The sequence below is a fragment of the Myodes glareolus genome, chromosome 3 (genome assembly GCF_982192425.1).
Source record: "Myodes glareolus chromosome 3, mMyoGla1.1, whole genome shotgun sequence".
Lineage (NCBI taxonomy): Eukaryota > Metazoa > Chordata > Mammalia > Rodentia > Cricetidae > Myodes > Myodes glareolus.
Window position 1 is genome coordinate 34,663,550 of NC_142028.1, and position 243,793 is coordinate 34,907,342.

General features: G+C 41.9%; 7 protein-coding genes and 1 pseudogene across 13 annotated transcripts; 3 read left to right on the forward strand and 5 right to left on the reverse strand.

The window, feature by feature from the left end:
• Positions 1–3,320: 3,320 nt before the first annotated feature.
• Positions 3,321–4,298, reverse strand: LOC148122637 (olfactory receptor 2AP1-like). The gene has a single exon (XM_087904993.1). The coding sequence runs from the start codon at positions 4,296–4,298 to the stop codon at positions 3,321–3,323; it is 978 nt and encodes a 325-aa protein (XP_087761119.1).
• Positions 4,299–14,813: 10,515 nt separating this feature from the next.
• LOC148122638 (olfactory receptor 6C4-like) lies at positions 14,814–15,797 on the reverse strand. Its single transcript, XM_087904994.1, has one exon. The coding sequence runs from the start codon at positions 15,795–15,797 to the stop codon at positions 14,814–14,816; it is 984 nt and encodes a 327-aa protein (XP_087761120.1).
• Positions 15,798–30,744: 14,947 nt separating this feature from the next.
• Positions 30,745–31,722, reverse strand: LOC125406867 (olfactory receptor 6C4-like). The gene has a single exon (XM_048444001.3). The coding sequence runs from the start codon at positions 31,720–31,722 to the stop codon at positions 30,745–30,747; it is 978 nt and encodes a 325-aa protein (XP_048299958.2).
• Positions 31,723–46,691: 14,969 nt separating this feature from the next.
• On the reverse strand, positions 46,692–47,677 carry Or13a1 (olfactory receptor family 13 subfamily A member 1). Its single transcript, XM_048444014.3, has one exon. It carries the CDS (start codon positions 47,616–47,618, stop codon positions 46,692–46,694), a length of 927 nt encoding a protein of 308 aa, XP_048299971.3. The 5' UTR covers positions 47,619–47,677.
• Positions 47,678–79,979: 32,302 nt separating this feature from the next.
• LOC148122639 (olfactory receptor 6C4-like) lies at positions 79,980–80,957 on the forward strand. The gene has a single exon (XM_087904995.1). It carries the CDS (start codon positions 79,980–79,982, stop codon positions 80,955–80,957), a length of 978 nt encoding a protein of 325 aa, XP_087761121.1.
• A 3,388-nt stretch (positions 80,958–84,345) lies between these two features.
• On the forward strand, positions 84,346–85,907 carry LOC148122640 (KATNB1-like protein 1 pseudogene; annotated as a pseudogene).
• Positions 85,908–111,603: 25,696 nt separating this feature from the next.
• On the forward strand, positions 111,604–159,938 carry Alox5 (arachidonate 5-lipoxygenase). Of its 3 annotated transcripts, XM_048444449.3 has the most exons (14): positions 111,604–111,877; positions 120,050–120,248; positions 124,291–124,372; positions 141,942–142,064; positions 145,868–145,974; positions 146,760–146,932; positions 149,800–149,946; positions 155,017–155,220; positions 155,691–155,777; positions 156,353–156,531; positions 156,703–156,824; positions 157,091–157,191; positions 157,688–157,858; positions 159,320–159,938. In XM_048444449.3, exons 1-14 carry the CDS (start codon positions 111,728–111,730, stop codon positions 159,497–159,499), a joined length of 2,025 nt encoding a protein of 674 aa, XP_048300406.1. In that variant the 5' UTR covers positions 111,604–111,727; the 3' UTR covers positions 159,500–159,938. The 3 variants fall into 3 exon arrangements, with proteins under 3 accessions (XP_048300406.1, XP_085543065.1, XP_048300407.1); XM_085686939.2 differs by lacking the exon at positions 141,942–142,064; XM_048444450.3 differs by lacking the exons at positions 111,604–111,877; positions 120,050–120,248 and adding an exon at positions 120,369–120,510.
• Positions 159,939–160,685: 747 nt separating this feature from the next.
• On the reverse strand, positions 160,686–241,906 carry Marchf8 (membrane associated ring-CH-type finger 8). Of its 5 annotated transcripts, XM_048444455.3 has the most exons (8): positions 241,479–241,672; positions 199,946–200,128; positions 178,765–178,815; positions 168,848–168,933; positions 167,789–168,634; positions 166,358–166,538; positions 164,563–164,710; positions 160,686–164,212 (listed from the first exon to the last, which is right to left on the reverse strand). In XM_048444455.3, exons 2-8 carry the CDS (start codon positions 200,042–200,044, stop codon positions 163,911–163,913), a joined length of 1,713 nt encoding a protein of 570 aa, XP_048300412.1. In that variant the 5' UTR covers positions 200,045–200,128; positions 241,479–241,672; the 3' UTR covers positions 160,686–163,910. The 5 variants fall into 5 exon arrangements, with proteins under 5 accessions (XP_048300412.1, XP_085543066.1, XP_048300408.1 ...); XM_085686940.2 differs by lacking the exons at positions 167,789–168,634; positions 241,479–241,672 and adding an exon at positions 241,754–241,906; XM_048444451.3 differs by lacking the exon at positions 167,789–168,634 and having other exon boundaries at positions 241,479–241,654.
• Positions 241,907–243,793: the final 1,887 nt, after the last annotated feature.

The window sequence follows — 243,793 nt, forward strand, 5'->3', positions numbered from 1 at the left end:
CTCTATTGCTTTCATAATGTCAATTTTTTCTACTTCTTCTGGATTAGGGTGTTCAAGTCTTCCTGTTGCATGTTCGCTCGGTTCTGGTGTTATCAGGTTGTTTTACAGATTGTTGGAGGAATTCTTGTATTGGCGCCTGCCCATCTCTTCCTTCAAATGCTCTCCGATGAATCTTCTGGTACAGGATCAGGGCCCCTTGCTGGCCAGGGACCTCGCAGACAAAAGCCAGCGTTTTTGTCTTATTGACTGTGTCCTTTGTTTTACAGAAGCTTCTCTGTTTCAGGGGGTCCTATTTATTTATTGTTGCTCTCAGTATCTGTACTATTAGTATTATGTTTAGGAAATGATCCCTACACCCATGCATTGAAGACTACTTCCCACTTTCTTTTCTATCAGTTTCAGTGTAGTCAAATTTATATTGAGGTCTTTAATCCATTTGGACTTGAGTTTGTGCATGGTGATAGATAGGGATCTATTTTCATTATTCTACATGTTGACATCCAATTATGCCAGAACTAACTGTTGAATTTGCTTTCTTTTTTCCATTGTATAATTTTAACTTCTTTCTCAAAAATAAATACACTTTCTTCTATGATATTTTTTAGTATATTTTCTGTGCCTTTGAGCTGTTATTCTTCTCCTGCTTCTATCCCTATTATTATTAGGTTTGGTCTTTTCATGGTATCCAAGATTTCCTGGATGTTTTGTCTTTGGAATTTTTTGGATTTAATGTTTTCTTTCACTAATGAATCTATTTCCTCTATAATATCTTTAACCCCTGAGAATCTCTCTTCCATCTCTTGTATTCTGTTGGTTATACTTTTCTCTGTAGTTCCTGTTCATTTACCCAGATTTTCAATATCCAGAATTCCCTCAATTTATGTTTTCTTCATTATCTCTATTTCAATCTTTAAGTCTTAAATGTTTGCTTCACCTGTTTGACTATTTTTCATGGTTTCTATGATTTCATTGAGGGATGTATTAATTTCTACCAATTTTTATTTGTCTTCTCCTCCATTTCTTTAAGGGAGTTTTTCACTTCTTCGTTAAAGGGCTACATCATCTTCATAGAGTTACATTTAAAATAATTTTCTTCTGCCTCTTCTGAGTTCAGATGATCAAATCTTCCTGTTGGATGCCCTCTGGGTTTCAGTATTAACATGTTGGTTTTTAGGTTGTTGGAAGAATTCTTGCATTCTCATCTCTTCCTTCAGTTCTTGCAGGCAGTGTCTTTGCATCTTGGTCCAATTCTTGCAGTGGCTGTCTGTGTCTTTGAAACCTGTTTTTGGTATTCACTGTACTGTCAACTTCTGTGTTTCAGGGAGCCATTGTGGTCTCTCTTATCCTGCTCATTTGGTCTGCTCTCCTGGTTCTCTCTCTTGGTCCTCTCTGTTTTGTAGCAAACTGTGTTTTAGAGTTCCACCAAGGTTGCAGGAATATAGGCAAGTTTGGGGATGGGTTGAGACTTGTAGCTTGCAAGGTCTGGTGGATGGGGGCAGAATATTGGGTCAGTCTTCTTACAGGAAACTCTCCTGCTGGTTGGATTGAAATCCTGGGGCAGGTGAGGGAGGGGTCCGGGATGTTGCCCCTGTATGGCAGGCCTAGAGAGTAGGGTGTCCTGCAAGGTGGCTGGTCACTACCTCTTGGTCCTCCCTGGGTAGTAGCAGGATGTGTTTCAGAGTTCCACTGAGGTTGCAAGAGAATATGCAAGTTTGGGGTCAGGGTGGGACTCATAGTTTCTACCATGAATTCTTTACAGCTTAATGTTAAGGTCTCAAGGATAATTTATTGCTACTTTTGCTATTTATTTCTCATTTACTCTGTGGCAGAAGAACATATTCTATATTTCCATTCTTGTGAAGAGTTTTGAGATTGAGTTTACCGCTCAGAATAAAGATTATCATGACAAAATCCCCATGTGCACATGAAAGCAATGTGCATCCCACACGTGCAAAATGAAAGAACCTGCAAATATTAGTCAAGCCCAATTTGTACATGGATGAGTTTAAGTACTTACTTAACTTAAAGCTTACTGTTTTCTTCTCATTAATCACTGAAACAATGATGTTAGAACGTCCAACCGTGGTTGTGTGTTCTTTATGATCTTTTTATTGATTGCAGATATTCCTATATTTTAAAACTACCATTGTCTACACACACACATACTTACTGTGATTTCATTTATCATCCTACATTATTATTTCAATATCATTAGCTTTTTTCTTGTATTTTTGTAGTTTTGAACTTAAGGTTGTCTCTCTGTCACTAAATTTTATGACATAATTAATCATAGCTAAGACTCTTTTGAAAAAAAATGGTTTTAACCTACTTAAACTTTGTCATTATTATGATATTGGACTTAACTCTGCAGCCTCAATATATTTTACAATTGGTCCTTTCTATAATTTCTTCAACTGAGGGCCAATTTGACAACAAAACTAACCAGGACAAGAGTTTTTTCCTCCCTTGTTACCTATGTAGCTCATCTCATGACTCATGATTGATCCACAGATTCATTTTTTTTAGTGCTTAGATAGAGGCCTGTCCCTATCCATTAATTCATCTCAACAGGTTATCACTACAGTTAGACTTCTTTCCACTCAGAAGTAATTTCTCCTGGACTGTTTGCATTTCCCAGCATGGGACCTGACATAGCAACTGCACTCTGCTTCACGTTCATAGCTCCTCTGGCCCTTTGTTGGTCCTTCAGTTCTGAGGTTCAGACTGGAATCAGCCTGGCAAATGAATGAAAGCAATGGGGACTTTGGATATCAATGTTTTTCATCATGCTGAAAACTGGAGGTGTAACAATGTCAGCTTATACATAAATTTCTTCATGAGAAATAATTGCAATGAGTGGTGTTAAATTATTTATTACTATCATGAAAGTTACTGTTAAGGCATCATTTAAATATTGGTATGATGATCACATAAATCTGTTGTTGAATACATTTTATATTCTTGGTACTCATGAGTTTACTTATCTATTCCCAACTCTATCCTCAGAGGCCCTCTTAGTTTCTCCATCACTACAAAAGATGTGTGAAACCCTAGCTTCCCAGACTCAACATATATTAAATAACTGCATGGATAATTTGGTACAGTTTCTTTAAAGTGACCTATGTAATATGTAAGAGAGTTTGGTTTTAATTGCCACCGGAGCAGATATAGAAAGAATTTCAACATAAGATTGTTAAAACCCTCAGATGGAATTACTGGATAAGTCAGTCTTCATTCTAAGAACAACAAGCAGAATTTGAAAGAAATAACATACTAGATGACTTATATAGAACAGTTACACAAAAATGGAGTTAGACTAATCAAGAGAAAAGTACATTCTTCCTGTGATATCTGTGATGTTTGACCTTGGATATTGTATCCTTGAGGGCCTGGTGAACCTGCTTGTTGCGCAGGGTGTAGATGACAGGGTTCAGAAGCGGTGTCACTACCGTGTTCACAAGAGCAGCCTCTCTGTTGGTGTCCAGCCTGCTTGACTGCTTTGGCTTAATGTATATAAATATACAGCTGCCAAACATCAGCGAGAGGACGATGAGGTGAGAGGAACAGGTGGAAAAAGCCCTCTGCCGCTCCCTGGCTGAGGGCAGACGCACTATTGTGACTACTATATTGCTGTATGCAAAGACGGCTATAAGAAGGGATGCAAAAAGCACAACTAAAACAAAGTTAAAGAACAGCATTTTGATAGACCTGGTTTCAGAACAGGAGAGATTTGCCAGTGGTTCAAAGTCACAGAAGAAGTGAGGAATGACATTGGGGCCACAGTAAAATGACCGGGAAAGCATTACAACTGGAATGGCCATGAGGAGGAATCCCAGAACTAAACAGACAGTAACGAGATAGACGCACATCCTTGGGCTCATGATGGTGTGGTAATGCAGAGGTTTGCAGATGGCCAGATACCGGTCCAGAGACAATACAGCAAGAAGGAAAAAAGCAGTTGCCCCCAGGAAAAGAAAGACAAAGGCTTGGGTGAAGCAGGCTCCAAAGGAAATCTTTTGCCTCCCTGAAAGAAAGATGGCCAGCAGCTGAGGAATAACGGTAGATACACAACTGCACTCGACAAAGGAGAAGGTGCTGAGGAAGAAGTACATGGGTGTGTGTAAGCGGTGGTCCTCGCAGGTCATGGTAATTATGAGCATGTTGCCCACAAGGGAAGCCAAGTAGGCCAGCAAGTGCACTAGAAATAGGAGGATCCCCAGGTGCTCGACTGCAGGGAACCCCTCGAGGATAAACTCCTGGATGGCTGTCCCATTCCTGGTGGCCTCTGTCATCAGCATGTCCACTTCTTCAGTCTGTCACTGAGGGGTTTGCAGAACTGTGACTAAAAGTTGGGGAACTGTGTGTTACTAAAACTGTAAATGACACAGGAAGGCAATCGGGCTTGTAGTCAGGGCATTCAATATGCCATTTAGCCCATTGTTAAGTAAAAATAAATGATTTTAAATTATATGACAGTCTTTACATTGCATGTGCCCTAAAATACTGGCTGTAGAAAACCTACATCTGCCACACATCCTCATTAGGGATAATGTCATTCAACAGTGTTGATGGTTTTCCCATGTGCCTCACGGCCTGCTTGGAACTTTTATCTATTTAGTCATGATACACATTTCTGGTAAAAATAACTTTCATGGCATACAGATAAATATTGAAAAAGGAAAACAACAACTTGAAAATCATTCTGGATCTGGGGTCTAATTTGGGGGTCAGGTCATGCATGAAGCTGTGGTTTCAATTCCCATCTATCCAAAATAAAAGAAAACAAAACAAGTCAGATAAAACAAAGTTTACCTTATAGATACCAGAGAGATGGCTCTGCAGCTAAATGCATTTGTTGTTTATGCAGAGAAGCTAGGGTCAGTTTCCTGAAACCACTGGCAACTCATAATCATCTGTCCCTCCATTTCCAGGGGACCCAGTGCCCTCTTCTGACCTCCCAGGGCATCAGGCACATGGGTTGTATACATATACTCATGAAAGCAAAACACTCAATACACGGTGAATAAAAACTAATCTTCAAAATATTAACTTACATCCTGGAGTCCCGGAGCCCCATCTGCAGTCCTATGAAGTGAGTTAGATCAGAAGAGTCACATAAGTAACTCTAGTTGGATTGTCGTAGGTTCATGTCTGTCTGCTCTCATCTAGAGCCCCTGATAGACAGTGAAAGAGAAGCATTTCCCCTCCATCCTGCGCTTGATGGTCAGTCCAGGGAGAAATTCTTTCAACTGATCTTCTTCGCCCAGATATTTAAGAAAGTCAGGATGCTGGGGAAGTGGATCAGCAGGCAAAGTTCTTTCTATCCAAGTGTGAATTCAGATTTCAGCCCCTGTAAAAGGCCAAAGTGGTGAATTACATCTGTAACTCCAGCGCTGGACAGGGGAGAAGACAGGCAGATCCCAGAGGTGCACTGGCTCAGCAAGCCAGTCCATTTCAAAAATGAACTTCACATTCAGTAAGAGACTCTAGATCAAAATATACGGTAAAATGTGATGAAGGAGGGTGTCCAAAATCAACCTCTGGGTATTGCATGCACATGTGTTGTTTCCTGCACACACACACACACACACACACACACACACACACACACACACACATATACCACATGCACGGGCACATATACAAATATACATACAAATGCATACACATGAATATACCACACATACATATAGCCTAGGCACACACAAATACAATAAGCAAACTTGCACTTATCCCACATGAATATGCCACACACACACGCACACACACATACACACATACACATGCTTATATACAAACAAAGAAAAGAATAAATTTGAGAGTTAAGTCAGTCTACAATGACTTTAGTTCCCTATAACCCAAATTGAGAAGGAGGAGAAGGAGGAGGGGAAGAAGAGCATGGTAGCATGCTCTGTGATGTTGAGTTGATACAGATAGACGGACCCCTGGGTTTGCTTGTCAACCAACTTAGCCTATTTAGCAAGTTCTAGACCATTGAAGGACTTAGTTTCAAAAATAAAAGTGTATAGTGCCTGAGATATAAATACATCTATGGTTGTATTCTGGACATCATATATATGCATTCACATGTGTGTGAGCGCACACACACACACACACACACACACACAAACACACACACACAAACCTACACAAGAAATAAAATATCACTTAACACGGTTGAAAATATTTCATAATTTCACTCCAGTGATGATTCTGATTCGTTCTTCCTCCTAATTCCTATGATAGTAAGACAAATAGTTTTCCCCTAAATGATAAAAACTTTGTGTGAGAGCATTTGTCTCTGGCCACCTGGAATCCATTATACATCTCAGACTTTCCTTTCAAACCTGAAACAAGCAATTATTCTTGTTCTTGTTGTCAGAGCTGTATAGAAACTGGATGGAAGAAAAACACTGCTGCCACTTAGATCAAGTAATAGACAAGAGGCTCCACTTCTGCTGAGGTCACACACCTGCCACAAGCAGCTCACAACACTCACAGTGAGGCCACACCCCTGCCACCAGCAGCTCACAACATCACACTGAGGCCTCACCCCTGCCACAAAGCAGCACACAATAATCAGAACTCAGCCTTCTGATATTTTGACTCTCAGAAAAAAAATCAACACATTGGTCTGAACATCTAAATCATGTGTAAATAAATAAATGTTCATAATTTCCAGAGATAAAGTCAACATGTGCAGTACATATGCCAATTCATCTTCTCCAATCAATTAACAGCCCAAGAACTGGATGAAACCAAATTTATACGTCAGTTGAAATGTTTTGTCGTGACTACATCAGAAAATAAGAACTCACATCTCCTCATTTGTTCTCTGAAAATTGAGAAGTGAGTTCATCTGTGGTTCCCAAAGAACTTTTGTGTGTCTCCAGTGCGCCACACCTCCCTTGTATGCTCCAACATTAGCAAGCAGCCCTGTTGCTAGGAACATACTCCAGTCAGGGTACAGGGCAAGAGAGTCATCACTCTATATGGAATACGTAGATATTTTCTACATAGACAGTATTTTTCTTAAGTGCTTTCCACAGCACTGAATTTGCTACTCCCATTACCAGCACCACCACTGCCAACCAAAATACACATATTCCCAGACTGAGAAGATACCTAAACCAGCAGGAGCAGGAATGAAAGTAATATGAATTTGTCCCAACATATATTTAGCACTGGACTGTCTCTTGATACTAATCAGGGTGCACCAGGTCCAGTGCAGGGCACCAAGAGATACTAAGTATCATTAGTAGATGGAACAAAGCCATCCACAGCCCTGTGTCACCCTAGGATCCCTCATGATTGGTAATTTAGCATGGTTGGGAAGGGAATACCACTCAATTAATAGCAATAATAATAGTCAATTTGTATAATATTTTATTATATCTAATAATAAATAATGATTAGTAAGTATAATGACTGCTCCTTCCTTGTATACAGAAACAGAAAATGAGCTTCCAAATGTCGTCATGAAAATATTCTAAAGTGTAGCACATATAATCCCCAAAATTCATTAATTTCCAAGTTGTATCATATTGTTAACGTGGGATTGAAAGATCAAATTGAATTAGCTAACATGGCACTTGCCTGTAATCATTGCATTTATGTGACTAAAGCAAAAGGATTAGCATGATCTTGAGGCCAGCCTGGGATTTGCAATGAATATCAAGCCAGCCAGGACTGGATAGCTAGATAGCATGCCTTGGTCTATTATGTAAAGTCACATAAAACACTGGATCACTGTGTCACTATACAAGTCAGGTTTCTCCAGAGAAAAAGTAGTAACAGAATAAACAGTTGTTATAAAGAGAATTCACTAGATTGGCTTAAACCATCTGTGTGAGTAGTCTAGCAATGGCTGCCGGCACACTAGAGTCTGAGAACCCAGTATGTTCTCGGTCCACTTTACGTGTTGCCTTTCTAGCTCTAATTTGGTACTGATAACTGGATAACTACAGGGGACTGCTGGTCTTTGGTCCATGATGGATGGCTGATGACCTGAATTCTGGCACCTACTTCATGGTGTGACAACAGGGTCAATGCACTCACCAGCAAAAAGTGAAGGGAACTAGGCCAATGAATGGTTTCTCCTTCAATCCTCTTTATACATTGGCTAACATCAGAAGATGCTAACGTCTCTTGGGAAGGCTCTTCCTCTCTCAGTTAAAACAGAAAATATCCACACAGAGTTACCCAGGGATAGAATCCTGAGTTGATTCCAGATCCAAACAAATTGACCAGACAAATCTTTTCCTTCATAAATTGCCACTGGCCATGGTATTTTGTCACAGCAGGATAAACCAATGAAGACAGATATTGGTAACAGAAGTGGTGTATTGCTTGTGAGAAACACGACTATAAATTTTGGCGAGAATTATGGAAGGACTTTGGAATTATGAGTTGAAAAAGCCGCTTGTGGCATGCCCCTTGACCAGCAAGGAAGAATGACCACGAAGTTGAGGATTCTTCTCAAATCACACTTTATTGGAGCCTCTTGGTTGAAGGGAGAGCAGGAAGCGCGAGAGAGAGAAGGCCAAGCGGCATCTGCTTATATAGGTTGAAGGGACTCAGGTACTGTCCTGATTGGTGAATACCAATCTGCTGATGCCCAAAGCCTCGGGATTGGCTAGGGGCAAGGCTCAATTGCGCATGTACAAGAAAACGGCGCTCAGCCCCACATGGCAATACCAAAGAAGGACTTTGTTTACCTCCTAGCTGCAGGACCGCCAGCGCCATCTTGTAATGGCGATATCCAGACGGCTCCTTACAGTTCCCACTTTTTGTTTTTAAGAGCAATAAGGCAAAACTATTTCCCGATCTGGTCCCCACTTTATGATGTGTGGACTGATCGAGGGAAAGGAATAGGCAAGATACACCCTCCCCATGCAATGGGACAAATACTTCCCTGGGAGTGCAAGGGCTGTATCTACACACTCTCCTCTATGCATACCTTCCTCTGTGCAATGGCACTGTCAGGTCCCTTGAGGGTGCAAAGGCTATGCATAGCATATTGCCTACAAGCTCTTTAAGGCTGAAAGCCAAACTTGGGGTGAGGATCCACATTCCAAGGCAGCCAAGGTCTGTGCTACAATGACCTAGTCCCTCCTCATTTGGGCTTGCAGACGGTACACCAACCACAGACATACCGCACATCCACCTAGGCAGCATGCCAAAAATATCCCTACCCCCATCCATTCCTTAAAGAAGGAAGAGGCAGAAGAAAGCCAATCAGAAAAATTGCTGAAAGGTGAGAGGCTACACACGGGTGCTGCTCAAGGTGATAATGTAGGCATACATGGCTCACTCATGTCACAGGAGGTGGAAAATAATGTGGGCAAATGGGATGAATTAACATGAACTGGTATAGGTATGGGCCATGCCCTTATCATTGCCCAGAGGGTCATTCTTGCTGCTTCCGCATGGCATCAAGTTCTCCAGTCCAATTACCTAGAAGATAACTAGACAATTGCTTAGACAAATTTATAGCACGGTTCAGGTAATAATCAGTCACTGCATCTGGGATCGTAGGGGTGTAATCCTTCAGCTGCATCAAGAAGTCTACCAGAGGCATGCTGGTAACTACGGGCTTTACTTTTCCCTTGGCCGCACTTGGCAAGGCGTAAACCCTGTTAGACATTGCCCCTTCAGGGAAGCCGCGCCGCCCGTTGCCACCGAGGCCGGTCCGCACTGCTCCGAGGTTCCTAGATTGCACAGCTATGGAGCCCATGCCCGTAGTGGCGGCTCCAGCCCCAGGCCCCCCTGCCTTCCCCACGGGGCTAGCCTTGCTCTCCGCGGCTGTGTTGGTGGGGAGTGTAGCAGGAGCCGACACCGGAGGTGCCGGACCGGTGACCTAGGCGGCACAGGTAGGCAACACCTCAAGGTCCACGCCGGAACTGCAGCTCACAGGGCTGATGGGAAAGGTGGCAAACAGAGCCGCTTCCTTATTAGCAAACTCTCAACACCTGTGCCACAGTAGAAGAGGCTGTAAATTCTCACAGATTTAGCCAATGACCCAATCATCTTAAAAATCCAAGGGTTTTTTGTACCCACCTCCCTGAGGATCCTGAAACATTAGATAAACCAAGCATATATACAGCAATCTTTCAGGAGGACGTGAGTTCTTAAAATGCTAAGCAGTTCTTAAAAACTTAAGTTGCACTATGTAGATGTAATACGGTACTGCCTGTTTACTGCATCTAAACCTTAATTGCGCTTTTATTATGATAATTATGACCAGTTCTGCCTGAAGTCAACATAGTTTGTGTCCCAGATTTCCTGGATGTTTTGTGATGAGAATTTGTTGGATTTGCTGTTTTCTTTGGTCAGTGCATTTATTTTCTCTATGGTATCTTCAGCATCTGAGATTCTTTCTTCTATCTCTTATATTCTGTTGGTTATGCTTGACTCTGTTATCTCTGTTCCTTTACCTATATTTTCTATATCCAGCTGGCCCTCGGTTCATGTTTTCTTTATTGTCTCCATTTCAGTTTTCAAGTCTTGAACTGTTTCCATTATCTGTTCGACTGGTTTTTTTTTTTTTTTTTTTGTTTCCTAGGGTATCTTTTATGGACTTATTCATTTCTTCGAACTTTTTGTTATTCTTCAAATCCATTTCTTTAAGGGAGTTTTTCACCTCCTGTTTAAGGAACTCTATTGCTTTCATAATGTCAATTTTTTCTACTTCTTCTGGATTAGGGTGTTCAAGTCTTCCTGTTGCATGTTCGCTCGGTTCTGGTGTTATCATGTTGTTTTTCAGATTGTTGGAGGAATTCTTGCATTGGCGCCTGCCCATCTCTTCCTTCAAATGCTCTCCGATGAATCTTCTGGTACAGGATCAGGGCCCCTTGCTGGCCAGGGACCTCGCAGACAAAAGCCAGCCTTTTTGTCTTATTGACTGTGTCCTTTGTTTTACAGAAGCTTCTCTGTTTTAGGAGGTCCTATTTATTTATTGTTGCTCTCAGTATCTGTACTATTAGTATTATGTTTAGGAAATGATCCCTACACCCATGCATTGAAGACTACTTCCCACTTTCTTTTCTATCAGTTTCAGTGTAGTCAAATTTATATTGAGGTCTTTAATCCATTTGGACTTGAGTTTGTGCATGCTGATAGATAGGGATCTATTTTCATTATTCTATATATTGACATCCAATTATTCCAGAACCAACTGTTGAATTTGCATTCTTTTTTTACCATTGTATAATTTTAACTTCTTTCTCAAAAATAAATACACTTTCTTCTATGATATTTTTTAGTATATTTTCTGTGCCTTTGAGCTGGAATTCTTCTCCTGCTTCTATCCCTATTATTATTATGTTTGGTCTTTTCATGGTGTCCCAGATTTCCTGGATGTTTTTTTAGGAATTTGTTGGATTTAATGTTTTCTTTCACTAATGAATCTATTTGTTCTAAGTATTTTTAACCCCTGAGATTCTCTCTTCCATCTCTTGTATTCTGTTGGTTATACTTTTCTCTGTAGTTCCTGTTCATTTACCCAGATTTTCAATATCCAGAATTCCCTCAATTTATGTTTTCTTCATTATCTCTATTTCAATCTTTAAGTCTTAAACTGTTTGCTTCACCTGTTTGACTATTTTTCATGGTTTCTATGATTTCATTGAGGGATGTATTAATTTCTACCAATTTTTATTTGTCTTCTCCTCCATTTCTTTAAGGGAGTTTTTCACTTCTTCGTTAAAGGGCTACATCATCTTCATAGAGTTACATTTAAAATAATTTTCTTCTGCCTCTTCTGAGTTCAGATGATCAAATCTTCCTGTTGGATGCCCTCTGGGTTTCGGTATTAACATGTTGATTTCTAGGTTGTTGGAAGAATTCTTGCATTCTCAACTCTTCCTTCAGTTCTTGCCAAAAGTGTCTTTGCATCTTGGTCCAATTCTTGCAGTGGCTGTCTGTGTCTTTGAAATCTGTTTTTGGTATGCACTGTACTGTCAACTTCTGTGTCTCAGGGAGCCACTGTGGTCTCTCTTATCCTGCTCTTTTGGTCCGCTCTCCTGGTTCTCTCTCTTTGTCCTCTCTGTATTGTGGAAAACTGTATTTTAGAGTTCCACCAAGGTTGCAGGAATATAGGCAAGTTTAGAAGTGGGTTGGGACTTGTAGCTTGCAGGGTCTGGTGGATGGTGGTAGAATATTGGGTCAGTCTACTTACAGGAAACTCTCCTGTTGGTTGGATAGAAAACCTGAGGCAGTTGAGGGAGGGGTCCAGGATGTTGCCCCTGTATGGCAGGCCTACAGAGTAGGGTGTCCTGCAAGGTGGCTGGTCACTACCTCTTGATCCTCCCTGGGTAGTAGCAGGATGTGTTTCAGAGTTCCACTGAGGTTGCAAGAGAATAGGCAAGTTTGGGGTCAGAGTGGGACTCATAGTTTCTACAATGAGTTCTTTACAGCTAAATGTTAAGCTCTCATGGATAATTTATTGCTACTTTTGCTATTTATTTATCATTTACTCTGTGACAGAAGGACATATTCTATATTTCCCTTCTTGTAAAGAGTTTTGAGATTGAGCTTACTGCTCAGAAGAAAGTCTATCATGACAAAATCCCCATGTGCCCATGAAAGCAATATGCATCCCACAAGTGCAAAATGAAAGAACCTGCAAATAGTAATCAAGTCCAATTTGTTCACAGATGGGTTTAAGTAAATCTGAACTTACTGTTTTCTTCTAATTAATCACTGAAACAATGATGTTAGAACTTCCATCCAGTGTTCTTTATGTTCTTTTTATTGATTGCAGATTTTCCTACATTTTAAAACTACCATTGTCTACACACATATATATTTACTGTGTTTTCATTTATCAGTCTACTTTATTATTTCAATATCATTAGCTTTTTTTCTTGCAATTTTGTAGTTTTGAACTTAAGGCTGTCTCGAAGTCCCTAAATTTTATGACATAATTAATCATAGCTAAAGCCTCTTTTTTAAAAAAAAATGTTTTGTTTTTTTTCAACTGTCTGAAATTTATTAAATTATAAAAGTATCCATTTCCTCCCCTCCTCCCAACACCCTCTCACTCCCCCCACTCCCCCTCCTCCTCCCTCTTCATCCCTAAGAGCAGTCAGGGTTTCCTGCCCTGTGGGAAGTTCAAGTTCCTCCCCCTCCCTCCAGGTCCAGGAAGGTGAGTATCCAAACAGACTGGATCCCAAAAATCCAGTATATGCAGAGGAAACAAGTCCCAGTGTCATTGTCAATGGCTTTTCAGAAAGACGCCAGGCCAGCCACATTCAGACAATCCGGCCACATTCAGAGAATCTGGTTGGATCACGTGCTCATTCACTCCCAGTCCAACTGGCCTTGGTGAACTCTCATTAGATCAGTCCCCTTGTATCAGTGGGTGATCGCACCCCTTGCGGTCCTGAGTTCCTTTTTCATGTTCTTCCTCCTTCTGCTCCTCATTTGGACCTTGGGGGGCTCAGTCCAGTGCTCCAATGTGGGTCTCCATCTGTATCGCCATCCATCGTTGGATGAAGGTTCCCTCTGGTCTTGCCTTCTTTGCTCACATTCTCTTTCCTTCTGCAACTCATGGAACCTTCTCAAAAATTGACCACATACTCGGTAACAAAGCAAACTTCCACAGATACAAAAAAATATCAGTAACCACCTGTGTCTTGTCAGATCACCATGGATTAAAATTAGAATTCAACAACAATGCTACCCCCAGGAAGCCAACAAACTCATGGAAGTTGAACAGTCAACTACTAAATCACCCCTGGGTCAAGGAAGAAATAAAGAAAGAAATTAAAGTCTTCCTTGAATTTAATGAAAACAAAAAAAATGGTTTTAACCTACTTAAACTTTGTCATTATTATGATATTGGATTTAACTCAGTAGACTCACTATTTTGTACAATTGGTCCTTTCTATAACTTCTTCAACTGAGGGCCAGTTTAGCAACAAATCTAACCAGAACAAGAGAATTTTCCTCCCTTGATACCTACCTATTTAGCTTGTCTCATGATCTTGATTGATCAATAGATTCGTTTCACTTTAATGCTCTCATAGGGGCCTGACCCTGTCCATAAATTCATCTCAAAAGGTTATCACTACAGTTAGAATTCTTTCCCCTCAGAAGTAATTTCTCCTGGACTGTTTGCATTTCCCAACATGGGAACTGACAGCAACTGCACTCTGCTTCACATTCATAGCTTCTCTGGCCCTTTGTTGGTCCTTCAGTTCTGAGGTTCAAACTGGAATCAGCCTGGCAAGTTAGTGAAAGCAATGGGGACTTTGGATATCAATAATTTTCATTATGGTGAAAACTAGAGGTGTAACAATGTCAGCTTGTACATAAATGCTCTTCATGGGAAATAATTGCAGTGAGTGGTGTTAAATTATTTATTACAATCATGACAGTTACTGTTTAGGCATCATTTAAATATTGGTATGATGATCACATAATTCTGTTGTTGAATACATTTTATATTCTTGGTACTCATGAGTTTACTTCTCTTTTCCCAACTCTATCCTCAGAGGCCCTCTTAGTTTCTCCATCACTACAAAAGATGTGTGAAACCCTAGCTTCCCAGACCCAACATATATCAAATAACTGCATTGATAATTTGGGGCACTTTGTTTAAAATGTAACACCTATGTAATATGTAAGAGAGTTTGGTTTTAATTACCACCGGAGCAGATATAGAAAAATTTTCAACATAAGATTAAAACCTTCAGATGGAATTACTGGATAAGTCAGTCTTCATTCTAAGAACAAACAAACAGAATTTGAAAGAAATAACACCTAGATGATTAATATAGAACAGTTACACAAAAATGGAGTTAGACTAATCAAGAGGAAAGTGCATTCTTGCCATGATATCTGTGCAGCTTGACCCTGGGCAGTGCATCCCTGAGAGCCTGGTGGACCTGCTTGTTGCGCAGGGTGTAGATGACAGGGTTCAGAAGCGGTGTCACTACGGTGTTCACAAGAGCAGCCTCTCTGTTGGTGTCCAGCCTGCTTGACTGCTTTGGCTTAATGTATATAAATATACAGCTGCCAAACATCAGCGAGAGGACGATGAGGTGAGAGGAACAGGTGGAAAAAGCCCTCTGCCGCTCCCTGGCTGAGGGCAGACGCACTATTGTGACTACTATATTGCTGTATGCAAAGACAGCTATAAGAAAGGACACAAAAAAAACAATTAAAATAAAATTAAAGAACAGCATTTTGATAGACCTGGTTTCAGAACAGGAGAGACTTGCCAGTGGTCCAAAGTCACAGAAGAAGTGAGGAATGACATTGGGGCCACAGTAAAATGACCGGGAAAGCATTACAACTGGAATGGCCATGAGGAGGAATCCCAGAACTAAACAGACAGTAACGAGAAAGACGCACATCCTTGGGCTCATGATGGTGTGGTAATGCAGAGGTTTGCAAATGGCCAGATACCGGTCCAGAGACAACACAGCAAGAAGAAAGAAAACAGTTGCCCCCAGGAAAAGAAAGACAAAGGCTTGGGTGAAGCAGGCTCCAAAAGAAATCTTTTGCCTCCCTGAAAGAAAGATGGTCAGCAGCTGAGGAATAACGGAAGTTATAAAACAGCACTCGACAAAGGAGAAGGTGCTGAGGAAGAAGTACATGGGTGTGTGTAAGCGGTGGTCCTCGCAGGTGATGGTGATTATGAGCATGTTGCCCATGAGAGAAGCCAAGTAGGCCAGCAAGTGCACTAGAAATAGGAGGATCCCCAGGTGCTCGGCTGCAGGGAATCCCTCGAGGATAAACTCCTGGATGGCTGTCCCATTCCTGGTGACCTCTGTCATCAGCATGTCCATTTCTCCAGTCTGTCGCTGAGGGGTTTGCAGAACTGTGACAGAAAGGTGGAGAACTGTGTTACTAAAACTGTAAATGACATGGGAAGGCAATCGGGCTTGTAGTCAGGGCATTCAATACGCCATTTTGTCCATTGCTAAGAAAAAATAAGTGGTTTTAAATTATATGACAGTCTTTCCATTGCATGTGCCCTAAAATACTGGCTGTAGAAAACCTACATGTGCCACACACCCTCATTAGGGATAATACCATTCAACAGTGTTTTCCCATGTGGCTCACTGCCTGCTTGGAACTTTTATCTATTTAGTCATGATACACATTTCTGGTAAAAATAACTTTCATGTCATACAGATGAATACAGAAAAAGGAAAACAACAACTTGAAAATCATCCTGGATCCGGGGTTGTAATTTTGGGGGTTGGGTGCCTTTCTACCATGCATGAAGCTGTGGTTTCAATTCCCATCTATCCAAAATAAAAGAAAACAAAACAAGCCAGATAAAACAAAGTTCACCTTATAGATACCAGAGAGATGGCTCTGCACCTAAATGCATTTGTGTTTTTTTTTTGTGTGTGCAGAGAAGCTAGGGTCAGTTTCCCGAAACCAAGTGGCAACCCATAATCATCTGTACCTCCATTTCCAGGGGACCCAGTGTCCTCTTCTGACCTCCCAGGACACCAGGCACATGGGTTGTATACATATACTCATGAAAACAAAACACTCAATACACATAGAATAAAACAAATTTTCAAAAGTATTAACTCACAGAAGGGTTTCATCCCACAAAATATATTCCATCATCATACCTTAGCATTTGTGTCCATGTCTGGCCATATTATTATCAGCAAAACATCCTGGAGTCCCAGAGTCCCATCTGCAGTCCTATGAAGTGAGTTAGATCAGAAGAGTCACATAAGTAACTCTAGTTGGATTGTCGTAGTTTCATGTCTGGCTGCTCTCATCTAGAGCCCCTGATAGACAGTGAAAGAGAAGTATTTCCCCTCCATCCTGCACTTGATGGTCAGTCCAAGAAGAAATTCTATCAAATGATCTTCTTAGTCTAGATATTTAAGAAAGACAGGATGCTGGGGAAGTGGGTCAGCGGGTGAAGTGCTTGTTACCAAAGTGTGAGTTCAGATCCCAGCCCCTGTAAAAGACCAGAGTGGTGAAGTACATCTGTAACTCCAGCGCTGGACACGGGGGAAGACAGGCAGATCCCAGGGGTGCACTGGCTCAGCAAGCCAGTCCATTTTAAACAATGAACTTCACATTCAGTAAGAGACTCTAGCTCAAAATATAGAGTAGAATATAATGAAGAAGGGTGTCCAAAATCAACCTCTAGGTTTTGCATGCACTCATGTTATTAAGTGCACACACACACACAAACACATAGACAAGAAATAAAAGATCACTTAACATGGTAGAAAAGATTTCATTATTTCACTCCAATGATGATTCTGATTCATTCTTCCTCCTAATTCCTATATAAGGAAGATAAATATTTTCCCATAAATGATAAAGACTTTGGTTGTGAGCCTTTGTCTCTGACCACCTGGAATCCATCACACATCTCAGACCTCCCTTTCTGACTTGGAAAAAGCAAATATTCTTGTTCTTATTATCAGAACTGTAGAGAAACTGGATGGAAGAAAAACACTGCTGCCATTTACATCAAGTAAATGACATGAGGCTCCACTTATGCTGAGGCCAAACCTCTGCCACAAGCAGCTCACAACACTCACAATGAGGACACACCCCTGCCACAAAGCAGCTCACAATAATCAGAACTCAGACTTCTGATATTTTGACTCTCAGAAAAAAATCAACACATTGGTCTGGACATCTAAATCATGTGTAAATAAATAAATGTTCATAATTTTCAAGAGATAAAGTCAACATGTGCAGTACATATGCCAGTTCATCTTCTCCAATCAATTAACAGTCTAAGAACTGGATGAAATTAAATTTATACATCAGTTGAAATATTTTGGGGTGACTACATCAGAAAATAAGAACTCACAATCCTCATTTGTTCTCTGAAAATTGAGAAGTGAGTTCATCTGTGATTCCCAAAAACTTCTGTTTGTCTCCAGTGCCCCACACCTCCCTTGTATGCTCCAGCATCAGAAAGCAGCCCTGCTGTTTGGAACATGGTCCAGTCAGGGCACAGGGCAAGAGAGTCCTCACTCTGTATGGAATACGTAGATATTTTCTACCTAGATAGTATTTTTCTTAAGTACTTTCCACAGCACTGAATTTGCTACTCCCATTACCATCACCACCACTGCCAACCAAAACGTACATATTCCCAGATTGAGAAGATACCTAAACCAGCAGGAGCAGAAATGAAAGGAATATGAATTTGCCCCAACATATATTCAGCACTGGACTCTCTCTTGATACTAATCAGAGTCCACCAGGTCCAGTGGGCGGCACCAAGAGACACTAAGTATCATTAGTAGATGGAACAAAGCCATCCACAGCCCTGTGTCACTCTAGGATCCCTCATGATTGGTAATTTAGCATGGTTGTGAAGGGAATACCACTCAATTAATAGCAATAATAATAGTCAATTTGCATAATATTTTATTATATCTAATAATAAATAATGATTAGTAAGCATAATGACTGCTCCTTCATTGTATACAGAAATAGAATATGAGCTTCCGAATGTTGTCATGAAAATATTTTAAAGTGTAGCACATATAATACCCAAATTTATTAATTTCCAAGTTGTATCATATTGTTAAGACTTGAAAACTGAGATGGAGACCAAAAAGAAAACACAAACTAATGTGGGATTCCCCTCTGTATTCTGTGAATGTGTTCTATTGTCATTGGTTAATAAAGAAACTTCCTTCAGCCAATAGCTTAACAGAGTAAAGCCAGTTGGAAAATCTGAACAGAAATGTAGAGAGAGAGTAGGCAAAGTCAGGGAGACGAATGTAGCTTCCAAAAGAGACAGACACCCCGTAACCCTACCAGTAAACCACACACCTGTGGTAACAAATAAAATGATAGAAATTTGTTAATTTAAGATGTAAGAGTTAATTAATAAGAAGCCTAGGTTATTGGTCAAACAGTGTTAATTAATACAGTTTCTGGGGGACTATTTTGGGTCTGGGTGGCTGAGAAATGAAAAAGCAGTCTGACTACAAAATGGTTTCTAACATGGGGCAACTACATCCACATAAAACCTGAACGAGCTTAAAAAGAAATTCTGGACACAAAAGAACAGAGTTTAGCACAGCTTTTTGGTAGCTGCATTTTTCTTCCAGATGGGCACTGTTTGCTGGCTGCGAGCAGGGGTGCCACAGCTCCTTTAAGAGAGCTCTTCCTGACTCAGATTGGCAGCAAAGGCTGCAGGGCTTCTTTAGGGGAGGGCTTCCTGGTTTGAGCCAGTTGCATGAACAACTCTGACTCTCTCAGGAGGCCGAGCACATAAATGGGGTGTGTGAGTAGCGTGTTACAAATTGCTTAACGGTGGCATTAACCTGCTGCTATCTTGGAGTTGGGGTGGTGTGTATGATCTCAGAATCAATGAGCATGCCTCCATCATGTTGGACTGGGCAGAGCCAACAGACAGGGCCATGAGTTTATCCTAGTTATGCCCGTGTAGCAATTAAAAGAAAGAACAAAAACAATAGCACTCCTGGTTAGAAAATAATTACAGATGCACATACAATAAAGAAAGATTCATTTACAAAAGACCTCTAAATGGGTCACAGTGTTGAATAAACCTGCATAGACTTGGGAGAGTGAGGAAAAGGTATGTAAATAGTTATAATATAAAAGAGTATAGAAGTCATAGATTTAAAGTGTAAAAATAATAAAATAATTATTAAACATGTAAAAAATAATTAAATAAACAAGAAATAAGCCATGTAAAGATAAAATATACACAGAGAGTCTGGATTATGTATATTATTGTGTTTTCTTTAAATTTAAGAATGTGAGACAGTCCTTCAGGGTTCCTGTTTCATGAAAGAGTCTGCCAGACATTCTGCAGTATACAGAAGAAAGTGACTGACAAACTGCCAATATAGGCAAAACTATTTTTAAAATTTCCTGTTTCATGGAAAAGTCTGCCAGATATTATGTGCCTATAGACTGAAGATGGATGCCCCAAAGTTACAGAAAAACTTTGAATGAGTGTCCAGGCAGCAGGATGTCTCTGTCAATTCTAGAGTTTTGAAACTTGCTTACAGTGCACTTCCCTTTAACTTAGGTAATATTATATCCTTCTGGAGTCTTTGATAGAGTTAAAAAATAAATAGTTGTAATTATCTTAGTTATAAAAAATAAAATAGTTATAAAATTCTAATATAATTCTTCCTTGATAACTGTTTTGTTGTATGTAATCTTGGTATGTTAAAGTTAAAACCTCCCTTTTTAATTAGACAGCAACAGGAAGGTGATGTGGAATCCCCTTCCATATGCTGTGAATATGTTTTATTGCCATTGGTTAATAAAGAATCTGCTTTTGTCCAATGGCTTAACAGAGTAAAGCCAGGTAGAAAATGTAGAAAAAGAGTATGTGGAGTCAGTGAGATGCCATGTGGCTGCCGAAGGAGACAGGCAGCCCTTAACCTTACTGGTAAACTGAAAGCCTCATGGTAAAATATAAAATAATTAAAAAATGGGTTAATTTAAGATGTAAGAGTTTAATTTAAGTTAATTTAATTTAAGTTAATTTAAGATGTAAGCTATTGGTCAAGCAGTGTTCCAGTTAATACAGTTTCTGTGTCATTATTTCAAGTCTGGGTAGCCAGGATATGAAAAAGCATTCTCTGCCTACAACAAACCAAGAGAATTCTGGAAATGTAAAATCTGGGGAAATGAGTGGGGACTACAAATGAAGAGTAACCAACACAATACAAGAGATAGAAGAGAGAATCTCTTGTGTTGAAGGTACTACAGAAATAGATTCATCAGTCAAAGAAAATGTTAAAACGAACACATTTTTAACACAAACATCCAGGAAATCTAGGACACCATGAAAAGACTAAACCTAAGAATGATAGAGATAGAAGAAGGAGAAGAACTCCAGCTCAAAGGCACAAAAAAACATATTCAACAAAATCATAGAAGAAAACTTTTCCAACCTAAAGAAAGATATTGATATGAAGGTACAAGAACCTTAAAGAACACCAAATACTCTGGGCCAAAATGGAAAAAAAAACCCTTACAATATAATAATCAAAATGCAAATAATACAGACTAAAAAAGAATATTAAGAGTGGATAAAGGAAAAATGCCTAGTAACATATAAAGCCAGACCTATCATAATTACACCTGACATCTCAATTAAACCATGAAAGCCTGAAGATCCTGAAATGTGCTGTAGACAGTACGAGACCACAGATGCAAGACCTGACTACTATATTCAGCAAAGCTTTTAATCACAATCAATGGAGGAAACAGGATATTCCATGAAAAAAAACAGATTTTAAACAATACATATTCACAAATCTAGCCCTTACAGAAAGTATTAAAGAAAAACTCCAACAAAAGAAAGCTAAATGCACCCACAAAAACACAGGCAACAGATAAACTATCACAAACAAATCCCAAAGACGGGAAACACACACACATTACCACCAAAAAATAACAGGAACTGACAAACACTGGTCATTAATATCGCTAATATCAATGGACTCAGTTCACCTACAAAAAGACACAGGCCAAGAGAATGGATATAAAAGCAGAATTCATCCTTCTGCTGTATACAAGAAACACAACTCAACCTCAAACACAGACAGTACCTCGGAGAAAAGGTGGGGAAAATTTTTCCAATCAAATGGACCTAAGAAACAAATGGATGTAGGTATCCTAATATCTAACAAAATAGACTTCAAACTAAAATCAATCATAAGAGATGGAGAAGGACACTTCATATTCATCACAGGAAAAATTCCATCAAGATAAAGTTTCAATCCTGAACATCTATGCCCCAAATACAAGAACACCCACATATGTAAAAGGGATATTATTAAAGCTTAAATTGCATATCAAACCCCACACCCAATAATAGACAATTTCAACACCCACTCTCAGCAATGAACAGGTCAACCAGACAGAAACTTAACAGAGAAATAAGAGAACTAACAGATGTCATGATTCAAACATACTTAACAAACATCTATAGAACATTCCACCCAAACAAAAAAGAATATACCTTCTTCTCATCACCTCATGGAACCTTCTCTAAAACTGACCACATAAATTGGAATAACCCCTGGTATCTTTTCAGCTCACCATGGTTTAAAGTTAGAACTCAACAAAAACACTACTTACAGAAAGGATACAAACTCATGGAAATTGAACAGTGAACTATTGAACCACCTCTGGGTCAAGGAAGAAATAACGCAAGAAATTAGAATTCAATGAAAATGAAGGCAAAACTTACCCAAACCCTTGAGACACTATGAAAACAGTGCTAAAAGGAAAGTTCATAGCACTAAGTGCCTACATAAAGTGGAGAAATCTCACACTAGCAACCTAACAGCACACCTGAAAGTTCTAGAATAAAAAGAAGCAGACTCACCCAGGAGGAGTAGATGACAGGAAATAAATCAAAATGAGGACTGAAATCAATAAAATAGAAACTAAGGAAACAATACAAAGAATCAATGAAACAAAGAGCTGGCTCTTTGAGAAAATCAACAGGATAGACAAACCCTTATCCAAATAATCAAAAGGCAGAGAAAGAATAAACAAACTGATAAATCAGAAATGAAAAGGGGGACATAACAACATAGACACTAAGAAAATCCAGATAATCATTAGGTCATAAGTAAAAACCTATATCCACAAATTAAAAAACTGTAAAAGAAATGGATAATTTTCCAGATAGATACCACATACCAATATTAAATAAAGACTAGGTGAACAATTTAAATAAATAGACCTATAACATCCAAGGAAATAGAAGCAGTCATCTAAAGCCTCCAGACAAAAAAAAAATATAAAAACCCAAGGCCAGAAGGTTTCAATGAATACTCCTACCAGAACTTCAAAGAAGAGCTAATACCTATACATACTCCTCAAAGTGTTACACATAATAGAAACAGAAGGAACATTGTCAGACTCTTTTTATGAAGTCACAGTTACCCTGTTACCAGAACCACACAAAACTCCACCAAGAAAGAGAATTATAGACCAATCCCCCCCATAAATATTGATGCAAAAATACTCAACAAAATACTAGCAAACTGAATCCAAGAAAACATTTTAAAAAATCTATCATAATCAAGTTGACTTCATCCAAAAGAGGCAGGGATGATTCAACATATGAAAATCTATCAATGCAATCCACCAATCCACCAGATAAATAAACCAAAAGAAAAAGCATATATTTATCTAATTAGATGATGGAAAACCATTCAACAAAATCCAATACCCCTTTTTGATAAAGGTCTTAGAGATATCAGGGCTACAAGGAACAATAGTAAACATAATGAAAGCGATAAATAGCAAGCCGACAGTCAACATCAAATTAAATGGAGAGAAACTCAAATTGATTCCACTTAATTCAGGAACACAAGGCTGTCCACCCTATCCATATGTATTCAACATTGTTCTTGAAGTTCTGGCTGTATCAATAAGAAAACAAAAGGAGATCAAGGGGATTCAAATTGGAAAAAAAGAAGTCAAAGTTTTGTTACTTGCAGATGACATGATAGAACATATAAGTGATCCCAAAACTCTACCAGGGAACTCCAACAGCTGACAGATGCCTTCACTAATGTGGAAGGTTACAAGTCAATGAAAAAAAAATAGTAGTCCTCCTATATAAAAATGATAAAGAAGCTGAGAAAGAAATCAGGGAAACATCACCTTTCACAATAGCCACAAATAACATAAAATATCTTGGGGTAACACCAAAGAAGTGAAAAACCTGTTTGACAAGAACTTTAAATCTTTGAAGAAAGAAATGGAAGAAGATGCCAGAAAATGAAAAGATCTTCCATGTTCTTGGATAGGTAGGATCGACATAAAGAAATGCAATCCTACCAAAAACAATCTATAAATTCAAAGCTATCCCCATCAAAATTCCAACACGATTGGAATAATCAATATTCAACTTCATAAGAAAAAAGGAAAAAACCCGGGATTCCAAAACAATCCTGTATAATAAAATAAATAAAAAAAACTATTGGAGGTATTGCCATCCCTGACATCAAGCTCTATTACAGGGATACAGTAATGAAAACAACTTCGTATTGGTATAAAAATAGACAGGTTGACCAAGGGAATTGAATCAATGACCCGGATATTAATCCTCACACCTATGAACACCTTATTTTTGATGAAGAAGCTAAAATTATGCAATGGAAAAAAGAAAGCATCTTCATTAAATGGTGCTGACATAAGTGGATGTCAACATGTAAAAGGGTACAACTAGATCCACTTCTATGCACAAAACTCAAGTCGACACAGATTAATAAACCTCAATATATAAATCCAACCACGCTGAACCTGATAGAAGAGAAAATGGGAAGTAGTCTTCAATGCTTGGGCACAGGAGACCACTTCCTAAATATAGCCCCGGTAGCACAGACACTGAGAGCAACAATAAATAAATGAGACCTTCTGAAACTGAGAAGCTTCTGCAAAAGAAAAGACACAATCCACAAGACAAAAAGGCTGCCTGCTGAATGGGAAAAAAATTCTTCAGCAGTCCCACATCAGACAACGGACTGATCTCCAAAATATATAAAGAACTCAAGAAATTAGACATTAAAATACCAAATAACTCAATTAAAAATTGAGTACTGAACTAAACAGAGAATTTTCAACAGAAGAATTTCAAATGGCAGAAAGGCACTTAAGTAAATGTCCAACATCCTTAGCCATTGGGGAAATACAAATCAAAATGACTCTGAGATACTATCTTATACCTGTCAGAATGGCTAAGATAAAAAACACCAATGATAGCTTATGTTAGAGAGGATTCAGAGCAAGGGGGATACTCCTCCTTTGCTGGTGGGATGCAAACTTGTACAACTACTCTGGAAAACAGTATGGCAATTTCTCAGAAAACTGGCAATTAACCTACATCAGGACTCAGCCATGCCACCCTTGGGAATACATCCAAAGGATGCTCAATCATAGTACAAGGACATCTTTTCAACTATGTTCATAGCAGCATTATTTATAATATCCAGAACCTGAAAATAACCTAGATGCCACTTAACCAAAGAATGAATAAAGCAAATGTACTACATGTACACAATGGAATACTACTCAGCGGGTAAAAAAAATTTACATCTTGAAATTTGCATGCAAATGGATTGAACTAGAAAAGAAATCCTGAGTGAGTTAACACAGAACCACAAAGATGAGGATGGTATGTTCTCACTCTAAGTGGATCCTAACTGTAAAGCAAAGGATAGCAAGCCTATAGTCTACAACTCCAGAGAAGCTAAGTAACAAGGAGAAACTTAAGAATAACATATATAGATCCCCCTGGGAAGGGGAAATATACAAGATCTCCTGAGAAAATTAGGAACATGGGTGTATGGGGAGAAGGGAAAGCAGAAGGGAAAGAGCAGGGCAGAAGATGGGAGGAGAACCTGAGAGAACTGGACAGCCAAGATTGGAGGAGGTCAGAGACAGAGAGCAAGGAAAGAGATATCTTGATTGAAAGAGTCATTATGTGGCTAGCAAGAAACCAGGCGTCAGAGAAAATCCCAGGAATCCGCAAGGATGACCCCAGCTAAGACCCTAATCAATGGGGAAGATGGTGTCCAAACTGGCCTTACCCTGTAGTCAAACTGATAAATATCTTAAATATCACCATAGAACCTTCATCCAGCTACTGATGGAAGCAAGCCAGAGAACCAGAGCAGAGCACTGGACTCAGCTCCCAAAGTACGGTCTAATTGTGGGATGATGCTGGCCACGGCTGCTCTTTCATTCTCTGTTTCCCAGACCTGAAAGAGTCACACAGAAACTATTTTATCTGCAATACTGTTTGGCCAATAGCTTAATCGTATTAATAGCTAGCTCTTATATCTTAAATTATCCCATTTCTATTAATCTGTGTATCTCCATGTTTTTGTAATCTACTGATAAGATTCCTTCTGGCATTTGTCTCCTGCATTTGTCTCCTGCTTTGGCTCCATGGCTTCTTCTTGGCTCCACCTACTCTTTCCTCCTCTGTTTGTTTGGAATTCCCACCTTGCCCTATTCTGCTAAGCCACCGGCTGAAGCAGCTTTATTCATTAACCAATAAAAGCAACAAATAGACAAAAGGACTTCCCACACAAGGAAGAGTAAGAAAATGAGCAAAGAGATCAAAACCATGATGAGATTATTCACTGAAACAGCCTACCTGATCTAATGGGAGCTCACCATATCTGGCCAGACAGGAAAGGAACCAGCATGGAACCAAACTAGGCCTTTGAAATGTGGATGATAGTTGTATGGCTAGAGTGATGTTTTACAAGTTCTAAAGAACCATAGATGCAAAGTCAAACTGCTATACCCAGCTATCAGTCATCATCAAAGAAGAAAGACAAAGTTTCCATGATAAAAACAGATTTAAGGAATTTATGTCCATATAACCAGACCTACAGTAGATACTAGAGGGAATACTTTGGGCTGAAGAGAAGTTAAAATTTAATATCCAGGAAAGCACAAGGAATACAAAATCCCAAAACAGCTAGCCAAAAGCAATCTAAGAAACAACAACACCACAACATACAACAGGAATTAATGCCCATTACTCAATAATGCTCAGTGCCAATGTTCTCAATTCCCCAATAAAAAGACATGGACTAATGGATTGAATTTAGAAGACAAAATCAACTGTTTTCTTTGCCTCTAAGATACACACCCCACTATCAATAGATATCACCTTAGGGTAAAAGGATGGAGATGTTTGAAGTAAATATTTAAAATCACAAATATAAATTTGGGATACAAATAACAAATAGACAAAAATTATATCTGTACTGTATTTCTTCTGTTGGTTTGGAAGTTTATCTTTCAAAGGCATAGTTCTATTTCATCTTGGTTATTAAACTTTCTAGCATGAAGATATTTATACTATTACTTTATTGTTCTTGCAATCCCTGCAGGACATGTGGAGTACCAACCCTACATTCTTCACATAGAAACCTTGCCTGGTCCACCTTGTCCCTCTCACTCTTATTCTGATTGGACTTAATTAGTGATTTTAAATATTCTATGATTTACTTCAAAGAATGAAGCTCTGCTTTGTTTATTTTTACTTTGTCTCCATCCAGATTCTTTGATTGACTTAATACATATCTCTTGCAAGCATACTCAAATATCTTCCATTTTATTCAAAATATGATTTACCCTTTAAAATTAGGTGCTTACACAATTAATTTTATATTTCTTTCAAATAATAGCATTTTAAGACTGTATTGCATGAGGTTTGATAAGATCTACTATTTTATTTTATTTTATTTTTCTGCAAAATGCCTTCAAATTTTGTTAGCAATATTTTCTATTAACAAATCAATATTTAAAATGAGTTCTTTACAGCTACATGTTAAACTTTTTTGATAATTTATTGGTTCTTTTGTTATTTATTTCTCATTTACTCTGTGACTGAAGAACATTACCTATATTTCCCTGTTTGTAAAAAATTTTGAGATTGAGTTTACTCTCCAGAAGAATTTCTATCATGACAAATTCCCCATGTGCACAAGAAAGCAGTGTGCATCCCACAAGTGCAAAATGGAAAAGCTTGCAACAATTAGTCAGGCCCAATTTGTTCATGAATGGACTTATGTAAATCTGAACTTACTGCTATTCTTCCATTAATCACTGAGACAATGATGGTAGAACTTACAACCATGGTTGTGTTCCTTCATTATCTTTTTGTTGATTGCATGTTTTCCTACATTTTAAAACTACCATAGTTCCTACACACACATATACTTACTGTGCCTTCATTTATTAGTCTACTTGTATTATTCAATATCATTAGCTTTTTTTGAAATTTTATAGTTTTGAACTTAAGGCTGTCTCTATGTCCCTAAATTTTATGATACAATTAATCATAGCTGAAGGCTCTTTAAAAAAAGTTTTATAATTTAATAAACTTTGAAAAAAATTAAATTTTAAGATGTAGGTTAATAAATATTGATTATGAAATTGTGCTTAGTTTAGAAATATAGAGAGTTCTACGGTTTTGGTGTGATGATTTTGCTATTTTAATCTTCAATAAAAATTAGAAAATTATGCTTACTAACTTTGGGAATGTAATATTCAAGGGAAAATGTTTATTGAAGGACAGGCCAGGGCGAAGTCAGGGAATTTGAATGTGGAAGACAGGATGATGAGCTGAATCAGGCAGAGAAGGAAAGGCAGAAAACTAAATTATTTAGAACATGATTTGAGCCTAAAGAAAAAAAAAGATGTAACTATTATGGGTAAATAAGAATCTTTTTAGAGAGAAAAGTAGAATACAAACTTATATTGTTAGTTATGAGTGGAAATCAAGGACACAGTTGTTAGGAAGTTACTAATATTTCCAGTTTGTCCAGTAAAGGTGGGCCAGACTCTATCATCTTTTCAAAATGATATCTTTCTTGTTTTATTCCTCACCTTCTAATCATGCACAGTGAAATAGTCTCAGGACTAAACTGATTTTTGAATCTGTTATTACTCTCTTGAAAGCATTCTCCTTTATTCTGTCCAGATAATGCCAGCTTGCTGTTTAAAACCCAAGTCAAACTTTGTCTCCAATAAACCATCCGTTCTCTATGGCAGAGTGTTTGAGTGCTATCCTAAAATTAGGAATTATCATATTGACTTTGAATAATTTGATTCTAATAAGTTGCATTCCACAACTCATGAGAGTGAGTAGGCAAAGGCCTTGTTTGCTTACCTTCTAAAATCCCAGCAGCCAATGTGTGAAGTGGTTGTAAGTTATTGGGATAACTCAAGAAAACAAACTTGAGGAAACACCTAAAGCATGTCCTAATGCTGCAACACTTCAATACAGTTCCTCGTGTTATGGTGACCCTCAAACATAAAATTATTTTCATTGCTACTGCAAAACTGTAATTTTGCTACTTTTGTGAATAGTAATGTAAATTTTAATGTATTTATCCATGTTTTTCCACTGATCTGTGATGTGATGTAGGATGTCCTTCTGTATATGTGTTTCTTTTGTTTGCTAATGAATAAAACTGTTTCAGCCAATGGCTTAGCAGAGTAAAGCCAGGTGGAAAATCTGAACAGAGATATATAGAGAGAGTAGGAGAGTCAAGGAGACACCATGTAGCTGCCAAAGGAAAAAAATGCTCAGAACATTATCTGGTTAGCCTCAGCCTCGAGGTGATACACAAATTCATAGAAATGGGTTAATTAAAGACATAAGAGCTAACTAGGAATATGCTAGAGTCATTGGTTCAACATTGTTGAAGTTAATATAGTTTCTGTGTGATTATTTGGGTCTGAGTAGTCAGGAAACAAACAAACAGTCTCCATTTACAGAGACGACCTTGAATGAAAGGGTCATTTGACCCCTCAGGGAGTTACAACCTACATCTTGTGAACCACTAGCCTAAAAGATGTAAGCACATCATCCTTTCTTCTATCATTAGCTTTGTCCAGGTCTGGATATAATACTTCTTCAGATACATTGATCTTGCTTTGGATGATGCATTATGATTTGTAATATAGATGACAATGTTTGCAAAAATTATTTCAATGCCCTTGACAAATTTATGTCCTGCATTAAAAAATTTAAGGAATAAGATTCCTCAGGATGGAAATACATAAAAGAACAATAAATGGACGTGTGTGTGTGTGTGTGTGTGTATAATAACATATACAATATAAGTATACATATATAAATTTATACATACACAAGTATACACATGTATATCTGTATAAAACATACAGTTCTACTCCTATCTAATAAAGCATTTAATATGATCTCTAAAAAAAAAAAGTTTGGTTTTAATCTACTTAAACTTTGTCATTATTGTAAACTTGATTTTATCTCTGTGGTCTCAATATTTCTTTCAATTGGTCCTTTCTATAATTTCTTCTACTGAGGGTCAGTTTGACAACAAAACTATTCAGAACAAGAGTGTTTTCCTCCATTGTTACATATTCAACTCGTCTCATGACTCATGATTGACCAACAGATTCGTTTCACTTTAATGCTAAGATGGAGGCCTGACCCTGTCCATAAATTCATCTCAAGACCCTTATCACCACAGTTAGACTTCTTTGTCCTCAGAAGTAATTTCTCCTGGACTGTTTGCATTTCCCAACATGGGAACCCACATAACAACTCCACTCTGCTTCATATTCATAGCTCCTCTGGCCCTTTGTTGGTTCTTCAGTTCTGGGGTTCAGACTGGAATCAGCCTGGCAAGTGAATGAAAGCAATGGGGACTTTGGATTTCAGTGCTTTTCATCATGGTGAAAACTGGAGATGTAACAATGTCAGCTTATAGATAAACGTTCTTCATGGGAAACATTGCAGTGAGTGGTGTTAAGTAATTTATTACTAGCATGACAATTACTGTTAAGGCATCATTTAAATTTTGGTATGACAATCACTTATACCTATTGTTGAATACATTTTATATTCTTAGTACTCATGAGTTTACTTCTCTCCTCTCAATTCTATCTTCATAGACTTTCTTTATTTCTTCATGACTACAAAAGATATGTGAAACCCTAGCTTCCCAGACCCAACATATATTAAATAGCTGCATGAATAATTTGGGACATTTTGTTGAAAATGTAGCATATCCATAACATGTATGAGGCTTTGGTTTTAATTGCCGCCTAAGCTGATGCAGAAATTTTCATCACAGGGTTATTAAAACCTTCAGATGGAATCGCTGGATAAGTCATCCATAGTTTTAATATCAAACAAGAATTTGAAAAAATAATATACCGGATTTCTATAAAACATTTATATAAAAATGAAGTTAGACTAAGTCAAGAGGAAAGTGCATTCTTGCCATGATATCTGTGCAGCTTGACCCTGGACAGTGCATCCCTGAAAGCCTGGTGGACCTGCTTGTTGCGCAGGGTGTAGATGACAGGGTTCAGAAGCGGTGTCACTACCGTGTTCACAAGAGCAGCCTCTCTGTTGGTGTCCAGCCTGCTTGACTGCTTTGGCTTAATGTATATAAATATACAGCTGCCAAACATCAGCGAGAGGACGATGAGATGAGAGGAACAGGTGGAAAAAGCCCTCTGCCGCTCCCTGGCTGAGGGCAGACGCACTATTGTGACTACTATATTGCTGTATGCAAAGACGGCTATAAGAAGGGACGCAAAAAGCACAATTAAAGCAAAGTTAAAGAACAGCATTTTGATAGACCTGGTTTCAGAACAGGAGAGACTTGCCAGTGGTCCAAAGTCACAGAAGAAGTGAGGAATGACATTGGGGCCACAGTAAAATGACCGGGAAAGCATTACAACTGGAATGGCCATGAGGAGGAATCCCAGAACTAAACAGACAGTAACGAGAAAGATGCACATCCTTGGGTTCATGATGGTGTGGTAATGCAGAGGTTTGCAGATGGCCAGATACCGGTCCAGAGACAATACAGCAAGAAGAAAGAAAACAGTTGCCCCTAAGAAAAGAAAGACAAAGGCTTGGGTGAAGCAGGCTCCAAAGGAAATCTTTTGCTTCCCTGAAAGAAAGATGGTCAGCAGCTGAGGAATAACAGTAGTTATAAAACAGCACTCGACAAAGGAGAAGGTGCTGAGGAAGAAGTACATGGGTGTGTGTAAGCGATGGTCCTCGCAGGTCATGGTGATTATGAGCATGTTGCCCACAAGGGAAGCCAAGTAGGCCAGCAAGTGCACTAGAAATAGGAGGATCCCCAGGTGCTCAGCTGCAGGGAACCCCTCGAGGATAAACTCCTGGATGGCTGTCCCATTCCTGGTGACCTCTGTCATCAGCATGTCCACTTCTTCAGTCTGTCACTGAGGGGTTTGCAGAACTGTGACTGAAAGGTGGAGAACTGTGTGTTACTAAAACTGTGAGTGACACAGGAAGGCAATCGGGCTTGTAGTCAGTACATTCAATATGCCATTTTATCCATTGCTAAATAAAATTAAAAAAAATTAGACTATGACTGTCTTTACATTGTGTGTACCCTAAAATACTGACTGTAGAAAACTTACATGTGCCACACGCCTCCATTAGGGAAAATGTCATTCATCAGTGTTGATGATTTAACCATGTGGCTCACTATTTAATCATTATACATATTTCTGATAAAATAGCTTTCAAGCCATACAGACAACATTGCAAAATGAAAACAACAACTTGAAAATCATCCTGGATCTGGGAGTATCACTCAGAGGTAGAATGCCTCTCTAATATGTTCAAATCTATGTTTTTGGTTCCCATCTTTGCAAATTAAAAGAAAACAGAATAAACCAGAGAAACCAAAAGTTAACTCATAGATACTAGAGAGTTGGCTCAGCAGGTAAAGGTATTTGCTGTTTATACAGAAGTCCTGGGATCAGTTTCCAGAACCCACATGGCAACCCATAATCATCTGTACCTCCATTTCCAGGGAACCCAATGCCCTCTTCTGACCTCCCAGGGCACCAGGCACATGGATTGTATACATATACTCATGAAAGCAAAACACTCAATACACGATGAATAAAAACTAATCTTCAAAAGTATTAACTGTCAGAAGGGATTCATCCCACAAAATATATTCCTTCATCATACCTTAGCATTTATGTCCATGTTTGGCCATGTTATTATCAGCAAAACATCCTGGAGTCCCGGAGCCCCATCTGCAGTCCTATGAAGTGAGTTAGATCAGAAGAGTCACATAAGCAACTCTAGTTGGATTGTCGTAGGTTCATGTCTGGCTGCTCTCATCTAGACCCCCAGATAGACAGTAAAGAGAAGTATTTCCCCTCCATCCTGCGCTTGATGGTCAGTCCAGGGAGAAATTCTATCAATTGATCTTCTTAGTCAAGATATTTAAAAAAGTCAGGATGCTGGGGAAGTGGGTCAGCAGGCAACTTGCTACCCAAGTGTGAGTTCAGATCCCAGCCCCTGTAAAAGGCCAGAGTGGTGAAGTACATCTGTAATTCCAGCGCTGGACATGGGGGAGACAGGCAGATCCCAGGGGCCCACTGGCTCAGCAAGCCAGTCAGTTGGAACAATGAGCTTCAAGAGACTCTAGCTCATAAAATAGGATAGAAAGTAATGGCAGAACGTATCCAAAATCTACCTCTGACTTCTACATGCACATATATAGTTAAACTAACACACACATATGCATATTCACAAGCACAGACACATACACATATACCCAGAAATATAACACACACACACTTGTATGCATACATACAAATGAAGAAAAGAATGAAAGACTAAAGAATACTCAGGTTTGAGAGATATCTCAGTCTACAATGTGAGTTTGGTTCCCTATAACCTAAACTGAAGAAGTAGGAAGAAGGCAAGAAGAGCACAGTAGCATGCTCTGTGATGGTGAGCTGATGCAGATGATGGATTGTTGGCTTTTCTTGCCAGCCAGCCTAGTCTCTTTTGCAAGTTATAGAGCAACGAGGACTTAGTTTCAAAATTAAAAGTGGACAGTGCCTGAGAAATACACATCTGGACACCACATACATGCATACACACACACACACACACCATGCACAGATCTATATACACAGAAAAGAATGCTTAACAGAGTAGAAAAGACTTCCTGACTTAACTCCAGTGATGATTCTGATTCATTCCTATGTTAGTAGAGTAAGTATTCATTCCTCCTACATTGATAAGGTCTTTGTATGTAAGCCTTTGTCTCTGTGCAACTGGAATCCATCTCAGATCTCATATCTCCCTGTCAAACATGGAACAAGCAAATACTCTCGCTCTTGTTGTGAGAGTTGTAGTGAAACCGGATGGAAGAAAAACACAGCTGCCATTTACAATAAGCAAATGGCAAGAGGCTCCACTCACACTGAGGCCACACCCCTGTCCCAAGCAGCTCACAACATCACACTGATGCCACACTCCTGCCACAAGCAGTTTAAAACACTCACAATGAGGACACACCCCTGCCACAAGCAGCTCACAATAATCAGAACTCAGCCCTCTGCTATTTTGACTCTCAGAAAAAGTCAACACATTGGTTTGGACAGCTAAAAAGTGTGCATATAAACAGATGTCCATAATTTTCAAGAGATAAACTCAATGTGTGCATTACTTCTGGCAATTCATCTTCTCCAATCAATTTACAGCCTAAGAACTGGATTAAACCAATTATTTCTCAGTGGAAATCTTTAACTCCTTGGGAAAACAAAAACTCACATCTCCTCACTGTTCTCTGAGAATTGAGAAGTGAGTTCACCTGGAATTCCCAAAAAGCTTTTGTGCGGCTCCAGTCCCCACACCAAATGCTCCCTTGTATGCTCCAGCATCAGCAAGCAGCCCTGCTGCTAGGAACATATTTCAGTCAGGGTACAAGGCAAGATGGCATACACAGATATTTTCTACAAAGATGCTATTTTTCTTAAATGCTTTCCAAGGCACTGAATCTGCTACTCCCATTACAGCCACCACCATTTCTAACCAACACGTACACATTCCCAGACTGAAAAGATACTTACACCACCAGAAGCAGAAGTAAAAGGGATATGAATTTGTCCCAACATTTATTTAACATCAGACTGTCTCTTGATACTAATCAGGGTCTATCAGGTCCAGTGGGTGGCACCAAGAGACACTAAGTATCATTAATAGATGGAACAAGGCCATCCACAGACCTGTATCACTCTAGGATCCCTCATGATTGATAATTTAACAAGGTTGTGAATGGAATATCACTCAATTAATAGCAGTAAAAATAATAGTAAATTTGTATACTGTATTATTATATCTGATGATATAAAAGATTATTACGCATAATGGCTGCTCTTTCATTGTGCACAAAATATGAGCTTGCAAATGTCTTCAAGAAAATATTTGAAAGTGGAACACATATAACCCTCCAAAGTTCATTAATTTCCAAGTTGTATAATATTTTTATTGCGGGATTGAAAGGTCAAATGGAGCTAGCTAACATTCATGGCACATGCCTGTAATCCATGCATTCATGTGGCTAAGGCTAGAGGATTAGTGTGAACTTGAGGCCGTCCTGAGATTCACAATGAATACCAGACAGGACTAGAAAACTACATAGCATGTCTTGATCAATTTTTTTAAAAGTCACATAGAGAACTTAACTGCTAGGCCACTGTACAAGTCAGGTTTTTCCAGAGAAAGAGTAATAACAGAATAAACACTCATTACAGAGATAATTCACTAAATTGGTGTAGGCAGAGACTGCTCATTCATTTCCCCCCTGCTCAGACCCAAATAATCACACAGAAACTACGTTAATTACAACACTGTTTGACAAATTAATCAGGTATATTTCTAGCTAGCTCTTACATCTTGAATTAACCCATTTCTATTAATTTGTGTATCTGTGGCTTACTGGTAAGGATCCAGTGTCTGTCTCCTTCAACACTAACATGGTGTCTCCTGGATTCTGCCTATTTTTTCTTTATATCTCTGTTCAGATTTCCCACCTTGCTTTAAATGCAAGGCCATTGTCTGAAACCGTTTCTTTATTAACCAATGGTAATAAAACATATTCACAGTATACAGAGGGGAATCCCACATCATCTCCCCTTTTCTGTCTAAACAAAAAGGAAGGTTTTAGCTTTTTTAATAATAAAATTACATATGCAAAACATTTATCGAACAAGTATTGTAGTTGCAATATTTAGTCCATTTACATTTAGCAAATTAAGGAAAATACCCTATCATCTATCTTATTTTTGTGAGGCTAAAGATTTATATCTAATTTATCTTTTATCATAATTATAACTATCTGTCTTCAACTCTTCAAAGATCCCAGAGGGATATAATATTGCCTAAGTAAACAGGAAGTTCATTGTAAGCAACTTCCAAAGTTCTAGAATTGACAGAGACATCTTGCTGCCTGGACAGTCACCCAAAGTTCTTCTGTAATGGTGGGGCATCCATCTTCAGCCTACAGGCCCATATTATCTGGCAGAGATCACAAAGTTTTGGAGATGCCACTTCCAGGCAACAATTGCCAAGGGCAGAAGTAGCTGTGGAATGGAGTTGACCTGTGCCTAAGAGAAAGATGCATGTGTTGTGAATGACAGAGCTAGAGAAATGGAGGTTTTAGAAAAAATAGGATTGTCTTTGTGTACCAGACCTCAAACACTCAACCTTTTATACAGTTGAGTGTTTTATGACTTAATTTGATTGTGACATGTATGTGCAATGTTAGTTTGCTCCCTTTGACCTTTCAATCCTGCATTAACAGGATTAACTTGGAAATTAATGAACTTTGGAGTATTATATGTACTCACTTTGTGAGTTCCTCTCTCTTAAAATAATCTAGCTTTTATTTTATTGGACAGAAGGCTTGAGTTAAAAGACCTTAGAATTTTGGAGAAACTTTGAAATTTAAGTGAGACTTTGGATTTTTCCCTAATATTTATATTGTTTATTTGGGAACTTCCCATCATGAACCCCCAGCATCCTCACTTCCAGGTCATCCCATATCTAACCTCCCATCCTTGGGACCTCCGCATCCAAAAGAGGAAGAAGAAAAAAAATAAAACAAGTTCAATTTGTGCTGCCCATCTACTCGCTGGAGCATGATAGGACTCCCAGTGGCCAGGCCCTTAAAAGGAAACCGAGTTCCTCCCCAACCACATCCTCACCAGAAGCCATCAATTGTGAAGAGCTACACTGCAGCATCCTTATCACAATTCACAAGAGTTCTCTTTGATGGCTTTCTGTCTAAGCAATTGCTTTTGGGAGGGCTGTCAGGTGGGGTGAAGGGGTCAACACAGAAACCTTCCCTGTCCCTCTTTCTCAACTGAGAGTCTGCAGTCATCAATTCCATGGCAAAGGTAGCTTCCTTGCCCTTAACAGTCCGCAGAAGCACAGGTTTCTAGTGACAGTGTGGGCCACAGACATTCACATGGTCTCCAGTGTCAGAGCATGTCAAGGACCTCAACATGATCTCCAGCGGCAGTGTAGAGCGTGGACATCAACACGGCCTCTGCTACTGCACAGACCGTGGATCCCATCACAGCCCTCAGCAGCAGCACAGGCCCAAGTCACAGCCATGGTCTTAGATGGCAATGCAGGCCCCTCACACCAATATGCCTCCCCACCCAGCAGCCCCATGGCTACAGACATCAGCATGGCTTCAGGTGGCAGCTCAGGTCACAGACATTCACATGACCTTTGGTGGTAACACAGGACAGAGACATGAACACAGACCTCAACCACAATAAGACCATGGACCCAGACATGGTCCTCAGCAGCGCATGGACCAAGATATCACCATGGCCTCAGACTGAGTACAGGCCACTCGGATCATCATGGCCCCCTGGTGGTTGCAGGGCCCGTGGATATCAACATGGATTTAGATGAGACTTTGGATATTGTCGAGAAACTTTGACCTTTGACAGCAACTTGAAAGGTCTAAAGTTTTAAAGTTTTTTTTGAAAGACTAAGTGTTTAACTTTTAAAAAACAGTGGGACTCATAAAAGTAGGAATGCTTTATATTGTAATTTTATCTTAGTATTTTAACCTTTTATTGAAAATAAATTATTTTCTCATACAGTATATCCTGATTGCCATTTTTCCTCCCTTTATTCCTCCCAGTTTTTCCCAACTTCCCCTAGCATCTGGATCCACTCCCTTTCAGTCTCTCATTAAGAAAAAAAAAGACCTCTAAGAGATAAAAACAAAACATAACAAAACAAAATATAGTAAGAAAGAACAAAAGCCATCACATCATAGTTGAACAAGGCTACATAATTGTAATATTAGTGCTAATATGTCATCTTGGGGACAATGAGAAAGGAAAGGCCCTAGTTGAGTACTGATGTGATTGAGCATCAAGGTGACAAGGGGCCAATTGTGCTGGCTCATTTATTTCCACATGACACAAAGTTATCTGAGAAGAGGGAACCACAGCTGAGAAAATGCTCCCAAAAATTGGCCTATAGGTGATCAGTGAGACAATTTTCCTAATCAGAGATGGGGGAGGATCCATCCCATTGTAGATGGTATCATTTCTTGGCAGGTGGACCAGGGCTGTATAAGATCAGCAAGCCATGGAGAGAATGCTGCTATGAAACATCGCTCCATGGCCTCTGCTGCAATTCCTGTCTCCAGGCTCTCAACTTAGTTCCTGCCCTGAAGTCCCTCTAAAAGCTGAAATAATCCTTTTCCTCCTCAAGCTGCTTTTGGTCACAGTCATGGTATGTCATCACAGCAACAGAAACCACACCTAATACACACATCCTGGGCATATACCTAAGGCCTCTATATCCTACCGCAAAGATACTTTCTCACTAGTGGTCATTGCTGCTCTTTCACAATAACCAATAAGAAGCAATATAGATGACCACTGACTGGTGAGTGGATAATGAAAGAGTGGTACATCTGCTCTACAGAATGCTATTCAGTTGGTTAAAATTTAAAGTTCTGAAATTTACCAGTGAATGGATAGAGCTGGAGGGAATCATCCTGAGTGAGGTCACCCAGACCCAGAAAATAAACATCGCATATTTTATCTCTTTGTGTATACAAGTTTTGAAAGTTTAGATATGTGCATTTGGTTTGGAATACCTATGGAAATTAGGGATGTAGAAAGGGTAATGGGAAAAGGAGATATTGGTTTAAACAGTTAAAGAGGAATAATGAAACAGGAAAGAAGAGATGGCATGGGAGATGGGAGGAAAGAGTAAAGAAGAGAATATAGGAAAGGATACTGGAAGCCTTTTAAAAAGTCATATGGAAATCTACTGCTGTAGAAGTTTCCTAAAATATATACATATATTAGTAAGGAGGCCGCTAGTTTGTTCCGGATTGCTCAGCCCCGAAATAATCACACAGAACAGAAACTTTATTATTTTAAATGCTGCTTGTCCCGTTAGCTCTAGCTTCTTATTGGTTAACTCTTCCATCTTAATTGAACCCATTTCTATTAATCTGTCTATCGTGACATAGCTGTGGCTTACTGGCAAGATCCCAGCATGTCTGCTTCTGGCAGCAACTACATGGTGTCTCACAACTCTGCCTTCCTCTTCCCAGCATTCAGTTTAGTTTTCCCCATGTAGTTCTATTCTTTTCCCCTATCACAAGCCAAGACAGTTTCTTTATTAACCAATAGTATTCACAGCATAAAGAAGGGAATCCCACATCACTTGATTATTCTAACTTTAAATTACCTTCAAAATCTGATTATTTTTCTTTTGGAATTTAGTCTTGTGTTGTGTCATCTTTTGCTATTTTGTATCCAGGAGAGACAGAATTTATGAATATTATAACAAATGGATCTAATTTCTGTAAAAAAAAAACCTGTAATTTAACAAATTGTATTAACTCTACCACAAATCCCAATGCTTTCCTTACTGTGGATCAGCTGTCATATGTTGCTGCTACCAGTTAATCTTTCCCTGCCCGGGTATGAAGATTCTGCTTTATTAGCATTAGAATGGTTTGCTAACTCTCTCTCAGGACAAAAAAGATTCATGGCTATATTCATTCTTGGCATTATTGTTTTAATAGCCATCGAGTGGTCAGCACTGCCTTGGTTCAGCAGCTGCACACAGCTAATGATGTGGACTCTTAATCCTGAAATGTTTCATTGACATTAATTTCTCAGGAAGAGATTGATCAGGGGCTGGCAGATAAAATGCTTTAGAAGAAATTATTCTTTACATGGGGACTAGGGTTCAAACTGTTAAGACATATTTAAGCACAGCACGTCCTACTAACTATAAATGGATTTTTGTTGCTCCTCTGCGTTTCAATAGGTCAGAGATTTCCTGGGATCAAATACTGACACCTAAGAGTTGTTTGGAATAGTTCCCAGCTTGCTGTCAATATGAACACGCTTCATTTCTCAGATTAGTGACATTAGTCATTCGAGGCTACACACCTCCTCTGCAGAAGAGGTCGCTTGGTCCTTCACCAATTCAGTCAACAACTTGGTTCAAAAATTATTCTTTATGGAGTTTTCTTATTGATTTGGGAATCGAAAGAGGATTCTATTCTCTTTTTACTTCTATTCCTTCCAGTCATCTTCAGACACAGACTCACAGTATGCTCTGCTCAAAGAGAGTTGCACACACTTCATTTAATAAACAAACAGGGAAGAGATGCCAGTGGTCTTGTCAGAGGAACAGCAGGTGGCAATTGAAGTTTGAGGTGTCCCTCCACCAGAAGGTGAATCCCTGATGGGTGAATCTTGCATAAACAAGGCTCCAAGACTCCAGACTCCAGAATGATTTTTTTCTTCTGCTGTGCCTTTGCTTGTTTGCTCCTGCCATCTCTCTCTGGCATCTGACATGGTATAAATGGGTCTGGGGAGAGCCCCACTGCCCATAATGTAGTGTGTTTATCTCATGGAAACATTCCTTTTATCGGACATTTTACCTGTGGAGTAATATAAAGATGATTTCTTCTTAAATTGCAACATCTAATTGATAAAGAATAATATTAGTTTAAATAGAGTCTTGATTATTAAAAATAAATATTAGGTAGTGTTACAAACCTAGGGCCTATGAGTTTCACCTATGGAGCTGCATAGATCATAGTTCAAGTTAACGATTTTAAAAAAAAAAAACAAAGGAGTCCCAGGAGCCAGGCTTACTTGAATTCTTTTAACTTTAATGTTGAAAGACACTTGTACTTACTAAGTGGTTTTTAAACATAAAGCAAAGAAAACCAGCCCACAAATCACAATCCCGTAGATCCCGTAACAATGAGGACCCTAAGAGAGACATACATAGATCTAATCTACATGGGAAGTAGAAAAAGACACAATCTCCTGAGTAAATTGGGAGCGTGGATACCTTGTGGGAGGACTGAAGGGGAGGGGAGAGAGAGGGAAGGGAGCAGAGAAAAACGTAGAGCTCAATAAAAATCAGTTTAAAAAAGGATGCAGTCCTAGGTTTTGGTGTGCATCATAGCTGAGACAAAGCCTTAGAATAACTTCAGGTTAGATCAATTGGTTTGATAATAGCTTTGAGATGAGAACCCTAGAACACAATCTAAAGTTCACAAGGACACATAGCTGATTTATAGATTCATTAGGTTAGGATCAAAAACACAAAGCAGTTCAATTGTTTCTAGGGAATGTACTTTCCTTGCTAGGATCAGTTGGTAATCGAAGATAATGATTAATTCCTTGTACCTATTTTTGGTCTCAATTTCATGATATAAAAAAATTATTGATGAGTTAGTGCGCACCCTGAAGATTTTAATCAGAGCTGCCTCATTTTTTTTCATGTATAAAAGTTTGGGTTTGTGATTCCTTTAAGATGTCTTAAAATACTACCTTTCAAGATGAATAATAAAGTGATTGAGTCTTTCTTTGTAACTGCAATATGCAGCCTGCTGATAAAAGAAGTGGCTGAGAAAATATGGTGTGCTTGTTCATAGCCTGTTAATCTATAACAAGTTACTTAGATATAAACGTATGTGGGATGACCTTGTTTTAATCATGTGAGAGATGGTAAACATGTTTTTAACTTTATTCATTATACTCATTCACTTGAAAAATAGAGTGTAGCCACATTGCAATTCCTATATTGCCTGAAAGATTTTATTGGGTTATATAAGCTGTAGAGACAGAATACAAAATAGAAGAATACAGAGAAACAGTAAAGAAAGAAACCACCAAGAGAGTGTATGAGTGTCTTTTCCCTTTATCTGCTCTGATAAAAATGTCATGGTATGTGGACTCTGTAGATTTCCTTTCAGCCATGCACTGCTAGAAGCTGGTCCCCAGGCAGTGAAAGGAAAGCATTTAATTGGAGCTGCTTACAGATTCAGAGAATCAGTCCCTGTGGCACCCAGGCAAACATGGTGCTGAAGAGGAAGCTGAGAGTTCTACATCCAGATCCACAACCAACAGAAAGAGAGAAACACTGGTCCTGCCTTGAGCTTCTGAGACATCAAAGACCACCCTCAGTGACTTACTTCCTCTGACAAGGCCACACCTACTCCAACAAGGCCACACCTCCTAACAGTGCCTCTCCTTGGTGACCAAGCACTCAAACCCATGAGCCTATGGAGCCATTCTTATTCAAATACCCATTCCCATATATCAGTGCATCTCTGAACCCTCAACTTCTTCTTGCAATAGACAGCAATGAACACACAGAACTGGTCATCATGCATAGAAGAACTACAGGGTGCTCAACAACAAATGGGATATCTATATCAAACCCCTCCTCTGAAGGTTCAGGGATCATCATGGAGGAGGGTTTGGAAAGAGTGTGTGAGCCAAGGGTGGAAGGATGGTGGATGTCTACAAGGAAAATGTTTTCTGGACATAGCAGGGAAATCGTCCATAAGAACTCACAGCGGCTGTGACCTACACATGCTCAAATAAGACAAAATCCCAGCCAGGAGAGGGGGTAAGATTGAAGTGCCATCCCTAGTTGAGAAGATATCAGAGGAGGGAGTGAGAGCTTTGTATAAAAATGTGATACATGGTAAACCAGCTGTGCTCCATGGCAGGCTCCACACCCAAGAGTATTAGGACAGCACCAGTCATACTCATGCAAGCTCCAGGAGGTGAGGATTGTGATGTCTGGACAATGCATTCCAAGTAATAGCACAAATGAAAGCATAAAACAAGACCCTTTTGTTCTACTTCTCCTTTGAGTTCTGAGGACTGACTGGTCTCCGCTGGAGGTTCAGGTGGTTTCTGCTAGGATTTCTCACAAGGCTGTGATCAACAAACACTGGAGCTGGACTGGAAGTATTAAAAACCTTCCTCATGGCCAGGCAGTGATGGTGCACACCTTTAGTTCCAGCACTTGGAAGTCAGAGGCCGGTGGAACTCTATGAATTTGAGGACAGCCTGGCCTACAAGAGCGATTTCCATTCCTAGTGTTTCTTTGCACAACTGTATTCCTTTGGAAACCCATTCTGTGTACAGTTAGTTTGTGGGAAGGGATGGGTGATAGAAGAGAGCCTTTGCCTTCTGCATCTGAAAGAGGTCCATGTGGTATGTTGGATTATTGTTCCTTCCCTGTAACAATTACAGAGCCATACACATTATTCTTTCAAAATGGAAAAATTTTATTGAATGATTTAAATAAATATCACATGTACTAGACTTACACAGGTTTATTTTTCTTTTTGTGATTTTCTAATTATACATGTTTTTTACATAATATAACCATGAAAGAGGAATTCTACCACCCAGAAGTCTACTTTACAAATTAAGGATTAAATATAACCAAATATACAATAAACTTGAATGAAAATATCATCATGAAGCTGATAATTAGTACAACTAATACACACTAACACAAAACCATGCAGCAATAATAGAGAGAGTTTTTACAAACATTTTTCACATTATGCATGTTCTCCAGCGTCACACATAAATTAATTCATATTTGATTAATAGAGTACATTCATTTCCAGTGGTCATTTTCAGATGACTTTGAAAGTGTTTTTCATGACCACCTTTCCTGTAACTTTGTTATTCAACTTTTGTAAGGGTGAGACAAAGTGTGAATTTTCACACCTGACTTACAGTTGAATAAATAAAATGTATTCTTTTACGGTTCTTCAATAAACTGGAGGAATAAAGTAGTTCCACAGCGTTTACACTTAGACTTTCTCCATAATGTACCATCTTATATGTTCTGGAAAGTTGTAAAATAAATAAAAACTTCGTCACATTGTACATTTGAAAGATTTATTTCCTGAATTTCACACAGATTTTAATGAATGGTACAATAGTTACTTTTCTCATTGGTGTAATGAATATTTGAGAAAAGAAACTTATAGAATGCTGGGTTTATTTTGGCTCGCAGTACAGTACCAGGGTATAGTCCATCATGGCATTAAAGGCAGGAAGGCAGGAGCATGAGGCAGCTGGTCACATTGCATCTGCATTCAAGAAAGATGGATGCTTATGTTCAGCTCACTTTCTCCTGACCCTTTGCATAGGTTCAGAGGCAGAAGGTTGGTAATTCTAACCTGCTAAAGTCATGAGGCATTCACACCCTCATAATGGGCATGCAAGACCCAGGGACTGGGCTTTCCTTGTTTGTTTATCTGTCTGATTTCCAGTGCTAGAGATCAAATCCTGAACCTTCAAATCTGTCTTAGAGCTATTGAGTTCTAAGACTCTCCACTTGGATCGTGAATGCAACATGGACCAGGGTAAGGGATCACTGCAATCTGGGATTGTCTACACACCATGCTTATAGAGAGTTTACTCCCTGTACATAGAGACCCATAGCCTGTGTCCTCCATCCAAACTTGCTGGGTATGAAAGTAGCTTGTACTAGTCAACCAACCTGTTTCCTATCACACCAAGATGCTAAATTGGGACCAGAAACATTGAGAGAATAAGGACCTGTGATTGATGGATGCTTCAAAGAAATGATGTGCTTACCTGGACTGATTTGTATTATCAAGGACAGAAACAAGAAATGGTTGAAATGTAAAATGTGTCACTTCCTCTCTGTGGCTCCTCATGTTGGGTGTCAGGACTACTTTTAATGGATAACACTGCATCAAAAGAAAAAATGGTTCTCTCATACCTATGGGAAATTATTACTGGTTTTTATAAAGGGATCCACAAAAGGAGAAAGACTTACTTGTTATGTTGGAGGAAACAGACAAATAATGTCCCTGTAATACAAGGAAAGAAGATGGAGGCATTGCCCCAGACAGCTACAGAGAGAGGCTTAAGCAACGAGATAAAGTGGAGGTCAAAATAGTGTTCAAATGGGCGAGGAGGACAAAGTGAACTTTGCACTAATGGGCCCATTGGAATTTGCATTCAGGAAAAACATGTCCAAACTAAAAGATGATAACGGGGTCTGGGAAGGACTCAGATTAAGAGAAGGCTGACAATTGATATCTCCAGGCAACTCTCCCTTTTGGCCACTTTTGGGGAAAATATGGTGATATTCAACACACTACAAATTACTGAGATGCTCAAGATTCACCTGTGGCATCAGCACCTCTGGAATAAGGTCTCCATCTACCCATCCCATTGCTCCACTACCCTGGGTCATTTCAGGGAGCTAACGGTGGTCTCCTGTAACCACACCCCCTTAGTCCAGCCATCAATAGTCAGCTGCAGTCAGAGGGTGTAATATTCAGGTTTCCGCAGCTGCTCTGTCCTCAGTGAGCACTCAGTAAGAATGATGTTTTATTACACACAACACTTGACATCATATTTTGTCAGTAATTTCACTCAATCTCTAGGTTGACTTTTGCCTTTGTTATGCTTAGAGGGAAACTGAGTTCAAATTCATTTAGTGCTTCTGCCAATCAATACCAAGGCTTTGCCACATTCTCACTTCCTCTCTGAACTTAGATGACAACATTGCTTGGCACTTGAGATGCAGCATTGCCTTTATGCCTGCGTTTGTTTTGTTAAATAACTGATTAATTGGGATACTCATTCCCTATGTATCACTTGAAATTTTTGGTCAACTTTCTATATGTTAATGTTTATTTACACTCTCAATATTTGTCTACACATTCCTTTAAAATCCACAATAAAAATAGAGATCGGAAAAATTGTTAGAAACCAAGGTAGAAAAATAACTGCTCTTCATGGCATGCTGAAAATCTCTTAGTATTATATTGAGTCTTCAATAGCTATTTACAAAGTCATGTTCACTGAGAAGTTTTGGAGATCACTGGATGTCTTAAAATATTATTAGGATGTCATAATTTCATTGTGGAGCCTAGATATAGTTCATGAGAATCTACATATAAAGGTCATAGTCAACTACAAGTCAGTCACTTCTCAAACTGAATGTCAAAATCAATTTGCTTCTGATGAAGGATAAAGAGAATATGGATGAAGACATAAAGACAGGTCATCACTCCTAAATCAAATGTCAAATTCTAGACATTTCTAGAATCATTTCTTAGATTCCATATAACTTAGCAAACAATACATGGTTATTTATTCCCAGAGATATAGCTAAATATTCACATTTTTGTTATCATCATGACAAAGAGAATGGAATTTTCCACAAGAGTTTCTAACATTAACAGATTCAGGATCTCTGCAATAAAAACTTCACACAGTGCTTTTCTTATAGAAACTCATCTCAGTTGTGCTTAGTTCAAAACAATGAACTGGGTCAGACCCTCAGAATTCAAAGTCCAAGATATGGGATAAGAAGCCCTGGGTATTTTGTTAAGTGCAGAAACCACATTATTATGGTTTTTGCAGGTAAGGCCTAAGAGAGAATCTAAACATTTGTTTCACCTTCGGTCTAACATAAGTGAAGGGAAAAGCAGAAACAAGCGTTCACATTAGCATCAAAATCATCTTTGAGGCTTAAAGGGCTCCCACAGGAAGAGTTGAAGGAAGATAGGAAGAAATTTCCTGGGGACCAGAGGTCACCTGAAGCAATTCTCCAGCCATGCAATCCTCAGAATGCTATGTGGTCTACACTTAGCACTCAGATTCTAAGTGTGTTCTCCCCATGCATGCTGTGACTGCAAAGAAAAGAAGAGCATTTTCATACAGCCAAGCTCAGGGCCTGCCTTTTCTGTCCTCTTATAAGGTTTTGTTTCTCTGACAACAAAGTACTGTATCACCTTGGGTCCAGGGCCAGACACCCCATTTCTCAGGCTCAGAGTTGTGTGAGCTCACAGTCAACCACACTTTCCATTAATCAGTGTCAGGTCACCAGAACTCTGAAGTCATCAACACATTGCACTTGGTGGATAAGGTTAGCTTACTTACCTTCAGTGCACAAACAAGTTTATTAAGTGCCCACCGGAAACCAACCCACAATGAAATTCCAGTTCCAAGAGAAGAGCTTCAAGGATCACATTTTAATTTTTGAGAAAAGGGAAAAGTTTCCTGAGAGCTGCTTTGACCTCCTTGTTTCTCAAAGTATAGATCAGAGGGTTGAGTGTAGGACTCAACATGGTGTACAAAACACCAGCCAATTTGCTCTTCTCTGGGTTGTAGCTAGAGACAGGGCTTATGTAGGCATAGAAGACAGCGGTGTAATACATGCACACCACAATGAGATGCGAAGAGCAGGTTGAGAAGGCTTTCTTCTTCCCTTCTGAAGTCCGCATCTTCAGGATGCTGGAAATGATGAAGCCGTAGGACACAATGGTCATCAGGAAGTTCAGTATGCCGTAAAAAGCGTCAGCCAAGACAATCATGACACTGTTCACGTAGGTGGAGCTGCAGGAGAGAAGGAGTAGAGGTGGTACCTCACAGAAGAAATGTGTGATGACGTTGGGGCCACAGAAATTCAAGCGTGTCATCAGGCCGGTGTGAATAGCGGTGTTGACAGCACAGAGCGCCCACACCCCAGCAGCCAACACACTGCAAAAGGCTTTGCTCATCATGGTGCCATAATGCAGAGGATGGCAGATGGCTGCATAGCGGTCATAGGCCATGACCGTGAGGAGTAGCAACTCCGAGGATGCAGACCACGTGAGGAAATAGAGCTGGGCCATGCAGCCACCATAGGAGATGGGGTTCCTCTCTGAAACCAGCCCCTTTAGAGCCTTAGGCATGATGGAGGAGGTACAGATGATATCCATGTTAGCCAAATTGAACAAAAAAAAGTACATGGGAGTGTGGAGCCCAGGGTTGCAGGTGATGGCCAAGATGATAAGAACATTACCTATGACAGCCACAGAATAGAGGGAGAGAAAACAGATAAACAAGAGCAGCCAGTACTGCGGGTGCTCAGAGAAGCCCTGGAGGATGAACTCTGTCACCAGTGTCTGGTTTCTCATTGTCCTTGACTGAAGAGGATATCAGAGACTCTCAGGTGATTATCAACCCATGGTTTCATAAGATTTCAGGGCTAGAAAAAGAGGTGAAAAGCTTCTTAAGAAAGGTCTTGCTGAGTATCATTCATTCCTGACACCATGGAATGACAGCATTATTGCAATACTCTTAAGTCAAACACCCTACTGCTACATAAACAGAGAATGTGATCATTTGGTTTATAAAAGATAAGTGCAAGTCATCAATTAAAATCATTAATTCTTAATCAACCTCAATCAAAGAGAAGCACATTAAATCATAGATCTTCTCTGTCATCCACAACTTGACCAATTTAGGAAGCTGACTGACTTAGTATTCATATGACCTCAAAAAACAGGGAGGATTTGGATTGAAGAATAGTGTTCAAAGTTGTCTTCTGGTCGTCTTAAGTATTTGGACACAGTAATATGAGTATCTGCACACACAAATGCACCAGAACACATAAGAAACACACGTACACACACACACACACACACAGAGAGAGAGAGAGAGAGAGAGAGAGAGAGAGAGAGAGAGAGAGAGCTTTCCATTTGAGCAACACTTTCCTTTCTGGAAATTTTTCTTGTGTAAATAATATTAAAAAAAATCTTCTCAGAGCAAAATAAATTAAGACTAAAATTTACAACTCTCTAAGCTGAATTTCCAGTTGTGGTGCTGGAGGCTTATCAACACGATACACTAACAACCTCCTACTAATACCTTTTAAATACAATGGAAAATTTAAAAATATTATGCACAGTCATCAAAGCATAAAAATTAATAATAGCTTTCCTGAAATGCAGGTGTATCACAAAATGTCTTTCTAAAAATTCTGCAACTCTTCACAGCTGACAGAGCAAATACTCCATACAGTACAGAAGAAGTGGCCTCCTCTGCAGACTTCTTATCTGTCTTAACCCTCAAAGTCAGAGACACAGCCATGGCGTTGTCACAGTCATGGTCACGGCCACAGCCATGGGCACAGACACAGCAACAACCATGGCCACAGACACACATATGACCACAATTATGGCCACAGCCACAGCCACAACCGCCTCTGCAAATGCACAAAGTTACATCAGGATTTTTTGGACAGTTCCCAAAACCTCCCCAGCCAAGAGGCCCCTCCTACTCCAAAGCCAAATGGATCATCTGCTCCTCTTTCCAAACATCCTGTCCCCGGGGAGGAAGGGCCACTCCCTGTTTTAGGAACCCTCAAGATTCCCTACTGACCTTCGCTCTAGGATTCATTGCGGGAGCTGGTGACCTGTTACAAAGCTGATTCCATGTGTGTGTCGGCACAAGTTCTAGGTCTGAGATCCAACTCTGGTTGTTATCTCAGTGCTACAGAACATCTAGTCCAAGCAACAGCAAGCACATTTTTACTCTTCAGGCAGTGTGCACCGTGGCTAGAGAGACAACCAGCACGTGTGCCACCACATCTGTGCTTTCCTTCTTCTCATGCCCATGGACATTAAAAGGTTAAGAATACATTCACTTTAACTAAGAATTCCCATTTATGGCCGAACTTTCAGAGTATAAATGCTTATGAAAAGTGTCTAAGCACCAGCTACAGTTTAAGTCATGTCACTCTTCTGTAAGATGACAAGTGTCCTTTGAACAGAAGAGCACAGCATCGCAATGCTATAAGGCAACAGGCTAACTTAGGAAAGAACTTGAGCTGGTGGGCATGCTGGGCCTTTAGCTCGGTATCTTCCTGGGATCTGAGGATCAGGACACCCCAATTGTTTGGATGAATGAAATAAGCACAATGTGTGTGTTTCATTTCTTTCATTCTTGTTTGCGAGAAGAACACTGAATAGTATTTTTTCTCAACTTATGATTTGAATCATGAGAAATAAAGGTGACATTATGTGTTCCTCACTATGGACCAGGGGGTGAGCTGTTCATCACATGCAGGAGAGACAGAAAAGCTGAGGCTGAGAAAACAGTCAGAATGAAAAGGAGCATTGGCTTTGATGGTCTAGGTGTCTGCAGTCTCCACTAGAATTTTACACACTGACACCCCCAGCCATCATGGTACCTCTTCTGCATACACTACAGGTTGAGTATAGCACCACTGATCTAGAGACACCCAAAGGAGACAAGTGCCTCCAAATCCTACACTCCCAGAGCAGTAGAGCCCTTCATCTGCACACATGTTACTGGGCACCACGAAAACCCACTACTAGGTAAAGTTTGAACCTGATTCGTTTCCCCCAGGTCCAGAGTGAGGATAGGAAAAACTAAAGAAGCCTCCAACATGAATGAAGGACCATTACAGGGATAGAGTCCTTCTAACAAACCCTTTTAGACTACAGAAAGAGATTCCCCTCCAGAAAACTGCTCACTTCAAGGGATTTTCAGGCAAGGTGGATGGTCTCCTTGTCCAGCTAGTCAACAGGGAGGCAAGGAATCAGAGTGTCCTTGAGAATACCATGAGATCTCCTCTTTCCCTGCAAAGAACAAAGCTGAGTCTCCTGTGAGAATTCTAGGATGTTCAGTTCTCATCATGATTCACAAAATTATCACTAAGGATATGTTGAATGAAATAGAATGAAAAGAGCAGGACCTCAGATATCAGCCACCCATTTTAAACTCCTGCTACATCCAGACAGCACAATGATCACCCACTGGATATTTAATCAAGGGTTTTCTTACCCACATGCTGAATCCTCTAGTGGGTAAGCCTCCTAGAAAATAAGCACACATTGTGGATTTCATCACTCCACAAACACACCTGTACTCAAAACCCCTGAAGTTAAAATTTTAGTTTCAATTTTTCTTGAAGGGTGGGTTGAATTTCATATGAAACTTAATTTATTTTAATGAAATTTTATTTTGCTTCCAGCTCAAGGTTCATCATTTCACAAATAAAATGCTAATGTTTTATGATAATAAAGAATGAAGAATTTACTATATCCTCATTTTCAAATCTCTATAGGAGTTCAGGATTTTCAGAAACACTATATAGCTTTTTCATGTACTTTAATTATATATGAAGAAACATAGTCCTACTTTAAGTGTATTCCAAGAACAGAAAACTGAAAATCAGAACACGCTAAAATTTCAAGTATTTAGGTTTAAATCAAAATGACTATGTCCTGTCTATCTATAAAGTCACTCTAAATGGCTTGCCCTAATCCTGAGCATTAGTAAACAAGGCTAGTATTCATCCCAAGCTTTTAGATTCTGGTCCAGAATTCTTTGTTATGTAACACCAAGCATGAAGCCTAGCAAATGTTAAATAGGGTCAAAAAAGTAATCACCCACCAACACCTAGCATGGACGTTTTATGGCTGTGTTGTGACATGCAAACCTTCAACTCTTAGCCACATTTGATATTTCATTACATCATTGTCACATTCATGGATCAAACAGTAATAATACCTAGGAAAAAATATTTTCATGTTGCTGGTGCTGCATAACTAAACACATTTGGTTAAATAAACATGGGCTGTTTTATGTCACTATTAAATCAATATTAAACAGGCAGGATTACAATTAAACTTTCCCCACTGTTTTATGTCACCCCATGGAACAAACAATCCTTGAGATATTCATAATTACCTTGATAAAATTTCACCTTTGTGCAGCTAACACAGTGTGTGTATGACTTTCTCACTGTCAGCTACAGAACGTTGGGAACACTGTGTAAATGAGTTCCTGTACAGACAGATGAAACTTTTTGTCACCTGATTTATGATAATATTGCCAAAATTTTCAGGCTCATCTTTAGTAGAGTCTGTCCCTGTCCATAGAAGACACTTGGGAGGGATGTTCACAAACATTTCTTTAAATGGACCCAGAAGGAGCAATTAAAATAATTCCTGTTTGTTGGGGACTTGGCTGTCATTGGTGGACACGTGCATGCTAGTTTGGGCTTCAAGCCAAATGTGTGGAACTCAGTATCAACCCCAGTGGGAGATGGCAGGACATTGGCACTGTTCCAGTCCGGAAGAGGCCAGGGAAGACCCAGGCTCAGGAGCTCATCTAGAAAATGTGATGTTTTCCTTTCTCAATCAATATTTGTTCAGTATAAGGATGGCCACTTATATCCATTTTCCTGCAAATTGAATAATTTTGTTTATCTTAATGACTGAATAAAACTTGATTGTTTATATATGCCTTCAATAATATATCCAGGAATGTTATGGATGGTTCATATGATAGAGTTTTTAAAGGAATTTCCATATTGTTTCCCATAGTCTTTGGACTAATATACATTTCCACCAACGGTGGATGAGAGTTTCACCTTTTCCTATTTCTTCTCCTTCATTTGTTGCTAATTATGCCCTTAATATTGGCCATTCTGACTACACTAAGACTGATTATCAATGTAGTTTTAATTCGCACTTATCTGGTAGCTAAGGAAGTCTAGTATTTTTTCATGTTTATTGATCCCTTGTATGTCATCTTTGGAGAATGTTCATTAGCCCATTTATTTATTGAATTGTTTGGTTTGTAGTATTTACTATTTTGAGACTTCTATATTTCCTAGATATTAATTTTTGTCAGAGATAAATAGTTCATAAAATATTTTCTCCCATTGCATAGATTATCTCTTCACTTACTATTTCCTTTGCCACATAGCTGCTGTTCTCGTTGTTAGTTCCCTCAGTGTCACACTTGTCAGTTCCTGGCTTTATTTTCTGAGCCATATGGTGTCCTTTTCCAAAAGCCATTGCTTCTGCCTACTTCTTCTTCTTCAAGTTTTCCATTAACAGTTTCAGAATTTTAGGTACATTGAGAGTTTTTTCATATGCTAATGTTCATTGTTCCAAAAATGTACAGCTTTTTAAATTGTTTTTATTGAGCAGTATATTTTTTTCTGCTCCCCTCCCTTCTTCCCCCTTCCCCTTCTAACCTATTACATGATCTCCATGCTCCCAATTTACTCAGGAGATCTTGTCTTTTTCTATTTCCCATATAGATTAGATCCTCCATGTGTCTCTCTTAGAGTCTTTATTGTTGTCTAGGTTCTCTGTGATTGTGATTTTTAAGCTGGTTTTCTTTGGTTTAGGTTTAAAAACCTCTTATGAGTGAGTACATATGATATTTATATTTCTGGGTCTGGATTACCTCACTCAATATGAAGTTTTATAGATCCATCCATTTGCCCACAAAGTTCAAGATGTCATTATTTTCCACTGTATAGTACTCCATTGTGTAAATGTACCACATCTTCTTTATTCATTCTTTGGTCAAGGGGCATTTAGGTTGTTTCCAGGTTCTGCTATGACAAATAATGCTCCTATGAACATACTTGAACACATGTCCTTGTGGTATGATTTAGCATCCTTTGTGTATATACCCAAAAGTGTTATTGCTGGGTTTTCATGTAGCTTGTTTCCTAATTTTCTGAGAAATCGTCATGCTGATTTCCAAAGCATCTATACCAGTTTGCAATCCCACCAGCAATGGAGGAGTGTTCATTTTATGCCACATCCTCTCCAGAATAAGTTGTCATCATTTTTTTTTTATCCTGGTCATTCTTGGAGGCGTAAGATGGAATCTCAGAGTTGTTTTGTGTAAAGCACTCCCCCGGCTCTAAGCTCTATGTGCTCCACAGTACAGTTCACAAGCCAGGCAAGGGTCTAGAGACTGAAACACACAAAGAGACAGAGACATGGATCATCTTGAAATAAGAATGCCAGCTTTAATCAAGAATACCCACTTTATTGTATTCCAGGGCAGCATATATAGTGCCTTCTCTAACCAGTGGCCATGCCCTAGCTCTTAGATTTTTAGTTGCAAGCCACCAGAAACCACTCCTCCATCTGCTGCTCAGAGAAGCTGCAAGCACAAGAAAATAGGTTGTTTTTCCCAGAGCAGCTGCAAGAATGGAAAACAAGCTGTTTACAGGAAATTCACTTCCCAAAAGCTTAGATTTGCTTTTCTCTGATGGCTAAGGACATTGAACATTTCCTTAAGTGTCTTCCATTCATTTTAAATTCATCTGTTGAGAGTTCTCTGTTTAGATCTGTACCCCATTTTTTATTGGATTATTTGTTCTTTTGATGACCAGTTTCTTGAGATGTGGTGTGGGATGTCCTTCTGTCTATGTATTGCATTTATTGGTTAATGAATAAAGGAACTGCGTTGGGCCTATAGTAGAGCTATAGGGTAACAGAGCTAGGCAGGGAAAACAAGATAGAATGCTAGGAGGAAGAAGGCAGAGTCAGGGAGATGCCATAGAACCGCCACCAAAGATAGATGTTCTGAAACTTTGCTGGTAGGATACGACTTTGTGGTGATATACAGATTAATAGATATGGGTTAAATTAATATGTAAGAGTTAGCCAATAAGAAACTATAGCTAATAGGCCAAGCAGTGGTTTAATTAATACAATTTCTGTGTGATTATTACAGACCTAAATTAGCCAGGTGGCCTGCTCACTACAGAGTTCTTTGTATATTTTGGAGATCAGACCTCTGACTGATGTAGGGTTAGTGAAGATTTTTTCCCATTTTGTAGGCTGCCATTTTGTCTTGTTGACTGTGTCCTTTGCTTTACAGAAGCTTTTCAGTTTCAGGAGGTCCTACTTATTAATTGTTTCTCTGTGTCTGTGCTGCTGGGATTCTATTTAGGAAGTGGTCTCCTGTGCCAACGCATTTAAGTGTACTTCCTACTTTCTCTTCTATGAGGTTCAGTGTGTCTGGCTTTATGCTGAGGTCTTTGATCCATTTGGACTTGAATTTTGTGCATGGTGAGAGATATGGATCTATTGTCATTCTTCTACATGTTGATATCCAGTTAACTGATAAACAGTTAAATATGTTTTATTTTTCATTTAATATTATTTGCTTCTTTATCAAAAATCAGATGTTCAAAGGTGTGTGAATTAATATCTGGGTCTTCTATTCAGTTCCATTGGTCCTCCTTTCTGTTCTTATACCAATACCAGGCTGTTTTTAGTACTGTAGCTCTGTATTAGAGTTTGAAGCCAGGGATTGTGATGCCTTCAGAAGCTCTTTTATTGTATAGGATCCTGGGGTTTTTGCTTTTTCCATATAAAGTTAAGTGCCATTCTTTCGAGTTCTTTGAAGAATTTTGCTGGAATTTTGATGGTCATTGCATTGAATCTGTAGATCGCTTTTGGTAAGATTGCCATTTTAGGTAATTCTACCTGAAAATAGAGCATGGGAGATCTTTCCACTTTCTGGTGTCTTCTTCAATTTCTTTCTTCAAAGATTTAAAATTCTTGTCATACAAGTCTTCCACTTGTTTGGCTAGAGTTACTCTGAGATATTTTTTGCTATTTGTGTCTATTGTGAAAGGTGATGCTTCTCTTATTTCTTTCTCAGCCCATTTATCATTTGTGTACAGAGGGGCTACTAATTTTTTTGAGTTAATCTTGTATCCTGCCACATTATTGAAAGTGTTTATGAGTTGTAGAAGTTCCTTGGTAGAATTTTTGGGGTCACTAATGTAAACCATCATATCATCAGCAAATAGTGAGAGTTTGACTTCTTCTTTTTCAATTTGTATCCCCTTGATCTCCTTTTGTTGTCTTATTGCTCTAGTTAAAACTTCAAGTACTATATTGAATAGATATGGAGAGAGTGGGCAACCTTGTCTTGTTGCTGATTTCAGTGGGATCACTTTAAGTTTCTCTCCATTTAATTTTATGTTGGGTGTTGACTTGCTGTATGTTGCCTTTATTTTGTTTAGGTATGTTCCTTGCATCCAAGATCTTTATCATGAAGGGATGTTGTATTTTGTTGAAGGATTTTATAGCATCTAATTAGATGATCATGTTTTTGGATTTTTTTATTTTGTTTATATAGTGGATTACATAGATTGTTGTCCGTTGAGCCATTCCTGCATCTCTGGGATGCAGTCTGCTTTGGATGACTTTCCTGATGTATTCTTGGATTCAGTTTGTTGGTATTTTATTGAGTATTTTTGCATCAATGTTCATGGGTGATAATGGTCTGTAATTCTCTTTCTTAGTAGTGTCTTTGTGTGGTTTGGGTATCAGGGTAATTGTAGCCTCATGAAAAGAGTTTGACAATGTTCTGTTTCTATTGTGAAAAACAATTTGAGGAGTATTGGTATCAGCTCTTCTTTGAAAATCTTGTAGAATTCTACACTGAAGCCCTCTGGTCCTGGATTTGTTTTATTTTGTTTTTTGGTTGGATGACTTTTGATGACTATTTCTATTTCTTTAGCAGTTATAGGTCTATTTAAGTTGTTTATCTAGCCTTGATTTAATTTTGGTAAGTGATATTTATCCAGAAAATTATTCATTTCCTTTCATCAAGGAGTCCCTATGTAAGTTGCTCTGGAATACAATGAAGTTGGCATTCTTGATTGAAGTGGGCATTCTAGGCATTATTGTTTCAAGGATGATCCGTGTGTCTGTGTGTGGGTCAATCACCAGGCCCTTGCCCGACTCTCAAATCATACCATAGCACATAGAACAGGTATAGAGCACTACCTCAGTGAGAATAAATATGCTGATTTGCAAAGACAGTCTGGATTTGATTATCATACCTTGGTGCAATATCATACCGCAGTTTTAAATGCTTAGGACTTGGTTGAAGAATTAGTAAAGAGGACTAGGTCATTTACTAAAGTTACACAAGGCCCAAAAGAAACCTTCACTGATTTTTACAAAGATTGACTTCAGCTGTAAATAGAATGATATCAGATACAGAAGTTAGACAAATATTAATTGAATCTTTGACTCTTGAGAATGCTAATTCAGAATGCAAAAGGGTAATTATGCCTTGAAAGACAAGATTGGCACCAATAGATGAATGGATTAGAAATATGGCTGATACTGAATTGCATATTTATGATGTTGCTTTGATAGAAGTAATTATTTATAGAAATTTTAAGAAAGATAAAACTATAAGATGTTTTAATTGTGGTAAATAAGGTCATTTGAAAAGGGATTGCAGAGCCAGTGACCTCAACCAGAGCAGAGCTGAGCCAGTGACTTCTGTGGACCAGGCCTGAGCCATTGACCTCCCGCAGAGCAGGACCAAACCAGCAGCCTCCACAAGACTAGGCCCAGACCAGCAAACTCCACACAAGCAGGCTCGAGTCACCTCCACCAGAGCAGGCCCGAGCCAACCACCTCTGCAGGACCACACCTGAGTCAGTAACCTCTGCAGGACCACACTTGAGTCAGTGACCTCTGCAGGAGCAGGCCCAAGTAAGCGACCTCCATTGGAGCTGGCCCAAACTACCTCCAGGATTGCAGAGCGACCTCCAGAAGCACTGTGCAACCTCCAGGAACCCCGAGTGACCTCCAGGGTGACTGGAACTGTGGCCGCAACTCCACCACAAGGAGCAACCATCTGAGCCTTGGAGCCACCGGCACCTGGAAGTGTAATCACCAGAGACATGGACCCAGCTATACCAATAGGAGGAAAAGATGAGTAGGCAAGGTAACAACACATTCAACACCACAAAGAGCAACACAACACAAACAAAAACTAGTGACTCTACAACAGCAAGATATGAACATCCCAATACATATGAAACAGAAGAAAATGACCTGAAAAATAATTTTAGGAGAATATTTGAAGCCCTTAAAGAGAAAATGAAAAATTCTCTCAAAGAAATAAAGAAAAACCAACAAAAAATGGAAAAAATCAACAAATCTCTTATAGAAAGCCAAGAAAAAGGAATCAAACAGGTAAAAGAAATTATTTAAGACTTGAAAACTGAAATAGAGACAATAATAAACACAAAATGAGGGAATTCTGGAAATGGAAAATATGGGGAAATGATCAGGAACCACAAATGCAGACATAAATAGTAGAACACACACAAGAGATGAAAGAAAGAATCTCAAGTGTTGAAGAAGTTAGTCACAAGTTGTTATTGGTAATGCTCAGGGAAAAAACTAAGCAAAGAAAATTAGATTTAGTGATCTCCTTCTGAAAAGGAAAAGGGGGATACAGAAATGATAGGATAAAAGGTAGATTATTGTAATGTTTAAGAGTTTTTTGTTTTACTGTATATTTGTTTCTACTTTTGTTTAAGATATTTTTGTATATTTATACAAATTTAAGATTATTTTTAGTATATTGTATTATATGTTTCTATTTCTTGTTTAAGGTATGTGCCTCTGCAGCTCATCTTAAGATGTAATATAAAGTTCTAGGCCTTAAAAGCTATTTAGGATATTAAGAAATGCAGGCTAGTAGTTAGTCATCTATAACAATCAAACTAATAATCATATTAGGTATGTTTTCAAGGTCAATCAGAGACATATTTAAATAGATAGGTGATCTTTAAATAGAGACCTACAGAATATGGCATTTTAATGTTTTATTAACTTAAGATTTTCTAGACAGTGAGACACGTCTGCTCCTGGCAGTACCAATTTACTTAGAAAGAGGATGGCAACCTCTTCCCCGTTCCCCCTGCGGCCACAAGATCTCCCCAGAGCTGCTCCCTTGCACACTGGGCCTGGGCTGTGGGCTCAGCCCGGCAGGGGCAGTTCCTGTGCTTTGATAGCCTCCCTGAGGACAGACAGGCGCTGAATCAGCTCAGCCACATTCCTGGCCAGCAAGAGACAGTGAACTTCTAGCAGACATTCATTGGAGGAGGGGTGAGTTTGCTCCTGGCCCGAGGGCTTCAGCTAGGAGGAATTCAGACTTTTCCTGCCCCCCTCGACATTCTGGTCACCCTGCAGTGGTGGCTCCACCCTGCTGAGGTGAGTGTCCAGACAGACTGGATCCCCAAACTCCAGTATATGCAGAGGAAACAAGTCCCAGTGTCATTGTCAATGGCTTTTCAGAAAGACTCCGGGCCAGCCACATTCAGAGAATCCGGCCACATTCAGAGAATCTGGTTGGATCGCGTCCTCATTCAGTCCCAGTCCAACTGGCCTTTGTAAACTCTCATTAGATCAGTCCCCTTGTATCAGTGGGTGATCGCATCCCTCGCAGTCCTGATTTACTTTTTCATGTTATTCATCCTTCTGCTCCTCATTTGGACCTTGGTGGGCTCAGTCCGGTGCTTCAATGTGGGTCTCCGTCTGTATCGCCATCCATCGTGGGATGAAGGTTCCCTCTCGTCTTGCCTTCTTTGCTCACGTTCTCTTTCCTTTTGCTTCTCGTTTGGACCTAGGGAGTTAAGTCCTGTGTTCCGATGTGGGTCTCTGTCTCTATTTCCATCCATCGCCAGTTGAAGGTTCTATGGTGATAAGCAAAATATTCATCAGTATGGTTATGGGCCAAGGCCGTTTCAGGCACCCTCTCTTCTGTCCAGAGAACAATCTAAGGATCTCTCCTTGGACCTGGGATCCCATTTATAATCAAGTCTCCTGTAAACCCTAAAATGACTCCCTTAGTTGAAATATATTCTTCCCTGATCCCATATCCATCCTTCCTCCCTCCCCCCCGATCCCAGTCCACCAAGCTTTCCCCATTCCTCCCCTACTCCCTTCTCTATAACCCTCTCCCCTTCCAACAACACTCCAACGCCCCCATGCACCCAAGGTTACCTGGAACTCTTGTCTATTTCCAATCTCCAGGCGGATATCTACATGATTTTCAACAGGTTCACCTTATTATTTAGCTTCTCTAGGATCACGAATAATAGGCTCAAAGACCTTTAATTGTGATTAGAATCCACATATGAGTGAGTACGTACCATATTCCTCTTTTTGGGTCTGGCTTACCTCACTCAGTAAAGCGTTTTTATTTTTCCATCCATTTGCATGCAAAATTCAAGATGTCATTGTTTTTTACTGCTGAGTAAAACTCTAATGTGTATATGTTCCACACATATTTCAACCATTCTTCTATTGAGGGGCACCTAGGTTGTTTCCAGGTTCTGGCTATTACAAATAGTGCTGCTATGAACATAATTGAACAAATGCTTTTGTAGTATGTTAGGGCATCTCTTGGGTATATTCCCAAGAGTGGAATTGCTGGGTCCTGAGGGAGGTTGACTCCCAGTTTCCTGAGAAACCGCCACACTGATTTCCACAGTGGCTGCACAAGTTTGCATTCCCACCAACAATGGATGAGTGTTCCCCTCACCCCACATCCTCTCCAGCATAGGCTATCATTGGTGTTTTTGACTTTAGCTATTCTGACAGGTGTAAGATGGTATCTCAAAGTGGTTTTGATTTGCATTTCCCTGATCGCTAAGGAGGTTGAGCATGACCTTAAGTGTCTTCTGGCCATTCGAAGTTCATCTGTTGTGAATTCTCTGTTCAGTTCAGTACCCCATTTTAAAAATGGGTTAATTAGAGGTTTAGTGTCTAGTTTCTTGAGTTCTTTGTATATTTTGGAGATCAGACCTTTGTCTGATGAGGGGTTGGTGAAGATCTTCTCCCAGTCAGAAGGTAGCCTTTTTGTCTTACTGACAGTGTCCTTTGCTTTACAGAAGCTTCTCAGTTTTAGGAGGTCCCATTTATTCATTGATTCTCTTATTGTCTGTGCTACTGGGGTTCTGTTTAGGAAGTGGTCTCCTGTGCCTATATCTTGTAGACTACTTCCCACTTTCTCTTCTATCAGGTTCAAAGTGGACGGATTAATGTTGATGTCTTTAATCCATTTGGACCTGAGTTTTGTGCATGGTGATAGATATGGATCTATTTTCATTCTTCTACAGGTTGACATCCAGTTATGCCAGCACCATTTGTTAAAGATGCTTTCCTTCTTCCATTGTATACCTTTAGCTCCCTTGTCAAATATCAAGTGTTCAAACATTTGTGGGTTAATACCCGGGTCTTCTATTCGATTCCATAGGTCGACTTCTCTGTTGTTATGCCAATACCAAGCTGTTTACAATACTGTTGCTCTGTAGTAGAGTTTGAAGTCAGGGATGGTAATGTCTCCAGAAATTCCTTTATTGAATAAGATTGTTTTGGCTATCCTGGGTTTTTTGTTTTGCCCTATAAACTTGATTATTGTTCTCTCAAGGTCTGTGAAGAAGCTTGGTGGGATTTTGATGGGAATTGCATTGAATCTATAGATTGCTTTTGGTAGAATTTCCATTTTTACTATGTTGATTCTCCCAATCCAAGAGCAGGGGAGGTGATGAAGGAGGGTTATCTGTCTATTGTGTTATTTTCATTGGTCAATAAAGAGACTGCCTTGGCCCCTTGATAGGACAGAAAATTAGGTAGGCGGAGTAAACAGAACAAAATGCTGGGAAGAGGGCTATGAGGCAGAAGCCATGGAGCCAGCCACCAGGTCAGACATGCTGAATCTTTTCCGGTAAGCCACCACCTCGTGGTGCTACAGATTATTAGAAATGGGTTAATATCAAGATATGAGAGTTAGTCAGTAACTAACTCTCTAGAGATAATGGGCCAGGCAGTGCTTAAATGAATACAATTTGTGTGTTGTTATTTCTGGGACTAAGCTAGTCGTGCGGGAGCCGGGTGAGGCGAAAAGCAGGCCTGCCCGCAGCCCCACAACTACAGATGGCGCCCACGTGGATAACTGCATCCACAAAAAGCCTGAAAAAGATTGGGAAAAAATGGAGTAAAGCATGTTTTCTTGGTGGCAGCAATTTCTCGGGTCTACTCTGCTTGCTAGAGGCAAGCAAGGCTTTCATCTAAGAGAGGCTTCCTGACTCAGCTTTAGCTCCAAAACTTTGTGGCTCTTTTAAGAGGTCCTGCCACAAAACACTTAAACGTTGATGAAAAGCCAAACGTACGCTTTTCGGTTTTCAGCCATAGCAGGAAAAAAACTGTGCTGTTTTAAAATGCCGGCTTTCTGGGCAGTCCTGCCAGGGCAAACTCTGACTCTTTCAGGCCGGCAGTCTGACTGAGTGTGGTCTGTGAGCAGAATGCTGCAGCTTGCTTGCTGACAAGGACCTTGAAACGCCATAGAGTTGTGGCAGTGAACACAGCTCTGGCTGGTACCTCTACCATGAGTCTGGAAAGCTAAGAAATGGACTGGGTCTAGCCATCAAAGCCACGGTTTTAGACTCATGTGGTCATAAAAAGAGAGATATACAGTAAAGAGAGATTCAAAGAGGAAAAAGACCTCTAAATATTTTACAGTGTGTTAAAAATATATATGCAGGCTAAAAGTTAAAGTTCTTAATGTAAAAAAAGGAAGAAAGAGAGTAGTTGGATGTGGTGGTACACACCTTTAATTCCAATGCCTGGGAGGCAGAGGCATATTGACCTCTGTGACTTCAAGGGGCAGAGGTAGATTGACCTCTGTGACCTCAAGGTGTGGTAGTACACGCCTTTAATCCCAATGCCTGGGAGGCAGAGACAGATCTCTGTGAGTTCAAAGTGTGGTAGCACACACCTTTAATCCCAGTGCTGGGGAGGCTGAGACAGTGGGATCTCTGAGTTCAAGGACAGCCTGGTCTACAGAGTTATTCCAGGACAAAGATATACAGAGAACCAGTCTCAAAAAGTAAAAGTAAAAATAAAAGAAATAGAGGTTAAAATAAAGATGGAAAATACACAGAGAATCTTGATACTGTATGCTATTATGCTCTCTTTGAATTGTTTGAATGCTGAGGAAGGAGCAACAGCTGCTAAAAGATATTTGTTTATAAATGCTGCTGAACTAATCCAAGATAGATATGTTAAAAATACCTTGACTTCTGAATTTGGATCTAAGGATATGATACTTTGGAAAGGAGGTTCTTCTTTTGTTTTCACAGAGGATGAGACCCTGTGGATTGCTTCTATCCCAATATGGTATGATAGACCACGCCCTCCTGAAAGGTTTCTGTGAACACCCTCAAAAAATTACTTCACTCAACTGCCGACTGAGATGAACCTGGCAGACAGGTTATACCATGAAATACCTGATTAACTGCGCCCCTATACAGCAGGAAGAAGTTTGGAGAGAAATAACTACGTCCATATTCCCAAATATTGTTTATAAATGTTCTTTTACATTTAAAGGGGGATATCATATAGATATGAATAATTTCATTGGTATGGATTTTAAGGTCAATTTTGTTATATGTATATATATTTCTGATCTTGATTGATGTATTGTGATTGTATAGTTCATTTAAAAATGCAATGTATAATTAAAAATATAGGTTGTTAATGGATAATCATCGATAATAGTCAAGCTTGTAGTAATGTTAGTTTGATTTTGTAGATGTGCATAGATATATTTCAGAGAGACATTCTTCATATCTTTCAAAGACTACAGAACATAGCATTTAATGTTTTAATAACTTAGGACTTTTCATGACAATGAGACACGTCTGCTCCTGGCAGCACCAATCTACTTCAAGAGGAAGATGGGCATTGAAGAGGCTCCTTATGGAGTTGGTTAGCCATTTGGGCAAGAAACTGCTCTTGCCTAGACTGTTATATAAACTGGACACAGAGAACCCGCAGAGAGAGGACTGCTGAACTTGCCTAAAGGTGAAATGATCTTTCAGGGTTCCTAATTCATGAAAGAGTCTGTGAGACATTCTGCAGGACACAGCAGATAGTGACTGAACTGCCTTTGAAATTTCCTGCTTCATGGAAATGTCTCTGGATATTATGGGCCTGAAGGCCAAAGATGGATGCCCCAACGATACAGAGGAACTTTGGGTGACTGTCCAGGCAGCGAGATGTCTGTCATTTCTAGAGTTTTGGAAGTTGCTTACTTCTTGTTTACTTAGGTAATATTATATCCTTCTGGAGTCTTTGATGGAGTTGAAGAATGGATAGTCATAGTTATAGTTTTCCATTATTATGACAAAATAGATATAAATATTGTGACTGTAATTCTTGCTTGATAACTGTTTTGTTATGTGTAATTTTACTATGTTAAAATGAAAGCCTTTCTTTTTTGTTTAAACAGAAAAAGGGGAAATGATGAAGGAGGGTTATCTGTCTATTGTGTTATTTTCATTGGTCAATAAAGAGACTGTCTTGGCCCCTTGATAGGACAGAAAATTAGGTAGGCGGAGTAAACAGAACAAAATGCTGGGAAGAGGGCTATGAGGCAGAAGCCATGGAGCCAGCCACCAGGTCAGACATGCTGAATCTTTTCCGGTAAGCCACTACCTCGTGGTGCTACAGATTATTAGAAATGGGTTAATATCAAGATATGAGAGTTAGTCAGTAACTAACTCTCTAGAGATAATGGGCCAGGCAGTGCTTAAATGAATAAAATTTGTGTGTTGTTATTTCTGGGACTAAGCTAGTCGTGCGGGAGCCGGGTGAGGCGAAAAGCAGGCCTGCCCGCAGCCCCACAACTACAGGGAGGTCTTTCCATTTTCTGGTATCCTCCTCAATTTCTTTCTTCAAGGACTTAAAGTTCTTGTTAAATAGGTCTTTCACTTCCTTGGTTTGAGTTACCCCAAGATATTTTATGCTATTTGTGGCTATCATGAAAGGTGATGTTTCTCTGATTTCCCTCTCTGCTTCTTTATCCTTTGTATATAGGAGGGCAACCGATTTTTTGGAGTTGATCTTGTATCCTGCCACATTACTAAAGGTGTTTATCAACTGTGGGAGTTCTTTGGTAGAGTTTTTGGGGTCGCTTATGTACACTATCATATTGTCTGCAAATAACGAAAGTTTAACTTCATCCTTTCCAATTCGAATCCCCTTGATCTCCTTATGTTGTCTTATTGCTATTGCTAGAACTTCAAGCACTATATTGAAGAGGTATGGAGAGAGTGGACAGCCTTGTCGTGTTCCTGATTTTAGTGGAATGGCTTTGAGTTTCTCTCCGTTCAATTTGATGTTAGCTGTTGGCTTGCTATATATTGCTTTTATTATATTTAGGTATGATCCTCATATAGCCAATCTCTCCAACACCTTTATCACAAATGGGTGTTGAATTTTGTCAAATGCTTTTTCGGCATCCAATGAAATGATCATATGGTTTTTTTCTTTCAGTTTATTTATATGATGGATTACATTGATAGATTTGCGCATGTTGAACCAGCCCTGCATCTCTGGGATGAAGCCCACTTGATCATAATGGATAATTTTTCTAATGTATTCTTGAATTCGGTTTGCCAGTATTTTATTGAGTATTTTTGTGTCAATGTTCATGAGTGAGATTGGTCTGTAATTCTCTTTCTTGGTTGTGTCTTTGTGTGGTTTTGGTATCAGGGTAACTGTAGCTTCATAAAAAGAGTTTGGCAATGATTCTTCTGTTTCTAAATTGTGAAATACGTTAAGGAGTATAGGTACTAGCTCTTCCTGGAAGTTCTGGTAGAATTCTGCATTGAAACCATCTGGTCCTGGGCTTTTTTGGTAGGGAGATTTTTGATAACAGCTTCTAATTCTTCACGACTGACAGGTCTATTTAGATTGTTCACCTGGCCTTGGTTCAACTTTGGTATGTGGTACTTATCTAAAAAAAATGTCCATTTCTTTAACATTTTCCAACTTTGTGGCATATAAACTTTCGTAGTAAGTTCTAATGATTCTCTGAATTTCCTCTGTGTCTGTGGTTATGTCCCCCTTTTCATTTCTGATCTTATTAATTTGCATGTTCTCTCTCTGCCGTTTGATTAGTTTGGATAGGGGTTTGTCGATCTTGTTGATTTTCTCCAAGAACCAGTTTTTTGATTCATTGATTCTTTGGATTGTTTTCTGCGTTTCTATTTTGTTGATTTCAGCCCTCAGTTTGATTATTTCCAGTCTTCTAGACCTCCTGGGTGAATCAGCTTCTTTTTTTTCTAGGGCTTTCAAGTGTGCTGTTAAGACTCCAATGTGTGCTTTCTCCGTTTTCTTTAATTGGGCCCTTAGTGCTATGAATTTTCCTCTTAGCACTGCTTTCATAGTGTCCCATAGGTTTGAGCATGTTGTGTCTTTATTTTCATTAAATTCAAGGAAGACTTTAATTTCTTTCTTTATTTCTTCCTTGACCCAGGGGTGATTCAGTAGTTGACTGTTCAACTTCCCTGAGTTTGTTGGCTTCCTGGGGGTAGCACTGTTGTTGAATTCTAACTTTAATCCATGGTGGTCTGACAAGACACAGGTGGTTACTAATATTTTTTTGTATCTGTGGAAGTTTGCTTTGTTACCCAGTATGTGGTCAATTTTCGAGAAGGTTCCATGAGCTGCAGAGAAGAAGGTATATTCTTTCCTATTTGGGTGGAATGTTCTATAGATGTCTGTTAAGTCCATTTGATTCAATACCTCCAATAATTCTCTTATTTCTCTGTTAGGTTTCTGTCTGATTGACCTGTCCATTGGTGAGAGAGGAGTGTTGAAGTCTCCTACTATTAGTGTCTGTGGTTTGATGACTGCCTTGAGTTCTAGAAGTGTTTCTTTTACATAAGTAGGAGGCTTTATATTAGGGGCATAGATATTAAGGATTGAGACTTCCTCCTGATGAATTGTTCCTGTTATGAGTATAAAATGTCCATCTCCATCTCTTCTGATTGATTTAGTTTGAAGCCAATTTTGTTGGAAATTAGAATGGCCACACCTGCTTGTTTCTTAGGTCCGTTTGCTTGAAAAACCTTTTCCCAACCCTTTACTCTGAGTAGATGTCTGTCTTTGTAGTTGAGGTGTGTTTCTTGTAAACAGCAGAATGCTGGATCCTGTTTTCGTATCCAATCTCTTAGTCTGTGCCTTTTTATAGGTGAATTGAGTCCATTAATATTAAGTGATATTAATGACCAGTGGTTGTTGACTCTGGTTATTATTATTTTTTGTTTGTTTGTTTAATAGAGTTTGTATGTGTCCCTTCTTTGAGTTAAGCTCATGAAGGGTCGCTAGATGTCTGAGTTATTGTAGGCAGTGTTGGCAATGTTGGATTTCTTTGGTTGCGATTTTCCGTCTATTACTCTCTGTAAGGCTGGGTTTGTGGCTTCGAAGTATTTAAATTTGTTCTTATCCTGGAATATTTTGTTTTCTCCATTGATAGTGAATGATAGCTTGGCTGGGTATAGTAGTCTGGGTTTGCATCCATGGTCTCTTAGTTTCTGCAGTACCTCTATCCAGGACCTTCTGGCTTTCATGGTTTCCATAGAGAAGTCCGGTGTAAGTCTGATAGGTTTACCTTTATAAGTTACTTGACCTTTTTCCTTTGCAGCTCTTAATATTCTTTCTTTAATCTGTATGTTTTGTGTTTTGATTATTATATGGCGAGGGGTTTGTTTTTTTTTTTTTTGATCAAGTCTATTCGGTGTTCTGTATGCTTCTTGAACCTTCATAGGAATATCATTCTTTAGGTTGGGAAAGTTTTCTTCTATAATTTTGTTGAATATATTTTCTGGGCCTTTGATCTGCAGTTCTTCCCCTTCTTCAATCCCTATTATTCTTAGATTTGGTTTTTTTATTGTGTCCCAGATTTCTTGAATGTTTTGTGATGAGAATTTGTTGGGTTTGCTGTTCTTTAATCTGAGCATTTATTTTCTCTATGGTATCTTCAGACTCTGAGATTCGTTCTTCCATCTCTTGTATCCTATTGGTTATGCTTGATTCTGTAGTCTCTGTACGTTTGTCTAGATTTTCCATATCCAGCCGGCCCTCGTTTTGTGTTTCTTCATTGCCTCCATTTCAGTTTTCAATTCTTGAACTGTTTCCATTACCTATTTGATTGATTTTTCTTGGTTTCCCAGTATATCATTCACGGATTTACTCATTTCTTCGAACTTTTTGTTTTACTTCTCATCCATTTCTTTACTCATTTCTTCAATCTTTTTGTTGTATTTCTCATCCAGTTCTTTAAGGGAGTTATTCATATCCTTTTTAAGGGACTCTATTGCTTTCATAATGTCACTTTTTCCCACTTCTTCTGGATTAAGAGATTCAGGTCCTTCTATTGTAGGGTTGTTGGGATCTGGTGATTTCATGTTGTTTTTTAGATTGTTGGAGGAGTTCTTTCCTTGGCGTCTGCCCATCTCTTTCTTCAAGTGCTCTATATTGGATCTTCTGGTACCAGGTCAGGTTCCCTTGTTGGGCAGGGACTTCACTGATAGAAGGTCTACCTTTCCTCAGGCAGTCTATTGAAACACAGGCACTCCCTCCTGCCGGGTTGCACTCACAGTCCAGGCCCAGCGTGCAAGGGAGCTGCTCTGGGGAGATCTTGTGACCCCAGGGGGAAGGGAGGAAGAAAGGAAGGTGTGCCTGGATGAAGGCTGGGATGGGATTCGGGAGAGTTCCGCAGGGTGGAGCCACCACTGCAGGGTGACCAGAAAGTCGAGGGGGGCAGGGAAAGTCTGAATTCCTCCTAGCTGAAGCCCTCGGGCCAGGAGCAAACTCACCCCTCCTCCAATGAATGTCTGCTAGAAGTTCACTGTCTCTTGCTGGCCAGGAATGTGGTTGAGCTGACACAGGGCCTGCCTGTGCTCAGGCAGGCTATCAAAGCACAGGAACTGTCCCTGCCGGGCTGAGCCCACAGCCCAGGCTCAGCGTGCAAGGGAACAGCTCTGGGGAGATCTTGTGACCCCAGGGGAAAGGGGGGAAGAGAGGAAGGTGTGCCTGGATGAAGGCTGGGATGGGATTCAGGGAGAGCTCCGCAGGGTGGAACCACCACTGTAGGGTGACCAGAAAGTCGAGGGGGGCGGGGAAAGTCTGAATTCCTCCTAGCCGAGGCCCTCGGGCCAGGAGCAAACTCATCCCTCCTCCAATGGATGTCTGCTAGATGTTCACTGTCTCTTGCTGGCCAGGAATGTGGCTGAGCTGACACAGGGCCTGCCTGTGCTCAGGCAGGCTCTCAAAGCACAGGAACTGCCCCTGCCAGGCTGAGCCCACAGCCCAGGCTCAGCGTGCAAGGGAGCAGCTCTGGGGAGATCTTGTTACCCCAGGGGGAAGGGGGGAAGAGAGCAAGAAGTAAAGATTTTGTCTCACTAGAGATTACAAATTGCTCCTAAAAAATACAAAGACAAGATTCTATTAATGATTTATGATATAAAATAGGTCTACAATTTTCCACAAAAGGTACAAATCAAGAGAGATTGAAAGTGGACTCTTAATAACTTTCAAAAATTGCTAGGAGACATTGCCAATCTATGGCTCACTAGTGGGATAAAAAAATGATGAACTAAGTAATTTGTTACAAACCTTAAAAGGTGACAAGAACTTAAATAGTCCCAGAAAATTATCAGCAGAAATTGGGAGAGGGTTTGGCTTTGGTGAAAAAAAAATGCAGAGTGCACATATGGGTTGTGTGAATCCGAAGCTTGTCTACATTCTGGTTATATTACCCTCAACACAGTCCCTACACAGATTTTAATGAAGAGGGAAGATAGTATTTTGGAATGGATATTTTTACCATTAGAGTAAGAAATTAAAAACAAATATGAAAAAAAGTTTCTGATTTGATTCTTAAAGGAAAATTAATACTTTGTCAATTGACAGAAATGGACCCAGAAGAAATTATAGTACCTTTTACTAATAAGGAAATTTCCTCTTTATGGACAGAAAATAAATATTGCACAGGGAACACCAATCTCTGGAGCCCCTATGCTCTATACTGATAAAAATAAATCAGGAAAGGCAGGTTACAAATCAGAAAACTTAAGCAAAGTAGTTCAAAGCCCTTCTGACTATGGACAAAAGTCAGAATTATCTATCATTCTCATGGTACCAGTAGATTTTACAGAACTTGCCAATATCATTACTGACTCTCAATGTGCAGAAAAAGTTATTTTACATATTGAAACCACTGAATTTATTCCTGATGTTTCAGAATTAACTTAGCTTTTTATACAATTACAGAAAATAGTCAAAAATAAAAATTATCCCATATATATGTGTGTGTGTGTGTGTGTCTGTGTGTGTGTGTGTGTGTGTGTATTTCACATATCAGACCCATATGAGTCTGCCAGGTCCTCTAGCACAAGGTAATGATGAAATTAATCAGTTGTTAATAGGAAATGTGCTGGAGACCTCAAAATTTCATTAAAAAAGGCATGTCAAGAGCAAAGGTTTGAAAAGGGATTTTTCCATAACTTGTCAACTGGCAAAGGAATTGTAAATACAAAGTCCTACTATTCCTTTTATAATAAAACTCCATTACCTATAGGAAGTAACCCTAAAGGCATGTAAAGATATGAAATTTGCAAATGGATGTGCTTCGTTTTCCAGAATTTGGAAATTAAACTATGTATACTATACAATCAGTACATTTTCAGGATTTCAATGGACAATAACTGAGTTTTGAAAAGACTGGTTCTATAATTAAATATCTATTAGAATTCATGACCATCACAGGAATACCTGTACAAATTAAGACTAACAATGCTCCAGCATATATCTCAAGTAAAATAAAGCAGTATTTTCATTTTATAATAAAAAGAATATTACAGGTATGTTACACAATCCACAGGACAAGCAGTTGTAGTAGCTGCTTGATTTCTCCAGGTTTTATAACTCAAGTAGATTTTCAGCAACAGGGTCTTACAATCAACTTCTATACTGTAATCAAGAGCAATGGCAAAATCTGATAAAAATATTTGTAGTTTATGGGACCCTACTGGCAAATAACTCAAATAGGGACAATCATTCTTGGTATCCAGATATTTTATTCATTAGCATGGTATCTAACAGGAGTGTTGCCCCACACACACATATATACACCCTTTCACTATAAGGTATTACAGGTTAAACACTTGTATTTTAGGATGCTTCTACAGTAATAGGATTCCATATCTCTTCTTAAAAGATTTTTGGCATCCTTCCCCAATTCTCTTCTTTACTCTTTCCTCCCACCTCCACGCCATTTATTCTTTCCTGTTTAGTGTTTCCTCTTTAACCTTTTAAACCACTCTTTCCCTTTCCTATTGCCTAATTTCTATAGGTATTCCAAGCAAAACACACATATCTAAACTTTCAAGACTAATACACACAGAGAGAAAAGAATATTTATTTTCTAGGTCTGGGTGACCTCACTCAGGATGATTGTTTCCAGCTCTATCCATTTACTTGTGGATTTTAGAACTTTAATTTTAAACAACTGAATAGTATTCTGTAGTGTAGATGTACCAGTTTTTCATCATCCATTCACCAGTCAGTGGTCATCTATATCACTCTCTACTGGCTATTGAGAAAGAACAGCAATGATCATGAATGAGAAAGTATCTTTGTAGCAGGATATAGAGGCCTTTAAGTATATGGCCAAGATTTGTGGATTAAGTATGGTTTCTATTGCTGCGATGAAACACAATGACTGCAAACAAAAGCAACTTGAGGAGAAAAAGGTTTATTTCAGCTTACAACTGAGGAAATCAGGGCAGAAACTAAGGTAAGAATCTGGAGGCGGGAACTGCAGCAGAGGCCATAGAGGGATGTTGCTTAAAAGCATTCTCTTCATGGCTTACTCAGTCTGCCTTCTAATATAGCCCTGGACTACCTGCTAAGAAATGGCACCATCCACAATGGGCTGGTCCCTTCCCCATCAATCACTGATGAGGAAAATGCCCCACAGGGTATTATATATTGCTACAGGTCAATCTTTTGAAAGCTTTTTCTCAGTTGTGGTTCCCTCTTCTCAGATAATTGTGTGCTATGTGGAAATAAGTGAGCCAGAACAACTGACCTCTTGCCACCTTGGAGCTCAATCACATCAAGATTCAACTTGAACCTTCCCTTTCCCGTTTGTCCCCAAGATGGCATGTCAACATTAATATCACAATTATATTGCCTTTTCCAACTTTGATGTGATGGGTTTTGTTCTTTCTTATTATATTTTATTTTGATATGTTTTGTTGTTATCTCTTAGAGGTTCTTTTCTAATGAGAGATAGAAAGGGAGTGGGTCCAGATGGGAGAGGAGATGGAGAAAACTGAAAGGAGTAAAGGGAGGAGAAACTGTAATCAGGGTACATTGTATGAGATAAAAAATCTAATATTGACCAGAGACCCCAGAGCAGCCTCCCTACACACACAACCATTCCCCCATCACATCTGTGACCACTGGAACCTTGACCCAGACTGCCACTGGAGAGCATCTGTGACCACTAGAGTCTTGGCCCTGACTGTCCCTGGAGAGAGCCTTGACTCCGCCTACACCTGAAGGAGCCCTAGAACCATATCAGTATCCATGAACTGCCTGCACCGGGAAGAAGAGCAAGCACCTAAGCCACAGGCTGCACCTTCACCAATTGGAGGAAGAGGAACGCCCTGAAACACAGGACCTACCTGTACTCGCTGGAGGAAGAGATGGGCAGACAGCAGTGTAAGAACACATTCAACAACATAAAGAGCAATATGGCACCACCAGAACCTAGTGGTCGTACAACAGGAAAACCTGAACATCCTAACCCAGAAGAAGCAGAAGAAAATGACCTTAATGTAACTTTATGAAGATGATAGAGACCCTCAAAAAGGAAATGAAAAATTCCTTTAAAGGAATTGAGGAACAGGCAAGCAAGAAAATGGAAGAAATCAATAAATCTCATAAAGAAACCCAAGAAAGAAAACAATCAAACAGGTGAAGCAAACAGCCCAAACAGTTCAAGACTTGAAACTTTAAGTAGAGTCAATAAGGAAAACACAAACCAAGGGAATTCTGAAAACAGAAAATCTGGGTAAGTGAACAGGAACTATAGATATAAGCATACCAACAAATTACAAGAGATGAAAAAGAAAATCCCAGGAGACGAAGATACAATAGAACAAATAGATCCATCAGTCAAAGAAAATATTAAATACAACAAATCTTAACACAAAACACCCAGGAAATTTGGGACATCACAAAATGACCAAACCTAAGAATAATAGAGAGAGAAGGAGAAGAACTCCAGCTTCAAGGCATAGAAAATATATTCAACAAAATCATAGATGAAAACTTTCCCAAACAAAAGAAGGACATGCCTATGAAGGTACAAGAAGTTTGCAGAACGTCAAATAGACTGGACTAGGGAAAGAAAGCCCCTCACCATATAATAATCAAAACATTAAACATACAGAATAAAAAATAATATTATAAGCTGCAAAAGAAAATGGCCAAGTAACATATAAAGGCAGACCCATCAGAATTACGCCCAACTTCTCAATGGAAGCTCTGAAATCCAGAAAGTCCTGGACAGATTGTTGCAGATGCTAAGAGGCCATGGCTGCAAGCATAGACTACTATATCCAACAAAGCTTTCAATCACCATATATGGAGAAAACAAGATATTCCATGGAATAACCATATTTAAATAACACTTATCCAAAAATCCAGCCTTACAGAAAGTACTAGAAGGAAAATTCCAACCATTAGTTGCATCCACAAAAACACAAGCAACAGATAACCTCACACCTCATGCCATCAAACCCCAAAAAAAGGAAACACACAAACACTACCACCAAAAAATAAAAAGAATAAATAATCACTGGTCATTAATATCTCTTAATATCAGTGGATTCAATTCACCTATCAAAAGACACAGGCTAACAGAATGGACACAAAAATAAATCCACCCTTCTGCTGCATACAAGAAACACACTTCAATCTCAAAGACAGATGTTGCCTCAGAATAAAGGGTTGAAAAAAGATTTTCCAATTAAATGGACCTAAGAAATAAGCAGGTGTAGATACCCTAACATCTAACAAAATAGACTTCAAACTAAAATCAATCAAAAGAGATGGAGAAGGACAGTTCATACTCATCACAGGAAAAATCCAAAAATATAAAGTCTCAGTTCAGAACATCTACACCACAAATGCAAGAACATCCACATGTGTAAAATAATCATTACCAAAGCTTAAATTGAACATCAAACCCCACACATTAATGGTAGAAGATTTTAACACCACACTCTCGCCAATGAACAGGTATACTAGACAGAAACTTAACAGAAAAATAAGAGAACTAACAGATATGACTGAAACAAATTTAATAGGTATCTACAGAAAATTTCACCAAAACAGTAAAGAATATACCTTCTTCTCAGTGCCTCATGAAACTGTCTCTAAAATTGATCACATACTCGATCACAAAGCAAACATCAACAGATATGAAAATTTGAAATAAGTCGCTGCATATCGAACCACCATGACTTAATGTTAAATTCAACAATAACAATAATTGCAAAAAGCCTACAAACTAATGGAAATTGAGCAATGCTCAACTGAATCACCCGTGTGTCAAAGAAGAAATAAATAAAAAAATTAAAGACTTCCTAGAATTCAACAAAAATGAATGCACAATACACCCAAACCATGTGACACTATGAAAGCAGTGCTAAGAGGAAAGTTCATAGCACAAAGTGCCTACATAAAGAAAATGGAGAAATTTCACACTAGCAACTTAACAGCACACCTGAAAGTTCTAGAACAAAAGAAGCAGACTCACCAGGAGGACTAATGATAGGAAATAATGGGGGAAAAAGGGCTGGAATCAATAAAATAGAAACAAAGAAAACAATATAAAAATCAATACAACAAAGAGATGGTTCTTCAAGAAAATAAACAAGATAAACAAGTCTGTATCTAAAATAACCACGGATGCTTGCCAGACTACAATACCCAGCAAAACTTTCAGTCACCATAAAAGGACAAAACAAGATATTCCAGACAAAACTAGATTTCACCAATACCTAGCCACAAACCCAGCCCTACACAAAATACTAGAAGGAAAACTCCAACCCAAGGAAGTTGTGATGCTTGCAGCTGGTCTGAGCATGAGACCCTCAGGAGTTCCTGATGGCAGGGGAGTGGATATCCCTATATAAACTGTCCCTGGACACAATAAAGGGGGCATTCTTGGCACATTCTGTTTTAAAGATGACCCGTGTCTCTGTCTCTGTGTGTCTTTGTGTGTTTAAAACTCCAGCCCCTTGCCAGGTTCACAGACTGTATGGTAGCGCATAGAGCGCAGACGGATGTGGTGCACTACATACTTTAAAACTTTAGTCTTTAAAAAACTTTAGTCTTTAAAACTTTAGACATTCCAAGTTGCTTTCACAGTTCAAGTTTCTCTACAATATTCAAAGTCTCACCTGAGGCCGTGGTGATGTCTGGGTCCCTGCTGCTGCTGAGGGCCATGTGTGGGTCTGTGGCCCTACTGCAGCCAGAGTTTGTGTTGATGTCCATGGCCCATGTTACCACCATGCTGATGTCCATGCTGATGTCCATGTGCATGGGACCACTGGGTGGGGAGACACATAGAAGGCTTCTACCTACCCTACCCTCACCCCTACTTCAGAAAATAACAGCCTAGATGGAAAGCCATCAAAGAGAACTCCTGCAAACTGTGATAAGTTTGTTTTAGTGTAGCTCTCCGCAACTTATGGTTTCTGGCAGGGATGAGGGTGGTGAAGGACTCAGTTTCTTTAAGTGGCCTGGTCACTGGGAGTTTGGTCATGCTCAATGAGTACATGAGCAACAAAAATTGATTTACTGTATTTGTTTGTTTTTCTTTTCCTTTCTTTTTGGATGGGGAGGACCCAAGGATGGAGGGCAGATCTATGAGGACTTGGAAGTGAGAGTGCTGGGGGTTCATGATGGGAAGCCCCCAAATAAACAGTAAAAATATTAGGGAAAAATCCAAAGTATCACAAAAACTTCAAAGTCTTTCTAAAATTCTAAAGTCTCTTAACTCAGGGCTCCTATCAAATAAAATATAAGTTAAATTATTTTAAGAGAGAAGAAACAGGGCTGAGTCACAATCAAAATAAAGCAAAATTAATGCTCAACAGTATAATAGGTTCAGTGCTTGCTGTCTGGTACACAAAGACAATCCTATGTCTTCCAAAGACTCCATTTCTTCGTCTCTGCCATTCCTGGTAATACAGCTTTCTTCTGGGCACAGGCCAACTCCGTTCCACAACTGTTTCTGCCCTTGGCAATTGTCCCATAGAAGTGGCATCTCCAAAACACTGTGGTCTCCACTGCAACTGGGCACCTTCTCCAAGAGCTTCTCTTGGGTTCTCTTCAAAAAATCCTAATTTGCCACACTGCCAAACCTCAACCGTTCTCCATGCCCTCTTCATGCCTTTAAAATCAGTATCACCTGGGTGGCTCTTATGCTGCCATTTTTTTTACTGCCTGCATGAGGTGCAAGCTTAGCCACCTCTGGAATCTGTGTGCTAACTATGAGGAAACACTTCCCAGAGAGTTTATCTTGAGAGATTCTGGTCTCTTCTTAATCAACGCTGATTGTTTATCCCAAGCTGACAAGGATCAATTGTCTCAGGAAAGCAGAGGTTTCACTTCATTAGCTCTTAATTTAACATATCAACTGCTTGATAAAGTCTTTAAGAACTCTCAAAAGTTCTCTGTGAAAGTCACAATCCAGGCTTTCATGTTCTTCACTGCTCTCAACAAAATCGTCTATGTTCTTATAGAATACGCCACCAAGCTCTGAGAACTCACTCAGTGGTTTTTCCAACTCAAAATTCCAAAGTCCTTTCACAATTATCCCCAAAATACATAATCGTGTCTGTCACAAGAAATACCCCACCCCTGGTACCAGTTTCTGTCTTAGTTCTGGTTTTTATTGCTGTGACAAAATACCATAGCCAGTGGCAACACATGAAAGAAAATGTTTGTCTTGCCAACTTGTTTGGATCTGGAATCAACTAAGTGTACCGCTGGGTAACTCTGTGTGGATATTTTCTGTTTTAGCTGAGAGAGGAAGACCCTTCCCAAGAGTCTTTAGCATCTTCTGTTGTTATCCATTATATACAGAGGATGAAGGAAAAACAGTCCTTCGGCTTACTACTTCACTTCTTACTGTGAGTACATCAATCCTGTTGTCAAACAACGGAGTAGATGCCAGAACTCAGTTTCATCAGTCTTCCAATGTGGACCAAAGACCGGTGGTCTCAGAGATTATTCATGCTTTCTGCACCAAATTATAACTGCAAAGGCAACAGGTATGATGGACTGAGTACATACCAGGTACTCAGCCTACAGTGTGCAGCCACTCAGTGCTGGACTACTCCCCCAGATTGTGTGAGACAATCTAGTGAATTCTCTTTGTAACAATTTTTTATTCTTCATTTTTATTACTACTCTTTCTCTGGAGAAATATGACTTGTATAGTGGTCCAAAGATCCAGTTCTCTATGTGGCTTTAAAATATTAGCTCAAGGCAGGCTAGCTAGCTATCCAGTCCTGGCTGGCTTGGTATTCATTGTGAATCCCAAACTGACCTCAAGCTCACAGTAAGCCTCTTGCCTTAACCACATGAATGCTTGGATTATAGGCATGTGCCATGATGTTAGCTAGCTTCATTTGACCTTTCAATCCTGCGTTAACAATATTATACAACTTGGATATTAATGAACTTTGGGGGATTATATGTACTCCACTCTCAAATATTTTCATTAAGACATTTAGAAGCTCATACTATATTTTTGTACACAATGAAAGAGCAGACATAAGCTCTTACTAAGCATTATATATTATCAGATATAATAATACAGTATACAAATTTACTATTATTATTGAATGGTATTCTATTTACAATCATGTTAAATTACCAATCATGAGGGATCCTAGTGTGACACAGGGCTGTGGATGGCTTTGTTCCATCTACTAATGATACTTAATGTCTCTTGGTGCCGCCCGCTGGACCTGGTCGACCCTGATTAGTATCAAGAGACAGTCTGGTGTTAAATATATGTTGGGACAAATTCATATCCCTTTCATTTCTGCTCCTACTGGTTTAGGTATTGTCTCAATTTGAGAATATGTACGTGTTGGTTGGCAGTGGTGCTGGCGGTAGTAGTAATAGCAAATTCAGTGCCTTGGAAAGCATTTAAGAAAAATATTATCTATGTAGGAAATATCTACATATGCTGTTTTGAATGATGACTCTCTTGCCTTGTACCCTGACTGGAGTATGTTCCTAGCAGCAGGGCTGCTTGCTGATGCTGGAGCATGCAAGGGAGGTGTGGGGCACGGAGACACATAAAAGCTTTTTGGGAATTCCAGGTGAACTCACTTCTCAATCTCAGAGAACAATGAGCAGATGTATGTTCTTGTTTTCCCATGAAGTTACCACAAAAGACTTCCAATGAAATATAAATTTGATTTAATCCAGTTCTTAGGCTGTTAATTGATTGGGAAGAAGAACTGGTAGATGTAATACAGGTGCTGAATTTATCGCTTAAAATTATGAATGATTGTTTATTTATGCATATTTTAGCTGTCCAGGTCAATATGTTGAATTCTTTTCTAAGAGTGAAAATAGCTGAGGGAAGAGTTCTGATTGTTATGAGCTGCTTGTGGCAGGGGTATAACCTCAGTGTGAGTGTTGGCAGCTGCTTGTGGCAAGGGTATAACCTCAGTGTGAGTGTTGTGAGCTGCTTGTGGCAGAGTTCCGCCCTCAGTGTGAGTGGAGCCTCTCGCCATTTGCTTGTTGTAAATGACAGCACTATTTTTCTTCCATCTGGTTTCTCTACAGCCCTGACAACAAGAGTGAGACAATTTGGTTGTTCCAAGTCAGACAGGTAGGTCTGAGATCTGAGATGGATTCCAGTTGACCAGAGACAAAGGTTCATACACAAAGATTTTATAAATTTAGGGGAAAGAATACTTATCCTGCTAACATGAGAATTAGGAGGAAGAATGAATCAGAATCATCACTAGAGTAAAGTCAGGAAATCTTCTCTACTCTGTTAAGTGTTCTTTTTTATGTGTGGATCTGTGCATGTTTGTGTGTCTGTCTGTCTGTCTGTCTGTCTGTATGTGTGTATGTATGTATGGATGTACATGTGTGGATGTGAATGCATGTATGTCGTGTCCAGAGGACAAAAATAGGTTCATTTCTCAGGTACTATCCACTTTTATTTTTGAAACTAAGTCCTTCATTGGTCTAGAACTTGCTAAATAGGCTAGGCTGACTGGCAAGCAAACCCACGGGTCCGTCTATCTGCATCAGCTCACCATCACAGAGCAGGCTACCATGCTCTTCTTCCCTTCCCCCTTCTCCTCCAATATGGGTTATAGGGAACCACACTCACATTATAGACTGAATTATCTCTCAACTTTTGGTATTGTTTTGTCTTTCATTCTTTTCTTTGTTTTTATATAAGCATATGCATGTATGTTATATTTGTGTGTGTATGTGTTTGTGATATGTATGTGTGGTTTGTGCATGTGTGTGCTTAGGATATATTATATGTTTAGGTTATATGTATATGCGGTATATGCATATGTAAGCATTTGTGGGGGTGCTGTATGTGCCTCTGTGAGTGGAATATGCATGTGTGTACTTAACTAAAAATGTGCATGCAAAAACCAGAGATTGGTTTTGGATACCCTCCTTTATCACATTCTACCCTATATTTTGAGCTAGAGTCTCTTGCTGAGTGTGAAGTTTGTTGTTTCAACTGGACTGGCTTGCTGAGCCAGTGGGCCCCTGGGATCTGCCTGTCTTCCCCCTGTCCAGCTCTGGAGTTACAGATGTAATTCACCACTCTGGCCTCTTACAGGGGCTGGGACCTGAATTCATACTTGTATAGCAAGCATTTCACCTGCTGACCCACTTCCCCAGCATCCTGACTTTCTTAAATATCTAGCTAAGAAGATCAGTTGATAGAATTTCTTCCTGGACTGACCATCAAGTGCAGGATGGAAGGGAAATACTTCTCTTTCACTGTCTATCGGGGGCTCTAGATGAGAGCAGCCAGACATGAACCTACGACAATCCAACTAGAGTTACTTATGTGACTCTTCTGATCTAACTCACTTCATAGGACTGCAGATGGGGATCCAGGACTCCAGGATGTTTTGTTGATAATAACATGGCCAAACATTGACACAAATGCTGAGGTATGATGATGAAATATATTTTGTAGGGTAAATGTTTGTTGTGAGTTAAAACTTTTGAAGATTAGTTTTTATTCCATGTGTATTGAGTGTTTTGCTTTCATGAATATATGCATACAACCTGTGTGCCTGATGCCCTCAGAAGTCAGAAGAGGAAACTGGGTCCCCTAGAACTGGAGGTACAAATGATTAGGGGTTCAGGGAACTGAACCCAGACGCTGTGCATAAACAGCACATGAACTCAACTGCTGAGCCATCTCTCTAATACCTATGACATAATTTTTTATCTGGCTTCTTGTCTCTCATTTTGCAAGGTGAGAATTAAAACCACCAATTCACGAATGTTGAAAGGCACCTCACCTCCAAGCTACACCCCCAGATCCAGGTTGATTTTTCTACTGCTATTATCCTTTCACAATATAAAAGCGATTGTACCAGAAATGTGCATCATGACTAAAAAGATAAAAGTTCCAAGCAGGCAGTGAGCCACATGGGAAAACCATCAACACTGTTGAATGACTTTTTCCATAATGGAGGTGTGTGGAACACGCAGTTTTTCTACAGCTAGTATTTTAGGGTACACACAATGTAAAAACAGTCACAGTCTAAATTTTTTCATTTTTCCTTAGCAATGGACAAAATGGCGTATTGAATGCCCTGACTACAAGCCCGATTGCCTTCCTGTGTCATTTACAGTTTTAGTAACACAGTTCTCCACCTTTCTGTCACAGTTCTGCAAACCCCTCAGCGACAGACTGGAGAAGTGGACATGCTGATGACAGAGGTCACCAGGAATGGGACAGCCATCCAGGAGTTTATCCTCGAGGGGTTCCCTGCAGCTGAGCACCTGGGGATCCTCCTATTTCTAGTGCACTTGCTGGCCTACTTGGCTTCCCTTGTGGGCAACATGCTCATAATTACCATGACCTGTGAGGACCGCCACTTACACACACCCATGTACTTCTTCCTCAGCACCTTCTCCCTTGTCGAGTGCTGTTTTATAACTACTGTTATCCCTCAGCTGCTGGCCATCTTTCTTTTAGGGAGGCAAAAGATTTCCTTTGGAGCCTGTTTCACCCAAGCCTTTGTCTCTCTTTTCTTAGGGGCAACTGTTTTCTTTCTTCTTGCTGTGTTGTCTCTGGACCGGTATCTGGCCATCTGCAAACCTCTGCATTACCACACCATCATGAACCCAAGGATGTGCGTCTTTCTCGTTACTGTCTGTTTAGTTCTGGGATTCCTCCTCATGGCCATTCCAGTTGTAATGCTTTCCCGGTCATTTTACTGTGGCCCCAATGTCATTCCTCACTTCTTCTGTGACTTTGGACCACTGGCAAATCTCTCCTGTTCTGAAACCAGGTCTATCAAAATGCTGTTCTTTAACTTTGCTTTAATTGTGCTTTTTACATCCCTTCTAATAGCCGTCTTTGCATACAGCAATATAGTAGTCACAATAGTGCGTCTGCCCTCAGCCAGGGAGCGGCAGAGGGCTTTTTCCACCTGTTCCTCTCACCTCATCGTCCTCTCGCTGATGTTTGGCAGCTGTATATTTATATACATTAAGCCAAAGCAGTCAAGCAGGCTGGACACCAACAGAGAGGCTGCTCTTGTGAACACCGTAGTGACACCGCTTCTGAACCCTGTCATCTACACCCTGCGCAACAAGCAGGTCCACCAGGCCCTCAAGGATGCACTGCCCAGGGTCAATTTTCACAGATATCACAGGAAAAATATGCTTTGTTTTTAACTTAGTCTAACTTCATTTTTACATAAATATTCTATGTAAATCATCCAGTATGCTATTTCATTCTAATTCTGCTTGTTTGTTCTTAAAATGATGGCTGACTGATCCAGTAATTCTATCTGAAGGCTTTAATAATGCTGTGATGCTGTGGAAGCTCCTTCAGCCAATAGCCTTTAAGATACCAGCCCACTTGGGCATGGTCTCTTATACTGTAAATACAGCTGTAAATCATGTGCTTGCTCTCTTGCTTCTGGCTCTCACTTCCAGCTGTTAGATTTGGTTCCTGTTCCCCATTTGTGCAGAGGATTGTGATCTAGAACTGTGATCTGTGAGTCTCCCCTAAACAGATAACTCTTTATTATACATAATTCTGAACTAGTGTGGGTTTATTTTGTAACTTCTGTCATCATTGTGATGAAAATGTTTCTATAATAGCTTTGATGGTAATTAAAACCAAAACCTCATACATATTATGTAGGTGCTACATTTTCAATAATGCATCTCAAATTATCCATGCATTCGTGTTGAATCTGGGTAGTCATGGTTTTGCACAAACTTTTTAGTGATGGAGAGAGAAAGAAAGAGAAGCTAAGAGGATAGAGTTTGAAATAAAGAATTAAATTCATGACTACTAAGAATATAAAATATATTCAACAACAGATTTATGTGATCACCAAACCACAATTTGAATGATGCATAAACAATAACTGTCACAATATTAATAAAAAATTTAATACCACTCACTGCAATTATTTCCCATGAAGAACATTATCTATAAGCTGACATTTTTACACCTCTAGTTTTCACCATGATGAAAAGCATTGATATCCAAAGTCCCCATTGCTTTCATTCACTTGCCAGGCTGATTCCAGTCTGAACCCCAGAACTGAAGGCCCAACAAAGGGCCAGAGGTGCTATGAATGTGAAGCACAGTGCGGTTGTTTTGTTGGTTCCCATGCTGAGAAATGCAAACAGTCCAGGAGAAATTACTTCTAAGGGGAAAGAAGTCTAACTGGTGATAACCTGTTGAGATGAATTTATGTACAGGGTCAGGCCCCCATCTTAGCATTAAAGTAAAACGAATCTGTTGACCAATCATGAGTCATGAGACAAGTTAAATAGGTATCAAGGGGGGAAAACACTCTTGTCCTGGTCACTTTTGTTGTCAAACTGACCCTCAGTTGAAGAAATTGCCTCTGTCAGATGGGCTGTGGGCATGTCTGTGGGGCATTTCATTGATTGTTGGCTAATGTGGGAGAGACCAGCAAACATGGGCAATGCCATCCCTGGGCAGGTGGTCCTTGGACTGTATGGAAAGTCAACTGACCATGGCCTTGAGAATAAGCCAGTAAATCATATCCCTCTACCATTTCTGCTTCAAATTCCTGCCTTGAGTTCCTTCATTGGATTCCCTCAATGATGAACTGTGACCTGGAAGCCAAATAAATCCTTTTCCTCCACAAGTTGCTTTTGGTCATGGAGTTTATCATAGCAACAGAAAACTAAGTAGGACACCTAAATATTATAGAAAGGACAAATGAATTAAATATTGAGACCACAGAGTTAAGTCCAACTTTATAATATTGACAAAGTTTAAGTAGATTAAAACTTTATTTTTAAAAAAAGTAGATTAAAAGCTTCTGTAAGAAGCTTTTAATTATAATTGATTATGAACATAGAAACAGGCTTAAGTTCAAAACAGCAAAATTTCAAGAAGAAAGCTAATGATATTGAGATAATACAAGTAGACTGATAAATGAAGCCACAGTACATATACATGTGTGTATAGACACAGCACGCATACATGTGTGTATAGACACAGTACGCGTACATGTGTGTATAGACACAGTACGTGTACATGTGTGTATAGACAAGGGTAGTTTTAAAATGTAGAAAAATCTGCAATCATTTAGAAGATCATAAAGAACACACAACCGTGGTTGGAAGTTCTAACATCATTGTTTCAGTGATTAATAAGAAGATAACAGTAAGTTCAGATTTACTTAAACCCATTCATGAACAAATTGGGCTTGACTAATATTTGCAGGTTCTTTCATTTTGCACTTGTGGGATGCACATTGCTTTCGTGTGCACATGGGGATTTTGTCATGATAGACTTTTTTCTGAACAGTAAGCTCAATCTCAAAACTCTTTACAAGAAGGGAAATATAGAATATGTTCTTAAGTCACAGATAAATAAATTACAGAAGTAGCAACAAATTTTCCAAGAGAGCTTAACATTTAGCTGTAAAGAGCTCACTGTTAATAACAATTTGTTGACAGAAAATATTACTAACAAAATTTGAAGGTGCTTTGTCAGAAAAATAAAATAATAGATCATGTCGAATCTCCTGCAATATAGTCTAGAAAATGTGATTACTTGAAAGCAATATAAAATTAATTATGTAAGCATCAAAATTTAAAGGGTGAAACGTAATTTGAATTCCAATGGAAGATATTCAAGTATGCTTGCCAGTAATATGTATTCAGTCAATCAAAGAATCTTCAGGCAAAGTAAAAATAAGCAAAGCAGAATTTCGTTCTTTGAAGTAACTCATAAAATATTTAAAATCGTCAATTAAGAATAACCAGAAATAGAGTGAGAGGGACAGGTGGACCAGGCAAGGTTTCTATGTGAAAAATGCAGGGCTAGGACTCCACATATCCTGCAGGGATTATAAGAGCAATAGCAAAACAGTATAAATATCTTCAGCTAATAAGTTTGATAACCAAGATAAAATAGAACTATGTCTTTGAAAGATAAACTTACCAAACCTACAGAAGAAGAAATATAATGTATATATCATTTTTGTCTATTTGTTATTTGTATTCCAAATTTGTGTTTGTGATTCCAAACATTTCCTTCAAGCTTCTCCATACAAAAGGTAAAAACCCTAAGGTAATATCTACTGATAGTGGGATGTGTATCTTAGAGGCAAAGAAGAAAGAATGATCCTGTCTTCTACTTCAATCCATTAGTCTGTGTCTTTTTGTTGGGGAACTGAGAACATTGACAATGAGAGTTGTTATAGAGTAATGTATATTGATTCCCACTGTTTTGTTGTGGTATTATTTTCTTAGATTGCTTTTTAGCTAACTGTTCAGGAATTATGTATTCCTTGTGTTTTCCTGAATATTAAGTTTTATCATCTCTTCAGTCCAAAGTATCCCTTCTAGTATCTATTGTAAGGCTGATTTTATGGACATAAATTCCTTAAAACTGTTTTTATCATGGAAACTTTTTCTTTCTTCTTTGATGATGACTAGTTTTGCTGGTTATAGCAATTTGAATTGGCTTCTATGGTTCTTCAGAACTTGTAAAATATTAGTCTAGGGACTCCTGGCTTTCAAAGTTTCCATTGAAAAGTCAAATGTTCGGCGGGCCGCGCGCGGCGGCGTTTGAATGGCTGTGAGTGGGGCCCGGCTGGGGCTCCTAGGGACGCTCCGAGCTGCCGGGCGCGGTTCGTCAGCACGGTGGCTGGGCTGAGGCGCTGCGCTACCATGAGTCGCCGGCACTTAAGAGATTATGGCATCTGACACCCACCATGTTAAAAAACGGAACTTTTCTAATAGTATTGAGGATCATCCTATTGATCTTCCTAGAAAGAGGATCTCTAATTTCACTAGTAAGAACATGAAGGAGGTTAAGAAATCTCCAAAACAGTTGGCTGCTTACATAAGTCGAACAGTTGGACAAGCTGTGAAAAATCCAGATAGACTGCGGAAGGTGCTCTATCACAGAAAGTTAGTTCGTCATCCCTTTCCAGATCCTTGTTACAGAGCTAAGCAGTCCCCTAAAAGCAGGGGCTGTGACATGGCAAATAAAGAAAATGAACTGGCTTGTGCAGGCCATCTGCCCGAAAATTTACGCCATGATAGTCGAACATTTGTAGTTAACACCAGTGATCCTGGTTCTTCACAGACAGAAAGCCCGTCATCAAAGTATAGTGGCTTCTTTTCTGAGGTGTCTCAGGACCACGAGACAATGGCCCAAGTTCTGTTCAGCAGGAATTTGAGATTGAATGTAGCTTTGACTTTCTGGAGAAAGAGAAGTATAAGTGAGTTTGTAGCTTATTTAGTGAGGATAGAAGACCTTGAAGTTGTGGTAGATTGCCTTCCTGTTCTAATCAATAGTTTACAGGAAGAAAAGCAATATATCTCACTTGGCTGCTGTGTAGACTTACTGCCTTTAGTAAAGTCTTTTCTTCAAAGCAAATTTGAAGAATATGTAATAGTTGGCCTAAACTGGCTTCAAGCAGTAATAAAGTGGTGGTGGTCAGAACTCTCATCTAAATCAGAAATTATAAGTGATGGAAATATTAAAATTTTAAAGCAACAATTGAATGGATTATGGGAACAGGAAAGCCATCTTACTTTGGTTCCAGGATATACTGGTAATATAGCTAAGGATGTAGATGCTTATTTATTGCAGTTGCATTGAGAGATTTCATCTTCTAAAGAGTATTTGGCTGTTCAAACGGCGCTGGATTATATGATTTCCAAAAGTAGGTCTCTCCTGAGAACTGTGAACTGTGAAAGAAATAAAAACATTTTTTTTTCTTTTAAAAAGCCACATAATAAAGCCACTAATGAAATCCTAACAATGTACTTCACATTGAAGTGGAAATATCCGGAAGGAGCAACTTCAACTTCAATGAGGTGAAAGTGCACTATGAAGACTGTTCGCCTTGCTGCACACAGAACCATTATGGCCGTTTGGTAGGGTTGTTCAAGAACTTCTGGGTCTTAACTCATTCCTGCATAAGAATATCATTTATAGTATTCAAAACAAGACAGGACTTTTACCAGGAACTACAAAGACCAATCATTAATTTTTGTTGTGTTTTATGAAGAAACACTTAAATGTGTGCAGCTATTTCTTCTGTTGAAAAGACTTCAAAAGTTTAAAACATTATAATAAGTAATATTAAAATTTTTTGTCCACACTAAAAAAAAAAAGAAAAGTCAAATGTTATTCTGATGTCCTGTCTCTATGTGTGACTAAATTGTTCTTTGTTTATTGCCACTTTTAATGCCCATCCTTTATTCTGAACATTAGATTTGATAAATTTTCTTCTATGATTTTATTAAGAATATTTTCTGTGCCCTTCACCTTGGATTTTTACTCCTTCTTGTACACCAGTATTTGCAGGTTTGATCATTTTATAATGTCCCATATTACCTACATGTTCAATTCTTGGTTTGAGATTTTACATTTTCTTTGAACATTCCTCTATCTTGTCCTTGAGACTAGATATTTTCTCTTCTACATAATTTCTTCTGTTTGAGATACTTTCCACTGAGTATATTGTTTGACTTCAAGAGTTTTTCATTTCAAGTTTTACTTCACTTCAAGTAATTCTTTAGAGATTCCATCTCCTTATTAAATTCTATTTTCATATCTTGTATTGTATTTATTATTCCATTCTGCTGTTTGTTTGTGTTTTCAGTATCATTGCTCAAGCATTTATCTATATCCTCTTTGAGTTTCTTGAATGTATTTCTAATTACTGTTTTATAATCATTGTCACATGCATAAATTTGGTTTTCTCAGATATCAGTACATTAGAAGACATTACTAATGTCTGGAGGAGACATATTGTCTTAGCTATTCATTCTGCTTGTTCGCTTTCTGGGATAGGATCTAGGCATCAGGAATTGGGTCTTTAGCAATTATTCTTGTTGTGGGTATCTGGTCTCTTTTGTGTTGAGTGGTTGTTTAGACACTTGTTTGGCATTACACCCAAGCTGGCCGATTGTGAGTTAGCTGAATGGTGCTTGGTAGTCAATCTTGGGGCCACCCTATTTGACTTGTGGTTAGGGTTTATAAAGAAAGAAGCCTGAGTGGTGGCAGTTCTGATCAGGCTTCTGGAGGTGTACATGTCTGCTGAATGGTGAGTGTGACAACTGTAAGGCAGACAGAAGGGTGGCCAGGCTAGGGGTTGTCTCTTCTGGTGGGAAGCTGCAGGGCATCAGTGCCTGGCTGGTTGTAGTGGGGCAACTGACAAGCAGATAGAAAGGGAGGGTTGGGCACAGATAATTACAAGCTCTTTAGGTCGGAAACCTCATGTTCTAAGTGTTGTGTGTACTTCATTTTTAAGTTAATTTTGCGTATTATTTTTTTCATTCTCTGACACTTTCCTTTATTTCATTCATTCATCACTTTTTTAACTTTTATTAACTTTTAAACTTATTGTTTTTCTATATTGATTTTGCCTTTTGTACTGTAAATGATGCAATAGTTAGCTTTAATTGATTTTCTATGTCTTTATTTCTATTATTGTGCTTTTTATGAGATCAAATACACCAGATTGTGGTCTATCTCTGTTTAGGATAGTAAAGTTTTCTTGACTAATTGTTCTCTTGGGTATAATGAAGTGTTCTTTTTTATTTCTCTTGCTTAGTTTTAGTTTAAAGTTTATTTTGTCAGATATTATGCTAACAATGACTGCTTTGTTGTCCCATTTGATTGGAGTTCTTTCGTCCATGCTTTTGTCTTAAGACAATGCCCATCATTAAAGCAAAGGCAATTTTTTGTAGACAGCAGAAAAAAAGGATTTCATTTCTTAACCTATCATCCAGCCTGTGCCTTTTGTTTGAATGATTGAGGCTTTTAATGCATAAATTTCATATTGAAATGTGGGTGTTTGTTGCAGCCACTTTTTCTTTTCTTCCTTCTGTTTTTGCTATTAGTCATACTTTCTGTTTTATCAATTATTACCTTATTTTTCTTTCTCAAGTCTCTTAGCTTTGTTTATTCCTCTCTTCAGGTCACAGTATTGCTTCCAGTATTCTCCTTAGGACTGGTTTGTTGAACATGAATGTTTTGAGGTTGTCTGCATCATAGAAAAGATTTTTCCCCTTCAACTATGCTGATAGTTTTGCTGAGCACAGAATCTATGTTAGCAATTTTGGTCTTACAGAACTTGGAATACATGGCTCTAGGCCCTTCTGGCTCTTGAAATTTCCATTGGATAATAATCTGTTATCTGGTTGGTTTTACTATATATGTGACTTGTATTTTTTTTTCTCCTAGAGCTTACAATACCCTTTCTTTGTTCTGTATATTTAGGGTTTTCACTATGAAATGTTGTAGGAGCTTATGTCTAGTTTGTCTATTAGGTTCCTGTGTTCTTCTTGTATCATTGTGGGGTTTTTCCTTAGTCTGGGGATATTTTTTTCCTATTATTCTATTGAAGATCTGGTGTAAGCCATTGGCCTGGGATTCTTCTCCCTCACCTGTGCCTATGATTCAAAGATTTGGACTTTCCATGGGGTCACACACTTCCTGCATGCTCCTTCCCCATAGATTTATTTTTTCATATTCTTTGCTCTTATGATCTAATTCTCCTACTCTGTCTTTGACTCCTGAGAGCCTATCTTCTATCTGATCCATTCAACTTAAATGGCAGTCCCTTGACTTTTCTAATTGGGTTGCTGAATTTTCCAGTTCCATCCTAATTTCAACTTGAGTTCTTTCCAATATTTCTGTCTCTACTGAATTTAGTTTTCAAATACTAAATTGTGGTGATATTTTTTATGCTATAACAAATAAAGCTTGCCTTAAAATCAGAGTGCAGAGTTAAACCACTAGTTAGCCATGGAGGCCAGGGAGTGGTGGCACATACCTTTAATGGCAGCACTTGGGAGACAGAGGCAGATGGATCTCTGTTAGTTCAAGGCCACCCTGGATCATGAGATTGAATTTGTCTAAAAAAAAAAAAAAACAAAGTTTACACAAAGGTGATTCCAGCACTTGGGATCACATGCATTTAATCCCAACACTAGAGAGGTGGAGACAGGAGTGATATGGCTGGGCTTAGAGAGAAATATAAGGTGGGAGGAGACAGGAGCACAGATGCAGTCTGAGGATTTGTAGAGATAGATGTTGTCTGAGGATTCAGTCTGAGATGCAGCCTGAGGATTCATAGGGACAAGATCACCCCTTTGGTCTGAGCATTCGTAGAGGTAAGAACTCTATTGGCTGACCTCTCTGCTTCTCAGATCCTTCAGCTATCACCCCCTGATAGCTGACTCTGAAGTTTTTATTATTAAAACAAATTAGAATTTGTGTTACACTAAATTGTTTTAACCATTTTGTTCATCTGTTTATTTGTATTTTCTTGGTCATCACTTGGGTGTTAACTATTATGCAAAGTAATGAGTGTGGTATAGAAACCAATAGAGTCAGTGATAGAAATTGTGACATTTAGACTCAGAAAGATGAGCATAGTATGTACCCATGCATAGGTGAATACTAGTTGTAAAGCAAAGAATAAGGAATATATAGGCCACGACCCCAGAGACGCATAGTAACAAGGAGAACCCTAAAAGAAACTGATGTGGGAAAATTGTCTATATTCTGTCAATTATATTTTAAATAAATGCTGATTGGCCAGTAGCTAGGCAGGAAGTATAGGCAGGACAACCAGGCAGGAAGTAGAGGTAGGTCGATGAGAACAGAATTCTGGGAAAAGGAAAGCTCATTCCTCTTCAGTCCTGGCCTAGCCACAGAAGAAGCAAGATGTGACTGCCTCGCTGAAAAAGGTACCGAGCCAAGTGGCTAACATAGACAAGAATAATGGGCTAATATAAGTTATAAGAGTTTATAAGAAGCCTGAGCTAATGGGCCAATCATTTTATAGTTAATGTAGACCTCTTTGTGATTCTTTTTGGACTTAATGACTGCGGGAACCAGGCAGGACAGAAAACCTCAGACAACAAGAAACATACATAGATCCTTCTGGGAAGGTGAAATAGACAAGATATCCTGAGAAAATTGGTAGCTTGAAGGTAGGGGAAGAAGGGGAGGCAAAAGGGGAGGAGGAGGGGAGAACGGGTGGGGGAGGAGAACTAGAGGAAATGAAATGGTTGAGATGGGGAAAGAACAGAGACAGAGAACAAAAAAAGAGGTATTTTGATTGAGGGAGCCATTATGGGGTTAGCAAGAAGCCTAAGAAGGATGACCCCAGCTAAGACCCTAAGCAATAGCAGAGAGGGTACCTGAACTAGCCTTGCCCCGTAGTCAGATTGATGACTATCTTAAATGTCATTATAGACCCTGCATTCAGCAACTGATGGAAGAAGAGGCAAAGAGCCACTCTGGAGCAGGGCTGAGCTCTCAAAGTCCAGTCAAAGAGATCAAGACCATGATGGGGAAATGGGGACAATCGCTGAAACAGCTTACCTGAGCTAATGGAAGCTCACCAACTCCAGCCTGACAGCAAAGGAACCAGCATAGTATAAAACTAGGCCTTCTAAATGTGGGTGACAGTTGTATGACTGGGACAGATTGTGTGGTCACTGGCAGTGAGATCAGGATTTATCCCTACCGCTTGTTCTGGCTTTTTGGAACCCATTCTCTCTGGAGGGATAACTTGCTCAACCTAGATATAGTGGGGAGGGCCTTGGTCCTGCCTCAAAGCAATGTGCTAGACTTTGTTGACTCTCCATGGGAAGCCTTAACCTCTCTGAGGAGTGGATGAAGAGTGGGATGGGGGATGGGAGAAGGGAAGTGAAGGAAGAAGAAGGAGGGGAGGAAGTGGGAAATGAATTTGGCATGTAAAATGATAGTTTTTTAATAAATTAAAATAAAAATGAAACTGTGACATTCTCAGTATACAGAAAAAGGCTTTGAATAATACTTCATTAGCCATTTATAATAAGAGTGCAAAAGAAACTAGGAAGAGAAAGGACATACTTAGACAGACATGTTGAGGCCCATCTATGGCAAATATACAGCCAAAACTATACTGTCAAGAAGATAAAATTTTCTCTAAAATTTTATTGCATTGATTTATACTTGTGCATGTATTTATGTGTTGAAGCACATGCCACATATGTGTGTGTAGGTCAGAGGATAACTTATGGGCATCAGGTTGCTCCTATCATGTGAGTCTTGGGGACTGAACATACGTTGTCTAGCTTAGAGGCAAGCACCTCCACCTGCAGAGCCATCTACAATTAGAAAGGAGACAGCATGTTCAGTCTTTGGGTTTTTGCTTAGTATAATGCTTAAAATATTCAAAAGTAAAAATAAAGAAATAAAATGTAAACAATGGTAAGGTTAGAAGTAAAACTATCGGGGGCTGGAAAGATGGCTCAGAGGTTAAGAACACTGCCTGCTCTTCCAGAGGTCCTGAGTTCAATTCCCAGCAACAACATGGTGGCTCATAACCATCTATAATGAGATTTGGTGCCCTCTTCTGGCATGCAGGCTGAATACTGTATACATAATAAATAAATCTGGGTGGGGGACTTAAAAAAAAAAAGAAGTAAAACTATCCCTATTAAATAAAAATCTCTATTCACTGATGATATGGTCCTATATGTAACAGATCCTTAAACTAAACAAAAAAAAAACTCCTAGAACAGATAAACACTTTTAGCCAAGAATTCAGACACAAAATAAGCATGGAAAACCAGTAACTTCTCTATATCTCAGTAATAAACATGCTAAGACAGTAAGAATCAAAGCAGTGCAATTCACAATAGCTTTACAGCTACCTATGGATAAGTCTACGGGGGAGAAAGCATCTACTGTGATAACATCAAATGCCAAAGGAAACGTGAGACACCAGAAGATAGAAAGACTGCCCATACTCCTGAGTCAGTCTACCTGATACTGTGAACACCAGAAGGCAGGAAGACTACACGTACTCCTGAGTCAGTCTACCTGATACTGTGAACACCAGAAGGTAGAAAGTCTGCCCATACTCCTGAGTCAGTCTACCTAATACTGTGGAAACTTCCGTATTACCAAAATAAATCTTCAAATTCAGTGAAATTCTTATAAAAAATTTCACTGACATTCTCACAGAAACTTAAAAACTACCCTCAAATTAACACACAAATTAACAGAAACAAATGGCCTGGAATGGCTAAAGCATTTCTAAGTCAAAAGGACAATGCTGGTGGCACCAGAGTAGTGAATTTTAAATTATACTTCAGAAGAATAACAGTAAAAACAGCACAATATGAGCATAAATTGTATGTATAGTTCAACGAAATAGAGTAGATTATTCGGAAATCTCAAAGGAAGAAACACAAATTGGTCAATAAATACATGGAAACAACGTCCAATATCCTTCACATCAGGGAATTATTAACCAAAACCATGTGAAATTCCATCTCATTCAAATTACATTGACAATGACCAAATAAACAACACATTCTGATGAGGATGTTGAGAGGACAGTATCTTTGTAAAATTCTTGGTGACAATTTAAGTATTGTGTCTGCTAAAAAACAATGTATGAGATTTTCTGAAAAGGTTGGGTGTGGTGGCTCAAATCTACAATCCCAGCACTCGGTAGACTGAATGAAGTAGGGAGATTGCTGTGTGTTCAAGGCCAACCGGGGCTATGGAATAAGACCCCATTTTCCTAAAATCAAAGCAAACCCCACAGAAACAGAATTACCCAGTGACGCAGCTGTACCACTGTAATCCTGAAGAGATCTTGTTAGCAGACAAAAAAGATGTCTGCACATGTGTGATTGTCTTACACTATCAGCAAAGCAAGCTTATGGAGTCATCCTAGATGTCCAGCAGAAGGTGAGTGGGTAAAGGAAGTGTGCCATGTAGACACCATTGTGTTTTATTTCCCAACAGAATGCAGGATACACGTCATCTGTAGGAGTAGAACTGGAAATCACCATGTTAAGAACAGCAAACCAGGCTTATGAAAACATTTCATGTATTCTCACATATTCAGAATCTAGATTTGAAAACAAAGGTTCACATGTAAGAAAGGAAAGCATGAAAGGAAGATGACCACTGTGTATGTAAGAGAGATTAATGAGGCTGTCACAATGGGTAAAGTACATGAAATATAAAAAATGTTGTAATGAAACTTGTATTGTTGTACAATGTACAAAAGATCCAGCCCATTAGTTGGAGCTTGTACATGTTAACTGAATGCTAATATCTCAAAAGCATAAAATCCTGTTTTCAAACAACTTGTATAGGAGTAATCATAGCATCTTGACTCACTGTAGTCTGGATCTGAACTGCACATAAATGTCCTTCAAGGGAGAATGGAAAACGGGGGTTTAAGATAGTGAATATATAAGAATAGACCACTGACACTTATAGTGATGTTTTATTTGTGTTTTAATAAATAAAGCTTGCCTGAAGATCAGAGTGCAAAGCTATATGGCAGTGTGTAGACAGACATGGGGTTGGAGAAGGAACTGAGAGTTCCTGATCCATAGGTAATGGAAAGTGAACTGAGACACTGGGCATGGCCTGAGTATACATGAGGCCTCAAAGCCTCCCTCCACAGTGACACACTTCCCCCAACAAGGCCACACCAACTCCAGCAAACCATACTTCCTAATTGTGCCACTGCCTGTGAGCTTATAGGGACAATTACATCCAAACTACCACAAGTGGTATATCTGTTTCATGTGGTAGTTCTATTTCTAGGTCTTTTGAAGGAACCTCCATGCTGTGGAATATTTGTTTAACTAGGCAAAGGTGTGTTGTGTTTGTCCATGCTGTACTTGTTAACTATGTAAAGATGTGTTGCATTTTGTCACCTTGCCTGCCTAAGGTACCTGATTGGTCTAATGAAAAGCTGAACAGTCAATAGCTAGGCAGAAAAGGGTAGGCAGGACTGGCAGGCAGAGAGAAAAAATAGGAGGAGAAATCTAGGCTAAAGAAGAATGAGAAGAGAATAAGAGAGAAAGAGAGGGACATTTCTCAGGGCCAGAAGTCAGGCAGCTGTCAGCCAGCCATGGAGACAGCAGCAAAGCAGCACACGAAAGAAAAAGAGGGGGGAAGAAAAGAAAGAAAGGAAGGAAGGAGAGAGGGAGGGAGGGAGGGAGGGAGGAAGGGAGGGAGGGAGGGAGGGAGAAAGGGAGAGAGGGGGGAGAAGGGGAGAAAGGCAGAGAGGGAGGAAGGAAGAAAGGAAGGAAAGGAAGGTTGGCTAAAAGCCCTGGGGCAAAACATAGATGAGGAGAAGCAAGTTAAGTTAGCAAGAAATGAGCCTAAGCTAAGGCTGAGCATTCATAACTAATAAAAAGTCTCCATGCATGATTTGGGAGCTGGTTGGTGCCCAAAAGAAGAAGCCTGCTAAACCTTACCAATTTCTAACGTGGCTGTACTAGTTTACACCTTCACTAACACTGTATAGGGTTGGAATTTTCCCAACATCTCAATAATTGTTACTTATATTCTTGATGATGACCTTTTTGACTGGAGTAAAATTTTAATGTATTTTTCTAAAATCAAATATATATGTAACAAATAAATTATCAGAATATATATATGATATATATATCATATATATATATATATATATATATTTGACTGGACTCAGACTCAGAAGTAGAAGCTCTCAGCAAGGACAGACTATGCCCCTTGGCAGTCTGCTCCTGGCATTTTACTTTGGTTTCCTTCATTCTCTTAGCCCAAAGTTTAGCATGTTGTACAGCCACCTCCTTGTTTTAACTAGTGCATATTTTCCTCAGAGCAATATGTCAGCATTTGTATTGCAGGACACATGGAGTAACAAAACACTGAATCTTAGGTGCTTTGGTCCTGGGTTTCTTACCTTCTTTATTTATGGGCTGCTGACAACATATTGTCAGACATCATCTTCTTCACACAGTTGAAATACTATGGGTCTGATAGTTCTTTTGGGTCCCAGCCACTGAAGCACAGCAATATCTATCAGTCTAGAAGCATCCTTCTCTCCTTTTTTACAAACAATAGCCAAAGTGCGAACACTCAGAGTGGGATCCACAGTGCATCTGCAAACAAACTTGTGCTTCCTCTCTCAGGTTCTCTTTCATTTCTAACAAGTATACCCCTTACTCAACAGCAGGCACACTCTGCCAAGAGACTCTTTCCCCAAATGTATATGTTTGGCATCTTTGTACAAGCAACAACAAAAAAACAGTTGTAGTTATATGGTGAGAAGTGCTTATGATGCGATAATGGTGCAGCTGTTATAGGGGTCACCAGTTAGTTTCTATAGATCCTGAAATTTAGGCTGTAGAAGTGAGTTTATCCCTCATACTGTGGACCAGGTCATATGTCCATGGTCATATGCCCATGGCTAGAGAAGTTATAGGCACTGGTGTAAACAAACTACCGATTTTTTGTTGTTGTTGTTAAATGGCTATATTGTCAAACTGCTCTTTGATATTTGTGGATATGTATAGAAAAATGACAGGCTTGGCCTTGATCAAAAAAGCTTTTCTTGACTGTAAACAATGGTCAATGCAGTGGCTCATGGCTGGACAAAGTGCTGAAAACAAGTGACTGTTGAGTCTTCAGTATTAAACATGATAGCCATCGTACCCCCTCCAATCTGCATGAAACATCAAGGTTCTAAGAGAAAGTAAAAAGAATATAAGACACAAACAATAACAAGGAGGATGCTGAAATGTTTTCTCATTTGCTTAACATACTCATGGCACTCATGAACTCCCCATAGCTTTGGTTGCCTGTATAGAGCCTGAAGAAGACAGAGATAGGAAACAGTTGTAGACTAGAGAGGGGATCATGGGGACCCCTGGGCCTGGGGAATGAATGGAAGTCAAGAGCTGCCGGAAGAGAAGGAAATTATTGTTTCCAGTGATATAGCTCCTGGTGAGTTATTCGTGCTCCTGTAGATAGCTTCACACCAGTTCCTATTTGAGTGGCCATGATTAAGTTCAGTGGGTCACAAAGTGAAATCCAAATCAAACCAAAATGAGATGAAAGTGGGATGTAGACTTGGTGAGAAGATTGGTGGGGATGAGGGGGAGTTAAGAGACAGTGGAGGGATGAGTGTTTCCAGAATGTATTACAAGCATGTATAAAATTGTCAAAGAATAAAGTAATAAGTGAAAAAAATAACACAGTAAATCAAAAAACTTACAGGTTTATCATAAAGATTTCCTACCCTAGATTTGAGATTTATCATTTTCTGAAGAAATTCTGAGTCGGTTTAGTGAGAAATAGTGTCCAGTTCTTCCAAAACATTATATTAATCTGATGATTTTATACACTTATACACTGTGTATTAGTTACTGCAGTAAAATTAATTAGAAATCAAATGAATAGCCCATCACCTCCCATAAGTATTGTGTGTGTGTGTGTGTGTGTGTGTGTGTTAAGAACACTTCAAATCTGTTGCCTTATCAGATTGAGAATAGATGCCATATGAATCAGAACATAATGCAAATAAAACTGTCACACTGTATACCTTGAATATATATTGTTTGTTAATTAGCTATTTAAATAAATAAAAGTAGAAAGGTAAAAATAAAAGTCTATTCAAAAGACTCATGCCCAAATGTCCAAAGGACTCTATCCTGATGTAGACATAGGTGGTCATCCATGTTCATCACTGTTGAATTCACAATTGCAAGGCATGAAAATAGCCTAGACATATATCAACTTATGGATGGATGGTGAAAATGTGGTACCGATATGCCATGAAATTTTATTCGGCTATAAAGAAAAGTGAAAATTTCAGATACATGAATGGAATTGGGAGAAGTTATGCTGAGTGAGGTAACCCAGATCCAGAAAGACAAACTCCATGTGTTCCCACTCATATGGATCTTTTTTTTTCTGGTTTGTCAAGACAGGGTATCTGTGTGTAGTTTTGGAGACTGTCCTGGAACTTGCTCTGTAGACCAGTCTGGCCTTGAACTCACAGAGATCCACCTGCTTCTGCCTCCCAAGTGCTGGGATTAAAGGCTACCACTGCCCGAAATCATATGATTTAGATTTGTGTGTTTACCTAGGAGCACCTGTGGAGGCCACAACAAGAAAACAAGAAAGGGCCACAGGGTATGGAATTGTAGTTCTTAAGGGTAGAACACAGATGAAAGGAGAAAATGGTAGGTAAGTTTAAGAGAATTGAGCTGGGTATGGTGGTGCACACCTTTAATTCTAGCATTCAAGAGTCAGAGGCAGGTGGAACTCTGTGAGTTTGAGGTCAGCCTGGTCTACACAGTAAGTTCCAAGACAGCCAGGACTGTCACACAGAGAAACCCTGTCAAAAAAGAAAAAGAAAAAAGAAAAAAAACCAAAAAGAATCAGATTTAAGTGGGAAAGGGAGGAGTAGGGAGGCCACAAGAAGGTAGAGGAGAGATAATTAACACTGAGGCTGGTTGGAAAAGCCATAGGGAACTTAATATTTTGTAAGCTTCCTAAATAAATAGACTTTACAGAGGGGTAATAATCTTCCCAAAAGTCATAAGTTATCAAATAAAAAGCCCAGTGCCTGGCATGGAATGTCTTCCCTCAAGTTGTTGGTCAGAGGAGACACCTCCGTCATTGCTCTTGATTGCCCACCAGAACTTACGGCAATAGCTTGTTCTTGAAGACACTACACATACTGGTCACAGAATATGGGGAAATCAGGCTAGTAATAGCAGGGAAACTTGCTCCTTGATGGCTAACTTTACTAGTACCAGAAGGTGCTGAGCAGGACGCTGGGACAGAAAAGCCATTAACAGTCTTACCCAGCTATGACCCCTGAGACTGCTCTGACACTATAGACCCATGGGTGAAATGGTGTCACAAATGTTATGGGAGTACCCTATAACTTTTTGATTGTACTGATGGCCCAACTTCTCTGGAAGAAACACATACCTAGTACTGTAAATCTGACCAAGGACCTGCGGCCAGGATCACAGGCCCTTGGAATAAAAGTTACTATTACTGTTTTTCTAACAGCATAGTACCAAACTGTTGGATACTTAGAAAGAGAGATAGGTATAGAGATGGACGGATGGATGGATGGATGGATGGATGGATGGATGGATGGGTGGGTGGATGGGTGGATGGATGGACGGATGGATGGATAGGACGGACAGACAGGTGAACTAGTGCAGCTCTCAGTCTTCTTTAGAAGTTCACCTAGAAACTCATAACCAGTCAAAGTGCAGAGAGTCTGTGGAGTTTTTAGCCATAAACAGGACAATTATACTGTGACCCCTACCCCCAAGTCTCAGGGAACATTATGGAGTAAAGGGAAGAAAGGCTGTGAGAAGCGGAGTTCAGTGAAGACCAGGGAGAAACAGTATCTTTTGAAGATAACAGGGCCAATGCATAAGACCCACACAAGATCAAGCCAGTCAATAATCCAATGTGCACCCAGCAGCCCTACTCAAAAGCTGTCGTCCACTAAGGGAGACTAGAGTCAGTTTACTTTAGTGGTGTGGTCACTGGTAGGTCAATTATGTTCTAGTAAATTTGTACTCAGTAAGCTATAAGAAAATAAAAAAATAAAATCAAAATATCTGAAGTTGGGAGGGGAGGAGATGGGGTATTACAGAAGGACTTAAGGCGAGGAGTGAGGGGTGAAGAGGATGAAAACACACTGTGGGTGCGTACAATTTGCAAAGAAATAATTTCAAGATGTATTTTGTAAAAGGTCATGCTCAGAAAAAGCATTAAGTACCTATGCATGAGGCTGATAGAATGATGTGAAGTACACTACTATCAGTCCACTGTCCTGGAAACAAAACACCAGAGCTTGTTACATGAGGTTAAATGACAGGGAACAAGTGCAAGGCATCAAAGAACATCAGGAGTGAAGCAGGAGCAAAATTCATTTGTTCAACATTTCTTGAGGATTTAAAGGCACACATGCGGCAGGCAGGGAGATTGCTGATCAGCAAGTGGCACTGATCCTGTAGCAGAAGATACAATGGAGGGGTAAGTGTGTTCCTGACCCGCCACATAAGCCCGGTAAGGGAACACACAATTTTCCCACCATCCTTATCTCCCTGGGTATTCCGAAAGGGGTGGCTTCCCCCAACTAAACCCTCTCTCCTCCTATCCCATCCCCGCTTTCAGCCAGGAACACCTACCCTTCCTCTCTCCCTTTTTCGGGGCATAAAATCCTCCAACTCAGCCTGTGTGGGCGCTGCTGGGACAGGGCAGTGAGTGCAAATGGGAGGGAGTTCCTTTGTTTTAATAGCCTGCCTGCAGCAAGGTAGGACTGCAGTGATTGCTGCAAAGTGATTCCTGGCCAGCAAGGGGCACTAATCCTGTAGCAGAAGACCCAGCAGAGGAAAGAGCCATTGGAGAGCATCTGAAGGAAGAGATGGGCAGGCACCAAGGCAAGAATTCCTCCAACAATCTGAAAAACAACATAAAAACACCAGATCCCAGCGATCTTACGACAGAAGGACTTGAACACCCTATTCCAGAAGAAGTGGAAAACAGTGTCATTATGAAAGCAATAGAGTCTCTTAAACAGGGTATGAATAACTCACTTAAAGAAATAGAAGACAAATATAACAAAAAGATTGAAGAAATGAGTAAAGAAATGGAAGAGAAATATAACAAAAAGTTTGAAGACATGAGTAAATTCGTAAATGATACCCTGGGAAACCAAGAAAAAACAATCAAATAGGTAATGGAATCAGTTCAAGAATTGAAAACTGAACTGGAAGCAATGAAGAAAACACAAACTGAGGGCCGGCTGGATATGGAAAATCTAGGTAAATAAACAGAGACTTCAGGAACAAGCATAGCCAATAGAATACAAGAGATAGAAGAACGAATCTCAGATTATGAAGACACCATAGAGAAAATAAATGCTCTGACCAAAGAAAACAGCAAATCCAACAAATTCTCATCACAAAACATTCAGGAAATATGGGACATAATAAAAAAACCAAATCTAAGAATAATAGGGGTAGAAGAAGGAGAAGAATTGCAGATCAAAGGTCCAGAAAATATATTCAACAAAATTATAGAAAAAAACTTTCCCATTCTAAAGAACGATATTCCTATGAAGGTTCAAGAAGCATACAGAACACCGAATAGACTGGATTAGAAAAAAACATCCCCTCACCATATAATAATCAAAACACAAAGCATTCAGATTAAAGAAAGGATATTAAGAGCTGCAAAGGAAAAAGATCAAGTAACTTATAAAGGTAAACCTATCAGACTTACACCAGACTTATCTATGGAAACCATGAATGCCAGAAAGTCCTGGAGAGAGGTACTGCAGAAACTAAGAGACCATGGATGCAAACCCAGACTACGATACCCAACCAAGCTATCGTTCACTATCAATGGAGAAAACAAAATATTCCAGGATAAAAACAAATTTAAACAATACATAGCTACAAATCCAGCCTTACAGAAAGTATTAGAAGGAAAATCACAACCCAAGGAATCCAACATTCCCAACACCGCCTACAATAACTCAGACATCTAGCGACCCTTCACAAGCACAACTCAAAGAAGGGAAACACATACATTCTACTACCCCAAAAAATAAATAAATAAATAACCGGAGTCAACAACCACTGGTCATTAATATCAATTAATATCAATGGACTCAATTCACCTATAAAAAGGCACAGACTTAGAGACTGGATACGAAAACAGGATTCAACATTCTGCTGTTTACAAGAAACACACCTCAACCACAAAGACAGACATCTACTAAGAGTAAAGTGTTGGGAAAAGGTTTTTCAAGCAAATGGACCTAAGAAACAAGCGGGTGTGGCCATTCTACTATCTAACAAAATTGACTTCAAACTAAAAATCTATCAGAAGAGATAGAGATGGACATTTCATACTCATAACAGGAACAATTCATAAGGAGGAAGTCTCAATCCTGAATATCTATGCTCCTAATATAAAGGCACCCACATATGTAAAAGAAACACTTCTAGAACTCAAGACAGTCATCAAACCACACACACTAATAGTAGGAGACTTCAACACACCTCTCTCACCAATGGACAGGTCAATCAGACAGAAACCCAACAGAGAAATAAGAGAATTATTGGAGGTATTGAATCAAATGGACTTAACAGATATCTATAGAACATTCCACCCAAATAGGAAAGAATATACCTTCTTCTCTGCATCCCATGGAAACTTCTCAAAAATTGACCACATACTCGGTAACAAAGCAAACTTCCACAGATACAAAAAAATATTAGTAACCACCTGTGTCTTGTCTGATCACCATGGATTAAAGTTAGAATTCAACAACAATGCTACCCCCAGGAAGCCAACAAACTCATGGAAGTTGAACAGTCAACTATTAAATCACCCTTGGGTCAAGGAAGAAATAAATAAAGAAATGAAAGTCTTCCTTGAATTTAATGAAAATAAAGACACAACATACTCAAACCTATGGGACACTATGAAAGCAGTGCTAAGAGGAAAGTTCATAGCACTAAGTGCCCAAATAAAGAAAACGGAGAAAGCACACATTGGAGACTTAACAGCACACTTGAAAGCTCTAGAAAAAAAAGAAGCTGATTCACCCAGGAGGAGTAGAAGACTGGAAATAATCAAACTGGTGGCTGAAATCAACAAAATAGAAACACAGAAAACAATCCAAAGAATCAATGAAACAAAAAGCTGGTTCTTGGAGAAAATCAACAAGATCAACAAACCCCTATCCAAACTAATCAAACAGCAGAGAGAGAACATGCAAATTAATAAGATCAGAAATGAAAAGGGGACATAACCACAGACACAGAGGAAATTCAGAGAATCATTAGCTCTTACTACGAAAGTTTATATGCCTCAAAATGGAAAATGTAAAAGAAATGGACATTTTTTAAGATAAGTACCATATACCAAAGTTGAACCAAGAACAGGTGAACAATCTAAATAGACCTGTTAGTCGTGAAGAATTAGAAGCTGTTATCAAAAATCTCCCTACCAAAAAAAGCCCAGGACCAGATGGTTTCAATGCAGAATTCTACCAGAACTTCCAAGAAGAGCTAATACCTATACTCTTTAATGTATACCACAATATAGAAACAGAAGAATCATTGCCAAACTCCTTTTATGAAGCTACAGTTACCCTGATACCAAAACCACAAAAAGACACAACCAAGAAAGAGAATTACAGGCCAATCTCACTCAAGAACATCGACGCGAAAATTCTCAATAAAATAGTGGCAAACCGAATCCAAGAACACATTAAAAACATTATCCATTATGATCAAGTAGGCTTCATCCCAGAGATGCAGGGCTGGTTCAACATACGCAAATCTATCAATGTAATCCATCATATAAATAACCTGAAAGAAAAAAACATATGATCATTTCATTGGATGCTGAAAAAGCATTTGACAAAATTCAACACCCATTTATGATAAAGGTATTGGAGAGACAGGGGATAGAAGGATCATACCTAAATAAAATAAAAGCAATATACAGCAAGCCAGCAGCTAACATCAAATTGAATGGAGAGAAACTCAAAGCCTTTCCACTAAAATCAGGAACACGACAAGGCTATCCACTCTCTCCATACCTCTTCAATATGGTGCTTGAAGTTCTAGCAATAGCAATAAGACAACATAAGGGGATCTAGGGGACTCGAATTGGAAAGGATGAAGTTAAACTTTTGCTATTTGCAGACGATATGATAGTGTACATAAGCAACCCCAAAAACTCTACCAAAGAACTCCTACAGCTGATAAACACCTTTAGTAATGTGTCAGGATACAAGATCAACTCCAAAAAATCGGTTGCCCTCCTATACACAAAGGATGAAGAAGCAGAGAGGGAAATCAGAGAAACATCTCCTTTCACGATAGCCACAAATAGCATAAATATCTTGGGGTTACTCTAACCAAGGAACTGAAAGACCTATTTGACAAGAACTTTAAGTCTTTGAAGAAAGAAATTGGGGAGGATACCAGAAAATGGAAAGACCTCCCCTGCTCTTGGATTGGGAGAATCAACATAGTAAAAATGGCAATTCTACCAAAAGCAATCTATAGATTCAATGCAATCCCCATCAAAATCCCATCAAACTTCTTCACAGACCTTGAGAGTTTATATGGCAAAACAAAAAACCCAGGATATCCAAAACAATCTTAGACAATAAAGGAACTTCTGGAGGCATTACCATCTCTGACTTCAAACTCTATTACAGAGCTACAGTATTGAAAACAGCTTGGTATTGGCATAAGAACAGAGAAGTCGACCTATGGAATCGAATAGAAGACCCGGATATTAACCCACAAACCTATGAACACCTAATTTTCGACAAGGGAGCTAAAGGTATACAATGGAAGAAGGAAAGCATCTTTAACAAATGGTGCTGGCATAACTGGATGTCAACCTGTAGAAGAATGAAAGTAGATCCATATATATCATCATGCACAAAACTCAAGTCCAAATGAATTAAAGACATCAACAATAATCTGTCCACTTTGAACCTGATAGAAGAGAAAGTGGGAAGTAGTCTACAAGATATAGGCACAGGAGACCACTTCCTAAGTAGAACCTCAGTAGCACAGACAATAAGAGAAACAATGAATAAATGGGACCTCCTGAAACTGAGAAGCTTCTGTAAAGCAAAGGACACTGTCAGTAAGACAAAAAGGCTACCTTCGGACTGGGAGAAGATCTTCACCAACCCCTCATCAGACAAAGGTCTGATCTCCAAAATATACAAAGAACTCAAGAAACTAGACACTAAAACTTTAATTAACCCAATTAAAAAATGGGGTACTGAACTGAACAGAGAATTCACAACAGATGAACTTCGAATGGCCAAAAGACACTTAAGGTCATGCTCAATCTCCTTAGCGATCAGGAAAATGCAAATCAAAACCACTTTGAGATACCATCTTACACCTGTCAGAATAGCTAAACTCAAAAACACCAATGATAGCCTATGCTGGAGAGGATGTGGAATGAGGGGAACACTCACCCATTGTTGGTGGGAATGCAAACTTGTGCAGCCACTGTGGAAATCAGTGTGGCGGTTTCTCAGGAAACTGGGAGTCAACCACCTCCCTCAGGACCCAGCAATTCCACTCTTGGGAATATACCCAAGAGATGCCCTATCATACTACAAAAGCATTTGTTCAACTATGTTCATAGCTGCACTCTTTGTAATAGCCAGAACATGGAAACAACCTAAGTGACCCTCAATAGAAGAATGGTTTAAAAAAGTGTGGAACATATACATATTAGAGTTTTACTCAGCGGTAAAAAACAATGACATCTTGAATTTTGCATGCAAACGGATGGAAATAGAAAACTTTTTACTGAGTGAGGTAACCCAGACCCAAAAAGAAGAATATGGTATGTACTCACTCATAAGTGGATTCTAGCCATAGTTGAAGGTCTTTGAGTCTATAATTCGTGATCCTAGAGAAGCTAAATGAGAAGGTGAACCTGAAGAAAATCATATAGTTATCCTCCTGGATATTAGAAGTAGACAAGATTGCCAGGCAAACTTGGGTGCACAGGGGTGGGGGAGTGAATGTAAAGGGAGATGGTTAGGGAAAGGGAAGAGAGGGAGGATTGGGCATGGCTTGGGGGAATGGGAGGGGGGAGGGAGGAAGGATGGTTATGGGAGCAGGGAAGTTTTTATCTCAATTAATGGAGCCATTTTAGGGTTTGCAAGAGACTTGATTCTGGAGGGGTTCCCAGGCCCAAGGAAAGGTCCCCAGACTGTACTCTGGGCAGTAGAGGAGAGAGTGCCTGAACTGGCCTTGGCCCATAACCATACTGATGAATATTTTGCATGTCACCACAGAACCTTCATATGGCGATGGATGGAGATAGAGACAGAGACACATATTGGAACACTGGACTTAACTCCCTAGGTCCAAATGAGAAGCAGAGGGAGGGAGATCGTGAGCAAGGAAAGCAAAATCAGAGGGGGCCTTCATCCGACGATGGATGGAGATAGAGACAGAGACCCACATTGGAGCACTGGACTGAGCCCCCAAGGTCCAAATGAAGAGCAGAAGGAAAGAGAACATGAAAAAGGAAGTCAGGACCGCGAAGGGTGCATTCACCCACTGATACTAGGGAACTGATTGAATGAGAGCTCATCAAGGCCAGCTGGACTGGGACTGCACGAGCATGTGATCAAACCGGATTCTCTGAATGTGGCTGACATGCATGTGATCAAACCGGATTCTCTGAATGTGGCTGACATGGGGGCTGACTGAGAAGCCATTGACAATGGCACTGGGTCTTGTTTCGTCTGCATGGACTGGCTTTTTGGGATCCTGGGCTGTTTGGATGCTCACCTTCCTGGACCTGAAGGGTGGGGGGAGGAACTTGGATTTCCTACAGGGTAGGAAACCCTGACTGCTCTTGGGAATGATGAGGGAGGAGGAGAGGGAGTGGGGGGAGCGGGAGGGTATTGGGAGGAGGGGAGGAAGTGGAAATTCTTTAAATAAATAAATAAGGAAAAAATAAAGTACCATTAGGAATATTTAAACAACTTGAAGAACAGAAACGTATGATGGGTAGACTTTCAAAGAATACTACATTTAAAAGTGGTAGGATACTTGTTCAAATATACCTAGAATATTTGTCAGGAAACACAATTTCTTGGCCTCAAGTATAAGTATCTTTATAAGCATTTTTTTCCTGTGTTAGGACTTTTTAACTCTTTTTTCTTCACTTATTAGTTCTTTAAGAATCTTGTAAAATGTATTTTGATCATATTCACCGTCTTTACACCTCCTCCCATATTTATCGCCCACTTTCCTAACCACCCAAATTTCTGTACTCTTTTTATTTTTAACCCATTGTGGTGATCTGAAAGAAAATGGCCCCTAAAGAGAGTAACACTTTTAGGAGGTGTAACTTTGTTGGAGTAGGTGTGGCCTGTGGGGGTGTGTCAATGTGGGCATGTATCACTGTGGGGGTGGGCTTTGAGGTCTCTTTTTCTCAAGCTTCCCTCAGTGTGATTATTAGTTAACTTCCTGTTACCTGCAAAATGTATGAGTCTCAGTTCCTGCACCACATTTTCCTGCACACTGCTGTGCTTTTTGTCATCATAATAATGGACTGAACCTCTGAAATTGTAAGTGAACCACCTCAAGTCCCCTAAAAAAAAAAAAAAGCACAAATACTTAGCTGAGTGGTGGTGGTGCACGTTTTTAATTCCAGAGCTCAGAAGGCAGAGGCGGGTGGGTCTCTGTGAGTTTGAGGCCAGCTTGGTCAACAAAGTGAGTTACAGAACAGCCAAGGTTGCACAGAGAAACTGTGTCTCAAACAAACAAACAAACAAAACCAAGCTAAAAAAAAAACAAAGAAACAAAAAAAAAACCCAAATGCCTGTGCTTCACCACAAGTGGTTGTTGATGGTGTCGGCATCATACTCAAAAAGGGCCTAACTCCAACCCTGAGAGGATCTGGGCTGCTATTGCTAGATTTGCATTATCCTCGTGAAGAAATTTGAAATTCTGTTATGATTAAACTGCTGATAATTTATTATTCTTTATTTTATCTTTATTTTTGAGATAATATAATTAATTTTCCCCCTCCCATTTCCTCCCTTCTTTATGCCCCTCCATGCTTTCTTCTAAATTATTAGCTTCTTTTTTTAGTTGTTGTTGTTATTGTTGTGGTGGTGGTGGTGATGATGATCATGGCGGCGACGGCGTTGGTGGCGGTTTGTGTGTGTGTGTGTATTTCTACATACATAAGTACAACCTTCTCAGTCTGTATAATGTTACTTTATGCGAGTTTTCAGGGATTAGCATTTGTTATTGAATAACCAATTGTTGTGTTTTCCTGGATGACTATTTCTCCTGCTCTCAGCCTTCCTTGGTTGCCTGCAGTTCTTTGTCCAGGCTCGAGGCCTCCTGAGCTTCCCCAGCCCTCACCTCCCGACTCATATTAGCATGTCTGTTGGTGTCATCCTTGTTCAGCTCATGTTTGGGCAGCAGTGTTGGTGAGATTTTATGGGTGTAGCTTCATGCATTCCTTGGAGACCCAATCTCACAGCAAACTCCCTGTTTCTCTGGTTCTTACAATCTTTTTGTCCCTCTTCTGCAGTGATCCCTGAGTCTCGGGTGAAGGAGTTGTGATGTAAATGTATCAGTTGGGTCTTGCGGTGGCGTTCGACTTGACCAGCAAGAAAAATGCCACACGTGGCTCTCTTTCCTAGGCTTTATTCAGGACCTTGAACAACTTCTGAGTAGTGAACAATGGGATGGGAAAAGCCCACTAGCTGCTTGAATACCCCCTGGGTGGCCAGCCCTAGCAAGCCACGTGGGAAATGCAGATAGGCCTAAGTACGCAGAAGTAAGCCAGGTCACATATTTGGCCATAAATAAAGATGATTAGGGTCAGAGAATGTCCACCGGTCAGGGGTGAAGAGCGTAAGTCAGCGCCATTTTCAAGGCACAGAACAAAGCAGCTCTCTACAGAGTCTAATCTCTACAGTTCTGCATTTTGATGGGTTGTGTTTTTCTATAACAGTCTCTGTCTGTTGCAAAGAGATGTTTCCTTTATGAGGCATGAGAACCACACTTTTTTGTGTGGAAAAGGACAAATCATTAGAATGTAGTTAAGGATTGGCCTGATTTAGTAAAGTGGTGGTTGAAAGTTCTTCTGCAAGATCTATGACTTCATTAGCCCCAGGTAATTGGCTAGGTTCATGGTTGTTGAGTGATTGTATACAGAATAAGGTGGGAAGAAGGCAAAATAACATTAAGGTTGTGTCTAAAGAAGTCACAAAGAATCATACTATTCACTACCTACCTAAAACTACCTATCACACACATAAGTCATTCCTCCTAATATATACTATCAGGTCATGGGATGCATACCTTTGAGTGTTGTGAGACTCTGCCCATGAGGTCTTTGTTTCACCACACACTGTCACTACCATGCATAACCGTACCACAGGTCAAAGCCATGAGTGAAATGGTGGACTGAGATTTCATTACACCTTTTCTCTTTAGGGACTGACTAACTCTTGCATTTCATCACAGTGATTGGAAGTCTGGTGAGCTAGTTTTCCTGTTTGCAAAATACAAATGAGAATAGTTCTAATCAGATCTGACCCACAGCCCTTGGCAGTGGGGGAGACCATGAGAGCTCAAATAGCCTCACACCCACCCGCATAGGAATATTTTCTTTCTTCGGAACCTTTATGATAACCTTAAATGATAATGTGTGGACGTTAGTAAAGCTGCTCTCTGCTTTTATTAGGAAACAGACCCAAAACAAGGAAAACCACAAAATGGTGATAGGCAGAGATGGGTATCACAAAGAAGAAATGTGCCATGAAGGAAGAGATTAGCCAATGCCCCTTCGGGTGATGGAGGGCAGGTCTTAGAGAGAGGACCACGCCCAGTCTTGGACCGAGGTACTCCTCTCATGTTCTTCATCCAGGTTCCCTGCTGTGCCCTTCTAAAAAAGTCAGGAACCAAAAGCAACTCACACACAAGTCCAATTAGGGTTTGGAAGATATCTTTGTACTTGGTCTAAAAATACAAAAGGAGAAAAGGTTCTTTAAGTTTGTTTTACTAAATAAAACACAGTGGTTGAACTCAGTCTTCATGTAATCTACTGGGTTTAGGAGACTGAAGGCCAAGGAAAAGTTGTGCTTCTTCCCATAGCATAAATAAATGTGAGGGAGGAACCAGTCTACAAAAATTGACACAATTTTGATAGACAGGGCAGAGGCAGAATGGGCAATGCTGGTCCATGAAATGTTTGGTGCTCTGACCCCAGGCTGAAGGAACCACACAGGTATTTCAATATTATCCAACAGAATGTTTGCAAGTTCACAGGGACATTTCTAGAATCATCCTTTCTCCTTTGACTTCTCTTGGATGGCATAAGTGAGTGTTGACTGAATGAGCAAGGAGCTGGGATGCGCTGTTCGCCTGCATCTTCAGGGCTGTCTGCTGAGCCTGTGAACCTCTATTGAGGGCTGGAGTTAGGGAGATATGGTCTGGAAAAATTAAAGGTAGTGATAGAACATGTCTGTATTCTAGCCCTCTAGTGTGATCCTAACTGATACTGGAAGGGAGAAAAGTGACTGTACATTTTCCTCTAAATTCCCAATGCACAAGAGAGACTTTATCCCCCTACCCCCACCCCCAATTTTTACTGTTTGTTTAGAATTTTGTGCTACATGGTTGATACTAATAGATCAAAAGAAACTGAAAGAGGCTATAATTTTGTTATTTTTTTTACTTAAAATATTTATACTATGGACTTTGATCATATTTCCCCTATCCCAGCTCCATCCAGATTCTCCCCCAGCTCCCTCCCTACCCACTCAATTTCAAGGCCCCCCTCCATGTATTTCATTTTCTTTAGTTTTGTGGGCTTACTTGAAGACTGATAAAACAAAAATTATCACATTAAAGTTGAACGGAACAAACCATCAGAAGGAAAAGAGCCCCCAAAAAGTCACAAGAATCAGAAATCTACCTCTTCTCACACCTTCCTCTTCACACTCAGGAATCCCATAAAAGCACTGAACTGGAAGCTATAATATATGCTCAGAGGACCTGGTATAGACCTGTGCAGGCTGTGCAGGCTGCTTCAGTCTCTTTGAGCTCATGTGAGCTTTGTTCATGTAGATTTAGAGGGCCTTGTTTTCTTGGTGTCCTCCATCCCCTCTGGCTCTGGCAATCTTTCTGCCTCCTCTGCTGCGGGGATTCCCTGAGCTCTGCAGGGACGGTCTTGGTGGAACATTGTAAGGTCTCTCCTCTCTTCATAATGGCTAGCTGTGGGTCTCTGTATTTGTCTAAGCTAGCTAAGACAACTGCAGAGGAAAGTGGCTTCTCAGACAAACAGGGTTCTAGAGACTTCCTTGACCAGCAGAGGCCAGGTCTGCTTTATCCTGCTGAGGGGCAGATTCATCGTGCTGCAATGATGATGTGGGGGCTCCAGGGTTTCTCGTGGACACACCACTGCGTGAGTCAGGGAATCATGCCACCAGGGAAGGGAAGTAAGGGCTGGCCTTCTTCTTTTACCTTACCTCAGCTTTGCCAACCACCAAAGCCTGCTTTTCTAGCAAGTTAAGGCTCCCGAATACCTCCCCCTATTAGGATCCATGCCCAGCTTCTTTGTACCTCATATTGTGCTAAACTAGGATACGCATGTAATACAGTGCCAGCCACCGGGTACCTCCTAATACAGTGCCAGCTACCAGGTACCTCCTAATGCAGTGCCAGCTACCAGGTACCTCCTAATGCAGTGCCAGCCACCTGGTACCTCCTAATACAGTGCCAGCCACTGGGTACCTCCTAATACAGTGCCAGTCACCTGGTACCTCCTAATACAGTGCCAGCCACTGGGTACCTCCTAATACAGTGCCAGTCACCTGGTACCTCCTAATACAGTGCCAGCCACTGGGTACCTCCTAATACAGTGCCAGTCACCTGGTACCTCCTAATACAGTGCCAGCCACCGGGTACCTCCTAATACAGTGCCAGCCACCGGGTACCTCCTAATACAGTGCCAGCCACCGGGTACCTCTTAATACAGTGGGAGAAAGGAGGACAGCAGATTCTGCTGGGACAAAATGGCAGTGTGCTGACAAGTAAAAAAAGGTAAGCCAAATAAAAGGCTGTGGGAATCTCAGTCAATGAGAAAGAGAGGCAAACAGACCCAGGGAAGAAGCCACATCTGGGAAGACTTTGCATGAGATCTAGAGGTAAAGAAGGAAGACAGGAGAAATCCAGAGGGAAGGAAATATGCCAAGGTTTTGTGGAGATGGGAAGATAAATACCTTTGGAAAGGAGCTCACTTAGTCCATGGTATGACCAATGTACAATGCCTACTCATGCTATCAAAGGCTGATTAGGGTGTTGCTGAAGGATTTTGTAGATGTAATTAACTATACATTGTCTCATTATCTAGGCGGGCCCCATCCAGTCAATTGAAAGGCAGGAAGAGCAGAACTGAAAGGAATAACCAAGGAGTAGCAATGCAATTTATTAAAAACAAATTAATACTGCCCATTATTCAAATATAAATTAAGGGGAAATGTTGACAACCCATCTTCTAGAAGTGACCAGGCGGTCTTTATAGTTACGTTTTCCTTGCTGTTCATGCACACGCTGCACTTTTGCAAGCACGGTGGGATAGCCTTCCTCACCTTTTCAGCCATTACTGTCCTGAAGGTTTCTTTTTTGCCTTGACCCTAAAGGGGGAGCTTGACTATCGCCAAAGAGGCATCCACTCTTCTCCCCGGGACTCCCAGCCTCAATCAGCTCCCTGAGGCATCACTAGACAAGACAAACTCCTTTCCCACGGCAAGCCCACCCTCTGCAAGCAGTCCTACAGGCGCAGATCAGCAGTCTCCCACCCTGGCCACTACTTTTTAGGACTTTTTCCCAGTATCACTAACCATTTCTCCCAGTTTGACCCCCACCAGTACCTGGCCAAAGAGAGAAGACCTGTGCATCCTGTAAAGGAGCTAACACTCTGTTTCTGAGGTTCAGATCCACCCCCGGTATCGGTTACAGGTGGCCTCTCCTCAACCCCTGCTCCAAGTTAACTATCGCATGATCTATGTGCAGCATTGCCCCTCTGAAAACTGAATAAGGACATAGACTGTAGGTAGCGCTATACCTCAGCCCTTGGGCTGGCAATGAGGAGCACTGAGGCAGGCAGTAAACCACAAGGATGAAAGTAATAAGGGATTGACTAACTAATGAGTGCGTTAACAAATGAGGGATGAAAGCTAGGCTGCTGGAACACCTACAGGGTAGAAGAGAAGGTGAGATGGGGCACAGGAACAAGCTCCCTCTCCTCCCCACCCCCATAGGGGACGAGATTACTGCCCCACCAGCGCTGTAGGAGAGGAGGATAAAGTGGAAGGTGGGGTGCCAGAGCTGGCCAGGGTCAGGGGCGGAGCCTGAGACAGAGGGCAGGGCCGGGTTCTGGGCGGGGCCTGACCCAAATGCTGGGCTGGGCGGCTGCTGACCACTGTGGCAGGGAGCTGCCGCGGGTGACAGGGTCAAGAAACTGGTGCGCTGGCTGCCACGCTGAGCTTCGCGGGCTCCTGCACCCACGCCAGTTGCACTAACTGCCCAGCGTCATGCCCTCCTACACGGTCACTGTGGCCACCGGCAGCCAGTGGTTCGCGGGCACCGACGACTACATCTACCTCAGTCTCATTGGCTCTGCGGGCTGCAGCGAGAAACACCTGCTGGACAAGGCCTTCTACAATGACTTCGAGAGAGGAGCGGTGAGGATGTGCGCTCGGGACCAAGAACTGGGCTGGGGAGGAGGGATGGGCAGGGGTGCTAGCGGCAAAGAGCCAGCGGCAGGGCAGGGCGGGCAGCCATCTGAGGACTGTATAATCCGAGTCCCAACTGTGAGCGCATCTGAGACCCTGACGCAGCGCCAGAGTTCGCGCGTGTCAGGACAAGTGGAACTTTGATAACGAGGCACCCTGGGCTTCCTGGTGGTCGGGACCGCTTAAGAAACAATGGCCTGCCAGTGGGGGGGGGGTCTGCATGGAGCTGGCTTCTTCCGTGGGACAAGGCATAAAATTTCACAAATGGGAGCCCAGAATTTGTGAGAGGAGTTCTGAGGTCCCTGTGCCTCAGAGTCCTGTTCTACTGAAAAGCATAGAAAGAAAGCCCCCCCTCCCCGTTAGACAACGCTCCAGGGGTCAAGCATAAGTCAGGGTTCCAGAAGCCTGTGTTCCACTTGGGCTTGATCGCTGTTTTATCCCTACTGTGAACTTCAGTATACCACACTGAAAATGGGTTAGGTCCAATCTTGTCCATGAGTCATGGGGAAGCCCAATTCCACTTGGTGGCCGGGAATGAATCTATGGGTTGTCCCCACCCCTAGGCATCCTACATTCCTTAACCCCGCCCTGGCGGAATTTCAAGGAAGAAAACTCAGGCAGAGCAGCCTTTGGTAAGCCTGTCAACAAGTTGCGTGCAAGGAAACACTTCCTCCCTGAGTACCAATCTATCTCTGGACGGGGGGAAAAAAAGGAAGAAAGATATCCTTTCTTTCCTAATACAGACACTGGAGTTTGGAAACTCAGGAGTCAAGGCAGCCAGAGGTTTTGCATCTACAGCCCCACCCAGGCTCTGGAGAAGGCCATTTATCTTGGACACTATAGGTGTGTACATTGTAGCTCACGGTTCTCTCCGAGCACAGGCAGGTCGGGTTCTCAGTGCCCCACTAAGTAGCTCTAACAAGCACACTGCAGGCACTCGGGGGATGTCTTTTTTATTTTTCCTTCTACCACCCCCAGATCCTCAAATACACCAAAAGAGTTTAGAGGCCACCAGGCCACCTTCTTATCATTTAGTTTACTGTTGAGTCAACTCACACGAAATTGCTTAGAACTGTTTGTGATAAACACAAGTGACAATTTCACATGTTTCTGTTGCATATTTCTTGGTTAAAGTTCATGTCAGCTCTGTTCAGCCTAAACTAAGGAAGCCCCTTTTCAGGCTTGATTCATATTCTGGGACCTGGTACATAGCCACGAATTGCAAGCTATTAGCCAGGATTGGACTCCCTTCAAGCAAAGCAGGATATGGAACCTCAGAATAGGATCTCATGCTTGGTTTCTACAGTCAGGGAGCTGGCCCCGAACTGTGCTGCCGAAGACCAAATGTGGCAACTGTTCGGGATGCTTACACCCTACGTAACCTCCAGATTGCTTTTGTTTATTTCCACTATTTTGCGGGTTCTCGGAATATCTAGGGGAAAAAGAGAGAGGACAGGTTACTTCCTCTTCATAAGTGGACTGCAGGGGCCTTCACAAATCTATTGAAGCACAGGTTATCAGCGTGCCCAGGCTGTGTAACACAGGGCACATCGCACGTCATTTCCCCCAAGAGGAGAAGAGCAGTGTGGCCATCGTAGCTGACTGGAAGTGTGAGCACTGTGTTCTGTCCATTACTTATCTCTTTCTGCTCTATTTCCCAACCTGAAAAGTCATTCTAGTGGCATTGCAATCCAACACCTCAGCAGGAACTCCAGAGGCAAATTTCAGGAGAGATTTGCATGCATATTTCCATCCAAGAGAGGAAACCGCTGTCCTAGAGCTGAATGCAAAAAGAGCATTGGCAAAAGAAAGAAGGAAAGAAAGAAAGAGAGAAAGAAAGAGAGAGAGAGAGAGAGAGAAAGAAAGAAAGAAAGAAAGAAAGAAAGAAAGAAAGAAAGAAAGCTTGAGAAAGTTCCTGTTGATGCAGAGTTGCTACATACTTTCTCTTGCATACCCAGAGCTACTTCCTCATTCTGTGGCCTTGTATCTTTAGAGTCCAGATGTCTGTCCCTTTTGGGTAAAGGTAGAAAAGAAACTTTAAGGGAAACATTTGCTGAGAAGATAAGGCTATCCCACTCAACTTAAAAGAATGCCACAGTGTCACCATGCATAACATGGAAAATGGTCACCATAAAGGTCCAAGGATCGCTTCCAGCACCCCTTCCTAGTGTGCACTTGAATAGTGGACAGTGCTCATTCGTTTTAGTAAGTTGTACTGCTGCCCAGCCCCCATTGTTCCTAGAAGAGTTCTGCATAGGGATCCAGGTCAGGAACTGAGTCCTTTGCAGATGGGGTCGCCTGAATGTTGGACATTTCCTGTTGTCTGTTGAGTAATGGTCTTGTCCCTTAAGCTGGTCCTCCATGGCTCTTGGTGGACTGCTTTACCTGCTCAGCGGAACTTGGAAACAGCTAAGGTTGATGGGCTGACGAGTGTGTGGTTCTTGAATATATTCCATACATGTAAATTCATCTTACAGATAATATGCTTCTTAAATATACTTAACAAATAGTCTTATATTTATGGAAAGTAAATTCTTAGTACCTCTTTGTGAGGAAGAACATCACTGGAGAGCAAACATCTCTTTCTTCATTAACCTTCATGCACCAGTCATCCTTGCTGTCCATTTCCCCTACATTCTACCCTTCATCCTCCTCTTTCTCCTTTCTTTGCCCCCGCCCCCACTCACTCTCGAACTCTCCTTTCTTTTTACTGCCCTCTTCTGTACCCTCTCAGCCCCCACAGTTCAGCCTCATTTCCCCACTTCTGTCTCCACGTCCTCCTATCTACTGTCCAACTCTCATTCTCTGCAAATTTTGGTCTTCGCATCTCTTCCTTTTCGCCCCTCCTTCCCTGTCCCCTAGTCTCTCTTTTGCCCTCCAACCTCCCTCTTTCTCTGTTCCACCTCTTCCTCCTCCCAGCTGTCTCTCATTGAACCCCAGACAAGAGTGACAGCCCAGCTGGGTCATGTCTTCAGTTCAGGAGAGATCCATCTTCTCTCCCAGCCATCCTCAGAAGGGTTACACATAAATGAAGGCGGGCAGTGCCCGAGGAGTAATATGCAAAGTTGTCCTCTGGCAGAGATGGAATAATAAATGAATGAACGATTGTTTATAAAATGCTGATAGAAAGCACAAACAGAAGCTGATCAACTAACGTTTTGCTAAGATAGTCATGTACTGTGTAATGATGTTTATGTCAACAACAGGTCACGTATATGATGATGTCATTGTAAGATTATAACAGAGCTGAAATTTCCTGTTGCCTGGTATATTCACTATGTTTAAGCAGATAAACACTTGTGATTATATTACAAATTATTGTACTGCATTAAGAATAATAAAATTCTGTAGATATACCACTTAGGAGCAATAGGATATGCCATGTAGCCTGGGTTTGTACTATAATGTATATCTATGTTTCTATGTTTGTGTAATATATATATATATATATATGTGTGTGTGTGTGTGTGTGTGTGTGTGTGTGTGTGTATATATATCATGACAGAATTATCCCACAATGCATTTCCAAAAACATATCCTTGTCATTGATGTATGACTCTATTTGGAAACTTTAAAACCAAATATACAGCAGAGTTTAAAAAAAAAACCAGCAAGTGAAATCAGCCTTCTGGCCCCTCCTGACGTAGCCAGTGAACTCCATGTTTTTTGTGTCTCTCTCCATCTTTTTGGGCAATGCAGTTCTGTCTGTGGGAGCTATGTCCTAGCCTTCCTCCTCAGTGTGTTCCCTGAATTGGGAGCATTGTTCTGCCAGCTCTCCATACCTGAAATCCCCTGATCACTCCTCTTCACTCTCTGCAGCTCTGAGGTGGTCAATCATTCACCAACACCATCCCCCTTGGCCTCTCGAGCCTCAGCTACCCCTGTAAAGTGGAGTGATCATCCACATTCTCGTGCTCAACATCCTCTGAGCACCTGTGCCGAGCACTGCTCACAATGCCCGCCATAAAGAACTCAGGGTGTCAAAGAATAGACGAAAAACATGGTGAGATCCCAGAACACTCAACCCTAAGAAAGGAGGGAGGAGATCAGCATAGTTGGTGGCTCCACCTACCCTCCTGGGGCTTTCTTTTATGGGACAGCATATGCTGCCCTGGATCTTCTGGGCGGGAGGCTTTTCGCTGTTTGTCGTGACCTTATGGTAGCAACACTCTGCAGTTCTAGACCCACAAGTAGCATTGTCTATCTCTAAGACTTCCTGGGCTCTAGCTGAGCCCCCAACCCCTGTTTATCTCCTGTCACATCCAGACGTGAAGCCAGGCAGCAAAGTCTCTGGGCTGACCAGAGATAAGCCAGACTGCAGGCCTGACCTCGATCTCCTAGGGAAGATCCTATCAGAGAGCAGATTAAGTCTCTAAAAGACTGACCAGTGATCTCATCACAGGGCAACTCTGAGGCCTTAGCCAGGTGGAGTGGGGACCTGTAAGGTCCCATTATCTGTGACTATACTATGGGCGTGCTGAAGGGTCAGCTTCCCCTCCCCCAGAAAAACTACTTAGTATCTTTCTCATGGGTCAGCATGTGTAACTGTATAGATGGCCTCCAAGTGCATAGCTTTCCCCTCAGATCTTTCTTACTTTAGAACGGGTGCCCTCTCTTCGTTCACCCCAACATTCCTGATGTCATCTCTTCTCACCCTAAGACTACCCTCTCCAGCCTCTCCACACCACAGGAAAGCCACTTCCCCTGAAGCAGCTGGCCTGGGGCTGGGTCCAGGCTTCCTTGGTGGCCGCCCTTTAGTCCTGACCACAGGCTGACTTCCCTCTCCTCTGCATGCACTACCAGTCCTTCCCATTGTCCCTCATCCTTACAGGAGTTCCCCACTCCCCTCTGTTTTGAGCTCAGTTTCTTCCTCTCACTCCACGGGCACATGGAGCTGTGCGTGAATTGCAGTGCAAAGTTTGGCTCTAGCTGCTGGCAGATCTTGCAGAGTGCCGTGCCTTATGAGCTCTCCTGGAGTCTGAGAACAGAGGCCACATAGTTCCAACATATTCAGGCAGTGGACTGTGCCCTTGGAAGAAGAAGGCTACTTAAGCATCTTGCCACTCTGATTTCTCAATGATCTTGCAAGCTAGTTGCTATCTCTTCTTGAAAGAGGAAGAAACACAGCTGGGGAGATATTTGGATTATAAAGTGTTCACCTTGCAAGAGAAAAGACCTGAGCTTGATGCATAGACCCCATGTTTTTTTTAAAAGCCAGACCTGAGGCCACATTGTAATCCTAGCTCTAGGTATAAGGAGACAGTTGGATCTCTGGGGCTTTCTGGCTAGCCATCCTAGCCTACTTTGGCGATTCTAGGCCAGTAAGGAACACTGACTTGGGGTGGATGTGGCAATGCCTGAGGAATGGCATCCGAGGCTATCTACTGTCCTCCACAAAAAGGGGGGAGGATGTCTAAGAAGAAGAAGAGTAGAACAAGGAGAAGGGGAAGAGAAGAGCGGGATAGGAAGAAAGGGGTAGAGGAGGTAAAGAATGGGGATGAAGAGGGAGGGGGAAAGAGAGGGAGCAGGAAGCAAAGGGGGAAGAAAAGGAAGAATGGGGTGGAAAATAAGACAAGGAGGGAGCAGAGAAAGAGGAGGAAGAGGAGTAATATGAAAATGAAGAAGAGGGGAAGAAGATTAAAGAGGGGAAAGAAGAGGAGGAGAGGACAAGGAGAAGGAGAAGGAAATAAAGCAACTTGATGAGGCCATGTGGCTAGTCAGTTTGTGCCTACACCGTGAACCCAAGCCCCAAACACCAGGTCACCTAGCCCACTGACCATGTTCCCTATCACTGGCCTCCCCCGACTCCTCAAATGGATATGTAGTCTCCATCTTGGTCCATGGGAGGGTTATGAGCTCTGCACACACATACAAGGGTAGGACTTAGCATGAGGATACACTTCGATTGTGTCCAGTCCCAAACCATCCTATCCTCATTTTGTTCCTCTAAATGTCCCCTCAAGTCCCCAGGAAATGTGAGACAACCCCTCAGTTCTGACACAGTGAAGATCTCAGTGTAGAGATTTTCCCTCCTCCACTCCTGTGGAAGCCACATCTCTTCCCTAGTCCCTTAGATACCTCATGAGGCTTTCTGACTTCATCCCACCTTGTAATGTAGACAGTGCCCCTGTTTGAGGTTCTTCTGGTCCTAGGTCATTATTCTCTGCGTGGTCATGATAGTGACCCTTGCTGTCTATAGAGCAAAAGAGATCTTTCTTGGGGACATCCAGACAGGATGTGCCTCTGTCCCACAGGAAAGACACTCTGGTGCTAGGCAGGCTTCTCTGAAAGGGCCTGAGATGTGTCATCCCAGTAAAGAAGCCTGGCTCTTTCATGCTCAGAAACTGTTTCTGGGTGAAGGGACTTGAACATCTGAACTTGGCCATGGCCACCATATAAAAACTGCCCAGTGTACCCAAAGCTGAGAGGTTTGTGAAAACACCTGACTTCTCACTCCTTGTAGGAAGTCTTCCAGTATTCCTGGTAGCTGGGAGGAAGAAGGACAGAAATAGGGATCAATGGGGTCTCATTAGCACATGTAGAACTCTGTGTTCTTCTGTCAAGGGAAAATCAGGATGTTTGCCTTGAAAGTCCAGGCTTCTGAACCTGGCAGTTATTGGAACACTTTCCCCTTGCCTGTCATTAATCTACAAAGATACCGGCCACCCAGAGGCCATGGGTACTGATGCCATGCCCACCCATGCCCTGGAGGCAGGAGGCAGACAAACCCTGGGCATCCAACAGCTCAGTCACTAAGGCCCAGGTAGAAGCACTGTCCACAGTCTGGGGTAGCACCTTCTAGCAGCAGGGTGGTCTCCACTTACTACAAGTGCCACGGATGCATAGAAATGCTAATTGTTCCCAGCATCTGTGGCTGTGAACGTCATCTGTCTCAGAAAGGCTTGAATCCATGAGATCTACTTTATTCATTTCAGGTGCCTTGAGACCTAGAGAGAGATGAAGTGGCTGGAACAGGAAGGCATGAAATGGGATTCCAGATCTGTGTATTAGTAATAGCTGATGTGGGACTTACTGGGCCTCAGTGTCTTCTCTCTGATATATGTCATAGTTCCCCTAGCTTCAAGAGTGCTGTGGGAGCCGTAATTTGTCTGCAGGAACTTGTACATTATAAAGGATTGTTCCATGGAAGGGCCAGCCAGCATCCTCCAGAACATAGGGGCAATTGAAGAGGACCCTCACCAAATCTGGCTTTGCAGGAATTTTCCGGAGCTTGATCACCTTTGCCTCCTACAGCTTGAGTTATACATAGGCTGAAGACATCCCCAGGGTCACTAGAGCCTGTCTGTGTAAAGTCAGCTTCTCGCAGGCGGTGAAGTACCTCAATGAAGGGATTCCTTAAGAATCTTGGCTAAACCAGGCAGTGGTGGTGCACACCTTCAATCCCAGCCCTGGCGGACCTGGAGCTCAGTCTGTAGACCAGGCTGGCCTCAAACTCACAGAGGTCCACCTGCCTCTCTGCCTCCCGAGTGCTGGGAGAAAAGAAAAATTTTAATGTTTCTCAGATGAGTAAGTGTTTGAGGTAACAGAAATATTAATTGCCCTGGTTTGTCAACGTTCCTTCTAGGCTTGTATTGAAATGTCATGCTGTACTCTATAAACGTGTGATTACTGTCAGCTATAAAGATTAACTGGGTACAAAGCAAAACCACTTCTGATTAGGCAAGTCTGAGAATTAAATTGTCATAAGCCAAAAATAATAGGAGAAAACCACACAAATTTGCTTAATGCTGCAATGTATATCATGTGTTACTTAAGATTAAATGAAGACTCACAAAAGCAGTGAGAGTCCATCGTTTATGCGCTAAAATGTATGAGAAGCTCGTGATAAAGAAAGGGGGCTGGGGTATGGAGGACCGGCAGAGTGGCTATGGACATTCAAGGTAGCTAAACATGTCTAATGGTGCAGATTTCTGCTTTCCTTCCGAGGAAGACCTTCATGAGAGGGCAAAGGCTAGCGTGAGCTTAAGCGGTCGTGTTTAGATAGTTTAACTCTGATGATATTTAGTATGAGAGAGCAGCACATTTAGGGAGGAATGTTCTCAGTGGCTTCAGCATTCAGTCCCAGGGGGCAGCCGTTGATTCTCCTGTTGTCCCGCCCAGGTGGACTCATATGACGTCACTGTGGATGAGGAACTGGGTGAGATCCAGCTCGTCAAAATTGAGAAGCGCAAATACTGGCTGCACGATGACTGGTACCTGAAGTACGTCACGCTGAAGACCCCCCACGGGGACTACATCGAGTTCCCGTGCTACCGTTGGATCACAGGCGAGGGCGAGATTGTCCTGCGGGACGGGCGCGGTAAGATGTTCCGACCGCTGCGTGCCACTCCTAGGCTTCCTGGAAACTAGAAAGTATCCCCTTCTCAGAGGGCCGTATTTCTGGGTGTGAGAATGCCTTCTTGGGTGGAGCACACCTGCCCATTGTAGGAGGTGTGATCTTCCTGGGCACTAAGAAGCTCTAGAGTGGAGTTAGTAGCCCAAGGGCACACACCAGCTGTGGCCTCCCTCTGTACACTGTCCTGGGAAAATGTGGAGCTGATGCCTTCTTCCCTTGCCACTAGGTAATGAGAGTCTCTTAATGGACACTGTGAGCATAGTCCTGCAAATGGGGAGCTCTGCAGGTTAGGGCATGGCCTCATAATCCAAATTCTCTAACTGTCTGCTGTAAGATTGCGGGGTGGGTATTCAGAGCCACGGGACACCTCCTGAAGGCCTGGAGACAAGAGGGTTAGGCTAAGACTGCCAACTAGAATGCCAATTCCAAGGGCCAGGGGCAAGCCGGAGTTCACCATCGCCTGGTTTTTATCTGCTTGCTTTGAAACAAAGCCTCCGACATCGCTCAAACTGGCCTTGAACTTTCAGTTCTGCTATTTTAGCTTCCCAAGACCCTGGATGTGCAGTGCCCAGTTTGGCACTCTCTAAGGGGTTATTCTTTTTCAGGGGCCCCCAGCTGGCTGGTGCAGAGGGTCAGAGAAGGAAGCAATGCCCGCCCCGACTGACACCCTTGCATGCTAGCTGCTTATTATACACATGGGTCAAGCCTTGGCAAGCTTATGCCTTCCAGCTATGGCCCTGGAGATTTGCTTTCAGACTCCAGCTGGAACGATGAGCCTATGCCTGCCAGATGCCACTGCATTGAGAGGCTTAGCTGCTGCTTCCCAAGGCAGCAATGAACACTTCTCAGGGACACAGATCCCTGCCGTGGTTAGTTCTTCACAGTTGGGAGATGGAGACAAGATGGGGTTGATAATTAAACCACCACCCCTTTTGATAAAAAACTGAAACAAAAAAAAAAGTTCACTTCCATCTGGTGTCCTTTGACCATCAGGGTCACATCCCATTATCCTTGGTGGGGAACTTCAGCCAAATTTTGAGAATATTTCTGGGCTGGATATTTGGGTTTAGAAGGATTTCTACCACCCCTCCCCCAACAACAGCAAGAAACACACACACAGACATACACTCACTCGTTCACCATTCAAATCATTTTGTGTCTAGGACAAGAAAGGCTGTGGACAGGATGCTTTTCTTAACACAGTGTTTGGAAGGTGTTAGAATCTTCTGTCTGCCCCACCCAAGCTCTCAGTGAAGTCTTTCATCTACAGATTCTGCAATTTTTCATAACAGTGTACAAGATGGTGCAGGCAGATGAGAATGATTCAAGGAAACGCTGAGAGAGAGACTTTAGGAAGCGTTGTCTCCTCTGCAGGAGCCACTTCTGAGTGTAGGGACAGCGCCATGGCTAAGCCTGATGAGCTGAGAGAGGGGAAGAACATAGGAGCAAGGCAGAAGGGAAGTGTTCTAAAGACAGCCCCCATGAGGAGCTATGACCTCGGAAGAGAAGTGGACATCCTAGGAGGCAACCAAGAGCAGAGTGGGGAGGAAACACCCAGACCACCTCGACATACATACACTCCCCGGACCTCCTGGAACTCTAGTCTATTCTTAGAGCCGAGTCTCATGGGAAGCCCACTGAAGGAAGCCATTCTTGTCACCTTTAGAGTCAAGATAAGATGGTGGGGATCTTCAGGGACCTAAATAATCTGGCTGACAAGTTCCATTAGCCACTAACCATCTTTGCTTTAAACAGTCATTTAATTTGACTAATGATTATATAGGTCTGGAACCTTGGAAAGGTTCTGCTGGGTGATTCGTCTTTGTCCCCTGTGTCATTAACTTGGGCTGGCGGGGTCACCTCAAAGATGGATCTTCTCTCACATGACTCAGGGTTCCTCGGCCTCCATCTCTACACAACACTCCATTCCTTAAGGAGTTCGGGGTGGCTATATGTCTTACATGGTAATTGATGTCTAAGAGCAAGAATTCCAAGAGAGGGAGAACAGAAGCTACCAGACTTCAGACCTGTGTCTGGAACCAGTACAGTGTAATTTCACCATCTATTCTTGAAGGGGGAGGACACTGAAACATCTCAATTTAAAGAATGCCAAACTATTTGTGGCCACAATTTAGCCTACATGGCATAACAACCAATGCTTTGAACAATGCAACAAGAGAAGGACCCACTCCATGAGGGACCCCATTTCCCACAATGGCCTACATCCAGTGTAATCATAAAATTACCCTTCACCTTGGTAATCATAAAAATGATAGGACTGTCACTATGGTCCCAGGATCCATAGCATACGTGTGGGGAAATGGTCCATTCCAGGGTCCCTGCCAGCCCCTAGGGAGCTGGCCATGGGTTCCTCTATACTCAGTTTAGAACTTCTCAGCCTGGGAAGTTCCATCAGTTGTTAACTGGAGTCTCATAGATGGGGAGACTGAGCCATCCATTCTCTTGGGTCAACCTGACGGGTTAAGTACATGGAAGTCTATTCATACCAAAGCAGGTAAAGAAATGGAGCTGCTTAGGTGGCCAAGGACGATTCTGGCTATCTAAGGCATTTGGCAAAGAATATCAAATGTTCACAGGCACGCCTAGCATAGCCAGTGACAACAGGTATTGTCACCATTTTGACTCATCTCAACCTCAGGGGTACTGAGCCTGCTCCGTTGTCTAGATCTTCCTCTTTAGAACTAGTTCATACTCAAGGTCAGACATACCAGAGCTCTAGGGGCTTTCTGAGAACTGGAGGGGAGGGGTGGGTCTTCAGTAAGAGAATAGAGAGCTGAGAGCGGGTGTCTGAGAAACAATCACAACACCTTGAAATAATTTTGTGGTTGCTAAACCTAATGAGATCCTTAATGTTTTTATTATTTTTTTCATTAATTTTAATGTGTTTTGCAGAAATATAAATGTTCGGAGCAATGAAATATTTCACATAGCTGAAGTGTATAGTATACTACATTATACTACTACATAACGGTATATATTATAATAACCTTTTCAGATTTTCCTACTTGGGACTCTATGTACTTGCTGGATTTTCCTTAGCTTGGAGTGCAGTTGGTTACAATTCATCTGTATTAAGAGTCTTTAACAACTTGCCAAAGCTCCTGAAATGAGAGATGACAGGCCAGGCCAAGTGACAAAAAAACTGTGACTTCCCAGGTTTGCAGAGAGGCAGGAAAATCTCAGGCCTGGTATGGGGATAACCCATACTCTCTTTACTGGACATTTAAGGCGGACTAACACTGTACAGAACGCTTTGTGGTGTTCTCATGCCAGCATCTCCCGAAGATCCTGAAAAGTAGCCATCTCATGTGTGCGACAGTCAAGATAACTTACTCTGGGTCGCATGACTTCAAACCACAGAACCCAACTCTGTGTCTGCTTGTATCTCTTCTACACCCATAGCCTAGGTGACCACATTTGTCTTAGATCAAAGCCTTCCTGCTGTGTAGATAGCACAAGAAACAGGACAGTGTCCTGCATGTCGGGACTTGTGTCCTGCATTTCTCCATGAAGCAACCAAATGGACTCTGGAGCATGAGAGCCAAGAGTCCCGCTGCTTTCTCTGGCAGCACGGGAGTCAACTGCCATACCATCTCAGCATAAGTGTTATAGAACTACTCTGCAGTGCTTTAAAAATACTCACTGAAGCTTGATGTGATAATAAGCCTATAATCCCAGCGCTTGGAAATGCAGAAGTAGAAGGGTCAGGAGTTTAACACCAGTCTTGGGCAAATAGGAAGTTCCAGGCTAGCCTGAGTCTTATGAGACCTTGTCTCAAACACACACACACACACACACACACACAGACACTGGCACACACGGACACACACGGACATGTGGTCTGGACTGGGGACTCCGGGATTCCTGCAGAAGCAGAATGTTGAGGGCTGAGGGGAAGGCTCCTGAGGAAAACCTGACCACTGGGCACCATGTGGATGCCGTTGCCCGTCCTCCAACTGCTCTCATATTTGTCCTATCTTCACAGCAAAGCTGGCCCGAGATGACCAAATCCACGTTCTCAAGCAGCACAGGCGTAAAGAACTGGAAACGCGGCAAAAACAGTATCGGTGAGTTACGGTGTGGGCCAAGTGGCCACGCGTAGTCCTGCCTATATCAGGTCCGTGGCCACAGCAGATGGACCACCATCTTGCCTCCTTCTGCAGGCAGAGAAAGTGAAGGGGGTCAAGGAAAAAGCTTGAGAACAGTCATATCGCTCTTGGGGGAAATGGGGCCACAGGGCGTGAGTCACCTGGACACTTTCCCGTTATCGTGTGGACCGCCTTAACTATTCACATCTTCCTGTAATATTTCAGTAATAAAAGTGATACATAGTCTACAGCAACACTGGAAATCATTGCATAAGTGACCAAGAAAAAAAGGGTCCAAATTATTCAAATTAAACATGAGGGAGGGAATTAATACTTTATAACAATTTAAATGACTAAAAAGGATACTACGTACAACTGTACACCAACAGAGATGAAATGGACAAATCATAGAAAGGCAAAAACTGTCAACTGGACTTGAAGATCCAGGGCAGGGAGCTGACTCAGGGGGTAAAGGCAAACACCGTGCAAGCCTGACCCATGGAGCAGGCGTACAAGCTGGACTAGTGGCTACATCTGTAAACCTAGCGCTGCTACAGAAAGATGGAGTGTGGGGACAAGAGAAGCACCGAGAAGCTCTCATACCAAGCCAGCCTGAAATATTAGCACAGCAGAACAATATGAGAGCATGAATCTCAAAAGGTGAACAGTGAGACCAGCTCCAAAAGTTGACCTCTGACCTCCATATGCTATTGCACATGCATGCCTGCACACACACACACACACACACACACACACACACACACACACACAGAAAAAAGATGATTTGAATAGACTAACCCCATTTAATATAATTGAGTTAACAATTTTCAGGTTTTCTATAAATTAAAAACTCAGTCCCAAGTAGCTTCATGGGTAAGTTCTAGAAAACATTAAGGAATTATTCTAAATCTTACATAGATTTTTTTCCCCCAGAATAGGCAATATTTCACTCATTGTATGATACCAATATTGTACAAATACTAGGCAAAGACATCATTAAAAAGAGAGCAAGAAACAAATATCTCTCAAGAATACAACTGGAGAAATTTTCAACAAAATATTAGTAAGTCAAGTTCATGTGGGTATTAACAGATGAGACTTTTCCCTAAGTATACAGTGCTTTTGAATATTCAAAATTTTATTAGTCTAATATATATCAATAAAGAACAAAAGCACCTGCAATCATACATACACACACACACACACACACACACACACACACACACACACACACACACACATCCAAAAAGGCATTTGATAAAATTCAAAAGGCTAGTGGTGGTGCACACCTTTAATCCCAGCACTGGGGAGGCAGAGGCAGCAGATTTCTGGGAGTTGCCTGGTCTACAGAGCAAGTTCCAGGACAGTCAGGGCTAGACATAGAAACCCTATCCCCCCCCCAAAAAAAAGAAAAACAAAACAAAAATCAATAAGAAATTTCAACATCCTTTCATGATGAAACACTCAAAATATTAAAGTTAAAGGGAGCTTGTTCCGCACAATAAAGAACATCTGTAGAAAACTCCCACGACAGACTGCTTTCCCTAAGAGCTAGGACCGTGATGGGATGTCCACTTTTCTACTCAGTAGTTCGCTGAAGTCTCTATCTGGTCACTTAGAGAAGAAAAAGAAAAAGGTTGGCACAACCACCATTCATGGAAGACACAATATTTTATATACCTAATAAATTCACCAAAATGTAATTATTCTATGAAAGAACCAATAAACCAGCAAGATTACAAGATATAAACTAAATTAAAAATTCTATACATTATAACAAAAGAAAAAATTTTCTACAATAATGTCAAAATCAATGGAATATATGCTAAGAAATTTCACAAACACAGTCTAAGGCAAACACAACAAAACTCTAAAACGTTGTTGAAAAGATTTAATTCCAGAAGACCTAACTAAGACAAAATACTTCATGTTCATGGATCAAAGGACTTAGTTTTGTTAAAATTACAATACTTCCTCCCAAAAATGATACAGAAATTCAATGCAATCACTGTTAAAATCCCAGCTAGTATTGTTTTAAACAAAATTGGCAAGATATTCCTAAAATCCAGATGGAAATGTAAGGTACCCAAAATCACCAGATCAATCTTGAAAATAAGAAAACTAAGAGAATCTATGTTTCTCAACATCCAGATTTCTAACAACTGTAAAATTCAGGGAAATGTAGCTGAATCACGAGGATAGATACACGGATCAATGAAATAGAATTTGAAGTCCAGAAACAAGCCCTTATATTTATGGTCAATTAATTTTTGATAGAATCAGTAAGTCACATCAATGGATAAAGGAATGGCCTTTTTAATAAATGGTGCTAAGATACATACATATGTAGCAAGAGAAAAATAGATGATTTTTTCACCATCAAAATTTAAAGCTTTTATGTTTCAAAGGACACCACAAAGGAAATGAAGTGAAAGACTCTGGTGAGAAAGCATTTGCCTTATGAGCATGCGGGGGGAGAGTCTGACCCCCAGAATCGACACCGAGAAAAGCTGTGGGGCTGGAGAGACCACCTAGTGAATAAAATGCTTGCCACACAAGCATGAGGACCTAAGTTCGAGTCATTAGCAGCCATGTAAAAGCCAAGAGCTGCAATGCATGTCTAGAACCCCAGCACTGTTGGGGGCAGAGAAGGTGGCTCACCCGAGGTGACTGGTCAGTCTAGCTAAATCACAGAGTCCAGACTCAGTGAAGAGATCTAGTCTCAAGAAATACAGTAAAAAGTGATCCAGGACACCCAACACCAACCTCTGTTGTTCACCAATCCCTACCACATACATGTACCAGCACACACAAAAACATCCAGTCAGGCATGTATGTGGAATCCTGGTGCTGGAAGTGCAGAGGCAGGTAGATCCTGGGGCTCTCTACCCAGCCAGCCTAGCCTACTTGGTGAGCTCCTATCTAGTGAGACACCTTTCTCAAAAGCAGGTGGATGACTCCTGAAGAGCCTCTGACCTCCACATGAATGGGCACATGTGTGTATACAAACACACCTACACTCAAAGAACCCACAGAATGAGAAAGAATATTGGCAAATCATTTATTTGACTAAAGACTTATATCCAAACTATATAAAGAACTTTTTTTTCCCTCTCAAGACAGGGTTTCTCTGTGTAGCTCTGGCTGTCCTGGAACTAGCTCTGTAGATAATGTCTGGCCTTGAACTCATAGAGATCCTCCTGCCACTGCCTCCCAAGTGTTGGGATTAGAGGTGTGTGCCACCACCACTGGGCTATAAAGAACTCTTAAAAACCCATCAAAAGATGAGCAAGTTCTTGAGTTCTTTGTATATTTTGAAGATCAGACCTCTGTCTGATGTGGGATTAGTGAAGATCTTTTCCCATTCTGTAGGCTATCATTGTGTCTTGTTGACCATATCCTTTGCTTTACAGAAGCTTTTCAGTTTCAGGAGGTCCCATTTATTAATTTTTCTCTCAGTGTCTGTGCTACTGAGGTTATATGTAGGAAGTGGTCTCCTGTGCCAATGCATTCAAGTGTACTTCTCACTTTCTCTTCTATAAGGTTCAGTGTGGCTGGCTTTATGCTGAGGTCTTTGATCCATTTGGACTTGAGTTTTGTGCATAGTGATATTTATGGGTCTTTTTTCATTCTTGTACATGTTGATATCCAGTTATGCCAGCACCATTTGTTAAATATGCTTTCTTTTTTCCATTTGATATCTTTTTTCTTCTTTGTCAAAAATCAGGTTTTCGAAGGTGTGTGGATTAATATTCGGGTCTTCTATTTGGTTCCATTGGTCCTCCTGTCTGTTCTTATGCCAATACCAGGCTGTTTTCAGTACTGTAGCTCTGTAGTAGAGTTTGAAGTCAGGGATTGTGATGTCTCCAGAAGTTCTTTTCTTGTATAGGATTGTTTTGGCTATCCTGAGTTTTTTGCTTTTCCATATGAAGTTGAGTACCATTCTTTCGAGGTCTGTTAAGAATTTTTCTGGGATTTTGATGGGCATTGCATTGAATCTGTATTGCTTTTGGTAAGATTGCCATTTTTACTATGTTAATTCTATCTACCGAAGAGCATGGGAGAGACAAAAAATACAATTTAAAAATGGGCAAGAATTCAAAGTCCAAATAAATGGACATTTCTTCAAGAAAAATATAGAAATGGGTAATAAACATATGAAAAGAGAGGTGCTTGATGCATTAGATGTCTGGAAAATGCATATGTTGGGATGGTTAATGTTCACTGCCAATTGACCTGATACAGAATTATACAGGAGAAGGAGGCACACATATAGATCAGTGTGCCTGTGAGCTCCAGAGAGAATTAAATAAGTAAGAAAGGCCTAGCTTGAACATGAGCTGCTTCATCCTACAACCCTAAAGTCTTAGATGGAATAAAGGGAGAAAAGGGAAAAGGCAAGGAGGGCCCTGGCATTTCCTTTCCTTCACTTCATGGCCACCATGAATGGCTCTATTACACCTCATTCTCCCCACCATGATGGACAAGATCCCTCAAACTGAACAAAACAGAACTTCCTCCATGAAGTTGTGTTTAAGTCACACTGATGGGAAAGACACCCAATATGTATGTCCACACGAAAACTTCTATATGCATGAATGTTGTGCTAATAACCCCAGTAATCCAAAGATGTGTACAACTTAATGTTTATTAATGGATGGAAGGATAACATGTTATATACTTGCATAATTTTATCTGGGTTCCAGGGATGCAACTCAGCTCATCAGGCTTGGTGGTAAGCACCTTTACCTGCTGAGCCATCTTGTCGTTCCCACTGTGTGGTTCTTTAAGAGCCTTTGGAGATGGCAAACAGGAGGAATACATAACAGTTTGAACCTTCGGGCTAGAGAAGCCCTGTAATGCTTCAACTACAGCTTAATGAACCACCTTGGTGGGACTTCAAAAGACTCAAGTGCTGAGAGAAATATGGAGAGTGGAAACACGATTCATGAGTTTTCAGAGAAGAACAGGTCTTTACTGGTGATTGAGCTGGAGTCCATTTCGTGATATTCTGTCACAGAATCTGGCTTCATTCTGCCCATGGCCTGAGAACTTGCATGAAGTGTCGTTAAATAATAATAGACTAATATATTTGACAGAGGAAATTTCTAGCAGGATAGCATCTAGCCTGTACCACAGCTACTGCTGACTGCTCTTATCCAGGTCTCCAGTGAAAGAGATTTCCTTGTCTCGGAGGAGACTTTGAACTTCTGGATGAACTTGGAAGCTTTGAGGGCTTTTAGAGATGGACTCAACTTATTTTGCATTATATGATTGTCATGCACCTGTGGAGAGCAAGGGTGGAAGGTTATGGCTTACAAGTGGTATGCTTGGGTGTCAAATTAACAAGGGGGGCACTTGTGATGGTTAATCTTGTCAAGTTGACAGCATCTAGAGTTACCTAGGAAATAAATCTCTGGGTGTGTCTGTGAGGGAGGTTTCAGATCGGGTTAATTGAGGTGGGAAGAGCCCCCTCCCCTGTGTTTTCCCCACCAAGATGGACTGGACCTTCGAATTGGGTACTGCGGTAAACATTCCCTTATAAAGTGGCTTTGTCAAAGTTTTTTTTTACAGCTAGGAAGAAACAACTAATGCCAAAACACATGCATTGCTGCTTTAGATCAGCCTAACTGAGCATTCCTTACCAAATGCATTGCTGCTTTAGATCAGCCTAACTGAGCATTCCTTACCAAATGCATTGCTGCTTTAGATCAGCCTAACTGAGCATTCCTTACCAAATGCATTGCTGCTTTAGATCAGCCTAACTGAGCATTCCTTACCAAATGCATTGCTGCTTTAGATCAGCCTAACTGAGCATTCCTTACCAAATGCATTGCTGCTTTAGATCAGCCTAACTGAGCATTCCTTACCAAATGCATTGCTTCTTTAGATCAGCCTAACTGAGCATTCCTTACCAAATGCATTGCTGCTTTAGATCAGCCCTAACTGAGCATTCCTTACCAAATGCATTATACAAGCAACGACATTCTGTGAGTGGCTTCTTTTATTTAACATGTTTTCTAGACTCATGCGTGCTGTAGCAGCTATCAGTACTTCATTCACTTTCTGTAGATAGAGAGAAGAGACTCCTAAAAGTTGTCCTCTGACCTCCACACACGTCCTGGCAAGCATGCACACACACGCACGTGTGCACACGGGTGGGGAATGACAGGGAGTAAATAAACACATATGGAAAAGAGCCAGGTGGTCAGCTTTGTCACGGCGATACCTCCCTTCCGGTACTAATCTTACAGATGGCCTACTGCTTTCTTGGCTGGGCAAACACTGACAAAGGCCACTGAAGGAGAAAGTTTTGCTTTAGGATTTTTTGTCAGATGTTCTGAATTTTTATACAGTCTGGGGGAAGACATGGAGGCAGAGCATGAGGAGCTGGTCACACTGAGCCCAGGCAGGAAGAGAGAGAATTGAAGCAGGGTGCTCTACATTCTTTCTTCTTTTTAGTTGTCCAGGATTTCAGCTCTGGAACATACTTTCTACATTTAAGGTGGGTCTTCCCATACCAAATACCGACACTCTCTCAACTACCTCACGAGTGTGCCCTGAGGTTTACCACCTCAGTGAGTGTAAGTTCTGTCAAGTGCACCATCAGCATTGGCCATCATAGTCAGCTTTTCCTTATTGAAAACTATCTGAGGTAAAATAACTTAAAATGTGAAATGATTATGTTGGATCATATTCTGGAAGTTTTGGTCCACAGCCAGGAGGACCCATGGTGTTGCCCTGTGTGGAAGATGTGCATTATGACAGAGTCAGTGGTAGAGAGCAAGGCTACCTACCTCACAGCAGCTGGAAGGCAGACAAAAGGGCCCAGGGCCCAACGTCCCCTCAAGAGTGTGCCTCTTCTACACTTCTTTTAAAGGTTCCCCAACTCCCCAGGAACACCATTAGCAGGAGTTCAAGCCTTTAATTCACTAGCCTTCAGAGGACATTTATCCAAGCTATAGATGTTGCCTAGGAACAAAGAAGGGCCAGTGATAGCAGTCATGGCTAACAACATGGGTTCCTTTCAGAAATCATTAGGAAAAAAAAAAGGTTCTAAAATTTAATATGGTGATGGTTTTCTAGATCTGGGAATATGCAAAAAAAAAAGACTTGAATTATTGGCTTTCATTGAGTAAATTTTATGGTGTAAGAATTATATCCCTAAAAATATATAATTTTTTAATTAACTAAAAATGTAGGATAGGCTTCAATGTAAGAACAGAATATATACAACATGTAGCGAGAAGAAGCAAATCTTCCTGGCTGGGCTCAACAAAGCCTCTATGATTTGACACCAAGAGCACTCACAGCACAGGGATAATCGCCAAGCTGGATTTTGTCAAAACTTGAATTTTCCATACTTTATAGAACTCCATCAAAGCAGTAAAAAGGTGGAATGAACCAATGTCTGCAAACTGCATCCAGTAAGGGGCTTGAATTCAAAATATATAAAGAACTCTGGCAAGAATAAAAAAACAGACCCTAACCAAGTGCTGCCAAGGAGGGGGCCGGAATCAAATCCCAGCATACTGCCAGCAGGGTCATCTGATCAGATGTGTTTCCATGAATCACACAGCCAGAATTAGGGGTGTGGCTAATGGTAGTGCCCAGTCACCTGCACTGCAAGGATGTTAGCAATAATACCTGCGCCATGTGTCAACCCCAAAAACCTTCACACCAATATTCATAGTAACTTAGTGAGGGTTTCTGTTTGTGTAATAAACACCATGACCAAAAGCAAGTTGAGGAGGAAATGGGTTTATTTCACCTCACACCTGCAGGTAATAGTCAGTCCATCAGTGAACTAACAGACCAACGTGGATGATCACATGATGAAGGCATGATGCCAGAAACATGTCCAGCTGGCCATGAGGTCTGTATTGTACTGGTTAGGGAAGCAAGTGGCACTGGAGGATCAATATCATCACATTAGAAAAGGTGACTGGACATGGTGGTGTGCCTATTGTCCTAGCTCACATGGGAGGCTAAACAAGAGAATTGGTTTTAGTCCCAGAGGTTCAAGGCCGGCCTGTTTCAAAAAGAAAAGAAAATTGAGGATACTGTTGCTAGGAGTAGGGGTTGATGGCACTCTAGCTGACCTGGGAAGCGGTTAGAGAGATGTTTAGGGGTTGAGAGAGACAGAGATGTGTGTTTACACACCCTATTTCACAATTACAGAGTTTAAAACTCTTGTACCCTTAGTGCCTAGTATGAGAAAGTAACCTGATTACGGTAGTTGTGCTAAAATACCATGTGTGTGCAAGTCTTTCTGCTCAGCACCGTTTGATGTATTTTGGTACTTCTGTACTTGATAGAGTACACGAAACCCACGAGTCTGTCTTCCCTCCCACGGGCGTGGCGTTTCTATGCTTTTTCGTTTTTCTTCTCTCCTTCAACCTCCTGTGACAAGGCCCTTTATAAAGTCCTATCAGTCTTCTAGTTTGTGGGATGAATTAAGACAGAGCACGAGATTAACTTACCTGGTTGTCAGCCACGAACATCTAGACCCGGTTTAGACTTCTTGTCCATTCACCTGAGAAATGGCAACTAGCCTGACCTTCAGGAAGCCATTCAGCTTCACCACAGCCTGGACCTGCGGAGAGGATCAGAGGGCTTTATGAGTGTTGTCTCTTCCTCAGCTTTTATTGCCATTTTATTCCTCCTTTCAGTCGGCTGCTTGTTTCAGCCCCCACACCCTCCCCACCACCATCCCCACCACTACCGCCATTTCCGGTCAGGAAGTACTGAACTGTGCACTGTCTGCACAATCCTGAGGTTCCCCTTTCTCAAGGATTTTTCATATTACAGTATGGAAGCTGGGCAAGAGCAGAGAATAGTTCCAGAAAGCTGCTGGCATTCCTCAGTAGCCCTTCTGGAAAAGAGGACAGACAGGGCCCAGGTGACACCGGCCCTCTCTGATGCACTGTCTGGGCATGTGACACAGTATACTGTAGCTGGGGGTGGGGGAGGGGGCTCTCACATCCATGAAACAATACTTCTGGTGCCTTGCGGTTTCTTTCATCATGTTCTACAGACCAACCGTTGACACACATGGCTATTCTTTCCTTTTAATTTCTGTAGAGTTAAACTCATCATACATTTTTGTTTTTGTGGTGATGGAAATTGAACTCGGCATCTCTCAGCTGCTAAGCAAGCAAGCACTCCACCCCCAGCTCTGGCTGCATCATTCGTGGGTACCACTGTACCATGTTCATTTGGCCACCTGCTGATAATTCCGTGGGTACCTCCTAGTGCTTTGGGACTGAGCCAAGTGACGTCTGACGCCTGCCCATGCTCTTGTGGGAGCTTACTCTAGGAACATGCCTAGAAGTAGATCTGTAGAACTGTTAGGTGTGTGCATCTTCTGAGTGTTCTGGACCTCGGTGACTGTGCAAGTGTTCTGTCCCTTTCCACCCTCATCTGCTGCTGCTGGAAGGTGTCATTCCCCTGCATCATCAACACCTTCCATCTGAGACATTTCCATCTTTATCAGTCTAATGGGTGACTGTGTGCTTTCTTCTTTTTACATTGCTGCATATTCTTGGGTTATACATATCACTACAGACATAGCCAATAATTCCCCTTCTGGTGAATGTTCTGCTCAGTCTACAGTTGTGTTTGTTTTGGATATTACAAACAGCACTGCCGAGAAGCAATCTGCAATCTGATGTATGTCTCCTTTAGTCACTGGCAGGTCCATCTCCAAAATGAAAAGTTCTCACCTCACAGAAAATGAGATTCTGTATTGGGAAGCGAATATGAATGAGCCTGGCCTGGGAGTTTGCCTGGGTTGCTGGGAATGCAGTGCTCCCACACAGAAGCGATGCCATAGGCTTCCATACTCACAGAGCGAGAGAGAGCCTTGCATTTTCCAAACACATCAATAGGAACACCAGTTGTGCGAGCTACATCCAGTCGCGGAAGACCTTTTAGAGGTATTAGTGCTGCCTGGTGGGAGTCTCAGTTGTGGGGTTGGTGAAGGAGCTACTGGCCTGTTAGTACAGCCCAGAATTTCCCTGATGGCTGAAAGGAAGAGAAGTCAGACATAGAGGGAGGCAAAGATTGGCTATTAAGGCGTCAAAAGTGGCCCAAGATAGTTCTTCTCTAGATCCGCAATGCTAACTCTTCAAAACAAAGTTCTAGTCAGTTGAGCAGCCCTGTAAAACCCTTAGAATAAGGGCGGCTTTCTTTTCTGAAGGCATTAGTTCACAGTTGTGCTGGGTAAGCATCTCATCTTGGGTATGTAGAAGCCGAGTGATGCTTTATGTCTATGACACTAAGAAGGCTAATTCTGAGGAACTGATAAACTCGAGGTTAAGCAAGCAAGAGAGCAGTCTTCGGAACAGAGAGCTTGTTGTTGAAGTTGCTCAGGAAGACATCCTTTATTTAGGCTGGTTTTACCAGCTATCATGATCTCAGTCTGCCTTTCTTCTTCCCTCTGCATCTGACAAAACATTTACATGTAACATATAATAGCAATATTACTCCTCAAGTTAAAATAATTGAGAACACAGCCTAAAGGGGAAAAATGCAACAGATAAGAGAAGCAGGCAGCTAACCAACCAAAAAGTCTTTTTTTTAAATTCAGTACAAATATGTATAATTTTTATTTGTCAATTAAATGAATAGACATTAAATATTTAAATTAAAAATAAGTATTTTAAAAATCTTTTTGTAATTTAATTAAAATAGGATTACATCATTTCCCACCTCTCCTAACTCTGACCCCTCCAATGTCTACCCATCCCCCAATTCAGAGCCTTCTTTAACCAGTGTTGATACATAGGCATCTAAAAAAATCAGCATATAAATACAACCTGCTGAGTCCTTGTCCCTAAGTATAACATACACGTGTCTTGGTATTGGATAGCAAAGCAAGACTCTGGGCAAGACTGCCTCTCTCTCTCTCTCTCTCTCTCTCTCTCTCTCTCTCTCTCTCTCTCAGAAGTTGTTAGTTGCTTGTGAGACTTCCCCCAGTCTATGTGGGGATGTCAATTGTTTTGGAACTGTGCAGGTTCTTTTTCGACATCTATGTTGTTGGGATCTCATGGGTGTAGGTTCCCTGTTGTATGTCGAAGGGACAATCACACAGAAGACCTTGTGGTATTCTGACACGGTCTTTCCGCCCCCTTCTTCTGTGGTGCTTCTTGAGTCTTAGGTGCTGGAGTTTGGAAGATATACCCACTAGGGCTGGATACCACATATTCATTTGTTTTCTTGTTTGGGCTAGTTTTGACTTTCTGTAATGGTTTCCTTTCCATGTAAAAGAGGTTTTTGTGAGGGGTGAATGTTACACTTGTCTGCGGGTGTAGAGGTAAATATTCAGAATGCCATTAAGAATTATACTGGTTTGGAAAATTGGTAGTAATAGAGTCTCTTCTACCTATGGTCTGTGACCTCCCTAGCCAAGCTGCAGTTGGCTAGGTTTCCATTGCCAGGAGTGATTTCTTTTCTGTAAGCTAGGCTTTGAGTCCAAGTAGACAGTTGTTGGTGTCTGCCAGGCATAAGTACCACTACTGCCCCTTTAGGGATATCTTGCATGATGGTCATTGTGGTTTATAGGCAACCACAGCTGTTTAAAATGATTGACATTTGCCTTACCTCGTGGCACCATAAAAGCTAGTCCTCAGAGGCATGCTTTTGGCTTCTTTCCAGCAGAAATCCTCCTAGACCTATGTCCAAAGTGCATGGTGTCCTCAACAATTAGGATTTACTTTTAACTTCTGGGAGGCAACCAAGTACAACAGCAACAGCCCATATTGTTTTGAGAACTCTCTTTGATTCCTCAATCACAACTCAAAAGGCGTTTCTCATTCCTGGTACTGGAGTTTTTGCTAGCTACTCTTGGGCTCTTGGGGAGAGTATTAGTACTCCATATGGTGTAATTTCATATACTGCATGTTTTCTCTTATATATGGCTATTAGGTTTTAAGCCTTAGCTATAAATGTTTCATTTAAAATAGACACAGATGTTAGATAGCTCATATGAGATCAGTGGGAGAAAGGGCTCTCCCAAGGAAAAGGAAATAGAACATGGTGTTATGGATAAATAAAGGGGAAACTAAAATAGGTTGAAACAGAGAAGAAAATAGAAATGCATAGTAAAGGAGGGACTGTGCAGAGGATCAGCTAGTGCTAAAGGCCTTTTGAATAGCCACATGGAAGCTTACAACTCTCAAAGCTTCTTAAAGAGATTTAAATGGAGTTAGCATATAATGGGGGAGATAGTGTCACAACTAGATAGCTTATGCTATTAAGTAAACTCCTAGTCTCAGGAATGGATTACATCTTGTTGAGTCATTGGCCAAAGGGGACCTACAGATATGCCCCCCCACAAACAATACAGGCCATTGCCAATGATATTGATTATCCTCCAGAACCTGACAGTAAGTTCCTATTGCTGAAGACACCACTTACTTATGTCATCATACATGGAAAAAGTGAGCTGATACCCTACTGAAGTTTCAGTCCTTCTGACCAGCATTCATTGTATTAAAAGGTACAACACATGCTACCAGAGGAGAAAAGTAATCATCAGTTTTACCCAGCTGCAAACCATGAGACCCACAACTGTAACCTGCTTTGCAAGATATAGTGGTACAATAATGGCATAAATGTTATGAAATAACCAATCATTTTTTAAAAAAAAATGTTGTATCTAAAGCCTATTCCATGATATGGAACCCACATCTGGACACTGTTAATGAAGCCACAAACTTGAGACTAGATAAGTCATGGGCCCTAGGGAAAAGCCTACCACTATTATTCTGCTAAAAGAGCCTGCTGCTCCTAAAGACATATTGCTATATGTAATGATCTGTCCTGTCCCTTTAAGAGACAAGCCATGCCACTCTCTCATGCCCATTCCCCTCCCGGTCCAGTCCACCGAGGCAGGCTGATCTTCAGCTTCTAGCCTGAGTTCCTTCCTTTTCCATCTCTCCCCAAAGAGGCAACTTCTGCCTCTCTTCATTCTCCCCACTACTCTCCTTTCCCCCTCTGTCTCTGCCTCTGTCTCTTTCTCTGTTTCTCTATGTTCATCTCCCTTCTCTTCCATCCCTCTCTCCCCTTCCCTTCCATAACCCACTAAATAAATATCCAACTTCACTCTGCATGGTATGCCTATCCATGTCTCTGTCTCTCACCTGCCATGTGTCTCCCTACCCTGGACCAGCTACCTTCAGAGACCTGCAACATGGTCTCATGGCACGCCCATCTGTCTGTCTCTCCTCGTGGCCTCTGCAGTGTTTCTGCTGCTGCAACCACTTGGAGATCCGCAGCATTTTTACTTAATCCATTACACTCTGCTCATATTTTAATGCATTACTCAACCCCCATCAGAGAAGTTTTTCTTGGAGTAGATGAAAATTAATAGAGAAACACACGTACTCACAACTAGAAAATGTGAGACATTGGAATACTCAGTCCTAAATGGGATATCTTTATCAAACCCCTTTCCTCAAACCTCAGACATCTACATGAAAGAAACAGAAAGAACTATAGGTGGTAGAGGACTCCAAAGAGACAGTGTCTTCCAGACACTAAAGGATTGATGCTCATGAGCTCAGAGACTGGCAGCACACACAAGACCTGTACAAACTCAAGCTAGATGAAATCCCAGCACAGAAAAAGGGAAGTGGGCACAAAGTCCCACCCCTAACCAAGAAGTTATTTGAAATTAATACGTGCTCAGAGATGGAAATCAACTGATTTCCAGTTCATCTCCAGTGGAGTGGTACTGGGTACATCAACTGCACTGCAGGGCAGGCCTCATGCTCAGGAATAGTTGGTTAGCACAAGATGGGCTGCAGGTATTGCTTTGGTTTGGTATGTGCGTGTGTGTGTTCATGTGTTAAAGCATGAATTTTGAGTAAGTAGGGAGGTAGGGAAAATTTAGGAGGAGTTGGGGAAAGGGAAAGATATGATGAAAATATGTTATATAAAAATTTTAAAAATAATTTTTAATATAATAAAAATAAGATAGCCTAATCCAAAATAATCCATAAACACTTCACAGTGTCTACCATTCTAAGTGTGAGAAATGGGAAGTTTATTAAATTTCCTTATCTGACTTTCAAGTCTCTAGTGGTTCCATCCAAGGCTCTTTTGAATTTCCTTGGAGTTATGCTAAACATTTGTGTTACATTGTCTACAAAAAGTAAAGAGTGCTTCCTGGCACAAAGATGGTGCTCAAATAACTTATTGTAGAATGAACAAACTTTGTCCTTTAAGAGACAAATCAGATCACATACTGATGATAATCTTCTTCTGTTTCCTTGTTGAATTCTTCTTTTATCATGTTTTATGAACCAAAATGTCTTTTTACATTGAATTGCACCGTCTCCATCTCCTTAAGTGGTCTCCCTTCAAATCAGATGTCTTTTCTGCCTCTTCCTTATTTCGGTCTAGTTGTTCCTTGTGGTCTTCCTCCATGGAGTGTAGGGTTTTCTGTGTCCCCCTCCCCCACCTATTTATGTCTGTGGGTTAGTTTGTCCGTATGTCTCATTCAGTGGAAAGGACATGGGTGTCTGGCTTCAGAGGCCAGTGAGAAGCTGTCTGACAGACTGTTCCATTCTTGTGCCATGGTCTCACCTCCAAAGGAGCTAAGTGTTCACTCCTTGGTGTCATATTCTGAGAAAGTCCTTACTGAGCTGACAAAACATCGTCCAAATGCTGAAGAAAACTCTTCAGAGCATTTGAGGCAGGTGCCCTGGCTCAGTGTGCGAAAGCTCTTGCAGAGCAAACCTGAAGGCCTGAGTCCAGTCCCTCAGTCACTGCGGGAGCAAATTAACTTCCCAAAGCCGCCCTCCGTGTCCTGTTCCATCAAGAAGCTGTTGCTTTAACCAAGCAGCCCCTGGAAAGCTCCAACCGCACCTCCTGCAACCCCTGCCCACACCACAGCTGGCCACCACGTGCTGACAAAGGCTCCTTCTCTCTTTGTGCTGCAAACAAGCCCTGCCTTTCACTGCTGCCAAGGACCAGTGACACTCTGAATTGCGGCCTACTTCTTATCAGCATCTTCCTGGATTAGGGATCAAAGTACTTTACAGCACCTACCACCTTGAGGAAACATACATAAATTTACTTTTTTACATAAATAAAAAGCCGGCTTTGTTCTCAACTCTTCCTTCAGTTGCAATCTGAGATCAAGTTTCCACTGTGGTGGTCAGTGTTACTAAAGGACCCATTTTCCTCTCACTCTCAATCATGTTTTGTTACTATTTTTGTTTGTTTATTTTTGTTTTTGAGACACAATCTCACTGGCCAGGAACTAGCTATGTAGACTAGGTTGGCCTCAAACTCACAGAGATCTGCCTGCCTCTGACTCCTGAGAGTTTGGATTAAAGATGTATGCTACCATGAATGGCCCTGCCTATCTATTTTTGAACCACCACTCAATGGTTTGCACACACCTACACTCATGTGCACTCACTCGTATTGTCTACACACTATCAATTTAAACAGTAAAATGTGAATGTTGCCAGGCTGTGGTGATGCACACCTCTAATCCCAGTACTCAGGAGGCAGAGGCAGGCAGATCTCAGAGTTCCATCCTGATCTACAAAGTGAGTTTCAGGATAGCCAGGACTACATATAGAAGCCCTGTCTCAGGGGCAGGAGGTTGGCCCTGCCTCAACTTGATATGCCACGCTTTGTTGGTTCCCATGGGAGTCCTGCCTCTTTCAGAACAGAGGAGGAGTGGATGGGGATGGGGGTAGATGGGAGGTAGGAAACGGGAGACAGGAGGGAGGGGAAACTGTGGTTGATATGTAAAATAAATTAAAAATAATAATAATAACAAAGAAACTCTGTCTTAAAACAAGCACAGTGAACGCTATCACTGGTGCATGTGTCTTTACTGATCACTGAAAGCTTCAGCTCGACCGGATCCCTTGGCGTTCACTGCATCCCTGGAACATTGCATGAAGAGCGATGTGACTGGGCCAGCTGGCTGATGGGTGATCATGCAGTGTTGAAGACGCCTCTACTCATTTTTCCAAATAAGCAAAAAAACAAACAAACAAACAAACAAAAAAACCAAACGCGTGCGTGTGCACACTTATCCTTATTTTTATGTGTATTAATGTGCTTGTAGTAAAGATCACACGAATAATAAAAATAGAAGGTTTTCATAAAGTCTATTGAGGAAGGTCTAGAAGTTAGACAGATCCCTAATAGGTGGCAGCGGGGACACAAATAGATTAAAGAAAAAATCAGCCAACTGCCAATCTTCCCCACACTCTTAACCTGGGGAGGTTTTTTTTTTCTCCTACCAGTAGGGCAGTAGGGCCCCTACTGGTAGCCTGGCCAAGGAATTTAAGGCTATTTCAGGACAATAACCCCTAAAGTTGAGAGCCTATCAGTTCTGATTTTTGTTCAAACTCACAAACCATAAAATAAACTAGAGGAAGGACACTCCTCAGAGACCCCTAAAACTTCCAGCCATTGAGGAGAGAACAGATTTCTGACTGCGTCCTCAGACCCGCAATATTCCAAACTCCATCTTTATCAGTTTTCATTGCCCCATTCCCTTTGCACATGAAGTTTCTTCCCAGGAATTTTCATTGCCAAGAGCGGCCATGAGCCGGTGGAACCAGCGAATGGAGGAGTGTGTGTAACAGTGGACACACAAGGTCTTGCAAAAGGACTGATGGTGTCTGGATATCTAAAATCTGCCTCCCTAACAGTAGCATTAAAGGAAGGATGGTTGGGAATATACATGAAAACTCTGACCTCAGAATGGGCCCTTCAGCTTCTAAGCAAAGCAACTCAAATGATTGAATGGGGGGATTGCGTTTTCTTTAGTTTTGTTTTCAGAGATTATAGAAAGGTGGCATGGACGATGGCCAGGAAGGCAGTCCGAGTTAAATACCTTCACTGTAGCAGTGTCTGGCTTCTCTTTAGAGGGAGCTGCTTTGATTACAACCATCTCTAAACCTGCTGCAGGACAGATGCTCCAGGAGCATTCCGTCAGCGGTCTGTACCTAGTGTTCTTTCTCACTTCCTCTATTGCCCTATGATTCTACCATGAGGGCCTGGAAACTCTCCCCTCCCCTAACCACCACACACAGAATCAGGATGTGCACTGACCAAGCTGGCAGGACATTTGACGCTTTGGTTGAGTGTGGCATGAGAGCCTTAAAGCCCTTTTCCGGTGACCACCCAGGCCAACCCCTCCTAGGGCCTATGGCTGTTCAAACTCACCTATGTTAAGTGGGGTCTCTGGAGTTTTCTTCCTCACTCTTCTCTATGGACTAGTGCCCATCTGCGCGTTCCTCGACTCTTTGGTATAAGCCAGTCAGTCTCAGATCTCAATGGTTGTGATCAGATCACAGCAGCAGTGGTTGCCACAAGACCTTGGAAGGGGTTCTATTACCTCAGCTTACAGTGCGTTGAGCTTACAGTAGGAAAATTAAAAGCCATGTAGAACTTTTTCTAGCAACATGGCAGCCTTCAGCTCAGGGGACCACCCAAAGGACCACCCTTCCTTTAACAGTTTTTTGTTTGTTTGTTTGTTTGTTTGTTTGTTTCGCCTCTCTCATGCTAGATGGATGGAGTGGAACCCAGGCTTTCCATTGAGTATTGATGCCAAGTGCCACAAGGATTTACCCCGGGACATCCAGTTTGACAGTGAAAAGGGAGTGGACTTTGTTCTGAACTACTCAAAAGCGTAAGTTTTAGGAAGTACAGGGTGTGGGTGACCCATCTGGTGGCAGGACAGGGGCTATGGTTAGAGATGAGTTTGGGACCAGGAAGGAAGACAGTGGAAACCTGTCTGCACAAAGTGAACTAACTGCATGATCCAGAGGATGTGCTTGGAGGAGCGGACACACACCAAGACCTGTATCTCAACAGCCTTGATCCAGCCGTCTCCCAAGAGTAGCAGCACTGTGTGCTCAGGCCTGGCAGGGACTGTACTTACAATCCTCCATTGCCACTCCCAGTTCACTCTTTCTGTGGCCAGTCCGCCTGAGGATGGCGCCCAGACTGTTACCAGGAGGCAGATTCTGTGGTGACAATGGCTAGAATGACCGTGTTGGTCCCATGACAGAGATTCCTGATCATTTGTCTTAGTGACCTCATGAGGTAGGCACTTGTCTTAGGAGACACCATGACCCAGGCAAACTCATAAAAGAAAGCATTTCATGGGGGCTTTTCAGAGGTTGGTCCATTATCACCATGGCGGTGGGCGAGGCATGGTGGCACACACGGTGCTGGAGAAGTAGCTGGGAGCTTTGCATCCTGATCCACAGACAGAGAGGGAGACCCGATCCTGGTGTGGGATCGTAAAACCTCAAAGCCCCTCCCCCCACAGTGACACATTTCCACCAAAAAAGACACAACTGCTCCAACAAGGAAACACCTCCGACTCCTTGTAATCCTTTCAAACAATTCCACTTCCTAAGCATTCAAATATATGAGCCTAGGGGGGCCATTTAAACAGCCACAGCACATACTGTCCCCTCTTTGCATTTGAGGAACCTGAGACAGAAGGTGGCTGGAGACCTTGCCTAAGGCCCTTTGCTAATACACACAGAGAGATTGAACTCTGGGTTACATGTTTGCACTAGAGTCACTGCAGGATGCTGGCACAATCATGGATACTGTCAAATACATAGATCTTCAGCCCCACATCAAGGTTAGCAAGGACACCTTTTATAGCATACTTTGACTCGTAGAGAAATTTTATAATCATACACACCTAGAAAATCCTAAATGCTTGAAACCCAACTGAGCCCTGTACTCCACTGAGGACTTTTAGCACTTCCCAGCGCCCGGCACACCCATGGACGGGTCTCTGAGAGTGGGGCCTGACTGTCTGCACCCCCAGCAGGCAGCCAGGGCTGAGGACCACAAGTCAGTCTCCCTAGTCTGGGTGTTTTCTAATTATAGCCATCCTTTTAGAACTTGACAGCTGTTATTGATCATTTCTGGGTAAGGGAACTGAGATTCCAGTTAAGGTCAAATACTTTGCCTATACACATTAAGGCAGAAACCGCGGTGGTCTGAATGAGAAATGACCTATAGGCTTGGGTATTTGAACTCTTGGTACCCAGTTGGTGGTGATATTTGAAAAGTTTATCTAGGAGGTGTAGCCTTGCTGGAGTATGTCACTGGCAGTGGGCTCTGAGAGCTCAAAGTCTCACTCCTCTTTCCGTTCACTCTCTTGCCTTGTGCTTGCATTTGACGAGACGATCTCTCAGCTTCCTGCTCCTGGTCCCTGCTGCCAAGTTGTTCCCACCATTATGTGCAGTGGTATTTCAATTGTATTTTAATAAATAAAGACTGCCTAAAGATCTGAGAGTAAAACAGTCCCACTGGTTAGCCTTGCAGACCAGATTATGGTAACACGCACCTTTAATCTCAGTAGCCATAATGTCACACATCTTTAATCCCAGTAGCCACACTAGTTGCCATAGAAACCGGGCAGTGCATGCCTGTAATAATGGTAATGCATGCCTTTAATCCTAGCCCTAGAAAGGATTACAATACAGGAGAAAACAGTTCTCAACAGACAGTCTCATTCTGAGATTCAGGAAGGCAAGATCGTCATTTCAGACTGAGATGGAGGTAAAAGCCAGTGACTGGCTGTTTTGCTTTGTAGATCTTCAGGTTGAACCCCAATTTCTGACCCTGAGTTTTTATTAATTGTGTTTCAATTATGGAATCTAACCCTATGGAACATGAATCAGAATAAACTCTCGCTCTGTAATTCATCATGGTTATGACGTTTTATCACCCCGGCAGAAAATTAACTAGGATGGCAGCAGAGAACAGGCTGTCGCAGTGAAAAGCCTGGCCATGTTTTCGTTGTTGTTATTGTTGTTGTTGGTTTTGTTCAGTTGGCGGTGGGTCTTTTCATTCTGTTTTGTTTTGGAAGACTTTGGAGCTTGGGACTAGGAAAGCAGTTGAATGTTGTAAACAGAACTTAACAGGCTATCCTCATAGGAGCCTGAAAGACAGCAACGGTGAGAGAAATGCAGACTGTAGAGACCTGGCTCAAAACCTCGCAGAGGGAAGCAAGAACTTTCACTGTAACTAGGCTAGAGGCCATTCCTGTGATATTTTGACTGTTTTCTACCCGTGTCCTAAGAGCTTACCTAAGGCTAAACTAAAAAGAAATTGAATAACGTCTTTGGAAATTTCAAGACTGCATAATGTCAAGTTCATGATAGTTTATTATTAGTAATGCTTATGCAGGTCTACAGAGAAAAAGAGATAGCGAGTAGGAAGGAATGTAAGTGTACAATTTGGAGAGAGAAAAGCCATCGCGAGCTTAACAGTCATGGCATGTGTCAGAGGGGAGATTGCAACTCTTAAGGAGCTGAGCAGAGCTAAGGAGAGGCCTGCTGTGCACTGGAACAAGGGATGGGTGCCTAAAGGGAAAGACCCCACCCAGGCAAGTCTCCAGCTTGTGCATGAAGCCTGCAGAGATTCTGCTCTAGAGAGTAACTGAATGAAAGAAGTGGTGCTGGTGTGACTCAGGGGGCCAGGGCTCATCCTAAGCTGGGAGCTGAACTTAGTGGTGTCACCCATGTGGTGCTGGCTTTAGAGGCGTGCAGGGTGTAGGAATGAAGGGGTTGTGGTTTCTTCCTCCATGGGTTTAGAAAGCCACTAAAGCAAGGTATCGTGTCGCATGAGTGTCCCTAGATGAAGACCGTGAGAAAGGAGAGGCTCTGAGAGGTTGCTGCATCAAGCTGCACAGTGTGGCCTGGGTTGCAATGGAGATCCAAAGACGCTGGCAATGTCGGAGCTGAGAGATATTTGCCAAGGAGACTTGCGCATGTAGATTGGAACCAGGACAGCAAACCTGAATGGGCAGAGCCATCTAAACCCTTTGACAGCAGGCACGCACAATACTAGAGTTTGCTCTGCTGGGTTTCAGTCTTTGATCCAGTATTTTCTCACTATGCCTACTTTGCTCCCTTGCAGAATGGTAGTGCATATTCTGTGCCGCTCTGTATTGGAAGAATACAGTTTTCTTTTTGGTCTTACAAGGGTTACAATTAAGAGATTGCCTTCAGACTTTTAAACAGTGGTGAGATTTAAAAACTGTGGGGACCTATGGAGTTGGACTAAATGCATTTTGTATTACGATATGGCAACAAACCTGTGGGGACCAGAGAGTGGAGTGTGGTTTGAGTGGGAAATGCCCTCCATAAGTTTGGGGGTGGTAATACTTGGTGGTGCTTATTTGGGGAGCTTAGGAGATGCAGCCTTGCCCCATTGCTGGTTTGTGATCTACAAAGAAATGATGGACACACACAGAGGTGGCATTCAAAACGCTTCTGGAGAACACTGGCCTGGTCTCTTACACAGCTGAGGTTCAGTAGGAAGAGTATCAGACACAGGCTAACTTCTGTCCTGGTCCCACAAGGCCAGCACCTGCTCACGGGGGACTGCCTCGGATCCAGTGAAATCACTCTGCAGAGGCACAGTGGGCAGATGAGGTGACCTGACCTTGCTTTGCAGGATGGAGAACCTGTTCATCAATCGCTTCATGCACATGTTTCAGTCTTCCTGGAATGACTTTGCTGATTTTGAGAAAATCTTTGTCAAGATCAGCAACACTATTTCTGGTAAGAGGGCTCTTGGGGTTGTGGGGGTGGAGAAATTTACTTTTCTACCCAAGAAAGGCTGACATCCAACTCCAGCACCCTAGACAACATCTCACCAGAAGTCTCAAAGCTATCAGAACTTTTTTTTTTTTTCACAAATACATCATCTGTGGCTCTTCTACACAGAACCAAGGCAAGACTGGCCTGTTTCTTTTAAGCATTTACATTAAAGTAGCATTGGAGGCTGAAGCGATTGGCTGAGCAGTTAGAGCTAATTCTGCTCTAGCAAAGGACTCAAATGCAGTTCCCAGCATCCACACTGGGTGGCTCACAACCACAATAACTCCAGCTACAGGGGCATCGAAAATCTCTGATCTCTGTAGACACCGGCACACAAATGTGCACACGAACATGCGTGCACACACACATAGAAAAAATAAAATTTAAAAATTGAAAGTAACATTGGGTTCCTTTGGATCAGGATTTGTTTGGTTTAGAGCCCTGACACTGTACTGGACAGTAATGGATGGAGAGCCTGAGAGTGATTGTTCTTTAAGGGGGCAAGAACAGTTGGATAAAGGTGCTGACCTCACTGAAGGACCAGGGATCTTGAGAAGAGTGGGTGCTTGGACCAGAAAGACTAGGTACATAGTGAGCCATCAGTGAGCAGGCACACAGTGGGAATGGCAAGAGAGGAGCCTGGGAGCCCTGAAAAGGAGTCCCTACAAAGATTTGTCATCAGGCAGAGCCACGGGGCCTGCCCAGCTGACCTACCTAGGGGGTGTGCCTTCCTATTCTCCCCACAGAGCGAGTCAAGAACCACTGGCAGGAGGACCTCATGTTCGGCTACCAGTTCCTGAACGGCTGCAACCCCGTACTAATCAAGCGCTGCACAGAGATACCCCAGAAGCTCCCAGTGACCACAGAGATGGTGGAGTGCAGCCTAGAGCGGCATCTCAGTTTAGAACAGGAAGTACAGGTAGACCTGCTGGCTGGAGACAGCCAGTCTTTCCACAGAAGCCACTTCCTGTTGACCAATGCTTGCTGATCCCCAGACTGCTGGTTTGCTGTTTGAGTGACAGTATAAGATCAGAAATTTCTTCTTTTTCCTGGCAGCAGGACCCCGTGAGGGCCTTGGGCACTGTGCCAGCCACAGGCAGTCTCAGGAGGGGCTGTGTCTACAGCAGCCTCCCAGTTGCAAGCCTAGTGTCAGGGCTTTTAATACCCATATCAATAATTCCAAGAGCGACTGTAGAGGGTCAGGCATTGTGACAGGTGTGTTCCATACGTGGTCATCCAAGTGTCACCCACTTTGCAAAAGAGAAGAAACGGTTAAAGGAGGAGGCTTTGTGCAGAGACAAAAGACAGAGACTGGTAGAAGTTGTTACTTTTTAATTAAAAACATTGTGCTACCTGTGCCTCCCTTATCTACCTCACCCCTACCCCACCCCACCCCCTCCCCAAGCCAGTCTCCTGGTTCTCACTTGCAGGCTCAACCCTTCACTCCCAAGGGTTCCAAGGCTACCCTTGTTTCAAGACAGAAAGAATTCAAATGGAATTGACTTGTATCTGATGGAATCTTTCAGGCATTCCCACACTAGGTTCTTAAGGGATCTGTTGTTTTGTTTGTTTGTTTTCTGATAGTTTCAACAATAACCCTCAGTGTCCTGTCTTCTCCCTCTCCCCCACTGCAGCCAGCACCATCTCCAGCTGCTCATGTAGCCTCATTGCCCCCGTCACCCCGTCTAGGTACCCAGCTCACACTGCGATTCCAAACACATATCATTTGGCCCTAACGACCTCCTGCCTACTTGTCCTTGGGAGATTACCTACCCACCTGAAGTGGGGTTCCTGACCCACATGGGCAGTCTTTCCACATTCTTCTGGACTTGCATGGGTCCCAGGATACTACCTAGTCACGTGGACAGCCAGCAATAACAATAAGAACTCCTTGCAGTCAGTCACCCATGCCCAGAAACCAGCAGATCTTAGAACCAAGAGGACCTAAACAGCCAGCTACCCTAGTCTCCAGCCACCATGGTCCCCAGCCACCATGGTCCCCAGCCTCCCAAAAGTCAGCCTCTGTTTGTTCTCCACGACAACATCCTCTTAGTGGTGAGCCCCTGCCACTTCCAGGGAAGGTGGCTTATGGGTTATCTTCACTTTGAGCTGACCCATCAAACACATGATCACGATGTTCTGCTGTGGTTTAGATCACGAGGCAATTATCCAATAATCTAACAATCACCACTGACTAGACTCTTGCACACATACTGTCTTGCCCCCAGCTAACACACCAGCACAGTCCTTAGGGCCCTCCATCATTTGTGACACCTTTCTTTGCCAACCTCAGTGACACGCTAAACCCATAGCTCCTAAATTGTTGTTTCCAGTACTGGGAATTGGACCCAGAGCTTCACATGTTCAAGCAAAGCTCTACCACAGAGGTATGCCACCAACTCCTAAATATTTTTTACTCTTTCTCAGTAAAACTTGTTTTTGGAACATGACTCAAAGGAGCCTGTTTTCCCCTGCATCTGTGCAGAGTAGCCCCACTCCTTCCCATCTCTTCCTTCCGGGAGGGAACTGCCCTGGACGACAATGGCTAATTTGCCGAGCGTTGAACATAATCCAAATGAAATCCTGGGGCATTTGGGTGTTTGGCTTCTTTTGCCTATCCCCTCTAACCCATCAGAGTGGTCTTACAGCTTTCTTCATGAGAATCAAGCAGATTTCAGTTACAGCGAACCTAAGTTAGTCATGGTCAGTCTTTCATCCTAGCTTTGAAATTTCCTCGTGTAAATCAGCCCTGGAGCTAGAAACCTCAAACCCATAGATTCTGAATTCCACTTTAACCAGAATTTTAGGACAAAACTCCAGGTTCCTGAGGCTGAGACAGGCTACGCAAAGCCACCCAACGCAGCACACCTGCAAAAGAAATAAGCAATGCAGTAAAAAGCAGAGAGAGAGAGAGAGAGAGAAAGAGAGAGAGAGAGAGGTCTAATCAATGTGGACACGTGGGAGGGAAGAGATAACAGGGTTCGGTGACCCCAATTCACCTTGGGGCACTGACATGAGCTTTAGGATTAAATAGAGAAAAATCTGGGGCACGGGACAATATGGGGCGTAATAATCAGTCCTGTCATGATGTGGTCTGTTTGATCATCGCTTTGGTTCTGCAACTGGTCCAAAGAAGTCTTCGCTGTTGATTGAAGGAATGATTGCTTCTGCTCCAAGCTGTAGTGTTACTATCCTGGTGCAAGCACGTGTGTGAGAATCCTGGTAGTTGTTAGCTGCTTCTGGAACCCAAGACTGTGACACACTTGACATTTTTGCAGCAAATACTTTGATTTCAAATGAACCTCAGAACCACGAAGGAGGCAGCTTAGAACTTTTGTTCTGTTAATATGACACTGGAATGGATTGCTATGTTTCATGTAAATGTAAAATGCATTGTTGTATTAAATATATACTGCAGGAGAGAATGAGGACCGTACCTGTGTCCTTGGCCTTGAAGAGCGAGAAAATAGGTTAAACAGACTCCCCCTCCAATGATAAATATGCAGACTTACAGAGCTGGCTGGAGTCTGACCCAAAGTGAAAAACACAAACACAAAATAAAAGCAGGGATAGCAGGCTGTAGCCCCGGATTTGGCTACTGTGCACACTCAAGTGAAGAGTTAATTAACACTTCTTAGTTAACAGTTTCTAGGGGCGTGTTACACACTAAGTTACAGGGAAGGGGTAGGGTGCCCTGAAGGCCATCACTCACATCCTACTCCGGCCCTGGCTCTCAGGTCCATTTCTGCTTAAAGCAGCTTGAATATCTTTCTCTGCCTCCTGCAGGAAGGGAACATTTTCATCGTGGACTACGAGCTACTGGATGGCATCGATGCCAACAAAACCGATCCTTGCACACACCAGTTCCTAGCTGCACCCATCTGCTTGCTATATAAGAACCTAGCCAACAAGATTGTTCCCATTGCCATCCAGGTAGGTGGGTTGCTCCCCTCCAGCCCTTCTGTATGACTTGGACATCAGAAGCAAGGCGGGAAAGGAGCTTCTGGGGCGGCTTCACCCACTCTGCTGGGAGACACTGACAACTCTCGCTCCGACTTTCACTGGGTTAGAAGAGAAAACCGAGCTATTGGGACTCAGTGCTGCCGTGAAGCAGGCTGTCTACACCACAAGAGGCAGATGGTGGCTTTCCCCGGGGGAACTTTGAGAAATGCCCTCCTGGGGCTGAGCACACAGGGGAGGGCTTGTCCTGCAATGACGTGCTGTTTCTCCCACCCACCTCCTGACCAGCGTTCCCAAATAAACATGCCCGCACAAGCCAGCTTGGTGAAGCCAGGAGGGATGTCAGAGTCCTCACCAGCCCCAGGGCATTATCTTCCATGCAAGTAGATTATTGCCACCCCAAGGACAGTGGAGGGCCAGGAGAGCAGTCTCACGGGAGGCAGGCAGGCACAGGGTTTTCTCTACTTGCCCTGTGAGAGCTGACTGCAGATAGCAAGGAGGAGCTAGGAATGGCAAAGCAGGTCTCATTGAGGGTCCCTGGGGGTAGAGCTTTACAGAGACCCCGTGGATGGGAAGATGAGCAGTCAGCACACAGTGCCTGTGATCTAGACACTGGGTAGAATGGGAACAACATCAGCTGGACATGTGGGCTGACCCTGTCTGCTCCAAAAGCTCTTGCCTGGGCTATCTAAGGAGTCCTGAGAGCGGCTGTATGTTAAGTACCCGAGAGCAGACACTATGCTTGATCTTAGCCAAAAGACCAAGACTATAAAACTGTGACACATTTCCAATTTTCCAGCAAATCTGTTAGTTATAAATAAACCTCTGAACCAGAAGGTTCAGGACTTTTAGAACTTTTGTTCTATTCAATAAGATACATGAATGGCTCCCTACAGAAACATTGCAGTGTTGAATATAAATATCAAATATATTATGCTGCTCAGTCCTGGAGGAGAAACTTACCATATAATGAAGCATATGCATTGCTGACATCCTGAATATTCTGGATCAGAAAGCATATGATCACTGGGGTTTCACACAGTGCCTGTCTCCAAGTGTGTAATTACCACCTTACTGATTACCATCTTACCTAGCTAAGGAGACTAAGCTACAGGTACCCATAGTGAGTCCCCGAGGTGGGATTCAAGCTGGCTGTACCAAGCCTGCATTTAGCTCATCTGCATAATCCCAGACGTAGTTCAAGACCAGACTAGGCTACAGAGTGATACCGAGTGTCAAATTTTTAATTAATCAATTAATTGGTCAAAGCAGTTGGCTATAGGTCTCCACCCCTAGTTTCCCAGGCTCCCCACCCCTTTGCACTCCAGGAGTCTTCAGCCTCTTATCAGAGAAAGCTGAACCATTAGATGAAGGCACAGGGGATGTGGGAAATCACCACTGGAAGATGATGAGTTTACCACTGACAAGTGTTCCGAAGTAGCTTATCTCAGACACGTGTATTAGAGCCTCTAGAACCAGGGACCTGGCTTCAATCTCAGTTCTTCCCCATTGCTAGCAGGAAGGAAGGTATTGGACAAGCCACAGGATCTGACTAACCCTGTCTCTAGGCCTACCCAGAAAAAGGGATGCCGCCCACGGCAATGGTAACAGTATAGTTTCCGGGGCAGCACTTGGGCGGGGTCCACAGATGTTGCAACAGTCTGGATTTCAGGCTGGACTGTAAATGAACCGTGGGTCTCAGAGTTGGCCAGGACATTTGAACCAGTGCTAAGAGGTTCTCTGCCAAGACTGCACTAGCTGAAGTAGCCTTTCTGAAGATTACCAGAGCCGCATGGTAGAGGATGGGGATCATGAGCTGGGTTTGTGTGAGGCTCCAGACAGTCTGAATGTAGGAGAGGGTTGAGGGGATGAATCTGGACCAGGGAGTGCTGCAGCGCTGGGTACCTTCCAAGAGGACCACATTAGCACTCAACTGACTTGGATCTCCACAAGGCTATTACCAAAGCGGAAAGACAAGAAATGGAACATGGATGATATCATCTCATTTATGCAAAATGGATTCAGGAATGCAGCACACCACAAACTATACACTTTACATGGGTAGACATTGGTGTGGACTTGATGAAACGGAGGACAAAGGGTCAGCAGGCTGGTGACAGAACAGGTTGGGGAACAAATGAGCAAAGTAGGAAGAGGCCTAAGTTCCTCATAGTAGGCTTAGTTTATGAAAATTAGACATAAATACACACATATCCAAAGACCAACACAAGCAGCAAGCCCTTGGGGCTGGATATGAAGTGACATGCTCACTGTTTCTTGTGTAAAGCTGGGATAGTTTAAAGCAGTGGCTCTCAAGCCTGTGTGTCAAGACTCCTTTGGGGATCAAACAACCCTTTCACAGGAGCTGCCTAACACCATCCGAAAATACAGATAGTTATATTACGATTCATAACAGTAGAAAGATTATAGTGATGAAGTCGCGATGAAAATGTTGTGGTTGGGGGTCACCACCACACAAGGGACAGTATTAAAAGGTCACAGAATTAGGAAGGTTGAGAACACTGGTTTAAAATAACAAGCAGATATTACTTGCTAGTCAGAAACAAAAGATGACCTTACTTCAAAAGCATTTAAAATAAGTCACCTGTGTCTATTCTAGAAGACCTAGAACAAGGACAAGATGGGGCATAGGGATGTGGCAGGCCGTGTATAAAGGCTCACCAAGGGTGCTCACGTGTGATCTGGTCAGACAGGGAGGAAAGGGGACTGCAGTGTGGTGGGGCTACAGCTGGTAGAGCAGACTGGGTGTCCAGGCTCAGCTCTGGACTCCAGTGATCTGGAGAGTGCTCAGTCATTCGGGGTCTCAGGAAGGGCGAGGAACACACACTGGTCAGGTGGTGGTGGGGATTTACTGATAACATATAAAACCCTGGTACACCGAGGTCTCTGAAGTCAGTGTCTGAGGACACCTGGGTAGGACGAGTGTCCCTGTGCTCTAGGATGCAGGCTGTGGAGCAGTCGTCGGTGGGCAGCTGAGGAAAAGGAGTGAGTGAGCGTTGGGAGGCGCAGGCCTCTGAGGACTTGCGCACTAGCTCACTAGGACTGTTTGGAAACAGCAAGCGCATTGTCCTGGAAGGACAGAGAAGCAGAGAGTCCTCTGACTTAAACCTGACCACTTTAACTTTATTTCAAACTATCTGATAAAGGCAAAGGCCAGATCCATTCATGAACAAGCAATAGGAATATTGTGAAGGACTATGTCTCCCTACTCCCTTCTTGTTCATCGCTAAGCATAGGAGACAGCTACTCCCCTAATTGCCCTGCCCTCTCCCCCAAGGGCAGTGACTTAGGCCACCGGCATCTCACGGCTCCTGTGTTCTTAAACACAGACCAAGACCCACTGTAATTTCCATGTATGTGCCAGAATGAGAAGACTTAGAGGAAGGGTAAAAGAATGAGATCTGTCATGTGCTAGTTTCAGATTGACTTTATGTTGAAGTGATAAGATGGGTAAAGTAAATAGTATTTACTCAGGTTTTACATGTTTCCTTTTCTTTTAAAAAATATGGCTGACTAAAAGTATAATTTCCTGGCTTCCTGGAAATTTGAATTGTGTTGTTCGCATTGTGTTTCTATTGGCCACCGCCGCCATGGATGGAGAGACAAATCAGGCAGTCACTTGTAACCTCTGTCACTGTGACAAAATTCCTGATGAAAACAATTCGAGGGAGAGTGATTTGGGTGCTCAGTTTAAGGGGATGCAGTCCACATGGAGGGCAAGGCAGGGTAGTAGGAATGGGATGTTCGGTTCCATGCACAATCAGGAAGCAAAGAGTCTGGAAGAGAGACAGGCAGTGGAGCCTCAAAGCCTAAGACTCCAGCTCCCACAGGTTCCAAACCTTCCAGAGCAGCACTGCCAGCTAACCAAGTGCCCAAACACCCGGGGGCATCAGATTTAAACTGAAAACCACTTTCCATATTAGTTAGGGGACACCGCTAAGTCCTGCCAAGCCTCTACTGGAAGTCTCCCCACTGACTGTCCCCTTTCCTGGCTACTCTTGGTTAGAGAACCTGCTTCTGGCGCATTGCTCTCCGCAGGCCCTCTGGAATGCTAGGTCTTCAAAAGTTTTCTTGTCTGACAAGGTTGGGGAGCACTAGTTGACACTCGCAGGGGATCTCACCTCCAAGTTCTGAAGTGAAGCTTGGTAAGAGCAATGAATGAGGGGGAGCTGAGAGTGTGGCTCAACAGGAAAGTGTTTGCCTGGCCGAGTAAGTGCCTAGGTTTGTTGAGCACTATTGCATGTGTGCATGAGTATGTGTACACACACATACACACTACCACCACCACCACCACCACCACCACCACCACCACGAGACATGGCTGCTGTCACAAACGCTAGAGAACACAGCCTGGCCTGGTGTTGGAGACAGAGACATAATGGGCTACCTTATGCAATGATGTCAACAGCTAAATCACCAGAAACTTCAGAGGCCTTATTTTCTGGAATTAAAAAAGTGAGTTTTTAGATAACAGATAACAAACCCTTCACAATTTAGAGAAAAATCACTTGGCCCAAGCACGGATGCAAGTGGAAGGGCAAAGGCAAGCGAGACCCTTGGGTGCAGGGCTTCAGAGTGGGGCTTCGGGGCTGGGCTCCAGCTGCAAAGACTGGTCTGGGAATGGGGACTCAGCAGCATGAGGCCTTAGCCTTGGTCCAGGAGGAGCTGAGTCTGGGGACCACCAGCCTTGAGGGCAGGATGGGGGAAGGAGAATGGAGAGGACCACTAAGCAGCAATGGGTGACGTGGGAAGAAGCCAGGCAGTGGGGAGGAAAGATGATCAAGGTCCCTTGCAGCTGCTTGCTCCTTGTCTGGGGTCTGTACCTCTGCCCCCATGTTACAGACAGCTCACAAACAAACTGTAAGATGTCACTAGGGCCCCCCACCACTCCCCACATGCTTCTGGTGACTTGGAAGTTACTGTTGATGTTTTGGATTCTTCTGGAATTTCCCTAGGAGTCAGGCCCTCTCAAAGCTATAAAGGAGAAATAAAAGGTTGTATTCTCTTTCTTCAACACACCAGCTCAACCAAACCCCTGGAGAGGAGAACCCAATCTTTCTCCCTTCGGATGCCAAATATGACTGGCTGTTGGCCAAAATCTGGGTGCGTTCCAGTGACTTCCACGTCCATCAAACGATCACCCACCTTCTGCGCACACATCTGGTGTCCGAGGTGTTTGGTATCGCCATGTACCGACAGTTGCCTGCTGTGCACCCCATTTTCAAGGTACAGCCTGCCACGGCTCCACGTGGAGGGAAAGAACATCTGGGAGAATGTCTGGCATCCCAGGAGATGGGTGGGGGATGGGGGTGTTGGCGGCTAGGAGCAGGCTACAAAGAGGGGCCCTGGGTCAGATGCTCAGGGGCCAGGAAGCAGAGTTTGAAAAGGCAGTCGGGTCACTTTCCTCTCCCAAATGCTACAAGCACTTGACTGCTGTCTGGCTACAGGATAAAAGTACAGGTGCTTCAGTCTCTTCCTGGCAAAATAGGTCAACACAGGGCTCCGGACTCAGAGGATGACATCAGACTTTGTCACGGTGTCGTCCCAGGCAAGCACCAGGGGCATTACCACTAAGCATCAAAGTGGTGTCCACAGGCTTCCTACAGCTGCAAGGCACTGTGGGCCGGCCTGGGAGAGCTGAGTGAGGATCCAGATCTGTCACAGATCCTCACTGAGGTTTCTCCTTCTCCCCTCAGCTGCTGGTAGCCCATGTGAGGTTCACCATCGCCATTAACACTAAGGCCCGGGAACAGCTTATCTGCGAGTATGGCCTTTTTGACAAGGTGAGCGCCCTCTCCTCAGCGGGGTCTGGAAGAGCTCTGCCTGGTGACTCTGGCCTTTCCCCCAACCACAGCCTGTTGGTTGTGTGCCACCCTGTGTGCCTCTCCCTGTGTGCCACCACCCCCTACTTCCCTGTTATCTGTTACTCTTTCATGCACCCGGTCCTATTCCAGTCTCTGAGCCTCCTCCAAACCCATTAACCTCCCACCTTACAAGATAGCTGTGATTTCTCCCATCCTACCATACCCCTGCCATCCTGCCTGTGACCTTCAGGGCATTCTAAATAGAGATGCCCGACCCCTGTGCGTCCAGGTCCTTGATGTGCCCACTCTTCCAACTGACTGCCCAGAAGCTGTGTTCTGCACAAAAGCCTGCCCTCCACTGCAGCTGTACAGTGCCCACTGCACTGGATGGGAGTTCCCATGTCACTCCCTCACGGAAGTGGGAGCTTGGCCTGTTCATCTCAGTGCACCTCCCAGGACACTCTGTGCCCAGTCACCCCACCTCTAGGTTTCTTATAGACAAAGCTGGTTAGTCTGGGCATGGACCAAGCTCAGGCGCTCTGCTCTCTCACCAGGCCAATGCCACTGGGGGTGGCGGGCACGTGCAGATGGTGCAGAGGGCTGTCCAGGACCTGACCTATTCCTCCCTGTGCTTCCCGGAGGCCATCAAGGCCCGGGGCATGGACAGCACGGAGGACATTCCCTACTACTTCTACCGTGATGACGGACTGCTGGTGTGGAAGGCCATCCAGTCGTGAGTGTGGCCGGGTTCTGTGGGAAAGGGAAACCTTGGGGAAGAGTATGCTGAGGAGGCAGGCCTGCTTCTGAGTCGGGTGTTGATGGAGGAGGAGGAGGAGGACATCCAGAGTCAGACATTGAGGAGGGACCTGCTGGGCACTCACTGCTGCTGGTCCCCCTGAGCCAGGTTCACAGCTGAGGTGGTGAGCATCTACTATGAGAACGACCAGGTGGTGGAGGAGGACCAGGAGCTGCAGGACTTCGTGAAGGACGTTTACGTGTACGGCATGCGGGGCAGAAAAGCCTCAGGTGGGCTGTCACTTTCTCTGCTTCTGCTGCTGCAGAGCCTGGGCATCTCAAAACCATGGGGAACAGGAGGCAGGAAACCAAGGGTACCCAATCCCCACTCCAGGGTACCCACCCAACCAAATGCCTCCCTCAGAGCAGTCCCCATCCCCCACTTCTCCAAGTGTCTTTCTTGGGCAGATCTTGGAAAGTATGGGTGGGGAGGCAGGGCAGAGGCTGAGCCAGGTGCCCCTCACAGGGATGGGCTCATGGTCTATGGTCCATCTTAGGCTTCCCCAAGTCCTTGAAGAGCAGAGAGAAGCTGTCTGAGTACCTGACTGTGGTGATCTTCACAGCCTCGGCCCAACATGCAGCTGTAAACTTCGGCCAGGTAGGCCTACCTAGCCCTCTCTGGGGTACTATGGTCTCAGGCACCCCACAGTCAGAGCCACCCCTCATACCTCCAGACTCCCTGACCCTGCTGGCCCAGGGAGTCCCTGAACTTGGAACCAGCAGTAGCAGGCATGGATTCTGCATGCACTCCTGAAGACACCCATTTGGCTGGACAGTTGCAGACCCTGGAAAGGCGGGAAAGGAGGGGGAGGCATAAATATCCTCAAGGGAGGCCTGGGAGCCCTGGAAGGAAGGCAAAGGAGGGGGACAAAGGAGGTAGTATAGGGATATATGGAAGGTGCAGCTTAAGGAACCAGGAGAGGGGGGACCAAAGAAGGTGAGGTGGGGTCTTCAGAGAGTTGGGTAGTTCCCACAGAGAGGGGTGGAGCCTGCCAAACTGGTTCCCCATGAACCAAGAAAAATATAAGCATGTGGGACGGAGGTGGGCCATTGCTGTTTCCCGGGCACCCACGCTGTTGCTCCGGCTCTCACAGTATGACTGGTGTTCCTGGATCCCCAATGCTCCTCCAACCATGCGGGCCCCACCGCCCACAGCCAAGGGTGTGGTGACCATCGAGCAGATTGTGGATACTCTACCAGACCGCGGCCGCTCATGCTGGCATCTAGGCGCAGTGTGGGCACTGAGCCAGTTTCAAGAGAATGAGGTGAGGCGAGAATTGCTGAAGGTGGTGTAATTGTAATAGGTCACTGCAGTTTCAGCCGATTCTCCAGCCCAAGGCTCTGGGGCTCCGGCTCTCGCTGGACACCTACAGCCAAGAATCTTGACCTCTAAGGTGGAGCTGCTGGTGGGGGCGCACCCCAGTTCCTCAGCCTGGGTCTGAGTACAGGGTGGACTGGCAGTGGAGGGCATAGGCTCTGTTCCAAGTCAGAGAGGGGTGTGTGCTAACACCCCTTAACATCCCACTCCCAGTTTTTAATAAATCTCTTCCATGTGGTTCCCTGACTCCCCACATGGAAAGTCAGAGCCCCACGTCCCTTCCAGGTTCTCAGAGCTATGATAAGTGAAGGTCTTGGCAGACACAGCCCTGTGCAATGTGTCTCGGTGATGTTCCCTCGGTTGAGCCCCTTCAGCCTGCCCAGGCTTGCTAATGTGCTGATTCTGTGTTCAGAATGACCAGAGGAGCCATTCCTAGGAGACTAACTTCCTGGTCAAAGGATGTCCTCTGACTTCTGCAAACTAAACCCTAGATCTCCCGCCACTTTCCAGTCACTGAACACTTTACAGACACTGGCATAAGCAAGCAAGGGGCATATTACCCTGCAAGGTGCTGTCCCCTTCCTCCCGCCCCCCTCCCCCGCCCACCACCACTACCATCACTTCCTGATATCAGCCTAGGGCCTCTGCCTACCTCAAGCTTTCAAAGAAAGATGGGGAAGACACAGGACAAGACCCTGAGGTCACAGAACTTCCAGAACTGAAACCTTCGGGTTCCACAGTCCCTTTCTTTGTCTAAAAAGCAACAAGGAAGTAACGTCCTTTTAAAACCCATCCCTGAGCCTCAGGCAAAAGGAGGTAGCATTTATATACCCTGTGATTTTTTTTTTACTGACACATAGTATTTGGATATTTATGATAGTGTGTTGTATATACATTGATACTGCTCAGTTATAGCATCTGACATAGCATTTCCTTGTGTAACATTCAGAATGTTTTAGTTTAGAAATATATACTACATTATATTTACCCTACTATGCCCTACCCTCCTTTGGATTCACTAATTTGTCATTTTCTCTCTTCTCTGGTAACTTCTGATGAGGAGGCAAGTCTTTCTTTTTTAGACAGGGTTTCACTATGTAGCCCTGGCGGGCTGGGAACTCACAAGATCTGCCTGCCATTGCCTCCCAAATGCTGAGATTAAAGGTGTGTGCACTAACACAGGGGCCTTCAGATTAATCTGTGTTCCAAAGACAGGATTTCACTTTCTATGGCCAAGCAGTAGTCACTGTGTGTATATATGAATCAATCCCAGAAGGTGGCAAAGGTCAAAGGTGATGAGAGTTGAGCAGATACCCCTCCCTCTCCCAAAAGAAGCCTCTTTGGCTGGGACAAGGCCTAGCAGTCTCTATGGCACATCTTAAGCTGTCTTTCTACGTCTGATCCTCAGCTGTACCTGGGCATGTACCCCGAAGAGCACTTCATTGAGAAGCCAGTGAAGGAAGCCATGACCCGATTCCGCAAGAACCTGGAGGCCATCGTCAGTGTGATCGCAGAGCGCAATAAGAACAAAAAGCTCCCCTACTACTACCTGTCACCAGACAGGATTCCCAACAGCGTAGCCATCTGAGCCTGGCTTTCCCTGGCCCGGCATCTCTCTGGGAAGCTGGTGGCTTTGCCAGCCAGATGCCAGCTTGCCTGGCAGGCTCTAGGCTGGCCTTCGGGCAGCTGGTGCCTCTTCCTTCCAAAGCTAGCAGTGTTGCTCCCGCGCCTGGCTAGTCTAGAGTGGGGGGAGGCACCGCAAAGCTTCAGCACGTGCTCCTGCTTCTCCTTGTCTTTGGTGGAGGTATACAGGGTACAGGGACTCCCACCTACAGCGGAACAGTGCCGCTGTGACCCACAGCCCGGCTCAGCACTTCCACACTAAGTAGCACCAAGTGACATCTGTTCCGGCTGGGTCAAGGATACCTTATTCTATTTAGGCTTTGTCCAACTGCTTGCATGTAGTAGGTACTGAAAGATACTTCCTGGATGAAGAGTTTGTTATAAAATAAAGTTCATTTAAAACAGGTGTCACTCCACAGTCCACGTCCCAGCCACCCCCAAAATGCACTGCTCTCCTTCCATCACCAATAAAAAAGCCAAAGTTTACTACCCCATCTCACAAGATCTTCCCCACCTTTTGAGGACCTTTCGAGGTGTGTGGTCTCTACACATATTCCATATTAAACACACAAATCTAGAGGCTTGAATTTATGCTAAGACCCATGTATGACCGAGAACATGTGACATGCCTTTCTGATTCTGGGTCATATCACTTAGTATAGTGTTTCCTAGTTCCATCCATTTACTGCCAATTCTATGTTTCTTTGCAGATGAACAAAATTCCATTATAAATAGAGACCACATTATCCATTATCACCCACCAGCTAAAGGACATCTAGGCCGTTTCCTAAATTCTACTGTTACTATCAGGAATGAATAGCCTTCCCCTAAGAAGGGAGCCCTGGAAGGACTGGGTACCCACTTCATCTATTCCTGTGCCTTGGGCTAGCACAGGCATCAATGTCTGCATTCCATCCTTTTCATTCCAGCAGGGCATCTGGCTAATGTTTGTCTCTTGAAACAGGTTTGTAATGATTAAATGATGTAATCCAGACACTAAAACAACTGTCATATGGATCTTAGCGTCAATTCAAATCCCCTTCTCCTCTCTCACCTCTGGACCCCCTCTCCCTATGGCCTCATTCTTTACTAATGTGTGGGCTGGAAAAGGTATGCTAGCTTCCCTATTGGAAAACACTCTCATTACAAAATTCCTTTGTAAAGAAAAGCTTTATTGCTGCCTTTAGACACCCCGTGTATAGCACAAACAAATCCCCTACACAGAGAATTATTTAAGTAGTAATACTGAGAAACAGTGAACATACACAAAAAGATTAAAAAATTAGACATTTAGATTACTAGAAATTTTCTAAGAAAAATTTAAAATGTGAAGTGCTTTTTAGAAACTACACTACACACACCAGTGTAAATTTGGTTTTTATTAACAATCAACTTTAAACATTACATCTAAATGTGCACCAGTTACACACCTTCATCAATCACTTCCAACACAAAGACAAATGCCTCATCTTCCTATGCTTTGGGCTTTTGGGGGGCTACAGATATAAGCTGCATTATTTCAAATCAGATTTGATGGGGTGGTATTTCAAACATGCATGTGTATCTAACCACACCCACAAGATTATAGCTCTTCACCCTGCCCATCCAGCCTTCAGCCTCCTGTCATTTAGACACCACCCAAGGCCTTGAACTGTCTCCTGCCCCACTGCTTGAGGTCTGCATCTGAGTCCAGGTGGAGACACCCACAGGTTTGGAAACTAGGTCACATGACTAAAGAGTGTGCTAAAGCCAGAAAGTAAAAACAAAGAAACCCAGAGTAAGAAGAGAACTTTACAACATTTCCAGGGAATTCTTGCATAAACTTGGGTACAACCGCCTACTTACTTGTGGCAGTTAATGTCAACAGTGTGCCAATGGGCCCATGACACATGGGGTAAAGGCCAGATTAGAGAGAGGGCTGGACAGTGATACCCTGAGACTACTTCCTTCTTATCTGACCCACAAGCTTAAGGCCTCCTGGCCCTGAATTCTCATCCTAGATCTGTTTGGTTCAGCCACATGCCATCTGCCCACCATATTCAGGCTCAAACTGAGGAGAAATGGGATAGACAGATAACCCTGCACAACTACTCAGAGGGCAAGCAGACAAGGACTAGGAGAGCCCAGGCAGACCCAGAGCCCTGCCATCGTGCTTCATAGCGCATGCCTCGCTGGCTCCTGCACTGAGTCACCAACAGGTACAGGTGTTTGCTAGATCAGAGAACCTGCAGGAAAAATGAGCAGGGGATAGCTGGACGGGAAAGAAGATGAAGGACAGATTTCATCAGAGTAGCTAGAGAAGATATGGAGTTAGGCATTCCTGAAATGAAGAGAACAACATAAAAGCCATGGTTCTAAAGTCACCTTATCTATGTGGGGTACAAGGCCCTGGGACAGCTGTGCAGGGACTACCCCCAATGAGGTACTCTCCTCTCTACAGAGGCCTCAGTGGCTAGTTGGGACTTCATGCTTCAAACAATCTCTGCCCTCACGTGACTGCTCACCCACTGTAGGAGCTTCACATCAGGGACAGATGTGGGACCAGGGACTCACCTGTAGTAGCTGCTGCGCGGTACAGCTAGGGCTCCCTAACGGGCCGTCTACAGCTATCTGGCATCCCCAGACTGAGAAGGTGTGTCAGGAATTGCACTTTGGGGCATAGTGAGCACAGGGAGGCTTATGTGGTCTGGGAGAGAGAAGACTAACCTAAGGGGTGGGCTGATTGGATAATGGCTGAAACCTCTGGCAAAACAGTTCCACAACTGAACTCATGACCCCAGAGAGTAGACCAGGGAATAACAGGACAACCTGCTTCCACAGCCTTCCAGCCTCCACCTGCCCTGTGAACCAAGCACAGGGCTTCTACTGGGAACCACAAAAGAGTCATCTTCGGTTTCCTCAGTCTCTGAAGAAGACAGATAAAGCAGCAAAGCTCAGGACCCCAGGCATTGCACCTTCCACCTCAGGAGGCTTTGAAGACCCTGTAACCAACAGCAGCTCTTAGGAGAGTACACTTCTCTCCTATGTCACATTGTGAGTTGACTATTGCCTGGCACTGTGACAATGGCCTTCAAGAAAAAAATGTTCAGAACACTTTTTAAAGGGACAGAGGCCATTTAATGGTGGTGATTTGACTTTGTCTGTTTTGTGAAAAATGGTGCAGGAGGTAACCCCAGTGATGGAATGGATCACATGTGGAGCTGTCAGGTCTGGTCAAGGCGATGAGTGGGTGCGGGCCAGCTCAGTGACACAGTGGCCATGGCAGTTGACTATTCATACCAAGGTCTCATCCCAGAGCTGGCCTGTCCCACCCTCAGCAGTGACTCTACAGAACTTTGTCAACACAGTGGGCAGCAGAGGTGAATCACAAGGGTGTCCATAGTGTGTGTCCATTCCATCAGGAGACTTCTGTCAGTCAAATGAGCATTTTCTAAACACTCAGCCTAATTTAGATCCATTAGATCTCAAAACCCTTCCATTTCAATGTTGACAAAACAGAAATGTATGGGTGGTTTAGGAGCTAGGATTTATCAGAAAAACAGGCTCAAAACACAGAGCATGTACCTAGCATCCACAGACTTCCAGGGACTCTGTTAAGGAAAAATGTCTCAGACCTGTCTGTCTTGCTTCAAGTCATGAGTCTTTTCTGGGTATGGGAAGAAAACCCTACTATTCAGAATATGTAAGGCAGAAATGGTTTCAAATCAATTCTGATACAAAGAATAACAGGGCAATAAAGAGAACATGTCTAAATGTGATACTTTTTTAAGCGTCACACCCACTAGACACAAGAATTCCAAAATAAAAACTTTTATAAAGTGCTGTTTTCTCAGTGAGTCACATCCCAGCAGACACAGGGCCCCAAGGTTGTATTAGTCCCAGAGCAGTATGGCAACACCAGCTGAGCAAGGCAGGGGTCTGTGTGTGTAGGTACTGCTCCCTTCCCGCCTCCAGTTCTTGTCAGTGAGAAGGGAACCTTCTCACAAGCACAGCCCTCCCCAGCTATGCAGCTCTGTCCCCTGGGGATTTTCTTCCCACTGGTCTCCCCCACACTGTTCTTTCCCCTGGTTTAGCTTTTTACTTCCTTATTCTGCTCAAGACCAGGGGCTGGGGCTCAGTCAGCTCCTCAACACGGTTACTTGGGGTCTCCCACCTTCCCAGTTCACAGAGGGACCTGGCAGACAGGGACCCAAGTGGCACGTGTCCCACAGGAATTCTAGGATATTCACACCAAGGAGTTGAGAAAAAGAGAGGCCACTATCAATAGTTACCTGCCCAGTCTATGCTATTAAATGACAGAAGGAAGGAACACAGTTGGCAGTAAACAAATCCCGTCAGCTCTTGTGGACATCAGGGAAATGATGCCCTCCACACTGTCAGACGTTAATAATTTCTGCTCCAGTGTCTTCAGGCTCTGTGCAAGAGGAATTTGTGGTGGAATGACACATTCCATGTCCGTCTTTATTTTCAAGGGTGGGCTCTGTTAGTGCAGACTTTTCAAAAATATTCTTTTTACTTGTTTCTGGACAGTTCTGAACATAGATCACTCTATTATAAGCCTTGAGTCTTTTCCATAATTGTAGGTACACCTTGCACTGAACATACATAAAAAGAAGTCCTCCAGTGAAGCCAATGGCCACAACTACCAGTTTAGTCCAGAAAGGCCACTCCAGGATTCCTGCAAGAGGGGAGAAGACTCGGTTAGCACATCAGGAGCCTCACTTAAGATGTAACTAGGACACAGCTTCTAAACTCCACAGCCAGTAAAAAGATTTGTTACTCCTCAGACCCTCCCTCCCCAAAAGCAGCATGAAGGGCTCTCATTGTGGTTTCCCCTGCTCTCTCAGGAGTCTCAATTTTCATCTCTTGTGACCGACTTTGAAGACACAGAGTAATATCCAAAGAGATGCTTAGTGTCTCCTCCTTGGTAGTCACCCTTTACAAACCCAGGTGTTCATGGCCTGAGAGAACCTCAGACCGCGGGCCCCAGGACCTGTACAACACTCATCTCATGGCCCAGGCACTCACCTGTCACCTGACCCTGCTTGATTTCCTCTGCGGTGCGGTCAATGAGCACATACAAAGACCAGACCACACAGGTGATAGCAATGACGTGGAATGTCACTGAGCACATGATCTTCCTGCGCTCACTAGCAGTCATCTGCAACTTTTCCCACTGGAAAAGACAACACAGAGAGCGTGAGGCTCAGACTCAGAGCAAAGGGCCACAATGTGAGTGGCTGCTGCTCACAGTTATGACCGGCTTTCCTTCCCTCCCACTCCCAGGCCAGATCGATTTGCCCAAACAGCCAAAACTACTTTGAACCACTTGGCTTCAAAGAGGTAGCAGACACAGGAACTTTCTGTGCAATGAAGAAAAACTAGGATTGAGATGAGCAGTGCCCTCCCATTAGCTAGTCTCTCACTCCTGGAAGCAATGAAGAGCTTGGCGTAGGAGCATGTCAGTCGAGACGCAGCTGCTAGGTGGTGACTGACATGGAGGGATGGAAGAGTGATGAGATCACAACACACTAGAATGAGTCACATCGATGCTGTGAAGGGGAACGGCAGAAGCTCTCACTCTTTGGTCCTCTGCTACTTTGGCAGCAACAGCTTGAAATCGATGCTTAAGAGTTCCTGGTACAAGCAGCCTTTGCCAGTGCCATCCCTCTAGGAGCTCATTAACTTACTCCAAACAGATTGGCCTTGTCATTTACTGGTTCCCAACTCAGAAGAAAAGACATAAAAGTAGAGAGAGAGAACAAAGTGTAAACATTCTGCACATCTTCTGCTAATGGCGGCCACAGACTATCAGGCTAAGCTGAAAACAGAGCTTCACTGATGATCTATACTACCCAAGTGTTACCAGATCACAGAGCGTAGGTCCCAGGAGATTTTGATTAGGCAAAACCTTTTCTTGAGCAGTTTGCAGCTGCCTTCTCTAATACCCAACTGCTTTCTATTGGGATTTCAGAAAAGCAAGATCCCTTGGTTTCCCAACCGAAGCACAGTCAGCATCTTGGTGTCCTCTGCGCCTGGATTCTCTCTTTCCTAAAAGGCCCACAGCTCAACCCTTTCACACACCTGAAGTGCTCACATTCACGGCGGCCTCAGAGGATTCTTTTCTCCATAGGCAATCTGACCCCTCTAAAGCCCTTTCACTTTGTCTGAAAATCTTCCACACCTAGAATGACTCCCAAAGTCAAACTATTTACAACGCCCTCCTCCCGTGAAGATCACTTCTTTCTCTGTGTGCTCCACTGCCAAGTAACTTAGCACTTAACTGGCTCCATAACGTGTGAGATCCCTAGTAATGCTTTTGACACTGTGAAACTCTTTTCTCCTTCCAACTGTGATCTTTTGTGCTGGGCATAGAAAGAGACATATGAAACGGACAAGGATGAACAAAAAGCCAGTGCCAAGGAGACAGCAGTGACTTAGGGTACCTCCTCATCCACAAACCCTTTCATCCAGCAAATACCCAACAAAAATATACAAAACACGTGGACTGTGCTAAACTGCATTGAGTGTTGGGGAGTATGTGTCCTAACTAGAGACACAAAACACAGTTAATACATAAGAAGGTAAGCACGGAGCAAGTTGTTTCAAGACAGCTGGTGGTCAAGGGAGAAAAGAGGGACAGCCGGATAGTCTCAGTGCGAAAGAAGAGACACATTATAAATGAAGGTCGGACTTGAGATATCACTACCAGAAACGACGATCTACAACACAAACTCCGGCCCCCGATTTTTAAAGCAGTGACCACAGGTGGCCCAGGATAGTCTGAAAGGATAACTCTCCCAGAGTGCCCCTTCTTACGTACTTTCCTCAAAGGTTTCAGCTTGGTCTCCATGATGAACTCGTACTTGCAGAGCTCACAGCAGCGTGTGTCAGAACTCTTGATCCACTGCTGCAGGCAAGCCTGATGCACAAAATGAAGGCTTCCTGTGCAGTGACAGGGGGTGATCAGAGGGCTTTCGTCATCTCCTTCACAGTGGCAGATCCTGTGGCGGAAGACAAACTCATCAGTGGAAGAAGGGCCCACAGCAGGGAAGATGGTGCATTACCAGAAGGCCAATTCCTCCGCAAATGAAAGTTCAGAAATAAACAGCGTAAAAGTGACCATCAGCACAGAGACACACAAGCACAAATGAGAAAAAACGCGACTAGCTGAACGTCAGCTTACCATGTCAGCAACGTCAGGACGGCATTGGGCAACAGAAAAGGAAGAACGGTACAAGAAATGACAAAACAGGCATTTTTAGGGAAGACTTCACACTTGAAAGATAAAATTAGGCAACAATAAAGACACCTTCCAGAACATAAGACATTAGAGGAAAAACAAAACCCAAATCAGAATCCTCAACTTCAAAATAGCACAGTGACTTCAAAGGCCACTCTAAGAAGCCTCTCTATGAAATCACATGTACAAGAGCTACACCGCCCACCCTCTCTTGGAAATCAAGCAGAGATCACAGTACTTTCTCTCCACTTAAAATTCAAATGATTCTGCAGCTTCATTTCTCTTGGGGACTAACCATGGCATTAAAGGGAGAATTATTAAGGCAGTCATTATTTCCAAGGGAACATCTTGGATTCAATTACTAACCTCCATGAATTTAGGCTTTTGAGAACAGCAATCTTTCCAACAGCTGGATAACAGGTAGGAATAGCTGTTGTGAAGAGGGCCTGCCCCAGGCCTGGCTAGATTGCTATGTTATTCATTTCAGAAATGGGTTTTCAGATCCAACCACAAGCAATGTAAGCACATTAAGAAGAGGAGACTAGGGGAGGTACAGGAGTGGGAACATATGAGCTCAAACTGGGCCCAGCAAAGATGCTGCACAAAAAGAATACAAGCGGGAAGTAGAGTTAGGACCTGGGCAAGGGCAGGACACACAAGAGGAAGGAAAGGAGGGAGGGAACAAGAAAGGGAGGAAGGGAGGTATGTGGACAGACTACTAGAGACAAGCCACTCATAGGGGCAGGCTAGGAAGCTGGGGTGCTACTTCCCTTCTCCCCACATATTCAGGCAAAGCCTACTTATCTTGCTGAGAGGAGTCGGTTTAATATGTGTAGTTTCTGCAGCTTATGAAATTAGCTTCCTAATGGTATCACTGTTTGGAAAACACAAATGCTCTACAGCTGGCAACAGATGTCTACTACTCACTTTGCAGAAAGCTCACATAGTAAATCAAGGCAAAGTTATGAAGGTGTTAGCAGACAGCTGGAAGGTGGCCCCTGGTAAACCAACCTGCAGGCATCCCCTGAGGTGGACACAGGAGAGATGGGGGTGCATTTTTCAGAGAGCGGAGAAGGACAATCCAGGTCACTGTCCTTCTCTACTGAGCAGAGGGGTGCACGCAGGACCCTGCTCTTCAGTTTGGCAGATGATGTATCCTCAAAGACGTCGTCATCTCCCATTTCATCAGAACAGAAGTCCGTGCTCCCTGCCAGCCAGCTGGAGGACTTGGCAGTACGCAGATGGCTGGCATGGCTCTCCAGCTCATGGAACCTATGCAGGCTGCTGGCACTTGAGCCACGGGAGAGTGAGAACAGGTACCGAAGCAGACGCTGGCTTCTCAACCTGGCCTCACCATCGGCTTTCTCCTCCAAAAGTGGGATGCGTATGTTTCCTTTACCAACTTCCCTTTTCGAGGCAGCCGAATGGTTGGTAGAAAGGGATAAGGCCTGCGAGTGTTTGGAACGGTCATGGGGTGGGCAGTGTTCTGCTCCTTTTTCTTTATGATGGAGCTTGTTCTTTTTGAGGGATGGACCTTGAGGAAGCACCAGTTTCCCTTCAGAACAAGTTCTTTCCATGTAGTCAAAGCTTTCCAAAGCATCCTGGGTTTTCTCACCCACATCACTTAGGGACTTGGAGAATCTGAGTGCTCTTCGGGCCTTAGTATTCTTAGCAGGCCTCAAGGCTTGGTCCCAGTCTGAACCAAAGGGATTTCTCTTTGATGCCTGTAATGTGTCTTTACAGATAACTGTCACAGTGAGCCCTGGCGTCAGAGAACTCTGGCATGGAGGAGCTTTCAAGACAACAGCAGACTGCATGGGACTGTAGTGACAACACTCAGAACACAGTGCACTGGAACTGCACGCAGAACAGTGGGATAAAGCACAGAAAGGAAAAACAAGTTTAAAGAGAGCAGACATCAGAGTGCAGAATGAGACTGGGTCATAACTTGGTGAGCAAACAGCACATAACACCGGGCTGTTTAGACCAAAGGTGGAATGACGGAGCAAATGGAAAGCCGAGAATTCTGGGCCAACACAGGCCACGGGAGCACGTGAAGCAGAGTGTTACCTGCAGATGTCCTGGTTGGATGGTGTGACAGAAGTGCGAGAGAAGGAAGACACTGGAGCCGTCGTGGATGGAGGACTACTCCCAGCCTGCAATGACACACCTTCAGTCAGTGTTTATGAAGAAGCCAAGAGACCCAGACACAATGTCTCCTTGTGAATATCAGCGGGTGGAAAATCAAATGATGTCTGCTGTTTCTCACTGCTCTGAGGAGTTTGTATTGGGTTCTTTGTTGTGTTTTGTTGAGACAGGGTCTCATTATAGCTTTGCCTGGTCTGAAACTCACTATATAGGCCAGGCTGCCCTGAACTCAGAGATCAGCCTGCCTCTGTCTCCTGAGGGCTGGGATTAAAGATGTGTACCATAGGCCTGTCTGGAACATGCATCAGATCCATACAAGTCCAGGCAAGGCAACTCTAACCGTACTTTTTCCTCATCTATAAAGAAAAATATAAAAATATAGCTAAGAGATATTTTAAGACCATAAACTACACTTCCAAGCTCTGAAGATTCAACAGTTTTCCCCCTTAAGCATATTCATAAACTTCCTAGTAAGTCCGGAAACCAAGTCCTATAAGGTACCCCAGCAATGTGAAGGAAAGCAGGCCAGGTGTCTTCCCACCAGTATTTGTCTTCACCTGGTTCCTGAGGCAATGCTCCCCAAGGCTGGCAAGTGGTTTCCTCCCTGAGCACCTTACACACAGAAGCGCAGTGCTGAGTCTCAGAACCCTACTGCCCTGTCACAACTCTGGGCCAAGGACTCTGGCTGAAGAGGAGATGGGGCATACGGGGCTTCCCAAGAAATCTAATCTTAGAGTTGAGAATTAAGAGACATACTCAAGAAATTCAAACTTGAAAGAACTGTAATGAGCTCACAGGACACAGTAGAGCTGTGAGTAGCAGTGAACAAGCCAGAAGACTGGACAGAGACGATTTATGACAATGAGAAATGGATGTAGAGAAACAGTAGCTGGAAGAAAGGCCAAACTAAAAATGTAAAGCCACTGTGGCTCCCTAGGCATCAGAGAAACCCATTTTCTAGCCTTCAGGACCCTGTCACCTCTCACACACCTTTCTTTTACTGACAATGTGGACACATGCTTAGTGTGAAACCTACAAGGTTTTACTGTTGTACAAATCTCAGAGGCTTTCACCAGCCAGTTAGTCCACATGGTCCCCTGATCCAAAGCTGGCGTCGATGAGACAGGTGAGGCTGCTGCTGGTGTGGTGCAGGGCACTGTCTCACAGCACTTCTTTCATTTACTGCACTTCTACACTGTCTTTCCACAGTCCAGCCCTCAGGCTCAGGGTCCTCCTGCTTCAGTCTCCCAAATGCTGGGTCTACAGGTGTGTACCACCACACCTGGCTCACAGCAGGAGCATGCACTCTACACTAATGATGACTGATTATGGTGTGCAGATCATGACTGTTTATTATTAGACAGTTTATGAGCTGTAGTTCTGTGGAACCAGCAGCACAGAGGGCTTGTACCAGTGCCAACACGAACACATGAGCTAATGCACTGCACGACAACATTCAGGCTGCTACAGTGTTACTAGAACTTTCCAGCTGCATTACAATCTTATGGGATCACTGCCATCACTATTCAGTCCACTATTGCTCAAAACATCATTGTGCCTATGAGCCTATGAGCACATCCATGTCTTCTTAGAACAGGGAGCCTGAGTGACAATCTGCTCAGTGAAACCCAACAAGCTGCGGGGAAAGAAGCATGCTCCTTGAGTAAATTTCCATCTCTGTTCACCTTACTGAGAGCATACCCTGTGGTTGCAGGCAGCTCCACCCTGGCCCACAAGTGACTGAGAACTAGCTTCACTTTCTGAGTGCACACTAAGAGGATACACTCATCTTGGTACTCCACCAATGGGGCATCAGCCATCCAAACAGCCCTACCACCTCCCAGAAACTGTCTTCTGTCCTCTACTGCCAAAGTTCAAGCATGCCAGTCTGGAAAGAAGTCTTGTAAGCACAAAATTAAACATATCGAATCTAACTCAATCTTAAGGAATTTGACCCAGAAGCTACATGTTAATATGGTATATGTAGATACTAAAGTCACCGGTCTCATTCTTTAGCCTATCGGAGCCATCAAGTAATCTACACTGCCTAACTGAATATACACGCGGACACTGGGTATTGTTCTAGTTAGTCTCTGTCAGTTTGACAGAATCTAGAGTCACCTGGGAAGAAGAAACTTCAACTGGGAAAATGCTTTTATTAGGTTGGCCTGTAGGCAAACCTGTGGGAACATTTTCTTAGTTAATAAGTGATATAGAAGGGCCCAGCCTACTGTGGGCAGTGCTAACCCTAGGCAAGGTAGCCCTGGGCTGTATAAAAGAGTAGGCTGAGCCAGCCACGGGGAGCAAACCAGTCAGCAATGTTCTTCCATGGGTCTACTTGAGCTCTTGCTCCAGGTTCCTGCTCTGCTGGAGTTCTTGGTTACTGTAAGATGAGTAACTCTTCTCCCAAGCTGCATGGTTATGGTCTTTCTCACAGCAATAGCAAGCAAACTAGACAGGAACTGGTACAAGGATCACAGGGTATTGCTGTGACAGATCTGACCATGTTGTTTTGGAGAGAATTGTGAAAATGCTTGGAACTTTGGGAGAGCAGAGCTGTTAAGATGAAGGCCTGGAGCCGGGCGGTGGTGACGCACGCCTTTAATCCCAGCACTCGGGAGGCAGAGCCAGGTGGATCCCTGTGAGTTCGAGGCCAGCCTGGTCTACAAGAGCTAGTTCCAGGAGAGGCACCAAAAACTACGGAGAAACCCTGTCTCGAAAATCAAAAAAGAAAAAAAAAAAGATGAAGGCCTGGATTGTATATTGTAGAGGAAAGGGCCATTCATAGGATAGCTGGAGTTAAGAATCTGTGTTTTCTGGTCAGCCATTACTGAAGAATGTAGCTGTGATCCACAAGAGACCAGAATCACTGAAGTGAAACTTTTGCTTTACTAGGACAATTAATGGTGGAGCTGAAGAACCAGTAAGGACTAAAAGAAACCAGATCACTGAGATGAAAACTTCTGGGAAGCACTCCCTCATGATGACCACACAGAGATGTGTGGTCCAGGGATGGTCAAAGTTGTATCTCAAACTATTGGCTGAACTTAATAATGTGTTAGACTATCCAGATGGAACAGGTTTTGATGGCATGAGAGCTGCAAGGTTTAAGGGGCTATGGACAGTAGCTGGCTTGGCACTGTGTAAATCCAGAGAGGGCACTGATGAAAGTACAGCCTCAGTTGCAGAGGAGACTCCAGGACTGAAGGGGTCATGAGGTAAAGTTTAGCACCATGTGGCAGGGTCATGGTGCTGAAGAGAGGCCAGGAGGCCTTTGCTGAAGATGTAGTCCATGGAGATCACCACGCACTGGAGACGCCAGGGCTGTGGGATGACGAACAAGGTGTGGAGGGCAGCTAGCATAAGCCTGTGCGACAAGCTGCATGTGCTGCTGATGGCAGAGCCAGTGAAACAGAGTAGCCCAAAGCCCTCTGGAGCCCAAAAGGTTGAGCTCCATTGGGCTATTTAAACATCTGTACTTGGGTTTTGCTTCAATGGGTATTTTAAAAAGACTTTGGATATTTTAAAGAGACTAAACTTTTAATGTGTTTGAATCTTTAAAGACACAGACATTTAAAATTATATACTATGTTTTATATTGTGATGGCAACATGGTATCTTGAGGATAAAAAAGAAAGGAAAGGCTATGACTTAATAGTGATAAATTAGTAAATCAAGTTAACAAGGGGTCAGTTGTGCTGGTTAGTTTTTTGTCATCTTGACACAGAGTCATCTGGGAAAAAAAAAGACAATTGAGAAAATGCTTTCATCAGATTGGCCTGTAAGCAAGTCTGTGGGGGCATTTTCTTGATTAATGATTGTTATAGGAGGGCCCTGATCACTATGAGAAGAGTCATCCCTGGACAGGTAGCCATAGGCTGTACAAGAAAGCAAGCCGAGAAATCCTTGAGAGAACAAACCAATAAAAATGTTTCTCCATGATTTCTGCTTGAGCTCCTGTGTCCAGGTTTCTGCCCTGCTAGAAGAGGCCAGACTTCCCTTCATAAGTATGCTATCAGATGAGGTAAATATTTTTTTCCCCTAAGTTGCTTTTGGTCATGGTCTTTCTCACAGCAACATTAATAAATTAAGACAAGCATATTCTTTAAATATACTAATAGACAGAGTTCTTAAGAATCTAAAGTTTAATTTACTTGGAGATATGATAATAGCAAGCCCAGGGCAGCCTCTATCACTTCCCAGAAATGGGTCTCAGAGCACTAAGTTCTCCACCTCGTGTTGCGTGGGCCTACGCACCACCCTTCTCTTCTCCCAGCATCTTCAATCCATGGCAGCCACCAAAGGCCCCACCCACCCCTTGGAAGCTCCTCCTATCATGAGCTAAGCACAAAAGGTCTGTGGTACCAAAGCTTTACTGTCAATCACACAGGGAGGCAGACTGAGACCTATTTTAAAATGCCCGTACTCCTGTAACTTCTGGTATTCTCTGCTTTCTAGTCCCCCAACCACTTTGAGACTGAAAACTTTCATGAGACAGCTCTGTTTAGCTGCCACAGCAAAAGCCAAAGATATATCATGAAGGCACAGCACACAAGAGAGAATAAGTCTTCACTTACCCCACCCACTTGAAACCGTGGTGGAAGGCCCATGTGTATTCACACCCTCACTGCTGTGCAGTAACCTTGTCTGTGCTGTGGGTCAAACTCAACTGGGGGTACTGACGTATAGACAAAATCTCCCACCCCACAAAGGATGGCAGACAGAGGGAATTACCTAGTCAGTTCCTCTGTTAGCTTAGAAAGACAACAACCAAATTCACTTTACTGGATTGTGAAAGAATTGGACTGTGGAGGAGATAAGGTCTAACCTGGAAAACTGTATCCAACCAGGGCCAGTGTCCTGGGAAGAGGTGGGTTTCATTTGGAAAGCTGGAGTCAAGAGAAATACCTGCCATTCTCCTCTCAACTCCAAATAATGCACGTCAAAGGGTATACTGGGGGATGACATGTCTATGCACACGCAGAGGAAGGGCAGGAGACAGAGCCTGACAACAAACAGCCTTAGTCATGCAGGAAGCAACAGACTACTGTTCACACACTGTGAGGCCTAGGCACTTCCTACAGAATCCCCATCTCGGGAACATCACAGAGAACTCACAAAACAGTCTGAGCAGTGCGAGTTCTAATTGGCCTTAATAATAAAAACACGGAGTCAGATATTAGGGGGTGAAAGATGAAAGATCGGAGAAACAGAGCAGTCAGTCCCTAGTTCTCACCTCTATCGAATCCTCAGACTGATTGGGTGATCCAGTCTCTAGGAATCCTCAGACTGGAAGCCTTCTCTACAAAACCTCGGACCGAATCCTGAGCTCCTGTCTCCTCCCACCTTATATTCCTCTCTCTGTCCAGCCATATGCCTCCTGTCTCCATCTCCCTAGTGCTGGGATTAAAGGTGTGAGCCACCACTGCTTGGCTCTGTTTCTCTTTTAGACTAGATCAATCTCATGTAACCCAGGGATGACCTTGAATTGACAAGAGATCTGGCTGCCTCTGTCTCCCAAGTGCTGGGATTAAAAGTGCGTGCCACCACTGTCTGACCTCTATGGCTAACTGGTATGGCTAACTCTACACTCTAACCTCCGGGCAAGCTTTGTTTGTCACAAACAAATAAAATAATTACCACAGGCCTGTGTCTGGCAGCAGACACCAAGAACAGAAAGACAGTGACTGTAGTCCAAGATAGGAAAGGCATGAAGGTAAAGATGAATCCCAGATTTTATTTAGGAAACAAGATGAGTCCTCTACTAACAGGCCTGCCCTGATTTCATCAACCATCTCTTGAAAAATATTACAAGGTATTCTCAGCAGGTAATACCCAAACCCCAAAAAGCTTCCAAATGACAAACACAAAAGTGTATGCTCTTATTAGATCATAAAGTCTTAAGTAAAAATGTCAAGCTACTTAGTTATTATACACAAGTGACTTCAATAAATACTTACGTCCCCCAGTAAAAACATGAAAACCAGCAAGGTGTGGGCATGTGCTTGGAAACTGAAAACCAATTTATTTACACATCAATTACCAAAATGCTTTTAAGTACACAAGTATTCCTCTAAGGTCATGCATACAGCCGAAGATGATCTCTCTTATTCAAAGGCAGCTATGGGAGCACATCTCATGGCCAACAGGGTGGGACACACTGGGACAGTGTTTTAGAAATCCTGTTTATCAAAGTACCTTTTAATTTGTGTTTCCTCCTCAGGAAGTTGCTAAAGGTTACTGTCCTCCCACTCCAAGCTAAAAGGTAGTGATTTGTTGCTAAGCACCAGTTCAGCAGGCCTGACTTCATAACGCAGACCTGGCCCCACTGGATATCTGGAGTCACTGAGATTATGTCTCAGAAAACTCAGTTTAGTAAAATTACTCTGTGAAAGTCAATGCTTCACTGTCAGAGGCTCCTTTCTATAAATAAATACCCAGTTGTACCCATCCTAAACAGTGAGCTACAATTAAAGAAGAGGCCACTCTGTGGCTGCTCTGATACATACATCATGGCTCTTGCTGGAAGGCTGTGCCAAGAACCAGCCTTCGCAAGAGCAATTAACTAGTCTGGTCATTAAAAAGTGAATAGATACAATATAGAATTCATGGGGGAGAATGCGTAATAAAGAACTACTGAATACAAAAGTATTTCTATTACAAATGATTCAATGCTGCCTAGCAAGTGGCATTAACACTGAGTTCTCCTCTTTCCTGGCCCGTTGGTACCCAGTCATGTGGACAGCAGTATGTCTCCAGTACAATGAGAGCCATAGGGCACAGCACTGAAAGAGGAAAAGCTGCAGCAGAGATGCTTTCTTAAGACTTGCCTTCCTGAAGTCTCCACAGCTAGACTCTCCACAAAAGAACAATATTTATAACAAACACCAAAGGTCACACTTTCTGAGCAAAGATGCTTCATAGCTCTAGAAACTAAAGATTTGACCATATAAAGGTTTAAAATCATCAGTGATGGGTTTGATCAAAGGGTTTTGTCTGTGTATGTATAGATCACTCAAAAGGACCTTTCACTAATGTAGCTTTCTTTAAACAGTTATTTTTTTTACTACCAAGAATAATTCTTACAGAGTTTTGGGGTGGTGGCAAAAGAGGTTTTTGACTCCAGAGTCCTCAGTGTGCTCTGGGATGACTCCACGGAACAGACCACCAGAGTTCAACCATTTAAATAGCAGGCCAAGGACCCCAGGAAACAGCTCAGTCAACAGTCAAGTACAAGGAACTGACTTCTGTTCCTAGAGCCTATAGGACTGGTAGGAGGAACTTGGCATTATGGTGCCCTCTTCTAATCCCAGAGGAGAGGTGGAGACAGATGGTTCCTGAGGCTGACTGGCCAGCCAGTCTAGCCCACTTGGCAAGTCTTAGGCTAGTAAGAAACCCTGTCTCAAAAAAAACAAGATGGATAGCTCCTGAGATGTTAACACCCAAGGCTGTTCTCTGCTCCACTACGTATATGCACATTCACGTGCACTTGCACACATGTGAGTGTGCACACACACTAAATTATTACCAAGTCAAGTCGAAGACCTGATGCAATGATCAAGTAAACCCAGAAGAGAGGAAGGAAGGGCACACAGCATGCAGTGTGTGCTACAGAGCTTCTTGCAGACTCGCCTCTGATGACTCACACAGTGAGTCCACAGGTTCCACCTCTGTTAGGACTGACCCCTTCCCACAAGAGCCCCACCTCAACTCCTCACGGGGAGAAAGCTTCTGTTCAGGCTACTTGTCTTGCTCACCTTATTTCAAGGGCCACACAACTTCTAGTTTAAAACACAGGCAGAAAATGATGCCAATGAGAACACAGGACATTATACTAGATCTGCTACTCCAAAGTCAGATGAGATGAAGGTGGGAAATGAAATCAGCCATTTTAAAAGTTCATATCCCCCCTCCCAACACACACACACACACACACACAGTATGGAAACACATTATATCTCATTATATCTGCCTTCATGCATATAGGGCAAGCACTCTACCACTGAGTAACTAACTACCAATCCATGCCTTAAACCAATGACATTTCTAAACCCATCTTCAAATTTCACCAGCCTCATCAGCCTCAGCCTCAGTCTTCCTCAGCCCTAGGCCCCACAGCTCCTGTCTCTAGGGATGCTTCAATACCAACCTGTAGGGCTGGTCCTGACTTGGGTTTACTTCAAAGGGGGCTTGTTACCCTCCTATTCTCCATCTTTATAGCTGATTCGCTTCTTCTATTATACCTATTAGGGCTTATGAGGATAGGGAGATGGCACAGTGAATAAGTCTGAATCCCTAGCATCCATGTAAAAAACTAAGTGGGTGGTGTACACCTGTAATTCCAGTGTTTGGGGTGAGGGTGGAGACAGGCAGATTCCAGAATCTCACTTGTTAGCCAAAGAGCTCCAAGTTCAGTGAGAGTCCGTATCTCAAAATAAACTAGGGCAGAGAACAAAAGAAGACTCCATATCAATCTCTGATCATCATATAAGTGCAATCGCACACGGACACACACACACGGTATAAACAGATGTTTCTAGAACAATGTCAACTTGTGCATCAGGGATTGTTTCCATGGCTAGGTTTTTTTATCAGTTATGTTCTTTGAATTAAAGTATTTGCAAGGTTCAGGTGGGACTAGTATATTTATAGTAGTTCACTAGCTAAATTCCCAGTTTACACGCTCTGGGAACCAAGTGTCATCCCCTACATTACCTCAGAGTGTAGACTCAAAACTACTTCGTGGGTCAACTAGAAAAATATGATTCAGTGAGGTTTAAAAACCACATCCCTTCTAACTTCAGTAACTACTGGGAAAAAGAACAAAGCAGGAAGGTGCACGGTAAGTTATTAATTATTAGGTGAGCACAATGGTCAATGCCTTCAATCTTGGGAGGTGAAGGCAGGCAGATCTCTGTGAGTTCAAGGCCAGCCTTGTCTACATAGTAAATTCCAGGACAGCCAGGGTTACATAGTAAGACTTTGCCTCAAAATAAAAAGAAAAAGGAAGGAAGAAAGGAAGGAAGGAGGGAGGGAGGGAAAGAGCGAGGGAGGAAAGGAGGGAAGGAGGGAGGGAGGGAATTAATTATTAGGTCAACAGAGAAAAGCATTGAGGAGGGAAAGGTTGGCTGGGATGGGGAAGCTGAGATATAGTTAGGGTCCACAGAATTTAAAGATATGAAAGGTTACAGTTAAGTGAAAAAAACAGGGAGATGGTGCTGTGAGTAAGCTCTAGACTATTTACTTCCAGATGTCTTGTCACCCGAGTCATATAAATCCATTTCCAGTCAAACGCATTCCTAACTGGAGAAACAGATTCTGGTGCCTGAGAATTCTCTGCCTGAAAAGTATGATTTGAGGAGGTGGGGATGGAGTTTCTCTAGAAGTCACCTCTCCTGCCACACACTCAAAGTTGCCTCACTGGAAAATGACACCTGCCACAAGCTTTACATGGTCCCAGAGCAAACTACAGAAATGCATCAAGCATAGAGGGCTGGGAAGGGGCTGAGATGACACAGCGTCTGCTGCCTAAGCATGAGAAAGTGAGCCTGAATTCCAGTTAGTCTTGCTGAATTAACGAGCACCAGACAGACCCAATCTCAAAAAGTAAGATAGAGAACAATAAATGAATACACCTGATACTGACCTCTGGCTTCCAGACGTCACACATGCACAAGCATGCATATGGGAACATGTATACACATGTACTAGCATGCATATAAGAACATGTACACACATGTAACCTCCCCATTTTCAAAAAATGAGAGTTTTAATACATGTAAAGTCTGAGAACATAAAAGTCCCAGAGATCAAAATAATGTATTTTGGTGGCACTTCACCTTAGAAATGTTACTTGGATGACTCATGGAATGTCCCAAAGTCTTCTCATTCTGCAAGAAAGCCAAAACAGGTAGCAATTATTAAGCTGTGATTAAAAACATGCAAAGAATAATCAATTATGACACTTCTAGTAACAGGTTATTCCTGTAAGCACACACCACTATACTAGATGTATATTCCTAGGTATTAAAATTGGAAATTTGGGCAAAAGTAAATAAAACAATCGTCCTTCCCCTAAAGGAATTTATCAAAGAAAGAGCAAGATATTGGAACTATTCAAATAAAGCCACAATAACTGTCTTAAGATACTTTCAAGTCATAGTTCAGAGTCATGGATGGGTACCTCTTTGTTTGACCAGAACTGCTTAACTAGGTGCACCTTGTACCTTCTTCCCATTTAAACAGAAACCTCACTGTATATACCTAAAGACAGACTGGGTGGGAGGGCACTAGAGGGACCCCTTTGCTTTGTTAGCTGACAAGAAATCACACCTACATTACACACAAAGAGGCTGATATGTGACCAGAATATCATTGATTGTGAGGAGGTTAGATTATTGCAGGTCCAGAGCCAAACTACCTTGGGGATCAAAAGCCTGTTAAATAATCATTCATTGCCCACTGCTGTGTATGACCTAAAACTCCCATGGCTGTTGGATCACAGACCCTCTGGCTGCTCACTCACATACCAAGCTTTATGTTCCCGGCAAGCTCTATCCTATCCAGCAGGCACCTGGACACTACAGGTCACATATTAACCTAAGCCCCTCCTCTCCCTAGGAGACCTTGAAGAGTGTGCACCCTGCTTTGTCTGGTGGAATTGTAGCTTCTCTTGCTTCAGAACCTGGCCATACTTGTGTTACCTGTGTGTGCAGTGACTGTAACACAGCTCTCCACAGAAAGACAGCCTGAACCTAACTGTATGTGCTGCCTGTGTCTGCAGTGACTGTAACACAGCTCCCCAGAGAGATCACAGCTTTTTCTTGCTCTCTGGCTTCCCTCCTTTCTAACCCTAAAGTCTAACAGTGACTACCAGGCATGTAATTTTGGACTGTATAGACAGATTCATAGTTTTTGCCTACCCAGAATTAAATATGTCATCAGATACACTCAGGCCTCTTGCAAAGGTTTCTCTGCTTTGATGTCACTTGTCTGCCTCATGCTTCCACCAGTGTATTATGACCAAGGCCATAATTTATTATTTTCTTTGTTCTGTTACTATACAAACCTCATGAAACTGTTACCATATTGGAACACTGTGTTTAGGATGGCATACATTTCTGTTCCTGGGTCACAGGCACTCCAGTTTGGATTTAGAATACTCAATCTCACTCTCTCTAAGAGCTTTACTTGTTGCATCATTACTTATGGTGCCTTAAATACGGAACCCCAAGGCCAAGTCACCCTAATGGGAGAAGTCACCCAGATCAGAGCCAGGTACTGGCATTGTCCTTCTACTGATAGCCTGGCACTGCTTTATGGGTAGAGGTTGGTGAGTTCCTCTGATGCTCTCACCAAACCTTGGTTTGGTTTGGTCTAGTGGTTTATTATCAGATGGTTGTTTAGGATTCTAGTTGATGACTACCTTTCATGGTTTGCTTTCAGAGCACTTGGTTTAAGGGATCCATTTTGTTTGTTTACTCTGAAAACACTTTGGTTTCTAAATGTTGTTTGTTTTGTTTTTTGCTTAGAGAAAGGATCTCTCTACGTAGCCTTGGCTGGCCTGAAACTTTCTCTGTAGATCAAGCTAACCTTGAACTTACAGCGACCCTCCTGAGTGCTGGGATTAAGGTGATGAAAAGCATTACACTAGCACTGCTACTACTCAGTGTGCTATGTGCTCACTTCTATTGTCTCCCCTGCCACTCCTCCAATATTGAAAACAAGGATGGAGGAGATGTTAGAAAAACAGTTCTTTGATACTCCAGCTGGTTTTGATAACTGTGTTAATTCAACTTGCAACTATGGGGGGGGCCTCTAATTAAAAAGATGGGGAGCACTCAATGTCTACATTTTTGACTGCTAAATGAAAATACCTAGGCAACAGAAATATGGATTATGACTGGGCACCTTGCTTTAGTTGAAATTTAAAAACATTTAAGGAAAGAAAAATATATAACATATTTATAGCTTACAAATTCAGAAAGGGGAAAATGCATGTTTTCCCTCATATGTGGATTCTAGTCAATAATGTATGTATATATGTATACACATATCCAAAATCATAAACAAGATTGTGACTATGACTTGTAAAACTATATTCAACAAATATACTAAAGTAAACTTACTCAAAGTAAGATAAAAATGCATCATTAATCATAAGGCAGTGCAACCTAAATTAATAGACATGCAGCTGTCTGCTCTGCTTTGCTTGTTAATTCTTTTGAGAACTGTAAGTAGTAGCAAAGTGACAAGCACTAGGAAATTAGATGAGCTGACTGGACATAGACACAGCAGCTAACACCTGTTCAGGATCCATTCTCCTAGACTCTGGAATTCAGCTTTCTCTGTTACTTTTCTTTCTTTTTTAAATTCATTTAAAAAGATTTTTTAGATGTATGTGTGTGTGTGTGTGTGTGTGTGTGTGTGTGTGTGTGTGTATGCCTGTGTATGCACGTACCCTCAAAGGCCAGAAGAGTGTACTGTGTCCCTCAGGGCTCAAGCCAGCTGTGAGCCACTTGACATGAAGGACAGGAACTGAACCTGGGTCCTTTAAAAGACAGGAATTTGAACACTCCTCCACCCTCCTCAGCTGTCTCTTTTATAAGGCGGGCTTTATAGATGGCTGAGGGGAGTATTAAAGGAGATGACACTGGTGGTAACTTTGAGCTCATAAACAGAGTGCATCTTTAAAAAACCAAAAGTAAAGTCTCACTGTATAGAGAAGGCTGGCCTTAAACTCAGAGATCAGCCTGCCCTCAGCCCTGAGACTAAAGACATGCAGCACCACACCCAGCTAAACATATTGTGTCTCACTGGAACATACTGCTTCCCTTAATATCACTAAGTATCAGATACACAAAATTTAAAACTTCTGAAATCATAAATAAATAAACACATAGTTCCCTGTGACACAGACTGACAAATGTTTTTCAAATTGTAACATACAACATGCTAAAATTAGAATAATAATTATGGCAGTATCGTACTGAAGAATACAATCTTTTCCAATGCATTTTCTACTAAGGATCTTTGTATTCATAACTGATAGTTATTATTAATTATATAAACAAATGAATAGACATTTTTGTTTCTTAGAAATTATACATGTGGGCTGGAGAAATGAGTCAGCAGTTAAAGCACTAGTTACTCTTACAGAGAACAAGGGTTTGATTCCCAGCACCCACAGAACAGCTCACGACTGTCTATAGCTCCAGTTTCAGTGGGCTCTGATATTCTCTCTTTTGACCTTTGTGGGCACCAGGCTCACACATGGTGCACATACATACATGCAGGCAAACATACACATAAAATAAATTACTTAAGTTATACTACTTCCTACAAAAGATATTGGAAATCTTAGTTAAGAATGCACTCATTTAGAGACACACTTATTGGCTAGAAACTACAAGCCAGGTATTCTTCTAAGACCTTAAGAATGGGGATGGCAAATAAAACAAAGACCCCCACATTCATAGAGCTTAATAAAAAGGAGTAGGAAAGTTGAGCATGATGGCCCATGCCTATACTCACAGTATTTGGGAAGCTGAATCAGGAGGATCATTGGTTTAAGCCTAGCCTAGTCTATAGAGCAAGACCCTGTCTCAAAAAAAAGTGTTATCAGATTTGGTCCTGATTATTTTTATGTAATTCTGTGTCCTACTGCTCAGAAGCATCTTACAGTCTCAACAAACAAAGACATCATCCATACAATATCTAAAGGACAAAGCAAAAGACAACCTCAAAACAGCACCATCAAATGAAATTACATGTCTAGTCTGCAAATGCATATGTGCACACACATACATATACACACACAATAGCTCACATGCATACATGGTAAATAACATCAACAGAACAAAGACCCTTTGTTCCATCTTCTGTCTATTTTTCCAAATGCTCCCATAGAAACAACGGAGATAGTCTGCAGACAATGCCTCCCCTAGAAAAGAGTCTGTAGCTTCATTGATTCAAATAATAGGCTATTTTTCTCAGAATTCAAAGTCAAACTACAAAATTCAAAATTAAATTGTTAATTTAAACATTTAAATAAAACATTAATAAAAAGATATTTTACATCAAAGGATGACAATAAAAAATTGAGACACGACATTTAGAAGTTTATTGTCTTAGGAATATGCTCGACAAATGCAAGGGATATAGACTATTAGAGCACACTCTATTAGAAGCAATGTACATCCCTGGCAATACGAACTGCCAGACTAATGTGTGGGCTTCCAGGGACGGATCCTTGAGCAACTCTGATGTTCCAGAGCTTGTTATAGCATTCTTCAGTCAGTGAGAAACCTGGGCAGTGCTGACAGGACACTACTCCTACCTGAAGCTTCACCTTCTAACAGGAATGCATGGGCGTGTCCTCAGTGCAGCTCTCTCAGGCAGCGTGGCACCCTGTGCAGGGACAGGCTGTGCCTCAACTGCAGCTGCCCAGCAGCTCTGCAGCAGCCAGCAGAACCACACTGCTCTGCTGCTGCCCTCCTGCCATCAAACTCCACTAACTACTTCCTCCAGCTGACTTCCAAGGAATGAGGTAGTTAATGAATAATTCATGACAAGTCCATTCCCGAAACCAATTTCACTTCTGCTCTATGGTCCTCCTACAGCAATATACAGGGTAAAGATTCTAAGTTGTACTTGCTGGCTTACAAATAATAGAAGTTCAATTTCCAGTTGATGGCAGTAAATGGTAACCTATCATCCAGACTGACTTGAGAGACAGACTCCAAAAAAGAACAGAAAGGGTAAATACTTAGCCACAGATATCTGGAATAACATTTCCCTTCTATCAGCCAGCCTTACTGGGTTGAGAGGCAGCAGCCATACTTGTAAAGCACGCCGGCTGGGGGAGGGGAGCTCTGAACTGTGATGCTAGGAAATAAAACTGCTTCGGAGGGGACTTTCCTGCTCTGGCTATAAATAAGCCTTTATCTCAATAGTATTCTTCAAGGAAGCAGATGGACATTCATAGTCCCCGACTTGTTAATGCTTGCCTATTTCCAAATGAGCAATGCCTGAAGCAGTCATTTCTTTGCTACTCAAAACACAATTGCAAGGGAAACTTGAAAGAAAGACTGGATGAGTCCTTCCCTCCCTCTGGCCACATCCAGGAAGGGGAGTCACCTGTCTTCTCCACTGGTTTCCTACACCCTGCCCTGGTGGTTGACTGCACTCACCACAGGAGTAATGTCTGAGCTCTGTTAGGTCATGGGGGAGGGGTGAACATTTTGTTCTAGCTGCTTCCAACTGACTTGTTGGCCCTGCAAGCTGGTCCTCCATGCATTCCCTTGGCCCTGTGTTTCTCCTCTCAATTCATTTTGTTACTTTATTAAGTTACTTCTGAGTCTATGCTTTCTAAAGTCTAAGTGGTTTTATTGCCCGTTTTTAAGATTTTATTTTTAGGGGCCAGACAACCAGGTGCACACCTTTAATCCCAGCACTTGGGAGGCAGAAGATAGGCGGATCTCTGTGAGTTAGAGGACAGGTTGGTCTGCATAGTGAATTCAGTCACGGCTATCCAGAGACCCTGTCTCAAAACCAACATTAAAAATTAAAAAATTTTTTAGAGTCTGGGGAGATCGCTCTGTGGTTAGAAGCACTGGTTGCTCTTTCAGAGGGCCCAGGTTCAATTCCCAGCACCACACGGCAGCTGACAACATCTGTAACTCCAGTTCAACACCATCTTCTGGCCTTGAAGGGCACCAGGTACAGAGGTGGTGCACAGACATTTGGCAAAATAGCCACATACATAAAACAAAATGATAATAATATTAAAAAATTTTTAAAGATTTTATTTTTTAATGATGTGTAAATATATGTTGGGGGTGCATAAGCATGTAGGGACCTGCAGAGTCCAGAAAAGGGCACTGGTTCTCCGGGAGCTGGGGTTGAAGGCAGTGTGAGCAGTCAGATGTGGTGCTGGGAACTGGCTCAGGGTCCTCTGGAAGAGCAGGGAGTGCTCTTAACCACTGAGCCATCTCTCCAGCTTCCAAATTCAAGTTCTTATTGATTTATCCTACAGTACTCAAGAATTCTCTTCCTGTTTTCTTTGACTGATCATTTTTGCTCTAGGAGTAGGGTCTCATGTATCGCAGGCTGGCCTCCGAGACCATTAGCAGAGGACGACCTGAATTTCTGATGTCTGTGTGCTGGGATTACAGACATGTTCCATACCTGGTTTATATGCTGGGGAAGAGAAACAAAACCCAGGACTTTGTGCTCGAAAGGACAGCACTCTACCAACTGAGCTGCATCCCAGCTCTCTCGTTTTATTTAAAAGAAGTACTTTCTTCTAGAACAAAATGTGCCTTTGCCTTTCTTAGAGATTTCACCATGTCTCCTCAACAGCACAAGCTCCACAGTGGCTCTTGTGTTGCTGCGTGGTCTATGGGAACCTATGTTTCTCAGCCATACAAGTGCAAGAGCAACTGCAGCATGCCTGTATTATATGGTAGGGAAGGGGGGGCGGGTCACGGAGAGTGCTAAAGGGAGGGAGTGACACCAGCTGGGGGAAGTGCTACAGGAAGCTTCTGCTGTTTTGGAAATGAGAAAACAACAACCCAAGGCACTGTCTGGTTCTTTAATCTGAAGAACAACAGAACCAAGGGCTTAGAAATGCCTCTACCTTCTGTCCTTTCTCCCACTTCCTTTATCCCCCAAGGTGAGCTACAGAAACTAAAATTCTCTTTTCCCCAAGACTAGCCACAGACACTTGAACCTCATTTTCTCACAGCAAGATATAAACCCCCAGAAATATTACTTAAAACCTCCCCTGCCTTTTAATTTTCATGTGACATGCCCGAGCTATCTTTGACTGTCAACTTGACACAGCCTAGACATCTGAGAGGGGACTCTCAACAGACTGGCCAGTGGGCATGCCTAAGAGGAACTGGCTTGATTGTTAACTGATACAGAATGGCCCAGCCCACTGTAGATGACACTGAGGGACAAGGAGTCAGATCATCAGCAGGCCGGCAGAAAGAACAAAGAGGCTCTAGGTGGATGAATGAGCTTCTCACTTAAACATTTAAAATGCTTTTCCCCCTCTCTAAAAGAAAGACAGGGTGGGTTTATGAACCCCAATAAGAATCTCAAATCTACGTGGATGGATATACTGCCTCCAGCTGTGGAAGCAGATCAGCTTCCTTCCGTTGTCTGGATTATTCACTGCCATACAGTAGCACAAACCACCCAGTTCTGAGAAGGAAGCCACTGTAAACCTGAACACACAAAAGTTTTTAGCTCTGCCACACAAACTTGGGTCCCAGGCCCATCACCTCTGGGAAGTCTGTCTCTGTGTATTTTCCTGCGTGCGCTGCCACTTTCAATAAATCTGGTTGAGTGCTGAGACTTTACTTTTCTTGCCTTTTTATTCTTTAAATCATCAGAGGAAAAGACTCCTTTCCTGCAACCCTAGATGACCGTGATGGCATCAGCACCACTGACAGGGTGAGAGGTCCTGGGCTAGGTAAGAAAGCTGGCTGTGCATGAGCCTGAGCAAGCCAGGAAGCAACGTTCATTCCTCCACGGCTTCTGCTTCAGTTCCTGCTTGAGCCTCTGCCTGGACTTCCCTCAAAGACGGAGAGAGACCTGCAGGCTGAAACAAACCTTTCCATCCACTGAGATGCTTTGATCACAGTGTCTATCGGAGCAACAGTGAAATTAGAACACGGCAGCAAACACCACGTCTCTTGCTTCTGAGGAGTCCTGTTGCACACTTTGGGAAAGGACTGTTACACAAAGAACCCCAACAGACCAGCCTGGCTGACCTTCCCCACTTCAGCTTATTATGCTTTTTGTCTAAATCCAATTCTAAACAACTCTCCATCATCACTGAGCCTGTAGACTAGACTTCTGGAAAGAAGCTGTCTGAAAAGGCTGACTGGTTGATTAGAATTTCAGTGATGTGGAAAGTTTCAATTTTGCAGGCCGAGAGCCTAATTACAAGATGCCTTGGGCTGTCTTTAGCCCACTCAACGGTCATTCCTTGCCCTTCACTCTGCGTTGGGCCGAATATCCTGTGACTAACAGATAAAACTAGAACTCATAAACTAACAGGTGAAACGTTTTGGCGAGGTTGGCTGCTCCAACACCCTCATCCTATCGATAGGACCCAGTAAGCCACAAGTCCTACTCGGCCCCAAACCGGTCTATGCCCCCACAATCTCAGGGGAGCTCTGACTGGACACAGCTGCAAATTCACAAAGAGGACCAAGAGAAAGAGGTCCAAGAGAAGAGCCCTGAAGCACAGGCTGTAACTACACAGAGTGGACCAAGAGAGCGAAAACAAGGGAGCAAAACGAGAGACCTCAGTGGCTCCCTGAGACACAGACATTGACAGTACAGAGCAGACCAAGAACAGTTCCCAATGTCACAGACAGCCACTGCAAGGGTTGGATCAAGAGGCAAAGACACTGCCAGCACCAACTGGAGTAAGATATGGGTAGGCGCCAATGTAAGAATTCATTCAACAACCTAAAAAACAACATGGTAATACCAGAACCCAGTGGTCATACAACAGGAAGACTTGATCATCCTAACCCAGAAAAAGCAGAAGCAAACAATTTTAAATGTAACTTCACGAGAATGATGGAGACCTTTAAACAGGAAATGAAAAATTCCCTTAAAGAAATGGAGGAAAAGACAAACAAAAAAAATTGGAATTAATCAATAAATCTCTCAAAGATACCCAATAAAACCAAGAAAAAACAATCAAACAGGTAAAGCAAACAGTTCAAACAGTTTAAGACTTAAAGACTGAAATAGAGGCAATAAAGAAAACACAGACTGAAGAAATTCTGGATATAAAAAAATCTGGGTAAATGAATGGGAACTACAGAGGCAAGCATAAACAACAGAATACAAGAAATGGAAGAGAGAATCTCAGGTGTTGAAGATACTATAGAAAAAACAGATTCATTGATCAAAGAAAACATTTAATCCAACAAATTCTTAACACAAAACATCTAGGAAATCTGGGATACCACAAAAAGACCAAACCTTAGAATAATAGGGATCAAAGAAAGAAAAGAACTCTAGCTCAAAAGCACAAAAAATATATTCAACAAAATCATAGAAGAAAACTTACCCAACCTAAAGAAGGATATCCCTATGAAGGTACAAGAAACTTACAGAACACCAAATAAACTGGACCAAAAAACAAAAACAAACAAAAAAACCTTCCCTCACCACAGAATAATCAAAACGTATAATATATAAGAATAAAGAATATTAAGAGCTGCAAAGGAAAAAGATCAAGAAACATGTAAAGGCAGAGCTATGTAATTACACATGACTTCTCAATGGAAACCATGAAAGCCAGTCCTGGACAAATGTGCTGCAGACACTATAAGACCACGGATGCAAGCCCAGACAACTATACCCAGAAAAGCTTTCAAACATCATCGATGAAGAAAACAAGATATTCCATGACAAACCAGATTTAAACAATACCTATTCACAAATCTAGCCCTACAGAAAGTACAAGAATGAAAATTCCAACCCAAGGAAGCTAAACTGTACCAACAAAAACACAGGCAACAGATAACCTCTCACCAGCAAACCCCAAAGAAGGGAAACACATAAACACTACCACCAAAAAAATGAGAGGAATTAACAATCACTGGTCATTAATATCTCTTAAAATCAATGAACTTAATTCATCTATAAAAAGATACAGGCTAAGAGAATGGAAATGAAAGCAGGATCCAGTCTTCTGCCGTATACAAGAAACACGCCTCAACCCCAAAGACAAACATTACTTCAGAGTAAAGGGTTGGGAAAAAATTTTCCAATCAAATAGACCTAAGAAACAAGTGGATGTAGGTATCCTAATATCTAACAAAATTGACTTCAAACTAAAATCAATCGGAAGAGATGGAGAAGGACACTTTATATTCATAACAGGAACAATCCATCAAGATAAAGTCTTCATCGTGAACAACTATGCCCCAAATACAAGAGCAATCACATATGTAAAAGAAACATTACTGAAGCTTATATCGCACATCAAACCCCACAAACTAGTAGTAGAAGATTTTAACTCCCCACTCTCCACAATGGACAGGTCAACTGGACAGAAACTTAACAGAGAAATAAGAGAACTAACATATGTCATGATTCAAGTGGACTTAACAGACATCTACAGAACATTCCACCCAAACACAAAATAATATATCTTCTTCTCAACACCTCATGGAACCTTCTCTAAAACTGACACATGCTCAGTAACAAAGCAAACTTCAACAGATACAAAAAAATAGAAATAACCCCCTGTATTTTATTGGATCACTGTGGTTTAAAGTTAGAATTCAGCAGCAACACTAATTGCAGAAAGCCTACAAACGCATGGAAATTGAACAGTGTTCAACTGAACCACCTCTGAGTCAAGGAAGAAATAAAGAAAGAAATTAAAGACTTCCTAGAATTCAACAAAAATGAAGGCACAACTTACCCAAACCTATGGGACACTATGAAAGCAGTGCTAAGAGTAAAGTTCATAGCACTAAGTGCTCACATAAAGAAAGTGAAAAAAGTTCACACTACTGACTTTAACACATCTGAAAGTACTAGAACAAAAAGAAGCAGACTCGCTCAGGAGGAGTAGATGACAGGAAATAATCAAACTGAGGGCTGATATCAATAAAATAGAAAGGAAGAAAACAATACAAAGAATCAATGAATACAAAGAGCTGGTTCTTTGAGAAAATCAACAAGATAGACAAACCCTTATCCAAACTAATCAAAAAGCAGAGAGAGAACACGCAAGTTAACAAAATCAGAAATGAAAGTGGGACATAACAATAGACACTAAGGAAATCCATAGAATCATTAGGTCATACAACAAAAAAATCCTGTATTCCACAAAACTGGAAAATGTGAAAAAAATTGAACGGTTTTCTGGAGAGATACCACATACCAATATTAAATCAAGACCAGGTGAACAATTTAAATAGGCCTATAACCTGCAAGGAAATAGAAGCAGTCATCAAAATCTTCCCAACCAAAAAAAGTCCAGGACCACATGGTTTCAGTGCAGAACTCTACCAGAATTTCAAAGAAGAGCCAATACCTATACTCCTCAAACTGTTCTACATAATAGAAACAGAAGAAACATTGTCAAACTCTTTTTACGAGGCTAGAATTACCCTGATACCCAAACCACACAAAGACTCAAACAAGAAAAAAAAATTACAGACCAACCTCACTCTTGAACATAGATGCAAAAATATTCAATAAAACACTAGAAAACTAAATCCAATAACACATAAAAAAATCATCCACCATGATCAAGTCAGCTTCATCCCAGAGATGCAGGGATGGTTCAACATACGAAAATCTGTTAATGTAATCTACCACATAAATAAACCCAAAGAAAAAAAACCATATGATCATCTCATTAGATGCTGAAAAAAAGCCTTCAACAAAATCTAACACCCTTTCATGATAAAGGTCTTGGAAAGATCAGTGATACAAGGATCATATCTAAACATAATAAAAGCAATAAACAGCAAGCCAACGGCCAACATCAAATTAAATGGAGAGAAACTCAAAGTGATTCCACTAAAATCAGGAACACAGGCTGTCCTCTCTCTCCATATGTATTCAACATAGTTCTTGAAGTTCTGGCTAGAGGAATAAGACAACAAATGGAGATCAAGGGGATTCAAATTGGAAAGGAAGAAGTCAAACTTTTGCTATTTTCAGATGATATGATAGTATAAACAAATGACCCCAAAACCTCTACCAGGGAACTCCTACAGCTGATAAATACCTTCAGTGATGTGGCAGGATACAAGAACAATTCAAAACAAAATCAGTGGTCCTCCTATACACAAATTATAAAGAAGCTGAGAAAGAAATCAGAGAAACATTACACTTCACAACAGCCACAAATAAAATATCTTGGGATAACATGAACCAAAGAAGTGAAAGATCTATTTGACAAGAACATTAAGTCTTTGAATCAAGAAATTGAAAAAAATATCAGAAAATGAAAAGATCTCCCATGCTCTTGAATAGGTAGGATCAACATATTAAAAACAGCAATCTTACCAAGAGCAATCTATAAATTCAATGCAATCCCCATCAAAATCCTAACACAATTCTTCACAGACCTTGAAAGAAGAATAATCAACTTCAGATGGTGATGTGGGATTCTCCTCTGTACACTGTGAATACCACTGGTTAATAAAGAAGCTGCTTTGGGCCTATTGCAGTGCAGAATAAGGCAAGGCGGGAATTCCAAGCAGATAGAGGAAGACAGAGTAGGCCAAGTCAAAGAGACACCATGTAGTTGCAGAAGGAGAAAGACGCGATTCACCAGCCAGAACCCTACGGTAGGCCAGTCTTGTGGTGATACATAGATTAACAGAAATGAGTTAGTTTAAGATATAAGAGTTAGCCAGTAATATGACTAAGTTATTGGCCAAGCAGTGTTGCAATTAATACAGTTTTGTGTGATTTTTCAGGTCAGGGTGGCCAGGAACTTATGAGCAGCCTGTACCTACAAATTGGAGAATCAACGTAGGTTGACCACATCCACATAAAACCTGAGAGAGCTTAAAAAGAAATTCTAGAAAAAAAAAAAAAAAACAGAGTTTAGTGCTGCTTCTTGGTAGCGCATTTTTTTTTGGGGGGGGGGAAGGGCTCTGTTTGCAGAGAGGTCGTCCTGAAGCCAAACTCAGCAATAGGAAGATGAATTAAAAGAAGTAATATTTTATCCCACTTTGAAAAATAGCATAGAACAATGGTATAACAAGATCCAAAAGGTAGCAAACTTCAAGAAGACAAGGATGCTCACTGTAGGATATGAGTGCTCTCAATGGACTCACGGTGGCCACTGTCCTTTGATGTCCTGTCACACAGAATTTTTCCCCTCAGATTTCTCAGCTTGAGGAATAATTTCACCTATTCTTAGGGTTGTTTGTATTCTAAAACATCTATGAACTGAGATAGAATCACACTAAACGGCCCAATTGGCCTGGAATGTAAGCTTTTCCTGCCTCAGTTTCCCAAGGGCTGGGATAACAGTCAAGCTTCCTTAACTTGCACTTCTCTAGAGATTCAAATACGACTTCATTTTGGGTATCCATAGCTGAACCAGCCACCATACTTTTGACTTCTCATGTCTACACTTACATCTGCCATCTTTCCTGCCTCTGTGAATGTGCTCCTTCTCCCTAGGCTAGAGGTCATCTGTTCCTGACCACCACAGTGTGTGGGCCCCCAGCACTGCTCAGCTCACTTCTCATCCCATCTCCATGAAGTCAATCTTGGCCCAGCAATACTTACTTCCTCATATCCTGGACTGGTACAACTGAAACTGCAGTTGAAGGCATCTGGGAGTCCAGGAACTAACCTGCCTCGCTGATCTCAGCACTGGCTTCTCAGTGCGCACAGACCCCAGGTGCCACTCCAGCCTTGTCCTTTTCTCACCTTCACCCTCTGAATTCTAGTGAAAATGTGTTTTATTCACTATGTCAAACTGCTTTGTTTAATCTGTAGAATGATCTATGACAGCAATACTTTGGGTTTTGAATTTATTAAGTTCCAGCAAAAAAAAAAAAGAAAGAAAGAAAGAAAGAAAAAATTAGCAAGTAGAAGACAGAGCAAAGGAGAGCAAAACATCAAATCAGGAGGTGGCAGCATCCAGCAGAGACAGCTGGAGCAGCAGGATTGAAGGAGCAAACAAAAGTAACATTTTCAAGTTGGGACTTCCAAGCATCCAGAAATTACCTGGGGAAGTCAGGGTGGGAGCAGAAGCTCCGGACTGAGCTTTCTCTATGGCTGAGCTTTGGGCTTCCCCACTGTACACATTTTTATACCATGGGATAAACAACAGCACCTCTGCCAGAAGTGGCTTTTGTTCTAGCCATTCCCTTTCTCCCTGCCACAGAGCTGAGGAAAGGGAAGCAGCCACTCTCGACAAGGAATCTCATCACTTTTGAGACAAACATACTTCAATCTGAAGTGATGCAGTAAGGAATTCCATTTCCAAAGCCAACTTCCTAGTGAGTCTAAACAGCAAGTGACAATTTAACAATACAGTGTATATACTCAACATACCACGCTTTTCCCTCCTCCCTTGGGATTTCTGCACTGCACTATTTTTTTCTGACATTTCCCCCATCATCACTTAACTATTACTCCTTTTCTTATAAAGCAAGGTCTCATGTAGCCCACACTTGCCTGGAACTCACTTTGTAGCCAAGGATGACTTCAAACTTCAGATCCTCTCACTGCCACCTCTCTCCTGAGTGCTGGGGTGACAGGTGTGTGCCACCATGACTAGGTTTTGTAGTGCTGGGGATCAAGCCCAGGGCTTTGGAAATGATAGGCAAGCCCTCTAACCAACTGAGCATGTTATCTCTCCAGCCCAATTCCCAGAACTTTAAAAAAGCTCGACTTTGGTGTATCTTATTGCAGAAAATCTCTTGGGTCAGAAGCTCTTACCACAACACTTAACACATTGGACTGTTTGTCTGCTTTTACATCCAGTTACAGAACAAGGCAGGGGGAGAGGGGCTGAGGCAAGGCAATTAAATGGAAAGCTTTGGTGTAGGCAGAGAGGGTCTGTGCTGAGCATGCGGACTGACAGAACACAGGAACTGGGGAAAGAGACCACGATCACAATCAGGTGACCACAATTCTCTTTGGGTCTGTTCATTTGGAAAACAGAGAGTATCTCTTTATCATCCATGTATGCACCTGATGTCTGACTCAGCGCCTACTATGTAGGCGTTCAGTGATTATCTGTGCAAAGAATTAATATTTTTTTCCTTTTTTTGGTTTTTGAGACAGGGTTTCTCTGTAGCTTTGGAGCCTGTCCTGGAACTAGCTCTTGTAGACCAGGCTGGCCTCGAACTCACAGAGATCCACCTGCCTCTGCCTCCCAAGTGCTGGGATTAAAGGCATGTACCACCAATGACTGGTTCAAGAATTAATAAATTAATGAGGACTTAAAGACATACAAAACCAGAGAGTGTGGAGGAGGGCAAGGTCCTCATAGACGAATAGAGGCTGGCCTAAGTAACCAGCACAGTGTGGCTGTGAAGATCCCAGTGTGAGGAGTCCATGTCACACTGAAAAGTGGTAACTACTGAAATCACCTGTCACAGAGGACACTGTGCAGCCTGCTTTCTGGGTTCCTCTATAAAAAAAAAAGAGGACAATGAGAGTCTGCTCTTCTGAGTGCTCAAATGAAGATTATGCTGTTTAGATGGCCCAGTATTAAGGCCTTACAAGAAAGAATAAGGCATGCAGAGTGAGCATGAAGCAAGTATCTGTCACAGTAACTTAAACCCTTAGCGGCAGCATTCCCCAACCTCAAAACAAGCAAGACAATTCTCAGAAGCAAGGAAAAAGTCAGGGAAAAAAATTAATAGTTAAACAAGAAGCTAGAGCCAATTAGGCTGTAACTGTATATTCACAAAGATAAAGGGGAAAATACATTGTAAGGACATAAAATGATAAAAAGGCAGAAGAAAACCATGGCGAGAGACAGAGCAGTGTAGAGGGTGAGGGTAGAAGGGTTGCTAGAGCAGGGCCTAGGAAATAGCAGCTGAGAACACTCTGGACCCAGGAAAGTCTCATCACAGATAAATGGCTTGGGTTGTGATGCACTTTGTGACAGCTATCACAATGTGCCCTGCACTGTCACAGGTTTTATGAGGGAAGGGTTCTTTCAAAGACACAATACACTGTTGCTATAGATAGCTATGTAGATAGTTATACAAATGAATGAACAAAAATGTCTATTTTATTATATTTATCTATAAGAAATTAATTTTAGAAGAAACATGGGAAGATATTCAAACTCAGGTGACCACAATTCTCTTCAGGTCTGTTAATTTTTGTTTGAGATAAAGGAGCCATCTCGCTGAAGTCAGGCATTCAAAGGCATTGATAATCATTTAGAATACTGTAATAGTATCCTAAAGTGTTATTTAGTGAAATCTGCACTAAAAATTAAATTTGCATGTTTTCATTTTTCAACAGTTACCAAAAGGACATCTGGACACCTAATACATTAACAGCTACAAGAGAGTAGCAACAATAAATCATATTCATCAGTGACATCTGACTAATGAATTCTATCTATCTATCACCTCCATGCAACTTGAAAGCAATCCAGGAAAACCATCAGCAAATGTTTCTCTTACCCAATATTCTGAGTGTTTTATCTAGATAATGTGAACTCTAGCAACATCTCCTCCCTGGACCAATGCCCAGGTTCAGCTACATACTCTAAACAAGTAAACAAGCTGTACTTTAAGATCCAAAAGCATAAAAAAGACAAAACAGCTCAAACTCAGCAACACTGAATTCAATGATTGGTTAACAGCACCTTCCTTCCCTTTCTTAATCTCCAGGGAAACCATCAGAACTCGTTTTCACACTCTGAACAGCGAGGTAGAAAATGGTACTTGGTAACAAAGGTATCATCTCTGGTTCACGAACAGCAAGTATGCTACAATTTCCTGCACATGCTTGAGTATACTAGGAGGGGTCCCCAAAGGCATCACTATAACAGTTCGGATTATCAAACAGGATAAGCAATCTTGGACACAGATTTGAAAGGAAATTACACAGGTGCCCACCCCCACCCCCCCCACAACACATATACCACAAGAAGATATATTCCTACTTCCGGGTTTGAGGATGCTACTATGGTGTGAACGTGATTGGATCTACTAAACCTTGTATTAAGGTATGGTCCCTTATGTAATGGTCCAGAGAGGGAGTGGGCCTTTAAGAAGTATATGGTTATGACATGGTATCTCAAGTGTTTTGGTTATTATGGAAGTAGCTGCTACAGAGTTACCTCCTCTGTACTTTCCTCTCTTTGTTCACATCCTCCTGCCCTCGGCCATACATGGGACATGAAGAGGTCCTTACCAGAAGCTGTCCAGCCTCCAGAACTGTAAGCCTCTTTTATAACTTACCCAGCCTCATGCATTCTGTTCCAGGAACAGAAACTGTACTGAAGCAAACATTAATGTTCTGAGATTCTCACAGGAAAAGTAAATACTGACTTAAGGAGCCATACAAATGATGCCAGCAGTAGTGACATATTAACTGACAGTGACGTAACAAGTATTTCAAAGACGCATTTAACTGTGCCTCTATAAAGAAGAATAGAGAGTAGGCTAAATACTGGCACACAAGCTGTTATATGTAGAAGGATTTTTTCAGAGATGTATCTTCATTATTATTGTTTTCTCAACTACTACATCCCGACGGCAATTTCCCCTCCCTCCTCTCTTCCCACACACACCCCTTCTCTCTCTTCCACATCCACTCCTCCTCCCAGGGGGAAAAGCAGGCCACCCAGAAGTATCACCAAACACAGCACATCCAGTTACAACTTGACTAGGCACCTCCCTCACATCAAGGCAGGAAGAGGCAGTGCAGCAGGAGGAAAGGGTCCCCCAAAGTGGGCACATAGGCCAGAGACACCCCTGCTCCCACTGCTAGGAGTTCCACACAAACACCATGTCCATGCAGAGGACTGAGGTCAGACCCATACAGGCTGCTGATTGTAGGTTCAGTCTCTGTGAGCCCCTATGAGCCCTGATCAATTGATTCTGTGCACCATTAGAAGAAGGAACTTTTATCTTGCAAAATAAAACTACAGTTCCTTTGATAAAACAGTGAACTATAAATAAGAGAGAGCTAGAGACTGCTTTGATGAGAGACCTTATATTCTGAGTAGTTAACACACACACACACACACACACACACACACACACACACACACACACACACACACACACGATTGAAACTGGTAGGCTGGCCAGGTATGGTAGCCAGTGCATGTCTGCCATCCTGAACTTTGGAGAGTGGAATTGTAGGGATGGGAGGAGGAGGGGGGCAAAAACAGAAGGGGGAAAAGGAAGGAAAAAAATGAAAAAAGGAAAGAGGGAAGAAGGATGAGAGGAAGGGGAAGGAACAGAAGGCAGGAGTGGACCAGGACCAGAGCACACCTTAGGAGGCCCTGAAAACAGGCTGTTCTGGAGATACAAAGCAGGTCCAGGTGCTGAACTGAAAATGAGAGTCTGCAATATTAAAGCTCAGATTTTCTACAAGTTCTTCTATTAGGTTCTCATGGCTTATCCATACACTAAAGTACAATAATTATGAGGGAAAGTACAATGGATATGCATCAGAATTACTATCACCTGCTCAACTGAAACAATTATCTTGTTCCAGATACCAGGTACAGGTGAATATAGCATTAGGCATTTATATAGTTTATGTATACAAGTATATATAAGGCATCCTTCTTTTATTAAAATTTTCTCCATTTACATACTTTCAGAGCAAAATGATTTGTTTAGATAACTATCACTTTGATGTTTCATGATAAAATTCTTCTGTTGACCTAGAAAGGAAGATGAAGAAATCAATGGTGACTGAAATAAAATTCTTTAAAAATATGAAAAGTATCTTTTGCTTTCTATGTAGCTGTCTAAATACAAGCAGACAGAAGACTAGCTTTTTGTAACTTTTAGGAATACAATAACATGGACTAGTTCTTTTGGGGCTGAGAGTGAAAGTGTATTTTTTAGATAATCGTACAAACTGGGTCCCAGGTGATTCAGCTCTCTACTACAATGCATCCATTTACAGAGTTTTGGTCACACATGAGGCATGGGGACAGAGCGGCAGGACATGCGACATCCACTCAGCTTGTCCAATCTTGACAGAGGTGAAGTGGAAACCAGAGCAGTGGCACACACCTAGAATCCTAACACTCAGATAGCCAAGGAAAGAGGATTAACTCTGGGAATAGCTTGGGCTACAGAGAGAGCGCATATTAAAACTTGTCTCACTAAAGTAGGGTTTGTGGTATTTCTTCCAGAGTCACCAGTTTTTAAGTGGCAATGCTAATAACAGTAGAGATGGGTTTTGTTTGTTTGTTAGTCATAAAAAAGTAGCAATGTTTACCACTAGAAACAGCAACTAGACCTTTATGATTCCCTGCCTCCTGATCACTCCTGATCAAGGTAGAATCATCTCGTAGTTCTGAGGATTAGCTCTTTCTGGGAATCCAAGGAATATCAACTTTCCTGGACTAAAATTTTCTCCTTAATTTGGAAAAGAGGCTGTTACTTATAGCAAGCTCTAGATACCTGACCCACTGAGACAGGAAAATGGACACTGTCCTAAGATGGAAAGTAACTTAAAATGACTGTCAAACAATGTGTATTTTCAAACACTCACTTGGAGACCAATCATAAAATTATCTATTAGACTATTAAATTACATGTCCATTAATAATCACGCAATTAAGTATACACAAGGTTGCTTAATATAGGCCTAAAAGTAAGATGTTACTAACTTTAAAATGAAAAAAAAAATCTATTCTCTAAGACAGTGAGGATTAAAAAATAATTTCTTTTGAAATGAAGCAACTCTCAGATTTCCAAAAAGAGACTGAACACTGAAAAGTAATGGATTAGTGTCTAAAAAAACCTAAAAAGAACTGCGGTGTCTCATGTCCCTTAAACCCAACACTCAGGAGGCAAGTGAATCTCTGTGAGTTCAAGGCTAGTTTGGTCTACACAATGAGTCCAGGGCAGCCAGAGCTACACGGTGAGACCCTGTCTTAAAAATCAAAACAAACCTAAAAGCAGCAATCCTCTTAAAGGATTAATTATCCACTAGTAAGTGATAGCAAGAAAAAAATCCTTTATGATTACAAAATATTCCCAGCAGTCCTCACCCCACCGAAAGTGATGTCAGTCTTCATCCACAGATAGTATAAGTGTGTACACATCATCAGCCCTCCACAGAGCAGCAGATCAGGCCCATGCAGTGCATGCTATAGAGAGAGCTGTGCATGAAGTCACCTTGGGTATTACCTAAGATAAAGACCTGATATGTGTAGCTACCAGAACCTCTGCTGGGCTTCTCTTTCTCTCACTTCTCAACACAGGCAGATCACAAGCTGCATCAAACAATATGGGGCTGACTATACGCATGTCCTCAACCCAAGTAGCTCTGCTTCTCCTTTCCCCTTAACTACAGCTCTCCCCACAATCCCAGTTTTCTGCAGAAAGCTCTTTCTGACCCTTTGGGCTTAGATTAGTCCTGATGTTCCTCCATTACTGACCTGATCCAACTGATGTTTAAGCGCGGCCAGATCACCAGCAGCGTGAAAACAGAGACAGGTTGGCTATACCAACCTAAATGTAAAAACTTCATCTTAGGAATGTAGAAGACATAATGGGAACTTAGCCAACTGAGATGAGCATGTCATTTACACTAAGAAACTTTCAGAACCCAGACACCAGCAGAAGACAATCCCCTCTACACACAGCCAGCAGTGCTCATCTGCAGAAAAACCAGTCCTTCAGAGCTCAGCCAGCTAATATTCTAGATCGCAGTTCGTAGAATTTTAGTAAAATAAGTGTAATGGTTGGGGCTGTTGAGATGGTTCAGAGGGTAAAGGTAATTGTCACCAAGTCTGACAACCTGAGATCATTTCCCAGGATCCACAGAGGAAGATCACCAACTCTCCAGTTGTACTCCGACCTCCTCTTGTGGGTTACATATGCTCACACCACCATACAAATTGGTACATACGTGAAAACTATTCAAATAATATATTTGTAACAGAAGTTAGTATTGATCTAGAATCATCTAGGAGTCAGTGTATTGGTGAAGTGTTTACAGACTGACAACCCACGGGACACTCAGCCTAACTATAAAGAGAAGGAAGTGAGCCAAGCACCACTGTTCTCTCTGCTTCCTGACTGGATCCAATGTGACCCGCCACTTCATGCTCCTGCCACCATGCCATCCTCACTGCCAAACATCTGCCCGCAAACAGAGATAGAAGAACAGCCTGCCCGCCCTCCCTCCCTCCCTTCCTCCGTCTTTCCCCCCTCCTCCCTCCCTCCCTCCTTCCTTCCTTTGGAGGCTGCTCAGTCAGTACCTGACCACAGCAACCAGGAAACAACCCCCACAGAAAGGCACTTTAAGGAGTTCTCCCATTACCTGCTCCTGCTCCTTGTCTTTGGTCTTGCTTCTGTAGCCTCTAGCGGAAGCGGTGTCCTGAGAAGGGATGGCAGAGATCTGGTGCAGTGGCATGCTCATCCCAGCCTCTGACCTGGTCTTTCTCCTTACGGAAGCGGAAGCGAATCTCCACTAGCAGAGTCATTTTGGGCCATTGACTTCAAGCTGATAAAAACGAAAAGAAACAGAACAGAGTTAGATTACCTAATTTCCAACAGTAAGACTAGCACTGTTCTAAATTTGAGTAAGTTATGCTGGCAAATACTTGGTCTTCAAAAGGGATAGAAAATGACTGGGGGAAAATCATAACATTTGTTTCTTGTAATAAAATGATAGTATCTGAGGGAAATAAGGTCTGTGAATAATCACAGACTAGTCCTGTTGTCTACTTGAAAACAACAATGTCTCGTTATATTATTTTCAAAGTTAAACTTTTGCTCATGAGCAAGTATTCCTATGTATATGTGTGTTTCCCTGAGAATCAAACCTAAGTCTCATGCATCCTGATAATAAGTGATTTTTTCTTAAAATTAATGCCCTTGGCAGAAGAAATGCAAGTTTGAAACTAACTTGAGCAACACAGTAAGATCCATTATAAGTTGGGCAGTGGTGGCTCATACCTTTAATCCCAGCACTCGGGAGGCAGAGGCAGGTGGATCTCTGTGAGTTCGAGGCCAGCCTGGTCTACAAAAGCTAGTTCCGGGACAGGCTCCAAAACAACACAGAGAAACCCTGTCTCAAAAATAAAACAAAACAAAACACACACACACACACACACACACACACACACACACAGATCCTTTATAAACAAACCAAAATTTAAAACAAACATTAGATACACACAAAGCAAAATCACCATTGCTGTTTTTGGAGTTGGATTATAGTTCTGTGGTAGAGTTTGCCTACACACATAAATCCCTGGTTCAATCTCTAGTAAGAAGTTTTAAACAAGAAAAATAAGGGGAGAAGGAAAGGAGGAGGGAAAATAGTCTGTCAGTCTATCCAACTGACCTCAAATTCATATAATGGTAAGATTGCTGAAATTCAAAATATCTCTGGTTCATGCATAACCTTCCGAAAGCCTAGACTCTCCAAACCAGCTGTTGGCCAATGTTTTCTATAAAGAGTGAGATAAATATTACAGGAATTATAGGCCAAAGCTGTTCTAGTTACTTAGTTCCACTATGTAGTGTGAAAGAAACCATTGATAATGGGTAAATAAATAGGAATGTTACATTTTATAGTTCAGATATGGTTTTCCCACCAAAGGTTCACCTGCTGCAGTTTGGTACCCAGTGTAACACAAGTTCGTTCCTAACACTTTGAAAAGCTATGGAGTAAGTCTTGAGGACGGATAAGTGTTTTTGCTGAAGGGTGAATTCATCTCACAAGTAAGCTCAGGAACAATTTTTACAAAGCTTATAGGCTCTCCTGCTTCCTCTCCCCACCAATTTTCTTTCCTTCTCTTCCCCACTATTTCCCTTTCCCACCCTGTGATGGCATCTAGCCTGTTACATCACAGCAGGAGACCCTCACCAGAAGCCAGTGCCAATGTCCTCTTCATGGGTCTCCAGAACTGTGACCGAATTAAACCTTTTAGGTATATAAAATACCCAGTCTTGGGTATATTTTGTTATGATAAAACAAAATAAACTAAGGCATTATATATCACTAGAAATGCATTTGCCAAAACAGCAGGATAGATCTGGCCCATGACTTACAGTTCAATAAGAGTTTTTCAGGGAGGATGTAGGTCTTCAAAAACATTCCTAAGACCCTGAGAAGGCCATCTTTCTGTAAAGTAACAATGTCTATATAAGCTATCTTATTGACCAGTACACTTGCTGTTTTTCTATACTCTCTCATTGCTAGTAATCAAATCATGTGTTCTTTCCTCCCTATCGCTTTCCTTGCTGCCTCCACAGAAACAGCCCTCTACAAACTACACATGTTTACAGAACATATTTACGGTTCACATGTTTCATGATGCTGTTTGAATGTTAGCAGGACAGAGCCTTAAACCAAAAGAATATGTCTTTAATTTGGGGGCCTTCACTTGTAAGCCATGTGGCGGGCATGTGGTGGTGAGCAGGAAACCAGCAGGGCCAGAGCATCCTACGGCCACATTTGAGAAACATCTGTTCGAGCCCTCTCAAAACTCTGCTCTGGAACTGTGTCTGTGGTGCTTCTCTCAACTCTGACAGTCTCACCAACCAGGCAGAAGATCACCAGGACTCACGCACGGATCCTGCACACAGACAACTCATAAAGCAACAGGAAGGAAGGAGGAATGACTACAGACCAATACTAACATGAAAATGAACTACAAGAATATTATTTTAGAGAGCCTCATTTTATAATAGGCAAATAATGACTGAGAATCAAAAAATAAAAAATAAAGGTGAAAGTGTTTACATATTACACACCCCCTCCTTTTCTTCAGGCTCCAAGGAAGCTGGTAGAGAGGGAACACTGTGCCTTAGAAATGTTCCGTATGTTTACAACCAAATGCACTGGCCTGCACAAGAGGCAACACTATTTATTGAGTTGCTTACGCTTTGGAATATCACAACAGTAGTGATCAGTGTCTTCATCACTAATGTATTAAAGTCTTCTGTCAAAGATGACGAATTCCATGTGGTTTCTTGAAATAAGTAGTCAAACTGGCTGTGCCCAAAGTCCCACTACCTTTCATGCCAATAGCTACCTATGCTGCTTCTGATATAATCACCATTATTACATCATTGGTACATGCCCTTGGCAAGCCTAGAAAAGGCTATTTATACCAAAGAGAAACCAAGAGAGTCAGAATGTTTGCAGTTTGGTGGTGCAGGAGAATTGTCTGTATTCTGTCAATCATATTTTAATAAAACGCTGATTGGCCAGGCAGGCAGTATAGGCGGGAAAGCCAGACAGGAAGTAGGGGTGGAGCAAAGAGACTGGGAGTATTCTGGAAGCAGAAGCTCTTCCTCTACTCCTGCGCAGACCACCGAAGAGGCAGCATGTAACATGTCCAGCTGAGAAAGGTACGGAGCCATTATGGCTAACATAGATGAGAATAATGGGTTAATATAAGTTATAGAGTTAATAAGAAGCCTGACCTAATGGGCCAATCAGTTTATAACCTTATGGAGTCCTGTGTGTAATTTCTCTTTGGGATTTGCCGGCTGTTGGGGTACTGGGCAGGACAGAAACCCCAACAAGCCAGCCCCCTCATGTTACATATGGCGCCCAGACGTGGATAAATGAATCCACAGAAAGCCTGAGAAAGCTTGGGAAAGAATAGAGTAAAGTATGTTTTCTTGGTAGCAGCAATTTTTCTAGGTCTGCTCTGCTTGCTAGAGGCAAGCAAATGCTCTCATCAAAAAGAGGTTTCCTGACTCAGCTTTAGCTGCAAAACTTTGTAGCTCATTAAGAGGTCCTGCCACGAAACACTTAAACGGTGTTGGTGAAAAACTGAATGCATGCTTTTCGGTTTTCAGCCATAGCAGGAAAAAAGCTGCGCTGTTTTAAAATGCCAGCTTTCTGGGCTGTCCTGCCAGGGCAATCTCTGCCTCTTTCAGGCAGGCAGTCCGACTGAGTGTGGTCTGTGAGCAGAATGCTCCAGCTTACTTGCTATCAAGGACCTTGAAATGCCATAGAGTTGTGGCAACAAAAATGGCTACAGCCAGTACCTCCGCAGAGGCTGGAAAGCTAAGTATTTAGCTGTCAAAGCCACGGCTTTCCATATTGCTTTGTAAATTAAAGGCTCATGTGGTCAGAAAAAGAGAGATAAACAGTAAAGAGAGATTCAAAGATGAAGAAAACCTCTAACTGGTTTACAGTGTGTTAAAAATATATGCAGGCTAAAGGTTAAAGTCATTACAAATAAAAAAGAAAGAAAGGGAGAAATAGGGTGTGGTGGTATACACCTTTAATCCCAATGCCTGGGAGGCAGAGGCATATTGACCTCTGTGACTTCAAGGGGCAGAGGTGGATTGACCTCTGTGACCTCAAGGTGTGGTAGTACACGCCTTTAATCCCAATGCCTGGGAGGCAGAGACAGATCTCTGTGAGTTCAAGGTGTGGTAGCACACACCTTTAATCCCAGTGCTGGGGAGGCTGAGACAGTGGGATCTCTGAGTTCAAGGACAGCCTGGTCTACAGAGTTATTCCAGGACAAAGATATACAGAGAACCAGTCTCAAAAAGTAAAAGTAAAAATAAAAGAAATAGAGGTTGAAATAAAGCTACATAAAGATGGAAAATGCACAGAAAATCTTGATACTGTATGCCATTATGCTCTCTTTGACTTGTTTGAATGCTGAGGAAGGAGCAACAGCTGCTAAAAGACTTTTGTTTATAAATGCTGCTGAACTAACCCAAGATAGGCATTTTGAAAATACCTTGGCTTCAAAATTGAAGTCAAAAGGTATGTTACTTTGGAGAAGAGATTTTGCTTTTGTTTCCACAGAAAATGAGAGGCTATGGATTCATTCTGAGTTAAGAAAAATCATCTTTGCTCAAGGGAGGCCACCTGAAAAATCTCCGACAGGAATAGATGGCCCAGATGTCTGAGTTCTACATCCAGAACAGATTCAAGACTGCCGCCTGAGATGATCAAGACTCACAGGATACTCCAGTCAGGACTTGATTATAACTCTAAATTTTCTTTAGGTCCCCATAAGATAATCAGCGCCCCCAACCAGCAGGAAGTAGCCTGAAATACTACGCCCACATTCCCAACAAATGGATTGTGGGTATTTTCCTTTGTTCAAAAAAAAAAAGAGGGAAATGGTGCAGGAGAATTGTCTGTATTCTGTCAATCATATTTTAATAAAACGCTGATTGGCCAGGCAGGCAGTATAGGCGGGAAAGCCAGACAGGAAGTAGGGGTGGAGCAAAGAGACTGGGAGTATTCTGGAAGCAGAAGCTCTTCCTCTACTCCTGCGCAGACCACCGAAGAGGCAGCATGTAACATGTCCAGCTGAGAAAGGTACGGAGCCATTATGGCTAACATAGATGAGAATAATGGGTTAATATAAGTTATAGAGTTAATAAGAAGCCTGACCTAATGGGCCAATCAGTTTATAACCTTATGGAGTCTTGCGTGTGATTTTCCTTGGGACTTGCTGGCTTGTTGGGGTACTGGGCAGGACAGAAACCCCAACAAGCAAGCCCATCATGTTACAGTTTGGAAGGCCCCTCCCTTACAGTCACTCCAGCTACTCTTCTGATACGTACCCACCTTCAGGTAAGGGACCCGGACGTTTACCAGAAGCAATACTTTGAGTGATATTTTATTTGTTTTAATAAATACAGCTTGTCTAAAGATCAGTAGGGCAAAGCTAAGCCACTAGAGGTCAGGCAGTGGTGATACACACCTTTAATCCCAGGATTTGGTAGACAGAGGCAGATGGATCTCTGTGAGTTCAAGGCTACCCTGGGCTACACAATACTGGAATAACTCCAGGTGGTGATGCCTCACACCTTTAATCCCAGTACTAGGGAGTCATGCATTTAATCCCAGCACTAGAGGGAATATAAAATGGAAGGAGAGAGAGGATCGGTCTGTTTAGTCTGTGGTCGCCCAGCCTTGGTAGAGTTAAGACTTCTCTAGTGGCTTGGCTGCTTTGCTTTTCTGGTTTTCAGGTTGAACCCCAATATCTGTCTCTGAGATTTTATTATTTGTTCTACAAATACTATTTAATATAAGCATTCATTTACAAATGAATCAACAAAAAGACAACACCACTATGTACATGAATGTTCATATGAAAGAAGGCATGGGACAACAATCTAATTGATATCAATTATATCTAATTTATATCAATTCAATCCATCTTTAATGAAGAACAGTTAGACTTTGCACTGTGCCTGGTCATCTAGATAAGGGCTTCAAAGTCAGCTGAAATAAACATCTATATCTAGAGGAACTAGACTCCTAAGGTTTGAGTCAGGAAAAAATGTCAAGTTCATGGATCAGGAAACTTTACATTGTTAAAATTACAACTCTCACAGACCGGGATGTATCTCAGCGGTAGAATGCTTGTAGCAAGGTAGTGGGTTTGATTCCCCACCACCTTAAAGGTGTGTGTGCCGGGGGGAGGGGTAGTTCTCTTCAAACTGATCTAAAGAATCAAAGTAATCTCCGTTTGGCACAGATTCAACAAGATGATCCCAAAATGAAATGGAAATTCAAGAAACTCAGACCTGCTAAAGGAGGCTTACAGAGCAGAGTTTGAGGACTCATACTTCCCAGCTTTAAAACATACCCCAAAGGCCAGTAATCAAGACAGAGCTGAACATCTGTCCAGATAGCTATATAGAACAGAAGTGAAGAGTTGAGAAATAAACTCATCTATAGTCAAATAACTTTCCATAAAATAACAACATGATTCCACAGGAAAAGAATACACTTTTCAATGAATGCCAGGACAACTAGACAGTCTCAGGCAAAAAATAAATCTGGATTCCTTCCTTACACTAAGAAACAAAAGAAAAACAAGATATCAACAAAATAATTTTGTATGTGTGGGTACTGATATTTCATTTGTATTTCAATAAAGCTTGCCTGAAGATCAGAGAGTAAAACAGCCACACTGGTCAGCCATACAGACCAGGCGATGGTGGCACACACCTTTAATCCCAGTAGCCACAACAGTTTGCCATAGAAGCTGGGCAATAGTGGTGCACACCTTTAATCCCAGAACTAGAGAGGAATATAAGACGGGAGGAGACAGCTTTCAGTTCAGTCTCATTCTGAGGATTCATGGAGGCAGGATCGCCATTTCAGTCTTGGGGTAGAGGTAAGAGCCAGCGGTTGGTTGCTTTGCTTTTCTGATCTTCAGGTTGAACCCCAATATCTGTCTCTGGGTTTTTATTATTGATGCTACATGTGTGTGTTTCAATATAAGTGATAAAACCATGATAAAAGTGAAAAGTGGAGCTGAACATGTAGCTCAGTAACACTGTGCTTGCATACTGCGTGCAAGGTCCCTGGTTTGACAACAACATTTACACTTACACACACACACACACACACACACACACGAAAGGGCACGTCTAGATCCTAGAACTCAGAAGAAAGGCAGGGGATCATGAATTCAAGGTCAGCATGTGCTATACACAGTGAGGCCTTTTCTCTAAGAAATAAAACAAAGAGGGGAAAACAGGAAGTAAGGAGGAACAACAGCAAAACAGAAGAAATGCTTGCTGATCATACATCAACCAAGGACTCTGTATCTAGAATACACAGATTTCTTACAATGCAATAACAAAAAGACAAGGACCCAATGAGAAATGACTTCTTGAAATCCTTAGCTGTCAGAAAAGTGCAAACCAAAGCCACCATCCATGGTTAAGGCATGGACAAGGCACCATCCATGTTCCTGACTAAAGATACATGAACAAGTGTTGGTAAGGATATGGTGAAACAACCCTTTGTAGATTGAGAATGTAATTGGCTGCTGTTTAAAAGTCTACTTCTTCTCAAGATAATAGACATGTTACCACACGACCCAGCAATTTAACTTCTAGGACACACATCTAAAGCAAATTAAAACATCCGCCCTATTCATGAACACTGCCCCTAAATTTATTATGAATATTCATACTGCATTATCCAGAACCGCATGAAGTAGAATCAAACCAAAACTATATCAACTTCTAAGAAAATACAGTATATATCCATTCACCTGTACTATGTTCATCAATAAAAAGTATAAATGAACTTTGAAAAAAATATTAAGTGAAAAAAGCCAGTTACAAAGGACCACCTAATATTTGATAACATTTGTATGAAATGTCCAGAGTAGGTAAATCTACACAGACAAAAAGTAGGCAACTGGGTGTGGAGATGAAAACGGTTAAATATAAGGGGATAAGTACATAAAAGGACTTCTCTTTAGAGTACTGAATACGATCTAAAAGTGTCTGTGGTGATGTCACACAATGCATAAGCAACGAAAGCTTTAGAACTATATCCACTTAAGTTGGTAAGTTGTAATGCATATAAACCATCTCAATAAAGCTATTTTTTTAAAAAATAGAAATAAGTGAATTAAAAACGTTTAATTTTTCCAGAGAGCCTGTAGATGGACCCTGCTCTCTTACCCTCCCACCAAACGTAGTAATCAGAATTCAAGTCCAGCCCCAACTGTATGAGGTCAGGAAAATGTTTGTTATTTCCTGTCTATAAAAGATAAAAGTAACAACCTCTCATCAGTTTAAAAGGCTAACACGAAGATCAAATAACTGTCCACGTGCAGAACACAGGACCCTATGCAGTATATTTACCAGCAGGCTTTCCCCTCTACCTGTTGGCACATTCTGTCTTTTTTTGGGGGGCGGGGGGGTAAGGTGTTTAGCTTTAATTGGTCATGTTGATTAGGGCAGCTTTTTTTCTTTTTATCTATTTGTTTATTTGTTTGTTTGTTTATTAAAAATTTCCACCTCTTCCCTGCCTCCCTTTTCCCTCCCCCTCCCCACCTTCCCCTCCCTCACATTCTGTCTTTCTATCACTGGGTTATATCCCTTTGTTCTTCAGCTCAAGATTTATAAAACTGGGTCCTCCAATCCTTCTGACATCTATTTATTACCTCTAGACAGAAAAGCAAGAACAACAATACCTAGTCTACAGCACCAATAAGAAGGCCTTATCAGGAAATCACCCAGCATGGCTTAACAATCTGTCTATGCACCTTACAGACAGACAAGATAAATGCAGGACTCTGTTTATTCAGACAATCTGTGAACAAATAAAATACCAACATGGAAGTCAAAAGACAGCAAGGATAGTTCCAGCCCCCTTGACCTTCACCCCAAGGAGCCACCTGTCTCTATGCACCCTGTCTCAAGGTACCATATTCCAGCAGCATCCTACTTCATTCCCTCAATTCTAAGAATCAAGAAAGAGATGGCACAGAAGAACAGAGTCCAAGTGCAGAGACACTAAACTTCGCAAGACTATGAGAAACCCAAGACATGTTCACAATAAAGACTGAGAATCACCAGCAGGTTCATGATACAGAACACAGAAGTGTAAGTTTGTCTTCTAAGACACATCTGTAGAATGAGTCATGTTATCAGGTGCTACATACAAATACAGAACTCAGCATCAATACAAAATCTTGAAGACTGAAGAAACAGCAATGGAAAATACTTGATTATATATATAAAACCTATCTCAAACCAAAACTTAACATACACAGCAAAGCATGTATTTTAACTACTAAAAAAGGAATCTTCTAAGAATTACTGATACCAGTTTAAAGATATAAACATTCATACAAAAATCAGTACTCTAGGCTGGGTTGAAAGCAATGTAACTCAGTCACATGTTTGCATGGCATATACAAATCCATGGGTTCCTCTCCAGTAGCAAGCACATATACCAGGTATAGTGGTGCATGCCTAGAATCCCAGTATTCAAGAGGTACAGACAGGAGAATCAGAAACTTAAGGTCATCCTTGGCAACACAACGAGTTTGAGATCAGCCAGAGATACATGTTAAAATAAAAATCAGTAATGTATTCTACTACAAATATAAATGTACATGAATGTTACTGACCTTGTACACCAACAAAACAAACAAAAAACATAAACAATGTCAAAGTAAATTAAGAATTTTCAATAAAAATCAGTGACTTTGGAGTATATTCGACTACTGAAATATAATAAAGTACGACCTCAAGTTAAAACATATTTAATGTAACCCAATCAAAGTCTAAGACAGATTTCACATGAGAAAATGATCATAAAATCATACATAAAAAGATAACTAAATAAAAAGTTGGGAAAGAAGCAATAGGCTGCATTCTATAAAATATTTAAATATTATAAGACAACTTAGGAAACAGCAAGAAACAGGAACAAGATTTGGGAGGGGGGCGTTTCAAGACAGGGTTTTACAGTGTAGCTTTGGAGCCTGTGCCGGAACTCGCTCTATCGTCCAGTCTGGCCTCAAACTCACAGAGATCCACTTGCCTCTGCCACCCTGGTGCTGGGATTAAAAACGGGGAACAAGATTTTTAAAAGCCCAGAAACCAAACAAGTACAGAAGAGTACACTAGCCAATTATATCAAGGGCCATGCTACTCAATTATTGGGATTGGGATAGCTTGATAATCCAGAAGGGAAACTTTTAAATCAATACTCACACACTTACCAAAATAAATTCTGGCTGGTTGTGGTGGTGCACACCAGTAGGATTTGCTGAAGGAGGCAGGAGTATCAAGAGTTCGAAGCAAGCCTGGGCTACACAAAGCCTGGGCTACACATTCAAATAAATAAATGAGTGAGTGAGTGAGTGAGTGAGTGAGTGAGTGAGTGAATGAATGAATAAATAAACAAATCTGGTATGGGATGACTCTGTGGGTTCAGGCACTAGGTGCCAAACTGAGCAGCCTGAGTTCAATCCCAGAACTTTGTGATGAAGAGAACCCACTACCACAAGTTGTCCTCTGATGTCCACATAGCCATGTGCATGGCCTCTCTCAAATAAGTAAATATATGTAATTAAATGCATAAATTCTAATGTATATAAAAATTAAATGTAAAGACGCACATACAGAGAGTGAGAATGAAATACCATTACAAATTAATTTATTAAGGAACTCAATTAAAGAGTGTCTTTCTAAACCTAGAATTGATATTTTTTTAAAGTTACAAAGTACAAAGGTTTGTTGATTTGACTCTATTCTTAAAATATATACACAAAAGGCTAGAAAATATGCTTTACACGAGACCGCAATATTTTTACACATATTAATAGAAAACTTTTTTACTGTCTTTTGAGATGAGGTTTTGTTATGAAACCCTGATTGGTTTGAAACACAGTACAGACCAAGTAGGCTAAGCAGTCCTCAAACTTGCAGCAATTCTCCTGCTTCTGTCTCAGAAGGACTTTTAATTATAGGATTCTGCCATAATATCCAGCCAATTAAATTTCTGAGAAAAATCAAAGCCCACAGAGAGGTGACCAGGTCTCTGAAGAGAGACTTCCTGTATGAGGACACGGTGAGTGAACTAAAGTATGGCAAAAGACATCAAAGGAACAAGGGAGGGGAAGAGTTCATGCAGCTATATTTTCCTTTAATCACAGTCTACAAAAATATAGCAAAACTTAAGACAGGAAGATGGCTCCATAGGTAACAGTGTTTGCAGTTATGCACACCCAACTGCCTAAATCCAGTGTTTTGAAACCACAGGAAAATCCAGATGCAGCAGTGAGCACCTGTAATCCTAGCCCTCCTATAATGAGATGGGATGTAGAGTATAAAAATAAGCCAACTCATAGGCCGGCTAGCTGGACACCCAGTACAGCAGCAGAAACAAGAGACCCTACCTTAACAAGCAGGAGGGAAAAAACTCCCAGGTCCTCTGACCTCTCTACACACCACACACCTCATGGCATGTGTGCACATGCACAGATATGCACACACTACATATATAGACATCAAATATCAATGAATATTTACCAAGATCAGTCAGTGAACAATGCATTGGGCATGTATTCTCACATGCTTCTGGTAGCAACACAAAGTTAGAATGTCCACTGGTGACAGAAGTTTCTGTTCCACCTGGTCCCAAAGCCATTCAGTACCAAAGAAACAAACAGAGGCCAACATTAATTATAAATTGTTTGGCCTATTAGCACAAACTTCTTATTAACTAACTCTTGCATCTCAAATTAACCCATAATTCTTGTCTGCATTAGCCACGTGGCTTGGTACCTTTTTATCAGTGAGGCATTCTCATCTTGCTTCCTCTATATCTGGGTGACAACTGTAGACTGAATCTTTCCTCTTCCCAGAATTCTCCTATTCTTGTCACTCCGCCTATACTTTTTGCCTGGCTACTGGCCAATCAATGTTTTATTAAACCAATACAAGTGACAAATCTTTTCAGGATACAAGTCCATTGTCCCACAGTAGTCCACCACAACAATGCAGCAACACAGCAAACAAATGAACAAACACGACAGGAACATATTTGCTAAGTTTGGTATAAGAGAACATGCAAAAGTTTTCAGTTGCAAAGAATTTTCAAGGCAGCATTACTTGTAACAAAAAAAGAATTCCTAAACTGTGATGTTAGTATAATCAATGGAATACTATGTAGTCATTTGTGGTGGTTCGAAAGAAAATGGCCTCCAGAGGGAGTGACACTATCAGGAGGTGTGGCTTTGTTGGAATCGGTATGGCTTGTTAGAGGAAGTGTGTCACTGTGGGGGTGGGCTTTGAGGTCTCCTATGTTCAAGCTACTCTGAGTGTCACAGTCTACTTCCTGTTGCCTGCATGCTGACATGCTCCCAGTCACAATGATCATGGACTGTGCCTCTGAAACTGTAAATTGCCACCTCAATTAAACGTTTATCTTTATAAGAGTTGTTGTGGTAGCTGACCCGAGCTTGTGGGACCTATGGACTCTAGATTGACAGCTGGGGAGCCTACATGGGACCAAACTAGGCCCTCTGCATGAGGGTGACAGTCACGTGGTTTGATCTGTTTGTGGAACCCCTGGCAGTGGGATCAGAATCTATCACTGGTACATGAATTAGATTTTTGGAGTCAATTCTCTATGGTATGATGCCTTGGTCAGCCTTGATGCAGCAGTGAAGGGCATGATCCTGCCTCAACTTGATGTGCTATGCTTTGTTGATTCCCCATGGGAAGCCTTACTCTTTCTGGGTAGTGGATGAGGGTGGGGGGGGGGAGGGGGAGAAGGAGAGGGAGGGAAAACTGTAGTTGGTGTGTAAAATGAATAAATTTTTTTTTAAAAAAAGCTGGGCAATGGTGGCACACACCTTTAATCCCAACACTCAGGAGGCAGAGGCAGGTGGATCTCTGTGAGTTCGGGGCCAGCCTGGTCCACAAGAGCTAGTTCCAGGACAGGCTCCAAAGCTATAGAGAAACAAATCTCAAAAAAAAAAAAATTAAAAAGAAAAAGAGTTGTCTTGGTTATGGTGTCTCTTCACAGCAATAGAAACCTAACCAAGACAGAAATAGGTACCAGGAACTGGAGTATTGTTGTAATAGGCCTAACCATGCTTTTGCTTGAAGGAATATGGATTTCGGATTAGAAAAGCAGCTGAACACTTTAACTGCTGCTTAATGGGTCATACTAGTAGGAGCACGGAAGAGAATGTTAGTATGTGGTCTTGTGATATTTTGGTGAAGAATGTGGCTACTTTTTGCCCTTGTCTGGAGAATCTGCCTGGGGCTAAAGTGAAGAGTTCTGGATTAATTCCACTGGTAGAAAAAAATCTCAAAACAGACTTGTATGCACTATGTCACGTGGTTATTAGCAGTAACTCTGATGGAGATCTGTAATGAAAACAACCTGAACAAATAAAAATATAAAATATATACATTGAAGAAAAGGGGCACCAGAAAGTAGAATAGAGATAAATCCTATGTTGAAGGAGATAAACAGATTAAGAAATGGGACAAAGGGAGTGATAATCCCACTCAGCTAAACTGTCAACTTGTAAAATGGAATTAAAGAAAAGTTTAGAGCCAGGTGTGATGATGCACACCTTTAATCCCAGCATTCAGAAAGCAGAGGCTGGCAGATCTCTGAGTTTGAGGCCAGCCTGGTCTACAGAGCAAGTTCAAGGAAAGTCAAGCTTAAGCAGTAAAGGTAACCATCAAAAACAAAGCTGATGAAGATGTAATTGAATGAGGGAACCGTGTTCCAGCCCCAGCAAGCAGCAGAATTTGGCAGCTTCAGTCACAGGTTTCTGGCTTTAGAGTTACAGACAGAAGAAACACATTATGGAATTTGCCTCTGCAACTATGGAAAACCTTTATATGGTTTCCTTTACAAGACTTGCCCTGGTCACGGTGTCTCTTCACAACAACAGAAATCCTAAGGCTTCATTATATGAAATAGAGAAGCACAGCTATATTAAACAAAAATAATAAAAATTACAAATTACAGTATCGGTCATGTAAATATAAAATAGGGGGAAGCATGAAACGCAAACAAGAAATAAACGGTGCAATAATATAAACGATTTTCCTTTGTTTTCCACACTTAATAAATTAATGACAGGCTGGCAACAGAAAATAATCCAAGAGGACAGGCAACTACAAGAAGGCTCATGTTCTATTAGAAACACTTGTGGAGCCTCTCAGAACTCAACATTCATTTTTCTTTTTTTATAACAATCTTTTCTCATTTTACATACCAATCCTAGTTCCCTCTCTCTCCCCTTCTCCCACTCCCCCCACCTTCCACCCACTCCATCCCCCATCCCATTCCTTAAGGGAACATGGGGAGTCAACAAAGCAAGACTCATTTTTCCACAGAAATAAAGAAAAGGCACATTCTCAGGGTGCAGATGGTCACAACCAGTCATGATTTGCTTTCTGTTCTAATTTTTTAGCCTTTCTTCTAATATTTTGCAGTGTTTCCCCTTTAAAACAAAGTACACATCAAAGAAAGTTTGCCATTCTGCATAAGGCTATTAGATATGGTTTTTATTCTCAAGGCCAATATTTGTAAAGACTGTATTTTATATTTTATACATAGTAAGACTAGTTTTATCATGATTTTCATGCCATACTATTTCCTAGAGAAGTCAATCTGCATACTTCTCACAAAATGCAACTGCAATAACGGCTATGAACAACACCAGCAGTTGACCCAGGCATCATAACAAGGCAGACAAGGAAAAGTTGGTACCTATTTGACCACTGCTAATATCTGGGCATTTGGCCAGTGCTTACAAAGCTATCTATTATCTGCATGGGTTTTTTTTTTTTCCAATATGTGTGGCCCTGGGCTATGTTACAAATATTTAGGAATTAATGTTTTACAACACAGAAAATATTAAACAAGGGCTACTACTAAATGTATTTTCCTTTCACTCACAGTCATAAAAAGAAATATTCCAATATAGTACACAAGACTGCTTTTCACCAGACAAAAGCAGATCATTCCCCTAAGACAGAAAAAACCCAAGAGTGGCCGAGATGCCCAGGATCTGACCACTGGATCAGGCCCTCTTAGTGTGTCAACAATATTTACTTTCAAGTTCCTCAACTTCCTTCTACCAGGCTCCAAGCTTCTCATGAGCGCTGAGAACGTACCTAGGGCTCTCCGGCCCTCTCACTTGGCCACTAAGAAGCTACTCTGTCAGGCAGGCTTTCTCCTGCATATTTTTTATCACCTCCTTCCTAATAAATAGTTTCATATCAGTTCCCCAAGGAAAATGCATAGAATGAGTGGCTGATATAGCTAGACAATGCTATGCACAAACACAATATCCAATGTCAGTAGAGAATTTCAAGTGTTTTGGCTTAAATCATCATCTTTTTAGTTGTGGACCAAAAAAAGAAAATGTCACAAATGAGAGGGCAGACAAAAAGATTTGTGACTGAGAGCATTTGCAGGTCCAACCAGAACAATTCAAAAAACCTGAAGACAAAAAGAGACAAGCTCCAGAATGAAAGGCCACTAAGTACCCGGTGTAATAAATTTAAAAGCAAAAAGTTCTCATCCAAAGTATTATCATAAAGTTTTAAGATCCAAGACAAAGAGAAACCTCCCTATAGAAAAGGGATGTCACATTGCAAAGGGCTCTAAGTCAAAATGAAATCAGCCCTCTCCACAGCACTGTACAGTACAGACATCTTCAAACTGTTAAAAGATTACTTCATCATGGAGTTCTATGTTCAAATAATACAAGAGACACAGTGAAGCAAATCCTGGGAAGATAAACTCTAGAATAAACTAAGAAAACATATCAGAAAAGAAGAGAAGGGCGCAGGGCTGGGAGTACAGCTCAGTGAGCAAAGTGCTTACCAAGCAAGCACACACGAAGCCCAGGGTTAGATCCCCAAGGCTGCATAAAAATCAAGCATGGTAGTGCATGCTTACAAGCCCAGCCTTTGTGCCCCTCGGACACAAACTACCAGACCAAGTACCTGACCATTCCTCCTTCCATGTAAATCTACTTGTATAGCTTTAATAACTTTAACAATAAGGAGAAGAAAAGACTCACTAAGCTCTGAGTCTGGTAATGGGCTGGAGAGACAGCTCAACAGAACAAAAAGAACTTTCCCTATAAGTATGAGAACAAGACTTTGATCCCATTTGACCCATGTAGATGTTGAGTGAGTGGGCATACCACCTGCAATGCCAGATTTTGGAAAAAGACAGGAGATTCCCTGGATTAAGATGGCTACCTAGATTAGCCACACTGGCTGTGGATTTAACCAAAAGACACTATCTCAGGAAAAGGCTGAGAGCAATGGAGGAAGACCCCCTAGTCAATCTCAGGCTTTCTCCCCCTTTTTTTCACACACACGCACAGACACACACAGACACACACACACACACACACGATCTCATATGCACATAGGCATATATACCCATACACACCTGTTCAGACATACTTGAACATACATATATACATACTATATACACATATACTTGAAAAATTTTTAAATTATTCTAGTAAGAATAATTTAGAATATATAAAAATTATGAATAGTACTTTTCTGCCATTACTACAGCTTTAATTAACTTTGGTATCAGATGAACCCTTAATCATTTTGAACCTTTGAGGAGATCCAGTTTGAACCTTTAATAAGACTACTCTGAAAAAAGATACTGAGATTCCATTCATGACTGAGGCCCTACTTACAAAAAGGACCTTACATCTTACAGTGACCTGAGAGAGACAGTGATCACTCCAGTCTAAAGCAGGGGTCCAACTATCATGCAGACAATGGGAGAATACAGTAGGTTAGAGGACAAATTGTGTCCATGACTCACATTGCCCCACAAAAAGCAAGGGGGCTGTACCTCTAGTTCAAGAAATGCCTCAAATGGCAACCAGCAGCACAGGAAGCAGCAGCTGCGAGCTGGGTCCACCAGCAGCATGGGTGAGATCACTACCCTGCTTGCCCTAGCTGCGCTAGGGCCCTGTCAACACAGGATGTTTGCACTGACAACAGAGGCTACATTTGGGCAGCAGCACAGGGTATCAGTGCTCGGCTGGCTGTGAAGTACGCACACTCTCATGTACCTGTGCATATGAGACCAACTAACTGCAGCAGCACACTCAGCAGAGGGGCCAAGTGACCACAGAACTCTCCTTTACCTATATAAACTGTGCTTTTCTTCATTTACAATGTTATAATGAAATAAAACTGCCATTTTGAAAGAAATAAAGCATATGTAAAGTAGAGGCCCAAAGAGAAGAAATATAGGATAATACCAGTAAAATTTAATACGGAGTTTAACACAGAACTTCATTTGTGTTTGAACAATTCTTACCTTGTTCCGATAAAATAAGCATTTCAAGTCAATGTATCTTTAAAAAGTAAAGCTATGGCCTTTCAATGCAGATGGCTTCCAAGAAGTGTTTTCACTTGAGGAAGCTGTGGGCCCAGCACAGGAATGTCACTCTGGAACCAGGTCACCCTCCAGAGCCTGCTGTCACAACTGGTGCACACTGCTGGTAATCACCAGGATGTGTCTGTCTCATACACTACGCAGTCTCCAAACTTGTTCTGCTTCTGGGCTGTGCCCACGCCTAAGTTATACAGCCACCCCACAATACTTGGCATTGACAACTGTTTTCAAAAGACAATTCTCGTTAGCACAATGGGACAAGTCTATAAACTTGGCAGGAAGACCACAAGTTCCTGGTCAGCCTATACTATACAGCAAAATCTATTTCAAACAAAAACAAAACTTCTAGCCTAAAGGATGTCATTCCCATCAGCAGTGAATTTGAGTCTGCCTGGCAAAATAACAGCCTGCACCCCTATGTAGATCCAACCAATCAGCAACCTTCTGAAGATCTTCCACTACAGGGCTGCAACTCCCTCATGAAGTATCATCTCATGCTACAAATAGACGGAAGAACAGATCTGGAATATGAAAGAAGTCCATTCTTCTATAAATAACATATGAGAACCTGAAAAACTTCACAATATAGTCAAATTCACAGCAGCCGTCAAAGCGAAAGCACTCTGTTGTCGCAGGAAACCACTAACATCCTAAGCAGTTCTGCAGCATCACTACCTTTCCTCTTAATGCTTCTGAAGCTGCAGTCTTGAACTGGCAGGAAAGTAGTGAATCCCAGGGATGCCTGTCCTCTTCTAAGGCTGCATTTCAAGATGAAACGTCCAGTGTTGATACCAAAAGTATTTTCTCCCTTCTGATTTGAAGCAAAGGCCCAGCTGGATAATTTTTTTTAACTACTCCCTATTCCCTGTCTTATGTGCCATCTTCCACTGAAAGTTTTCTTCTCAACAAAAGCCTTCCTACTTGTGGGTTTTGTGTGTGGCCCACTGAGTTTAATTGCTGCTTCTTGTCCCAACATGAACTGGAAGATATTTGCTGAAGCATGGGCAGTTGACCAGTGGCTGTGCCACTGCAGGAAATGATTCCTCCTCCAAGCATTTACCACCAACAGTCTCTGACCAGGGAGGTATGGGACTCCTGGTCCTCCCATTCGTGATGAAATGCTGCGGGCTCACCCCTGTGCTGGCCTTTATGGCTAACAGAGCTGCAGTGAGTGCACCAGAGCAGTGGCCGCTATGCCTCTCCATCTTCTGCTCTCCTCTCTGCCCCTCTTCTGTGATTTTCACTGAGATCTGGAGGAAGGAATACTGGGTAATTTTCTAAAGTTAACACTGCAGCACAGGAGCTGACGCGGGTCATCCACGGGATTAGGAGATTCACAAGTGGTTTGCACCACAGCACCTAGCACCCAGCATCCATGCCATTATATCTGCAATGGGCAAGGTTTCTTGGGTATTCCTCATCCTTTCCAGACTGTAGTACTGAATTTACAGCTAGCCAGGCTAGTCTCCACAGGCCTCCTGAAGAAATCCGAGAGCATGTAAAATGATACAGCAGGCAGTGTTTAACCTGAAGCAGGGCCCTGAAGCCTCTGAGTGAAAGACTTCCTGGTCATGGAAGCTCTGACTCAGTCTTTGTTTACTAGAGGTTAGGAAAGGGTCTGCCTTCAATGACCATCACCCCTGAGTACCACAGCCAGTGTGCTTTCAACACTATGCCAGAAGGAGTCAAGACACAGTCTGCTTCAGTTAATCTGAACTTCAGTTCAGAACTAGTGATTCTTATCATCAATCATAATGTCATTCTTGTCTGGAAAATTGAAATAACATTAATGAGCCATTTACTGATTTCATAGGCATGACACCTAGTTGGTAAAATAGGACAACCCTCATCTTGACATCACTGGCAGTTAATTCAGAATTTAAAAAACAGTATAAAACTTCTGGGAAAAAAGTAAATTAAAGATGTATTTACCCCTAACTCCTTCCCACAAATACCAAAAGTGTGGTTAAATGAAAGCAGTAAAGACACTGGTTGTTTTCCCAGAGAACCAGGTTCAATTCCCAGCACCCATAAGGCAGCTCACAACCATCTAAAACTCCACTCCAGAGGATCCAGCGCATTCTTCTGGCCTCCACAGTCACCAAGCACACAAGTGGTGCACAAACATACATGCTGGTAAAACACACATATATGTACAATAAGTTTTTTTAATTTTAAAAATAAAATGCTTCAAAATTAAAACAAATAGAGGAAAGATTTCAATCTAGATTAATGATTCACAATACACACAAAGCAGTATAAATAGAAGAAACTTTACATATGGACACACTGTAATAAATTTCAAAATAAACAAAAAGAAAGGATTTTAAAATAGCTAGAAAGACAGGTGACCACTACAATTTGATCTCACAAGCAGTAAGAAAAGCCTGGTGATAGCATGGTACCGTCCTCGACCTACAGACAAAATGAGGTCTGACCAGCACTGTGTATCCGTAAAATTACTCTTTAAGAATGAAGATGACTAAGGATATTATTGCCCCAGATACACACACACACACACACACACACACACACTCCAACAGTGACACTGAGGAGTGAGAGAAGCAAAAAGGAAGACAAAGAAAGTGAGCATATTTAAAATAGCAATAATATAAAGAGAAATATTATAATATTCAATTATATAACTAATTTGTTAACCATGTATTAAAAACCAATTATATTATATAACTAAGTTATCTATGTGAATTATGTAATTAAACAATGTTTAATTATATAAAAAATGTAAAAGAGAAATATTATAAATAAAGCAGAAAATAACAAGCATATAAGGTGTAACCAGAAGCATAGCTTCTGTGACTACTGGATATGATTTACTATTTTTCTGTTTGTCTTCCAGTTTTTCTTTCTTTCTCCATGTATACATTATCTTTTCCACAGGCATATCACATCTTCTTGCACTCAGGAGCACTATGGCAAACCTTTACACTAAAGCTGGGTGTCATTTTGAAGAACAAATCACCACCAAAAAGGCATACAGTGTAGGCCAGGTGTGGTGGCACATGACTGCAGTCCCAGCACCCAGGAAGCTGAAGTGCGTAGAGCAGGGAAAGAGAGGCAGGTACAAACCGTGGACGGCACAGCACTGTGTGGACCAGGGAAGGCTGCTGTTTGCAGAGTAAAAACTGAGCGAGGTGGGAAGGTGGAAAGTGGCTTTTCTCAGCTTCACTGGGAACACAGTCAACAAAAGCACTTCAAAAGCACTGGTTGCAGGGTTACAAGCCAATATTGTCTTGTTTTGTTGTTTGCAGATACTAATTCTCCAACAACTTGGATCAGCTGTATAACCATTAAGTACATTAAATATGGAGACTCATAAATGTTGCAATGAAGAGGTAAACAACTAGGAGACGCAAGGGAAGCAACCTAGCTATGTCACGTCTAAGAGAGAGGTATGCTGACTGTAACAGATCAAAAGTTAAGAGGATGGAATACATACCACACAGTGCAAACGAGCAACACAACACCTGCCACAGCTGACAATGGAAAGGTGACAGTTAAGATCTAAATAGTCACATGGCTTTAAGCAGACAGGTTAGCACACTCATCTGCAAACAGAAAACTCAAAGTCCAGAGGCTTCTAAACATCCAAGAATAAACTAATGGACGAAACAATTCACTTTAGAAGATTTATATAAACCTACTACCAAAACTTCAAAAATAATCCCAAGAAAACTACAAAACATTGACAGAGAACATAACATGGTGATTGTGGAGGTGACTGGATTGAGGGAGACTGTTGAAGAGCCTGAGCCTTCTTGCAGTTGGCTACTTACAATGTGGCAATGGCCATGAGCTGGCTGGCTGTATCAGACAGTCTGGTGGGAACATGCCTCGCTAAGGGGAGCAACTACTGCCATTATCATAATGAAAGGCCTTTGAAATTCTTCCAAACTAGGGCCTTGCTGAAGATTTTATATTGAGCTATAGTTAATAAGACTGAGGTATTTCTATTCTCACTACAAATATATGAGGAATTATCCATCTCCCAGTACCCTGCCTTCCTCCCAAGCAATGTCATGTTTTTCCAGTCTATGTTAATGCACTATCAAAGTAGTGCTATGCTATCAGCATCCTCCTGTTCGTTACAGTCGCAAAAGTCACAGAAAACATCAGTCACTGCTTTTACACGTTCCGTCTACTAAACCACCTGTGACACCTCATCACGTGGGCCAGTTCAGACTTGTCATGGTGCTGTTACTAGTGAGCGTCAGAACTGCTCACAATGTATGCTGCTCTGCCTTTTGTCACACAGCTCAGCCAGTACTCCATCAGTTTACCTAACAAAGGCAGTTTCTTCTTTATGAGACGAACTCTTCATTTTGATAAGAATCTCCCACATCCCATTTGCCCTAGTTATACTTCCACACAGTAAACCATAGAAGAGAGGTCCTTTCTCATACTGAGTAACACGAAGTTTGAATAATTCCTGCATTCTGCACCATTGCCATCAACCAAACTTTTCAAAGATCAAAAATGTTGCAGATGACATACTGAATTTTCAATACACTACTATTTTAATAATATTATCAAAATAGTAGAAAACTCAAAATTGGAAGAGATGGCTTGGCCGGAGAGATTTGCCACAAGCCTGACAACTTGAGTCTCATCTCTAGAACCCTGAGGCAGGAGAGAGATCTGGCTCCTGCAAGCTTTCCTCTTCTCCATGCATGTGCCAGGCACATGTGCACATAACTATCTCCTACTGCACACACAAGTAAACAACGAAAACTTAAAAAAAAACCAAAACCAGGAACTTTTCTGCAAATAATGAAAAGCAACAAACAAACAAAACATACTAGGGATGAGGAAATAGACACAGCAAGGCACACAGAGAGAAAGGCTTTCTGCAAATCAGAGGGGTTCTCAAGAAGCTGAAGCCCAGTCTCTCTTTGAGGGCTAGGGAGTTTTGTACTCCGGGCAGTGGTGGCACAAGCCTTTAATCCCAGCATTCAGGAGGCAGAGGCAGATTGATCTCTGAGAGTTCAAGGTCAGTCTGGTCTACAAGAGCTAATTCCAAGACAGGCTCCCAAAGCTATAGAGAAACCCTGTCTTAAAAAAAAAATTTTAAAAGGTAATATATCATGATCATACAGAGTTTATCCCAAGAGCAAAAATTTGGATTAATGTCTAGAAGTCTGTATCACTTAGCAGCAAATAATACATACATATCCAACAAGCTTTTGACAAAGTTCAATGCCCATTCTTGTCAAACAATCAACATCCTTAATTACATAAACTTAACTAACCTACAGCAGACTGAGGGTATAATTCAGGGGTAAAGTGCTTACATAGCATGTACAAACCCCAACAAAGGAGAAGGAGGAGGAATAGAAGGAGAAAATAAGGCAGGCAGGCAGGCAGGCAGGCAGGCAGGCAGGCTAAGATCCTGAGAACTCTGCCCAAAAGACTGGCAATAAGACGAAGATGCCCACGTCTCACTAAGTCTACTCAACACTACACCAAAGGTCCCACCAATGTGGTACATGAGGGGATAGAAATACAAGACACAAAGGAAGGAGAGGCTGGAGGTACAGCTCAGTGGCAGATCCTCTGACAAACATATATGGGGCCTGTTCCACAGTCATCTCCACCTCCATCTCCAGAGAGGGAAGGAGGGAAGGAAGAAAAAAGGACTTAAAACGTTCTAGTCACAAGCTACAAAATTATTGACAAAAGAAATCTAGACTTAAGTCAAAGAGTAAAAGGGGAATATGAGCAATACAGGCTGGATGAAACTCTCAAAGAATCTACAAACATATCTAAGAAAAGAACTCTAAGCTGGTCTAGAAAGATGAATTTAAGTCAATTTGGCAAGCTCATAAAATGGGTATGTAATGAACAAAACTCAATTTCATTTTTATCTTCTAGCAATAAAACAAATAACTATCTTTTTCAGATTTAATAATAGAAAAGTGTGTGTGTGTGTGTGTGTGTGTGTGTGTGTTCCATGTATACATGTGTGGGGGTGCCCACTGAGACCAAAAGAGGGAATTAGATCTCCTGAAACTAGAGTTATGGGTGATAGTAAGTTGATCAATGTGGGTTCTGGGCACTCACCTCAGGTCCTCCAGAAAATAAGACTTCTTAACCTCTGAGTCCTCTCCCTAGCTCCTAAAACTTTTTTCTTAAAAAAGAAAAAGTCCTCAAGTAGAATATTCAGGAATAAACTTAAGAAAACATATGCATATTCCATATAATGGAAATACAAAACAAAAAGAAACTAAATACTTAAATCAATTTGGAGACATGTACTATGCTAATAATGTTGATTCTGCCCAAATCATAATTCCAGCCATATCCTCACTAGGTGCTTTTACAGATATTGGCCGTTGGTTCTAAAGTTTATATGAAAATACTAAGAACCTAGTACAAATAAAAAAATATTGAAAAATTCCAAGTTAAAGGACACATTATGTGACATCAAGCAACCAAACTATAGTAATCAAGGCAGGCACAGTGAGGTGGTTTATGCTAGTGTCTCAGCTCAAGAGGCTGCGAGGAGGAATCATTCAAGTCCAGAAGATGGAAGACAGCCTAGACAACATAGCACAACCACATCTCAAATATGGAGAAGAAAAAAAGAAAGCACGATCTTGGGGAGGAGAAGAAAGGGGGGACAAAGAGAGGAAGGCCTGTCATGAAGACACAAGGATAAGCACATGATAAGGGACCGGGACCAAGAGTGATCAAGAACTTGCTATGTGGACCAGGCTGGTCTCAAACTCTTAGAGCTCTACCTGCCTTAAGTGTTAGGATTTAAGATATGCAGCACCACACCCATTTTAAAAAATAATATTCCTGAATATTTTTATTATTTATAAACTACCCAGTCTTACATTTTATTAGACCAAGACTAGCAAATAAAGATTCATAGACAAAAATACATACACAAGCAAATATATAAACTATAGTAGTTACATGTTACTAAATAAGTATACATATTTATCATTCAAATAAATAATTAGATGAATAAACAAACAGAAGTAGGAAGGAGGAAAAGCTCTTCCTTACAATAGAAGACAGTTAATGCAGAAAGAAGTCTGGATTTGAAAAACCACAATCCAAATCTAAAACTAGTGAGCAAAGGCCTCCTGAGGAACAGAAGAGCTAAACTCACTTCAAAGAGAAAAGCAGAGTCTGGCTGTACAGAGGTCTGGCAGACATCAATCTTACCCAAGTTCCCATGTCATCACTGATACATAACCAACTAACATTATATGGCTCCTATCACGCTAAACTGTGGAAAACAGACGTAGTTTTGGGTTTTATTGTTATCTAAAATATAAAACTAAATCTAACTGTTCTGCTGGAACCTCCAGCTCACCCCTACATGATCTGGAAAACCCCATTCCTGTGTCTCCAGGACCCGCCCACTCAGAGAATCTCCAAACAAAGAGAAGACACCAAAAGGCCCAGTTCCCATTCTTGACGACTATGGCAGCTTCTTCCCCTAAAGTTGCCAGCAGCACAAGTCTCTCCCTAAACCGCTCAGTTTTTGATCATACTTGAGTACAAACCCAGTTTGTGGCGGATACATCACCATCACTCACCTACAGCCTATATAATATTTCTGCTTTAGTTCAGGAATGTGGCAGTCTCCATCTCTGGGACTGGAGAACCCACCCAGAAGACGCTTTGCTCAAATAGACCTGCTCTATTTTCTCAATTTGGCTTGATCTGGCTTACTACAATGGCAAGGAAACTTACTTGGGGGGTGGGGGGGTGGACAGAAAACCCATTACTAACCATGAGACAACTACCGAGAGTACATATTAGGAATATTCTAGAAAATAAGTGGCTTGTACCCTTCAAATGTTGTGGGAGTATCTTCCGCTGCCTCAGCCAATAGTCGCTGAAGCACGAGCCCACAGTGTGGCGGGGAGCGCCTTCTGCTCCATCAGCCAATAGCCACTGAAATACCAGCCCACTGGGACGTGGTATATTTCTCTTTTAAAAAGAGACAGAGATCCCGGATCAGGCCCTCTTGGTTCCGGCGCTTGCTCCCGGTTCCTGTTCCCGGCTCCTGCTCCAGCGACTAGGCTCCCTTCCTGACGGTTTATGGTGTATGTAAGTTTTACCCCCCAAAATAAATAACCCCTTAAAACATAACTGGTGTGGGATTACATCTTTACTTTTCTTCATATCTATCATACCTTTCATTAAATATATCTATCAAGTCTTTTATTGAATATATGTATGTCTGTATATGTCTATATGATTAATACATGATTATATATTATTATAATCATATAATATATGATATTAATATATGATTAATATATATGATTAATGTTTAAGTTTTCCACAATGAACAATAAGTTTTTCCTTCAGTGACATTTAAAGTTTCCAGGAAGAAGATGGGGTCCCATAACAACAACTCCACCTGGTTGAGATGATGTCATGATACTGATAGCGCTACTATAAGATCTGTTTTGGGTACCAGCTGCACAAGACGATTCCAACGTGGTTAGCTGAAATGATACACATCTTGTACAACATTCTGGCCAGACCTCCACAAAATACTCAGAGACTATTTGCAATTTTAAAAGACATTGATCTTAAATTTAACCATCATTTTACTTTCACAGGATCCCCCAGAAAGAACATCACCCCCATGACAGCTGGAAGTAATTCTACAGGACGACGTCCCCTCTCCCAGTAAAGTTTGTCCTTGGGTTTAGGGACATCATTTAGGGGTTGGTTATAATTAGTATAGGGTTGAAGGTTGGGGGAGGAATTTTATAAGCGCAGGAATCTTAAAAAAAAAAAAGGAGGATAATTGGATTATGGGATAATAGCTTTGTAATTGTGAGTTATTGTTTTTAGACAAATATATTGGTATTGATTCTTATATATTGATACAAAGTTAAATTATGTTGACTATTTTATGCATGCATGCTTCTACCTCTGTTTAAAACAATTTTATGTATTGACATATATATATTGTATTGATATATGTATATTTTACCATATTGCATTGTACACTTCTACCTCTGATTAAGATACTTATATATTGTTTATGTATTGATATATATATTTATCATATTGCAATGTACACTTGCACATTGTTTATATTTGGAGGTCACATTGTCCTCATTTATTGCACAGTTGTTTATTATCTCAGTCTTTAAGTTAAATAGATAATGAGAATTATATAGAATAATAGTCATCTAAATTTGACATTTATAATTAGACTAATCAGGTTCTTTAGATATATAGAGATTATATTCAGTATAGATAGATAATCTCCAACCTCTTCAAAGAGCTGTAGAAAATGGCCTTTAATCTAACTCAGAGTTCTGTGGTAGTGAGACACAAATACTCCTGACAGCACTGACCTATTCCCGAGAGAATGTTGAGCACCAAAGACACTCCACCTGGAGCCTTTCTTCTGGGCAGAACTGGCCTTTGGGTAAAGAAATGCCCATATCTCAACTACTGACAGAGTTTCAAAATATCCGTAAATGGATAAAACAGGACTGTCATATCCTGCCAAGACAGAGTAAGATAGTTTTGAAAAGTTCCTTGCCCTTGAAAATGGTATGTCAGTTACGTTAGGCCTTAGCCAAAGTTGGTTGCTTCAACGCTGCAAACGTGACTTTGGGTGTTTGCCCAGGTAGCCAGTTGTCTCTGTGATTTGTTACATGTTCTGGAAGTTTGATTGCACTTCCTAATTACTCAGGTAACATTATTTCCCTTCTCAGATCTTTGATGGGATTGAAGATTATATAAACGTAGTTACTTTCCTTTCATGACTTGGCCAAGTTATTTATTATACAAGACTTTAGCTAGTTAGAATAGGATATTTGTACTTATTGTGTATAATTGTGTAGGTTTATACTTACTGTATATAATTTCGTAGTAGGCTTAGAACTCTCCTACTTAAACAAAAGGGGGAGGTGTTGTGGGAGTATCTTCCGCTGCCTCAGCCAATAGTCGCTGAAGCACGAGCCCACAGTGCGGCGGGGAGCGCCTTCCTCTCCGTCAGCCAATAACCGCTGAAATACCAGCCCACTGGGGCATGGTATATTTCTCTTTTAAAAAGAGACAGAGATCCCGGATCAGGCCCTCTTGGTTCCGGCGCCTGCTCCCGGCGCCTGCTCCCGGCTCCTGCTCCAGCGACTAGGCTCCCTTCCTGACGGTTTATGGTGTATGTAAGTTTTACCCCCCAAAATAAATAACCCCTTAAAACATAACTGGTGTGGGATTGATTCGCCGATATTCAAAGACTGATGTCAAGAACAAAAAGAGATTAAGGAACTATTCCATGTCAAGAGAGACTAATAAATATGACCACTAAATCCAGGATGGCTCTTGGTTAGAAACTGGAAGAGCAGCCAGAAGAGCAGGTAAAGACCCATGAGGACAGCTGCAGACCAGCAGCGCCAACTGCGAGCTCTGTCAACAGGAGCTCAGGAGCTCAGCCTTTGCATAGGAATTCATACAGGAGAAAGGAAGGGAGGGAGGGAAGGAGGGAGGAGGGAGGGAAGAGGGAGGGAGGAAGGGAGGGAGGGAGGGAGGAAGGGAGGGAGGGAGGGAGGGAGGGAGGAAGGAAGGAAGGAAGGAAGGAAGGGGGGCCCCACTCCAGAGGGAGAATACCAAGTGGACTCTAGGACAGGACAGTTCCTTGTATACTTCTTATACTTTCCTGTAAGATTGAAATCATACAGCAAAAAACAAAATTGAAAAAGTAAAAAAAAAAAAAAAAGAGTTTCACCCAAATACCCTAGACAAAAGGCCACTCACCCTTAATGTGTAAAGGCTTTGGGTCTGGGAGTTATGGCATCCCAGAAGCCCTGGGTTCGATGTCTAGCAAGACAAAAGCAAGTCAAGAGGCTGGAACACAGAAAAAGGGAGGAGGGAAGGGGTAGGAAAGAGCCAACTATTTACATAAGGTTTTGAAAACACTAATACCCAATCGACTAATGGAAAACAGAGAATTTATTGTCAATTCATAAAACAAAGTAATAAACTTTGAAAATGAAAAAGACAAACAAGTCAGCTTCATTATCAAGTACGACAGTGAGATCTTTCCCCAGAAAATTAGTAAAAAAGACTGACATTGGCAGACTTCCTAAAATGAACATTCAACAGGAGTTAGAAGTAGGAATGCCTAATTTAGCCAGTTTTAGAAACGCCATTCATCAATATTGAATCAAGAGCCTTAAAACGATCTTCATTATTTAAGGTATGATCTCTTAAAGTAATCATCAACTGTGGAATTCATGCTCGGATACATCCATCAGGAGCTGGAGATGACTCAAGAGTGAGAACACACGTGGCACAAGCATGAGGACCTGAGTCTGAATCCCAGCACGCACATGCAAAGCTGGTTGTGGCCTGTGACCCCAGAGCTGTCAGGGTGCAGGCAGGAGGACAGCTGGACCTTGCTGGCTGATGGACTCTCTCCAGGATACCCCGTCTCAAAGGAGTTATGATGAAGGACAGAGCAGCACACCTGACATCCTCCTGTGTCCTCCAGGAGCACAGGCATTATCTGCACCACATACACACTCACACACACACCTACATATATACACTCCAAAACAAAAAGACACTCATCAGAGAGTATTCATTATAGCAAAATTCTTTAGAACAATCCATGTGTTCAGCAATACGAAAATCGAGGTATAACCACAAAATACAAAAAGATTAAAAGATATTATTATTATTATTAAAAGATATTAAAACAGAGAAAAAGATACCAAAGATGTCAAGAGATAAAAGCTTACAAAACGGGTATTCTGGATGATCTTAAGTAAAAAGGAACTCATTAAATTCTAGATTTTGAGTACAAAAGTGAACAATCACCGAAAATATAAATGGGGGTATGAAAATCTGGTCTGGTCTCCTGCTGATCTATGAGATCTAACTTGCCCACCCCTTCTACCCATCCAAGACAAAGCTAACACTCCTCACCTGGGGGCGCCCTTCCCACCCTCCCATCTTGCTCCCTCGGCACCTGCAGACCTGCTCCTTTCCCACTGGCATGTGGTAAACTTTGGCTGCTTCATATCTACAAAGCTTCCACTCACTTCTGACGTGCACGGAAATGGACTCCAGCCACTCTACTAAAGAATCTTAAACACGGCAGTTACTCAAACAGAAGCTTCATTTCCCCTTGCTTCTTTCAAATAAAGACATTAAGAAAAGCAGCCCCTCAAGTGTTCTTTCCTAACAAAAGCCCAAGGCCGACTCTCAACAGTACAAAGGCAGCACATACCTGACTATGTTCTGTGAAGTGTGCCATCTGCTCACTTTCTTGTCAAAAGACATTTAACAGTCTAATCACTAGGCACCACCCCAAAAACACACCCATCTGTGTGCAGCACCAGCTCTGCCCTACCCCTACTAAGTCTGCCTTCCACTTGCTTTCCCCCTCATTAGCAGAGCACAGCGGTCAGGGAGAGGAGGGAGACCTACCAGGAGTAGAATCACCAGCCTCCATCCTCTAGCGGAGGGCCAGCTGGGAGGCCTCACACATCAGTGGTCTACAACAGTAGAAAATTTTCAGCCTAGGAACAGTGTGCCTCGGGGGCATCTTTGCTTGCTCTGTAAGTGCTACTTGCAGTTAATAAGAGGCCGAGAGTGCTCTGACACCCTACGATGCACAAGGAAGTTCCACACCCAACGAAAAGTCACTCTCATGGCAGCATCCAATTCCAATTCAGCAGGAAGGAGACAGTGCAGGTTTAGGACAGCTGTGTGGTTTAGGACCTGTACAAACACACACACTCTCACACACACACAATCTTAATCACATGCTACAACAGGGTGGGGGTAGTGTTCCTTTGGGTACCAAAATTCTGTCTCCAGCATGGGAAACAAGAAGTTATAACTGAAGCAGAGTGGTATACAGGCCTTTTCCTGGCATTATCTTGCGTTTTCTCACATGCTGTTTCCAAGCAGCAACAGTGAAAAGATAACAACTATCAAAACTGCCCAGGCTGGCAAACACCTCCTGCAGCGCTGGCAAAGACCCACAGAATGATGACAAGTTGAGCTGAGTATCTCAGGATAGAAGGACCCATATGCACAGGCCCAGCTTTGGTCACCTGGAGAGAGACGGCAAGCACTGACGACCAGTGCTGCTCCCAGGAGAATCATGAAAAGGAGCAGAAGGCTTTCAGGAGCGGCCCTGGTACCAAACAGTACTCAGCCTGAACTTTCACCCAAACCAGATGCAAGGAAGAAAGCACTCAGAACAAACAGGGCCACACTATTATAGCTTAGTTACTGTCATGACAAATGAACCACAGCACAACAGATTCTTCTTATTTGAACACCTTTTTCAAGCAATGATACCCTCTGATGAAGGTCAGATGGCTGGGAAAATCCTCTAGTACCATCCCTGGCCGAGACATAAATAACTCTGACTACCTCGCAAATATCATTTGCCTGTCTGATGTAACTTTTGTCCCATGTTAGGGCATAGCTACTTAAGGAGGTTCATTTCAACACTAAACAGGAAGAACCATTAGAATCTTGCCCACTAGAAGTCAGCAAGGTAGTATACACAGCAGCCCTAGTCAAGGAGACTGAGCACAAGTTCAAGGATGGAAGAGGCTACAAAACTCCATCCCACCTTAAAGAAAGAGCAAAATAGACAAAACATGGAGCTGGGGCTATAAAACAGCTGGAAGAATGCCGTGTCACAGCTAAAGGGCCTGGATCCAATCCCCACACAGCTGTGTCCACTGTGCTGATCAATAGAGCCTCCCTCTGAACATGCCCATCTGAACACATGAACAGAGCTTAATGACTAATTCTCAGTATATCGGCCCTGAAGTTTCTCTCACATCATCTGGCCTTCCAACTCCAAGCCTTTTTCTTCTCTAGGCCGTGAGACAGCCTCTTCTCCCGAACAGTGTTATACCTAGTTATGCCTGGCTCTGTAAGCCACACAGAAGAATGGATGACAAGACCAGCAAGATGGCTCTGCAGGTAAAAGGTGCTTGCCACAGGACTGCATCTGAGTCTGATTTTCAGGGCTCACATGGTATGAGAACTATCTTTTGACCTCCACAAGAGTACACACACACACAGAAAGAGAGAGAGAGAGAGACGGAGACAGAGAGAGACACACAGAGAGAGACAGGTAGATGCTTAAAATATGAGAGGAGGAGGGGCTGGAAAGATGGCTCAGCAGTTAAGAGCATTGCCTGCTCTTCCAGAGGTTCTGAGTTCAATTCCCAGCAACCACATGGTGGCTCACAACCATCTGTAATGAGGTCTGGTGCCCTCTTTAGGCATGCATGTAGAGAGAATATTGTATACATAATAAATAAATATTTTTTAAAAAATTAAAAAAAAAGAAAAATGAGAGGAGGAAAGGAAGGGAAGGACAGAGAGAAGAGAGAGAATCAATGACAGACAATTACAGACTGGCAGAACTAGAATGAAGCTGGAGACCAATCTATTGACAGCCAGTCTCACCTTCATAACTGAGCAGACAAGGTGGAAACAAGAGTGAGACCCTGCCAGCTCAAGCAGCCACTCGGGAAAGCTACAGGAGGACTGCAGACTCTGGGTCCTGCTCTTGGAGTTGTGCCAACAGTAAAATGTTATATAGCAGGACTGCAGTTTCTTAGAGTTCTGTGGTGAAATTTTAAAAAACATTTTCAGTTTAGTAAGTTTTTTTTTAAATCCCATTTTGTGACAATTTTCACTTTTGTAATTCTTCATTACAATAAAATCTAGGTCAGATGTCAACAGCAGGTTGCTCTGTATATGCAGATCTGGGGCCTACAATAATTCAGTTCATTTTTCCATTGGCCCCTGTGGAGGCAGCATAATGGTTATCAGCACACAGAAGACTGAAAACCCAGGTCAGAGGTGACAGGGCAAAATAGCAAACAGTGACCAGTGACACGCATCTTCCTACCAAGACACATTCTATCTGGATTAGTTTTAGAACTTACAACTGTCAAAACAGGGTTTAACTTAAGGCTTCTAGTAATTCTTTAAAGTATTTGGACTTAAATAAAATCTCAAGTAAAAGTTACCGTTCCTGGGAATATACTTAAATTATATTTTAACAACTCAATATAAAGTTTAAAAGTTTACAGTAAGGAGCCTCTTAGAAGAAGATGGAAGGTAATTTCAACTAGAAAATCAAGTTGGGTTATTAAAGCATCAGCGTTAGCACTGACTCCCACAAAGACACATAAAGCACTGGCCTCTAGTGAGCCACACAGTTCGGCATGAAGCACAGAGACAAGCCCGGCTACACAGAGTTTCCCATTCTCAGGCACTTCTTGGAGGCTCTTCCAAGTCAGAGATCCTGTACTTTGAACTGGCAGCCATGCCTGGAGGGGACTCTGGCCGACCTTCTTCACATAGAGTGTTGTGTGCTCTGTGTGTCCCAAGAACAAGGGCAGTCTGAGGAGTGGAACAGCCAGAGCCAATGCTTCTCATGCACCACCGTTCACTGTTCCTGAGCCCTCAATAAGAGTCATCGTCCAGTCCTCTTCCAACCCTGTCCCTACACTGTTGGAGGACTGACGTCAGCCTCTCAGCACTCCTTCACCTGAAACCCTCCAGCTAACTCTCCCTCTGCCATCTTGGCAGAGCCACAAATGAAGGACATAATAACAAACTTATGCTGAATTCTGCATTACAAAAATACATAGATGTTGCTATTGTTATTACAACACAGTGTAATTAAGATATTTTTCAAATTTTGGGGTCCAAACAAACCATCATGGTCTGATTTCATAGGTCTGGGATGATAAAAAATCATCCAGAAAAGCAGAAATCAGGGGAAAAATTAAAATTTGCATTTGAAAAATTCAATAGCAGAAAAATTAGATAATTAACCTTTTTTTTTAAAAGAGATGAGATATAGTCACAGACTGTGACTCAACAATGGTCACTGATTAAATGTTAATTATTGATTTCACTAAAAATAGGACTATAAACACAGATCAAGAGTAGAGAAAAGGCAACTGGAGTTTAAGACGGCCAAGTCCTCCAGTATCAGGTGTACAAAGCACCTACATGTCATTAGTGAAGCACAGCTTCACTAAACACAAGGCTAACAGTTCTCATGACCCAACAAGTCCTCTTTAACCAGACAGCCCTGTTCCAAGGTTCCATAAGGGAATAATAATCCCACAAATGTTTAAAGACATATATACAAGAATGGTCAGTTCAGTAATGTTATAAAAGGGAAAAGCTGGAGCACACTAAACTCTAACCAACAGAAAGACATAAACGGACTCTGTACGAGTACCCACACCATCTTCTCCCCACAGTTTTCCTTCTTTGGGATGAGGTTTCACTAAGCAGTCAGACTAGTGATTGAGTTGCAACCCTCCCTCTATCAGCTGGTAAGTTCGCGTTGTGTCTCCTGAGCTACTCTAAATAACACAGGTTTATGTGTAGGCTTTGGCATGGTCACATTTACATTCTTCATGGGTAGATTACCTGGGAGTGCAATGCTGAGCCATGGTGTATCCCTGTACCGGAGCACTGGGGAAACTGCCAGACTGTTTCACATTCCCCCTGCCCACACCCCCCTCCCAGGATTTATCTTTTTAAAATTTTAGTCATGTTAGTAGGTGATGTAGTGCTTCACTGTAAATTGGGAGGGGGTCATGAGGACTGAATTCTTCGCCTTGTGATTTCTAGCCAAGTTAGACTTCTGATTACATCCTACATTTCCGTCGAGATCTCTATTTGCATTTGCCTTCAGCATTTTTTGTTTATTGGTCGTTTGTTTGTCTTGTCTGAAGAAATACTCATTCAAATCCTCTGCTTATTTTTCTGCTGAGCTCTCTGTTTACATTGTTGAGGCTGGCGTGCCAGTGGCAGAATCAGACAGTACAAGGTCCTTACTGCTGTCTTGCTGATGTGTAAGAGTTCTTCAGACACACTGACACTGGGCCTTCATTAGATAATTGATTCCTATCATAAACAGCAGTGAGCACACAACAAGATAAAAGAACTCTCTGATCCTGCTAATAGGAAAGTGAAACAGTCCAACTACATGAAAACACAGCCCAGTAAGACTAAAGTTAACAATGCACCAGACATGGAGGTGTGCACCTGTTACTCAGCACTGGAGAGCTAAGACAAGAAGACAGTGAAAGAGGATATTAAGTCTGAGTTAGCCTGGCCTAAACAGGAAGGTCCTGTTTCATTTCAAACAAAAAAAACAACAAAAAAAGATGCTGGTCCCTCTGCCGCTCACCAGCCTCTGACCTACTCCACAACAGCAGGCCTAGACATAGACACATAGATCATGCACCGCCTCTTCCTGGGCTATCCTCAACCAAGAAATCTATGCACTGGTTCCAGTCAACCAGCTTCTGCATCAGGCTACAATCCCACTTCAGACATAGAACCAAAGAAAATGTCTACATGCCTAGGTCATAACAACAACAAAAAAACCACAAGCAATATGAAAGGCCAAGACATAATGTCCCCCTCAGCCTATATATACATTTCTCCAATGGGAATTACATAGATAAACTCCAGGACAGAATTTAAAAAGACAATCACAAACTTTATCAAAGAATTCAAAGGAGTTTAAAGATGATGGGGAAGGGGTCTCCATGAACTTAAAGAGCATTTCAATATATGCCTAAGTGATGGCCACGAACCATAAATATATGCCTTAATGAAGTGACAAGTTCAATTCAGGATCTGAAAACTAAATTCAGTAAAGAGATAAAAACACTGACGAGAACACAAACTGAAATTAAACTCAGTAACACAACTAGAAAACTCGACAGAAAACTCTAAAAGGAGAGGGACCAAGGAGAAGAAAGATTATTGGGACTTTGGAGATGTAGCAGAATCGAATTACTCAATCAAAAACTATTAAAAATTTAAATAAAAATAAAAAACATAAAAATAACATATAAAAATGTTAGGCACCTCAAAAAGACCAGATTTTCTAATTATAGGCATAGATGAAGAACAAAACTCTCACTGGGCGGTGGTGGCACATGCCTTTAATCCCAGCACTCGTGAGGCAGAGGCAGGTGGGTCTCTGTGAGTTCGAGGCCAGCCTGGTCTACAAGAGCTAGTTCCAGGTCAGGCTCCAAAGCTACAGAGAAACTCTGTCTTGAAAAACAAAAACAAAAAACAAAACAAAACAAAACAAAAAAAGAACAAAACTCCCAGGTCAACTGTACAGACCAGATCTTCAACAAATTCACAAAACAACCAAACCACCCCCTCATTAAGGAAAGACACACTTAAATAAATCAAGACGTGAACAGAAAAGGAACTCCCCACAGCAGATTATAGTGAAATTATTTAATGGGCAGAACGAGAAGAGTGTACTGGGAAAAGACAGAGAGAGAGAGAGAGAAACAACAGTCATACATAAAGGAAAACACGTCTGTAACATGAGGGCCGGCTTGTTGGGGTATCTGTTCCCACCCAGTACCCCACAGTCGGCAAGTCCCAGAGAAAAACAATCACACAGAGATCTCTATAGGTTATAAAGCTGATTGGCCCATTAGGTCAGGCTTCTTATTAGTCCTTATAACTTATATTAATCCATTATCATTATCTATGTTAGCCATATGGCTTGGTACCTCTTTCAGCTGTCAGCTCACATGTTGTTGCCTCTTCGGTGGTCTGCGCAGGAATGGCGGAGGGAGCTTCCTGTTTTCCCAGAATACTCCCAGTCTCTTTGCTCCACCCCTACTTCCTGTCTGGCTTTCCCGCCTATACTGCCTGCCTGGCCGATCAGCATTTTATTAAAATATGATTGACAGAATACAGACAATTCTCCCACACCACACATCAGAGTAAGAGCTAATTTCTCAATGGAAAAACTTAAAAGCCACCATAGCCTAGAGAAATGGACTTCAAGTTCTAAAAGATCATAGATGCCAACCTAGACTACTGTAAAACTATCTGTCAGGGTTAAAGGAGAAAGAAAACCTTCCATATACAAACAGACTTAAAGAAATCAATATGAAGATGGGAGAGATGGCTCAGCAGTTGAAAGCATTGGATGCTTGGAGGTTCAGTTTCCAGCACTCACATGGCGGCTCACATCTCTGCAACACTAATTGTAAGGGATATGATGCACTCTTCCGGCCTCTTCAGGCACCAGGCATAAACATGGTGCACAGACATACATGCAGCCAAACATTTATACAAATAATATAATAAAGAAAGTCATTTCCCACAAGCCAACCCTACAGAATATACTAAGCATACCCAAGAATACAGAAAGAAAACAAATGAAACTATAATTACTGAAACACAGAGAGGACTAAGAACACAAACAGCAAAACCAATGAACAACCCTACCCTAAGGAGACAGTCATCAACAAACACCTTTAAAACAACAACTTAAAGCATTGATAACCCAATTCGCCAACTAAAAGACACAGGTTTGTTAAATGGGTTAAGAAGCAAAATCTGTGTATTGTCTACAAGAGATATCTAACCTTCAAAGAGAAGACTCACCTCAAAACGAAAGGTGGAGAAAATGTTTGAACAGCTTAGTGTTTTGTCAACTTGACCTCTATTGAGAAGATGTTTCCATCAAATTGGCCTATGCGCAAGTCCATGGAGCATATTCTTGATTAATGATTGATGTGGGACAGTCCAGCCCACTGTGGGCAGTGCTATCCTTGGGCAGGTGGTCCTGAATGCTACCACAGAGCAGGCTGAACAAGCCACAGAAGCTGCTCCAAGGCCTCAGTGCTGCTCCAAGGCCTCTGCTTCAGTTCCTGACTTCAGGTTCCTGCCTTGACTTTCTATCCTGACATCTCTTCATAATGGACTTTAAGCTGTAAGCCGAAATAAATCCTTTTCTTCTTAAGTTGTTTTTGATCTTGTGGTTATCACAGCAATACAAAGCAAACAAACACAATATTCTAAGCATATGTTACCAAGAAGCAAGCCAAATGGCCCTATCCTAATATGACAAAATAGACTTCAAATTAAAATACGAAGTCAACATCACCCTAAATGGAGAAAAACTCGAAACAATACATGAAAATCAGACTAAGACAGGGCTGCCCACTATCCCCACTCCTTTTCAACACAGTGCTCCAAGCACTAGCTAAAACAATAAAGCAAGACAAAGAAATTAAAGGGATACTAAGAAGGAAATAGTTCATATCACTGGTTTGCAGATGATACATTATACTTAGGAGATCCCAGAAATGTCATTAGTAAACTTCTACAAATAATCAACACTTTTAGCAAAATGACTGGATACAAAATCAACTTACAAAATTCAGTACCCTTTCTTACACCAACAACAATTACTTAGAAAAGAGATCCTGGGCACAATCCCATTATCCTCAAGGAAAGTAAAATATCTAGGAATAAACCTAAGCAAAGAGCAAAGACCTCTACAGCAACAACTTTAGATCTCGAAATAAAGAGAAGGAGAAGTACACTAGAAAGTGGAAAGCCCTCCCACGCTCATGGACTGATGGAATTAATATCGTGCAATTCACCATCCTATCAAAAGCAATTCACAGATTCATTGTAATCTCAATCAAAATCCATATGAAATTCTTCACAGAAATTTTAAAAGTCTTAAAATTCATACTGAACCAAAAAAGACCCTGGATAGCTGGAGAGATTGCCACACCAAACTTCAAGATATATTATAGAGCTATCATTTAAAAAAAAAAAACACCATGGTCCTGGCACAAAAACAGAAATGCAGATCAATGGACTATATAATAAAGAAAATGCAGTGTTTTCAACAACCATGCAGGAAAACTAGAACAAGACACAGGGAGAGGCTGGCGGAGAGAGAAATCATATCAAAGATGTATGAAAAAGCCGCAGGAAAGCAGGACATTTTATGTCCACTTAAATTACACAGAATATACATAATGCATGTGCACGTGTGTGTATTCATTTAAATGACGCTGTGCCACTTGGAGTGACACTATAGACCACCTACCAGAAACTAGAGGATCAGTCATCCAAGAAACCCTTGGGAGTTGTCAATCGGGGGAGTCTGAGAGACTCCCAAAACAACAACATTGCTCCCAGAGTTTGAAGGTAACTCCTTCTTGCTGATGACAACATGTAGTTCAGACACAGCACTTGGAGGAATCGAACTGGATATGACCTAGAAACTTCTTCCTTAAAGAGCAGCTCTCTGTCCTGGAAGGAGCTGGGCAGTCTGCCAGTGGAGAAAATGACCAAAATCCTACTCAGGTGTACCACTTACACACTTCAACAATGGCCAGAAAGGCAGTATATCCCAAAAGGTGCCAAAGTGGCTGTGGAGGTCTAAGTGAGAACTGACCCCATAGGCTCATATATTTGAATGTGTGGTCCTTGTTGGCGGAATTGTTTGGGGAAGGATTAAGAGGTGTGGCCTTGATGGAGGAGGTGTGCCACTGGGGCTGGACAGTCAGGTTTCAAAAGCACACACCAGGCCTAGTCAGCCAGTCTACCCACTCCCAGCCACACCCACCGCATGCCTAAGGATCAAATCTGAGCTCTCAGCTACTGCTCCAGTGAGTGCCATGGCTGCCTGCTGCCATGCTCCCCACCACAAAGGTCCCGGACTCACCCTCTGAAACTATAACAAGTCCCCAGTTTGGTGATTTCTCTTACAAGTTGCCTTGGTCATGACAATGTCTTTTCACAGCAACAGCAAAGTGACTAAGGTGCCGTAGAACTGGACTTACGGGCAGCCCAACAGAAGAGGCAAAAGTCTCATATCATGAAGCTAGCCAACTACCCCTGAGTCATGGATCCTAGAGGAGAACCTACTTGAGTAAATCAGCGTAACTTCTAACTGCACAGTAAAGACTCATCCTCACGCCCACGAGTAAGCTTCACTCTCACCCCTGAGCAAGAAGCGTCTTTTGGTGGCAAACAGAAACTATGACAGAAAGCCACAACTGAGAAAAATGCAGAACACAACCAACTGGGGGGTAGCCAGCCTCCTCCAACTGTGGCTCAGGGAAGCTATCAGCGGAGAGGGTGGGAAGACGAGGAGCTGAACGACCAGGATGTCAGGATGTCTGCTGCAAGGCGGTATTTTCTGCATGTGACAGGGAAGCAGCAGCGGCAAAACCTGGTATGGTTTCTTAAACAAGACCTGAACAATGACCACACCTTCTGACATGCTAACATGCACGGGGGAGATTTTACCAGGCCCCCTCTTTGGATGAAGAGCTACAGGCAATTAATGGCTACTAAGAGGGCAAATCAGTCTTCTCCAGGAACAAGCTCCCTGACAGGTGATCCAATCCTCCAACCTCAAGTGGTCAGGCTTAAACATACATACATATAAACAACATGAAAAGGACTCAACAAATTGTATTCATAAATGTGCGCGCGTGTGTGTGTGTGTGTGTGTGTGTGTAACAATGATAAATACTAAAAGGTCACTAATTTCAGAGGGAGTTGGAGGGCCAAGAAAGGAATGGAAAGGGGGAAGATAATGTAAATACAGTACTCATATGTGAAATTAAAACAGAACATAACTGGATGTGGGCTATGGATCAGTGGTGGAGCTGTTGCCTAGTATGTATGAGACCCTATGTTCAATCCCTAGAAAGAAAAGCAAAGAAGCAACGTCTAGTCGAGGAAAAAGAGGAAACAGAACACACGTAAAGAAGTGATGCCCTTCAAGTAGATGGTTCAACTGATAGTAAAGAGGATTCTTCATTGTTTTATTCTGGCTTTTCATTTCATTTGTTTGGCATTGGAGACGGGACAAAGGCCCCTGTGTGCCAAGCACTCTCCTGCTGCAGAGCCACATCTGCAGCTCCCAATAGTGAAGCTTAACAAGAGAATCAATTCCATCCTAGGCCTTGGGCTAGTTTTCTCCCAGTGCTAATTTAAATGAGACAAATACGTTGGAGCTAAAGCAGTCATAGTTAGCAACAACAAGCAAGTAAAGAGTTAATCCTTGTTTTCAAATAGTTGATGAATTTTTTTTTTAGTTTAGGTATGTTCCACATATTCTGTGTTTACCTGAAATTCACATTTAGCTGTGAATTCTTTATTTTATCTGAAAATCCTAGTTTTAGCCAACACATGAAATACATTTTCCACACTCAAGAAGAAAGCTAAAAACTAAATCAAGCAACAACAACAAAAATAAACAAGCAAACAAAAAACAGTTTGCCTAAGCATGAAGTGAAGGCAAAGGAAGTGAATTGCCTTGGACCAATGTGTCCACTCCATTGTCCACTCCCCTCACAAAGGACAAACTTTAACATGTGTTTTCTGCCTCCACCCTCCCAGTACCAGGACTATAGACATGTACTACCATGCCCAGCAGTTTTCCCCTCCTAACATCAAATTTCAGTACATATTTTATCAATAAAAATCTCCAGAATCAAGAAGTTAGGGAAGTACACGCTGCTCTTTATTTCAACTTTCCTGGTAACCGCCTCTGCTTGTACTCCAGACTTCACACTCTGCATCCCTTCATTCGCTGTATCAAACAGGCTATTTTTCCTCCCAAACTGAATCTCTCAAAATTCAAAACTTCCTTGCTTCAGATTTTCAACATTTAGTAAAAGATTGTGTTCGCATCATTCCAAAACTCTAGCAAGCGTAGTTCGTACATTCTTTTTTACAGAACGTGATTTGAGTATTCTAAATGAAAGGCTCCACTCCCATTTTGAGTCAGGCAACCAGGTGTGAGGGCTACTATATAAACAGAGGTTGCTTCTCCGGGGACTGATCAGAAATACTGAGGCTTTTTCCAAGAGATAAATTATAGACTAAATTATTTCTCTAATTGCATAATCGAACAAAAAACAGAGAAAAATAATGGAAAGGGCCATACATCACATTTATCTACAGACACCATCAAATTCAACAACAAAAACCAACACAACTCCTAATAAATCTTGACAGCTGTGTGACCACTGTGTGTCCTTAAGTGTAGGACACAATGAAGCAGAAAAGGATTTTTCTTTTTCCTTTTTCTCTTTTCTTTTCTTTCTTTCTTTCCTGTCAAATGGGCTTTCAGAGAAACGTTTCTTCTTGGGGGGGGGAGGGGTTCATCGCGTTAAAGAAACATGAGAACAAAAAGATGAGCCATTATGCGTCTCCCTAATAAGTTCTCTATTAAAAACTTGCCTCAGATGAAGGAGAATCCAAGTCGGTTCCAAGAAAAACAGATGTTTAAAGACAAGCAAAAGGGCGGCGATTAAAATGCAAAGCAGCCTACCTACGCCTTCCCTCCAGCGCTTCTACTTGAGCAGGACTCTCCAGACGCCACGTCAGGCACTCAGAGAGCAGGAGTCCACACTTCCATCACGGGTGTGGAAACTGAGGCAGAGGCAACTGCAGGAGCGGCTGCCTGGTGCGCGCTCTCACAGCCCAGCGGGGGAAGGCTTCACCTGAGAGCGCCGGAGGCTTCCGGCTGCCCGCGGATAGGGTGACCCGACCCCGCCCCGCTGCACGCACGCGGCCTCTCCCGGGCGGCAACCACCGCGCACCCACCTGTCGCGGCCTCCGAGCAGCCACACCCCTGGCGGCCGGGCGCGCGCGGTCCCGCCACGCCGCACCTCGGCGCGAGCCCCTCAGGTGGGCGCCGAGCTCCACCCGCGGCCCGCTTCCTGCATGGCACAGGCCGGACGCCGCAGGGACGCTGGGTCAGGGCGCAGTCTACACCACCCAGCCAGAGGACGCCGACTGACCGGTCACGTGACGCGCCGGTCACGTGCCCGTCGCGCCCCAGGCAAAAGCGTTGCTGGGGCGACCTGAGGCGCTGGGAAGGCGGAGCAGTGGAGGCCCTCAGGGCGACCACTCGGTCTAAGTAAGGCTGCTCTTAGACTCCACTCAGCTTCTCCTTCTCGGCCTAGAGGAAGGGAACCCCCCTCCCATCGGGAAGCTAGCAAATGAAAGCGGCAGCCGCGGGAACTAAGCGCTAAAACGTTTGTTTGTATGAACGAACAGGGTTTTTGTTGATGTTTTCCTTTTGCTCTCAGTCCCTACCCTAGAGAGATACTGATTGTATACAGTAAGAATGTGTAAATATAGAATTCATCAAAATTATAATTTTCATGAAGTTATTGATGTTCATGTAAATAAAAATGTATATATATATTAGTGACTTTTTGACTGTACTTTGTCCACATTAACTCTTTCCTGATTATACCTCTACATTGGTATTCTTTGTGACTTCTCTTCCTCCCCAGTACTGTTGGTTGGACCCAGGGATTCTCTCAGAAGCTATCTCCGAGTTTCATCCCCAGATCTATCTCTTACAATTCTGATATTCCTGTTTCACCTTACAGAAACAGAGGGTCAGTCACTGGCAATTTTACTTACCCCGTAACTTTTTTACACGGTGCATTAAAGAGTTCTTTTTTTTTTTTTTTTGATTCATGAGAGATTTGTAAGCAAATCCCCGCAATCCTCCACTATTTTCTGTTGTCTGTTTAGCTAATCGCATTCCTCCCTATACTCCTGATCACTTTGCATACTTGGCTGTCCAGAGGCAAAGCATCTGGATACATAAAGCAAAGCCCAAACAGGTTCGTGTCTGTAAACCACATGACATTCATACAGAAAATGGGATAGTAAATTTTCTCCGTGCGTTTATTTTGCTGTGGAAAGTGGCAGTTACAACCTGAGAGACTCTTCCTGCCTCTTCCAGCAACAGGTGTTCCATGAGCACAGAACTACTCTCCCATTAATATAGTATATGCCTACAGGGAGTGAGCAAAAAAAGACAGTTCACTGATTTTGGGGTGTGTAAACCTACCATCCCACTGTAGGAAATGACAAAACCTTCCGGCTTCTAGAGGCATCTGTGAGTTTTTCCGGAGCTGGAAAGCATTGTTATGTAGGCAAAGCTAGAGTGAGTCCTAACTCCTGCATCACTACCTAAAAGATGTCGGAAACCTTTCCTCATCCGTCAGAGTCCTGAGGAAAAGGAGACGTCATGCATCTTTCCAAACCCAGAGTCCAAGTTCCTGTCCCCATTTCCGGCTGAGTAGGAGACTGTCAAGGAGGAAACAAAACTCGCGTGGGAAGAAATGTCTGTACTTATCATGTAAAGCTGCTAGTAAGTGGATTGTTTGGAGGTGACAATATGCTCAGTTCAAGAAGCCTTGTGGCGTTTGGCTAAATCCTCCCTGTCTGCTGTGCTTGTAGAGATGCTTTCCCTCTCCTGGAGATTGTAGATTATGGGATGCTAAGTGACGTGTGAACCAGGTGACCACTTTTGCCCTAGAACTAATCACAGTCAACTCTCCAAAAGGTTAAGCATATGAAGCATGAACTGACTTATCAGCTAAGGGGTCACTGCAAACAAAACACGCTGTTCTAGTCGATGTGGTACTGTGCGCCTATAATGTCTGCCCCTGGGAGGCTTTCAAGACAAGAGATCATGAATTCAAGGTCAAGTTTAGAGCTATATAATTGACCTGAAAAATGTGTGTGACAAAATATACTGCAATTTTCTACAACCATACTGGCATTTAGCACTGTATCTGGAGTGTGAGGAACAGGAAGTAGCAAACAAATTTAGAGAAG

Bases quoted from the DNA above. Each gene is read 5' to 3' on its own strand.
- LOC148122637 (XM_087904993.1), bottom strand. From the start codon at position 4,298: ATGCTGATGACAGAGGCCACCAGGAATGGGACAGCCATCCAGGAGTTT.
- LOC148122638 (XM_087904994.1), bottom strand. From the start codon at position 15,797: ATGGACATGCTGATGACAGAGGTCACCAGGAATGGGACAGCCATCCAG.
- LOC125406867 (XM_048444001.3), bottom strand. From the start codon at position 31,722: ATGCTGATGACAGAGGTCACCAGGAATGGGACAGCCATCCAGGAGTTT.
- Or13a1 (XM_048444014.3), bottom strand. From the start codon at position 47,618: ATGAGAAACCAGACACTGGTGACAGAGTTCATCCTCCAGGGCTTCTCT.
- LOC148122639 (XM_087904995.1), top strand. From the start codon at position 79,980: ATGCTGATGACAGAGGTCACCAGGAATGGGACAGCCATCCAGGAGTTT.
- Alox5 (XM_048444449.3), top strand. From the start codon at position 111,728: ATGCCCTCCTACACGGTCACTGTGGCCACCGGCAGCCAGTGGTTCGCG. The intron at 149,947-155,016 runs GTAGGTGGGTTG...TCAACACACCAG, and splicing joins TTGTTCCCATTGCCATCCAG to CTCAACCAAACCCCTGGAGA. The intron at 155,778-156,352 runs GTGAGCGCCCTC...CTCTCTCACCAG, and splicing joins AGTATGGCCTTTTTGACAAG to GCCAATGCCACTGGGGGTGG.
- Marchf8 (XM_048444455.3), bottom strand. From the start codon at position 200,044: ATGAGCATGCCACTGCACCAGATCTCTGCCATCCCTTCTCAGGACACC. The intron at 178,816-199,945 runs GTAATGGGAGAA...GCTTTCTTGCAG, and splicing joins AAGACAAGGAGCAGGAGCAG to AATGAGAAGACTTTGGGACA. The intron at 164,213-164,562 runs GTGAGTGCCTGG...CCCCTCTTGCAG, and splicing joins CAAGCAGGGTCAGGTGACAG to GAATCCTGGAGTGGCCTTTC.